Source organism: Nilaparvata lugens, chromosome 9 (genome assembly GCF_014356525.2).
Source record: "Nilaparvata lugens isolate BPH chromosome 9, ASM1435652v1, whole genome shotgun sequence".
Taxonomy (NCBI): domain Eukaryota; kingdom Metazoa; phylum Arthropoda; class Insecta; order Hemiptera; family Delphacidae; genus Nilaparvata; species Nilaparvata lugens.
Window position 1 is genome coordinate 41,519,111 of NC_052512.1, and position 242,721 is coordinate 41,761,831.

Below are 242,721 nucleotides of genomic sequence, written 5' to 3' on the forward strand. Positions count from 1 at the left end.
TTTATAAACAAATACAGAAACACATCAGTGTTCGAGCAGTTTTTTTAGGACGATGCTTACAAAATGTTTTCTGCATTTTTGTGAGTTGTATGATTATATCAGACAATAGTGTAAGGTTGGTTGCGAATCACAAGGTGGTGTTTTTGAGAGGATATAATCAAGACATTTCAGCAAGTGAGGTTAGCTCAGTAGTAGAGGCTTAGCCTACCTTTGTTGATAAGTGATACGGTGCTCAAGCTGAAGACTGCAAAGGCCCTCGCCCTCACACACAGGACACTGCTATCAGCTGATTGATAGTGCACAATTTCTTATCACTAGTTCAGGATAATCGAGATAAGACGAGGATAGAATCGCGAACAAACACGACCGACCGTAACCAACCCGCGGTGCACTGGCTTGGATCCCAAGCTGAATGTTGAACTTTTTGAAGGGGCTGTACCGCCGAATTTCAACCCCCCTATTGCAGGGCTGGCAACCCCCCAACAACCCCCTCGCTGTTTCCCTAGACTCCAGAGAATCTCCCTCCTGCCACCAAATGGCAAGGATCAGAGTCTCCCTCACTTGCTGAAATTTCCCTTTTGAAACCATCAAAGAACTTACAGTGTGGTCCACGTTGAGTGGTATAGTGTGGTACTGAGGTTGAGTGGTAGAGAGGACTTAAAAGTCCTAACTCCGCCTAATAAAGATTTTTTTCATTTCATTTCACGTTATAATAGCAGTGTTTCTTTTTTTTTGTGTAGTTGAGAAGTTGATATTGTGGTAATTATTCATATTGAATGAAAAATACTATCAGAGATTGACAATGGTGTAATAACCGAAACCGGTCTTTCTAATTATCAATAAATCTGTGGATTTTTGACAATTTCTTAGTATTTTTTCATTCAATAGCAGTGTTTCTGTTTGATCAGCAATGGTATTGCTATCCTTGTCTATCATTCAACAAAGCGGATAGCGCTATCTCTTTCACACTTTACTGTGTTGCCAGATCGTCTTTTAACAATGTAGAATTGATAATTAATTAACAAAATATCTCATCTTAATTATGAAATTATTGAAAAATATAATTTCTTGCTTAATAAAATAATATGGGGGACCGAGCTTCGCTCTGGAGTACAAAAGCATAAAAGAATTATTACAAAAGAAGAAATTAAAATAACATTCATACAGAAATGTTCCTAATGAACCTAGTATCTCCTAATATCAGGAATGCTTTGCTGACCGGCAATTAGGAGGTACTGGGTTCGATTCCCGGGCTGAAAAATAATTTTTGAATAGTAGCGCTCATCGAATTTCCATCTAGCTGTTTACCCTGTTGTCAATATTTGCAGTAGCAGAAGTCTTCGGGGTGATTTACAGCATTTAATTGGGATTTCCGTTTAGTAATTATTAATCATTAATTAGCATTTGAACAAATGAAACTTCCGAATTATTTCAATCTGTAGATATTGTATTTATTAAAGTATAAATGGAATATCGGGGACCGAGCTTCGCTCTGGAGTACAAAAGCATAAAAAATTATTACGAATGAAGAAATTATAATAACATTCATACAGAAATGTTCTATCTAATCACAGTAAATTGTGATTAATTCCCAGAAGAATGCAAAAATTTCCCTCACAAAGGCCCAGTTGCACAAAAGCCGGTTAAATTTTAATCCTGATTAACTTCACGTGAACCTAATCAGAGAAGACCATTTCAAAAAGATGGATCTACTGGAATTAATCAGGATTGAAAATAGCCCGGCTTTTTGCAACCGGAACTAAGTACCTGATTGAATGATTACAAAAGTTCAACAGCTGAGTCATAATTTTGACACAGTCCCACACACATGAACTCGCTCACTCACTTCCATCACCAACAGACGACGAAATAATTATTATCAGCTGTTTTTCCAAGGATGAATAATAATTATCCTTTTAATGTCCTTCAGCTAGTTTTCTCAGGGATGGGACCTAGTGTGCAATCGAATTTTTATATTATAAACCTACTATGTTCTGAATTTAGTGGGAATCGTTAGAGCCGTTTTCGAGATCCGGTGAAATACAAACATATAAACATCTAAACATCCAACATCTAAACAGAAATTGCTCGTTTAATAGTATAGGATAATCACAAGAAACAGTCACAGAAATACCTGTGAGTTACAATGGAATCTTTTTTGCGCGGGATCATCATCTCAATGAATTATACAGGAGACTGAGAAGACCATCTACAGATTCAGGATTCTGAGGACACTGGTCGACAAAATTATTTTAAATGATAATGAACAGTACATATTACATCAATAAACCTGTATCAGCTACCATCTTTAGTAGGCATTGACAAGACAGAGGATCGGCAACGTTGTTCTCCTATCTTTCTCCACTGCCATTAAAACGTGGACCTCACTCTAGTAGTATCTATATCAAATAAAGTAGAACTCAGAGTACAGTAGTTACTGTATCTCTTTATCACAGGCTTCCAACAGCACTCACCTCTGGTGGTTCGGAATTTACCTAAAATATTCTTTTCACTCTTCAATGTTTTTTCCATTACGAACTGCTTGTTAATACACAGATTTGTAGGTGTAATTACCCTATAATATCAGGGCACCGAGCTTCGCTCGTTATTTATTTATTGACTTTTGATAAACCGAACACAATTCTTTAAAATGATTGGGGAAGTACTAACAGGCACAGCCCAAAACTGTTTATCCTAATTTTGATTTATGCACTATAAATAGTCCAGAAAGTAGGTTATGTTCCATACACTTGGATTCAGGATCAATTTTCTGTTCAAACATTTGAAAACAAGAAATTTATAATTTTCATTATATACAAACCAAATTGAATAACAAAATAACACTCACTAATCACTTGAAATATTGTCAAATAATGATCAACTTTGGAAATTTTGATACACTCTAGTTTAGGAGGATTATCATATAATCTAAACCAGATTATGTTGATCAAATCGATTGAAAATTGTCTAGCTAGATAAAATTTCTCGCTGATTGATTATGATTACACAGCTGGAAATAATTCTGTCTCTCTCCCACACAGGCACACGCATCTTCTGTTATCGAGAGACGACGAGACTTGGAAATGTTTTCCAAGGATGAAGTATCCTTTTAATGTCGGAATGACTGAAATTTGGAACTTGAGGTCCTTACACTATAAGGATCCGACACTAACAATTTCGATCAAATGCAATTCAAGATGGCAGCTAAAATTGCAAAAATGTTGACAAAACAGGGTTTTTTCGCGATTTTCTCGAAAACGGCTCCAACGATTTTGATCAAACTCATACCTAAAATAGACATTGATAAGCTCTATCAACTGCCACAAGTCTCATATCTGTAAAAAGTTCAGGAGCTCCGCCCCATCCATGCAAAGTTTGATTTTAGATTCCCAATTATCAGGCTTCAGATATAATTTAAACAAAACATTTCGAGTGGAAAAGATTGAACATGAAAATCTCTACAATTAATGTCTTGTAACATTTTCACCTAAAATAGAAAATAAGCTAAAAATTCGAGAAAATGTGATTATCCAATTGCAAACTGTTGGCAACTGTTGATTCTATTAAATATTCACTATGAAGAGATAGCAGACCTCCTGTGTCACCAGCGTTATTGTCCTGTCACCAGCTGGCTTAGATCTTTGTTTATAAGTAGATTTGAGATGCGCGTGAACACTATAGTGATGTCCATGTTATAATGGCAGTGGATAAAGATAGAAGAATAGCGATGCCGATTCTCTGCATTAATTAATTATATTTCTACACTGTCAAAAACATAATTGGCATCGTTGTGGACCTAGAAAAGGATAGTACCACCGGCTTTGTCGAATGATAGACAAGGATAGCAAAACCAAAGTTGATCAAATACTGTCATTATAACGTGGACCTCACTATAGCGTCAGGTGATCAATTTTCATAACGGCAATGAAAGTTGTGTGAGTGCGCCACACCAGATTCTTGCATGTTTGAATCAAAGACCTTAAAGATATCTCTTTAAGGTCTTAATATCTCTTTAAGGTCTTTGGTTTGAATGAAACTGGACAACTGATAGATCAATCTCCACGTTTGATAATTTGAAAACTCACAATCGATAAACATAACTCGCATTTTTTTCAAAAATTAAAAGCTTTCACGTCCACTGATAAACTCCATTATGCGGGTCATTATTGATTAGTGAGCTTCATCATAAATCTTGGATGAAATTGTGTTCTTTGCAGAGTGGAATGTTCTTTGAATATTCAGTCAGTCTTACGGAAACAGTTAATCAACTCAACAAGCTTGTGATCATGCCTCCCACGAATCCTCTTCTATCCAGTTGTATTCTACCATCCACAGCCTCCTCAAGTTAATCTTCCATCTACCAGTTTTGTAACTAGACTGCTTCAGTGTTATTTATTTCCACTCTAATCACTCTCAATTCTAGTGTTCTAACCAATAATGTTATTCTAATGAAACATTAACTATATGTGTGAAACGAATAATACTCTATATACATCAAATCATTTTTTTTAATGCTTGATAACGGTTTTTTCTATAGTGAGGTCCACGTTATAATGACAGTATTTGATCAACTTTGGTTTTGCTATCCTTGTCTATCATATGACAAAGCCGGTAGTACTATCCATTTATAGGTTCACAACGATGCCAATTATGTTTTTGACAGTGTGGAAATATAATTAATTAATTCAGAGAATCAGCATTGCTATTTTTCTATATTTATCCACTGCCATTATAACGTGGACCTCACTATAGTATTCTATTCACAGTGTATACTTGAGTTCATACTAAAATTTTATTCAAATTCTAATAACCAAGTGATATAGCCTTATACTGGAGACTTTCAATGTGAAAAGTAAGTGGATAAAGTTTCGTTTATATTCACTGTAAATCAGTTTTGTGCCAAAGTTCTTCCTTTCATTCTATCAACTTTCTGTTCTTAGTGTGCTTTTATATTGTCTAGTTTCTTCTATAATTTGATTTGAATTCAAATGCGGCAAGTTATTTATATGAACTGTAATTTGGGAAGTAATAATAGACCATCTCAAAACTATATAGAACACTACTTACCGTACGGTATATTATTATAAATATCGGGGCACCGAGCTTTGCTTGTTATTTTTATTTATTGACAAACAGAACACAATTCTCTAAAATGATTGTGTTTATATTTCACAGCTGGCTATACGTCATCTTATGAATTTCGGGGATGCGATATTTTGATTTCTACATACTCAATTTTTTACTACCCACAGCTGTTTCAGCCAAGTATGAATTATCCTTTTAATGTGGTTCAGCGAGTTTTCCCAACGATGAGACCAAGAGCAATCCAATCTTTATATCATAAACCTACTATGTTCCAAATTTCGTGAAAATCGTTAGAGCCGTTTTCGAGATCCGTTAAACATAAAACCAGATATAGAATTAGCCAGATATGAAAATAACCAGATATTTATATAAAAATACAGAAATTGCTAGCTTAATATAATAGGATGTCATTGATTGTTTCATAACTAGAAGCTAGATTCAGTTAGATCTACTGGATTTAAAGTGTCCTGTAGAAACCGAAACTATTTCAATTCAATTTCAATTTTATTGATGTCATGCATTTTACAATAATACAATATTGACACAAGTCAAATACATAGTGACAAAGGTAAATTACATTGTAAAAAATATTAACTAAAGCCTATACCTAATTTATTATATACATGCCTAACAATATTTTATTTTCATTGTTCCATAAATGGCAGTTTACCGTAATTGATTGACCTTTGTCATTTGGCACAAATCCATAATTTTTCCAATCAAAGCACATTCAATAGTGATTGCAATAGTATGTTCTTTTTAATGAATAATTCATTATTTGTTCAAGTCATTACCATATTTCAGTTTTTTGAATTGTACGCCGTTTGGATCACAGCCTTTATAATTTACTTGCACTGCCTACTTGAAGTGTCAACGGAAACAACTGGTTGCGCAACCTAACCTAAATAATGTCTTAACGTTCAGTTCATTGTCAGGTGACATCGTAATGTTTTTTGAAATAAGTTGAAAATAAATAAGTGTTAAAACATTATCACGTGCTTTTCCTTTGAAAAATAATGTTGTTTTGTCTACTGGGTGTGGCTGAAAAAAGTTTTAATTTCTATAGATATGCGTAGAAAGTTAGCGAAAAATCAGTGAAGTGTGCTCTGTTTATCTGTTCTGTAAATTTGTTTTTGTTTACCATCATGAACTTTTAAAACTGATAACCTAGCTATCAAATTAGCTAACTTGGGTAAATTTGACATTAACAACAAAACAAAATGCCGACGAAGAAAACTAAAAAATCTGAGGTATGTTACAAAAATAAACATGAGTTTTTTAATAATTAAATATATTATAGCTTGTTGTTTTAAATATATTATATAGGCTAGCATATTTGAACTACTATTTATTTTGGTGATAATAATCAGGCATCTAGTTGTTATTAAGATAATCCCATTTAGATTAACTGTTGACCTATTAGGTAACTATCAAAATTAGGGGAAAAAGAAGTTTCAGTTTTAAGCAGTTAATTCTCTCTGAATCATTGATTTAATAATTCATTGCCTCTAAATAAATTTGATTATTTTTTTCAAATTACATATTTAACAACTCTTAAAGGGTTGCTTTTAAAAAAACAAATATCTTGAATTAAAAAAAAATCCTAGAAAATTTCATGTAAAAAGTTAGTCTGATGTCTAAAGAATATTCCCATGTAGGCTAACTTTGATTCATGTAGGCTTAATCTACTCAGCTTATAATTTGTCTAGGCTAATATAATAAATTAAAGAATAATAAAAATAAAAGAATCTATCACTAAATCCTCTCCTATAATGGTATACCGTAATTATATTGTATCAAGTATTCCGAAAATTGAACCTATTCTACTCAAGATTTAGTTTCGATGTACCTATTTTAGGCCTATAGGTTTTCGTACTTGGTATAATACTGTTCTTGAAAAACATTTTCAACTCTCAAGCTTGAGGGTGTGATCACATGGGATGCGTATACAAGGTGGGTGAAAAGTCCGAGAACGGCTTAATATCTCATACAAAAAGGAAATTTGACGGTGGGTGTGATTGAAGATCCTACTAAAATTTAAAATACTACTTTACTATGACTTCAAAAATCTGGTCCGCCATCTTGAATGCAACTTTGTTTTTTTAAATAGGAAGGTGGTCCTACTCAAATTCAAAATAATACTCTACTATGACTTTGAAAATCTGGTCCGCCATCTTGAATGCAACTTTGTTTTTTTAAATAGGAAGGTGGTCATGCGATACATAATTTCGATACGGAATTTCAAGAAAAAAATAAATGGCGAAAACCGCATATCGCTATCTCAAACCGTTCCGAAGATATTCACATTATCAATCAATAGTATTCAAAGCAGAAAGAGAAGAAAAATCCTGATTATCAGCTTATAGAGCGTTAAATTCTCTCCAATTTGATGTATAATTTCACACTTTTACAAATTTCCCTAAACCTTGGCAGTAGATTTAGTGTTAAGTGTGAAATCTCCTTGAGACTAGATAGGAGGAGAACATATCAAAAATCCCCATTCCTAACTCATGTGCTAAGGGGATGAGGGTGGTTTAAAAGTTGCATTTTTCAGCTTTTTCCTTCCACGCTCATATCTTGAGAATAATGAGTTCAATCGACATAACTAACTGTTCAAAAATAAAGCTTGATAAATTCTTCACACTTTTTGTTTTGTAGAATTTTGTGATATTCCCAACAGTTCCTGAGATATTCGCTCTTGAAGGTGTATAATTGTTAAAATAACAGGTTTCTATCCAATGTTTTGCTCTTTCAGGTCTTATAACTCTCCAACAATGCATCATAAAAACGTATGCTTATCGTAGGTTTGTAGAGCATTAAAATCTGTTTGAAATGATGTGTTATTTTACTATTCCAAGTTTTCCTTTCATTGTTATAGCAGCTTCAATGTAGTGGCTAGCCAAAGACAGAAAAAACCTGAACTCTTAACTCAGTCCTCAATAAAGGCATCAATCTAATCAATTAATCTCTCTAATAATTTATTTTTTCTTCCGAAAAAAGATTACCTATTAGCGGCTAGCCAAAGACAGAAAAAACCTGAACTCTTAACTCAGTCCTCAATAAAGACATCAATCTAATCAATTAATCTTACTTATAATTTATTTTTTCTTTCAAAATTAAATGTTTTCCATATTATTTATTTTTTCTGTCAAGTATTTTTGTGGAAATGAAAATTTGAATATTGCTACAGGAGCAGAGGCTGTTGAAAGAGAGCAACCAGCCGTTACCGGTAATAGTGGTAGTGCCAACCGAACAGTCGCAAAACTCCCCGACAGGCGCCGGGCAGGTTGGCAGCAGTGCAATGGACAAAGTGCCTCAGTTGGCGCTCAGTCGTCGCAACTCGATTTCGCTGCCCAACGTCATGATGGAGCCGCCGGAATATGAGCCACAGGTGAGTGACAATAGTAAATTATTGACAAATCCAACTAAATCCAACCTGTGAAAAAACCCCGTTTATTATTATGTTTTTCTTCAAAGAAACAACATCTTCTTATGTTATTTCGCCATAAAATATAGGTCCGGTTGCTCCAAAGCCGGCTGAATTTTAATCGTGATTGGTTCACTGGAATTAATCACGATTGAAATTCAACCCGCGCTATGGAGTTTTGATTTGAAATATATAGTTGACCGAGCGAAGTGAGGTATAAGATTCAAGTCGACGGTTTGGCATTTCTCTTAATGTTTAAATGTTTATATGTTGCGCATTTACGGCGAAAAGCGGTAATAGATTTTCATGAAATTTGACACGACTTTTGACAATTTGGCAGATCTAACTATTCACTGAAAGAAGTTCCTTTGAAGAAACCCCCGTCTATTATTATGTTTTTCTTAGAAAAAACATCATCTTCCTATATCATTTCGCAATAAAATATAGTCCCGGTTGCTCCAAAGCCGGTTAAATTTTAACCGTGATTAATTTCACGAGAAACAATCAAAGAAGAACTTTTTGATAAGATGGTTTCTCTGATTCCAAATGGAATTAAATAGAGAATGCATTTATTCAAATGGTAATAAATATATAATTATTATTTAACGAAAATCCTAAATAAATGCTGTAAATCACCCCGGAGACTTCTGCTACTGCAGACATTGACAACAGGGTTAACAGCTAGATGGAAATTCGATGAGAACTACTATCCAAAAATTAGTTGCCAGCCCGTGAATCGAACCCGGTACCTCCCAATTGCAATTGGCCAATGTCTGCAGTAGCAGAAATCTTCGGGGTGATTTACAGCATTTATTTAGTTTCTCTGATTGGTTCTCGTGGAATTAATCACGATTAAAATTTAACCGACACTACGGAGTTTTGATTTGGAATGTGTAGTATAAACTTGAAAAGGAACAGTTTTGAGCATCAGTCTGTTTTACCCTTTCCTATAAGTAATATCGGGGTACTGAGCTTCGCTTGTTATTTTTATTGACTGAGCGAAGTGAGGTCTAAGATTCAAGTCGACGGTTTGGCATTTCTCTTAATGTTTAAATGTTTATAAGTTGCGCATTTACGTCGAAAAGCGGTAATAGATTTTCATGAAAATTGACAGGTATGTTCCTTTTCAAATTGCGCATCGACGTATATACAAGGGTTTTGGAAATTTTGCATTTCAAGGATAGTATAAAAGGAAAAAGGATCCTCCTTCATACGCCGATATTAGAGCAAAAATCAGACTATAGAATTATTCATCATAAATCAGCTGACAAGTGATTACACAGATGTGTGGAGAAGCCAGTCTATTGCTGTATTTCCATAAGGTCTATAGTTTAAATCAGGTACTTGCTCTTGTTCGCGGCGCGTATATCTGTACGCACCTTTAGATTCAAGTCGACGGTTTGGCATTTCTCTTAAAATGTTTAAATGATTAAATGTTTATATGTTGCGCATTTACGGCGAAACGCGGTAATAGATTTTCATGAAATTTGACAGTTATGTTCCTTTTCAAATTGCGCATCGACGTATATACAAGGTTTTTGGAAATGTTGCATTTCAAGGATAATATAAAAGGAAAAAGGGGCATCCTTCATACGTCAATATTAGAGTAAAAATCAGACTATTAATCATAAATCAGCTGTCGAAAGATTATAAATTGCATGCCATGACGCATGCAATTCAATATCTCAATGTAACTTGGTAAAATTTAACAGCTGTGTAGACTATTAATTGCATGCCTCATTGAATGCAATTTTTATGCACTATAAATAGGATGCAAAGACTTATAACAGCTTGTCTGGGCGCCTAGATGTCTTCTGGTTTTCTCGCGCTAAATTCCGGAAAGCGTTATATGATAATTAAATCTTGTGTAAGCATGATCTGATCAAATAAGTAGTTGGTGTATCAGTGTGGAAGTGCTTATGGTTTGGAACGTCGTTATAACTGCGCGAGGTCTACTGTTCACAGAACTACTAGTATCGAGGCACCGAGCCTCGCTTGTTATTTTTATTGACCGAGCGAAGTGAGGTCTAAGATTCAAGTCGACGGTTTGGCATTTCTCTTAATGTTTAAATGTTATAAATCGTATATACAAGATTTTTGGAAATTTTGCATTTCAAGGATGATATAAAAGGAAAAAGGAGCCTCCTTCTTACGTCAATATTAGAGTGAAAATCAGACTATAGAATTATTCATCATAAATCAGCTGTCGAGTTGACTATAAATTGCATGCAATTCAATATCTCAATGTAACTTGGTAAAAAATTATCAGCTGTGTAGACTATAAATTGCATGCCTCATTGAATGCAATTTATATGCACTATTAAATAGGATGCAAAGAACTTATAACAGCTTGTCTGGGCGCCTAGATGTCTTCTGGTTTTCTCGCGCTAAATTCCGGAAAGCGTTATATGATAATTAAATCTTGTGTAAGCATGATCTGATCAAATAAATAGTTGGTGTATCAGTGTGGATGTGCTTATGGTTTGGAACGTCGTTATAACTGCGCGAGGTCTACTGTTCACAGAACTACTAGTATCGAGGCACCGAGCCTCGCTTGTTATTTTTATTGACCGAGCGAAGTGAGGTCTAAGATTCAAGTCGACGGTTTGGCATTTCTCTTAATGTTTAAATGTTTATATGTTGCGCATTTACGGCGAAACGCGGTAATAGATTTTTATGAAATTTGATAGGTATGTTCCTTTTTAAATGGTTGATAAAGAAGCCTTAAATAAAATAACTCCATACCTGGGTGAAAGAAAATTATTTTTATTCAATTAATGATTTGGTTTGATATTGATTAATGGTGTATGAATTTAAAATTCAGCTTTATGTATATCTTTAATTATTGTTATTTCCTAGAATGCAATATTGAGTTGTTTGAATGTTAATTATTGTAAGCCTATATTATAATATTTTATATATTAATATTAATGTACAAGTGAATAAGATATATTAAGACGCGTCGGCGTACAAGTTTTCTTTTGTCGACGTGTAGCACAAAGTTGTTTTCCTTTTTGTTGTATTCTGTATATATTTTTTGTGCAATAAACGATTTGATTTGATAAATTGCGCGTCGACGTATATACAAGGTTTTTGACAATTTTGCATTTTAAGGATAATATAAAAGGGAAAAGGAGCCCCCCTCATATGTCAATATTAGAGTAAAAATCAGACTATAGAATCATTCATCATAAATCAGCTGACAAGTGATTACACAGATGTGTGGAGAAGCCAGTCTATTGCTGTATTTCCATAAGGTCTATAGTTTCAATCAGGTACTCGTGGATGAGAATACTGCGTGAGGTCCACTGTTCACAGAACTACTAGTTTATACTCTATGACAATTTCCACTTAGTCTAACAAGACTCAAACAAAATAGCACTCTACATGAATGAACTTTGAGTATTAATGTAGAACTAAAATTATAATACATGAGCACAGTAAAAATTAATGAAGATTACTCCAAAAACAAGATAGATTGATTGATTTATTTATTTCATTTTCTTTGCCAAGTCTGGAGACTTATGGCAAACATCAAGTTACAGAAATACATTGCAAACTCAAATCACAGAGATAAAAAAAAACATATATAAATAAAATTAATTCTATTTTTTTTTGATAGTAGAATGATTATCTATAGAAAGATATACATAATATGTATAGAAAGATAGACATAGAAAAATAAGAAGAAAAAAGTCATGCAGTTCGTGAACCCATGCAAAAATCATTATCTACTTCATTTACTATATTTCTTCAAAAAAAAAAACATCATCTTTCTAAATGATTTCTCATAAAATTACAAGCCCGGTTGCACAAAAGCCGGTTAAATTTTAATCGTGATTAATTTCAATGATTCAATGATTTTATTTAAGCCTAAGTACATCACTACATGTAGTGTAGTGTAGCCAGGTCACATACAACAGTACAATCCATATGGTTCACGAGAACCAATCATAGAAGGCCTTTTTGATAAGATGGTTTCTCTGATTGGTTCTCGTGGAATTAATCACGATTAAAATTTAACCAACACTATGGAGTTTTGATTTGGAATATGTAGTATAAACATGAAAAGGAATAGTTTTGGACATCAGTCTGTTGTACCGTTTCCTATGATTGTACATGACTAGGTAAATAAATATATTTTAGAATGTAATAATTGGTAACATATGAATCGATGAGATTTCCAGGATATATTCTTCAAAGTATTGTCTCTCTTCTTTAGGGCTACTTTTAAATATGAATAAAATATAAACTTGACTTATAAAAATATAAATATAGACTTGAAAATGGCATTAATGTCCGAAACATGTTGTTATAAAATAATTTAAAAGGGTACTAAGATTTATATTTTATTTATTCTTCAAAGTAGTCTTTTGTTTATCATAGAAAATACTACATTCCTCAGAATAATGAATTTCAGCAGAAATGTATTCTATTTTTTAATAAAAATATCTCAAATTGAATTATTCTTTAAAAATTAAATAAATTTCTCAGAAATTGATATTTTGTCAAATGCAATAGCGTATTTTAATAAATTGATGAACAATATCTTGAAGATTGTATCTTCAAAATTTTATATTCTACTAATTATTGTGAAATGATAATATGTTATAAAACTTTCAACTTTGAACACTCATCTTCAAAAATAATTACTGTAATAAAAAATCTGTGTTATCCTCAATAATTTATTCCATTTTGATCTTGTTCAAATCGAAAACTTGTTTTCCCAAAAACCTGTCTCATTCACAACTAGGGTTGCCACCTTTTTTTAAGAAAAATAAAGTACATTGGTGATCACAGGCCTAAGAAATATAGTACATTAGATTTAAATAAAGTATTTCATGTCATGTTATTTTTACCTGTATATTATTCAAAAAGTCAGCATAGTTCTTTGTGGCATTCTTATATACTCACAAGAATACACATTAATGACATGAATATCACTGATTACTATTAGAATCCATTATAATTATTCTATCAATAATGACTAATGATAGAATAATTCGATTTATCCAAATAAGAATATGATACCTTGGAAAGTTATTGATTACATACTGGTATGACGAAAATAATCATAAATCATTAAAAAGATAAATTAATTCCATTTGTTACAAAGCACACGCTCATACAGAAGAATTTTTTAACAATGTATCATGAAGACATATAATTTATTTTATTCAATCCAAAAAGTTTCAGAGTTGGTCTTCTAAATTCAAAATGTCTTGAAAAATGCATCTAATATTGTTACACTTCAACATTATAATCAACTCAAGTGGCATGGATAGAGAGTGAATATGAAACCACTTTATACAAATTCTTGAACTCATCAGCATCACATGCACTGAAAAAATTTAGCCAATATTTAGTTTAAATCTGACAGTCTCTGCCACTCTACTAACCTAAAATATTTTGATTTCCTCATACTTCATTATATAGTACTTTATTGAGCAAAATAAAGTATTTTTGCATACTTTATCTTGCTTACAAAGTATAAATTACAAGACCTCCAAATAAAGTACAATACTTTATTATATAGTAAGGGTGGCAACCCTATTCACAACCATCACTCTACAAAATTTTCATTCCAGTTCGAATATTGTTGATGAAGGAGTACTTTGGATAACTTTTGTTGATTTTTAGGAAATTTCAAATTGAAATTACCTTTTTTGTCTACTGGTTAGGGCCATAATTTGTGATCAAAATTTCAATAATCACATTTTAATGCAAATGTACTACAAATCTTATCCACAATTAGCAATACAAAGATTATCATCCACAAAACTGAATCTTTCTACGTTGATGCAGTAATTTATCATTCAGCTCAGATTCTACCGGTGCGCATTACTTATATGAACTTCAAGTTTGATTCAAATCCGGTTTTACTACGCAATAAAAACATTGCATTTTGATCTATTTTTTTAGCTACAGTCGATCTCTCTATATCTCTTTAAATTGAGGAAAATCACATGTGCCCAACATATTTAAAAAAGATGTGCATCTTTTCAATCTGCTCTGATTAGTTTTGTCAACTGTTTGTTCAATATCCTCATCTATACTATAATAAAGGAAAGAACTGGCTTATACACGTACGGGATAGGAGAATTATGTTTGACGCATCATCACGTCTAAACTACTGGACTGAATAACTTGAAATTTTACTTTCCTTGCCCTATTACCGTAGGCAAGGAATAAGCATAAAGTGTGTCTCTTTAGTGTTTCTTTCCTCTGTGCCGTAGGTAAGGAAAGTATTGCTTTAATTCAAAATCAATCTTTGCATTGATGGGGCGGAGCTCCTGATATTTTTACAGATATGAGACTTGTGGCAGTTGATAGAGCCTATCAATGACTATTTCAGGTATAAATTTAATCGAAATCGTTGGAGCCGTTTTCGAGAAAATCGGGAAAAACCCTGTTTTTGACAACATTTTCGCCATTTTAGCCGCCATCTTGAATTGCATTTGATCGACATTGTTCGTGTCGGATCCTTATATTGTAAGGACCTTACGTTCCAAATTTCAAGTCATTCCGTTGATTGGGAGATGAGATATCGTGTTCACAGACGCACAGACGTGTGTGTGTGTGTGTGTGTGTGTGTGTGTGTGTGTGTGTGTGTGTGTGTGTGTGTCTATGAACACGATAACTCCTTTCCTAATTAACAGATTGATTTGAAATTTTAAACTTAAGGTCCTTATACCATGAGGATCCGACAATAAGATGATTATTCAATAAAATGCAATTCAAAATGGCGGATAATTGCTAAAAAACCATGTTTTTCACGGTTTTATCGAAAACGGTTCGAACGATTTTCTTCAAATTTATACCATGGATAGCTATTTATAAGCCCTATCAACTGATATGAGTCTCATTTCTGGGAAAATTGCAGGAGTTCCGTAATATTTTTGAGAAAAATTGCGGATAATTACTAAAAAACCATGTTTTTCACGGTTTTCTCGAAAACTGCTCTAACGATTTTCTTCAAATTTATACCATGGATAGCTATTCATAAGCCCTATCGACTGACATGAGTCTCATTTCTGGGAAATTTGCAGGAGCTCCGTAATATTCTTGAGAAAAATTGCGGATAATTACTAAAAAACCATGTTTTCCAAGATTTTCTCAAAAATAACTTTTCAGATTTTTTTCAAATTCATACCCTGTATAGTTATTTATCAGCTCTATTTAACTGGCATGATTCTCCTTTCTGGGAAACTAATGGGGGGTCCACCCCATCCTTGAGAAATGGACTTTGTAACCTCCTTCTCGTGCATGAGGTAGGTAGGTAGAGCAGTTCATAAAAAGAACACATAGTCGAGATATTTCATCTGTAGAACAGCTGTTTTGATGTCTTTTAAAGTATCTCATCGTATTTCACAATTTACACAAAGGAAAAATTACTCTGAAAACAATAATTATATATAAACACTAGCCGTCAGGCTCGCTTCGCTCGCCATATCCGTCTAGCCAGGGGGCTCCGCCCCCTGGACCCCCGACTGGATCGTCCAAGAATGAGATCAGCAGGCTCGATTCGCTCGCCTGCATTTTTTCATTTTTATCATATTATATTAGGACAATCCAGTCGGGGGTCCAGACTAAACGTCTGGCTAAACAGATATGGCGAGCGAAGCGAGCCTGACGGCTAGTAATATAATATTCCCAGGATTGAAGTAGCAGTGCCCAATCAATTTTTCCGCGATAAATGCATTTAAATCTTCAACTTGGTGCCAACCTAACAAAATCAACTCAACTTAATGCCAACCTGGCAAAATTATTAATTTAGTTGCCAGTTAACAACTGTTTCGAAGAGGTACTCTATCTAGATTATAGTTCTATAGTAACATATGATATGGAAATTTCAATTCTAATTAAGAGATTGGGAGAAGAAGAATATACATGCTAAAAGACGAACTTTAAACCCTTAAAAACAACCCTTAGAGTTGAAATATTGCCAAAAGATTTCTTAGTGCGCCTCTAAAGGGCCAACTGAACATACCTACCAAATAAGAACATTTTTGGTCCGGTAGATTTTTAGTTATGCGAGTGAGTGAGTGAGTGAGTGAGTGAGTGAGTGAGTGAGTGAGTGAGTGAGTGAGTGCCATTTCGCTTTTATATATATAGATAGATAGAAGATAGATATACAGAAGTCTGATCATAGTTTCAAATAATATGCTGCTGCCAATCGTCATTATGTTATTCCCCTAATTATTCTCGTTTAAGCATGAGGCTTACAGTTCAAGGAGCAAGGAAAGTTGTGTGAGTGTACCACACCAGATTTTTATTCATATTAAATGTAGCCCTAAAGAAAAAAGACAATAAAATGTTTAGATACTGTTTAGATACTGTTTAATACTGTTTGATACTTGTACCAGTTGTCTCTGGTATCAGGCTATCAGCTCACTTTGTGAACGAAAGGAGAGTTGTAGAGAATCGAGGGGCACTGATTCTATTGGATGGCGAAATTATCCAATTTAGCTCCGCTCAATCTTAATACTAAACTTATCTTCTCCAGTCGTTGATCTTTCTTCTCTCTTCCACTCTTTCTTCACTTCCGTCTTCTGTTTTTCTTCCACTACATTTATTCATATTTTACTCATTATTCTATGTATTATAGTTCTTAGTTTTAGTTGTTTTTGAGTGAAAAAGAACTGAATTTCAGAAAAGTGGAATCATAACCTCATTTCGGACTTTTAAATTATTATCTAAATTTGGGAGAGGAATAGTACAAGGAGTATCCTTAGTTTTTCTCTCCCATTCAGTGCTTCTTGTAAAAATTATAATAATAAAATGAGTAAAAAATAAAATTTTAAAACTATTCAGCGTATTGATGTGCCTGAGTTTTCGATTAATCTGTATTCCAATGCTGAAGGTATAATGGATTGATCGAAAATCACCAATAAATGAAAATTATAGTTACAATATAATACATTAGAATAGTGAATTACCTTACCAGTTTACACTATAGTGAGGTCCACTTTATAATGGTACCTAGTGGATAAAGATAGAAGAATAGCGATGCCGATTATCTTCATTAATTAATTATATTTCTACACTGTCAAAAACATAATTGTCATCGTTGTGGACCTAGAAAAGGATAGTACCACCGGCTTTGTCGAATGATAGACAAGGATAGCAAAACCGAAGTTGATCAAATACTGTCATTATAACGTGGACCTCACTATAAACTTATCTTCTCCAGTCGTTGATCTTTCTTCTCTCTTCGACTTTTTTCCTCTTCCGTCTTCTGTTTTTCTTCCTCTACATTTATTCATATTTTACTCATTATTCTATGTATTAGGCTACATCTTTTTCATCTCATTATCCACTCCTCGTTTTTATTTTTAATTGAAATTTATTGGCCAATTAATTTCACAGACATCTCTACAATTACAAAATGAATATCGGGGCACCGAGCTTCGCTCGTTATTTATCCTATTATATTAAGGCTAAAAATGAACTTTTCCTACAGTTTACGTTGAAAAGTGGCCTTTGCTGCCTGCACTGATTACAGAACGCAAAGAATCACTTTTCCGCTCTAGTGCGGGAAAAATTTTTCTGCACTCCAGATTTGCAACATGGCAACGCAAAATACTTAGTAGGTTATATGGAGCAACAGTGCAGCAAAATCAAAATGAAGTTGGTAACAGTGACTGCTGTGGCTGCTATAGTGAGCAGAGGTGCAACCAAGCACAACGCGCTAATTATTATCATTATATATTATAACCAACGACAACGAGGACTTTAGGATTTTAGGATTAAGGTTTTTATCATAATAAATTACACAGAAAAACATTTGATGCATTTCAGGCAATTTTACCCATAATTACCCACTTTTCATATTCAATGGTAACTGTAGGAAAAACTTAATGTGAAATACGTGCGCAAAGTTCCTCTGCTGCACTCAAGAAACCGTTCTTTCGGTGCAGCAAACTGTCACTTTGCGCACTAGTTGCACAAATAACTATTCTACTGGTGATATTTTTCAAAGTTTCTCGATTTGTATATCATCAAGCTATCAAAATTGAAAAGTTTTCTCAAGAAAACATTTTTTTCCGATCATACTTTTTGAGATATGTGCGCCTAAAGTTTAAATTTTTGGGACAGAAAATTTCAAATTCGGTAGGATATAAATCCATGAGATTCAGAGGCTAAATTCTTCATGATATTTTTGATGTAGTAAAATAAAAATTTTCTGAAAATATAGATTTTTGAGAAAGTTATTCAATTTACCAAAAATAACCCAACTAAAAGTTATTCTTGGTCATTTTTAGTTAATTGAATAACTTTCTCAAAAATTTATATTTTTATTCTACTAGATCAACAATACCATGGAGAATCTATCCTCTAGATCTCATGGATTTATCTCTTACCGAATTTGAAATTCTCTGTCCCAAAAATTTAAACTTTAGGCGCTCATATCTTAAAAAGTAATGACCGGAAAAAAATGTTTCCCTGAGAAAACTTTTCCATTTTGATAGCTTGATGATATACAAATCGAAAAACTTTGAAAAATATCACCAGAATAAAGTTTATTTTTAGCCTTTGCACAGCCTTAACGAGCAACTTCTGTATTTATAAAACACTTATTAAAATGGGCTGCTTTTAAATTAATAAAACAAAATAAAACTTGTAGCACCCTTTATTTAAAATAAAGGGTGCTAAAAGTTTTATTTTGTTTTATTCTGTATTTATATATCTGGTTATTTATGTTCAACGGATCTCGAAAACGGCTCTAACGATTTTCACAAAATTTGGAACATAGTAGGTTTATGATATAAAAATTCGATTGCACTAGATCTCATCATCCTTGGGAAAACTTGCTGATCTTCATCTTCTTCATCTTCTTCTTCTTCTTCTTCTTCTTCTTCTTGCATCTTCTTCTTCTTCTTCTTCTTCTTCTTCATCATCATCATCTTCTTCTTCTTCTTCTTCTTCTTCTTCGTCTCTTCTCTTCTTCTTCTTCTTCTTCTTCTTCTTCTTCTTCTTCTACTTCTTCTTCTCTTCTTCTTCTTCTTCTTCTTCTCCATCTTCTTCTTCTTCTTCTTCGTCTTCTTCTTCTTCTTCTTCTTCTTCTTCTTCTTCTTCTTCTTGCATCTTTTCTTCTTTTCTTATTTTCTTGCATCTTCTTTTCTTCTTCTTCTTCTTCTTCGTCTTCTTCTTCGTCTCTTCTTGCTCCTTCTTCTTCTCTTCTTCTTCTCTTCTTCTTTTCTTCTTCTTCTTCTTGCATCTTCTTCTTCTTCTTCTTCTTCTTCTTCTTCTTCTTCTTCTTCTTCTTCTTCTTCTTCTTCTTCTATCCAACCAACTTTGTAACCAGAAAGTTCTAGATACCAAACACTTATCAGTTCTGAGCAAGACACATGTAATTTCAAACAAAAACCGTCGATCACTGATTATGAGTCTCTCCATTAAACAAACTGTGTTGACCTTTAATCTATCAATAGAGCTTTATCATGTATTTTCATTCCATTAAAATATCATTGTCGCATTCTCAGTGTCGAGATACAATCATCACCGGGTTGCTCTAAGAATTTTGATTGCTCTTTAAATTTGAATTCTTTCAATACTTTTCTGATTTTTGTGCACCAGAATCATTTTCATCACTCCGTGTAATACGAGCTCGTAGTTAATCATGTTCATTTTTCTTATTTGTGCTTTACAATAATATTGTAGAAAATTTAATGGCGTCTTCTAATTATTCTTAAGTGAAATTGACTTCTCTCGGTTTTTAATTTCCATAGTAAGTATTAAAATAAATCAGTTATGAATATTATCATAGAGAAACAATAGCATAAGTGGATATCCCATGGTATAGGGCGTTTATGTCGCAACTTTTACTGTTATCTTAAGCCCAATTACTGTCGATTATTGTCGATTTTTACTGTTTTGACCGGGTAAGAGTGTATGAACGGCACAGTATTGATTGATTGATTGATTGATTGATTGATTGAGTACTTTATTTATGTAGATTACAATATATACTGGCTTATACACTTATATACAATAGCTTACAATACAGCAAAGTTATAGATGAATTTACATAATATAGACTAAGAAAATAACTATTGAACTGTATATGATATTGAAAAAGCAATTTGTAATATAATAACTATAGATAATAATCATATTGTTATGCATGTACATAAATTGGCGGAGCTTTGGACATATCAATGTCCATTCTTTGGGAAGAATATTAAAAATATCCTCCCCACTAACTCTCTACCAAAGTATGAGAGATTACCAAAGTATGAGTATGAGAGACTACCAGCGTCATAAAGCTTCACGGGAAAGAACTACGTGGACTATCGGCTTGAGATAACAGTAAAAGTTGTGACTTAAACGCCCTATACCATGAGATATATACTTATGCTATTGTTTCTCTATGGTATGACTGATTGAATTTATGTAATGAAGATTGTTTTGCATCTGAATAAAAATGTGAGTGATTTGGAAACCAGAAATACACCCTACCCGACGCGCCCATCAATTTCAAATATGTTTCATATAGATTTAGTAAGACTGGAAGTATGTAGACATCAGTTTTTTTTATTTTTGTAACATATTTTCTAACAAAATTCCGATATATTTCTTCAATAGTAAATTAACTAAAAATCTTCTCGAAAAAAATGGGCTAAGAAAAATATTTATTCAACACTTCCCAAATTCTAATAATTTAATGTAATAATTTATCATGTAAAGATATGGAACAATTATTCTCATAGATGTAACCTACGATACTGTTGTCAATCAGTTATGGCAGTGATAATATCACGTGGTATTGAGCAATGATTGTTTGTCAGAATATTGGCGTTTTATTGATAGTTCATTTTGTTGTTGTTTTGGTTTGTAGCCGGATGGGATACCTTATTTTTGTTTTTGCCTTTCTTGCCTTATTCATTATTTTCTACTTTTTTGAATAATGTCATTATTTACAACCAGACTAATAACATTGTTATATTGCATATTTCTCCTTACACAATGAATGAACCTGTCATTTTCCACAATAAAACTTCTGCTTTTTTATCAAAAGTTACTACCATGATTATAATATTTTTCTTTTTAAAGTATACAATATATAATTATCATTTCGGGCCCTAACCCGGGTCCCCTAGACCGGGTAATTTTATTTTTTCAGAAAACCTATATTAGCCTACATATTATACGGGCCCTAGCCCCCCCCCCCCCGGGGGGGCAGTCAAGATTGACAGTCAAGTCCTCAAGATACATAGTTTTTGAGTTTTATGCGAGAAACCAAAAAATGGTACCTTTAAACCACCCCACCCCCTTAGCACAGTGGGTAGGGGTGAGGACTTTTGATATGTTACCTCCTCACTACCCTTAACAGAACTGCGGGGTCAAAAATTGTCTTCCCAACTTTTCCCTCTATAACCTTTCCTTGACTGGACTAAATATTTCATATTTTTATTTTCTTTATACTAATCTTATTTTTTGTAGTTTTACCATTTTGCAAGAAAGTTTAAAAAATATATATATCGAAAATGAACTCACAGCTAGCGCACAAGTTCGCTTTGCTAGCTGTGCCAATTCTATTCAATCGAAATATATTATATTATTCATTTTGATGATTATGTATCTACTGAATATTTCAGCTATTATTGTATCAATGATTTGAAGTATTTCAAGTGATTTTGTATTTTGGCAAAATAAAGATTTTGATTTGATTAGATTTGACATAATTTTTGATGATTCTTTTTTTCAAATTTCAAGTTCAAAGCATCAATTCTGAAATTTTACATTCATCAATACTAGTAGTTCTGTGAACAGTGGACATCGCGCAGTTATAAACCACAGTCTCCTCTAATACTGTCCATCAGAGTAAATTCTGTCCTGTCCTGTCGTGTTGGCGAGATATCGGTGTATAAACGACTAATGGCTGTTTGGGTTGTTGTATCGACAATGCTAATAATTTGATGTAAACAGCTATATGCTACTGCCATCAAAAGCTTACCTAGTTGAAAGCAGAGAAAAGTCGGGAGAAAATACTATGCTACTTCAAGCTATCAATTGCATGCCTCACTGTGTGGACTGCAACAGCTGTGTTTTCAATAAGTTACATTGAGATATTGAATTGCATGCGTCATTGCATGCAATTTATAATCCACTCGACAGCTAATTTATGATGAATAATTCGATAGTCTGATTTTTACTCTAATATTGGCGTATGAAGGAGGTTCCTAATAATTATAAGGTTATTATATTTGACCGAGCGAAGTGAGGTCTAAGATTCAAGTCGACGGTTTGGCATTTCTCTTAATGTTTAAATGTTTATATGTTGCGCATTTATGGCGAAACGCGGTAATAGATTTTCATGAAATTTGACAGGTATGTTCCTTTTTAATCGTGCGTCGACGTATATACAAGGTTCTCAGGAAATTTTGCATTCCAAGGATAATATAAAAGGAAAAAGGAGCCTCCTCCATACGCCAATATTAGAGTAAAAATCAGACTATAGAATTATTCATCATAAATCAGCTGACAAGTGATTACACAGATGTGTGGAGAAGCCAGTCTATTGCTGTATTTCCATAAGGTCTATAGTTTCAAACAGGTACTTGTGGATGAGAATACTGCGTGAGGTCTACTGTTCACAGAACTACTAGTAGTAAAAATCAGACTATAGAGTTATTCATCATAAATCAGCTGACAAGTGATTACACAGATGTGTGGAGAAGCCAGTCTATTGCTGTATTTCCATAAGGTCTATAGTTTCAATCAGGTACTTGTGGATGAGAACACTGCGTGAGGTCTACTGCTCACAGAACTACTAGTAGTAAAAATCAGACTATAGAGCTATTCATCATAAATCAGCTGACAAGTGATTACACAGATGTGTGGAGAAGCCAGTCTATTGCTGTATTTCCATAAGGTCTATAGTTTCAAACAGGTACTTGTGGATGAGAATTCTGCGTGAGGTCTACTGTTCACAGAACTACTAGTATAAAAGGAAAAAGGAGCCTCCTTCATACGCCAATATTAGAGTAAAAATCAGACTATAGAATTATTCATCATAAATCAGCTGACAAGTGATTACACAGATGTGTGGAGAAGCCAGTCTATTGCTGTATTTCCATAAGGTCTATAGTTTCAATCAGGTTCTTGTGGATGAGAATACTGCGTGAGGTCTACTGTTCACAGAACTACTAGTACAATAAATGATTAATTTATTGTAAATGTTTGTTCCAGTTGACGCCCGAGCGGCAACGTAGCGATGTCGGCGGTGGGGGTGGCTACGACACAAGCGACACGTTCAGCGACTGTGTCGTGTCGACGACAACCGACGACGAAGAGGATGACGATGAGGAGGAGAGGGGTAGGAGGGGCCGCGGAGGAGGAGGAGGAGGATTGGCTGAGGAGGGACAGAGGAGGAGCAGTGCCGCCAAGTGAGTACCATACGTACCGTCCTCTGCACGCTATCCTCACCAGTACGCCTACAGCATCGGGCAGCTACGAAATCACCTGGTAGTCTACCCATTCAAACATATCTATAGTCCGTACAAAATTACTGTTGACTTGGGGGAATATGAGGCAAAGAGAAATGGAGGGAGATCAGCCAATTACAGTGATGAATAGAATCAATATCAAGTTTCAAGGTCCCCTGAGTCCAAAAACATGATTTTTGGGTGTTGGTCTGTGTCTGAAATTATCAAATCAAATCAAATCGTTTATTGCACAAAAATATATACAGAATACAACTGAAAGGAAATTGACAACTTTGTGCTACACGTCGGCAAAAGAAAACTTGTACGCCGACGTGGAGTCTTAATATAACTTATTCACTTATACATTAATATTAATATATAAAATGATCCTACAATATTATAATATAGGCTAACAGTAATTAACATTCAACCAACTAAATATTCCATTCTAAGAAATAACAATAAATTAAAGATATACATAAAGCTGAATTTAAGATTCATACAACATCAATCAATATTAAACCAAATCATTAATTGAATAAAAATAATTTTCTTTCACCCAGGTATGGAAATCTTTTATTTTAGGCTTCTTTAACAACCATCCTCCTGGAACTTTATTATAGAGTTTATTTCTCAAATATGTATAATAACATTCATACAGAAATGTTCTATCTAATCACAGTAAATTGAGATTGATTCCCAGAGCCAGTCAAAATTTAATCCTGCTTAACTTCATGTAAACCAAATCAGAGAGAACCATTTCAAAAAGATGGATCTACTGGAATTAAACAGGATTGAAAATAACCCAAATACATAATTTGCAACCGGCACTAAGTACCTGATTGAATGATTACGAAATTTCAACAGCTGAGTCTGAATTTTGACACAGTCCCACACACATAATCCCACCAACTCGCTCACTCACTTCCATCACCAACAGGCGACGAAATAATATTAATATCAGCTGTTTTTCCAAGGATGAATAATAATTATCCCTTTAGTGTCCTTCAGCGAGTTTTCCCAGGGATGAGACCTAGTGCAAACGAATCTTTATATTATAAACCTACTAAGTTCTGAATTTTGTGAGAATCGTTAGAGCCGTTTTCGAGATCCAGTGAAATACAAACATATAAACATCTAAACATCCAAACATATTAACAGAAGTTGCTCGTTTAAAAGTATAGGATAAGACTTTTTTACTTTCCTTGCCCTATTACCATGAGTAAGGAAAGTATTGCTTTCCAAAAAAAGGTTCTCTAATTCCATGTTTTCTATGCGTTTCAAGGTATAAGGGGACTCAGGTCCCCTGAGTCCAAAAAAATGATGTGTGTGTGTGTGTGTGTGTGTGTGTATCTGTATGTCTGTGAACACGATAACTCCATTCCTAATTAACCGATTGACTTGAAATTTTAAACTTGAGGTCCTTATACCATAAGGATCCGACAATAAAAAATTCAATAAAATTCAATTCAAGATGGCGGAAAAAATGGCGGATAATTACTGAAAAACCATGTTTTTCACGGTTTTCTCGAAAACGGCTCCAACGATTTTCTTCAAATTTATACCATGGATAGCTATTTATAAGCCATATCAACTGACATGAGTCTCATTTCTGAGAAAATTGCAGGAGCTCCGTAATATTCTTGAGAAAAATGGCGGATAATTACTAAAAAAACATGTTATTCACGGTTTTCTCGAAAACGGCTCTAACGATTTTCTTTAAATTCATACTGAGGATAGCTATTTATAATCCCTATCAACTGACATGAGTCTCATTTCTGAGAAAATTGCAGGAGCTCCGTAATATTCTTGAGAAAAATGGCGGATAATTACTAAAAAAACATGTTATTCACGGTTTTCTCGAAAACGGCTCTAACGATTTTCTTTAAATTCATACTGAGGATAGCTATTTATAAGCCCTATCAACTGACATGAGTCTCATTTCTGAGAAAATTGCAGGAGCTCCGTAATATACTTGAGAAAAATGGCGGATAATTACTAAAAAACCATGTTATTCACGGTTTTCTCGAAAACGGCTCCAACGATTTTCTTTAAATTCATACCGTGGATAGCTATTTATAAGCCCTATCAACTGACATGAGTCTCATTTCTGAGAAAATTGCAGGAGCTCCGTGATATTCTTGTGAAAAATGGCGGATAATCACTAAAAAACCATGTTTTTCACGTTTTTCTCGAAAACGGCTCTAACGATTTTCTTTAAATTCATACCATGGATAGCTATTTATAATCCCTATCAACTGACATGAGTCTCATTTCTGAGAAAATTGCAGGAGCTCCGTAATATTCTTGAGAAAAATGGCGGATAATTACTAAAAAAACATGTTATTCACGGTTTTCTCGAAAACGGCTCTAACGATTTTCTTTAAATTCATACTGAGGATAGCTATTTATAATCCCTATCAACTGACATGAGTCTCATTTCTGAGAAAATTGCAGGAGCTCCGTAATATTCTTGAGAAAAATGGCGGATAATTACTAAAAAAACATGTTATTCACGGTTTTCTCGAAAACGGCTCTAACGATTTTCTTTAAATTCATACTGAGGATAGCTATTTATAAGCCTATCAACTGACATGAGTCTCATTTCTGAGAAAATTGCAGGAGCTCCGTAATATACTTGAGAAAAATGGCGGATAATTACTAAAAAAACATGTTATTCACGGTTTTCTCGAAAACGGCTCAAACGATTTTCTTCAAATTCATACCATGGATAGCTATTTATAAGCCCTATCAACTGACATGAGTCTCATTTCTGAGAAAATTGCAGGAGCTCCGTAATATTCTTGAGAAAAATGGCGGATAATTACTGAAAAACCATGTTTTTCACGGTTTTCTCGAAAACGGCTCTAACGATTTTCTTTAAATTCATACCGTGGATAGCTATTTATAAGCCATATCAACTGACATGAGTCTCATTTCTGAGAAAATTGCAGGAGCTCCGTAATATTCTTGAGAAAAATGGCGGATAATACTAAAAAAACATGTTATTCACGGTTTTCTCGAAAACGGCTCCAACGATTTTCTTCAAATTTATACCATGGATAGCTATTTATAAGCCATATCAACTGACATGAGTCTCATTCTGAGAAAATTGCAGGAGCTCCGTAATATACTTGAGAAAAATGGCGGATAATTACTAAAAAAACATGTTATTCACGGTTTTCTCGAAAACGGCTCCAACGATTTTCTTTAAATTCATACCGTGGATAGCTATTTATAATCCCTATCAACTGACATGAGTCTCATTTCTGAGAAAATTGCAGGAGCTCCGTAATATACTTGAGAAAAATGGCGGATAATCACTAAAAAACCATGTTATTCACGGTTTTCTCGAAAACGGCTCTAACGATTTTCTTTAAATTCATACCATGGATAGCTATTTATAAGCCATATCAACTGACATGAGTCTCATTCTGAGAAAATTGCAGGAGCTCCGTGATATTCTTGTGAAAAATGGCGGATAATTACTGAAAAACCATGTTTTTCACGGTTTTCTCGAAAACGGCTCCAACGATTTTCTTCAAATTTATACCATGGATAGCTATTTATAATCCCTATCAACTGACATGAGTCTCATTTCTGAGAAAATTGCAGGAGCTCCGTGATATTCTTGTGAAAAATGGCGGATAATTACTAAAAAAACATGTTATTCACGGTTTTCTCGAAAACGGCTCCAACGATTTTCTTTAAATTCATACTGAGGATAGCTATTTATAATCCCTATCAACTGACATGAGTCTCATTTCTGAGAAAATTGCAGGAGCTCCGTAATATTCTTGAGAAAAATGGCGGATAATTACTAAAAAAACATGTTATTCACGGTTTTCTCGAAAACGGCTCTAACGATTTTCTTTAAATTCATACTGAGGATAGCTATTTATAAGCCCTATCAACTGACATGAGTCTCATTTCTGAGAAAATTGCAGGAGCTCCGTAATATACTTGAGAAAAATGGCGGATAATTACTAAAAAACCATGTTTTTCACGATTTTCTCAAAAATTACTTGACCGATTTTTTTCAAATTCATACCCTGTATAGTTATTTATCAGCTCTATCAACTGGCATGAGTCTCCTTCCTGGGAAACTAACAGGGGGTCAACCCCATTCTTGAGTAATGGACTTTGTAACCTCCTTCTCGTGCATGAGGTAGGTAGGTGGAGCAGTTCATAAAAAGAACACATAGTCGAGATATTTCACCTTTAGAACAGCTGTTTCGACGACTTTTAAAAAATATCATCGAATTTCACAATTTACACAAAGGAAAAAGTACTCTGAAAACAATTATATATACACATATACAGAAGTCTGATCGAAGTTTCAAATATGTTGCAGTCAATCGTCATTATGTTATTCCCCTAAATTATTCTCGTTTAAGAATGAGGCTTACAGTTCTATGAGCAAGGAAAGTTGTATGAGTGTATCACACCAGATTTTTTGGAAAGCTATACTTTCCTTACCTATGGTAATAGGGCAAGGAAAGTAAAGACAGGCTTATAGCCTTTGATAGTGATTTGAGCCAGCCAGGTCACACGATATTATATTATTATTATTATTATTATTATTATTATCATTATTATTATTATTATTATTATTATTATTATTATTATTATTATTATTATTATTATTATTATTATATTATTATATTATTATTATTATTATTATTATTATTATTATTATTATAGTGATTTGTGATTTCAAAATAATGTTATATTGATTTCTTTTGATTGGAGTATACCGACTTGTGTAATGAATGATTCATAGTTCTGTTCTGATTTTACTTATTTATTTATTTATTCAATCATTCAGAATTACACAACTTACAGAAAAGTACCACAGGCTAAATCGCCCAAAACGGTTCCAATTCTAATTTATACAACAGTCCAAATGTAGGTAGGTTATGTATAACTTCAAAATTCTTCAATTTACAATTCAAAACACATAATTCATCACACACAGATCATTTTTAAATTTAAAAAGTTCTAAATTGAATTAAATTAATTAAAAATAATTTGAGTTATAGTATTCATTTGTATGGTTTTCAGGGTGCCGGTCCGGAATGCGAGGAAAAAATCAGTAATGCCAATGGTGCATAGGGGGGCACAAGGCGACTCCCAGGAAACTATTGAAATACCAGACCATTCTCCCGGCAACTCAATCACCAGTATCAACTCCATATCGAGTCTACTCAAGGAGAAGCTGGTAGTGAGTATACAGAGAATGCATTCACATTACATCTCTCCATGAGTAACAGATGCTCTTTTGTACCTTCTCAAAAGCAACGTGTTGCATCCGAAAAGATACACAAGGAGCTTCAATGTATCTTTCCATAAGCAACAGATGCTCTTTTGTATCTTCTCAAAAGCAACGTGTTGCATCCGAAAAGATACACAAGGAGCTTCAATGTATCTTTCCATAAGCAACAGATGCTCTTTTGTACCTTCTCAAAAGCAAAATGTTGCATCCAAAAAGATACTCAAGGAGCTACAATGTATCTTTCCATAAGCAACAGTAGCTCTTTTGTATCTTCTCAAAAGCAACGTGTTGCATCCGAAAAGATACACAAGGAGCTTCAATGTATCTTTCCATAAGCAACAGATGCTCTTTTGTATCTTCTCAAAAGCAACGTGTTGCATCCGAAAAGATACTCAAGGAGCTATAATGTGACTTTCCATAAGCAACAGTTGCTCTTTTGTACCTTCTCAAAAGCAACGTGTTGCATCCGAAAAGATACACAAGGAGCTTCAATGTATCTTTCCATAAGCAACAGATGCTCTTTTGTATCTTCTCAAAAGCAACGTGTTGCATCTGAAAAGATACACATGGAGCTGCAAATTCAAATTCAAATTCAATTCACATTGCATTGACATTACATCTATGTGTTTTCTTGTTTGACTTAGGGCCGTTTGCACAGTGTAAGTTTAAGCTAAAGCTTAAACCAAATCTGGATTTTTTTGGTTTAAACTAAAATTCCGTTTGCGGAGCTCTAAAAAGCTCTTTTTCACTTTTTGTGTAGTTGAGACGTTGATATTGCGGTAATTATTCATATTGAATGAAACAGACTAAGAAATAGTAAACAAAAACTAAATACAAGAGCAGCAGAATTTATAGTAGCAGGTGAGTACTGCTATTCGTCAAGGGCATGAACGCCTGCCATTGGGCCAGCTAGACAGTCTCCTCCCACTCAACGGTGTCACAAAATGGCGGCTTAAGCAACAGAATCGCCATGATAACAAAATTTACTTTCAGTACAAAATAAGAACCAAGAAAACAAGTGTGAAAGATGATAAAACAAATATGCAAATGAAAAAACTATTGACTAATGTATGCTTACAATTTTATGATAAAACTAAATTCGTAGTGTTATATTGGTTGAAATGAATCTGGTCATTTGAACTATACTGGGAATTTTCTTCAATTAATCTTGTTATTTCTAAAGCCTCTAGAATATTCAAAGATCTACCTTTGTTATTAACATGCAGAAACTCAACATTCTCCTCAAATGAGAACTTGTGATTATTTGTTATCAAATGTTCTGCAAAGTTAGCTCCTTGAGTATCTTTTCGGATGAACACGTTGCTTTTGAAAAGATACAATAGAGCATAATAATATTATGTTGCTTATGGAAAGTCATATTATATCACCCTACTTTACTTTACTTTTCTTGTTCGTCACAATTACTGAACTGCATTAAGGGAGCAACGATCCCGCAGTATATGACACGTCAAAGTCATAGCCTAATTTTGCTATAGATGACAAATGTATGCTGTGAAATTAGAGCGAGTCAACATTACGGCAGACAGTAAAGATGTACTTTGTGTTAAATAGAATTATATTTTTTCAATCGATTTCAAAGTTGATATTTATTTAAAAATTTGACTGAGTCATTGTCAGTCAATATTGTAGATCCGTTCCATAATTGAATAAAAACACACATATGTTGTCAAATTCTACACAGTTTTATTTGGTACACGATAATGGTTTCACACGGTCACATTTTCAAGTCGTGTACTGAATAAAACTGTGTAGAATTTGACAACATATGTGTGTTTTTGTTCAATTATTGATATTTATTCAAATTTGTTGCAGATGTCATTTCCTCGAGTTCTCAAGAAGCGACGCAAACCGAAGGAATACAAATTACAGAGTTTTGTCGCTATGCTCTTCCTCTCAATATCATTCCTAGTGGGTTTTGCCCATGTTTTTTATCACCAACAAGTTTTGCAGGTCAGTTTTTCAAAACTTTCCAATCGGATTTGGAATTTTGAACTCCTATTATCCTATTATATTTAGAACGTGGTAGTAGATTTTCATGAAATTTGTCAGGTATGTTCCTTTTTAAATTGCGCATCGACGTATATACAAGGTTTTTGGAAATTTTGCATTTCAAGGATAATATAAAAGGAAAAAGGAGCCTCCTTCATTCGCCAATATTAGAGTAAAAATCACACTATAGAATTATTCATCATAAATCAGCTGTTTAGTTGACTATAATACTACCCGTTCAAAAACATGGAACATCTTGAAAATGTATCTTTCCATCAACGTTAGTTGTAGACAGTTGACTATAATACTACACGTTCAAAAACGTCGAACATCTTGAAAATTTATCCTTCCATCAACGTTGTAGACAGTTGCAGCCAGACCTGATAACAGCGCTCACACTCACATTCCGGGACGACACGTCACGGTACGATAGGACACAAAGCTGTATGTTTATTTAGGATTTTTTCTAGACATTTTAAATAATTGATAAATTATTTATTAATTTTTGGTCAATGTGTTTAAAAAAACCTTTTCCAGCCTATGATAACCATTGCTTGACATTGATGCAAATAAGCATAATTTTATATATTAATTACATAATTTTATTTATTTAGTGATTATAAATAAAAGCTGAAAGATGTTATTTAAAAATATGTATTTTAGAGTGCTTATAGCTACCAAATATGAGTAATGAACTTAAGCAAGTGATGACTTGAGGAAGGACTATGAGGTTTTTTAATGTATATCGACTTCTATTATTGCAGATTGTCATAAAATATGTGAAATTTAAATAAATAACCAAAGACCTTAAAGATGCATAGACTCACTTGCAGCGCTAGTGTCGTACTTGGAATTGAAATCCGCCATTGAGGGGGCAACACATAAGATTATTACATACCAATGCCACCAATGCCTTTGTGATCTATAGTATTACAAATATATATAGATATAATATTCAACCTTCAAAATTCTTAGTTTTAGTTGTTTTTAAGTGAAAAAGTACTAAATTTCAAAAAAGTGGAATTATAACCTCATTTCGGACTTTTCAATTATTATCTAAATTTGGGAGAGAAATAGTACAAGGAGTATCCTTAGTTTTTCTCTCCCATTCAGTGCTTCTTGTAAAAATTATAATAATAAAATAAATAAATAAAAAAATATCTCGTGCTAAAATATCCCATTGGCGGCCTTCAATTTCAAGTAAGAGCTATCATTGGGAAGGCATAGGTATTGTGGGTCTATATCTCTTCAAGGTCTTTATAAATAACGATCTATCAAACAGAAAAATTCATTTATAAAATTACCTTTTTAATAAAAATTTGATATGAGCTTATATAAGAGGTATTTAATAAAAAAAGGATATTTTCTTGTATTGGCTTATCAAAAAACATGCAATAGATGAAATGAATAAACATAACCATAGAGAAACAATAGCATAAGTAGATATTCCATGGTTTAGGGCGTTTATGTCGCAACTTTTACTGTTATCTCAAGCTGATAGTCCACGTAGTTCTTTCCTGTGAAGCTTTATGACGCTGGAAGTCTCTCATATTGTGCCGTTCATACACTCTCACCCCAACAAAACAGTAAACATCGACAATAATACTGTTGATTATTGTCGCTGTTTACTGTTTTGTTGGGGTGAGAGTGTATGAACGGTACAATATGAGAGACTACCAGCGTCATAAAGCTTCACGGGAAAAGAACTACGTGGACTATCGGCTTGAGATAACAGTAAAAGCTGCGACATGAACGCCCTATACCATGGGATATCTACTTATGCTATTGTTTCTCTATGACATTACATTCTAATATTTGGGGAATGGCCGCGGATCCATTCTCTGTATCCATGTATCCCTGTACCTTTTGGTAGAGAGTTAGTGGGGAGGATATTTTTAATATTGTTTCCGAAGAATGGACATTGATATGTCCAAAGCTCCGCCAATTTATGTACATGCATTACAATATAATTATCTATGGTTATTATATTACAAATTGCTTTTTCATATCATATACAGTTCAATAATTATTTTCTTAGTCTATATTATGTAAATTCATCTATAACTTTGCTGTATTGTAAGCTATTGTATATAAGTGTATAAGCCAGTATATATTGTAATCTACATAAATAAAGTACTCAATCAATCAATCAATCAATCAATCCTCTTGAGAATAATTTGAGAAGGGACAGTTTTGGGCATAAGCCTGTCGTGCCTTCTCACATGAGTCTAATAATTGTACATAACTGAATAAGTAAATAAAATGTATGTGGAATGTTTTAAAGAAATTGATTGATTGATTGAGTACTTTATTTATGTAGATTACAATATATACTGGCTTATACACTTATATACAATAGCTTACAATACAGCAAAGTTATAGATGAATTTACATAATATAGACTAAGAAAATAATTATTGAACTGTATATGATATGAAAAAGCAATTTGTAATATAATAACCATAGATAATTATATTGTAATGCATGTACATAAATTGGCGGAGCTTTGGACATATCAATGTCCATTCTTCGGAAAGAATATTAAAAATATCCTCCCCACTAACTCTCTACCAAATGAGAAATGAGAGATGAACAGAAATAAGTTGTGAATGAAAATTTTGATTTGATTTGATTTGGTGTGTGTTGCAGAGAGCCTATTTCGATAGAATCCGATTCAATAAAGAGGAAAGACTTGTGCGTGTTTTCGACTCGGAAAGCGGACAGATTGCGCTAGGCTACCTAGGCGTCCAGCTACCTGATACCGACCGTGTGTTTCATTGTCTACCCAACCAACAAAAGTAAGTTCATTCTTCCTCTTCTATTGTTTTCTCTCTTTACTTCCCCCCACTTCTAAACCAGCTCCTCTTCCTCCTGATCCTTCTCCTCCCCAACCAACAACAGTAAGTTAATTCTCCCTCTTCTATTTTTACTCTTCTCATTTTCATTTTTTCAAATTTTCTCTCTCTCTTCACTTTTCCCCACTTCTAAATCAGCTCCTCCTCCTCCACTTACTCTTCTTCCTCCTCCTCCTACTCCTCCTCCTGCTCCTCCTTCTGCTCCTCCTCCTCCTCTTCAGACGGAAAATAGGCAGTCTATTGTAATAGAATCATCGTGTTAATATAGAATCATAATAGTTATTTGTGCAACTAGTGCGCAAAGTGTCAGTTTGCTGCACCGAAAGAAACGTTTACGCCCGAGCCGTAGGCGAGGGCGGAATGGTTTGTTGAGTGCAGCAGAGGAACTTTGCGCACGTATTTCACATTAAGTTTTTCCTACAGTTACCATTGAATATGAAAAGTGGGTAATTATGGGTAAAATTGCCTGAAATGCATCAAATGTTTTTCTGTGTAATTTTATTATTGATAAAAACCTTAATCCTAAAATCCTAAAGTCCTCGTTGTCGTTGGTTATAATATATAATGAATAATAATTAGCGCGTTGTGCTTGGTTGCACCTCTGCTCACTATAGCAGCCACAGCAGTCACTGTTACCAACTTCATTTTGATTTTGCTGCACTGTTGCTCCATATAACCTACTAAGTATTTTGCGTTGCCATGTTGCAAATCTGGAGTGCAGAAAAATTTTTCCCGCACTAGAGCGGAAAAGTGATTCTTTGCGTTCTGTAATCAGTGCAGCAATGGCCACTTTTCAACGTAACTGTAGGAAAATTAAATAATGTTGTATACTATAATATGACTAGCTGGCCCGGCGAACTTCGTACCGCCAAATAGTTAAAGCATCTCACGACAAACTTTAGCTGGATGCACACCTGAGGAGGCGCGATGCGGCATTTTGCATCCAGGTGCTTCTTGCTTATTGGTTTGAATGGAACAACTCACACACACTGAATCGGACATGGCGTGGAACGGTGTGATAAGGCAATCTCCATAAGATCAATACTTTGTATTCCCAAGCCGTGCCTCCTCAGGTGTGCTTAGCCTTAGCTTAATCTGATGCACTATATTTTCATGAAAATTATCCAACAATCATTTACATTTATATCTCAATATGGACTACCTATGTGCTTAGTTAGTTGAACAGCAGTTTGTATTTTTAGATATAGTTGAATGCAGCTTGCTGAGTAATTGAATGGAATATCTTCTTGTTGCTGATTTTCCCGTGCATATTCTAAATTTACAGCATTTCGAGTTCTATGACTCAAGTTTGGACGTCGTTTGTACCGCGGCATTATTATAAAGCTGCGTACACATATACGCACATCCAACGCGCACCGAGCACGCTCCGCCTCCGTACCGCCTTCGTTCCTCCATCGTACCACAGTCGCTCCGCCCACGCACCCATCATGAACGTTACGGAAGATGTTAGATCTTCTCGCGTTCCCCGGTCGAACCACTGTTGCTCCCCGGTCGATCATCAATCGCTCTGCTCGAGTGACGTTAGGTTGCGGAGCAGATCGAAAGTCTGTACGCACCTTTAGAATTACAATTTTGTGAATCAGTAGAAAGAAAATAGAAAAACAGATCTACCGACGGCTGTTGGATGACACAATGATTATAACTGCTGATTTTCATTTCTGTGTGTGGCCAGCTCACAAATCTTCTCCCATAAGGATTACATGTAAACTTTGAAGGACCGTGGGAAAGAGTCCTGAAGTCGGATCATGAGTTTGATAGGCCATAAACCTGCTCCTGAACATATCACTGATAAATTCCTTGCAAAGCTAGTTTAACATTCGTTTTAAGTCCTCACGGGACACAACAAACGACGAGCATGTTTTCGCCTTACAGTTTTTGACTGTTTTGGCAATAGTTAGCCCCGTAGAAATATCTTTTCGCTCAGTTGGACTGGCCTTGAATAATTGGCTTGACTGGCCTAGAATCATTGGCAACCAAGTGATGACAATTGTCTCGCCAATTGGCATCGTATAAACTAGACATAAGGACGGAGAAATAAACATTTTGTTAATAACTTTGGTGTAATAGCTTTATTATACAGAGTGAGTCATATGTATGGGAACCCTTCAATAAGTTGGAGACTGCTGTAGATATAATACTGTAACTTTCAGGATAAGTTATTTGTCTAATACTCTACCTTTTGACTTACAACTGAATCTCAACCCCTCATAAGGGGGTGACTTAGGGGTTGTAACTCAGTATTTCAAATGTGAACACACATGATTTTAAAGGCCTTTTGAAAACAAGAAAGATGGCACCAATAAAACGGTTCTATGATACTTTTATCCAAAATGGCGGCTGATTGAAGTTTTAGTTTTTAAAGAAATGAGGGGTTTTAACTCAAATATTTTGAATGTAAACATCCAATGTGTGGTACATCATTTTCAAGGCCCTTCTTACAAAAAAGATACTCTATTTAAGACACAATTCTTCATTTCTTTGAAAACTATAACTTCAATCAGTTGACATTTTGGATAAAAGTATAATAGAACATTTTCATCGATGCCATCTTTCTTGTTTTCAAAAGGCTTTTAAAATTATGTACCACAAAATGGGTGTTTACATTTAAAATACTCTAGTTTCAACCCCTAAGTCACCCCCGTATTAGGTTTGAAATTCAGTTTTACGTCAAAAGGTAGAGTATTCGACCAATAACTTATCCTGAAAGCTACAGTATTATATTATCTACAACAGTGTCAAATTTATTGAAGGGTTCCCATACATATGACTCACTCTGTATAGATTATTGACCGAGCGAAATGAGGTCTAAGATTCAAGTCAACGGTTCGGCATTTCTCTCAATGTTTAAATGCTTATATGTTGCGCATTTATGGCGAAACACGGTAATAGATTTTCATGAAATTTGACAGGTATGTTCATTTTTAAATTGCGCGTCGATGTATATACAAGGTTTTTGGAAATTTTGCATTTCAAGGGTAATATAAAAGGAAAAAGGAGCCTCCTTCATACGCCAATATTAGAGTAAAAATCAGACTATGGAATTATTCATCATAAATCAGCTGTCTAGTGGACTATAATACTACCCGTTCAAAAACATCGAACATCTTGAAAATTGTATCTTTCCATCAACGTTGTAGACAGTTGCAGCCAGACCTGATAACAGCGCTCACACTCACATTCCGGGACGACACGTCACGGTACGATATAGGACAGAAAGCTCTAAGTTTATTTAGGATTTTTTCCAGACATTTTAAATTGATAAATTATCTATTAATTTTTGAGAAAACATTACAACAGGTCAATGTAACTTGCTGAGCGCGAGGTCTACTGTTCACAGAACTACTAGTTTATACGATGCCAATTGGCGAGACAATTGCCATCACGTGGTTGCCAATTCTTCTAGGCCAGTCCAGCTGAGCGAGAAGATGTTTCTACGGAGCTAACTATTGCCACGACAGTCGAAAACTGTAAGGCGAAAACATGGCCGAATGGTCGTCGTTTGTTGTGTCCCGTGAGGACTTAAAACGAATGTTGAACCAACTATGCAAGGAATTTATCAGCGAGTAATTATTATTTAACGAAAATCCTGAATAAATGCTGTAAATCACCCCAAAGACTTCTGCTACTGCAGACATTGACAACAGGGTTAACAGCTAGATGGAAATTCGATGAGAACTACTATCCAAAAATTAGTTGCCAGCCCGGGAACTAAGTACTAATATCTAAGATTATTAGTCTATGTTTAGACTAAGATATGAGAACTAAGTTCTCATCGAATTTCCATCTAGCTGTTAACCCTGTTGTCAATGACTGTAGTAGCAGAAGTCTTCGGGGTGATTTACAGCATTTATCCAGGATTCTCGTTGAATAATAATTATATATTAATTAGCATTTGAATAAATGCATTCTCTATTTAATTCCATCTGTTATCAGTGAGTCTTGCAATGTGCTGGAAGAGTGCAGTTTGCCGCGCATTCTTATCCTTATACAATTCAGTTGTACGTCAAAAGGTGGAGTATTCGACCAATAACTTATCCTGAAAGTTACAGTATTATATCTACAAGTGTCAAATTTATTGAGGGGTTCCCATACATATGACTCACTCTGAATATAAACTACTAGTAGTTCTGTGAACAGTAGACCTCACGCAGTATTCTCATCCACAAGTACCTGATTGAAACTATAGACCTTATGGAAATACAGAAATAGACACATCTGTGTAATCCACTTGTCAGCTGATTTATGATGAATAATTCTATAGTCTGCTTTTTACTCTTGTATTGGCGTATGAAGGAGGCTCCTTTTTCCTTTTATATAATCCTTGAAATGCAAAATTTTCTAAAACCTTGTATATACGTCGATGCGCAATTAAAAAACCTGTCAAATTTCATGAAAATCTACTATCGCGTTTCGCCGTAAATGCGCAACATATAAACATTAATACATTTAAACATTCACTTTTTGTGTAGTTGAGAAGTTGATATTGTGGTAATTATTCATATTGAATGAAAAAGACTAAGAAATTGTCAAAAACCACAGATTTATTGATACTTAGAAAGACCTGTTTCGGTTATTACACCATTGTCAATCTCTGATAAACTAAACCTAAATACAAGAGCAGCAGAATTTATGCTAGTAGGCGAGTAGTACTGCTATTGGTCAAGGGCATGAACGCCTGCCATTGGCCCAGCTAGACAGTCTCCTCCCACTCAACGGTGTTGAAAATGGCGGCTTAAGCAACAGAATCGCCATGATAACAAAATTCACCTTCAGTACAAAATAAGAACCAAGAAAACAAGTGTGAAAGATAATAAAACAAATATGTAAATAGAAAAACTATTGACTAATGTATGCTTACAATTTTATGATAAAACTAAATTCGTAGTGTTGTATTGGTTGAAATGAATCTGGTTATTTAAACTATACTGGGAATTTTCCTTAATTACTCTTGTTATTTCTAAAGCCTCTAGAATATTCAAAGATCTGCCTTTGTTATTAACATGCAGAAACTCAACAATCTTCTTAACTGTGAACTTGTGATTATTTGTTATCAAATGTTCTGCAAAGTTAAATTCCCCATTTTATGGAAGGCGTTCATGCCCTTGACCAATAGCAGTACTCGCCTACTAGTATAAATTCTGCTGCTCTTGTATTTAGTTTTAGTTTATCAGAGATTGACAATGGTGTAATAACCGAAACCGGTCTTTCTATTTATGAATAAATCAGTGGTGTTTGACAATTTCTTAGTCTTTTTCATTCACTACTTTGAAGATCTCTAATGAAATATTGTACATATTTTGCAAATAAAAAATTTCCTGAGGAGACTGTCTAGCTGGGCCAATGGCAGGCGTTCATGCCCTTGACCAATAGCAGTACTCGCCTACTAGTATAAATTCTGCTGCTCTTGTATTTAGTTTTAGTTTATCAGAGATTGACAATGGTGTAATAACCGAAACCGGTCTTTCTATTTATGAATAAATCAGTGGTTTTTGACAATTTCTTAGTCTTTTTCATCCAATATGAATAATTACCACAATATCAACTTCTCAACTACACAAAAAGTGAAAAAAGAGCTTTTTAGAGTTCCGCAAACGGAATTTTAGTTTAAACAAAAAAAATCCAGATTTGGTTTCAAATTGAAATTCATTTATTTGCCATAAAATAATACAGATTGATAAAATAAATATTCTAACTTACAAAATGGCACTACCGGCAAAGAAAACTTGTGCGCCGGCAGTGATAAGAGTTTATCAGAGATTGACAATTGTGTAATAACCGAAACAGGTCTTTCTAAGTATCAATAAATCAGTGGTTTTTGACAATTTCTTAGTCTTTTTCATTCAATTCAAACATTCAAACATTTAAACATTAAGAGAAATGCCAAACCGTCGACTTGAATCTTAGACCTCACTTCGCTCGGTCAATTAACTCCGGTGTAAACGCAGCTTATGTGTGTATTGATGTGCGCGACCTTTCAATCACCTGTATTTATGAACATTTTCTTGTTTCATTAGTTTGACAGGTATGTTCCTTTTTAAATTGCGCGTCGACGTATATACAAGGTTTTTGGAAATTTTGCATTTCAAGGATAATATAAAAGGAGAAAGTAGCCTCCTTCATACGCCAATATTGGAGTAAAAATCAGACTTGAATCTTAGTTTTTGTGTGTAGCTGAGAAGTTGATATTGTGGTAATTATTCATATTGAATGAAAAAGACTAAGAAATTGTCAAAAAACCACTGATTTAATCCACTGGTAAATCAGCGGTTTTTTGACAATTTTTTAGTCTTTTTCATTCAATTTGAATCTTAGACCTCACTTCGCTCGGTTAATTATGTCAATACGTGGTCTTGTGTTTGCAGAAGTGACGGATCGGTGTGTATGGAATGGCTGAACCACGCCAGGCTCTACCTGAACTACAGGGAGAGTGCCGGTCTGCGCTGTTATCACATCACATGGACGAGTCTGCAGCCAGCTGAGTTCCCCACTGACTGCTACGAGGACGGAGGCGATTACGGCCATTGGTGACTATCAATTCACTATTGTACTACTCTTAGACCAGTTATAGAATAGACACGCTGGGAAGTCTATTATTGGAAGTCTATGTCGATTATTGTCAATTTTTACTGTTTTGTTGGGGTGATAGTGTATAAACGGCACAATATGAGAGACTACCAGCGTCACACAGCTGTATAGGAAAGAACTACGTGAACTATCGGCTTGTGATAACAGTAAAAGTTGCGACATAAACGCCCTATACCATGGGATATCTACTTATGCTATTGTTTCTCTATGATGATACCTCATTCACAGAAGGCTATAAACAGTATTACTCTGAAAGTCGATGAAGCCAACATCTACTGCCAAATCCACCCATCTTGACGTCACATCCAAGCTAACAACAATGCATTGTTCAACAGCAATGTAAGTTAAACACCACAAACACTTACACAAAAACTCAAAAAAGTTTTCTATAATTTCTTTACGATGCGTGACGTCATTGCTGTGACGTCAAGATGGGCGGATTTTGCTGTAGATGTTGGCTTCATCGACTTTCAGAGTAATACTGTTTATAGCCTTCTGTGAATGAGGTATCATCATAGAGAAACAATAGCATAAGTAGATATCCCATGGTATAGGGCGTTTATGTCGCAACTTTTACTGTTATCTCAAGCCGATAGTCCACGTAGTTCTTTCCCATGCAGCTGTGTGACGCTGGTAGTCTCTCAAATTGTGCCGTTCATACACTATCACCCCAACAAAAGAGTAAAAATTGACGATAATCGACAGTAATCTGCTTGAGATAACAGTAAAAGTTGCGACATAAACGCCCTATACCATGGGATATCTACTTACGCTATTGTGTCTCTATGCTATCACTCCACTCTTGTACTACTCAAGCAAGCTATAGTCCGAGAGTTATTACTTTTTACACGGATCTTTCTCGAAGTCAGAGAGGCCCGATGCTCTTTCCACCACACCCACCACCTAACAGCATTCTCCCTACATCTGTGTCAGCATCCAATTGTGCGCAGCATGCTTAATCCTCCCCACTACTCTGTCCTTGTTACAAACTGTGGAAGGAGAAATCGGTTTCCCCTCTTCATGTTAAAAGTAATATCTCTCAGACTATAGTGAGATCCATGTTATAATGGCAGTCGAGAAAGATATATAAATAAATAGATACATTTAATTCCTCAGTAAACAAAAGTACAGACAAAAAATCTGGTGTGGCGCACTCACACAACTTTCCTTGCTCATTGAACTGTAAGCCTCATTCTTAAACGAGAATAATTTAGGGGAATAACATAATGACGATTTGAAACTACGATCAGACTACTGTATATGTGTATATATAATTGTTTTTAGAGTACTTTTTCCTTTGAGTAAATTGTGAAATTCGATGATTTTTTTAAAAGTCGTCAAGACAGCTGTTATACAGATGAAATATCTCGACTATGTGTTCTTTTTATGAACTGCTCTACCTATACCTACCTCATGCATGAGAAGGAGGTTACAAAGTCCATTTCTCTAGGATGGGGTGGACCTCCTGTTAGTTTCTCAGGGAGGAGACTCATGCTAGTTGATAGAGCTGATAAATAACTATACAGGGTATGAATTTGAGAAAAATCGGTCAAGTCATTTTTGAGAAAATTGTGAAAAACATGGTTTTTTAGTAATTATCCGCCATTTTTCTCAATAATATTACGGAACTCCTGAAATTTCCCCAGAAATGAGACTCATGTCAGCTGATAGGGCTTATAAATAGGCATGCATTCCATGGTATAAATTTGAAGAAAATCGTTAGCGCCATTTTCGAGAAAACCGTGGAAAACATTACAAGTGACTATTCTCAAATAAAATTGAAACTTTTACTGTTATCTCAAGCCGATTACTGTCGATTATTGACGATTTTTACTGTATTGACCGGGTAAGAGTGTATGAACGGCACAATATGAGAGACTACCAGCGTCATACAGCTGCATAGGAAAGAACTACGTGGACTATCAGCTTGAGATAACAGTAAAAGTTGCGACATAAACACCCTATACCATGGGATATCTACTTATGCTATTGTTTCTCTATGATAGAGGTAACTTGATTAATGTGAATGATGGTTTAGGTACGGCGGCGGACGCACACTGGGCATGGCCTGGCCGGTGGAGTTGGGCCGTGTGGAGATGTCGGCCTTTGTGACAGGCCACGTGGGCCGACACCGGTGGGGGTCAGTGCTCAAACGCTACTTCATCAACTCACGTGGGGTGGCCATTGCAGTCGACGCCAACACGCCGCTCTATGTCTCCATCAATGACGACGAGAAGACTAGGCTCTGTCTGCAGGTCAGTTCAAATATCGAGGCAACGAGCTTCACTCGTTACTTATTTATTGATAAACAGAACTCAATTCTTTAAAATGATTGGGGAAGGACTAACAGGCACAGCTAGGGTTCCCACCCGTACTATATAATAAAGTATTGTACTTTATTTGGATGTCTTGTACTTTATACTTTGTAAGCAACATAAAGTACGCAAAAATACTTTATTTTGCTCAATAAAGTACTAGGAAATCAAAACATTTTAGGTTAGTAGAGTGGCGGAGATTGTCAGATTTCAAATAAATAGACATTTTTACTTCACCAAATACGTATACGCTACCAGGGCATTTCATTATTTAACTCATTTTCTATTCAATTATATTCATGTATTGTATTTTGAATATTCATTCAAAATTACTTTATTTACATGGGCTACGTATAAAAGTTATTAAAAACATGAAACACCCATTATTTATTTTTCCAGGAGCACATTCAAGCTCTAAAAAAATACTACTCAATAATCAGCCTTGTGGAGCACTTCATAGAAGAAAATCATGAATATATTGATATGGATGCTAATATAACGATTTTAAACGTTGAAGGCAAAAGCAGTAAATCAAATGTAAAAGAAGATTTTCATATCTACACTACAGCAAAATAAAATAGAAATAAACTAATAAATATCATTCAATTCGATTTAGACAATCCTAATTTTGATAAAATTATGCAAACCAAGAAATAGAGCATAATGGAGGATAGTCATATATTTACATATATTAGTCAATACTTCTGCTATTTATTTAAATATTTCCATTTGAACTTCGAAATGGCTTAAATAAGCTGAAACCTTTATTTATTTTTATATAAATAAAGGGTGCTTTATGTTTTTATAATTTGTTTTCAATAAATCAGTCAAAATTGTATTTTGAGAAGTACACATATCTCAGGCTTTGGCCAAAGGGGTGCAATTTTTCTGCATTAATTTTCATAATCATGTGTACCTCGAGATAATTTGCAATAGCCTAGAGTTGATTAAATTGTTGAAGAGCAACATACTATGCATTTTTTCAAGGCGTATAACTTACATTTTGAATTTAGAAGACCAACTCTATAACTTTATTGGATTAAATAAAATAAATTATATTATGTTTTTTTTCTATGTTTTGTTTTTTACAATTTTACTGTAAGAGCGTGTGCTTTGTAACAAAAAATTAATTTATCTATTTAATGATTTATGATTATTTTCTTCATACCAGTATATTATAATCAATAACTTTCCAAGCTATCATGAATGTTCTAAGTTGGATAAATCGAATTATTCTATCATTGGTAATTATTAATAGGATAATTATAATGGATTTGAATAGTACCTAATCACTGATATTCAAGTCAATGATGTTTATTTTTGTGAGTACTTATATAAGAATGCCACAAAGTACTATGCTGACAGAACTTTTTGAATTTACAGGTAAAAATGACATGTAATTTATTTGAACCTAAAGTACTATATTTTTTGGCCTGTGACTACCAATGTACTTTATTTTTCATAAAAAAAGGTGGCAACCCTAGGCACAGCCCAAAAGTGTTTCTTCCCCGAATTTTGATTTATACACTGTAAATAGTCCAGAAAGTAGGTTATGTTCCATACACTTGAATTCAGGTCCAATTCAGCTCTATTACTTTTTGGAATATTTATAGTGTATAAATCAAAATTCGGGGAAGAAACAGTTTTGGACTGTGCCTGTTAGTCCTTCCCCAATCATTTTTAAGAATTTTGTTCGGTTTATCAAAAGTCACTAAATAAATAACGAGCGAAGCTCGGTGCCCCGATGTTAGTATACATTAAGCTGTAACTGACATATTTGAACGAGCGAAGTGAGGTCTAAGATTCAAGTCGACGGTTTAAAATAATGTTTATATTATGTTTGAATGTGTAAATGTCTATATGTTGCGCATTTACGGCGAAACGCGGTAATAGATTTTCATGAAATTTGACAGGTATGTTTCTTTTTAAATTGCTTTAAAAAGGAAAAAGGATACGCCAATATTAGAGTAAAAATCAGACAATAATATTATTCATCATAAATCAGCTGACAAGTGATTACACAGATGCGTGGAGAAGCCAGTCTATTGCTGTATTTCCATAAGGTCTATAGTTTCAATCAGATACTTGTGGATGAGAATACTGCGTGAGGTCTACTGTTCACAGAACTACTATTATATTTACTTATTTATCCGTTGATATAATTACAAATCATATGAATATGATAGGGATAGTACAACAGGCATAGCCCAAAACTAAATAATAGCATAGTATAATAGGATTAGGCTGGAACTGACGTATTTATCAGTGTTTAAATTATATCTCGACTATGCTAAAAAGTCCAAGTTTTTACTTTCCTTGCCCTATTACCATAGGTAAGGAAAGTATTGCTTTCCGAAAAAATTTAAGGTACCCCAATTTCTAAATTTTTATACGTTCAAGGTCCCCTGAGTTCAAAAAAGTGGTTTTTGGGTATTGGTGTGTGTGTGTGTGGTGTGTGTGTGTGTGTGTGTGTGTGTGTGTGTGTGTGTGTGTGTGTGTGTATGTATGTATGTGCGTCTGTGTACACGATATATCATCTCCCAATTAACGGAATGACTTGAAATTTGGAACTTGAGGTCCTTTCCCTATAAGGATCCGACACGAACAATTTCGATCAAATGCAATTCAATATGGCGGCTAAAATGGCAAAAATGTTGTCAAAAACAGGGGTTTTCACGATTTTCTCAAAAACGGCTCCAACGATTTTGATCAAATTTATACCAAAAATAGTCATTAATAAGTTCTATCAACTGCCACGAGTCCCATATCTGTAAAAATTTCAGGAGCTCCGCCCCATCAATGCAAAGTGTGATTTTAGATTCCCAATTATCAGGCTTCAGATACAATTTAAAAAAAAAAATCGAGTGGAAAAGATTGAGCATGAAAATCTCTACAATTGATGTTCAGTAACATTTTCACCTAAAATTGAAAATAAGCTCGAAATTCCAGAAAATGTGATTATCCAATTGCAAACTGTTGGTAACTGTTGATTCTATTGAATGATTCACTATGAAGAGATAGCAGACCTCGTATGTCTCCAGCGTTATTGCCCTGTCACCAGCTGGCTCAGATATTTGTTTATAAGTAGACTTGTGATGGGCGTGCACACTAGCGTCAGGTGATCTTCTTCTTCTTCTTCTTTTTCTTGACCCCCTCTGCCGTTACAGCGTAGGGGTACCAGCCTCGGTCCATCTCCTCCATGCAGTCCTATCCTCAGCCATTCTTCTCATATCTCTTATTGTCTTGCCTCTCTCCCTCCCCAATTCCTCCAGATAGCCTTCCCAGTTCATCCTAGGTCTACCTCTCCGTCTCTTTCCTTCCCTCCTAGCCTCCACCACTTCCTTTACTGGGCGACATTCTTGCATTCTAGTGAGGTGTCCAAACCATTTGAGTTTCCTTTCTTTTATGTCTTCCATCAGTGCTCTTCTTCCCACTTCTCCTCTCACTCTCTCATTTCGCCATCTATCATGTCTTGTCTTTCCTATTGCTCTTCTGTGGTACCTCATTTCTGCTGCAGTAACCTTACTCCAGTGTTTCTTGAGGGTTACCCAGCTTTCACTGCCATAAATGAGAGTTGGAGCAAACACACAATTAAATATTCTTTTCTTTGTCGTCATATTTAACTCTCTTTTGCCAACCACGGTGCTGTTCAGCTGGAAGGTGATCAATTTTCAAAACGGCAAGGAAAGTTGTGTGAGTGCGCCACACCAGATTTTTATTTTATGAATGTTTTTGTTTTCAATGTACATTACTATTTTTAATGATAACTTTTTTATAGCCTGTGGCAAATAATATAATGAAATAAATTGTACAGGCACGTTACGACGACTTCGCCTACATACGGCCGTCTGCAGACAGTTTGGCCGTACTCAACTATTCGGTGTGCACGTCATCCAACATGAAGCAGCTCCATTCGTCGCTGTCGGAGAAGTCGCTGTGGGACGGACTGAAACGGAGCGACGTCGAAGTAGTACACTCCCTGCTCACCGAGCCTGTCTGGCAAATAGCGCCACTGTCGCCATCTCTGCTCACTGAACAGGCGGTCATCAACTACACTGAAGCTGTAATCGGCCTTGGATTTCTCAGACAGGGTCAGTCATTATTCGCTTATTTATCAACTAGCCGTCAGGCTCGCTTCGCTCGCCATATCCGTCTAGCCAGGGGGCTCCGCCCCCTGGACCCCCGACTGGATCGTCCGAGAATGAGATCAGCAGACTCGCTTTGCTCGCCTGCATTTTTCATTTATCATATGTTAGGACGATCCAGTCGGGGGTCCAGACTAAACGTCTGGCTAAACTAAATTAGGAAATTGAAGAAGTTTTAGGCAATAGCCTGTTTTTTCTTTTCCGATTCTTGTATTTTTTGCTTACCTTAAAAATAAATAAATAAACGAATATGGCTAGTAATATTCCCAGGAATAGCTCTGATTGAAGTAGCAGTGCCGAATCAATTTTTCCGCGATAAATGCATTTTAATCTTCAACTTGGTGCCAACCTAACAAAGTCAACTCAACTTAATGCCAACCTGACAAAATTATTAATTTAGTTGCCAGTTAACAACTTTTCGAAATGGTACTCTATCCAGATTATAGTTCTATAGTAACATATGATATGGAAATTTCATATTATAATTAAGAGATTGGGAGAAGAAGAATATACATGCTAAAAGACGACCTTTAAACCTTTAAAAACAACCCTTATAGTTAAAATATTGCCAAAAGATTCCTTAGTGCGCCTCTAAAGGGCCAACTGAACATACCTACCAAATTTGAACGTTTTTGGTCCGATAGATTTTCAGTTCTGCGAGTGAGTGAGTGAGTGAGTGAGTCAGTCAGTCAGTCAGTCAGTGAGTGCCATTTCGCTTTTATATATATAGATTCATTTGAACAAAAAACAAGTGAGCTACAAAGATATACAGGATTGGGCAGGGAGGTATGGATGATTTAAAATTTAACTAGAAATTTAACAAAATTCATTCTTCTCAAGAATATTACGGAGCTCCTGCAATTTTCCAAGAAATGAGACTCATGTCAGTCGATAGGGCTTATAAATTTGGGTCGATTAGGGTGTAAATTTGAAGAAAATCGTTGGAGTGGTTTTTGAGAAAACCATGAAAAACATGGTTTTTAACCAATATCCGCCATTTTGAATTGAACCTATTGAATCTCTTATTGTCGGATCCTCATGGTATAAGGATCTTAAGTTTGAAATCTCAAGTCAATCGGTTAATTAGGAATGGAGTTATCGTGTTCAAAGATACTCACACATACACCTACACACACACATACCAACACCCAAAAATCATGTTTTTCGACTCAGGGGACCTTAAAACGTATAGAAAACCTGAAATTAGAGTACCTTAAATTTTTTTGGAGAGCAATACTTTCCTTACCTTTGGTAATAGGGCAAGGAAAGTAAAAAAGTCTTATACTATACTATTAAACGAGCAACTTCTGTTTATATGTTTAGATGTTTGTATTTCACCGGATCTCGAAAACGGCTCTAACAATTCTCACAAAATTCAGAACTTAGTAGGTTTATGATATGAAGATTCGATTGCACTAGGTCTCATCCCTGTGGAAACTCGCTGAAGGACATTAAAAGGATAATTATTATTCATCCTTGGAAAAACAGCTGATAATAATATTATTTCGTCGTCTGTTGGTGATGGAAGTGAGTGAGCGAGTTCATGTGTGTGGGACTGTGTCAAAATTAAGACTCAGCTGTTGAACTTTTGTAATCATTCAATCAGGTACTTAGTGCCGGTTGCAAAAAAGCCGGGTTATATTCAATCCTGATAAATTCCAGTAGATCCATCTTTTTGAAATGGTCCTCTCTGATTTGGTTTACGTGAAGTTAAGCAGGATTAAAATTTGACTGGCTCTGGGAATCAATCTCAATTTACTGTGATTAGATAGAAAATTTCTGTATGAATGTTATTATAATTTCTTCTTTAATAATAAATTGTTTATGCTTTTGTACTCTAGAGCGAAGCTAGGTCCCCGATATTTATAATGAAGAGAGAGAATAATTTATAATAATTATTAATAATTTATAATTATTTATAATTAGAGAGAGTCCATTTGCTTTGAGCCAGCAGGACATGGTATCAAGGTCATTTTTTATATGAACCAGTTCTTTTCTTTATTATATTATCGATTTGTGTCCTCAGGTCACGTGCTGCTGAACGAGTTCTGGCAAACGGAGGTTGGTGATTTCACAGTTGATGAGGAACGATTCCCCACCATGGAGAAAACGATAGACATCTTTCATCGGAGAGGATTCCGTATTGCACTCTCCATCCAGCCCTACATATCGACCGAATCCATCAATTTCGCCCCAGCAGTGCGCCAGGGTCTTCTGGTAAATATATACTAGTAGTTCTGTGAACAGTAGACCTCACGCAGTATTCTGATCCACTGAAACTATTGACCTTATACAAATACAGCAATAGACTGGCTTCTCCACACATCTGTGTAATCACTTGTCAACTGATTTATGATGAATAATTCTATAGTCTGATTTTGTGAGTGTGAGCGCTGTTATCAGGTCTGGCTGCAACTGTCTACAACGTTCAAGATGTTCGATGTTTTTGAACGGGTAGTATTATAGTCAACTGTCTACTAACGTTGATGGAAAGATATTACATTTTCAAGATGTTCGATGTTTTTGAACGGGTAGTATTATAGTCCACTAGACAGCTGATTTACTAGTATTGCTTTCCGAAATAAATTAAGGTACTCCAATTTCTAAATTTCTTTACGTTTCAAGGTCCCCTGAGTCCAAAAAAGTGGTTTTTGGGTATTGGTCTGTGTGTGTGTGTGTGTGTGTGTGTGTGTGTGTGTGTGTGTGTGTGTGTGTGTGTGTGTGTGTGTGTGTGTGTGTGTGTGTGTGTGTGTGTGTGTGTGTGTATGAGTGTATGTGCGTCTGTGTACACGATATCTCATCTCCCAATTAACAGAATGACTTGAAACGTTTGAAACGATTTGGAACGTAAGGTCCTTACAATATAAGGATCCGACACGAACAATTTCGATCAAATGCGATTCAAGATGGCGGCTAAAATGGCAAAAAAGTGGTCAAAAACCGGGTTTTTTGCGATTTTCTCGGAAACGGCTCCAACGATTTTGATTAAAGTTATACCTGAAATAGTCATCGATAAGCTCTATCAACTGTCACAAGTCCCATATCTGTAAAAAATTTAGGAGCTTCGCCTAGAGCTCCTAGAAAGCGAGAAATTTTAATCGACTTTATCAAAATAATCTGATTTGTTGACATGACATGATGATCATTCTAAACTAGTAGTTCTGTGAACAGTAGACCTCACGCAGTATTCCCATCCACAAGTACCTGATTGAAACTATAGACCTTATGGAAATACGGCAATAGACTGGCTTCTCCACACATCTGTGTAATCACTTGTCAGCTGATTTATGATGAATAATTCTATAGTCTGATTTTTACTCTAATGTTGGCGTATAAAGGAGGCTCCTTTTTCCTTTTATATTATCATTGAAATGCAAATTTCCAAATACCTTGTATATACATCGACGCGCAATTTAAAAAGGAACATACCTGTCAAATTTCATGAAAATCTATTACCGCGTTTCGCCGTAAATGCGCAACATATAAACATTTAAGTCCAGTGTTTACAAGTTTGTGTTTCTTGAATGGTTCCAAATTTTCGAAAATAACTCAATATTATTCGTCACAAGTGGCAATTGAGTGGAATATTTCAGATTAATTTATTAATTCAAGCCATCTCAATTCAAAATTTATAGTTTTAATGTTTATTTTGGACTAAAATTTAAAAAAAATTGTACACGTGAAATTCTAACCTCATCTTGGACTTTGTCACCTATAAATTTGGAAGAAAAATAGCACAAGGACTACCTTATTATTTCATCTTTCAATTAAACAATAAATTAGTGTCATTTGCATTGTAGATAAATAAATAAATAAATTTAAAAATTCAAACATTTAAACATTAAGAGAAATGCCAAACCGTCGATTTGAATCTTAGACACTTCAAGTATTGGTCAATCATCACTACCAGATATTTTATTGATATTGACTGTCCGAATATCTGATATTGATCAAATATTGTAGTGTTGTTGTGATTGTATTGTAGGTGACAGAACGAGGTCGTAAGCACAGGCGAGTGCCGGCGTTGACCAGCTACAAGTCGGTGGCCAGTGCGGGGATGTTGGACATCACCAACAACCAAAGCACTCCCTGGCTGCTCGACAAGCTCAACCAACTCAGGCAAAACTATCACATCGACTCCTTCTACCTCGATCTGGGTCAGTGATCTCCACCATAGAATTGTATTTCTCAAAAACAACGTGTCGCATCCGAAAAGTATTCGAAAGTATTCGCATCCGAAAGTACAAGGAGCATCAATGTATCTTTCCATAAGCAACAGATGCTCTTTTGTATCTTCTCGAAAACAATGTGTCGCATTCGAGAAGATACACAAGGTCTTCTCAGAAGCACCATAGAGTAGAGATAATTCAATTTTTTAAATTGATTTGAGGGCCAGTTTCTGAGCTTGAGATTTAGCAAAGCTCTATAGTTTTCAACTCAAGGATTCTCAATAGTAAGCTTATCTTATACTAGATGTCATCTTTCTCGATAAATAATCGTCCAAAATGGAACATTATCTTTAAATTATGGGAGGGGGTGCAACTTTCATTCAAACTTTCAACTGAATTGTTCCTGGAGATGACAGCCAAAAAGTCACGCTTCGCCCCTGGTAATTTCTATCCATAAAAATCAGATGTAGCCAACAGCAAGCCAGCAAACATGTTGGCCAACTTCAGAAAAGTACAGCTACAAGAGTTGACCATGTTCAGATTTGACCGACGGAGCTTTGATCAATCCCGAGGTTGGTGGAACAGTTGTATGTTTGAACGAGTGATCAAATTTTGACTATGGTCTAATTGACCATGGCTAGGCTATATTTGATCGAGGTTGGTGAAACCGGGCATAAAAGAAATGCCAAAACGTCTACTTGAATCTTAGACCTCACTTCGGTCGGTCAATAAACATCTAAACATATAAACAGAAGTTGTTCGTTTAATAGTATAGGGTAAAAATATAAACAGATATACAGAAATTGCTCGCTTAATATACTAGAAGTTCTGTGAACAGTAGACCTCACGCAGTATTCTCATCCACAAGTACCTGATAGAAACTTTAGACCTTATAAAAATACAGTAATAGACTGGCTTCTCCACACATCTGTGTAATCACTTGTCAGCTGATTTATGATGAATAATTCTATAGTCTGATTTTTACTTTAATATTGGTGTATGAAGGAGGCTCCTTTTTCCTTTTATATTATCCTTGAGGTGCAAAATTTCCAAAAACCTTATATATATACGTGGACGCGCAATTTAAAAAGGAACATACCTGTCGAATTTCATGAAAATCTATTACCGCGTTTCGCCGTAAACGTGCAACATATAAACATTCAAACATTTAAACATTAAGAGAAATGCCAAAACGTCGAATTAAATCTTAGACCTCACTTCGTTCGGTCAATAAACATGTAAACATCCAAACATCTAAACCTATAAACAGAAGTTGCTCGTTTTATAGTATAGGATAAAAATATAAACAGATATACAGAAATTGCTCGCTTAATTGACCGAGCGAGGTGAGGTCTAAGATTCAAGTCGACGGTTTGGCATTTCTCTTAATGTTTGAATGTTTAAATGTTTATATGTTGCGCATTTACGGCGAAACGCGGTAATAGATTTTCATGAAATTTGACAGGTATGTTCCTTTTTTAATTGCGCGTCGACGTATATACAAGGTTTTTGGAAATTTTGCATTTCAAGGATAATATAGAAGGGGAAAGGAGCCTCCTTCATACGCCAATATTAGAGTAAAAATCAGACTATAGAATTATTCATCATAAATCAGCTGACAAGTGATTACACAGATGTGTGGAGAAGCCAGTCTATTGCTGTATTTCCATAAGGTCTATAGTTTCAATCAGGTACTTGTGGATGAGAATACTGCGTGAGGTCTACTGTTCACAGAACTACTAGTATAAAAGGAAAAAGTAGCCTCCTTCATACGCCAATATCAGAGTAAAAATCAGACTATAGAATTATTCATCATAAATCAGCTGACAAGTGATTACACAGATGTGTGGAGAAGCCAGTCTATTGCTGTATTTCCATAAGGTCTATAGTTTCAATCAGGTACTTGTGGATGAGAATACTGCGTGAGGTCTACTGTTCACAGAACTACTAGTATAAAAGGAAAAAGGAGCCTCCTTCATACGCCAATATAAGAGTAAAAATCAGACTATAGAATTATTCATCATAAATCAGCTGACAAGTGATTACACAGATGTGTGGAGAAGCCAGTCTATTGCTGTATTTCCATAAGGTCTATAGTTTCAATCAGGTACTTGTGGATGAGAATACTGCGTGAGGTCTACTGTTCACAGAACTTCTAGTATAATAGGATTAATCAATTAACCAAATGTAATAAATTGGTTGGTGTGTTGGGTTGTAGGCACAGCACACGACATGCCGCAGTACTACCGGATGGAGCGCAACCTGACCAACCCTGACCACTACAAGCAGCTGTTGACGGCGGCCATCTTGAGTGGGCAACTCAGTGTGCTGGGGGTGTCGGGGGCAGTGGCTCGCCCCCCCGCACCCGTCTTTGTCAGCCTGCCCTCGTTGCCATCTACCTGGGAGTCTTTGCAGGTTAGGTTAGGATAGATTAAGTTCAGGTTAAGGTTAGGCTACGTTAAGTTAAGGTAGGAGTCTGTGAAATTTCATCCAACAAAATTTGAAAGTGATTGATTGAGTACTTTATTTATGTAGATTACAATATATAGTGGCTTATACACTTACTAGCCGTAAGGCTCGCTTCGCTCGCCTTATCCGTCTGGCAAGGGGGCTCCGCCCCCTGGACCCCCGGCTGGATAGTCCAAAAAAGAGATCAGCAGGCTCGCTTCGCTCGCCTGCATTTTTATCATATGTTAGGACAATCCAGTCGGGGGTCCAGACTAAACGGCTGGCTAAACGGATATGGCGAGCGAAGCGAGCCTGACTGCTAGTAATATAATATTCCCAGGATTGAAGTAGCAGTGCCCAATCAATTTCTCCGTGATAAATGCATTTAAATCTTCAACTTTGTGCCAACCTAACAAAGTCAACTCAAACTTAATGCGTACTTGACAAAATTATTAATTTAGTTGCCAGTTAACAACTGTTTCAAAGAGGTACTCTATCTAGATTATAGTTCTATAGTAACATATGATATGGAAATTCCAATTATAATTTAGTGATTGGGAGAAGAAGAATATACATGCTAAAAGACGAACTTTAAACCCTTAAAAACAACCCTTAGAGTTGAAATATTGCCAAAAGATTTCTTTGTGCGCCTCTGAAGGGCCAACTGAACATACCTACCAAATTTTGAACGTTTTTGGTCCGGTAGATTTTTAGTTATGCGAGTGAGTGAGTGAGTGAGTGAGTGAGTCAGTCAGTCAGTCAGTCAGTCAGTGAGTGAGTGCCATTTCGCTTTTATAAATATATAGATATACATTAGCTTACAATACAGCAAAATTATAGATGAATTTACATAATATAGACTAAGAAAATAATTATTGAACTGTATATGATATGAAAAAGCAATTTGTAATATAATAACTATAGATAATAATTATATTGTTATGCATCTACATAAATTGGCGGAGCTTTGGACATATCAATGTCCATTCTTCGGAAAGATTATTAAAAATATCCTCCCCACTAACTCTCTACCAAAAGCGAGAACTCTACAAAAAGTGAGACAGACTCGGACTCAGCCTGTAATTCTCTCACAATAATAATAATAATAATAATAGTTGCTCTGAAGTACCAAATCATCAATCAGAAGCTGCCCTACTGCTCGTACAAGCCATCCCCAGTCTTGGAGAATTTCATTTATTATTTATTTCATTTTGAAATTGAAATTGCTTTATTGTCTCTTCAAAATAGATACATAATTTACATACACTATATTATTATCGACAATAAGGTTTAATAACAACCTGCAAAGGAGATCCTGAGTGCAGGTGTGAATTTAATTGTAATTACATGATTCAAAATAAAATCACAATAGTAATAAAGAAAAGAAAGAATAGAAAACAAAAACAAAAATATTAAATCATATCCTCAACATCCTGAAATTTAGACATACACGAATGTATCTCAAACTCTTATTCATTAGATTAATTTATTTGCAATACAAATGAGACTAATGTAATAACATTGGTAGATAAAATAATAAGGTAGTCCTTGTGCTATTTGTCTTCCAAATTTGTAGGTGACACAGTCCAAGATGAGGTTAGAATTTCACGTGTACAATTTTCACAAAATTCTAGTCCAAAATAAACATGAAAACAATAAATTTTGAATTTAGATGGCTTGAATTAATAAATACTCATAAGTTATATTGGGATCGGTCGGTGCTGACAGACAGTTGCTCATAATAGGCCAGATATCATCCTCATGGATAAGGTAGCCAAGGAAACAACACTTAACCTAGCGCCGCAGTGCAGGATGGTTTCTTACAGCTTGGCATTGTTGTCATTTGAGATGGGTGTCTGGCTTGGAAGTGTTTCGGCCGCATTGCAGGATGACTGTTAACGGTTGCCGGAAGATCAACAGCTGGATTTTTTTTCGTTATTTTTCGTGATAGAGAAATTCTGATTGCAGATTCGTTCTCAGCGACCCCAAGTTTTGCCTAAAGGCTCAGAATGTCAACAATGTTTTTAAATAATTAAAAATCATCATGAAAAGTCATTAATATGGTAGTACATCACGTTTCTGGTAACATTTTACTGGTGACTGGAGTTGTTATTGACACACAAAAATCAAAATAATCGTGAGAAAGAAAACTGCTGATGAACGCGAATAACACCGCCACTCCATTGTTCTATTGTCTCGGCTGCTTGGCTGAGCCTGGCTGGAGGGATCAAATAACCGACTGGATTGATCTTTCGTCTATCCGCTAGGCGGAACTACGCCGACCATTGCTGGGTGGAAGATGTTACTGCGGCCGCTCGCATTCCCACCAACGCTGCTATTATTTGCTGTCTCAGCGCCTAGTCCGATTCAGCCAAGCAACCAGCCTGCACTGCGGAGCTAGGTTAATAGATGTTGGCATACCATGCTGCCACAACTTGGACCAGTATTATAATGAAAAGGTCTCCAAGTACCTTCCCTTGGTTGCTGAGATCAAGGATGTCTTGGATGCAAGAAAAGGTCACAATTGTTCCTGTCATTATCTCCACGGTTGGAGTTGTAACTAGAAAAGTGTCAGCAAATCTTTGTCAGATGGGAATATCGAAAAGTGCAAAATATGCCATGGAAAAAGCAGTTGTTCTCAGCACAGCATCCATTGTGAGATCGTTTTTGAACATTCCAGTTTAGTAATGCACCAAAGTCTTGCCAAAGGCCGACTTTGACTGCAATAAACACTTACTTGTCATGTGATGAATGAAATGATAATAATAATAATAATACTGAGGGTGATGCCCACATGAGGTCTTAGGCTTGTGCGTGGGTAATGAATAGAATAGAATAGCTGCCTTTTATTTATACCTAGGAGGGCGGAGTTAGGGCGCAGCCGGCCCTCTCTTACACTCAACCCTCCAATACAACACTAAATAATTAATAGATTAAACAAATCAAATTCAGAAAAAATATATACAATATTACAAACCAGGTAAATAAATATTATTAAAATACAAAAATAATAATCAATGGAGAAAAAAAATAACGAAACCTAAATTATAATTGAGATATGAATAGAAATTAAAGAATAAAAACTGAAAAATAATACAATGTAACAAAAGAAGAAGTAGAAGTAGAAAAAAAGAAGAAGGAGGAGGAGAAGAAGAAGAAGAAGAAGAAGAAGAAGAAGAAGAAGAAGAAGAGGAAGAAAGAGAAATAATAAATATCGAATTGTTTTGAGAAAAAGAAGAAAGAAAGAAAAACTGACCAATAAACCATTTGCTAGGTCCATGAGTGAGAGAGATGAGTGAATAATGAGAGAGAGAGAGTTCGCATCTATTTGATTGAGCTGTGGTCAAAAACTTTCGCCCCGGTCGAGATTCGAACTCGGGTTCTCTTGATTATTAGACCGGCGCGCTATCACTTTCTTTTTTTTTAGAATAAAGAAATCTTGAAGTATTCAAAATAAGCCTATAACCATCCTCGGTAAATCTATATAAATAGAAATCGAGCCTCAAATTTTGACATTCAATAACTTTTTTATGTGTGAACCGAATTTGATGATTTTTTTAGTTGTTTTTTATGTTCAGGAGCAGGTTTATGGCCTATCTAATTTATGATCCGACCTCAGGACTCTTTCCTACGGTCCTTCAAAGTTTACATGTAATCCTTATGGGAGAAGATTATAATATAATACCTATAAGAAGGTTAAATATAACATAATATTTAAGATATAGGACGATTGTCTCTTCAAACTATGAGAGTGTAAAACCATAGAGAAACGATAGCATAAGTAGATATCCCATGGTATAGGGCGTTTATGTCGCAAGTTTTACTGTTATCCCAAGCCGATAGTTCACATAGTTCTTTCCTATGCAGCTGTGAGACGCTGGTAGTCTCTCAAATTGTGCCGTTCATACACTATCACCTCAACAAAACAGTAAAAATTGACAATAATCTACAGTAATCGGATTGAGATAACAGTAAAAGTTGCGACATAAATTCCCTTTACCATGGGATATCCACTTACGCTATTGTTTCTCTATGATATAACATAATATTTAAGATATAGGACGATTGTCTCTTCAAACTATGAGAGTGTAAAACTGTGAGAGTATAAAACTGGAACAGTTTTCCAATGCGTTTTGAATGGAAGATTCTTTTTTTGTTAATTGCAGGTGATAATTCCGACAGTGCTGACTTATGGTATTATTGGGTATCCATTCCTGTTGCCTGGTCCTGTCGGGGGTGATTATCTCATTGAATCGCCTTTCCGAGACAGTCTAATCAAAGGTAACAAAATAAATACAAGTGATTTTCACTTAGAATAGATAAGAATTTATTGACCGAACGTAGTGAGGTGTATGTTTCAAGTCGATTTGCTTTTATCTGTCTGTATGTAACGCGATTACGGCCAAACGCGGTGATAGAATTCGATGAGATTTGGCAGGAATATTCCTTTTTCCTACAGTTACGTTGAAAAGTGGCCATTGCTGCACTGATTACAGAACGCAAAGAATCACTTTTCCGCTCTAGTGCGGGAAAAATTTTTCTGCACTCCAGATTTGCAACATGGCAACGCAAAATACTTAGTAGGTTATATGGAGCAACAGTGCAGCAAAATCAAAATGAAGTTGGTAACAGTGACTGCTGTGGCTGCTATAGTGAGCAGAGGTGCAACCAAGCACAACGCGCTAATTATTATTCATTATATATTATAACCAAGGACAACGAGGACTTTAGGATTTTAGGATTAAGGTTTTTATCAATAATAAAATTACACAGAAAAACATTTGATGGATTTCAGGCAATTTTACCCATAATTACCCACTTTTCATATTCAATGGTAACTGTAGGAAAAACTTAATGTGAAATACGTGCGCAAAGTTCCTCTGCTGCACTCAAGAAACCATTCCGCCCTCGCCTACGGCTCGGGCGTAAACATTTCTTTCGGTGCAGCAAACTGACACTTTGCGCACTAGTTGCACAAATAACTATTTCAATCGCGCGTCGATGTATACACAAGGTTTTTGCATTTTAATGATAATATGAAAAGAAAAGGAATTTCTCCATACTCTGATATCACTATAGTGAGGTCCACGTTATAATGACAGTATTTGATCAACGTTGGTTTTGCTATCCTTGTCTATCATTTGACAAAACCGGTGTTAATATCCTTTTCTAGGTCCACAACGATGCCAATTATGTTTTTGACAAGACCTTCATGAGTCACATGTTCCAGCAGTTCCGAATCTTCAATAAGATGCCCCAGAGAATTAGACAACTACCGGAACCAAGATATAAGGCAGTTATTTGCAAGTGGCTGAAAGAAAAAACATTTTATGATTTAAATGAATATATGAACTACACTGACATGCCTAGTGACAATCAATGACAGCATAGATTATATGTGTATATATTGTATTTTGTTCTTTTCCAAACTAAATGACCATGCCCATTGTACAGTGTTGTATTTAATGGCGAATTAATATTATTATTCTTATTCTTATTTGACAGTGTAGAAATATAATTAATTAATACAGAGAATCGGCAACGCTATTCTTCTATCTTTATCCACTACCATTATAACGTGGACCTCACTATATATTATATATATATATATATATATATATATATATATATATATATCATCTACTTTGAAGACAGGATCAATCAGACTATAGAATTATTCATAATTAATCAGCTGACAAGTGCATTACACAGATGTCTGGCCGTGTCTATTTCTAAGGTGCGTACATATATACGCGCAGCGAACATGAGCAGTTCACTTTTAATCAGCTGATTATATCAGTATTTTTATAGAAACGGTAAGATACGCAGATATAAAAAGCTTGGCATCAGCTGATTAAAAGTGAATTGCTCATGTTCGCGGCGCGTAAATCTCTTAGACCAGTTTTAGAATAGACACGGCCAATTGTATATTCATACTAAAATTCGATGAAGCCAACATCTACTGCCAAATCCACCCATCTTGACGTCACAACAGTGACGTCACGCATCGTGTAGACATTGTTGTTAAACATGCATTGTTGTTAAACATAGCTTGTTTTCCATTAGGAGATTATCATTTATTTATGTAATTATTATTATTTATGAAAATGGTAATCTCCTGCGTAGCATATAATTGCACTGAAATTTGTAGAAAAAAGTGGAATATTTTTTCATGCGTAAGTTGAAATTTATACACATAAAATTGTAAGTTGTAACTGTTATATTATCCTTGGTTATGATGTGAGTGAACTCATTGCAGCATGACAATAAATTATTTTTTCCTACAGTTACGTTGAAAAGTGGCCATTGCTGCACTGATTACAGAACGCAAAGAATCACTTTTCCGCTCTAGTGCGGGAAAAATTTTTCTGCACTCCAGATTTGCAACATGGCAACGCAAAATACTTAGTAGGTTATATGGAGCAACAGTGCAGCAAAATCAAAATGAAGTTGGTAACAGTGACTGCTGTGGCTGCTATAGTGAGCAGAGGTGCAACCAAGCACAACGCGCTAATTATTATTCATTATATATTATAACCAACGACAACGAGGACTTTAGGATTTTAGGATTAAGGTTTTTATCAATAATAAAATTACACAGAAAAACATTTGATGCATTTCAGGCAATTTTACCCATAATTACCCACTTTTCATATTCAATGGTAACTGTAGGAAAAACTTAATGTGAAATACGTGCGCAAAGTTCCTCTGCTGCACTCAAGAAACCATTCCGCCCTCGCCTACGGCTCGGGCGTAAACGTTTCTTTCGGTGCAGCAAACTGTCACTTTGCGCACTAGTTGCACAAATAACTATTGTAGGCTACCGTACCTTATTATTTTCAAAACACATTATAACTTTGAAGCCGATATCACATAACACATCATAAATTAACATATATCGTTTTTGCCCGTAGCTAGAAATAACCTAAAAACACCATGAATCTGAAATAGACACAATCTGAAAGTTTTCAATACGATGCGTGACGTCACTGTTGTGACGTCAAGGTGGGTGAATTTGGCAGTAGATGTTGGCTTCAGAGGCTAGACTTCCCAGCGTGTCTATTCTATAACTGGTCTAAGGTAAATCTGTACGCACCTTTATAAGGTAGGGTTTCAATCGTTTCTGATGCGTGCCCATCAGTATCAATATTCTCACATTTGTAAAACAAATTTGATAGGTGATTAAAAATAAAATAAAAAATGATTGAATCAACTGAATAATGCCAAAGAAATTATAATATTCTTGATTGAAAAAAATTAATTTTAAAATAGTTGAGAAATATTTTCTATTAGATGGAAAGATTATCACGAGACTGGATAAATCATCATATGGGATACAAATTCAAACGCGAACTGAGTTTATTAACATAATTGAGTTTCTGATCTTGGAGAAAACAAATCACATTTTAGTTCTGTGAACAGTAGACCTCACGCTAGACGGATATGGAGCCTGACGGCTATAGTAAGGTCCACGTTATAATGGCAGTGAATAAAGATAGAAGAACAGCGTTGCCGATTCTCTGCTTCAATTTATTATATTTCTACACTGTCAAAAACATAATTGGCATCATAATAAGAAAACAAAGATATTGTCAAATTTCACTAAAAATTTATTAAAAACTTTAAAACAGAACCATGGTTTCACGTAGTTAACCAACGCATCATCAGCTGTACTGAGGAAATCATTTTTGTAATCATTTCCTCAGTACAGCTGATGATGCGTTGTTAACTACGTGAAACCATGGTTATGTTTTAAAGTTTTTAATAAAATGTTTAGTGAAATTTGACAATATCTTTGTTTTCTTATTATGGAGAGATTTCACAACATCACCATCAATTCTACTAATTTTATAATTGGCATCGTTGTGGACCTAGAAAAGGATAGTACCACCGGCTTTGTCGAATGATAGATTGATTGATTGAGTACTTTATTTATGTAGATTACAATATATACTGGCTTTATACACTTATATACAATAGCTTACAATACAGCAACATTATAGATGAATTTACATAATATAGACTAAGAAAATAATTATTGAACTGTATATGATATGAAAAAGTAATTTGTAATATAATAACTACAGATAATTATATTGTTATGCATCTACATAAATTGGCGGAGCTTTGGACATATCAATGTCCATTCTTCGGAAAGAATATTCAAAATATCCTCCCCACTAACTCTCTACCAAAAATAGACAAGGATAGCAAAACCAAAGTTGATCAAATACTGTCATTATAACGTGGACCTCACTATATTTGACAATATCAACATCTTATTCTTTCAATAATAGAGAAATACCACAACATCTCATATCATACAATCAAATTATAATTGACCGAGCGAAGTGAGGTCTAAGATTCAAGTCGATGGTTTGGCATTTCTCTTAATGTTTTATATGTTGCGCATTTACGGCGAAACGCGGTAATAGATTTCCATGAAATTTGACAGGTATGTTCCTTTTTTAATTGCGCGTCGATGTATATACAAGGTTTTTGGAAATTTGCATTTCAATGATAATATAAAAGAAAAAAGGAGCCTCCTTCATACGCCAATATTAGAGTAAAAATCAGACTATAGAGTTATTCATCATAAATCAGCTGCCAAGTGATTCCACAGATGTGTGGAGAAGCCAGTCTATTGCTGTATTTCCATAAGGTCTATAGTTTCAATCAGGTACTTGTGGATGAGAATACTGCGTGAGGTCTACTGTTCACAGAACTACTAGTACTCATGATATTTTTCAAAGTTTTTCGATTTGTATATCATCAAGCCATCAAAATGAAAAAGTTTTCTCAGGTAAACATTCTTTTCCGATTATTACTTTTTGAGATATGAGCGACTGAAGTTTAAATTTTTGGGACAGAACATTTCACTAGACAGCTGATTTATGATGAATAATTCTATAGTCTGATTTTTACGGTAATATTGGCGTATGAAGGAGGCTCCTTTTTCCTTTTATATTATCCTTGAAATGCAACATTTTCAAAAACTTTGTATATACGTAGACGCGCAATTAAAAAAGGAACATACCTGTCAAATTTCATGAAAATCTATTACCGCGTTTTGCCGTAAATGCGCATCATATAAACATTTAATCATTAAGAGAAATGCTAAACCGTCGACTTGAATCTTAGACCTCACTTTGCTCGGTCAATTATTATTATTATTTATTATGAATTGTTTGTGGCAGGAAACCTGACGGCGGAGTTCAGCCAACCGGATACAAGCCGGCCGGAGCAGAGCAGCTTCCTCCCTGTGAAGGAGCTCTACATCCGCTGGCTGCAGCTGGCCACCTTCCTGCCCGTCATCCGCTACTCCCATCTGCCCTCCGACTACGTCGACAGTCCCGATGTCCTGGCACAGGCCAAACAGCTCACAGCCCTCAGGCAGAAGATTGTAACTACACTTTACAATTATTTCTAATTTTCACTTACTTTTTACTTTCCTTGCCCTACTACCATAGGTAAGGAAAGTATTGCTTTCCAAAAAAAAATTAAGGTACCCCAATTTCAAGTTTTCTATACGTTTCAAGGTCCCCTGAGTTCAAAAACATGATTTTTTGGTATTGGTCTGTGTGTGTGTATGTGTGTGTGTATGTGTGTGTGTGTGTGTGTGTGTGTGGTGTGTGTGTGGTGTGTGTGGTGTGTGGTGTGTGTGTGTGTGGTGTGTGTGTATGTGTGTATGTCTGTGAACACCATAACTCCATTCCTAATTAACCGATTGACTTGAAATTTTAAACTTAAGGTCCTTATACCATGAGGATCCGATAATAAGAAATTAAATAAAATTAAATTTAAGATGGCGGAAAAAATGGCGGATAATTACTAAAAAACCATGTTTTTCACGGTTTTTTCGAAAACGTCTCTAACGATTTTCTTCAAATTTATACCATGGATAGCTAGCTATTTATGAGCCCTATCAACTGACCTGAGTCTCATTTCTGGGAAAATTGCAGTAGCTCCGTAAAATTATTGAGAAAAATGGCGGAGAATTACTGAAAAACCATGTTTTTCACGGTTTTCTCGAAAATGGCTATAACGATTTTCTTCAAATTTATATCATGGATAGTTATTTATCAGCTCTATCAAGTGGCATAAGTCTCCTTTCTGGGAAACCAATGGGGGGTCCACCCCATCCGTGTGAAATGGACTTAGTAACCTCCTTCTCGTGCATGAGGTAGGTAGGTAGCATAAAAAGAACACATAGTCGAGATATTTCATCTGTAGAACAGCTCTTTTTACGAAAAAAATGACGACTAAAAAAAATAATCGAATTTCACAATTCACACAAAGAAAAAGTTCTCTGAAAACAATAATTATACAGTTCATAAAAAGAACACATAGTCGAGATATTTCATCTGTAGAACAGCTCTTTTTACGAAAAAAAATGACGACTAAAAAAAATAATCGAATTTCACAATTCACACAAAGAAAAAGTTCTCTGAAAACAATAATTATACATACACATATACAGAAGTCTGATCGTAGTTTCAAACATGAGCAAGGAAAGTTGTGTGAGTGTACCACACCAGATTTTATTATTATCAAACGAAAATCCAAATTGAATGCTGTAATTCACCCCGAAGACTTCTGCTACTGCAAATATTGACAACAGGGTAAACAGCTAGATGGAAATTCGATAAGCGCATCCGTTAAGGCGTCGGTCACGGCTGCCTAAAAAGCAGTCGGTAGGTCATGACAGAGGCCCTGAAATTGATCAGTTGCGACCTGAAAACTCTGACACCAGACCTGAGCCAGCCAGGTCACACGATATTATTATTATTATTATTCTCCCATATGTCTTCAACTTTATAAATACTCATCAAATCATAATTATGATCAATGTCAAAATCACTAATGTTTACGTTTTTATCCGAATTCTGATTGGATATAAGAGGAATCATGTAAGCTAACTCATAGTAATTGAACTCCGATAAAGGCGTTCAAACTGTATGGAACTGACAATGCTAAAATTAAATGGAAAATTGTACTCTTTTAATTGATCGTTTCTTTAATAAAACTCAATCATTACTGACTACACATAATAGTATGTTTCGCACCTAGGGCCGAAAATGAGACTTTTCCGGCTCGAAATCGGTTTTCAAGTCCGAGGCCGTAGGCCGAGGACTAGAAAAGATTGAGAGCTGGAAAAACATTTTTGCCCGTGGTGCGAACGCTATTTTTCGCCATACAGAAAAATAAACAATATATATGAGAATAATTGTTTATTGAGCACTTCCGAAAGCAAAAGTGGAAGGTCATAGCTCTAGCAAACCTAAGGTAATCTGAATATCAGGAAATTGTCCAAGTATTTTTATTTTTTATTCTGATTTGTTTAAATAACCTAAAAAATTATGTTCAATTATGTGGGAGGTTGAGTTTATACTTTTTTATTCTTTCAAATGACAATAAGATGATATTATTATGAATGTTTTGATTCTTGAATAATGAACTCAAAATGAAAAGTTTTTTGATCAGCTGTTTTAGCGCACTTGAAATTTGCACAATCTGGATGTCAACAATGCTTGTTATCGTCGACTGCAGAAGTTGAGGTTAGAAGTCCTATCCTACTCTGAAAATCGAATCTGTATAGTTTATAATAGGCCTATCTTATTCGTATTTCATTCATCCAAATAAAATTATAGTAACTTATTGCAGAATATTTTATTCAATTCTAGAAGCAAAAACTGATTCTGTTTCATAAACCATTTTGTAAACACGTTCACATCAAATCAGAATCAGCTGACTTCAGGGTTATTTTACAGCCCTAGGGCCGTAAAACTTTTACCGGCCTGGTCAGAAAACAATCATTTTCGGCCTCCATATGACGCACGAAAACCAGCTCATTACATCCAAGTGGGGCGAAAACAAGAAAACAAACTTTTTCTGTGAAGGGTTGCTAGGCAAGAAACGTTAATGATATGGTAACCATGTAGGGAATTCCCTTCACAAAACTAAGATGTCTCAATTTCTTCGCTAGGTCTAGCATAATAAGGATCGTGATGATGATAGTCGAAATCACAGGTAAATATTTTAAAACATTACCTATAATACTAGTGTAGGTCTACTGCGAATACATTTACAGGGTGGAAAGTGAAATATTATCCCCGAAAAATGTATGTTTCAAGTTTTTGTAGTTGAATAAATCATGAAAAGAGTGTTCGAAATGAGACGATTCTCTCGAACATCATAGTTCGGTTAATTCTAAACAATCAATCCGATATCCGAATTCGAATTCGTGGGCAGTTAGAGTGATGGTAGGTGAATCTATTAGAGCAAGTTGTAGAGATTATTTCAAAGAGTTAAAGATTCTCCCACTACCAGGTGTATATATTTTAGATGCTCTTTGTTTTATTGATAGGAATAAAGATAGGTTCAATACAGGAGAGTTGTTCCACTCATACAATACCAGATATAGACAAAACCTCAGAGACGACATTCATCGAACTGGTATGTATGAGAGGGGGGTAAAGAGTGCAGGAATTCGGCTTTATAATTCATTGCCAACACGCATAAAAGCTCTTACAGGTGAAAAGTTCAGAATTAGAGTGAGGGAGGAGTTGTTGCAGGTTTGTCCTTATTCCAGTGAGGAATTCTTTTTGCATTATAGAATGCAAAGATTGACGACTTAGATTATAATTGACAAATCCTTATACCCCTTTCATAGGTGGTCAGTGGGATGAGAAAAAAATGAAAAAAAAAGATATCTCTCACAATAACTGAATAGCAAGCGATATAAAATTTTTTCCTACAGTTACGTTGAAAAGTGGCCATTGCTGCACTGATTACAGAACGCAAAGAATCACTTTTCCGCTCTAGTGCGGGAAAAAATTTTTCTGCACTCCAGATTTGCAACATGGCAACGCAAAATAGTTAGTAGGTTATATGGAGCACCAGTGCAGCAAAATCAAAATGAAGTTGGTAACAGTGACTGCTGTGGCTGCTATAGTGAGCAGAGGTGCAACCAAGCACAACGCGCTAATTATTATTCATTATATATTATAACCAACGACAACGAGGACTTTAGGATTTTAGGATTAAGGTTTTTATCAATAATAAAATTACACAGAAAAACATTTGATGCATTTCAGGCAATTTTACCCATAATTACCCACTTTTCATATTCAATGGTAACTGTAGGAAAAACTTAATGTGAAATACGTGCGCAAAGTTCCTCTGCTGCACTCAACAAACCATTCCGCCCTCGCCTATGGCTCGGGCGTAAACGTTTCTTTCGGTGCAGCAAACTGTCACTTTGCGCACTAGTTGCACAAATAACTATTCTGTCAATAATGACGACATCTTGAATTTTTTAATGATGTCCAATATTTTCGTTGTTTCCATCATCAATATTCTTACTCGGCTTGTTGTAACAAAGAGATTGAGACCATTTGCAAATCTTCATCTTGAAGTAGTCATGAAATATTGATTTTATAGTTCTAGCTTGTTATTTCATGCATATGGAAAAACGCACCAGAAATCATGCAGGGTTTTCTTTGGAGGGCGCTGGAGAACTCATTTTTTGACCTACAGTGCATGAATATTTATCGTTCCAAAGTTGAAAAACGCTCTAAATTTCATAGATTTAAAAATTCTCTGTATCTCTTGTACAAAAAAAATTATAATGGAATGAATTTTGAAAAAAATAGAAAAAACGTTTTTTGGGGCTTTTGAAGGTTATAACTAAAAAATCTGGTGTGGCGCACTCACACAACTTTCCTTGCCGTTATGAAAATTGATCACCTGACGCTAGTGTTTCCGCGCATCTCAAGTCTACTATTCAAAGATTTGAGCCTGCTTGTGACAGGGCAATAACGCTGGAGACACACGAGGTCTGCTATCTCTTCATAGTGAATCATTTAATAGAATCAACAGTTGCCAACAGTTTGCAATTGGATAGTCACATTTTCTCGAATTTCGAGCTTATTTTTAATTTTAGGTGAAAATGTTACTGAACATTAATTGTAGAGATTCTCATGCTCAATCTATTCCATTCAAATTTTTTTGTTTAAATTGTATCTGAAGCCTGATAATTGAGAGTCTGAAAATCAAACTTTGCATAGACGGGGCGGAGCTTCTGGAATTTTTACAGATATGGGACTTGTGGCAGTTGATAGAGCTTATCGATGACTATTTCAGGTATAACTTGATAGTATCAATGACTATTTTAGTTATGAATTTGATCAAAATCGTTGGAGCCGTTTTAAGTAAATCGCGAAAAATCCTGTTTTTGACAACATTTTCGCCGCCATCTTGAATCGCATTTGATCGAAATTGTTCGTGTCGGATCCTTATATTGTAAGATCCTTACATTCCAAATTTCAAGTCATTCCGTTAATTGGGAGATGAGATATCGTGTACACAGACGCACATACACTCATATACACACACACACACACACACACACACTCACATACAGACCAATACCCAAAAACCACTTTTTGGACTCAGGGACCTTGAAACGTATAGAAATTTAGAAATTGGGGAACCTTAATTTTTTTCGGAAAGCAATACTTTCCTTACCTATGGTAATAGGGCAAGGAAAGTAAAAATATGCGTTTTAGAGGAAAATTCTATAAAACAAAAATTGTAGAGGAAGCTTTTTGAAATATTTTCGTTTAAAAAAACGGTTCAATATGTTGAACTGTATTGAAATACAAGCGATATAGCAAAACCCTGAATTTGTTGGCTACCATCTTGTTTCCGAGGTGTTTGCCTGTGATTTCGACTTATCATCATCACGATCCTTATTATGCTGAACCTAAAGAAGAAATTGAGACATCTTCCACGGCTGTTACCCAAAAATGACCACGGAATGACATTTGCGCCCGGACTAGATTGTTTGTTGTATAATTTGAGAGTATATTTGATTTTTGTGTGTTTTGAATTGTAAATTGAGTGTGTAATAGGAGAATGTTAAGTGACACATAACCTAGCTACATTTGGACTGTTGTATAAATTAGAATTGGAACCGTTTTGGGCTTATAAGCCTGTGGTACTTTCCTGTAAGTTTTGTAATTCTGAATGATTAAATAAATAAATAAATAAATATAGCAAAACCCTGAATATGTTGGCTGCCATCTTGTTTCCGAGGTGCTTGCCTGTGATTTCGACTTATCATCATCATTATCCTTATTATTCTGGACCTAAAGAAGAAATTGAGACATATGTTACCCAAAAATGACCACGGAATGACATTTGCGACCGGACTAGATTGTTTGTGGTATAATTTGAGGTTTGATGGTTGCAGATCAACCCGTTGCTGAAGAAGTACGCGGAGGAGGCGTTGGACTGGGGTGCGCCGCTGATCCGCCCGCTGTGGATGCTCGACCCGTCCGACTCGGCGTGCCACTTGGTTGTTGACGAGTTCTCCCTCGGAGACGAGCTGCTAGTAGCGCCCATTCTCAGTCCTCAGCAGCACGAGCGCGAGGTCTACCTGCCGGCCGGCGTCTGGAAGGACGGCATCGACGGGAGTCTGCGGAAAGGCTCCAGGTGGATTCACAACTACAAGGTCCCGCTCGAGAAGATTGCTCATTTCCTCAAGATGCCCGACAATACACGCTTCTAGATGTCAGGCAACACAGTACTAACCGAAAAGATACACAAGGAGCTCTAATGTATCCTTCCATAAGCAACAGATGCTCTTTTGTATCTTCTCGAAAACAATGTGTTGCATCCGAGAAGATACACAATGGGCCATATGAATAAAGTTGAGCATTTGCTTATACTTCTAAAATATGGAACATTTTCTTCATTTTCTATGAATAAACGTGAGCAAAACCTTCTGCTCATGCTCATCAAAAAAATAGTTTGAGCATTTGCTCAAAAGTAAAAGCTTTTGCTCAAAATTGTATGAATAAACTAGAGCATTTGCTCAACTTTTAAAAGGTGAGTCTAGTCTAGAGCAGCTTTATCACCTTTTGCTCATAGTAAATGGCTCAACTAATTCGTATGAGGAAGAGGAAACTATACCAGATACGATCAAAACCAATAGTTGAGAACTATAAAACTCTTTTTAGATTCAACCATGATATATATAACCATTATCCCTACAAAAGATAGCTACCTGTTATAAAGATAGCCATCACAAAATAGGAAATAGGCATTTAAGAAGATGAGAGTGTAGACGATTATAAAAAGGCTATTGATATTATAAGAATATGCTGAAGATTATTAAAGAGATGACATTTTTCACGCTATTATTTCAAAGTTCTAAACTCAACCAACCTAAAACTCTATTTATAAATATAAAACAGAACAGACGACGCAAACACTAGCGGTGCACCCTACTTGCATATTTAGCGCTTCCGTGAGCTATAAAAACAAACTAAGGCTACAAAAGCGAATCAGCTGATGAAAAATCTTTAACATACGTGAGCGTTTGCTCCAGAGCTCAGGAGCATAAGGTGAAGCTTATTCATATAAAAATGAGCAAATGCTTTTGCTTCTACCTTTTGCTCATGAGCAAAACCTTATGCTCCATGCTCTTGCTCATGAGCATTTGCTCTGGTTTTATTCATATGGGCCAAGGTCTTTTCAGAAGCAACATGTAGCATCCGAGAAGATACACAAGGTCTTCTCAGAAGCAACGTGTTGCATCCAAAAAGATACACAAGGAGCTGTAATGTATCTATCCATAAGCAACAGATGCTCTTTTCTATCTTCTCAAAAGCAACGTATGTAAGATGCGGAGTGGAGGGGAGACTGAAAGAGAAAGCCAGGAAAAAAAGGATGGAATGAAAGAGGGAAAGGGTGTGTGATATTGAAAAATAGAAAAAGAAAACACTATAGTGAGGTCCACGTTATTATGGCAGTGGATAAAGATAGAAGAATAGCTATGCCGATTCTCTGCATTAAATTATTATATTTCTACACTGTCAAAAACATAATTGGCATCGTTGTGGACCTAGAAAAGGATAGTACCACCGGCTTTGTCGAATGATAGACAAGGATAGCAAAACCAAAGTTGATCAAATACTGTCATTATAACGTGGACCTTACTATAGTATGAAGAATATAAACAAAAAAGCATGGGGAAGAAATATGGTATAGAAGGAGCAGAAGTATATAGAAGTACGTGTAGTAGAAAAAGAGAAGAGTAGATAGAAAGTATAGAGTAGAAAAAGAAGAAAGAATGAAATCATTGTTCTCCTGGTTCTAGGTAATGACGTTTAGGACCTGAAAAGATGAGAAAATATGAAAGAGACTGAAGCTGTTGTTTGAATGAATAGATTGATTGATTGATGAGTACTTTATTTATGTAGATTACAATATATACTGGCTTATACACTTATATACAATAGCTTACAATACAGCAAAATTATAGATGAATTTACATAATATAGACTAAGAAAATAATTATTGAACTGTATATGATATGAAAAAGTAATTTGTAATATAATAACTATAGATAATTATATTGTTATGCATGTACATAAATTGGCGGAGCTTTGGACATATCAATGTCCATTCTTCGGAAAGAATATTAAAAATATCCTCCCCACTAACTCTCTACCGAAGACGTGGAGAAGAAAAATTATATTCCATAACAACATCACAAATGCACGTTTTAAATAATAATGCAGTTGTCTATTTCCTAGACGGTGTTATAGCAATCGCCCTAGATTCTAGATATGTATGTCAAATGTCAATATTATATAATATATTATGTTAGTTGAGACAAATAAATATATGTATTTAAGACATTGGTTAGTTATCTCAGACGTATATAGACATTATTATAAAGTTGTGTGATTGTTTTGTTCTATATTATAAAAAACAACTGTTGTTTCCTATACTACAGAACAAAAGTCACACAAACTTATGAAAATTGTTCATCTAAGGGCCGTTTGCACAGTCAAAGCTTAAACTCGATTTAATCAGTTGATGGCTTAAACTCAAAATGAAACACATTATAACAAACTAGACTTGATACGGATTTAATCCAGTTTGAAATGAAATTCAGTTTATACTGTCACTGTGCAAACTGCCCCAAGTGTGATATAACTTACAAGTGTCTTAGGTCCTGTACACATGACGGCGTTAGACGCCGCGTTTAACGCGGGTTGGAAATTGTGATACCGTACACATTAGGGCGTTAACCGCGCGTTTTGTCGACGTTTTCATGACAGCAGGGCATCCGGCAGTTGGACCCAGGCACTCAGTGCGAACACATGTTTGAGCTTACCTGTTTGTGGATATCCCATGGTAGAGGGCGTTTATTTCGCAACTTTAACTGTTATCTCAAGCCGATTATTGTAGATATTTACTGTTTTGACCGGGTAAGAGTGTATGAACGGCACAATATGAGAGACTACCAGCGTCATAAAGCTTCACGGGAAAGAAATACGTGGACTATCGGCTTGAGATAACAGTAAAAGTTGCGACATGAACGCCCTATGCCATGGGATATCTACTCATGCTATTGTTTCTCTATGGTTTAACTTCGTCATGTGTACAGGCCCTAAACTACGGATTTAAGCATGCTCTCACGATTATAAGAGTCTGATATACTGTATAATAGTAGTGAGGCCTATTATATTCTCAGACGAGGTGGAACCTCCGTCTGGGACTCCCCACCAATAAAAGTCATACAATCTTAACTACTAAAATAAAATAAATTTTATAGCACCCTTTATTTTTAAAAAATTTAAAATAGTTGAACAACTAGTTTCGGTGATGGTGTAATATATCACCAAATATTTTTTTTTGCATGTGTTTGTACGTGTTTTGATTTTTTGACACCATCGATCCCACAATAATTGTGGGTAATGGATGAAGCTGAAAGTATTGAAGGTATTAAAGGTATTAACTATTTTAAAGTTTTTTTAAAAAATGAAGGGTGCTATAAGATTTATTTTGTTTTATTAATTTAAAAGTAGCCCATGTCAATAAGTGTTTTTTAATCTTAACTACATATAATGGTTTAGTTCCATGTGGAAAGGTTAATTCTTATAATTGAAATGCAGTTATAAAAGTAAATGTAGTAATGATACTGTACATTACTAAACAAATAGCATCTTATCTGTGTTACAAAATGTGCCTCTAATCAAATGAATGTTATATATATTATTATTAAAATATATTATTCTAATCTGTGATTGAAGATAGATACCTACTTGAAAATAAAGTAATGTTGTTAGAAATTTGTAGCCTAATTGTTGTTTTAGAATGTAGTTCACTAGTGTATAATTGTAATGGTTATAATTGTTGTTGAATATAATTTTATTGTTAACGAAATTTGGATGAAAATTTGTGAATATAGCCCAGTCTTTGTTGCTCAGTTATCATTCCATTAAAATAATTAAATGTTTAAAAAGAGAAAAATATATTTGAATAAATTGTTTTCTATAAACTATATTTAAATAAATTATTTATCTATATACCTTAGAGTCAAAAATTGCATTCACTCATTCATCTACTCACTCACTCGCATTCGAAAGAAATAGCCTACAAATTTACTGATCCTAATCTTTCAAATTTGAAAGATTATGAGAAACTATAGCCGTCAGGCTCGCTTCGCTCGCCATATCCGTCTAGCCTGGGGGCTCCGCCCCTTGTACCCCCGACTGGATCGTCCAGAAATGAGATCAGCGGGCTCGCTTTGCTCGCCTGCATTCTTCATTTGAGCATGCTTCATTCCATCAGAAAGTCAAAGTACTTCCTCGCTTGATTCAATCACCGATTAATTTCAATTATTTAGTGCAGGGTGGAAAACTTCGTTAGAATATGTTGGGAAAACGCTGATTTTGGGCGTATCTTTGATGAAATATTAAAGTCACCTCATCACAAAATTTTTAGACACTAGCTAAACCTCTGTACCAAATTTGAACATTTTCTGTCTATTTCTTGATGAAAGAACTGAGAAAACGCAAAAAAACGCTAATTTTGGGCGTATCTTTGGCATTATTGCAAATTCCTTCTAACACAACATTATTACACCCCAGCTGAACGTCTGTAGTAAATTTGAACATTTTATGTTTATTTGCTCTCGATAAATCTGAGAAAAAGCAAAAAAACAAAACGCTTATTTTGGGCGTATCTTTGGCGTTATTGCAAATTCCTTCTAACACAAAATTATTACACCCTAGCTGAGCTTTTATAGTAAATTTGAACATTTTCTGTTCATTTGTTCTCGATAAAGCTGATAAAACGCTGGAAAAGCAGATTTTGGGCGTATATCTTTGGATTTTCTCCAAATCCGTTCTTAGTGCGCCTCTAAAGGGCCAACTGAACATACCTACCAAATTTGAACGTTTTTGGTCCGGTAGATTTTTAGTTCAGCGAGTGAGTGAGTCAGTCAGTGAGTGAGTTCCATTTCGCTTTTATATTATAATATATAGATATAATATAATTATATAGAGGAGCATAGATCTCTGTGCTCTTGTGCTCACTGTTCTTCAATAAAAGGATATTGGACCATTGAACTATATGTGTTCAATGTCTTTGAGTTGATGAACAATGTCCAACCACTTGTTGGTGATAGCTGATACTACCTGCGAAGACCCATCCTCTCTTATGTCGGAATCTTTTAGTCCCAAAATGTATTGGTCCCAAAGTTCCTAGTACCTCCAAAGGCTGAGCAGCCATCACGGCTGGCTGTTGCTTCAGAAAGTCTACACTAGAGAACTTCAAATGAAGTCTCACAGACTGGACTCCAGTCACTCATTTTTTGTTGAATCGTTGCTAGAGTCAACACAGCCGAATCATTAGCTATTGATTATTATGTTAACGTCGATGACATGTACATGTGCCAGATCTCAGATGTGCAAGAATCAGCTGATCGGGAGGTTCTCATATGTGCGAATTTCATTTGTCTAGTTCCAGTGGCTGTCGTGTTTGTAAGTACCAGAGAGGATGAAATACAATTCTATAGAATGTCATAAGTATGGGATGTTACATTTTCTCTGATAAGTACAATATCTCAAAAATGCTAGTATTTCATCTTTCGGATGAGACGATAAGTGGTCGGTCCCGTCTACCTAAAAAGTAGTCATCATCATCCCTTTTACTCATTACCCACGCACAAGCCTAAGAGCTTATGTAGGCATCACCCTCAGTATTATTATCATTCTCTCCATTTGTATTCATTATCTAGAATCATCAACACATTATTAATAAATGTATTATTAAATTATAAATTATTATAAATTCGGGGCACCGAGCTTAACTCGCTATTTTTATTTCTTGATAAACAGAACATAATTTTCTAAAATGATCGTATTTATATTTCACAGATGGCTATACGTCATCTTATATGAATTTCTGGAATGTGATATTTTGATTTTTCACTCGCTCACTTACTTTTTTACTATAGTGAGGTCCACGTTATAATGACAGTTTTTGATCAACTTAGGTTTCGCTATCCTTGTCTATTATTCGCCAAAGCCGGTGTTACCATCCTTTTCTAGGTCCACAACAATGCCAATTATGTTTTTGACAGTGTAGAAATATAATTAATTAATGCAGAGAATCGGCATTGCTATTCTTCTATCTTTATCCACTGCCATTATAACGTGGACCGAACTATATCCACAGCCGACGAAAGTCTCAGCAGTTTCAGTCAAGGATGAATTATCCTTTAAATGTTTTTCAGTGAGATTTTTCAAGGATGAGACCAGGGGCAATCAAATTTCCATATCATAAACCTACTTTGTTCTAAATTTCGTAAAAATCTTAGAGCCGTTTTTAAGATCCGTTGAACATAAATAACCAGATATAAAAAATAAAGATATTGCTTGCTTAATATAATAGTATAACATTCCCAAAACCGAATTTCCCTGACCTCTCCTTCTACCTTTATAACTCAATTGAACAATAGGATACCTTTTAGGTTATGTTCGTACACTAGACAAATTGAAATAGCACAGTACTGAGACACACCTGATCCAGATCTAGATCAACTGAAATCCGAGATAAAATGAATGTCAGTATGTCACCCTTCAAAGTTGATTATGGCAACACAAGACAAGTTCTAGATCTTTCTTTTATAATTTGTAGTGTTTAAAATTGTTGTAGCATTAAAAATTTGTTGTGAAGTATTTAGTTTTTTGTTTCGCTTTCAAATATGTGAATTCAGTTCCAAATATCCGTAGCAGAAATAATAATAGTCTTATTATTATTATTATGAGTAACGGATATCATTACATGGTTTCAAAATACAATGATCAATTCAATACAGATTGGTCCTGTATTGAGATCGAGCATATTGCAAATAGAGAAAATTTATCCACACTTTATGAACGTCTCGTGAATTACAAGGTAAGTAAATAAGTTGGGTTTTGTTATGTTATAATATTGTCAAACATAACCTCCAAACCTATATTCTATTGTTTTTTTATAGAAATATTTTGATTGAATATTTGATAAGAAACTTAGTTTTTAAAAGTTTTATATTATTTTGATAGTTTTTATAAAAAAAATACTCAATAAGCCTACTGGAAGTTTTTGTTGACTGAGAACCCCCTTTAGGGCTAAAGAAACCCTTAGGGGCTAAAGTGCACGTCCAGTGCCAACATACCTGTCATCAAATTTTTGGTTGGGATCGATTTAGTATGTTATTTTGAGCACAAAATCACAAAAATTAAACGGCGCTCACTATTGTTTTTAAAATAAATTAAGTTCAAAGTAGCAGAACTTTACATGCATTTAACCTATAAGTAGCAACCATAAGTAGCTAAGGTTAGGAAAAGCTGTAGGTTAGGAAAAGCTTTATGTTAGGAAAGCTTATGTTAGGAAAAGCTTTGGGTTAGGAAAACTCAGATTAGGAATATCATAATTTGATGATTTCAATAATCAAAATGGCTGCTACTCATAGGTTAAATGCATGTAAAATTGTGCTACTTTGAACTTAGTTTATTTAAAAAACAATAGTGAGCGCCGTTTTATTTTTGTGATTTTGTGCTCAAAATAACATACTAAATCGATCCCAACCAAAAATTTGATAATAGGTATGTTGGCACTGGACGTGCACTTACACCAAAAAATACTCAATAGGCCTACTGGAAGTTTTTGCTGTTGACTGAAAACCCCCTTTAGTGCTTTAGGTTACTATATCAGCGTGTTTAGGGATTAGTTATCTCAGAGATGACAGTAAATAGGTTATAATTTACTTACTTTATGTTTATCTATCTAAGTTTATGGCAAAGGGCATTGAGTTCCCAATTATACAGGCTTCTTAATGTACAATTCCTTAAGAGGCGTTTACATTAGTCATGTTCAGCTTACTTGAATCCAAGTTTTATATAAAATGAATGTATTTTGTAATTTGTGTTTATAAGAACAGAAACTTGAATCCACCACCAAAGTAGACGCTTCTCCAAGTTTGGGTACAATACCGTATCTGGTGCATGAAGCCTGCGTATTATCGATAAGCCACGGTATTTAAATCATATTTAATATGTAGCACCATTATACAGTAATAACAGTAAATTGTATTTTTAAAAACGCCCCTTGAGCGACCACTTGAACCGCCCGTCTAGAGACGCGTGGTAAAGCTGCGTTTACACCAAAGTTATTAAAAAAATGTTAATAACTTAATCCATATAGATTCTATTAGATTCAACGGAACTTGACAAACACATATCTATGTTCATCATGTGAATGATAAGTTATGTTCAATCTAATATAATCCATAAGTATTAAGTTATGAAAATTTTGTTACTTAATAGAGCGAAGTGAAGTCTAAGATTCAAGTCGACGGTTTGGAATTTCTCTTAATGTTTAAATATGTTGCGCATTTACGGCGAAACGCGGTAATAGATTTTCATGAAATTTGACAGGTATGTTCCTTTTTAAATTGTGCGTCGACGTAGTCTATATAGGTTTTTAGAAATTTTGCATTTCAAGGATAATATAAAAGGAAAAAGGAGCCTCCTTCATACGCCAATATTAGAGTAAAATAAAAATCAGGCTATAGAATTATTCATCATAAATCAGCTGTCTAGTGGACTATAATACTACCCGTTCAAAAACATCGAACATCTTGAAAATGTATCTTTCCATCAACGTTGTAGACAGTTGCAGGCAGACCTGATAACAGCGCTCACACTCACATTCCGGGACGACACGTCACGGTATGATATAGGACAGAAAGCTCTATGTTTATTTAGGATTTTTTCGAGACATTTTAAATTGATAAATTATCTATTAATTTTTGAGAAAACAGGTCAATGTAACTTACTGAGCGCGAGGTCTACTGTTCACAGAACTACTAGAGTATTGGTGTAGGAGCCCCACCTGTGCTGACGTTACCATCAATCACCTATCTTGCACTATGGCTTTGTTTACGGAGGTAGTGACTAAACCCGGCTAAATCATCCATAGAGACTCGTTTCGCTCGCCTGTATTCTTAATTTAAAAATAATGAATGAATTCCTTCCTCCCGTCAAATAGTTGTATTCAAATTTCCAGGCCCCATTGAATCACTAGTTGACTAGTTGACTGGTCGTTTTGCTGGCTAAATTTTGAAGCTTCTTTTATAAAAAGTTTTTAGGCCCTAGCTGGGCCTGTGCAGCTAATTTGAACATTTTCAGTCGGTTAGCTCTTGAAAAAGCTGAGAAGACGCTGGAAAAGCGCAGACTTTGGGCATATCTTAGGAAGTTTCTTCAAATCTTTGCTGTTCCATTCTCTTCTTTCATACGGTGTTATATTTTGAGGCAATTCAACTCATGCAATACATATATTTAGTATTCAAAAGTATGCAGTTAGAGGTGTGGTGGGTGAATCTATTAGAGCAAGTTTTAGAGATTATTTCAAAGAGTTGAAGATTCTCCCACTACCAGGTGTATATATATTTTGGAGGCTCTTTGTTTTATCGATAAGAATAAAGATAGGTTCAATACAGGAGAGTTGTTCCACTCATACAAAACCTCAGAGACGACATTCATTGAACTAGTATGTATTAGAGGGGGGGGGGGGTAAAGATTGCAGGAATTCGGCTTTATAATTCATTGTCAACACGCGTTAAGGCTCTTACAGGTGAAAAGTTTAGAATTAAGGTGAGGGAGGAGTTGTTGCAGATTTGTCCTTTTTCCAGTGAGGAATTATTTTTGCATTATGGAATGCAAAGATTTACGAACCTTTACCCCTTTCATAGGTGGTCAGTGGGATGAAAAATGAAATGAAAAAAATGAAAATCCGTTCTTAGTGTGCCTCTAGATGGTCAACTGAACATACATGCAAAAAAAAAACAAGAACCATTCAAAATAGTGATATTTTAAACAATATTTCTGGCGTTTTTCCAATTGTTAAATTTCTTTAATTAAGATAAAATAAAATTACTAGAATTGATGGTGTTGTGAAATCTCTCCATAATAAGAAAACAAAGATATTGTCAACTTCACTATAATATTTATTAAAAATTTAAAACAGTACCATGGTTTCACGTTTACCAACGCATCATCAGCTTTACTGAATCTCCCCTTCCCTCAGCCATGCCTATCTACCTATCTTCTTCCACTTCCCTATCACACACCCTTCCCTTTCAGTTTTACCTTACCTGCCTATTACATGGGAAACCATAGTTGGCAAGGTATTTTCCCGCTCTTTCTTCCAGCACACATCATTTTAGCAATATTGCCTTTAATGTGTTAATATCATTGTTACTGCAGAGAAACATTTCTGCTGGCTTACGAGGTTTCACTTCTAAGCCATCGTGTTATTGTTTGGTTGTAACTGCTATTGTTTTGTTGTATGTTGCATTTTCTCATTGTATTTTTGTGTGTTGTGAAAAAATTGAATTGAATAAAAATTTAAAATTGAAAACGTGAAACCATGGTACTGTTTTAAAGTTTTTAATAAATATAGCGAAATTGATAATATCTTTGTTTTCTTATTATTAAGATAAAATATTTTGTTAATCAATCATATTTCAATATCTTTTCTAGGAGCTAGTGCCCTACCCGGAGCATGTGTTGCTGTTGGTGGATAGTGCAGAGGACTCGTGTTACATAGGCTGCAGCAACAGTGAGCCGGATGCAGGGCTGCATCGCTATGCAAGCAAGCAGCTGGCAGCTCAGTGGCAGTGTGCCAGGCGATGGTGCATGGCTGGGACATTTTCCACTTGCCTGCAACACCGGTTGGCAATACTGCAGCGTGTTTGGCATGCGCTACAAAACATCGCCGAAAAGGTACTATAGTGAGGTCCACGTTATAATAGCAGTGAAGAAAGATAAGAGAAAAACGTTGCCAAGTCTCTCCATTTTGCCTCTGAGTGTACACATCTGTTACTCAATTCATCCCATTAAATTTGATCTGATAATAATTATCATTTCCTAGATAAAATAATCAATTTAATGTCAAATTGATCAAGGATATAATTGAATGAAAAAGACTAAGAAATTGTCAAAAACCACAGATTTTTTGATACTTAGAAAGACTTCGGTTATTACTCCATTGTCAGAATTTATCAGAGATTGACAATGGTGTAATAACCGAAACCGGTCTTTCTAAGTATCTCTGATAAACTCTGACAATGGTGTATTATCCGAAACCGGTCTTTCTAAGTATCAATAAATCTGTGGTTTTTGACAATTTCTTAGTCTTTTTCATTCAATATGAATAATTACCACAATATCAACTTCTCAACTAAGGGGAATATGGGAAAAAAGGATACAATTTCTTTTTAATTTGATTCAAAAATCTGCTTCCATAACTGAGATCAGATTTTATTTTTATACAAACTTGAAATGGCGGCTCATTTAAAAAGTTGTGATACACCAATCTGAATTTCAACAGAAATTAAGTTATTTGGTAGGTAGGCCTATTCTTTTCCAATTTCTTTTAAAAATATTATAAAAAATAGAAATCCTGTTGAAAATAAGTAATTTCAATGGAAATAATTCTGATTATTCCTGGACCGAAAATCAAGTGACAAAGCAGTGTGTGGTTACATAACCTTAACCTTTGGACACCATTAACATTTTTTCAAAATTTTTGGAAAGAAATAGTACAGGCTCAGCCTAGTTTTTCCTCCAATGTCATAATTATATTATGATTATAGTGTTTTATACGATAAATAAATAACCTTTCAATATTATTTATACCGGGGTACGAATAGGTCTAACCTATACTTGTAAGCTAACTGAAGCATGGATGAAGTCTAGGATGGTTAGTTATCAACTTTTAATATGTCATTTCACGTATTTTGATTTGTGTTTCTCATACGTTAATGTCTAAAAATTATTTAATTGTTCCAAAAATACATTTTAAATCAATTATACGACTTGTGTAATAAAGTCTTTTGATAGAATGAAGAATATAAATGGCGGCTGAGAATTGTTCGTCTACACTGACACTGTCAAAAGTAAAAATAAAATATTCTGGCAAACGGACAACACTGCAAAGCTAGAGAGAAATAGAGCTATCTGTTTTGTTGTATGATAGAAAAGAACAGCAACAGTATTGCCAATCATAAGCTGCGTACACATATACGCGCTTCCAACCAGCACCGAGCACGCTCCGCCCTCGTACCGCCCTCGTTCCTCCATCGAACCACAGTCGCTCCGCCTACGCACCCATCATGAACGTTATGGAAGATGTTAGATCTTCTCGCGTTCCCCGGTCGAACCACTGTTGCTCGCCGGTCGATCATCAATCGCTCTGCTGGAGTGACGTTCGGTTGCGGAGCAGAGCGACAGTCTGTACGCACCTATACACTGCCATTATAACGTGGACCTCACTATACAACCATATTCATTCATTCAATATAGTGAGGTCCACGTTATAATGGCGGTGAAGAGAGATGGGTGGACAGGGTTGCCGATACCTCTATATTTGACCTTAATATACTGATGCCCCGTTTCACCAACCTTGGTCAAGGCATTTGAACATGGTTAAAGTCTATCAGCTGTCAAATCAGAAATAATTCGTTCCACCAACACCAGTTACGTTTGACTACGGTCAAACCAATGGTTAAGTTTGACTGCCGCCGAACGGGCGATCAAATTATTTGAACACGGTTAAAAGATTGGTTCGATCAATTTCCTTGCTTGTTTGTGGGTTATGTTTTTGACGCAATGAAAAATTTCAAAGTTTTTAGTGCGATTGAATTTAGTTGTAGTAAGTTATTTATTAGGTTTGTTCTCGGAATCTTTTAATTAGTAAATTATTATAGTATAGAAAATTAAGGAAGATTTTGAAAAAGATTTGCTTTACTCTTTTATTAGGTACACAGTAGGCCTATGTTATTCAATCCTTACATCATCTAGAATTGGATTCTTCTTTTGTTCATAAAAAATTGTCAAAATTGATGATGATTTGTAAATCTCTTTATACGAGAGTATTCTATTCATATTTGAAATATTATTATAAATTATTATAGATTTGTGACTATACAAAACGTCTGTACCAGGGGCGTATATGAGAAGGGGGTCTAGGGGGCCCGCCCCGAAATAATGAATATGAATAAAAATCAGTACAGTAATTACAGAAAAAATACAGTAATCTGAATTTTTGACGGTCTGAAGGTAAAGTAATAAGGGCATTCAGCGCAAATTACCCTCTGAATATGAGCAGCAAAACTGATATTAAGTATGATGGGGTGCTACCATATTTACCACTAGCCGTCAGGCTCGCTTCGCTCGCCATATCCGTCTAGCCAGGGGGCTCCGCCCCCTGGACCCCCGACTGGATCGTCCAAGAATGAAATCAGCAGGCTCGCTTCGCTTGCCTGCATTCTTCATTTGAGCATTTTTATCATATGTTAGGACAATCCAGCCGGGGGTCCAGACTAAACGTCTGGCTAAACGGATATGGCGAGCGAAGCGAGCCTGACGGCTAGTAATATAATATTCCCAGAATTGAAGTAGTAGTGCCCAATCAATTTTACCGCGATAAATGCATTCAAATCTTCAACTTGGTGCCAACCTAACAAAGTCAACTCAACTTAATGCCAACCTGACAAAATTATTAATTTAGTTGCCAGTTAACAACTGTTTCGAAGAGGTACTCTCTCTACATTATAGTTCTATAGTAACATATGATATGGAAATTTCAATTATAATTAAGAGATTGGGAGAAGAAGAATATACATGCTAAAAGACGAACTTTAAACCTTTAAAAACAACCCTCAGAGTTAAAATATTGCCAAAAGATTTCTCAGTGCGCCTCTAAAGGGCCAACTGAACATACCTACCAAGTTTGAACGTTTTTGGTCCGGTAGATTTTTAGTTATGCGAGTGAGTGAGTGAGTCAGTCAGTCAGTCAGTGAGTGAGTGCCATTTCGCTTTTATATATATATAGATATTACAGCATTTATTCAGATATTCCTGATTGAGTTGTTTTCTGTTTCTAGCCCAAGCTGCAGACAAGCGGGGCTGAAAAGGAGCCTGTCCCAGCGCAAACGGAGGCGTCACGTGACCCGGTTGTGACGTCATGCGAGCCTCAGCGCACCTGTAACCAGGCTCTGCTCGAGATCGCTGTCAAATCTGGCATCTCGCTTCTTTTCGCTCTGCTCAGACAGAGCTCTGCCTATAGCACCATTACTGGTAGATACATGAGTTTTGTATCAAATTATGGTTTTGAGTATCAAGATGAGATGATACTGTATCATGTTATGTTGATACTGTATCATGTGGGGTAATACTGCATCATATTTTGTATGTACAGTCCGGGTCCTGCCTATCGGCGGAGGGACACCAGACTACAATACTTCCCGTTCAAAAACATACAACATTATAAAAAGGAACCTTCATGAGCAACAGATGCTTCTTTTGTATCATCTCAGAAGCAACGTGTTGCATCCGAAAAGATACACAAGGATCTGCAATGTATCTTTCCATGAGCAACAGATGCTCTTTTGTATCTTCTCAAAAGCAACGTGTTGCATCCGATAACATACACAAGGAGCTGCAATGTTTCTTTCCATGAGCAACAGATGCTCTTTTGTATCATCTCAAAAGCAACGTGTTGCATCCGATAACATACACAAGGAGCTCCAATGTATCTTTCCATGAGCAACAGATGCTCTTTTGTATCTTCTTAGAAGCAACGTGTTGCATCCGATAACATACACAAGGAGCTGCAATGTTTCTTTCCATGAGCAACAGATGCTCTTTTGTATCTCCTTAGAAGCAACGTGTTGCATCCGAAAAGATACACAATGAGCTTTTTGGAGTGACGTTGTTTTAGCACAACACAGCCTATCAGCTGACCTTCGTTCAACATGTTCTCTCCATTGTTGGTGATACGTTGCAACTCTCTCATTCATAAGGAATTGAATCGAATCGCTGCCTTTATTTAAAACCTGTGTGTTGTCTGGAATCTCTGTGTGTTGGGAGCTCCCTCTAGGGTCTCTGAATCCTGATGTTTTTGCAAAGCCTTGAATATTACCATAGAGAAACGATAGCATAAGTAGATATGCCATGGTGTAGGGCTTTTATGTCGCAACTTTTACTGTTATCCCAAGCCGATAGTTCACGTAGTTCTCTCCTATGCAGCTGTGTGACGCTGGTAGTCTCTCAAATTGTGCCGTTCATACACTCTCACCCCAACAAAACAGAAAAAATTGACAATAATCAACAATAATCGGCTTGAGATTACAGGAAACGTTGCGACATAAACGCCCTATACCATGGGATATCTACTTATAGTAAGTAAGTAAGTAAGTTTTATTCAAGTAAGTTACAATACATTCTGGTTCATACAGGAATCTACAATAAATTACAGTACAACAGCCAATTATGCAACAAATTTCACATATTATGAAAACTTATTAATTACAATGAAGATTGAATGCAACATTAGAATATTGATAATATAGTATTGTAATGCAACTACATAAATCAGCGGTGTTTCAACAATGAATAAATGATAATTTCAATGAATAAATATACACCCCACTATATATTATATGTGTTGGGGTATAAGTAATTAGTTGCTTATTGCGTGTAATAATTACTATTTACAAACTTCATTCACTGATATGGGATTAAAGTTTTTTATAATAAAATTAGTAAAAATGTATAATACAAACAAACAAAGTTATGGAATTAGTAAATAAATATTAATGTTCTATTATAAGGATAATAATAAGAAAGGTTATTTTTAGAAAAATGAAAAACAGTGAAGAGTGGAATGAAGAATAAATAGTTTCAATATTTACAGTCTAACTACATTTTCACAATTTTCCACTCCAATATCAATCACTTATGCTATAATTGTTTCTCTATGATATCACCCAGCGATCCTATATGCCGTCTGAAAGTCACCGAGGCAAAGTTACGGGACGCGTACTGTAATCATCTATAATTTATTCTTCCATAGTGAGGTCCACGTTATTGTGGCAGTAGTTTTTTACTGGCATGCCGTCACATATTCATATATAGTGGGGACCACATTTTCTTAGATCAGCAAATAATCAACCAATTGTATATTAATACTTTGTAAATAATTGTAGCTTATACAGGTTCTGTATAATAGGTAACCGGACTGACCTCAGGAAATTGAAAATGTTTGAAAATGTAGTTCAAAAATTTTACACCAGATTTCAGCACTGATTAGACTTACATTATTATACCTCTTGTATACTAGATATTTACCACTTTCAGCTATCGATTACTGTAGCTAACTCAAAAGAAATGAAAAATGGCACTTGGCCCCTTGTATTCTGACCCCTCGTATTCTAACAGTATTTGAGAACTGACGTTGTTAAGACATTATTATGTTTTTGACAATAAATGATTTTTATTTATTTAACATTGGTGTTGCTATCCTGTAATAATAATAATTGATGATTATTTTTTGTGTTTGTTCATGATTGTTGTCAATGGTTGCTATTGTTTCACCTATGACATGCAATAATAAAATAAATCGAATTTGAAAATGTTGCAGGCCAACCCAATCTGTGCATAGAGGTGTTGAGCACAGCAGTCGAAGTGGTGAGAGGTCTCCCCCCGCTCTCACTGGCCAATGACAGTCAGATGTCTGCGATGGGCGCACAAAGTCTTGCTGAAGTCAGCTGTTTCCTCAAGCAAATCGCCAAACCGGACTCCTGCGTTGATTCTCAAGGTTACAGTTTTATTCATTTATTGCCATACATGGAATTTCTCCATCACTTACTGTCTAAAGTACTTACTTCACACCCTGCAACATAATTCATTAGTAGATTGAGTATTTCTAGCCTTCGGGACTGAGAATGGCTGGTGGAATAATATATCATTTCAAAAAGAATTCAATGCTCTACAAACCTACGATAAGCATACGTTTCTACTATGCATTGTTGAAGAGTTATAAGCCCTGAAAGAGCAAAAATTTGGATAAAAACCTATTTTTTCAACAATTACACATCTTCAAGAGCGAATATCTCGGGAACAGTTGGGAATATCTCAAAATTCCACTGGACAAAAAGTGTAGAGAATTCATTAAGCTCCATTTTTAAATTATTAGTTATGTCGATTGAACGCATTGTTATCAAGATATGAGCGTCGAAGCAATACGCTGAAAAATGCAACTTTTAAACCACCCTCAACCCCTTAGCACATGAGTTAGGAATGGGGACTTTCGATATGTTCTCCTCCCAACTAGTCTCAACAAAGCTGCAAAGTCAAAAATTTTGTTTAAAACATTCCCTCCAAATTCCTTTGTCAATTGGTCTATTGTTGCAAAAATGGAGATTTCACACTCAACACTAAAGCTGCTGCATAAGGTGTCAATGAATTCAATGCTCTATAAGCTCATAATCAGCATGGATTTTTTCTGTCGATTTTTAAAAAGTTATAAGAGCAAAAATAGATAAAAATTGGTGGCAAATGTGTTTATTTCAAAAATGTCACACCTTCAAGAGCGGATATCTAGAAAACTATAGGAGATATGAAAAAAGTTGTAGAATGAATATTGTAGGAAATTATGTAAGCTTCAATTTGTTATATGACAGTGAAGTCCTTAGAATACATAGTTTTTGAGTTTTATGCGAGAAACCAAGAAATGGTACCTTTAAACCACCCCCACCCCCTTAGCACAGTGGGTAGGGGTAAGGACTTTTGATATGTTTACCTCCTTACTACCCTTAACAGAACTGCGGGGTCAAAAATTGTCTTCCCAACTTATCCCTCTATAACCTTTCCTTGACTGGACTAAATAATATATTAAAAATATAATTCCCAAATTTACTGAGAAAGACACTTCCGAGAAATTTCTATGTGTGAGATGCCATCAAAGAGTATTATCTTCAATTATTTTCGTTTTAATCAAAATATTGAATGAAAAACACTAAGAAATTGTCAAAAAACCACTGATTTATTGATAATTAGAAAGACCGGTTTCGGTTATTACACCATTGTCAATCTCTCGTTGACAAACATTTCGTTTTAGTTTATCAGAGATTGACAATGGTGTAATAACCGAAACCGGTCTTTCTAATTATCAATAAATCAGTGGTTTTTCGACAATTTCTTAGTCTTTTTCATTCAATTTGAAAAATTACCACAATATCAACTTCTCAACTACACAAAAAGTTAATCAAAATAAATATGATGAGTAAAATGAAGACTATGCTAGCAACAAAACTTGGGGTAGGGTTGAAATTAATTAAAAAGAGCAACAAATGTCTAAAATTGAATTTGAAATTGAATGCAAAAGTTCAAGAAAAATAAGTTATAATATACTCTGGAAATGAAATTATAGTAAGAAGAAATGCAATATGATGGAAGTACTTAATGATATGTTTAATGAGACCTACTGACATGCTGCAAGTCATTTGAGCACTGCTCACAATTTGTGGCTTCACGCAACAAGTAATTTGAATCAATTCAAATTCTTCATTCTGCCTGACATCCTATACTATTAAAAGAGCAATTTCTGTTCATATGTTTGGATGTTTAGATGTTTGTATTTCACCGGATCACGAAACGGCTCTAACGATTCTCACGAAATTCAGAACATAGTAGGTTTATAATATAAAGATTCGATTGCACTAGGTCTCATCTATTAGAACACACTGTCAGGATTCAGGAATATTAACAACGAATATGCACTTGATATTATTATTTATTATTACTAAAACACACAACACAACGCATCAACGCAACGCAATAATTAGGCTACGAATCATCATCAACTCACATAATCTCAATAACAAGATTCCCACACTTTTGCCAATAGCCAAGGCCTACTAGATCGCATATATCTAACACATCCATGGGAAAACTCCTTAAAGGACATTAAAAGGATAATTATTATTCATCCTAGGAAAAACAGCTGATAATAGTTATTTCGTCGTATGTTGGTGATGGAAGTGAGTGAGCGAGTTCATGTGTGTGGGACTGTGTCAAAATTATGACTCAGCCGTTGAACTTTTGTAATCATTCAATCAGGTACTTAGAGCCGGCTGCAAAAAAGCTGGGTTATTTTCAATCCTGATTAATTCCAGTAGATCCATGTTTTTGAAACGGTCTTCTCTGATTTGGTTCAGGTGAAGTTAAGCAGGATTAAAATTTAACCGGCTTTTGTGCAACTGGGTCGTTGTGAGGGAAATTTTTGCATTCCTGTGGGAATTAATCTCAATTTACTGTTATTAAATGGAATATTTTTGTATGAATGTTATTATAATTTCTTCTTTCTTGATAAATATTTTATGCTTTTGTACTCAAGAGCGAAGCTCGGTCCCCCGATATTCTGTATAGTGCATGCAATGAATTGTCAGCTGATTGATTATGAATAATTCTATAGTCTGATTGATCCTATCTTCAAATGAGATGATCTATATATATAAAAGCGAAATGGCACTCACTAACTGACTGACTGACTGACTCACTCACTCACTCACTCACTCACTCACTCACTCAATCGCAGAACTAAAAATCTACCGGTCCAAAAACGTTCAAATTTGGTAGGTATGTTCAGTTGGCCCTTTAGAGGCGCACTAAGAAATCTTTTGGCAATATTTTAACTCTAAGGGTGGTTTTTAAGGGTTTAAAGTTCGTCTTTTAGCATGTATATTCTTCTCATTCTCTTAATTATAATTGAAAAATGTCCATACCATATGTTAATATCTTTAATCTAGAGAGAGTACCTTTTCGAAACAGTTGTTAACTGGTAACTAAATTAATAATTCTGTCATGTTGGCCCAATTAAGTTGAGTTGACTTTGTTAGGTTGGCACCAAGTTGAAGATTGAAATGCATTTATTGCGGAAAAATTGATTGGGCACTGCTACTTCAATCAGAGCTATTCCTGGGAATATTAAATTATTAGCCGTCAGGCTCGCTTCGCTCGCCATATCCGTTTAGCCAGACGTTTAGTCTGGATCTCCGACTGGATCGTCCTTACAATCATATGATAAAAATGCTCAAATGAAAAATGCATTTCTCATTGCTGATCTCATTCATGGACGATCCAGTCGGGGGTCCAGGGGGCGGAGCCCCCTTGCTAGACGGATATGGCGAGCGAAGCGAGCATGACGGCTAGTATATAAATATAGTGATATCAGAGTATGGAAGAATTCCTTTTCTAGGGCGTTTGGTCGGTCCGTTACATACAGACAGACAAAAGCAAATCCAGTTGAAACATAGACCTCACTACGTTCGGTCAATAATAAAGTTATTTTATTGTTAGGACAAAGGTGCGCCCTAGAACTGCTGTTGGGTCTAGCGGTGCAGCGAGGCATCACTCACTACGTTCGGTCAATAATAAAGTTATTTTATTGTTAGGACAAAGGTGCGCCCTAGAACTGCTGTTGGGTCTAGCGGTGCAGCGTGGCACGCTGAGGCACCTGCTGGAGTGGGTGGAGTTGGCAGTGGGGTGCAGTGGAGGCCACATTGGAGGGGTTGCTCTGGGTCACTGCCGGACGCAGATGCGAGCTGTCACGGCGGGCGACTCGGTGGCCGCTGCTGGCGACTTGAGTAGCCCTGTGTCGCTGCACTCGGCCGCACTGCTCATCATGCAAGAGGTTGGTCACTACCCAAGTAACAAATCTTCAAAGTCTTGTTGGAAATTTCTTCTTCTTCTTTCCAACCATATCCTTATAATTGGGAGTGTCTCGATTATAGTCCCATTCTACAATGAAGCTCCAAAACCTGGTACAAGATTCAAGATTTCTTTATTGCAGAAAACATTTATACAAATGCATAGCATCGTCATAGATTAAACATGGTAAATAATAGTTATTTGTGCAACTAGTGCGCAAAGTGACAGTTTGCTGCACCGAAAGAAACGTTTACGCCCGAGCCGTAGGCGAGGGCGGAATGGTTTCTTGAGTGCAGCAGAGGAACTTTGCGCACGTATTTCACATTAAGTTTTTCCTACAGTTACCATTGAATATGAGAAGTGGGTAATTATGGGTAAAATTGCCTGAAATGCATCAAATGTTTTTCTGTGTAATTTTATTATTGATAAAAATCTTAATTTATTGTCAAATTGAAAAAAAATGTTGTCCTTGGTTATAATATCTGATACTAATAATTAGCGCGTTGTGCTTGGTTGCACCTCTGCTCACTATAGCAGCCACAGCAGTCACTGTTACCAACTTCATTTTGATTTTGCTGCACTGTTGCTCCATATAACCTACTAAGTATTTTGCGTTGCCATGTTGCAAATCTGGAGTGCAGAAAAATTTTTCCCGCACTAGAGCGGAAAAGTGATTCTTTGCGTTCTGTAATCAGTGCAGCAATGGCCACTTTTCAACGTAACTGTAGGAAAAAGTATTTAGGCTACATTCAAAGAAATAAAAATACAAACACAAGCATACAAACATCAAACAAAATACCCTCAAATTAGAAACTCCTCTTTTCTATATGGACATATTTCTATTAAATTAGAAACTCCTCTTTTCTATATGGAAATATTTCTATTAAATTAGAAACTCCTCTTTTCTATATGGACATATTTCTATTAACATCTTTTTATGGCTCTTTTAAAATTACCAACTTCTAGCTCTTTTAAATGTGCAGGAAGCTTATTATAAGCTCTTATACCGAACTCCTTAAAACAGTTCAATTTATTTGTATAATTGCACTGGTTCACTCTAAGCGATTCAGAATTTCTAGTGTAATGGTTGTGAACGTTGCTATTTACAGAAATACTTGCTAAATTAATTTTTACTTACATAAGACATTCAAGAATGTAAATAGCTGGTACTGTCAAAATCTTTAATTTTTTTAATAAATCTACACAGTGAAAACGACTATTCACATTAGCAATGACCCTTACTGCTCGTTTCTGTAACACAAATAGTTTATTTACATTCGTATCATTACCCCAGGCAACAACACCATAATACAAATGGGAATGAAGATAAGCAAAATACACTGAAATTAAAACACTCTTATCAACAATGAACTTTAATCTCTTTAACATAAAAACTCCCTTCGACAGTTTGCCACATAATATTTTGATGTGTAAGCCTCATTTTTGTCCTTATTAAGACACAATGAACTAGGAGCTGTCCAATCTTCAATTATTTCATTAACCGTATGTAAGCTTCCAGAAAGACTATTATTTTTTATTTGAACAGCTAAATCATCAGCAAACATAAATGGTCTTACATTTTTACAACTGATTGCTGCAGGAAGATCATTAACATATATAATGAAGAGGATAGGATCTAGTGTGGAACCCTGTGGAACACCTGATAACACTTTTAAATAATTAGAAAAACAGCCATCATAAAAAACAGTTTGGAATCTATCACTCAAGTAAGAGGCAATTGAATTGGTTGACATGTCATCAAAACCATAGAATTTGAGATTTTGTAATAAGATGGGATGAGATATTGTATCAAAAGCTCGGCTCATGTCATAGAAGCTGCCTAGTAGATTACACTTCTCATCAATAGAATAGATACAGTTTTCCATGAATTCAGATATAGCTGTATTTGTGCTTCTATTAGGTCTGAACCCAAATTGACTATCGGAGAACAGTGAGTCCTATTCTACAATGAAGCTCCAAAACCTGGTATAATCGAACTACTGGGCTAACCGAAGCATTCCGTCTCGATTAGCCCAGTAATCGAGATTACTGGGACCCCTGGTTTAGACGACCTGGTATAATCGAACTACTGGGGTAATCGAAGCATTCCGTCTCGATTAGCCCAGTAATCGAGACGGAATGCTTCGATTAGCCCAGTAGTTCGATTATACCAGGTCGTCTAAACCAGGGGTCCCCAACCTTTTTTATCCAATGGCCGCATTGTTAATTCCTGGGAGGCTTAGAGGGCCAATAACAAGGATGTACGTGGAATTTGACTTGTGGGGACACACACGATGGGGGATTTGTGGGGTGTAAAATGATTATATTTCCATTTAAATAATATGAGGAGTTTTAAGTAGGTTTAATTAAGACACAGGAAGAAACAAACCAATTAATTTCATTTCAATACAAAGTCCAATTTATTGAGGGTAAAACTTTCCTACCCTAAAAATAAAATAGTATATTTCGCACCTAGAGCAGAAAATGAGATATTTCCGGCTCGAAATCGGTTTTCAAGTCTGAGGCCGTAGGCCAAGGACTAGAAAAGATTGAGAGCCGGAAAACATTTTTGCCCGTGGTGCGAATGATATTTTTCGCCACACTACAGGTATTGCTGACAAAATAAATAAAGAATACTCGTTATCGTACCTATCTCTTCATTTTAGTGGTGGAGTGATCCGTGGTCTAGTGGATAGAGTGCTTGCGTAGCAGCATAGAGATCCCGGGTTCGAACCCCTCTCATTACCAAAAGTTTTTTAACCAGATCACTCCCGTGTTATCGGATGGGCACGTTAAACTGTCGGTCCCGGCTGAAGTATGACAGTCGTAAGGCCCATTGACGGCTTAAATTATATATTCAGGCGGTGGAACATTCCCGGAAGGGAACTCCCCACCAACAAAAGCCATACGAACTTATTTTTATTTTTTAGTGGTAGAAGATTTGCAGTCAGGATTTCAGATTCTTTTAAAATTTCACTTGGAATATCACAGGCGTCGTCATCTTCAAGCATTTTTGAAAATTCGGAATGTGTTAATCAACAATAAATAATTGAATAAAAATGGTTGCAAAGCGAATGCTGAATTATTTTGATACGAAATTCGAACTGAAATAATGGCGACTTCAGATGAAGAAAGTTAACACTCGCCTGATCTAGTGGATGACTTATTAACTACGGACTTCCATGTTAGCAGGCTGGAAAGAGTACTCTTTCCGGCCTAGGCCGGAAAGAAACCTGTTTCTTACGTCAGACGAGAGTCGTCTGCAAACAAGGTCTTTCAGATCTACTTAGGGACTGGAAAACAGCTGCTTTCAGTGCAGTGTGGCGAAAACATTTTTACATTGTTGGGTCCTGCTAAACCCGTTGGTTTTTCAGCAGGTGCCAGATCAAAGCAAGATTATTCACAACGTTGAATTAAAATTAAGTATAAATAAAATAGCTTATTTGTAGTGAATCAAGAGTAATATACAAGAAATGAAATAAAAGAATTACAATCATAATGAGAAATTATGATAAACTTAATAATTAGAATAAAAAGAAATAAGGAGTTAATTAAACACACACACAGCGTTATTATACTGTCACCAGCTGGCTCAGATCTTTGAATAGTAGACTTGAGATAAACTTAAACTATATTAGACTTAGTAAAGTAAAGTAGATCAGCGTGAACACTATAGTGAGGTCCACGTTATAATGGCAGTGGATAAAGATAGAAGAATAGCGATGCCGATTCTCTGCATTAATTAATTATATTTCTACACTGTCAAAAACATAATTGGCATCGTTGTGGACCTAGAAAAGGATATTAACACCGGCTTTGTCGAATGATAGACAAGGATAGGAAAACCAAAGTTGATCAAATACTGTCATTATAACGTGGACCTCACTATAGCCTCAGGTGATCAATTTTCATAACAGCAAGGAAAGTTGTGTGAGTGCACCAGATTTTTATTTCATGTTTTGATGTGAGGAATCACGCCCTGACTTATGAGCACCTTTTTCAGAACAGAGTTTTTTTTTTTTTTAAGATTACGTCCTAAAGACTCCAGTCATGGAGTATAAGACAAGTCACGTTATTACATAATAATTCTAACACTAAGTAGTTCAACCTAGTTTAGGTTTGAAAGGAATTCCTGTACACTATAAAAAGCTTTATCAACTAAATATTTTTTCATTTGTTTTTTGAAAATCTTCAAATCATCATTACTTTTCAAGATTTGAGGTAGCTTGTTATAAAATTTCCTACCAATATAATCTGGTTTTTGTTCAAATAACCTACTATTGTGACCCATTATATGATAATCTGCTCTGTTTCGCGTATTATACTCATGAACATCTGAATTCTGGATCACACCACTCGTTTTCACATGCATTACAACTTCATATACATACAAAGATGGCACAGTTAATAGACCAAGCTTTTTAAATAAAGGCCTACAAGAGTCTAACCTATTCACTTTCTCTATACATCTGAGTGCCTTCTTTTGAATCTTAAACACTCTGTCCATATTTTGTTGAGATGAATTACCCCATACTAAAATAGCATACCTAATATGAGATAGTATAAGTCCATGGTAAGCAGTTAACAGTAGTTTTTTATCATTCAGCCTAGCAAGCTGCCGCAGGACAAATACCCCAGATGATATCTTATTACATATCCTCTCAATGTAAGGATGCCATGTTAATTTCCTGTCCAATAAAATTCCCAAGAATGCTACTTTCTCTTCTTGGTCTAATTCATTTTCCTCTACAAACACATTTATTTCTCTATCCTCTACTGAATTATATTTACTTTTGAATTGTAGGAATTGACATTTCTTACTATTTATTGTTAATTGCCTTTGCTTCAAGAATTGGACAATTGACTGTACTCCAGTAAAAGCATTTATTTCAAGACTATCTAATAAATAATTTAGTATAGTGGATTTCAGTATAGTAATATTTGTATTTGTTTTCAGTTGGTGCAGTTGGCTTGTGAGGGTGCAGGGGGGTTGGAAAGCGGGGCAGGAGGGGGAAAGTCGGAGGTGTATGTATGGGGGAGCAATTCGTCTCAACAGCTGGCAGAGGGCACACATGACAAAATACTCTTTCCAAAACTAGCACCGCTTTTCACCAACGTGCAACAGGTAAGGGTGGTTTTCACCATATTCTCGTGAACGTAACTTCGTTCAGTAATCTCATAGAGTAACAATAGCCTAAGTAGATATCCCATGGTATAGGGCGTTTATGTCGCAACTTTCACTGTTATCCCAAGCCGATAGTTCACATAGTTCTTTCCTATGCAGCTGTGTGACGCTGGTAATCTCTCAAATTGTGCCGTTCATACACTCTCACCCCAACAAAACAGTAAAAATTGACAATAATCGACAGTAATCGGCTTGAGATAACAGTAAAAGTTGCGACATAAACGCCCTATACCATGGAATATCTACTTACGCTATTGTTTCTCTATGGTAATCTCCAGTTAACACTAACTGATGATTTTAACGAAAGATTAAGAAATTTGATTTTACTAGAGAGATAATGTCAAGACTAACGCCGCGTTACTAAACAAGAGGTTAGAGTTGATCAAAGAGACAGTGAGCTGATGATTGTAATGAAAGATTAAGGAATTTGTTTTTACTAAAGAAATAATTTCAAAACTAATCAAGAGATTAGAGTTGATCAAAGAGATTGATTGATTGATTGCAGTGGCGGCTCGTCCTATGTGTTCAATGGTTCATTGAACCCCCAGAATTGAATCAACTTCCTATACAATGATGAATTTGCAACTCAAATAATTATATATTTTTATTTTATTCTCATTAAATTACATCACAACATTTTTCATCTACGTAAACTTAACGTTGATGTTTTGCTGCCGGTGCCTGAGATCCCGGAGTGGCTTGCTTGCTTGAAACAGCACCGAATGCGATGACGAGACGGGTGGAGGTGGAAAACAGTGTTCATTCCCTGATGTGAACCCAAAAACAGGGCTGGGTGTGGTAGTGGAACGGAGGAGGGGAATCGGTTTGCTAGCACGGATTTGGTTCACAATCCTGTCTGAACCAATTTTGCACGAGTTCATCCGAGAGTAGCCGAACCTAGCCGAGGCAAGTGAAGCATTCGGTAAACCTCGGAATGAATCGTGAGTATTCGTGATACGGATACAGTGCCATCTTCAACTTGCTTATAACCAATAAATTTAAATTTGGAGGCAGTAAACAGTAAAAAAGCGGTAAACAAGAAGTAGCCTAAGCGTGACAGTTTTGAGGTTATACGGTATGGTTTCGGGTATACACTGTTTACAGTTGTGATAGATCTCACTGCATTTCTCGTTATATAAATTTGTTTCGCATGTAGAAGAATATAGTAATTTCTAGTGTGTTTCGTGTATTCGTGAGTATTTCTAGTGTGTCCATTTTCTTTTAGTGAGAGTGAGAATATAATTTATTGTGTTACCGTAACAGCATTTTGATAAAGAAATATGAATAAGGTTCAGTATTTGTTAAATACAAACAATATTGATATTCAGGGTAGGTGTAAAATAAAACATAATGGTGACCAATTCCCGAAGTAAAAATCAAACAAGAAAAATATGAACAGGACAAAAAATTTATATTTGTAGAAAATATGCTCAATCTTTGGGGTGTTATTCCTTAAAATTATTATTGATCACCTTTACACTTGATTATGCTCAATACTCTATATCCTCTTGACCTTTCTCTCCAATAGATCATGAGGTTGAACCCCCAAGCTAGAAGATCACGAGCCGCTACTGATTGATTGATTGAGTACTTTATTTATGTAGATTACAATATATACTGGCTTATACACTTATATACAATAGCTTACAATACAGCAACATTATAGATGAATTTACATAATATAGACTAATAAAATAATTATTGAACTGTATATGATATGAAAAAGCAATTTGTAATATAATAACTATAGATAATAATCATATTGTTATGCACAACAATGTGCGAATAAAGGATTGATTTGATTTATAACTAGCAGGTAACCCGTGCTTCGCAAGGGACTATTTTAAAACTTGACAAACTGAAAACTTGACGTAATCCAATCTTTAAGAATTTAAAATAGGTCTTTATCCATCCTCGGTTAAGCAAGAATCTATATGCAAAATTTCAAGTTAATCAGTCCAGTAGTGCATACGTGATGATGCGTTAAACATAATTTTCCTATACTTTACACCTCTATACGTGTATAATCCAGTTCTTTAATTTATTATAGTATAGAAGATGATAGATGGATGGATGATTAATGTTATTTTACTAAAAGAATAAGATAAAGATAAAGAATAAGCTGAGTAGTTTCCCTTTAATCGGGAGTTTTGACAACCCACAAAACTAATTTTTCATTTGAAGATATAACGAAAAGGTGCATAAGACCTTATTTTTTGCTCAGCTTGCTAAAATACCCCTCATTCGATATTAAAATTTTCGACTGACTGTACAGTGAGTCAGTCATTCTATCAGGGGTCGAATAATTTTGGAATTTTAATTAAATAAAAATGGAAGATAATAATTTCTTTATGTAAATATCAACACTTTGAATGAAAAAGACTAAGAAATTGTCAAAAAACAACTGATCTATTGATAATTAGAAAGACCGGCTTCGGTTATTACACCATTGTCAATCTCTGTTAAACTAAAACTAAATACAAGAGCAGCAGAATTTATACTAGTAGGCGAGTACTGCTATTGGTCGAGGGCATGAACGCCTGCCATTGGCCTAGCTAGACAGTCTCCTCCCACTTAACGGTGTGACAAAATGGCGGCTTAAGCAACAGAATCGCCATGATAATAAAATTTACTTTCAGTACAAAATAAGTTTTACTTTCAGTAAAAAAAAAATATCAACACCTTTATTCAAAAACATGTTAACTGCATGCGTTTTCATATTGCCGATACAGCATTGGTGAAACTGTAGACGTTTATTTAGCACTTTGTCTCAAAAAACTGTTCTAGCTAAAAAATTAATAATCCATGCCACGTGTAACCCTAAACATTGCATCAGGAAAACGAAGTTTCAAAACTATGTTTTTTCTAAACAGATGTTCTTGAGATAATTTCTTTGATCCAGTTGTTTCACATTCACCATAATAATTATTATTATACAGAGTTTGTGAAAATATTCATCAATAATATTATCCAAAGACCTTAAAGAGATATAGACCCACAATGCCTATGCCTTCCCAATGATAGCTCTTACTTGAAATTGAAGGCCGCCATTGGGGTATTTTAGCACGAGATATTATATACTATATATTTGTAATAATATAGATCACAAAGGCATTGGTATGTAATAATCTTATGGGTTGCCCCCTCAATGGCGGACTTGAAATTGAAGGCCGCCATTGGGGTATTTTAGCACGAGATATTATATACTATATATTTGTAATAATATAGATCACAAAGGCATTGGTATGTAATAATCTTATGGGTTGCCCCCTCAATGGCGGATTTCAATTCCAAGTACGACACTAGCGCTGTATCTTTAAGGTCTTTGATATTATCAAAACAATATTATTGAGGTTAAGTGGTATCAGGTAGAAAGCAATAATAGAAACAGATGTCCCTTTCTCAATTTCGACCATATGATTTTAATAGAAACAAGAATTGTCAAAATTTGTGACTTCTTTATGTGTAAAGGATGATTTTGTGACGATATTATTCTTTTTGTAATTTGACACTGTTCAGATGTATTTTGTGCATTTTGATGAATAAAGAAATTTTCAATTCAATTTGGTGATTTTTTATGAGATCGTATGGACCATTAATGAAATTTGAAAATTAAGGCCCGGTTGCACAAAAGCCGGTTAAATTTTAACCATGATTAATTTCATGAGAACCAATCAGAGAAGGCCTTTTTGATAAAACGGCGTCTCTGATTGGTTCTCGTGGAATTAATCACGGTTAAAATTTAACCAGCATTTGTGCAACCGGCGCTTATTCTGAAAAATCTAGAAGGAAAATTGAAATTTGGGCTTCCAGGTGCACGAGATTGATATTTTTAGAATCTAGGTGCAAAATTTGGAGATCTAAATCATTCCTGTTTTGCCGGTATGCAATCCACAAGTTGACATGTTTTGATACGAGCACACGAACAAACACAACCCTACTCTCTCTTAATATATAGAAGAAATAAAAGATAATAGATTGTTTTGAATAGTTGATTGTGTGTAGTTATGTAGTTAATAGTTAGTAGTTAGTAGTTAATAGTTATTAGTTAATAGTTGATATGTGTTGATAGTGCCTGTGTGTACAATATTTGCGATTGTATATGTATTGACATTGCCTGTGTGTACAATATTTGCCTGTGCAATAAATTAAATTTGATTTTGAATTTAGGTGGAAGCCGGGCAGCACTGCACATTCCTGATAGACACGACGGGAGGAGTTTTGGCCTGCGGCAAGAACAGCTACGGCCGCCTGGGTCTGGGAGACAGCAGTCATCAGCCGACGCCCAAGCGGCTGCCACTCGACGCCCACATCACCAAGGTGTCCTCGTCCAAGGGAAGTGACGGACATACACTGGCGCTCAGCGACAAAGGCCATGTCTACAGCTGGGGCGACGGTCAGTCTCTCATCACATTTGCAACAGATGCTCTTCTGTATCTTCTCAAAAGCAACGCGTTGCATCCGAAAAGATACACAAGAAGCATTAATATACATACACAAGAAGCTTTAATATACACAAGAAGCTTTAATGTATCTTTCCTTAAGCAACAGATGTTCGTTGTATCTTCTCAAAAGCAACGTTTTGCATCAGAATTGATACACAAGGAGCTTCAATGTAACTTTCCTTAAGCAACAGGTGCTCGTTATATCTTATCAAAAGCACAGTGTTTCGCATCATAGAATATACACAAAGAGCTTTAATGTATCAATTTATAAACAACAGATGCTCTTCCCCATCTTCTCTAAAGCAACGTGTTGCATCCGAAAGGATACACAAGGAGCATAAATGTATCTTTCCTTAAGCAACAAATGCTCTCCTCCATCTTCTCTAAAGCAACGTGTTGCATCCGAAAAGATACACAAGGAGCATAAATGTATCTTTCCTTAAGCAACAAATGCTCTCCTCCATCTTCTCTAAAGCAACGTGTTGCATCCGAAAAGATACACAAGGAGCATAAATGTATCTTTCCTTAAGCAACAAATGCTCTTCTCCATCTTCTCTAAAGCAACGTGTTGCATCCGAAAGGATACACAAGGAACTTTAACGTATCGTCACATAAGCAACAGATGCTCTTTTGTATCTTCTCAAAAGCAACGTGTTGCATCAGAATTGATACACAAGGAGCTTCAATGTAACTTTTCTTAAGCACAGGTGCTCGTTGTATCTTCTCCAAAGCAACGTTTTGCATCAGAACTGATACACAAGGTGCTTCAATGTAACTTTCCTTAAGCAACAGGTGCTCATTGTATCTTCTCAAAAGCACAGTGTTTCGCATCATAGAATATATACAAAGAGCTTTAATGTATCAGTCCTTGAGCAACAGATGTGCTTTAATGTATCAATTTATAAACAACAGATGCTCTTTTGTATCTTCTCAAAAGCAACGTTTTGCATACGAAAAGATACACAAGGAGCTTTAATGTATCAGTCCTTAAGCAACAGATGCTCTTTATCATCTCTTAAGCAACGTTTTGCATCCGAATAGATACACAATGAGCTTTAATGTATGTTTCAGATGCTCTTTTGTATCTTCTCTGAAGCAACGTGTTGCATCCGAAAAGATACACAAAGAGCTTTAATGTATCAGGCCTTGAGCAACAGATGCTTGTTGTATCTTCTCTAAAGCAACTTGTTGCATCCGAATAGATACACAATGAGCTTTAATGTATGTTTTAGATGCTCTTTTGTTTCTTCTCTGAAGCAACGCATTGCATCCGAAAAGATACACAAGAAGCTTTAATGTATCTTTCCTTAAGCAACAGATGCTCGTTGTATATTCTCAAAAGCATCGTGTTGCATCCGAAAAGATACACAAGGAGCTCTAATGTATTTTTCCTTAAGCAACAGTGATTGTTTTTTGTATTTTCTCAAAACCAACGTGTTACATCCGAAAAAATACACAAGGAGCTTTAACGTATCGTTCCATAAGCATCAGATGCTCTCTTGCACCTTCTCAAAAGCAATTTGTTTCATCCAAAAGATACACAAGGAGCGTTTATGTATTTTCTTAAGCAACAGTGATGGTTTTTGTATCTTCTCAGAAGCACCGTTTTGCATCCGAATAGATACACAAGTAGCTTTGATGTATCTTTTCTTAAGCAACAGATGCTCTTTTGTATCTTCTCAAAAGCAACGTGTTGCATCCGAAAAGATACAGAAGGAGCTTTTTGGAGTTACGTCTTTTTAGCACAACACAGCCTATAGTCCAGTCAATATAGACATACGAAAGGGGGTGTGCTTGCAATTTATATTGTAGCCTAGTTCTGATTTTCTAATATATTATTTGGGTACATAAGAGAAGTCCAGAATCAATTTCTTCATGCAAAATTTCCTTGTGCTAAATACAGAGTGGCCCTAAGACCTCGTATTTTCGGCTCATTTTCCAGTTTTCAGTTTGTTATTTCTGCCAAATCTCGTAATCGGACAGAAAAATTTGCTCTCGCCTTTTTTATATTATAAAACTCTGAATAAAATGAGATCTTCCGGAACTCTCTATCTCCAATGAGTACTGAGTTATAATTTTTCAAAAATGAGTGAAATTTGAAGAAAAAAAAACAATTTTGATGAATTTTAGTTTTTGATCAACAATATCTTGTTACCATTTAGATGTATAATTCAAAATCCCTCTGGGCGTATTTTTGTGCTCTACAATCCGAGATCAGGTAGAGTGCTCTATCTCATATGGATTTCCAGGTACACCTGACATCAATGTTCCTTGTATTGTGAAAAACACCTAATTTTCAGCTTCAACCATCATCACCAACTACATTGTCCTCACATTGATATTTCGCACAATGACATAAGTTCATGAGATTATGTTCTATGAGAATCACCCGTTAGATGCACTTCATTTCATTATTTCCTAGTGGAGAGGCGCGCTTAAGGACACCTCAAGGATCAAAATTTCAAACACTTATAACTTTTGACACAATGCTCAGATTTCATCGTACTACACTTCATTCTTCTTGGCTTGTCAAGGCGGTCCAAAATCATGCATCATAAGTCAAATTTAGTCGAAAAATTGAAATTTTATTGTTGAGTGTACTTGAGCCCGTATTCCAATACACAAAAAATGGCCAATTCCTATATTCCAAGTAGCTACGTCCTTTTAGCTCAACACAGTCTGGCATTCGTTCAAGGTCTTCTTAAAAGCAACGTTTTGCATCAGAATTGATACACAAGGAGCTTTAATGTATCTTTCCATAAGCAACAGATGCTCTCTTGTATCTTCTCAAAAGCAATTATTGGTTTTATCCGAAAAGATACACAAGGAGCTTTAATGTATCTTTCAGATGCTCTTTTGTATCTTCTCAAAGAGACATTGTGATCTTTACAGTCCAGGTGCTGTAAATTTGCCTATCAGAAAAGGGCCACTAGACTACAATACTACCCGTTCAAAAACATTGAAAATTTTTGAAAATGTGTCTTTCCATAAGCAAAAGATACTCTTTTGTATCTTTTCAAAAGCAACTTGTTGCATCTGATGAGATACAAGTTCCGTCAAGGAAAAACGTTTCCAATTATAGAAATGAGAAAATAAAAACTGCGACTACTGTTATAAAAACTACGACTACACTCTGTTTTGGGAACGCGTTCCCCGGTCGAACCACTGTTGCTCCCCGGTCGATCATCAATCGCTCTGCTGGAGTGACGTTCGGTTGCGGAGCAGAGCGAAAGTCTGTACGCACCTTTAGACCTCACTTCGCACGGTCAATAAATTTCGAATTTCGATGGCTTGAATTAATAAATTGGTTATTGATGATTATTATTGCAGGTGACTACGGCAAGCTGGGCCATGGCAGTACGAGCGTACAGAAGACGCCGAAGGTGATAGCGGGGCCTCTACTGGGCAAGCGAGTGGTGTGCATTAGTGCCGGCAACCGCCACAGCGCTGCAGTCACAGACGATGGCCAACTCTACACATGGGGCGAGGGAGAGTATGGGCGCCTGGGTGAGTACAATGCAAACACTACAATAGCATAAATGGATATCCCATGGTATAGGGCCTTTATGTCGCAACTTTTACTGTTATCTCAAGCTGATAGTCCACGTAGTTCTTTCTACTTTGATAGTCCACGTAGAAGGAGAAGGACAAAGAGAAGGAGAAGGATGAGGAGAAGAAGGAGGAGGAGAAGGAGAAGAAGAAGAAGAAGAAGAGGAGGAGGAGAGAGAAAACTGTCAAACTGTCAAGTGTCGCAAACATGCCAGTCGGGAACCAACAGGGAACCGTTCTTGGCCGTTGTCCAATTAGTCATAAATTGGTTATATCGGTTGTATTAATTGTAATATATTGGTTGTTGGGGGCCTATAGTGAGGTCCACGTTATAATGACAGTATTTGATCAACTTTGGTTTTGCTATCCTTGTCTATCATTCGACAAAGCCGGTACTATCCTTTTCTAGGTCCACAACGATGCCAAGTATGTTTTTGACAGTGTAGAAATATAATTAATTAATGCAGAGAATCGGCATCGCTATTCTCCTATCTTTATCCACTGTCATTATAACGTGGACCTCACTATGGTCAAAAATATGGCCGCCTGGGTGAGTACAATGCAAACTGTCAAGTGTCGCAAACATGCAAGCCCTCGAACAGGGTACCGTTCTTGGCCGGTATCCAATTAGTCAATAATGTTGGGGGCCTAGTCAAAAATATGGGGCCTATAGTGAGGTCCACGTTATAATGGCAGTGAAGAAAGATAGGAGAAAAACGTTGCCAAGTCTCTCCATTTTGCCACTGACTGTACACAGCTATTACTCAATTCATCCCATCAAATTTAATCTAATAATAATTATCATGTCCTTAATAAAATAATCAATTTAATGTAAAATTAATCAAGGAAATATATTTTTTCATAATCTGATTCGAAAATTTGCTTTCATAACTGAGATCAGACTTTTATTCTTATACAAACCTGAAATGGCGGCTAATTTAAAAAGCTGTGATACACCAATCTGAATCTCAAAACAACAGAAATTAAGTTATCTGGTAGATATTCTACTCCAATTTCTTTTGAAAATAATAGAAATCCTATTCAAAAATAAGTCATTTTTAATAGATTAATTCTTAAATAAATTTTCAATATTATTTATACCGGTACGAGTAGGTCTAACCTATACGGGTAGGCTAACTGAAGCATGGATGAAGTCTAGGATGGTTAGTTATCAACTTTTAAAATGTCATTTCAGGTGTTTTAATTTGTGTTTCTCATACGGTAATGTTTAAAAATTATTTCATTGTTTCAAAAATACATTTTAAATCAATTATTCGACTTGTGTACTCAAGTATTTTGATAGAATGAAGAAAGAAAATGACGGCTGAGAATATGTTTTGTTCAGTTTTGTACAGTCACTGTCAAAAGTGAATATAAAATATTCTGGTTAATAGACAACATTGCAAAGCGAGAGAGAGATAGTGCTATCTGTTTTGTTGTATGATAGAAAAGGACAGCAATAGTATTGTCAATTGTACACTGCCATTATAACGTGGACCTCACTATAGGAGCACCAATTGCTTGATCATGAAAATATATTTGTTTCAATAATGATATTATCATTATTAATAGAACATTTCGGAAAACCGAGCTTTGCTCTGGAGTGTAAAAGCATAGAAAATTTGTAACGAAAAATTGAATTTATAGTTTATATTTATCTATTCATTTTCTCAGTCGTACAATTATTTTCACAGTTATATGAAGAGGCACAACAGGCTTATGCCCAAAACTGTCCCTTTTCAAATTTATACTACAGTCCAAATCAAAATCTAGGTTGAGCTACTATCACTCATCAAAATAACAATTTATTCACACTTCAAAAACAAACACATCATCAATTACAAATAGAATATCAGGGACTGAGCTCCGGTCTGGAGTACAAAAGCATAGAAAATTTATTACGAAAGAAGAAATTATAATAACATTCATAGTTCATACAGAAATGTTCTATCTAATCACATTAAATTGAAATTAATTCCCAGAGGAATGCAAAAATTTCCCTCACAAAGGCCCGGTTGTACAAAAACCCGGTTAAATTTCAATCCTGATTAACTTCACGTGAACCAAATCAGAGAAGACCATTTCAAAGATAGATCTACTGGAATGAATCAGGATTGAAAATAACCCGGCTTTATTGAACCGGCACTAAAGTACCTGATTGAATGATTACAAAAGTTCAACAGCTGAGTCTTAATTTTGACACAGTCCCACACACATGAACTCGCTCACTCACTTTCCATCATCAACAGACGACGAAATAATTATTATCAGCTGTTTTCCAAGGATGAATAATAATTATCCTTTTTATGTCCTTCAGCGAGTTTTCCCAGTGATGAGACCTAGTGCAATCAAATTTTCATATTATAAACCGACTATGTTCTGAATTTCGTGAGAATCGTTAGAGCCGTTTTCGAGATCCGGTCACATACAGATATACATCTACATCTAACATCTAAATACCTAAACATATAAACAGAAATTGCTCGTTTAATAGTATAGGATACAGGGTGGCACAGAATAACGGGAACTTTTAAAAACACCATAAAACATTAGTGGGAAGGGGCAAAAATGATTTTATTTAAACTAATTTAAAGTTCAAGACTTGCCATTTGAGAATCATCAATAACATCTATCACTTTTTGACGATTACTTCTTCAAGATGGCTTCCTCCTGCACGAATACACTCTTGAAATCTGTGTTGACGATTCCTCATTGATCACTGCAACGTCTGCGTTTCCTGGTCCCATGATCTGTCCACCTGAGATATTCTGTTTGTGGAGCTATCTCAAATCACACGTTTTCAAAATTGACCAATAACTGTGGTTGAATCATAACAGACAATTCAAAATGAAATTGACAATATCCCAGCTGAAATGTTGCAGCAATCGCACAGATCTGTCCCAATACAGCTTGTGGCCTCTGTTTTCTACGATTGAAGTTTGAGCATATTGATAGTAAGGGACTTTCTCAACAATCAACTTATGCCTTAATGCCAGGTCCTGGTGCAGTATGCCAGCAACATCATTATGCCTCTTGAGGCATTCAGTGCCTACCATTGACTGGCAGGAAGAAACAATATAATTTTTTTTTGAAAAATTGATATTTCAAAAAAAATGTTTTATTGAATCAGCAATACCATGAAGAATTATCCTCTATGAATCTATCTCTTACCGAATTTGAAATCTTCTGTCCCAAAAATTTGAACTTTAGGCACTTATCATATCTCAAAAAGTAATGATCGGAAAAAAATGTTTTCCTGAGAAAACATTTTCATTTTGGTAGCTTGATGATATACAAATCGAAAAACTATGAAAAATATCACCAGTAGAAAGTTTATTTTTAGCCTTTGCACAGCCTTAATGATCTAAGGAACAAAATTCAATTGTTACAGATGATATTTATTTTTATCATATGATTTCAATTCATTAGTTACCAGAACGTTAATAACAGTTTAGTCTTGAATGTATTTAAAATAAAGATGATTGTTTGATATGAAGAGTATTATTTATTCAATATCTAACATCAATAAATGGGTTTTTGTATTGAAAATAATTCAGCAATATCTAAGATAATAAACCAACCTAACCTAACTGAATGTTGTTTGCGGTTGCAGGACACGGCGACAGTCTGGGCCGCCAGGTGCCGACACTGGTGGAGGGGTTGGCGGGCGCGCTTGTGGGTGCAGTTGCGTGCGGCAGCGTGCACACAGTAGCCGTGGCACAGGACGGCCGCACAGTCTGGTCGTTTGGTTCGGGTGACTGCGGCAAGTTGGGTCACGGCGACACGGCCCTTGTGTCACGGCCCAAGGCTATTGCCGCCCTACAGGTGGGTCACATAATCTATCAAATCAAACTCATTTCCTCATCATCTATCTATATACTAATAAGAGAGAGTAGGGTTGTGTTTGTTCGCATCAAAACATGTCAACTTGTGGATTGCATACCGGGATAACGGGAATGATTTAGATCTCCAAATTTTGCACATAGATTCTAAAAATATCAATCTCGTGCACCTCGAAGCCCGAATTTCAATTTTGTTTCTAGATTTCTCAGAATTAATGTGGAATAGTTATTTGTGCAACTAGTGAGCAAAGTGACAGTTTGCTGCACCGAAAGAAACGTTTACGCCCGAGCCGTAGGCGAGGGCGGAATGGTTTCTTGAGTGCAGCAGAGGAACTTTGCGCACGTATTTCACATTAAGTTTTTCCTACAGTTACCATTGAATATAAAAAGTGGGTAATTATGGGTAAAATTGCCTGAAATGCATCAAATGTTTTTCTGTGTAATTTTATTATTGATAAAAACCTTAATCCTAAAATCCTAAAGTCCTCGTTGTCCTTGGTTATAATATATAATGAATAATAATTAGCGCGTTGTGCTTGGTTGCACCTCTGCTCACTATAGCAGCCACAGCAGTCACTGTTACCAACTTCATTTTGATTTTGCTGCACTGTTGCTCCATATAACCTACTAAGTATTTTGCGTTGCCATGTTGCAAATCTGGAGTGCAGAAAAATTTTTCCCGCACTAGAGCGGAAAAGTGATTCTTTGCGTTCTGTAATCAGTGCAGCAATGGCCACTTTTCAACGTAACTGTAGGAAAATTTAATTCATGGCACATGAATTCATAACTATGTTAATATAGAACTATAATCTAGAGCAAGGTACCTAGAATACGTATTCTAGGTACATTGATCTAGAGAGACTACCTCTTCGAAACAGATTGGTAACTAAATTAATAGCCAGTCGAATTTTGTCAGGTTTACATCAAGTTCAGGAAGGTTTCTGAACAAGATTTGAGTTATATCACTTTATTATGTTGGTATCAAGAATTTATCTATACTATAATAAAGGAAAGAACTGGCTTATACACGTACGGGATATGAAAATTATGTTTGACGCATCATCACGTCTAAACTACTGGACTGAATTCAACTTTAAATTTTGCATACAGTTTCTTAATTAACTCAGGATGGTTCTATGCCAACTTCAAACTCTACAATATTCCACTCAGTCAAGTTTTCAGTTTGTCAAGTTTCAAAATGGACCCTTGCGGGGCACGGGTTACCTGCTAGTACTATAATAAAGGGAAAAACTGACTTATACACGTACGGGATAGGAAATTTATGTTTTACGCATCATCTACTTTTACAGGGTCTGTATAATAAGTAACCGGACTGACCTCAGGAAATTTTTTATGGGCAAAATATTTTATTTATTTACAATGTAAATGACACTAATGTAATAACATTGAATATATAAAATAATAAGGTAGTCCTTGTGCTATTTTTCTTCCAAATTTATAAGTGACAAAGTCCAAGATAAGGTTAGAATTCCACGTGAACAATTTTTATGAAATTTTAGTCCAAAATAAACATTAAAACTATAAATTTTGAATTTAGATGGCTTGAATTAATAAATTAATCAGAAATATTCCACTAAAAAAAATATATACACTTTATCATTAGATATCTTCAAAGTCCCTATTGGAGTCTATAAACGCTGATACCGGATTTTCAAATCCCTGAACGCTCCCTGGAAGTCGGCAACCTTTATGCTGTCTAGAGCCCTCGTCGTAGCACGTTGAACGTTTTCCAGAGTCCCGAACCGCGTCCCCTTAAGTTGTCTCTTGATCTTGGGGAACAAAACGAAGTCCGGTGGTGCCATATCCGGGCTGTAAGGAGGATGTGGCAACGTTACCCTCGACTGTTTGGCCAACTGCTCGGTGACGAGTAGGCAGGTTTGCGACGGAGCATTGTCGTGATGAAGGATTCACGAATCGGCAATCCCCGGACAGACTCGATGAACCCGGGCGGTTAGTCGACGGAGCACCTCTCTGTAGTACTGGTCGTTTACAGTTTGGCCGGGTGGCACAAACTCTTTGTGAAGAGAGTTCACCGTCGACTAACCGCCCGGGCTCATCGAGTCCGTCCGGGGATTGCCGATTCGTGGATCCTCCATCACGACAATGCTCCGTCGCACACGTGCCTGCTCGTCACCGAGCAGTTGGCCAAACAGTCGAGGGTAACGTTGCCACATCCTCCTTACAGCCCGGATATGGCACCACCGGACTTCGTTTTGTTCCCCAAGATCAAGAGACAACTTAAGGGGACGCGGTTCGGGACTCTGGAAAACGTTCAACGTGCTACGACGAGGGCTCTAGACAGCATAGAGGTTGCCGACTTCCCAGGGAGCGTTCAGGGATTGGAAAATCCGGTATCAGCGTTTTATCGACTCCAATAGGGACTACTTTGAAGTTATCTAATGATAAATTGTACATATTTTGCCAATCAAAAATTTCCTGAGGTCAGTCCGGTTACTTATTATACAGACCCTGTATATCTATATTATAGTAAATAACTGGTTTATACTCGTATGGGATAAGAAATTCATGAATGACGCATCATAATTATATACTATAACTAGCCGTCAAGCTCGCTTCGCTCGCCATATCCGTCTAGCCAGGGGGCTCCGCCCCCTGGCCCCCGACTGGATCGTCCAAAAATGAGATCAGCGGGCTCGCTTCGCTCGCCTTCATGTAGACCTCAGCGGAACCTCTGTACCAAATTTGAACGTTTTTGGACTGGTAGATTTTTAGTTCTGTGAGTGAGTGAGTGCCATTTCGCTTTTATATATATAGATGAAGGAAAGAACTGGCTTATACACGTTTCTACTTGAAAGAATTAGTAGCAAATAAATGTTGAGGATTATTATATTGTTCTTGTCATGAAATATTTGATTTTTCAGGATATCGATGTAGAAAAATCTATTCCATTTTGAAATGCTAACCCAATAATATAGGTAATTAATATTTGTGATGCACTTTGTCTATTGATTAGTTATTGATGCATTTATTTATTCATTCACAGGGTGTTCCTATAAGGAAGGTGGCTGCTGGAATACAATTTTCGTTGGCTTTGACTCCTAGTGGTCAGGTAATGTCTCAATTCAATAGACTCGCATACTATTACTATTGTAACGATCATAGCAATGATATGATTGTATCCTATAATATTAAACGAGCAACTTCTGTTTATATGCTTAGGTGTTTAGATGTTTGTATTTCACCGGATCTCGAAAACGGCTCTAACGATTCTCACGAAATTCAGAACATAGTAGGTTTATAATATAAAGATTCGATTGCACTACTTGGACTGTAGGCTTGAGATAACAGTAAAAGTTGCGACATAAACGCCCCATACCATGGGATATCTACTTATGCTATTGTTTCTCTATGGTTACACTATCAGTACCCTATGATAAAATGTCACCTGATTTTCAACTTATAACCCAATATTCCTAGCTACTGTATAAAAATCTTCAGTTGTACCATCTCACACTAAAGCGACTCAGGTCGAGAAGAGACTCGACTCCAGTCGAGAGCATTTGTTTTGAATTGGTGACAGTCGCGGAGACTAGAATCGACTGGTCTGAGTGTAATCATTTGGAAACACATGCTATCGAGTTATCCTTTCATTGCCTTCAAGATGTTTAATAAGTTGCCAGAGTGGGTCAATGATAGTGGAAGTGATAGACAGTTCCGAGCAGTTTTGAAATCACTCTTGGTGGAGCATCCATTCTATAACCTGAGTGAATTTCTTGATAGTGAGATGACATTTTGAAATTTTTTTGTGACATGTTTTTTAAACCCTGACACAGTCTATCCAACAGTGCTGGTCAATGACCTAGAATAAAACTAAAACTAAAACATTCACTTTCAATCAGCTGATTATATCTGTATTTTTACAGAAACAGTAAGATACAGATATAAAAAGCTTGGCATCAACCGATTAAAAGTAAATTGCTCATGTTCGCGGCGCGTATATCTGTACGCACCTTTAGAGGTTTACACCAAATCTGTTGGCTTCTTATCAATTTAAGACACTGAATTTTGAATGAAAAAGACTGAGAAGTTGTCAAAAACCACTGATTTATTGATAATTAGAAAGACCGGTTTATCAGAGATCGACAATGGTGTAATAACCGAAACCGGTCTTTCCAATTATCAATAAATCAGTGGTTTTTGACAACTTCTCAATCTTTTTCATTCAATATGAATAATTACCACAATATCAACTTCTCAACTACACAAAAAAACACTGAATTTTGTTTTAAATTAGCTCATTCATAATCACTGCACTATTAATTTTTTTCTATTTCACTTTTTGTGTAGTTGAGAAGTTGATATTGTGGTAATTATTCATATTGAATGAAAAAGACTAAGAAATTGTCAAAAAACCACTGATTTATTGATAATTAGAAAGACCGGTTTCGGTTATTACACCATTGTCAATCTCTAATAAACTAAAACTAAATACAAGAGCAGCAGAATTCATACTAGTAGGCGAGTACTGCTATTGGTCGAGGGCATGAACGCCTGCCATTGGCCTAGCTAGACAGTCTCCTCCCACTCAACGGTGTGACAAAATGGCGGCTTAAGCAACAGAATCGCCATGATGATAAAATTTACTTTTAGTACAAAATAAGAACCAAGAAAAGTTTTTTCTACTTCCACTAAGCACTCTTTTCACTAAGCACAAGATCTGTTGGGTTCTTCTCAATATTTGAAACTGAATTTTGTTTTTCGCGTTTGTAATGTTGTTTGCTTGTAACCAGGTTCTAGCATGGGGCAACGGGCCGTGTATCGGGTCGGGCAGTGCTGACTCGACGCAGCTGACGCCGCAGCCGATCGACGAGTTGGCCGGCGTCAGAGTGGTTGACATCGCGGCGTCAGACCTGCACTGCTTGGCGCTGAGTGGTGACTGCGATGTGTTCGCCTGGGGCAACAACAGCGTCGGTCAGTGCGGCCAGGGTCACTCCAGCTCGCCGCTCGCCCGGCCGCGCAAGGTGCTCGGTCTCAGCGGTGTCCGGGTGCTGCAGGTGTCGGCCGGCACATCGCACAGTCTCGTCTGCACCTCGGTGCCCACTGATCGGTCAGTAAACTATTGCAAGGACCTTACTCTTCTGGTGTATCTTTTCGGATGCAACGCGTTGCTTTTGAGAAGATACAGAAGAGCATCTGTTGCTTATGGAAAGATGCATTTAAGCTCAGTCTCGTCTGCACCTCGGTGCCCACTGATCGGTCAGTATATAGACAACACAAACTATTGCAAGGATGCTCTTCTGGTGTATCATTTCGGATGCAACGCGTTGCTTTTGAGAAGATACAGAAGAGCATCTGTTGCTTATGGAAAGATACATTTAAGCTCAGTCTCGTCTGCACCTTGGTGCCCACTGATCGGTCAGTAAGGCTAGGCACACACCAGTTAGTCAAGACAAGACAAGACAAGACATGATCAGACACGTTTAGTCACAATACTTCACATAATTGCTTAATATCGGGGACCGAGCTTCGCTCTGGAGTGCAAAAGCATAAAAATCTTTTACAAAAGAAGAAATTATAATAACATTTATACAGAAATTTTCTATCTAATCACAGTAAATTGAGATTAATTCCCAAAGGGAAGGCAAATATTTCCCTCACAAAGGCCCAGTTGCACAAAAGCCGGTTAAATTTTAATCCTGATTAACTTCATGTGAACCAAATCAGAGAAGACCATTTCAAAAATATGGATCATTTAAAAAATGTATTACGAAAGGAGAAATTATAATAACATTCATACAGAAATTTTCCATCTAATCACAGTAAATTTAATGTGATGTGGAAAGCGAAAAGGGACCAGATGTCGAAAGAGTAAAATGTTCAGGGCAGACAATAATAGAGATTAGGTTCAAAAATATCGATTTCAAGTTTTCAATCGATTATCATGCAGTTACATTTCCTTTGTTGGTCAGAATCGATTGAAAAGTCGACTTTTTCGTCGATTATATGAACCCCTGTAATGTTGTAGAAAAGGGAACAGTTGTGGTTGTGGAGTTATAACATTGCCCTGTTTTTATGTTTGAATAGGCATCACTCAATCATTTTTACGTCGACGTAATATACAAGGTTTTTGGAAATTTTGCATCTCAAGGATAATATAAAAGGAAAAAGGACCTCCTTCATAGGTCAATATTAGAGTGAAAATCAGACTATAGAATTATTCATCATAAATCAGCTGACAAGTGATTACACAGATGTGTGGAGAAGCCAGTCTATTACTGTATTTCCATAAGGTCTATAGTTTCAATCAGGTACTTGTGGATGAGAATACTGCGTGAGGTCTACTGTTCACAGAACTACTAGTAAATTCAAACCTGGTCCTGAACATAACAAACACAACTAAAAAAATCATCAAATTCGGTGAACACATAAAAAAGTTATTGAATGTCAAAATTTGAGGCTCGATTTTTTTATATAGATCATTCATATACTAGTAGTTCTGTGAACAGTAGACCTCACGCAGTATTCTCATCCACAAGTTCCGGATTGAAACTATAGACCTTATGGAAATACAGTAATAGACTGGCTTCTCCACACATCTGTGTAATCACTTGTCAGCTGATTTATGATGAATAATTCTATAGTCTGATTTTTACTTTCCTTGCCCTATTACCATAGGTAATGAAAGTATTGCTTTCCGAAAAAAATTAAGGTACCCCAATTTCTAAATTTCCATACGTTTCAAGGTCCCTGATTCCAAAAAACTGGTTTTTGGGTATTGGTCTGTATGTGTGTGTGTGTGTGTGTGTGTGTGTGTGTGTGTGTGTGTGTGTGTGTGTGTGTGTGTGTGTGTGTGTGTGTGTGTGTGTGTGTGTGTGTGTGTCTGTATGAGTGTATGTGCGTCTGTGTACACGATATCTCATCTCCCAATTAACGGAATGACTTGAAATTTGGAACTTAAGGTCCTTTCACTATAAGGATCCGACACGAACAATTTCGATCAAATGCAATTCAAGATGGCGGCTAAAATGGCGGAAATGTTGTCAAAAACAGGGTTTTTCGAGATTTTCTCGAAAACGGCTCCAACGATTTTGATCAAATTTATACCTGAAATAGTCATTGATAAGCTCTATCAACTGCCACAAGTCTCATATCTGTAAAAATTCCAGGAGCTCCGCCCCATCTATGCAAAGTTCGATTTTCGACTCCCAATTATTAGGCTTCAGATAGAATTTAAACAAAAAATTTTGAGTGGAAAAGATTAAGCATAAAAATCTCTACAATTAATGTTCAGTAACATTTTCATCTAAAATTGAAAATAAGCTTGAAATTTGAGAAAATGTTATTATTTCATTTGCAAACTGTTGATTCTATTAAATCATTCACTATGAAGAGATAGCAGACTTCGTGTGTCTGCAGCGCTATTGTCCTGTCACCAGCTGTCTCAGATCTTAGAATAGTAGATTTGATATGTGCGGGAACACTAGCGTCAGGTGATCAATTTTCATAACGGCAAGGAAAGTTGTGTGAGTGCGCCACACCGGATTTTTCATTTTTGTTTGTTATATTTTCTATAATAAACTCCCTTCTTCTGGGGGTACCAGGACGTAGCAAAAAAGAAAAAAAATATCATTATTATTATAGTATTTTATTCGCATTACTTCAGTTCATCTCATTTGTGTATGCTAAATGAAATCCTGATTTAATTCACTCACCCTGTATATATTCATTAATTGACTGATTTTGTTGGTTTCACAGGCCCGTAATAACATGGCATCGACCATTTTGTGTGGATATGAGCCAGGAGTCGTTTGCACTGATTGCCGCCTTCATTCGACGACACTGCGATGGCTTCATGGCGGCCGAGGAGAAGGTGGTGGGAGGGGTGAAGGATGAGAAGAAAGAAGAGGAGAAGAAAGAAGAGAAGAAAGAGGAGGCATCTCCTCCTCTCAGCAACAGCGAACAAAGAGAGCAGTTTGTGCTGCTCTGCTTGAGACTGTTGTCGGCCCATCTCTCATTGGCGCTCTCTAGCGGAAATCATCAGAAGATACTTGGCGACCAGGCGACAGCGTTGCGCTATCTCTTGTTCAGGTAGATAGATAGATAGATAGATACATATATATTACGTCTGGTTGGCCTCAATGGCGTCAGACAAGTCAAAGTGCTAGCAAAAAGCGAGACACCATTAATTTTTCATGAAATTTATATCTAGTATATGATTACCATTCGTCTTTGACTCTATTACAGTAGTCAAAATAGTCCTTCAGACTATAAAAGCACTCCTCCTTTAGAAATAATTTCAACTTCGTTTAATAGTATATTTCGCACCTAGAGCAGAAAATGAGATTTTTCCGGCTGAAATCGGTTTTCAAGTCCAAGGACTAGAAAAGATTGAGAGGCGGAAAAACAACTAGTGTTTTGATTAGTGTAGGAGCCCTACCTGTGCTGACGTAACACGAATGCATTACGGCTTTGTTTACGGAGGTAGTGGTTCATGTGTGTGGGACTGTGTCAAAATTATGACTCAGCTGTTGAACTTTTGTAATCTCAGGTACTATTAGTGCCGGTTGCGAAAAAGCCAGGTTATTTTCAATATTTTCAATCCTGATTAATTCCAGTAGATCCATCTCTTTGAAATGGTCTTCTCTGATTTGGTTCACGTGAAATTAATCAGGATTAAAATTTAACCTGCTTTTGTGCAACCGGGTCTTTGTGAGGAAAATTATTGTATTCCTCTGGTAATTAATCTCAATTTACTGTGATTAGATAGAATATTTCTGTATGAACTATGAATGTTATTATAATTTCTTCTTTCTTAATAATTTTTGTATGCTTTTGTACTCCAGAGCGAAGCTCGGTCCCCGGATATTATATTTATAGTTGATACAGGAAAGTACTATAACAGAGAAACAACAGCGTAAAACAAACTTACGCTATTGTTTCTCTATGGTACTATCTAAACACAGTGGATTGAAATTAATTCCGAGTGGAATGCAAAAATCTCTCACAAAGGCCCGGTTTCACTGAAGCCAATTAAATTTTAAGCTTTTCAGCTTGAAAGTTAATTCAAAGTTCAGATTTTTTGGGATGAGTTTCGTTTTTGTCCTGTTCATTTTAGATTAATAATACTCAAATTCTAAACTGTTAGTTTTCCTTCGTCTTGGAATGCAAATAGATTTGATATAAAACTTTTTGTGTAGGCTTGTTGAGAAACTTTTTTCATTTAATAAATGTGAAAGATTCAAAACATCAACTTTTTTAGCAGAAAATAAGAATGTAAAAGATTCATAACATAACTCTTTTTGGGTCTGCAGTATCCTATTATATTAAGCGAACAGTATCTGTATTTTTATATCTGGTTATTTATGTTCAACGGATCTCGAAAACGGCTCTAACGATTTCCACGAAATTTGGAAGAAAGTAGGTTTATGATATTAAAATTCGATCGCACTAGGTCTCATCCTTGGGAAAACTCGCTGAACGACATTAAAAGGATTATTCATCCTTGGCTGAAACAGCTGTGACTCTCGTCGTCTGTGGATAGTAAAAAGTAAGCGAGTGATTCTGTGAAAAATCAAAAAATCGCATCCCCGAAATTCATAAGATGACGTATAGCCAGCTGTGAAATATAAACACGATCATTTTAGAGAATTGTGTTCTGTTTATCGATAGTAATATCGGTGCTGTAAACCGGGCACCGTACGAATTAAAACCTGACATGTAGGCTATGAAAGCCTCATTCGTTTTCGGTAACGAACCGAACCGAACCGAATGAAACCGAATGCGTGTGAAGCTAGCCTAATACTACCCGTTCAAAAACATCGAACATCTTGAAAATAATTGTATCTTTCCATCAACGTTGTAGACAGTTGCAGCCAGACCTGATAACAGCGCTCACACTCACATTCCGGGACAACACGTCACGGTACGATAGGACTATGTTTATTTAGGATTTTTTCCAGACTTTTGAAATTGATTAATTATTTATTAACTTTTGAGAAACCTTGCAAAAGGTCAATGTAACTTACTGAGCGCGAGGTCTACTGTTCACAGAACTACTAATATAATATAATTAATAACGGGGCACCGAGCTTCGCTCGTTATTTATTTATTGACTTTTGATAAACCGAACACAATTCTTTAAAATGATTGGGGAAGTACTAACAGGCACAGCCCAAAACTGTTTCTTTCCCGAATTTTGATTTATACACTATAAATAGTCCAGAAAGTAGGTTATGTTCCATACACTTGAATTCAGGTTCAATTTTCTGTTCAAACATTTGAAAACAAAAAATTATAATTTAGATTATATACAAACCAAATTGAATAACAAAATAACACTCACTAATCACTTGGAATTGTCAAATAATGATCAACTTCGAAAATTATGATATACTCTAGTTTAGGAGGATTATCATGTCATGTCAACAAATCAGATTATGTTGATCAAATCGATTAAATTGTCTAGCTACATAAAATCTCTCGCTGATTGATTATGATTACACAGCTGGAAATAATTCTGTATCTCTCCCACACAGGCACACGCATCTTCTGTTATCGAGAGACGACTAAATTATCATCTGTTTTCCAAGGATGAATTATCCTTTTAATGTCGTTCAGCGAGTTCTCCAAAGAATGAGACCTAGTGCAATCGAATCTTTATATCATAAATCTACTATGTTCCAAATTTCGTGAAAATCGTTAGAGCCGTTTTCGAGATCCGTAAAACATAAATAACCAGATATAAAAATAGCCAGATATAAAATAACCAGATATATACAGAAATTGCTCGCTCAATATAATAGGATATAAATAAATCGGTGCCCCGATATTTTGTTTTTGAAAGAGGAACAGTTTTTGGCAAAAGTTCATTGTCTTTCCTTAGTCTACACCTTTTCCAATTTTATTTGAGAAAGTATCAATTGTATTTGAGAATAGTCACTTGTAATTGAGAGAATGTCAGATGTAAATGAGAATAGTCAATTTTATTTGGGAAGTCATCACACTTAATGAGAATAGTGAATTGTATTTGAGAAATCGTCAAATGTAAATGAGAAGATATCAATTGAAAATGAGAAAATTTTCCAATTGACATGCCGTGACTCTTCTGTAGCCTATATTACAGGTTTTATTTGAGCAGGAAGGATACTGTACTACGTACACAGTATTCCAATTACTACCATAGGCTTTGCATGTGTGAAAATTATTATTTTTCAATGGTGAAAGTATTTCCCCTGTACTGTTTACGAATAATTAATTGATAAGTATTATTTCTATGTATGTATTGGCAAAGCGGCTTTTGTCTCCAAACAATTTGTGAAACATTGCACTTGATGAAGATCAAATTCTCTGTTTACGGCGCAATTGAACTTCATCATCAATCAATTGAATCTCTTGATCAAACAATTCGGCAGCTCTTCGATGGATTTTGGGGCTTAAAAATAATGTTTCATTAAAAAAATTTAACGTTTTATTGGAATATTAAATATATTATCATATCATTTTGTATGAGTGCAGTTATGAAAAAATATATGTACTGGAAGTACTGTTTTTTTCAAATCATTTCCCAATTACAACTGACAACTTCTAGATTTCAAATCGTATGTTCTCAAATTGAATTGATACTTTCTCAAATAAAATTCACTATTCTCAATTACAAGTGATGACTTCTCAAATCCAATTGACTATTCTCATTTACATCTGACGTATACTCAAATACAAATGACTATTCTCAATTACAATTGATACTTTCTCGAATACAGTTGGAAAAGGTGTCGCTTAATATAATAGGATATAAATAAATCGGTGACCCGATATTTCGTTTTTGAAAGAGGAACAGTTTTCGGCAAAAATTCATTGTCTTTCCTTAGTCTAGTGATCTTTCCTCAGTCAAAAATCTAGTGCCTTTCCTCAAGTTTATTATAAAATTAGAGAAATAACCATATTTTGACAAGTTTTCTCGTTGATTTGTTGGCAGACTTGTGGACATAGTTCTACCACCCAGCATTGAAGTGGCGGTCACGGAGTGTTTGGCTATAGGAGCTCCAATGCTTCTGCCTTCAATCAAGGAACGGCTAGCCCTATTGGACTCTCTTCTATCCCAGGAGAATTCTCTGACAAAAGGCCAGGTAAGATATTTGGCTTTCCATTAGTACCAGATCCTTCAAAGCATTTTAAAAGCATAGTCTGGGTCCTGTAGCTTTGCCTATCGGCGGAGGGCCACTATAGTGCAGTCCACGTTATAATGACAGTATTTGATCAAATTTGGTTTTGCTATTCCTTTCTATCATTCGACAAAGCCAGTGGTACTATCCTTTTCTAGGTCCACAACGGTGCCAATTATGTTTTTGACAGTGGAGAAATATAATTAATTAATGCAGTGAATCGGCATCGCTATTCTTCTATCTTTATCCACTGTCATTATAACGTGGACCTCACTATAGACTACAATACTATCCGTTCAAAAACATCAAACATTTTTGAAAATGTATCTTTCAATAAGCAACAGATGGTCTTTTGTATCTTCTCAAAAGCAACGTGTTGCATCCGACAAGATACAACTCTTGGAGTTACGTTCTTTTAACACAACACAGTTTACAGTTCGGTTGGCTAAAAATAAACTTTTTACTGGTGATATGTTTTAAAGTTTTTCGATTTGTATACTATCAAGCTATCAAATTGAAAAAGTTTTCTCAGGAAAATATTTTTTTCCGATCATTACCTTTTGAGATATGAGCGCCTAAAATTTAAATTTTTTGGACAACATTTCTAATTCGGTATGAGATAAATCCATGAGATTTAGAGGATGGATTCTTCATAGTATTGTTGATCTAGTGAAGCAAAGATTTTCTCAAAATATCAATTTTTGAGAAAGCTATACAATTTACCAAAAATAACTTTTAGTTGAGTAATTTTTGGTAATTTGAATAACTTTCTAAAAAATTGATATTTTCAGAAAATTTTTGTTTTACTAGATCAACAATACCATGGAGAATCTATCCTTCAAATCTCATGGATTTATCTCTTACCGAATTGAAATGTTCTGTCCCAAAAATTTAAACTTCAGGCGCTCATATCTCAAAAAGTAATGATCGGGAAAACATGTTTTCCTGAGAAAACCTTTTCATTTTGATAGCTTGATGATATACAAATCGAAAAACTTTGAAAAATATCACCAGTAGAAAGATTATTTTTAGCCTTTGCACAGCCTTAATGGACTTGGTCTGCTTTCTCTCCACAGAGATATTCCAGTAAGTGATGATGAAGTTATAAATGCGTTTGCAAGTATGGCGAAACGCTTGGATTGAATGAAAAAGACTAAGAAATTGTCAAAAAACCACTGATTTATTGATAATTAGAAAGACCGGTTTCGGTTATTACACCATTGTCAATTTCTGATTTGACAATTTCTTAGTCTTTTTCATTCAATATGAATAATTACCACAATATCAACTTGTCAACTACACAAAAAAAAAACTTGGACTTTAAATGTATTTTTAAATAGGCTAGGTTAGTTTTATTTAAGACTTTCTTTTCAAGCATTAAGACAAAATTTGTTTATTCAACATATATGCTATTCACTTGCATTCAGAATATTGCAATTTTAACAAAAAATGTTAATAAAAAGGAAACTTTGTACCAATCATGTATTTTATCATACCTTTCTAAGTTATTAACAGAATATTATTTAGACCTAGAATATTCTTTCCCTTGGGAAATGAGCCACTTTCCTATCCAGTTATTTTAGTGCTAGAATAGTTGAAAATGTGATTTTAGACACCTGATTTGGAAACAAATTTCCGGGGGAGAGCCCCCGGACCCCCCGGTTCCTGGGGGGTATTCCATACCCACCCCTTACCCCCGGGTATCATCGGCCCACTGTAAGGAGCTTTAATTTTAAACCGAACCTTAGAGGCTGCTTGACAAGGTATCATACACAAAAACAGTTTCTGTATAAAACATAATGGCCCATATGAATAAAACCAGAGCAAATGCTCATGAGCAAGAGCATGGAGCATAAGGTTTTGCTCATGAGCAAAATGTAGAAGCGAAAGCATTTGCTCATTTTTATATGAATAAGCTTTACCTTATACTCTTACCTTATGCTCTTGAACTCTGGAGCAAATGCTCACGTATTTTAAAGATTTTTCATCAGCTGATTCGCTTTTGTAGCCTTACGTTGGTTTTATAGCTCACGGAAGCGCTAAATATGCAAGTAGGGGGCACCGCTTGTGTTTGCGTCGTCTGCTCTGTTTTCTATTTATGAATAGTTTTAGGTTAGTTGAGTTTAGAATTTTGAAATAATAGCGTCTCTATAATAATCTTCAGCATAATCTTATAATATTAATAGCCTTCTTATAATCGTCTACACTCTCATCTTCTTAAATGCCTATCTCCTATTTTGTGATGGCTATCTATAAATCAGGCTATCTTTAGTATTTATTCTTTTGTAGGAATAATGGTGATATATATCATGGTTGAATCTAAAAAGAGTTTTATAGTTCTCAACTATTGGTTGTGATCGTATCTGGTATAGTTTCCTCTTCCTCATACAAATTAGTTGAGCCATTTCACTATGAGCAAAAGATGATAAGCTGCTCTAGACTAGACTCATCTTTTTTGAAGCATTTGCTTCAAAAGTTGAGCAAATGCTCTATAGTGAGGCCCACTTTATAATGTCAGTATTTGATCAACTTTGGTTTTGCTATCCTTGTCTATCATTCGACAAAGCTGGTGATACTATCCTTTTCTAGGTCCACAACGGTGCCAATTATGTTTTTGACAGTGTAGAAATATAATTAATTAATGCAGAGAATCGGCAACGCTATTGTTCTATTTTTATCCACTGTCATTATAACGTGGACCTCACTATAGTTTATTCATACAATTTTGAGTATAAGCTTTTACTTTTGAGCAAATGCTCAAACTATTTTTTTTATGAGCATGAGCAAAAGGTTTTGCTCACGTTTATTCATAGAAAATGAAACAAATGCTCCATATTTTAGAAGTATAAGCAAATGCTCAGCTTTATTCATATGGCCCATTAAAACCGTTTGAAAAACATAACAGTTTATAAAACAGTTTAATGAAACAGTTTCTGTAGTTCCATAATTTCTCATTGATTTGTTGTCTGTCAATTTCTAGAAAATGCTTTTAAGCGTGATTGTGAAAAGTCTAGAGGACCACCAGACTCTGGCTTCATTGTGGGGCGACGAGGCTCATAGCTGCGGTGAGGCGTTGGAGGCATTAATGATCGAATCCCTCATGGATACATTGCTGGCCAACAGGACAAAGCACACGGTGAGCTGACCTTTATCAAATCAATCTATATAAATAAAAATCGAGCCTCAAATTTTGACAGATGTCAAAATTTGGCAAGTCTTTCTTTTTGCGGATGATACCAAAAGGATTGTGACTGGAACATGGGAAGAAGCTGTCCAGAGGACTGAAGAGACTATTAATCAAATGAACATCTGGTTTCAAGCTAACGGTCTTTGTTTGAATATAAACAAATAGTTATTTGTATATCTAGAGTGAAAAGTAAGACTTTTTCTCCCTGTGGGAAAAAGTTTGAAGCCCGAGGTGAAGCCGAATGCAAAAATTTTCCTGAGGAAGAAAAAGTATTTTTCCTACAGATACCTTGAAAAGCGACCATTTGTGCACTGATTGCAGGCCGCAAAGAATCACTTTTCCGCACTAGTGCGCAAAGTGAGTACTATGCATACTCCAGATTTGTAGCATGACAACGCAAAATAGTTAGTAGGTTATATGGAGCACCAGTGCAGCAAAATCAAAATTAAGTTGGTAACTGCACTCATAGTGAGGCCCACGTTATAATGGCAGTGGAGAACAGCGTTGCCTTGCCATTATGTGCCTTCATTATAGTCATTTCAATGCTTACATAAGATAAACCCCCTTCAAGCAGTCAGATAAATTTTCAATTGAATTACTAATCATTATAATTCAATTATTATTATTCAATTTTAAATAAATTAAGGCTCTTATTAATAATAAAATTACACAGAAAACATTTGATAGATTTCAGGGAATTTCACCCATAATTACCCACTTTTCATATTCAATGGTAACTGTAGGAAAAATTTAATGTGAAATACGTGCGCAAAGTTCGTTTGCTGCACTCAAGAAACCATTCCGCCCTCGCCTTCGGCTCGGGCGTAAACGTTTCTTTTGGTGCAGCAAACTGTCACTTTGCGCTCTAGTTGCACAAATAACTATTTCGCTCGTGATGTACACAACATTTTTCCTCCATCTACATTTTGTTTATAAAAACTGCAAATAAAATCATTTTAATAACTTACGTATTGGTGACAATGTTTCCTAACAACATAATCTAAAATCTAAAACCTAAAAACCGGTCGGCTGATTGGCACTGCCGATTGCACTATCTATCGGCAAAAGTTGTAAAAATTATATCAGCTGAGCGGCTACCAAAAATGGCTGACTCCAGATCATGCGTTTCCGATTTGAATTGCAGATCAAAAATATTTGTTGGCTGGTATTTTGAATAGAATAAGATATTTTTAAAATTGTATAATTTTTTATCGTCTACTAATATTAAGAATATAATATCATACAAACATATATTTCATGAGTTGATCAAATTTCTTGTTGTGTTATTGAATTCAGTTGACTCAAAGACAGACACCTCTATTACGCTTTCTCATCTGAGCTCAGACCTTCTAACCTATTACAATGTGAGTTTTTGAAATAGAGATGCTTCCCATGTTATTTAAATGGAGTCACTTTTCCTCCCTAGGGAGTTTTTCTGTTTTTTACTACCGAGAGCGAAAAAGTGTCACTTCACTTTTCCTCCCTAGGGAGTTTTTCTGTTTTTTACTACCGAGAGCGAAAAAGTGACACTTTAGTATTATGTATCAGGGAGTAAAGTAAGTACTTTAGACAGTAATTGGAGGAAAACTAAATTATTGGATTTCAAGTTGACTGAGACCAGTAAGTTAAGTGGCACAATCAGCCAAAAGATGGATGAGATTGTTCAGGATGAAGTCTGCTTTTTGGGAGTCAGAATCAGAAACTGTCTCAAGTGGATCACATTCTGAACAAACTCTCAAGTGTCTGCTTCTCGTTGAAAGTGCTGAAGAATGTAGTTGGAACAAAAGCACTATTGAATGTCTTCCATGGCTATTTAATGTCGATAATTCAATATAGCATAATGTTCTGGGGTAGTGAAAAAAATAATCTCAATTCTGTCTTCAAAAAGCAAAAAAAAAGCCCTCAGAATTGTCGACAACTTGAAGCCTTATGAATCTTGTAATAGTATATTTCGCACCTAGGGCCGAAAATGAGACTTTTCCGGCTCGAAATCGGTTTTCAAGTCCGAGGCCTAAGGCCGAGGACTAGAAAAGATTGAGAGCCGGAAAAACATATCTGCCCATGGTGAGAACGTTATTTTTCGCCACACAGAAAAATGAACAATATAAATATGAGAATAATTGTTTATTAGGCACTTACGAAAGCAAAACAGGAAGGTCATTGCTCTAGCAAATCTGAGGTAATCTGAATATCAGGAAATTGTCCAAGTAGTTTTATTTTTTATTCTGATTTGTCGAAATAACCTAAAAGATTATGTTCAATTATGTAAGAGGTTTAGTTTATACTTTTTACTCTTCCAAATGACAATAAGATGATATTATAAATGTTTTGATTCTTGAATAATAAACACAAATAATGAAAAGTTTTTTGATCTGCTGAAATTTCACACTTGAAATTTGGCCAATCTGAATGTCAACGTCAACAATGCTTGTTGTCGTTGACTTCGGAAGTTTAGGTTAGAAGTTCTATCCTACTCTGAAAATCGAATTTGAATAGTTTATAATATTTATATCTTATCTGTATTTTATTCGTCCAAATAAAATGATAGTATCTTATTGCAGAATGCTTATTCAATTCTATAAGCATAAACTGATTCCGTTTCATAAACCATTTGTAAACACGTTCACATCAAATCAGAATCAGCTGACTTCAAGGATATTTTACAGCCCTAGGGCCGTAAAACTTTTACCGGCCTGGTCAGAAAACAATCATTTTCGGCCTCCATATGACGCACGAAAACCAGCTCATTACATCCAAGTGGGGCGAAAAAACTCTTTCAGAAGACTTAGAATTTTAACAGTTCCTGCACTCTACTTCCTTGAAATTGCAACTATGATGAAGAGAAACGAGAAGATATTAAGAGAGTGTCATATCCATCATAGTTACAATACTAGAAACCAGATAGTTCATCTTCAGCACCCGCAACACAGAACCGCAAGCTTAGAGAAAGGGCCACATTATAGCGGATTGATTGATTGAGTACTTTATTTATGTAGATTACAATATATACTGGCTTATACACTTATATACAATTGCTCACAATACAGCAAAATTATAGATGAATTTACATAATATAGACTAAGAAAATAATTATTGAACTGTATATGATATGAAAAAGCAATTTGTAATATAATAACTATAGATAATAATCATATTGTTATGCATCTACATAAATTGGCGGAGCTTTGGACATATCAATGTCCATTCTTCGGAAAGAATATTAAAAATATCCTCCCCACTAACTCTCTACCAAAACGTTAATTTAATTTATTAAACTAAGGATTTATTTATTAATGGAAATTTTGTAAAAGTTTTAAAGATTAAGAGCTTATAACTCTCTTCCTATTGAAATAAAATGTATTGAGTGCCCAAAAAGGTTTAAGAATGCACTGAAAGCTAAATTGATCGATGCATCTCCGTACAGTGTAGAGGAAAGCTTCAACTGTTGGCGCGTGTAGGTATTTTTGCTAGCATATATTTTCAACTACTTTGTATGTTCTGATTTTCTTCTTTTTTTCTCTATTTTATGACTACTTTTTTTGAGTATTGTACTCAATACTTTTTGAGGTGTCATGTACTATCAAGCTTTGCTTGATTATGTAGTGTTACATGACGAAAATTAAACTAAACTAAACATAACTTTTTTATGTTTGAACCGAATTTGATGATTTTTTTAGTTGTGTTCGTTATGTTCATGACAAGGTTTATGGAAATTTATAATCCGACTTCAGGACTCTTTCCTACAGTCCTTCAAAGTTTACAGATAATCCTTATGTGAGATTTTGTGAGCTGGCCACACACAGAAACTAGTAGTTCTGTGAACAGTAGACCTCACGCAGTATTCACATCCACAAGTACCTGATTGAAACTCTAGACCTTATGGAAATACAGCAATAGACTGGCTTCTCCACACATCTGTGTAATCACTTGTCAGCTGATTTATGATGAATAATTCTATAGTCTGATTTTTACTTTCCTTGCCCTATTACCATAGGTAAGGGAATTATTGCTTTCCGAAAAAAATGAAGGTACCCCAATTTCTAAATTTCTATACGTTTTAAGGTACCCTGAGTCCAAAAATGTGGTTTTTGGGTATTGGTCTGTATGTGTGTGTGTGTGTGTGTGTGTGTGTGTGTGTGTGTGTGTGTATCTGTAAACACGATAACTCCATTCCCAATTAACCGATTGACTTGAAATTTTAAACTTAAGGTCCTTATACCATGAGGATCCGACAATAAGAAATTAAAAATTAAAAATTCAATTCAAAATGGCGGATGATGGCTAAAAAACCATGTTATTCACGGTTTTCTCGAAAACGGCTCTAACGATTTTCTTCAAATTTATACCAATTTATACCATGGATAGCTATTTATAAACCCTATCGAATGACATGAGTCTCAACTCTGGGAAAATTGCAGGAGCTCCGTAATATTCCTGAGAAGAATGAATTTTGTTAAATTTCTATCACGATTTTCTCAAAAATAACTTGACCGATTTTTTTCAAATTCATACTCTGTATAGTTATTTATCAACTAGCATGAGTCTCCTTTCTGGGAAACTAATGGGTGGTCCACCCCATCCTTGAGAAATGGACTTTGTAACCTCCTTCTCGTGCGTGAGGTAGGAAGGTAGAGCAGTTTATTCAAAAGAACACATGTCGATATTTTATTTGTAGAACAGCTGTTTTGACAACTTTTAAAAAATCCTCAAATTTCATAATTCAAACAAAGGAAAAAGTACTCTGAAAACAATTATATATACACACTAGCCGTCAGGCTCGCTTCGCTCGCCATATCCGTCTAGCCAGGGGGCTCCGCCCCCTGGACCCCCGACTGGATCGTCCAAGAATGAGATCAGCAGGCTCGCTTCGCTCGCCTGCATTTTTTCATTTTTATCATATTATAATAGGACAATCCAGTTGGGGGTCCAGACTAAACGTCTGGCTAAACAGTTATGGCGAGCGAAGCGAGCCTGACGGCTAGTAATATAATATTCCTAGGATTGAAGTAGCAGTGCCCAATCAATTTTTCCGCGATAAATTCATTTAAATCTTCAACTTGGTGCCAACCTAACAAAATCAACTCAACTTAATGCCAACCTGACAAAATTATTGATTTAGTTGCCAGTTAACAACTGTTTCGAAGAGGTACTCTATCTAGATTATAGTTCTATAGTAACATATGATATGGAAATTTCAATTCTAATTAAGAGATTGGGAGAAGAAGAATATACATGCTAAAAGACGAACTTTAAACCCTTAAAAACAACCCTTATAGTTAAAATATTCCAAAAGATTTCTTAGTGCGCCTCTAGAGGGCCAACTGAACATACCTACCAAATTTGAACGTTTTTGGTCCGGTAGATTTTTAGTTATGCGAGTGAGTGAGTGAGTGAGTGAGTGAGTCAGTCAGTCAGTCAGTCAGTCAGTCAGTGAGTGAGTGCCATTTCGCTTTTATATATATAGATATACAGAAGTCTGATAGTAGCTTGAAATATGTTGCCGCCAATCGTCATTATGTTATTCCCCTGAATGATTCTCTTTTAAGAATGGGGCTACAGTTCAATGAGCAAGGGAAGTTCTGTGAGTGTACCACACCAAATTTTTATGTTTGAACCGAATTTGATGATTTTTTTAGTTGTGTTCGTTATGTTCAGGACAAGGTTTATGGTTGTATTTATAATCTGACTTCAGGACTCTTTCCTCCAGTCATTCAAAGTTTACAGGTAATCCTTATGGGAGATTTTGTGAGCTGGCCACACACAGAAACTAGTTGACCGAGCGAAGTGAGGTCTAAGATTCAAGTCGACGGTTTGGCATTTCTCTTAATGTTTAAATGTTTGAATGTTTAAATGTTGCGCATTTACGGCGAAACGCGGCAATAGATTTTCATGAAATTTGACAGGTATGTTCCTTTTTTAATTGCGCGTCGACCTATTTACAAGGTTTTTGGAAATTTTGCATTTGAAGGATAATATAAAAGGAAAAAGTAGCCTCCTTCATACGTCAGTAAGAATCAGACTATAGAACTATTCATCATAAATCAGCTGGCAAGTGATAACACAGATGTGTGGAGAAGCCAGTCTATTGCTGTATTTCCATGAGGTCTATAGTTTCAATCCGGTACTTGTGGATGAGAATACTGCGTGAGGTCTACTGTTCACAGAACTACTAGTATAAAAGGAAAAAGGAGCCCCCTCATACGCCAATATTAGAGTAAAAGTCAGACTATAATTTTATTCATCATAAATCAGCTGGCAAGTGATAACACAGATGTGTGGAGAAGCCAGTCTATTGCTGTATTTCCATGAGGTCTATAGTTTCAATCCGGTACTTGTGGATGAGAATACTGCGTGAGGTCTACTGTTCACAGAACTACTAGTATAAAAGGAAAAAGGAGCCCCCTCATACGCCAATATTAGAGTAAAAGTCAGACTATAATTTTATTCATCATAAATCAGCTGACAAGTGATTAAATAGATGTGTGGAGAAGCCAGTCTATTGCTGTATTTCCATAAGGTCCAAAGACCTTAAAGATGCATAGACTCACATGCAGCGCTAGTGTCGTACTTGGAATTGAAATCCGCCATTGAGGGGGGCAACCCATAAGATTATTACATACCAATGCCACCAATGCCTTTGTGATCTATAGTATTACAAATATATAGTATATAAGATCTCGTGCTAAAATAAGGCCCCAATGGCGGCCTTCAATTTCAAGTAAGAGCTATCATTGGGAAGGCATAGGCATTGTGGGTCTATATCTATTTAAGGTCTTTGATAAGGTCTATAGTTTCAATCAGGTACTTGTGGATGAGAATACTGCGTGAGGTCTACTGTTCACAGAACCACTACGAATTTAGATTTAGTAATATTGACATGTCACCAGTCATATGAGTGAAACTCAAAAACTTGATGTAATGTGACAATGAATAATTAAAAAATAAATATTTGAAATGTTGGCAGATGTTGGAACTGAACGAGCTACTGCTACCGTCTCAACCGGAGGATGCAGCCAGCAGTTTACAAGGCACTTGTCAGGGCAGTCTGTTGCGACTGCTGCACTCGTTGCACAGCCATATGCTGGCGCATTGTGTGAGGTGCATCGAGCAAGAGAGAGAGGATGAGAGAGTAGGTGCTCTTCCCCCCTGTGCCCTCCTGCTCCGACGTCATGTGGCACTCTTGTTCTCTCACTGCGAGACACTACTGGCATCCGCCAACCACGTCGCTGCAACCAATCATTCGCACTGTCTGCATGGTACGTTTCAAAAATTAATAAATCCTAGAACAAATTGAAAACAAGTACTATATATATATAAAAGCGAAATGGCACTCACTCACTGACTGACTGACTGACTGACTCACTCACTCACTCACTCACTCGCATAACTAAAAATCTACCGGACCAAAAACGTTCAAATTTGGTAGGTATGTTCAGTTGGCCCTTTAGAGGCGCACTAAGAAATCTTTTGGCAATATTTTAACTCTAAGGGTTGTTTTTAAGGGTTTAAAGTTCGTCTTTTAGCATGTATATTCTTCTTCTCCCAATCTCTTAATTATAATTGAAATTTCCATATCATATGTTACTATAGAACTATAATCTAGATAGAGTACCTCTTCGAAACAGTTGTTAACTGGCAACTAAATTAATAATTTTGTCAGGTTGGCATTAAGTTGAGTTGACTTTGTTAGGTTGGCACCAAGTTGAAGATTTAAATGCATTTATCGCGGAAAAATTGATTGGGCACTGCTACTTCAATCCTGGGAATATTATATTACTAGCCGTCAGGCTCGCTTCGCTCGCCATATCCGTTTAGCCAGACGTTTAGTCTGGACCCCGACTGGATTGTCCTAACATATGATAGAAATGCTCAAATGAAAAATGCAGGCGAGCGAAGCGAGCCTGCTGATCTCATTCTTGGACGATCCAGTCGGGGGTCCAGGGGGCGGAGCCACCTGGCTAGACAGATATGGCGAGCGAAGCGAGCCTGACGGCTAGTACTATATATGAATGGTTAATAGAGCTGGAACAAAACAATCACAAATTGAATTAGATGTAGTGGTAATAGTGGACACCAATTTATTAACTTTATTATCTTACTAGCCGTCAGGCTCGCTTCGCTCGCCATATCCGTCTAGCCAGGGGGCTCCGCCCCCTGGACCCCCGTAAAAATCAGATCAGTGGGCTCGCTTCGCTCGCCATATCAGGCGATATAATATTCCCAGGAATAGCTCTGATTGGAGTAGCAGTGCCCAATCAATTTTTCCGCGATAAATGCATTTCAATCTTCAACTTGGTGCCAACCCAATAATAAAGTCAACTCAACTTAATGCCAACCTGACAAAATTATTATTAATTTAGTTACCAGTTAACAACTGTTTCGAAGAGGTACTCTCTCTAGATTATAGTTCTATATTAACATATGGTATGGACATTTTCCAATTATAATTAAGAGATTGGAATAAGAAGAATATACATGCTAAAAGACGAACTTTAAACCCTTAAAAACCATCCTTAGAGTTTAAATATTGCCAAAAGATTCCTTAGTGCGCCTCTAAAGGGCCAACTGAGAACATACCTACCAAATTTGAACGTTTTTGGTCCGGTAGATTTTTAGTTCTGCGAGTGAGTGAGTGAGTTAGTCAGTCAGTCAGTCAGTCAGTGAGTGCCATTTCGCTTTTATATATTATCTTATTGATCGAGCGAAGTGAGGTCTAAGATTCAAGTCGACGGTTTGGCATTTCTCTCAATGTTTAAATGTTTATATGTTGCGCATTTACGGCGAAACGCGGTAATAGATTTTCATGAAAATTAACAGTTATTTTCCTTTTTTAATTGCGCGTCGACGTATATACAAGTTTTTTTGGAAATTTTTCATTTCAAGGATGATATAAAAGGGAAAAGGAGCCTCCTTCATACGCCAATATTACAGTAAAAATCAGACTATAGAATTATTCCTCATAAATCAGCTGACAAGTGATTACACAGATGTGTGGAGAAGCCAGCCTATTGCTGTATTTCCATAAGGTCCATAGTTTCAATCAGGTACTTGTGGATGAGAAAACTACGTGAGGTCTACTGTTCACAGAACTACTAGTACTAGACCTCGCGCTCAGTAAGTTACATTGACCTGTTGTTATGTTCTGTTGTTATGTTTTCTCAAAAATTAATAAATAATATATGCATTTAAAATGTCTACAAATCCTACATGAATATAGAGCTTTTTGTCCTATCGTACCGTGACGTGTCGTCCCGGAATATGAGTGTGAGCACTGTTATCAGGTCTGGCTGCAACTGTCTACAACGTTGATGGAAAGATACACTTTTCAAGATGTTCGATGTTTTTGAACGGGTAGTATTAAAGTCCACTAGACAGCTGATTTATGATGAATAATTCTATAGTCTGATTTTTACCGTAATATTGGCGTATGAAGGAGGCTCCTTTTTCCTTTTATATTATCCTTGAAATGCAAAATTTCCAAAAACCTTGTATATACGTCGACGCGCAATTTTTAAAAGGAACATACTTGTCAAATTTCATGAAAATCTATTACCGCGTTTCGCCGTAAATGCGAAACATAAAAACATATAAACATTCAAACATTAAGAGAAATGCCAAACCGTCGACTTGAATCTTAGTCCTCACTTCGCTCGGTCAATTATATCACATAGAAGATAAATATCACAGATTGAATTACATATCACATATCATTTCTCTTATCTCTAAAGACTTCACAATGTAAAGAAAATTCTTCTGACAGAAAATCTTCTCTTCTATGTGATATAATATAAGATAGGTTAATCATTGGTGTCCACTAATATAATAATATATAATATATATAATATATATATAATCAAGGTTAATCATTGGTGTCCACTATTACCACTACTTCTAATTCAATTTGTGATTGTTTATTTCCAGCTCTATTAACCATTCATATATAGTACTTGTTTTCAATTTGTTTCCTTATCTATTCTATAAGTATATTAAAAAATGTAGTTCTTGTAAGATGTTGTGACATTTTAACATGCACAAGAGAATATCTCATAAAATAAGCTTAACTCTATTCGTATGTTTTTCATGAACAAATAAAGTCTTTCTAATTATCAATAAATCAGTGGTTTTTTGACAATTTCTTAGTCTTTTTCATTCAATATGAATAATTACCACAATATCAACTTCTCAACTACACAAAAAGTGAAACTAGCAAGTCAAGCTGAACAAGTGAAGTTATATTTTAAATTGAAACTCAAGTATGGAGTAGCAGAAAGGAACATTTTCTTCAATAGACAATGCTTGAAAATTAAAGTTATACCAAAGTATGTGGCAATAGCAACCAACAACACTTCTACTATTGCACAGAAGAGCTTAAAAACCGCCCAGAAATTCACTTTCTGTGTAGTTGAGAAGTTGATATTGTGCTAATTATTCATATTGAATGAAAAAGACTATGAAATTGTCAAAAACCACACATTTATTGATACTTAGAAAGACCGGCTTTGGTTATTACACTATTGTTAATCTCTGATAAACTAAAACTAAATACAAGAGCAGCAGAATTTATACTAGTAGGCGAGTACTGCTATTGGTCGAGGGCATGAAAGCCTGCCATAAAATCGGGAATCGAACTTTGCAGAACATTTGATAACAAATAATCACAAGTTCACAATTAAGGAGAATGTTGAGTTTCTGCATGTTAATAACAAAGGCAGATCTTTGAATATTCTAGAGGCTTTAGAAATAACAAGAGTAATTAAGGAAAATTCCCAGTATAGTTTGAATGACCAGATTCATTTCAACCAATACAACACTACGAATTTAGTTTTATCATAAAATTGTAAGCATACATTAGTCAATAGTTTTTCCATTTACATATTTGTTTTATTATCTTTCACACTTGTTTTCTTGGCTCTTATTTTGTACTGGAAGTAATTTTATTATGGCAATTCTGTTGCTTAAGCCGCCATTTTGTCACACCGTTGAGTGGGAGGAGACTGTCTAGCTGGACCAATGGCAGGCGTTCATGCCCTCGATTAATAGCAGTACTCGCCTACTAGTATAAATTCTGCTGCTCTTGTTTTTAGTTTTAGTTTATCAGAGATTGACAATGGTGTAATAACCGAAACCGGTCTTTTTAAGTATCAATAAATCTGTGGTTTTTGACAATTTCTTAGTCTTTTTCATTCAATCTGAAAAGCTTTTTTTGACAATTTCTTAGTCTTTTTCATTCAAAACAAATAAAGTAATTGCAATGACTTTCAGATATCCTGTACAACTCGGTGGCTGGTGCTCTATTGTCCAACATGGCGCATTCTCTGCTCCTGTTGCCAAGTGGCATTGTGCAGCCGAATGTGGCAGCCATGCTCTCCCTGCTTCGACTCCTCCAGCAGCTCACAAAGGCACCACACATCGACAGTCGACTATCTTCACGTAAATAATTATGTTTATTTATTTATTCACATTCGTCACATGGTACATCAAATTCTGAGTATCATTCAAATGACTGGTGACATGTCAAAACAATTCCTATAATCAGTTGTATACTTAAGCCGTTCTCCTGGTGACAAATGATTTTGTCGGAGAAGGCTTAGTTGTTGAAATTGTTTATCTGATCAATAATGTGATCCTAATTCTAGTGGTTTGAGGGTCTTGGAATTGAAAACATAGATATGCGGTTGACTGACTGCTCTTATAATAATGAGAATAATATAGAGAATATTACAAAATACATCTTTACATGGATAATCTAATAACCAATCTGTCTTTAAGAGACCAACATAACATGTCTTTAAGAGATAAAATACTCATGTCTTTAAGAGACCAAATACTCATGTCTATAAGAGACCAAATACAATGTCTTTAAGAGACCAGATACTCCTGTCTTTAAGAGACCGGATACACATGTCTTTAAGAGACCAAATACAATACGTCTTTAAGAGACCATATATACGGGGGCACATCTGATATTGTAGTGGGGGTATCAAGTACTTATCTAAGATCTGTCGTCCTCGAGTCCGGTGTCCAAAGGGTGATGGATGAGGATGAAGGGTGATGGCCTCCAGGCATCGGGCTAGTGGCGTCAGATCGAAGATCGTCTTTCAGCCCCGCACGGCAAGGTCAGATGTCCGATATCACCGGCCATCTCGGTCGGCGAATTCGTAAGCCCTCGTTTGACAGCAATGCATATTTACAACACGATCCTCGAATGAGTATTCAAGAATACACACACACACACACACACACACAAAAAAAATAACCCTTAAATGGGTTTTCGACTGTCACTAATCCATAGCCTACAATAATAATAAAGTGCAGCAGTCAACCGCTTTGAATTAAATAAAATACTTCATAGATAAGTTATTGAAGAAAAGATAAGCGATTAAAAACTGATGGAATACATGATTCCCGATTATATAATTTTAGTTTCCAGGAGAGAACAAAAAACAAGACGAATATGTCATGATTAAATCAGCTCAGAAAATAATGTCTGTACTCTACATAATCTAAAATCGGTCTCTCGTCCAGGTCTCCAACTCGACCGAATCAGGCTCAAAAATAGGTATCAGGGCTGGCAATGTAGCCAATAGAAAATTACCAATTTCAAAGGACGTGGTGGGGACAATAATAAATTTCCCTCAATAGAACGAGAAAGGAATACAACTAACAAAGACAGAATACAGGAAAATTCCCTCAGTCAAAGTAGAAGACTCAGCAATAGAATGGACGTTCAACTGATTTTTTATGATGATTTTGCGTCTACAACAATTCTAAGTACTCTAGGAAAACGTTGGAAAACAATAGAGGAAATATTAGAATTTAATTACATAATGCGCGGAATGACATCATGAACTACTCTGATACCATGAGAAAATCACAACGTTAATCCAGCACTCTAATAAAATTTTATCTTGGAAAAGTTATAATCTCAAAAAAAATAAATTTCGGCACATACTAAAACATTGAAGATCAGACACATAAGCCATGAAGTCACAAGACCCTACTTATCGCTATAATAACTCGTTAATAGTTATTTGTGCAACTAGTGCGCAAAGTGACAGTTTGCTGCACCGAAAGAAACGTTTTCGCATGAGCCGTAGGCGAGGGCGGAATGGCTTCTTGAGTGCAGCAGAGGAACTTTGCGCACGTATTTCACATTAAATTTTTCCTACAGTTACCATTGAATATGAAAAGTGGTTGATTATGGGTAAAATGGTGGCTGAAATCCATCAAATGTTTGTCTGTATAATTTTGTTATTAATAACAACTTTAATTTATTTCAAACTTGATAATCCAATTGAAAATTAATAATCGATAATTTATTCAAATTAAAAATTAAATTAATCTAATTAATTTGAAAATTTGAATAATTTTGAGTAAATTTTAATTTCTAAATAATTTTTCAACCATTCAATTTATGAATGAAAAAAATATTATTTGAAATAATGAATAATTAATAATATTCAAAATGTATAATTTAATGAGTTCTCATTTTTATTTATTTGAAAATCAGAAAAAATATAGATAGAACAAATTCGCATTCATAATACACGCCAACAATGTCAACAGCTGATTGGGATGGCTGCAAGATAATACGCAAGTATTAAGAGTACGCAAAGTAATACTTTGCGCACTAGAGCGGAAAAGTGATTCTTTGCGGCCTGCAATCAGTGCAGAAATGGTCACTTTCCAAGGTACCCGTAGAAAAAAATAATTTTTTAGGGAATTTTGCTACATCACTTGACATATCATCACCAGACATACAAGAACATCACCAGAATACAAGGGGTCCAAGTGACATTTTTCATTATTTTTTTTTTTTTTGAGTTAGCTACAGTAATCGATAGCTGAAAGTGGTAAAAATTTAGTTGACCGAGCAAAGTGAGGTCTAAGATTCAAGTCAACGGTTTGGCATTTCTCTTAATGTTTAAATGTTTGTATGTTTAAATGTTTATATGTTTTTATGTTGCGCATTTTACGGCGAAACGCGGTAATAGATTTTCATGAAATTTGACAGGTATGTTCCTTTTTTAATTGCACGTCGACATATATACAAGGTTTTTGGAAATTTTGCATTTCAAGGACAATATAAAAGGGAAAAAAGCCTCTTTCATACGCCAATATTAGAGTAAAAATTAGACTATAGAATTATTCATCATAAATCAGCTGACAAGTGATTACACAGATGTGTGGAGAAGCCAGTCTATTGCTGTATTTCCATAAGGTCTATAGTTTCAATCAGGTACTTGTGAATGAGAATACTGCGTGAGGTCTACTGTTCACAGAACTACTAGTATCGGGGCACTGATAACATAACAACAGGTCAATGTAATTCACTGATCGCGAGGTCTACTGTTCACAGAACTACTAGTATACAAGAGGTATATGCGTAAGCTTATAAGGTCTATAAAATACAGGTCATGACACAGTCCCGTGATGCATTGCAAAATCGCCATTATGTGGGGCTTTTATGGCGGTACATTTGAAATATTCCAATCTGCTCACCAATTTTCAAATTTATCAGCTGTTATCGTTATAGATTGAACAACATGTGTTATTTTTTTATATTGTTCAATGATTATTGCTTGGCTTTGAATATTGTAGAATAAATTCTCCCCACATAATAAACTAATATTTAGATTCCAACTAGGAACTGAATTGTTGATATTTAGATTGGGAACTTCAAACTCTTTTTGAGGTTTGCCTTTTGTCCCAATGCCTTATGAATCATTACAAGTTACAAGAATAAGAACGATTTTTAATAATAAAAAATGAATTATTGAACCATTTATTATTGAAATTCCATTATTAAAAAATCGAAAACCTGAATTTACATATTATCTGAACCAGAATATTGTTTTTAAAAAGCATAATGCATGATTTTGTTATGAGCAAATTGGAATATTTCAAATGTACCGCCATAAGACCCCACATAATGGCCGCTCCATAAGGAACACGATTGTCATAACCTGTATTTATAGACCTTGAGCGTAAGTCTAATCATTGCTGGCATCTGGTGTAAAAATTTTAAACTACATTTTCAAACAGCTGTTTATTTGATTAGGACAACGGTTGCTCGTATCCATCAAATTAAATTTAACCTTGATTAAGCCATGTCACCAAGCAAAAGATACCTCAAGAACCAATTAGCGAATCAGATAATATTGCAATGAGGTCATTAATCATTGTTCAATTGCTGATAAATTTGATATATTCATGTGTAGCTAGACAATAGAGTTTTACAATAGAGTTACAAGAACGTAGACATTTAAAGTTATGGTGTTTATATGTTTGTACAGAGGCGAACACACCAACAGCCATGTCTCAGCATTGGTGGGCGTGGCTTGTTGACATGGAGCGCGCCATTGGTGTGCTGGTGGGCAAGTGTCTGCGAGCACCAATCACCAGTCAGCAACTGCCGTCGCCGGCCAATCACAATCAAGCAATGCTCTGGCTCGAGAGCCCTCTTTTCGCCTTCGGACATGACTGCACCGACCAGACTATGCCAGGTCAGTCTATCATTCCATGCTATTTAGCAGTCTGATTGCCGGTTGCACAACAGCCGGTTAAATTTTAACCGTGATTAATTCCGCGAGAACCAATCAGAGAAGCCGTTTTATCAAAAACTCATTCTCTGATTGGTTCTCGTGAAGTTAATCACGGTTAAAATTTAACCGGATTTTGTGCAACCGAGCCTGAGTGTCTTATTACACGTTTACAGATGATATTTTGAGAACTCAAATATTTAGTCAAATATGGATTAGTATTTTGGGGTGCTTCATCTCAATCAGACAAATATGAATTTTTAAATGTTTATCTGTTGCGCATTTACAGCGAAACGCGGTAATATATTTTCATGAAATTAATTTACCCATTAAATCCCATTAATGCAAGGTTCTTAATTCAATGTTAGTTGGATTCAACAAGTAGCCCTATCTAAGTTGTTAATTAACTTATTCAAAGCCTCCAGTGTGTGTTTTAGTTCTAGTTCTAGAATTTTTCTTTTATTTGTGATTAATTTATTGACTGTAATTGATTATGTTGATTCTAATATGTATATTGACAAAGCAGAAATTCTCTACATACTGTAATGTGATGTAAAGAATGTAATTGCTAATAAATAATTTGAATTTGAATATTTGAACGAGCGTTAGCGAGTTCCTACGTTTGACCATAGAGAAACAATAGCGTAAGTAGATATGCCTTGGTATAGGGCGTTTATTTCAGAAACTTCTACTGTTATCCCAAGCCGATAGTTCACTTAGTTTTTTCCTATGCAGCAGTGTGACGCTGGCAGTCTCTCAAATTGTGCCGTTCATACACTCTCACCCGACCAAAACAGTAAAAATTGACAATAATCGACAGTAATCGGCTTGAGATAACAGAAAAGTTGCGACATAAATTTCCTATACCATGGGATATCTACTTACGCTATTGTTTCTCTATGGTTTGACTTACTGAAGACCAAAGTCGTTGTCCGTCTGTTTGTATGAGTTCTACAATAACTTGAGAAAGTATTGATCAATAAGCTGAACATTTTGAACTAGTATTCTTCGAAGATTCATCTAGAAAGTATTCTTCGAACCTTTTTACGTTTGTCAAGTTTGTTGGACAACAATATTGGGCCATATGAATAAAGTTGAGCATTTGCTTATACTTCTAAAATATTGAGCATACGCTTCATTTTATATTAACTAGTAGTTCTGTGAACAGTAGACCACGCAGTATTCTCATCCACAAGTACCTGATTGGAACTATGGACCTTGTGGAAATACAGCAATAGACTGGCTTCTCCACACATCATCTGTGCAATCACTTGTCTGCTGATTTATGATGAATAATTCTATAGTCTGATTTTTACGGTAATATTGGCGTATGAAGGAGGCTCCTTTTTCCTTTTATATTATCCTTGAAATGCAAAATTTCCAAAAACCTTGTATATACGTCGACGCGCAATTAAAAAAGGAACATACCTGTCAAATTTCATGAAAATCTATTACCGCGTTTCGCCGTAAATGCGCAACATATAAACATTTAAACATTAAGAGAAATGCCAAAACGTCGACTTGAATCATAGACATCACTTCGCTCGGTCAATAAACGTGAGCAAAACGTTTTGCTCATGCTCATCAAGAAACTAGTTTGAGCATTTGCTCAAAAGTGAAGCTTATGCTCAAAATTGTATGAATAAACTAGAGCATTTGCTCAAATTTTGAAGCGAATGCTTTAAAGAAGGTGAGTCCAATCTAGTCTAGTGCAGCTTTTCACTTTTTTCTGATAGGAGAATGGCTCAACTAATTCGTGTGAGGAAGAGGAAACTATACCAGATACGATCACAACCAATAGTTGAGAACTATAAAGCTCTTTTTAGATTCAACCATGATATATATCACCATTATTTCTACAAAAGGATAAATACAAAAGATAGCTACACTGATATAAAGATAGCCATCACAAAATAGGAAATAGGCATTTAAGAAGATGAGAGTGTAGACGATTATAAGAAACTATTGATATTATAAGAATATGCTGAAGATTATTATTGTTTCTATTGTTTTATGAGCTGTTATGTTTTTCAAACGGTTTTAATGGGCCATATGAATAAAGTTGAGCATTTGCTTATACTTCTAAAATATGGAGCATTTGTTTCATTTTCTATGAATAAACGTGAGCAAAACCTTTTGCTCATGCTCATCAAAAAAATAGTTTGAGTATTTGCTCAAAAGTAAAAGCTTATACTCAAAATTGTATGAATAAACTAGAGCATTTGCTCAACTTTTGAAACAAATGCTTCAAAAAAGGTGAGTCTAGTCTAGAGCAGCGCATCACCTTTTGCTCATAGTAAAATGGCTCAACTAATTCGTATGAGGAAGAGGAAACTATACCAGACACGATAACAACCAATAGTTGAGAACTATGAAACACTTTTTAAATTCAACCATGATATATATCACCATTATTCCTACAAAAGATACCTATCAGATGGAGTTCCAATGGGGCAGAGCCCTTGTTGTAATGTTACTTCTATCTCCTGCCATCACAGAATAAGAAATAGGCATTCAAGATGATTGATTGATTGATTGATTGATTGAGTACTTTATTTATGTAGATTACAATATATACTGGCTTATACACTTGTATACAATAGCTTACAATACAGCAAAGTTATAGATGAATTTACATAATATAGACTAAGAAAATAACTATTGAACTGTATATGATATGAAAAAGCAATTTGTGATATAATAACTATAGATAATAATTATATTGTTATGCATCTACATAAATTGGCGGAGCTTTGGACATATCAATGTCCTTTCTTTGGGAAGAATATTAAAAATATCCTCCCCACTAACTCTCTACCAAAACGTTAATTTCGTTATTTAAACTGAGGATTTATTTATTAATGGAAATATTGTAAAAGTTTTAATCAATATGAATATTGAAGAGAAAAAAAACAGAAAATTGATAAAGTTAAATAATTTTATAGGTAGATAAGATCAAATAATTGATTAATAAAATGAAGTAGGCTGAAAGTAGATCAGGGTTATCAAATTTCAGTAATATACAGCAGTATGCAGTGGATAATTGAAATAAAATGAGTTTATATAATATATATATATATATATATATATATATATATATATATATATATATATATATATACAATTCGTTCTATAACATGGTTTAAAGGTTTATATAACCTTTAAAGGATGATGAGAGTGTAGACGATTATAAAAAGGCTTTTAAGATCATAAGATTATGCTGAAGATTATTATGACATTTTTTTATGCTATTATTTCAAAATTCAGAACTCAAGGTACTCTACTAACATAAAACTCAATTCATAGATAGAGAACAGAGCAGACGACCAAACACAAGCGGTTGTTTAAACTTGCATATTCAGCGCTTACGTGAGTAGCACATTCTAACCTTTCACTATAAAAACAAAGTAAGACTTTTTCCTACAGTTACGTTGAAAAGTGGCCATTGCTGCACTGATTACAGAACGCAAAGAATCACTTTTCCGCTCTAGTGCGGGAAAAATTTTTCTGCACTCCAGATTTGCAACATGGCAACGCAAAATACTTAGTAGGTTATATGGAGCAACAGTGCAGCAAAATCAAAATGAAGTTGGTAACAGTGACTGCTGTGGCTGCTATAGTGAGCAGAGGTGCAACCAAGCACAACGCGCTAATTATTATTCATTATATATTATAACCAAGGACAACGAGGACTTTAGGATTTTAGGATTAAGGTTTTTATCAATAATAAAATTACACAGAAAAACATTTGATGGATTTCAGGCAATTTTACCCATAATTACCCACTTTTCATATTCAATGGTAACTGTAGGAAAAACTTAATGTGAAATACGTGCGCAAAGCTCCTCTGCTGCACTCAAGAAACCATTCCGCCCTCGTCTACGGCTCGGGCGTAAACGTTTCTTTCGGTGCAGCAAACTGTCACTTTGCGCACTAGTTGCACAAATAACTATTTCTCTCCCTAGTTTTTTTTAAGTTGTTTATAACCTCCAAATCGCTAAATATGTTGAGAAATCTCGCCAAAAGCCAAGAGTCGCCATATGGTTTATCAATTTTATGTGAGGTCTTCCAGGTCTGTTCACAGTGATGTCGATTGCAACTTTGCCCGATGCCAATACATTGGTTGGATAGAAGCATGTACGGAAAAAAGTGAATAGAGCTGCAGTGTGACTTATGTGTGATGCTAATTCGAGATATAGCTAAATGGGCTTCGGCAAACGACTGTGCAACGACCAACCATTTATGTCAGTGATTTTAAACTATGTCTCACATAGCTATGTTTGATTTTATGTAACGACTCTGCAACCGGGCATTAATTTCAGTATTGTGTTTCAGATGTTTTGTTTAAAGTGATAACGTACATTGAAACGATCACCAGAAACGTGGACCAGGATTGGATAACGAAGAATGAAGTAAAAGACTTTGATAATTCTTCGCTTTTCTATGAATTGGACCATCTGAAACATTATAATGAAGTGATCGGCGCTGTATTCGGTGGTAAGTTTTTTTTTCCTACAGTTACGTTGAAAAGTGGCCATTGCTGCACTGATTACAGAACGCAAAGAATCACTTTTCCGCTCTAGTGCGGGAAAAATTTTTCTGCACTCCAGATTTGCAACATGGCATCGCAAAATACTTAGTAGGTTATATGGAGCAACAGTGCAGCAAAATCAAAATGAAGTTGGTAACAGTGACTGCTGTGGCTGCTATAGTGAGCAGAGGTGCAACCAAGCACAACGCGCTAATTATTATTCATTATATATTATAACCAAGGACAACGAGGACTTTAGGATTTTAGGATTAAGGTTTTTATCAATAATAAAATTACACAGAAAAACATTTGATGCATTTCAGGCAATTTTACCCATAATTACCCACTTTTCATATTCAATGGTAACTGTAGGAAAAACTTAATGTGAAATACGTGCGCAAAGTTGCTCTGCTGCACTCAAGAAACCATAGTAAAAACTCAGAACTCAGTAAACGTTTCTTTCGGTGCAGCAAAGTGTCACTTTGCGCACTAGTTGCACAAATAACTATTTTCAGATTCTTCTTCTACTTGATTACTGTAGTTCTGAAAATGAGCCATGGACAAATATTTTATTAGAATTCCTTCGACTAAAGTGAGGTCCACGTTACTATGGCAGTGGAAAAAGATACGAGAACAACGTTGCCGATCCTTTGTATTGGCAATGCCTTCTATAGACGGTAGCTGATACAGGTTTATTAATGTAATATTAAGGGCCGATTGCACAGTCAAAGCTTAAACTGAATTCAATCAGCTGGTAGCTTAAACAAAAAATGAACCACATCATAACAAACGAGACTTGATATGGATTTAATCCAGTTTAAAATTAAATTTAGTTTAAACTTTTACTGTGCAAACGGCCCGAACTGTTCATTCTCTTTTAAAATAATCATTTATATTTTATTAAGCAAGAATTTATATTATTTTTTAAAGATTTCATAATGAATTTTCATAATTAGGATGAACTATTTGGTTAATTGATTACTAATTCTACATTGTTAAAAGATGATCTGGCAACAGAGCAAAGCGAGAAAGAGATAGCGCTATCCGCTTTGTTAAATGATAGACAGGGATAGCAATACCATTGCTTATCAAACACTTCCATTATAGCGTGGACCCCACTACAGATATATTGTTAAAGCAAATTCAATTTATTTATTTATTATTCGTTGAATTATGTTGAATATTTATTCGTTGGTATAATTACAAATCATATGAATATGATCGGGATAGAACAACAGGCATTGCCCAAAACTATTCTGTTCCCAAATTTTGATAAATAATGAAATGTCCGAAAAAAAAGGTTATGTTCTTACTGAGGAAATTTAAAGTTCAAAGTTCTGGCCAAGAATATATATTAACTGGAAATTTTGAATTTAGAATGATTAAAATACCAAATTATAGTCAAATTTTGCACTTAATATCACCGCACTTTGAATAAATAATTAAGTTATTTCAGAAAATTTTGAAGCCAAAAATATACACACAACTTTCAATAGGCACAGCTGTTACATCATAATTTGGCAGTATTTGTTCTTAGAACCGTTAAGAAATTGCTGGATACAGTAACGCTTAGAAGTGTTTATTTTGCTGTGTTCCATTCTCTTCTTTCATACGGTGTTATATTTTGGGGCAATTCAACTCATGCAATACATATATTTAGGATTCAAAAGTGGGCAGTTAGAGTGATGGTGGGTGAATCTATTAGAGCAAGTTGTAGAGATTATTTCAAAGAGTTAAAAATTTTCCCACCACCAGGTGTATATATTTTAGAGGCTCCTTGTTTTATTGATAAGAATAAAGATAGGTTCAATACAGGAGAGTTGTTCCACTTATACAATAACAGATATAGACATGACATTCATCGAACTGGTATGTATGAGAGGGGGGTAAAGAGTGCAGGAATTCGGCTTTATAATTCATTGCCAACACGCATAAAAGCTCTTACAGGTGAAAAGTTCCGAATTAAGATGAGGGAGAAGTTGTTGCAGGTATGTCCTTATTCCAATGAGGAATTCTTTTTGCATTATGGAATGCATAGATTGACGACTTAGATTATAATTGACAAATCCTTATACCCCTTTCATAGGTGGTCAGTGGGATGAAAAATGGAAATGGAAATGAAAAAAAGAAATATTATGTACGATCAACTATCTAGGATCAACTAAATTCAGAATCTTTTATCATTATTTTGGGGTCTAAAATATCTGTGTTTGAAATTAATTGCTATTCAAAATTCTAGAATGTAATAATAATAATAATAATAATAATAATACCTTTATTTGTACAAATATACAAGTTAGAACACATCTAAATACACAGAATAATAGTAGGTTTTTAACGCGCAGAATAACAGCTCAAGACCTTTGTGAGTTGCACAAGTCGAAAATAGTAAGGACTAAGCCTTTTTCTCATTCTCAATCTATCATTATGCGTTTATGTCATTAATGAATAAATTATAGTTCATAATTTATGAATTAATATGGTTCATTATCAGATTCTATCCATTGGTTTTTGTGGCATTGCTAGTATTAAATGACATCCTTATCAACTATCAACGATCAACTATCTAGGATCAACTAAATTCAAAATCTTTTATCATTATTTTGGGGTCAAAAATATCTGTGTTTGAAATTAATTGCTATTCAAAATTCTAGAATGAAATAATAATAATAATAATAATAATACCTTTATTTGTACAAATAGACAAGTTAGAACACATCTAAACACATCTAAATCCCCCCCCCCCCCACACACAGATGGATAGTCTAGTAGGGAATTCCAAAATATGTTGTATATTGCATCTCATATTCGTGAATATTGGGAGAAGAATTTCAATTGAAATATTGGATCTTACGGAAGTTGAATTTTTATGCTGAGAGTGATGCCCACATGTGCTCCAGGCTTGTGCGTGGTTAATGAGGCGGATGATAAGGAGAGATGAATGGACATACAGTTTTAGGTGGGCTCCGAACCACTGGGAAGCGATTTTACAACTCATGAATCATATTCAGAGACCAGAGGAGTTGGCTCAAGTAGACACCCTTCTCGATCACACGAGCAGTCGCGTGTTGTAATTTTTACAACATCCAATTTTCCAAGTGTTATGTACTCTTTTTACTGTCAAAACATATCAATTAATTGTATAATTACTATTCCTATCTTATTGGATTATTTTACGCCTATAAACATTTGAATGAATACCATTTTGTAGCCCAATAAGAAGGTACATCAAGCAAAGCCATCAATTCTGTGTTATTGGTTCGTTTACAGTCCCCGTATACAGTCTTTCCCTATCTTATGCACTGTCGCGAATAAATGGCACCTAAAGACTGAGCCATTGCTAGGTTGATACTGCAACTCAGTGGAGTGATGGTGGGAAAGTTTTGGAATGCATAGGTGACTCATTCACTGACACCACCCCATTCAATAGTTTTGTGCAGCAAAAATACTGACACTGTTGTACTTTTTACAACAGCGCGACTGCCGGATGGTTAATAAAACGCTCCATAAGGCTTGGCCCTAATATTATCACTACATTGGTAAATACTACCGTTGCTCTGCAATTTCCTACTTTTTACTATTCTTGCCCTATTACCATAGGTAAGGAAAGTATTGCTTTCCAAAAAAAATTAAGGTACCCCAATTTCAAGTTTTCTATACGTTTCAAGGTCCCCTGAGCCCAAAAACATGATTTTTGGGTATTGGTCTGTGTGTGTGTGTGTGTGTGTGTGTGTGTGTGTGTGTGTGTGTGTGTGTGTGTGTGTGTGTGTGTGTGTGTATGTCTGTGAACACGATAACTCCATTCCTAATCAACCGATTGACTTGAAATTTTAAACTGAAGGTCCTTATACCATGGGGACCCGACAATAAGAAATTCAATAAAATTCAATTCAAGATGGCGGAAAAAATGGCGGATAATTACTAAAAATCCATGTTTTTCACGTTTTTCTCGAAAATGGCTCTAACGATTTTCTTCAAATTTATACCATGTATAGCTATTTATAAGCCCTATCAACTGACATGAGTCTCATTTCTGGGAAAATTTCAGGAGCTCCGTAATATTATTGAGAAAAATGACGGATAATCACTAAAAAACCATGTTTTTCACGATTTTCTCAAAAATAACTTGACCGATTTTTTTCAAATTCATACTCTGTATAGTTATTTATCAGCTCTATCAACTGGCATGAGTCTCCTTACTGGGAAACTAATGGGGGGTCCACCCCATCCTTGAGAAATGGACTTAGTAACCTCCTTCTCGTGCATGAGGTAGGTAGGTAGCGCAGTTCATAAAAAGAACACATAGTCGAGATATTTCATTTGTAGGACAGCTCTTTTGACGACTTTAAAAAAATGACGACTAAAAAAATCATCGAATTTCACAATTATTCCCACAAAGAAAAAGTACTTTGAAAACAATTTTATATACACATATACAGAAGTCTGATCGCAGTTTCAAATATGAGCAAGGAAAGTTGTGTGATGTACCACACCAGATTTTATGTTCAGATGTTCAGATGTTTGGATGTTTATATGTTTGTATTTCACCGGATCTCGAAAACGGCTCTAACGATTCTCACTAAATTCAGAACATAGTAGGTTTATAATATAAAGATTCGATAGCACTAGGTGCCACAACAGATGTTTTCGACATGGTTTCTAAGATAAAAATATATAGTTACATTTCGAAAACTAAGAAAATTTTACAAACCATTTGCATTGTAATTCAAACTTCATGAAGTGTATGATCTTCGGTCAACTTATCTAAGCGATAGCTTCTATGATTATGCGTTTATGCCATTTATGAATAAATAAATAGTTCTTAAAATGTATGAATCCAGGGCTACTTTCTTCCAATTATAAAATAGAATTATGGTGCCCTTTGAAATAAATAAAATAATAGATTCAGAATTCAAATTATAAGCACTGATGTTTCATGACGATGGTGTGGACACTGAATTATAATTTATATTCTTAATATTATATTTTATAATTTTATAATTTTATTTATTTATTTATTTATTCCTTGAAAAAGCATTACAATAATTCACAATTTAGAAATATAACAACAAAATGAATCAATAGGAAATACAAATAAACATAAGGAACTACTTCCCCAAAAGAGCAAGCTCGAGCTTGGGGAAGGAGCAGCCGTACTTTGACTACTTACTTATTATTAATTAACATTACAGTATATACATTAACAACTAAAATCAAATCCTTTCAATAAACAAGATAAATCAGTGATGCTATAATAGATCAATAGATCAATAAGGGTACTATAATTCCATTTCATAAATAAATAGTTGTAATAACAGTATTTCTTTGAACTTATTTTTTATTCTTTTCATAATTTTGATACGAACAACATTAAAAAATATTCTCAAAAGTTGCATTTCACTTGTTATCAATTTGTTGCATTTTCAGTTAAAAATTCGTAAAATTCTAATTGTTTGCAGACGGCAGAAAAGTGTTGGATGAAGAAAACGCAAAGCCATTCGGCATCGATTCTAGTCAAGTGCCTGATTTGGTCCAGAAACGACAGTTGATGCCACTGCAATTAACTGTGATGAATAAATTTATTTGTCTCGCCATTTTGAAAGTCTCGAGCCTAGCATTAGATGAAATGTAAGTAGCATTTATCTATATATTATTGACCGAGCGAAGTGAGGTCTAAGATTCAAGTCGACGGTTTCGCATTTCTCTTAATGTTTAAATGTTTATATGTTGCGCATTTACGGCGAAACGCGGTAATAGATTTTCATGAAATTTGACAGGTATGTTTCTTTTTTAATTGCACGTCGACGTATATACAAGGTTTTTGGAAATTTTGCATTTCAAGGATAATATAAAAGGGAAAAGGAGCCTCCTTCATACGCCAATATTAGAGTAAAAATCAGACTAAAGAATTATTATTCATCATAAATCAGCTGACAAGTGATTACACAGATGTGTGGAGAAGCTAGTCTATTGCTGTATTTCCATAAGGTCTATAGTTTCAATCAGGTACTTGTGGATGAGAATACTGCGTGAGATCTACTGTTCACAGAACTACTAGTATATAAAAGCGAAATGGCACTCACTCACTGACTGGCAGAATATTTAAGACATATTACATAAGTAAACATAATTACTCATACATATACTTAAATAGAATTTATATGATAATATTAATATATATAAAAGCGAAATGGTACTCACTCACTCACTCACTCACTCACTCACTCGCAGAACTAAAAATCTACCGGACCAAAAACGTTCAAATTTGGTAGGTATGTTCAGTTGGCTCTTTAGAGGCGCACTAAGAACGGATGTTTGGAAAAATTTCCAAAGATACGCCCAAAATCTGCGTTTTCCAGCGTTTTCTCAGCTTTATCGAGAACAAATGAACAGAAAATTTTCAAATTTAGTACAGAAGCTCAGCTGGGGTGTAATATAATGTTGTGTTAGAAGGAATTTGAAATAACGCCAAAGATACGCCCAAAATTAGCGGCTTTTTGCGTTTTCTCAGTTCTTTCATCAAGTAATAGACAGAAAATGTTCAAATTTTGTACAGAGGTTTAGCTAGGGTCTAAAAATTTTGTGATGAGGTGACTTTGACATTTCATCAAAGATACGCCCAAAATTAGCGTTTTTCCAACGCTTTTCTGCGTTTTCTCAGTACTTTGACTTTCTGATGGAATGAAGCATGCTCAAATAAAAAAATGCAGGCGAGCGAAGCGAGCCTGCTGATCTCATTTTTGGATCTCATCTTGATTATTTTAAAAAATCAATAAGCTTTGAAATTTATAAAGGCAGGTAGTTGTAAAACAGTTATAGTTATAAAACCAACATTCGAATAGTTCAAGTTAGGATAAGAACATTAATAGAAGACTGATGGAAATAAATTAGAAAATGCATTTGTTTATATTCTAATTAATAAATAATTATTATTAAACAAAAATCCCAATTAAATGTTGTTAATCACCCCGAAGACTTCTGCTACTGCAAATATTGACAACAGGGTTAACAGCTAGATGGAAATTCGATGAGGACTACTATTCAAAAATTATTTGTCAACCCGGGAATCGAACCCGGTACCTCCTAATTGCTAGTCAGGAGTGTTTACATCGAGCTAGATGGAAATTCGATGAGGACTACTATTCAAAAATTATTTGTCAACCCGGGAATCGAACCCGGTACCTCCTAATTGCTAGTCAGGAGTGTTTACATCGAATCGAGTGTTTACATCGAGCTAGATGGAAATTCGATGAGGACTACTATTCAAAAATTATTTGTCAACCCGGGAATCGAACCCGGTACCTCCTAATTGCTAGTCAGGAGTGTTTACATCGAATCGAGTGTTTACATCGAGCTAGATGGAAATTCGATGTAAACACTCCTGACTAGCAATTAGGAGGTACCGGGTTCGATTCCCGGGTTGAGAAATAATTTTTGAATAGTAGTGCTCATCGAATTTCCATCTAGCTGTTAACTCTGATGTCAATATTTGCAGTAGCAGAAGTCTCCGGGGTGGTTTACAACATTTAATTGGGATTTTCGTTTAATGATAATTATACCTTAGTAGAAATTATTCTTCATCGAATTTCCATCTAGCTGTTTACCCTGATGTCAATATTTGCAGTAGCAGAAATCTTCGAGGTGATTTACAACATTTAATTGGGATTTTCGTTTAATGATAATTATAACTTAGTAGAAATTAATGTTTTTATGTCTACCATTGAAAATGATTTGTTTCTCAATCCTTTAAAATTTTATCGCAATGAATCCTATTTTAATCAATGAAGAATTGAATAAAAAATATTTTTTCGGAAAATGTTGTTATTTTTTTCCTAATTTGTTGAATAATATACGATTTTTTTGCAGAGACGAGACTGTGCTTTTAGAATTGTGGGAAAACTTGTGGAGAATAGAAAAGCGACTTCTGGCTTATGAAGAGATGGAGAATAGGAACCGCGATGAAAGTGACAGAGATACCGTGAGGAGAGAGAGTTATGAAAACGTTCCGAAGCATGATGTTTGGCTAAGAGATGGTGAGATAACAATTTGTCGATCTGGATGTATGTGTGCATATTGATTAAAATAATGATAATTAAACTAATTGATATTAAATCATGATTCACTCAATGATATCATTAGCTATTTGAAAAAGTGTTTCCCTTTTCTATCATTTTGGTTGAAATTATTTTGTTTGTTTATTTTCAAATTTAGAAAATATCAAATTTAGAGCTGAAAATGTTTCATAAAAATCAATCAATCATATTTCTTCATGTTAAACTATGAAAATACAGCTAAAAATTGATGTGTTCTATTTGGAAATTATGGATTTAAATTCAATGATAAAATTGGACATGACTATCTCTAAGTAATCGATATTATTTCAGTCACTGAATCCAATATTAAATTATATTCAATTATCTATATGGAGGAAACTCTGTATTTACTTGAATTTCAGATGAAACAATATGAATTTTTACAACCACTTTTTATAAAAAAAAAATACTTTTCAGGTTTAATCCTATATGGATATTTACCATATCACCTTCACTACATCACAAAATGTGTAAAATATTCCTGTGATGTACAGTAAGGCTAGTTTCACACTCATTCGGTTCGTTTCGTTTTCGATTCGTTTTCGGCAAATTCCGATAAGTGTGAAACGGTAATTCGGTTTGAATTCGGTACCGAATAGAAACCGCATAGAACCGAACGCCCACTTGACTCTAATAAATTCCATCAGGTTTCAATTCGTTGCTAGCGAGAGGCTACTTTCACACACTTTCGGTTCGGTTCGGTTCGGTTCGTTTCGTTTTCGGCAAATTCCGATAAGTGTGAAACGATGATTCGGTTTGAATTCGGTACCGAATAGCTACCGCATAGCACCGAACGCCCCCTCGACACGAATAGGTTTCATTATATTCGAATTCGTTGCTAGGGAAACAGGAAAAAACAGAGTCTTTTACACACGCTTGCCTTTTTTGTTTTTATTTTAACCTGCGGCCTTTTTCATAAAAGTTACAAGTTCTGTAATACAGGAGAATCACCATTCCAATTACATGCTCAATATAGCTGATAAAATCAGCTGTTCCTGTATTACAGGACTTCTATGTCTTTATGAAACAGGGGCCAGATATCGTGATTATCTGTTTCAAAATTTTCCAACTCAAAATCATATATGGTCAATTCATTTCTGTTAATTCACAGAAACATTTTTCTCAATGAATAGTTTGCTAAAGAAATATGAAAGATATAAATAAAACTCAGGGAGAATTTTTAATTTTCCACGAATATTACATGGTTTCATCAATGGAGAGAAGAGATGAAGTTTTTTATACCATGTGTCAAAACAAGGAACACATTTTCAATTGAAAAAAATAATATCTCAGAACTTCCAAAATTAACATAATCAAAGAGAAACTATTCAAATAATTCACAATTTTTAATTAACTTTAAAATTTTGTTGTTCAAGAAATAACATCTTACAATTTAACACTAACTGTTATATTTAGATATACCAGCATGAACTGTGAAAATCCAAACACAGCTGTGTTTGAGAAGAAAATACCTAATTAGAACCGTACGAATTAAAACCTGACATGTATGAAAGCCTCATTCGTTTTCGGTAACGAGCCGAACCGAACCGAAAACGTACCGAACCGAATAAAACCGAAAGCGTGTGAAGCTAGCCTAACTATACTACCCAAATAGTAATACAGTAATATAGCAATAAGGATAATATAGTTACTGTACTCTGATGTAATGTGATATTTTGAGACCATTGATTTTTCTTTCCAAAAATTTTGAGACCATTGATTTTTGTTTAATGTGTTCATGTGTGTGAAGATTCTAAACTCTTATGATCAATTCTCTATAATATTCTATTTATTCCATACTGTGTTTCAGATATGTTTCTCATCTTTGTGGTACGTCGTTTTATTATTGTATTTTGGTGAAAGAAACTGAAATTCTATTGAATTCAACGATGATCAAATGACGTCATCCAACACAACAAAAATCAGCCCCTAATCTTTTTTTTCTCATCTTTGTGATACGTCGTTTTATCATTGTATTTTGGTGAATGAAACTGAAATTCTATTGAATTCAACAATGATGAAATGACGTCATCCAACACAACAAAAATCAGCCCCTAATCTTTTTGTTTTTTTTCGATTTGCAGACACAAGAATGTCCGATGGAGACAGGCGACACCATGAGCTGACAATTACAATGATAAAAACAGCATTTATTATATTATATGTTAAAAATGCACCGGACTCAGCTACTGCAATCAAGATATGGTCTGAGTAAGTGTATTCATTCATTCCGTTCTCAATCTAGTACAATTCAATCTTATTGTTTACATTGCTTGTTATTACAGAACATCTATTATACTACACTATAGTTCTTTCCACTTGTGTTTTCGGAAACATTTAAAAGGTTAACCTTCACTATGGAAAAGCACTAGGTCACTTTTGTTGCGTTCAGACGGGATAAGAAATTTTCAAGGAGGTTCTTGTTGTATCCTGTCTGAACGCGACAGGATAAACGTGAACAGTGAACAGAGAAGTGAACTAAAGTGCGAGATAAATTACTTTTAACACGGCTCTTTCTCGAAGACGGAGAGGTCCGATGCTCTATCCTCCACTAATCACTCCCACTACCTAGCAGCATTCTCCTTCTTTTGTGTCTGAGTGAGAGAGTTTTGTAACGCGACGCGGCAACACTCCCCTCCACTGGCAATGTTCCAAGTAGTGTACTGGTCAGCAGGTATATTGGTTTGTGTATGTTACAGAGATGTTTTCATCACAAGAACATGAAGCAAAATGACACGGCGCATCCAATTGTGCGCAGGATGTCCGTCTGTGTCTACGCTACAAACTGTGGAGGGAGAAACGGGTTTCTCCTCTTCATGTTAAAAGTAATTTATCTCGTACTTCAAGCACTTCCAAAAGCAGAAGTGGAAGGTCATAGCTCTAGCAAATCTGAGGTAATATCAGGAAATTGACCAAGTATTTTTATTTTTTATTCTGATTTGTCTAAATAACCTAAAAGATTATGTTCAATTATGTGAGAGGTTGAGTTTATACTTTTTTATTCTTTCAAATGACAATAAGATGATATTATTATAAATGTTTTAATTATTGAATAATAAACACAAATAATGAAAAGTTTTTGATCAGCTGTTTTAGCACACTTGAAATTTGGCCAATCCGAATGTTCAAGTTCAAGTTCATTTATTGACACACTTTACAATTTACAATAATAAATAATACACAAAACATTACAAAACAATAATATAAAGTGGTTAGGTAACCTCATTTGAAAAAACGTGTTGAGGCACCATCACACTGAAAATAAAGAAATAGTAGCTTAGAGCCTAGCTAAAATTATATAAAAACTTGATAAATGTTTATAATAAAGAGAAAAAAAATATGTTGAAGAGTTAAACTGTCCCTTCATAAATGTATCATTCACTGCAATATGATAATATCAAAAATACAATATAAAAGTAACTATACTATCTAAAAAGAAACTCAACATCTTCTAGTGAAAACAACCAAGATTTCAATTCCTTGAGAAAAATTCTTAAACTTAAACTAGAGGACACATGGAAAGGTAGATAATTATAAAACTTTAAAGCACAAAAAGTAAAAAACCTACGAAAAGCTTCAACTTTAGCCTTCAACAGAATGACCTTATTTTGAAATCTCAAACGACTAGAGTAAACTCTAGCATTACTTTGAACATTTCCTCCTCTAATGAAAAATATTCTTAAAACTCTAAAGACATATAAATATCTTAATGGCAAAATATGAAATTGTTTAAAAAAAACCATTGCATGTTCCGTTCTAGGTACACGCGCCATTATTCTGATAATTTTCTTTTGTGCAACTAAAAGTGTATTGATATTTGTGAAATAAATGTCAACGGAAGTTTAGGTTAGAAGTTCTATCCTACTCTGAGAATCGAATTTGAATAGTTTATAATATATATCTCATCTGTATACCATTCATCCAAATAAAATGATAGTATATCATTGCAGAATACTTCATTAAATTCATAGTGGAAGTTAACATTTTGAATGTTTCTTATACATCTAAACAGAGTGGGTGAAAAGTCCGAGAACGGTTTAATATCTCATACACAAAGGTAATTTTGTGATTGGGGATCCTCTCGAATTGAAAATACTACTTTACTATGACTTCAAAAATCTGGTCCGCCATCTTGGATCCGCTATATTGAATGCAACTTTATTTTTTTAAATGGGAAAGTTGTCATGCGATACATGATTTCGATACGAAATTTCAAGAAAAAATGGATGATGAAAACCGCACATCGATATCTCAAACAGTTCAGAATATATTCACATTATTAATCAGTACCACTTATGTATTTCATTTCTGATATGCATGATATTGATTAATAATGTGAATATCTTCTAAACTGTTTGAGATATCGATGTGCGGTTTCCGCCATCCTTTTTTTTCTTGAAATTTCGTATCGAAATCATGTATCGCATGACCACCCTTCTATTTAAAAGAATAAAGTTGCATTCAATATGGCGGACCAGATTTTTGAAGTCATAGTAAAGTAGTATTTTCAATTTGAGTGGGATCCCCAATCACACCCACAGTCAAATTACCTTTGTGTATGAGATATTAAGCCGTTCTCGGACTTTCCACAAACTCTGTATATACAATCATCAGTAAATGAATTTTCCAGAGTAGTAAAATTTGACAAAAATACAGATGACTTCCGCCACGAAAAATAAGTTTATAAGTTATCTATAATATAGTTTCATTGAAAATGCTGATGATGAAAACAAAAATCTCTGATGACAATATTTTTCCATCCAATAAGGGCTATCATAAAAGAATGGTGCGGTTTCGAACACGGTTTAGAGAAAAACCAAATTACTTACAGTCAATCCTATTATATTAAGCAAGCAATTTCTGTATTTTCATATATTTAGGTTAGGTTAGGTTAGGCTAGGCTAGGTTAGGCTAGGTTATTTATGTTCATATGTTCAGATATGTTATATCTGGTTATTTATGTTCAACGGATCTCGAAAACGGCTCTAACGATTTTCACGAAATTTGGAACATAGTAGGTTTATGATATAAAAATTCGATTGCACTAGGTCTCATCCTTGACAAAACTCGCTGAACGACATTAAAAGGATAATTCATCCTTGGCTGAAACAGCTGTGGATAGTAAAAAAGTGTGAGTATGTGAAAAATCAAAATATCGCATCCCCGAAATTCATAAGATGACGTATAGCCAGCTGTGAAATATGAACACGATCATTTTAGAGAATTGTGTTCTGTTTATCAATAAATAAAAATAACGAGCGAAGCTCGGTGCCCCGATATTATTATTCTAAATCGAATTCATAGTATATCTATTTGTAAATTGATGATGTGTTTGTTTTTTTTTTAAGTGTGAATAAATTGTTATTTTGATGAGTGATAGTAGCTTAACCTACATTTTGACTTGGACTGTTGTAAAAATTTGAAAAGGGACAGTTTTGGGCATAAGCCTGTTGTGCCTCCTCATATAACTGTAATAGTTATTTGTGCAACTAGTGCGCAAAGTGACAGTTTGCTGCATCGAAAGAAACGTTTACGCCCGAGCCGTAGGCGAGGGCGGAATGATTTCTTGAGTGCAGCAAACGAACTTTGCGCACGTATTTCACATTAAATTTTTCCTACAGTTACCATTGAATATGAAAAGTGGGTAATTATGGGTAAAATTGCCTGAATAATGTAGTAGTGTTTGAATGGCGGGGGGCAGCTGTGTGGTGTGTGCTGTGGTGGCACTGTGCTGTCGTTGTCCTTGGTTATAATATATAATGAATAATAATTAGCGCGTTGTGCTTGGTTGCACCTCTGCTCACTATAGCAGCCACAGCAGTCACTGTTACCAACTTCATTTTGATTTTGCTGCACTGGTGCTCCATATAACCTACTAACTATTTTGCGTTGTCATGCTGCAAATCTGGAGTACGCAAAGTACTCACTTTGCGCACTAGTGCGGAAAAGTGATTCTTTGCAGCCTGCAATCAGTGCACAAATGGTCACTTTTCAGGGTATCTGTAGGAAAAAATAATTGTACGACTGAGAAAATGAATAAATAAATATAAACTATAAATTCTATCTTTTGTTACAAATTTTCTATGCTTTTACACTCCAGAGCGAAGCTCGGCCCCCCGATATTAGTATAGATTAAGATAAAAAAATCTGGTGTGGCGCACTCACACAACTTTCCTTGCCGTTATGAAAATTTATCACGTGACTCTAGTGTACACGCGCATCTCAAGTCTATTATTCAAAGATTAGAGCCAGCTGGTGACAGGACAATAACGCTGTAGACACACGAGGTCTGCTATCTCTTCATAGTGAATGAGTTAATAGAAACAGTTGCCAACAGTTTGCAATTGAAATAATAACATTTTCTCAAATTCCGAGCTTATTTCAAATTTTAGGTGAAAATGTTACTGAACATTAATTGTAGAGATTTTTATGCTCAATCTTTTCCACTCGAAATTTTTTGTTTAAATTGTATCTGAAGCCTGATAATTGGGTCTGCTATCTCTTCATAGTGAATCATTTAATAGAATCAACAGTTGCCAACATTTTGAAATTGAATAATCACATTTTCTCGAATTTTGAACTTATTTTCAATTTTAGGTGAAAATGTTATTGAACATTATTGTAGAGATTTTCATGCTCAATCTTTTCTGTTTAAATTGTATCTGAAGCCTGATAATTGGGAATCTAAAATCAAACTTTGCATTGATGAGGCGAAGCTCCTGAAATTTTTACAGATATGAGACTTATGGCAGTTGATAGAGCTTATCAATGACTATTTTAGGTATGAATTCGATCAAAATCGTTGGAGCCGTTTTACACACACACACACACACCACACACACACACACACACACACACACACACACACACCACACACACACACACACACACACACCACACACACACACACATATATATATATATATATATATATATATATATACATATATATATATATATATATATATATATATATATATATATATATATATATATATACAGACCAATACCCAAAAACCACTTTTTTGGACTCAGGGGACCTTGAAACGTATAGAAATTTAGAAATTGGGGTACCTTAATTTTTGATTTTCGGTCCAGGAATAATTATTTGAAAATTTTGAAGGTTGATGTTATCATAGAGAAACAATAGCATAAGTAGATATCCCATGGTATAGGGCGTTTATGTCGCAACTTTTACTGTTATCTCAAGCCGATAGTTCATTTAATTCTTTCCCGTGAAGCTGTGTGACACTGGTAGTCTCTCATATTGTGTCGTTCATACACTCTTACCCGGTCAAAACAGTAGAAATTCGACAATAATTGACAGTAATCGGCTTGAGATAACAGTAAAAGTTGCGACATAAACGCCCTATACCATGGGATATCTACTTACGCTATTGTTTCTCTATTGCAATACTTTCCTTACCTATGGTAATAGGGCAAGGAAAGTGAAAAATCAGTTGTTTCAGATGTATGAAATTTTAATTGGTTGTATTTTGACGTTGTCTGTGTTCAATTAATTTGATGGTAATAAAATTATAAAGGCGAAAGATTTATTCGACTTTGAAGTGGAACCAGAGCCTACAAAAAATCAGACCCTACCCATCCATAAAGACCTTAAAAATATGCCAAGACAGCGGCTTAAATCCAGGAATGCTCCATGCAATTCCGTGGACTCCAACTTTGACTTATCCAATGCCTGGAGAGAACATTGGCATAATTTTGCTGAGAATGGCAGTGCCTGGAATTTGGATCCAACCATAAGACCAGCAGGATTTGAATTGCCACGAAGAACATGGACTCGGTTGAACCGAATGCGCACTGGCCATGGAAGATGTGGAGGTCTGATGTATAAATGGGGCTTTGCTGACACTGCTGTATGTGAATGTGGCGCTGAGACACAGACAATGAATCATTTAATGTTAGAATGTCCAATTTTCAAATTTAATGGAAACATTGACGAGGTGCATCAAGCAACACCAAATTTCATCCAATGGCTTGACGCAATGATTTTAAATGTGTGACTTTTACTTGGTAAATAAAATGATGTGATGTACTCGATCTCATACGATATATATATAATAAAATTATATTTATTTATTTGCAGGTCATCTGGAAAACTGTCTCTGAACGAATACCTTGGCAAAATCAGCACAGGAGTAATGTATTTCATAATGGGATTGTCAAGTGATGGTAGTGACGTGGGCTTGGCCATGGATTTGCAGTTGCTCTTGAATAACATGCAACAGGTCCAGGAAAGCGCCCAGGTCAGCAAAATCACTCTAAACATTTCATTTCTCATTCTCAATTCACATCCAGATTTCAGTAATAATTGACCGAGCGAAGTGAGGTCTAATATTCAAGTCGACAGTTTGGCATTTCTCTTAATGTTTAAATGTTTAAATGCAGATGCAGTTGTCCAAAAAATGTTCCTATATCGATTTTTCATGAATTTCATACTTGAAAAAGATGATTCACACAAGTAAGTAGAGCTGAGCATAGCTTTCAACCTCAATGCAACTTGAATAATAATTGGATATTTTTCTTTGGGGAAATGAGGCCAAAATAATATTTCCAGTTGTAGAAAGTGATCTGAGAGACAAGATCATTTTAAAAATCCACAAATTCCATTTCAACTGAAGCCTGATCTCCACCAAAATGTTTTACAACACAAGCTGCAAATTCTTCTGCATCGATCTCTACAAAAAGAGAGTTGACGAATTGTACCATATTCGATATGCTTTTAAAATCTTGAAATCGTTGATCAAACTGTTGTCTCAAGTCTGAATTGTAACGTATTCTTGGTTATTGCTGAGGTGCTGTGTTATGTTAACATTTTAACATTCAAACATTTAAACATTAAGAGAAATGCCAAACCGTCGACTTGAATCTTAGACCTCACTTCGCTCGGTCAATAATTGGAAACGTTTTTCCTTGACGAAATGAAACATTCCTAAATAATTCAAAATATTTCAAACTGTACATTATTTTGTCTTTATTTTATTTTGTGTTCAATTTTCTAGTTTTTTGAAATTCAATTTAAATGTCGACTGCGACTACGCCCCGTTTCGGAAACCCAATTTTCCGACTCCAGCTGTTTAAAGTCTAGAACTTAGCTAAATCCCGAACTCGGAAACCGTCCCGTTTCAAAAAATATGAAACCACCAATAATATACCATGTTTTATTGAGATAAGATTTTTGTTGCATTCTATTCAGAACTTTTATTTGAGCATTTCCCATTGTTATTTTCTCCATTACTTCATTTCTCCATTGAGAGGAGAGAGTGTGTGTGAGAGAGAGAGAGTGGGAGAGAGAGAGAGAGAGAAAATGCGACATATGAGAGAACATAGAACGACCAAAAATGTAATTAATTTGTGACAATACCCGGTGGTGAATTATTGTCATTATTAGATGGACTATTTACTTGCTCTGTCTTTCTCTCTCTTTCTCTCTCTTTCTCTCACTCCCTCTCTCTCTACCCGGTCGTGTGTTGATGGGGAAGGAGATTATTTTATATCCTTTCCAGAGAATCTACAATAATTTGTTGAAACACCGCCGATTTATGAAGTAACATCACAGTATCATATTATCGTTATTCTAATTGCATTCGATCTCTATTCTCATTGATTAATTTTCTATACTTTGTGAAATTCGTTGAATAATTAGCATTGCCATCATTTAATGTAAATTATTGTATAAGCCAGTAAATGATTGGCTCAATCATTGATAGTGTAAAGGTGCGTACAGATATACGCGCCGCGAACATGAGCAATTCACTTTTAATCAGCTGATGCCAAGCTTTTTATATCTGTATCTTACCGTTTCTGTAAAAATACAGATATAGTCAGCTGATTAAAAGTGAATTGCTCATGTTCGCGGCGCGTATATCTGTACGCACCTTAGAAGATTGGCTCAATCCTCGGTTACCCGGCACATAGACTAACCCTTCTGGAGAAAATCCCACACTATTGCGCAATAAAAATTATAGATAGACTCCCCCATAATTTTAAAGATTTTTCCAACTTTTCAAAGATGACCGGAAGGATAAGGGAAGTTCTGTTGAAAAGAGCGCCATACATCGTGGATGAAAGTGTGGATGTCTTGAGGGAAGAAAATTACATATAGAATTATTACACAATAAAAATGTCCTTTAAATCAGCTGAAATTAATCGATTGCTTCCAGGGGGTTCTCCTGAAATCTGTGTTTTTCTTTGACGTCTCCTCCTTGCATTAGTGTACTGCCTGTGTTTATTATTGATGTAACGATTCAATGTTGTAAAGCTTGTCTTTCATATGCAACTACTTGAATGAATGAAATTTGATTTGATTTGATGAAGAACTTTAATCTAATCTGTCATCCTCGATTTCTTTTCTCAGATAAGTTAAAATGAAATGTGTACATTCTTAAAATTGAAAATATTTTGCAGATGTGTCAATCAGCTATGAACATTCTACTGGGACTCATGCAAAATACGGACAAAAAAGACGATTCTGTTGAAACCAAAGAAGAAGGGGATGACTGCACTGTATTGAAATTTGTAAGTTTGAACCCAGCCCAAAGTGAGGTCCTAGTTTTAATAGCAGTATTTGACATAATTGTCAAATTTGTCACAATTATTGACGTGTTCTTGGGCACGTTAAAGCTGTGCAAAGGCTAAAAATAAACTTTCTACTCGTGATATTTTTCAATTTGTTTTTAGATTTGTATATCATCAAGCTATCAAAATGAAAAAGTTTTCTCCGGAAAATTTTTTTCTGATCATTACTTTCCCGCAATTCTCTGCTCTTGCCGGTTACTGGCGTCGGCTGCTCCAACAGTTCACAATTTCTGTGACTGACTTGTAGAAATTCGCAAGTGTAGATGCGAGAATTTGCGCTGCTACAACTTAAAGCTATAAATTTGAGACTCTTCTGGTCGTATATAATGATACTGGATAATTTATATAAATCTCTGGAACGTACTATTTCCAAAGATTTAGCTATCAATGCTGTATATCGCCGTCTTAACCAACTTATTCGGTGAAGAATAAAGTCGGATGGTAAACTTATTAATATTTCAATACTGGTAACTAGATAAATAAAAATGAGATTGGTCATGCATGGAAGTAGGGAAACAAATAAAGGATACACCATAAAAATTTACGTATATTATACAAAAAATCAACAAATAAATAAATATAGAAATGTATAGAGCAACAAGCAAAAATAGTAAAAATAAGAACAAAATATATATATCAAAAAAGAAAGTATCACAGATTAGCTCACTAGTTTTTTAGCACGAAACGTTACTATGTGCTTTTAGAATCATTAATCATATACATTTATTTGATGCAGCTCAGATATCGACTTGCTGCTGCTTGTCGATTAAAAATCTCAATATATATCTTCTTTCCAAAATAATAAAAATAATCAATTGATAAATTATAAGTCTCAAATATAATAATCTGTATATATCTCAGGGCTTAAGTTTCGGCCTCTGGTGGAATTAGATAAATCAACATGAGCTACATTTATATCTTTATAATTATAAAGATAATTTTAAACTATTGTCGAAGCAATAGTTTGAAGTCACAAAATAGAATTACAGCAAGTAGAATCGAAAAACTCCGTCAAACCATAGAAAGGTCCCAAAACCAGCCACTCAAAAAGTATTTTTATTAAATAACTATATTTTCACAACATTTGATATCCAATGGCAACTTATTGTACATTCTCAAGCCGATGCTGTCATAGTGTTCCATGCTTATGACAAGACATTGATATGGAATATCAACGTGGTCTTTTTTCCTAGTGTAATAAGCATGAATATTGGATATTTTATTCAAGTTATGGAGATTCTTTCTAGGGTGCATAATAATGACTTGAAATATAGCGAAATTTATGAAAGTCTATATTTTTGTATCTCAGCCTCATAGGAGGAAATTATTTGAGAGGAAGCCTAGCTATGCAGGGTGCAAATTTTTATAATAGACTTCCAAGCTTTTTGAAACACTATTATCAACCAACTGAGAAAATTCAAACTAACCTTCATAAATTCTTAATAGAAAAAGCCTATTACTCGGTGGATGAGTTTCTGGAAAACCATCCTTGAAGACTATTAGATAAGTAGGTATTGTAAATGTTTATGTATTTGCTATGACTGACATGCCCTATTTTCAAGAAAATATTTTTTCCAATTGACGCATTCTTGTACATTTTTATGTATATTTGAATAAAGATGATTGATTTGTTTTTTTGAAAAGAGGTCGACAGTGATCTAGATATCCTGCACCTGTCAATATATATTTTGTTAGCCTTTTTCTGCAAAAGACCTTATTGATGTGGCAGCTGTTTCCATTTACTAAAATTCCGTATGCAATTATGCTTTGGAAAAAATCAGAATATGAGTTCCTCAGGTATTTTTCCGGTACAAGATTCTTCAACTGCCCCAACAAAAAGATAACACTAGATAACCTAGCAGAAACGAAATTTATGTGGGGTTCCCAGGTCAGCCTGTGATCAATAAGAATAAGAATAAGAATAAGAATTTTATTTGCCATTAAACATATAAACATCAATGCAATAGGCTTCGTCAAAATATAAATTTGAAATACATATTACAATATAATATATAACATGAAAACTAATTATAGCTCACAGTCTAGCAATACTACTAATATCACAGTCTAGAAATTCTCTTAAGTTATAAAATGGATTCTTTTTCAGCCAATTCTTTACCACTAATTTAAAGCTTTTTTCTTGCAAATTTCTTATTGCTATGGGGATTTTATTAAACATTACATGCCTCTGATACATATGACTCCTATGAGTTCTAGACAATCTTACATAGGGTGTGAGAAGGTCACCGTTTTGTCTGGTATTGTAATTATGGTTATCACTATTTTGAAGATAATTTCCCAAATTGTTTCTCACCTGGATTAGATTGTAGTAAATATACAATGAAGTCACAGTCATTATACCGAATTTAATAAAACTCTCTCTACAGGAATCTCTTTGCTGCAGGTTAGCAATAATTCTGATGACTTTTTTCTGTAGTATTAACACCCTTCCTGCATTGCTGCTGTTCCCCCACAGCATAACTCCATAACTGATGAGTGAGTGGAACAGGCCAAAATAGGTCATCAGTAGTGTTTGAGTACCTACGCAATATTTTAACTTCCTTATAAGATAGACTACTCTTGAAATTTTCCTGCATACAAACTCCACTTGCTCTTTCCATGTTAACTTATTATCTAAATATAAACCTAACAATTTGACTGATCTATTCTCACAAACATTGTTCGCCAATGAAAAATATATATTCTCAGTCTTATCATTATTAATTGCTAATCTATTAGATTCAAACCAGGCCGTAGACAATTGGATACTCTCTATCAACCTTGCTGTAACGTCTTCCTGTCTTTTTTGAGAGCACATCAATGATGTGTCGTCTACATACAGTATTGGTAGACAATTATTAGATGATACACTACAATGAAAGTCATTCATGAATATTAGAAATAGGAATGGGCCCAATATCGACCCTTGAGGTACTCCTGCTATCACCTTTACAACTTCTGACTTCTTACTGTTTATAATTACAACTTGTCTCCTATTCTGCAGATAAGACATGATTACATTTAGCTCACTGCCCAAGATACCATAGTGGCGTAATTTATTCTCCAGAATAGTGTGTGATATGCAGTCGAATGCTTTTTGTAAATCTATTAGACACACACCTGCAATTAACTTATTCTCAAATGCTTCTAATATCCTATTAACAACAGTCTCAACGGCTGTTATGGTAGAATGTTTCGGTCGGTAACCATATTGATGTTCATAGAGTAAGTCATTGGAATTAAAATAGTCGTACAATTGAACAAACATACAGGCTTCAATAATCTTACCTATTATAGGAACTAAAGCTATTGGTCTGTAACTATTAGGCTGCGTTTTATCACCTTTCTTGTAAACCGGAGTTACCTTACTGAGCTTTAAGCAATCTGGAAATTTTCCACCCATAAGAACTGAATTAATCAGAAATGGATGGTTGACACTGGGTCGTCAAAGAACTATGTGAACCCCTCTATCATACCACCCAATGTGACCAGATATAAAGAAAAGTTCGTAGTAAAAACACCAGCCGGTGAAAGTGGTGGAAATGAATACATCTATATGAACTGATCAAACATTAAGCCCAAAAACTTTGATCTATTGTTATTGTTGTGTGTGTAATCCCTGAGACTCTTGTAAGAGGAATAAATTGTGATTTGATCTCACTGTATTTTCTCTGTCAACAGGTACACGAGCAACTAGTGTCATCCATGATAGGACTGTATGATTTTCCAGCCAAACCTGAACCAGTGCATTATCTGCATCCTTTCAAATGCGCGCCCATTCAATTGAAACGCCACATATCCGATTCTGTTCAAGAACTTCACAAAATTATGATTGAATCTCTGAAGATCAATTCCAAACAGATTCATCAATGTGAGTATATCTATTTAATCAAAACATAATAAAGATGATAAAGTACACTTTTATTTATAGCAACTAAAATTGAAAAAAATAATATTGAATTGAACAATTATAAGATTGATATATCAATTATTTTTCAATTAAACAACATTGTTCATATGATAATCGTCTTTATTGACCGAGCGAAGTGAGGTCCAAGATTCAAGTCGATGGTTTGGCATTTCTCTTAATGTTTAAATGTTTATATGTTGCGCATTTACGGCGAAACGCGGTAATAGATTTTCATGAAATTTGACAGGTATGTTCCTTTTTTGATTGCGCGTCGACGTATATACAAGGTTTTTGGAAATTTTGTATTTCAAGGATAATATAAAAGAAAGAAGAAGCCTCCTTCATACGCCAATATTACCGTAAAAATCAGACTTTAGAACTATTCATCATAAATCAGCTGACAAGTGATTACACAGATGTGTGGAGAAGCCAGTCTTCATCCACAAGTACCTGATTGAAACTATAGACCTTATGGAAATACAGCAATAGACTGGCTTCTCCACACATCTGTGTAATCACTTGTCAGCTGATTTATGATGAATAATTCTATAGTCTGATTTCTACTCTAATATTGGCGTATGAAGGAGGCTCCTTTTTCCATTTATACTAGTAGTTCTGTGAACAGTAGACCTCACGCAGTATTCTCATCCACAAGTACCTGATTGAAACTATAGACCTTATGGAAATACAGCAATAGACTGGCTTTACCATAAAAATCAGACTAAAAAATTATTCATAATTAATCAGCTGTTTAGTGGACTATAATACAAGCTCACTATAGCTGTTGACCCTGTTGTCAATATTTGTAGTAGCAGAAGTCTTCAGGGTGATTTACAGAATTTAATTGGGATTTTCGTTTAATAATAATTACTAGTTGATTGATTCAAATACTTTCATGTTAATGTGTAGTACAACTGTGCCGATACTTGCTCTATAAATGTGGCTGCTCAAGGTGAGTAGTTCTATTAATTCTTAAATATTCAACTCTAATTGCTTTTAAAATGTAATTATTATTAAACGAAAATCCCAATTAAATGCTGCAAATCACCCCGAAGACTTCTGCTACTGCAGACATTGACAACAGGGTTAACAGCTAGATGGAAATTCGATGAGAACTACTATCCAAAAATTAGTTGCCAGCCCGGGAATCGAACCCGGTACCTCCCAATTGCTATCCTGAGCGTTGGTACTGAGCGCTGCTATCCAGAGATCGTCAGTTTAGTGTAAGGGTAAGCATTCCTGACTAGCAATTGGGAGGTACCGGGTTCGATTCCCGGGCTGGCAACTAATTTTTGGATAGTAGTTCTCATCGAATTTCCATCCAGCTGTTAACCCTGTTGTCAATGTCTGTAGTAGCAGAGGTGTTTGGGGTGATTTGCAGCATTTATTTGGGATTTTCGTTTAATAATAATTATGTTCTATTAATTCTTATAAATATTCAACTCTAATTGCTTTTAAAATGTTTTATTTTCAGCCAAGCAACAACTCATACTGAACATTTTCGTGCTGAGTAAGCATTATTCGGCCAGTGATTTCAGTCACGCTGTCTCACTCGGCCTTCTGCCCATCCTGGTTGAGATTGCCTGCTCGCAAATATTTGAACGACAGTCGACTCTCTCCCAAGCCAGTATTCAACTGCTACTGATTTTGTCAACATTTTGTGGGTGAGTTTGGTCAACAGTTTGGTCAACAACATTACTCATTCTTAAACAACCATTATGATGTCATAATATAGTATAACCATAGAGAAACAATAGCGTAAGTAGATATCCCATGGTATAGGGCGTTTATGTCGCAACTTTTACTGTTATCTCAAGCCGATTACTGTTGATTATTGTCAATTTTTACTGTTTTGTTGGGGTGAGAGTGTATGAAAGGCACAATATGAGAGACTACCAGCGTCATAAAGTTTCACGGGAAAGAACTACGTGGACTGTAGGCTTGAGATAACAGTAAGAGTTGCAACATAAACGCCCTATACCATGGGATATCTACTCGAGCTATTGTTTCTCTATGATATAATAGAGTGGAAAAATGTTCATTGAACCAAATAAGCTACCTTGAGCAAACTAAAAAAGAGATCCCAGTAAAAGTTGTGACATAAACGCCCCATACCATGGGATATCTAGGATGGGAACCTGGTTGAGATTGCCTGCTCTCAAATATTTGAACGACAATCGACTCTCTCCCAAGCCAGTATTCAACTGCTACTGATTTTGTCAACATTTTGTGGGTGAGTTTGGTCAACATTTAACAACATTACTCATTCTTAAACAACCATTATGATGCCATAGTATGATATAACTATTTGAATGAAAACGACTAAGAAATTGTCAAAAAACCACTGATTTATTGATAATTAGAAAGACCGGTTTCGGTTATGACACCATTGTCAATCTCTGATAAACTAAAACTAAATAAAAGAGCAGCAGAATTTATACTAGTAGGCGAGTACTGCTATTGGTCGAGGGCATGAACGCCTGCCATTGGCCCAGCTAGACAGTCTCCTCCCACTTAACGGTGTGACAGAATGGCGGCTTAAGCAAGAGAATCGCCATAATAAAATTACTTTTAGTACAAAATAAGAACCAAGAAAACAAGTGTGAAAGATAATAAAACAAATATGTAAATGGAAAACTATTGACTAATGTATGCTTACAATTTTATGATAAAACTAAATTCGTACTGTTGTATTGGTTGAAATGAATCTTGTCATTTAAACTATACTGGGAATTTTCCTTAATTACTCTTGTTACTTCTAAAGCCTCTAGAATATTCAAAGATCTGCCTTTGTTATTAACATCATAGAGAAACAATAGCATAAGTAGATATCCCATGGTATAGGGCGTTTATGTCGCAACTTTTACTGTTATCTCAAGCCGATTACTGTCGATTATTGTAGATTTTTACTGTTTTGACCGGGTAAGAGTGTATGAACAGCACAATGTGAGAGACTACCAGCGTCATAAAGCTTCACAGGAAAGAACTAAGTGGACTATCAGCTTGAGATAACAGTAAAAGTTGCGACATAAACGCCCTATACCATGGGATGATATCTACTCAAGCTATTGTTTCTCTATGTTAACATGCAGAAACACAACATTCTCCTCAACTGTGAACTTGTGATTATTTGTTATCAAATGTTCTGCAAAGTTAGATTCCCCATTTTGTTTATTCCAATCTCTGATGTGTTCTTTAATTCTACTTGTGAAACTTCTACCAGTCTGACCCACATAACAAGCATTACAATCATCACATTTAAGTTTGTACACCCCGCTTTTATCCCAAATATCAATTTTGTCTTTACTCCAGCTAAATAGACTATTTAAAATCGGTTTGGTCTTGAAAGCAACATGAAATCCATTCCTCTTCAATTCCCTACCTATCTTATCAGATACAATGCCTAAATATGGGATTATCCAAGTCTTCTCCTCACAGTTTGAGCCTACAAAGCTAGAATTGATTGAAATTTGTCTATTAATTTTACTCAATATCTGTCCACCATACTTTCTTTGTACCCATTTGTGACAGCTATCTGTTTAATTTTAGTTAACTCAATATCAGAGCGTTCATGCGTTCAGGCGTTCATGCCCTCGACCAATAGCGGTACTCGCCTACTAGTATAAATTCTGCTGCTATTGTATTTAGTTTTAGTTTTTCAGAGATTGACAATGGTGTAATAACCGAAGCCGGTCTTTCTAATTATCAATAAATCTGTGGTTTTTTGACAATTTCTTAGTCTTTTTCATTCAATATGAATAATTACCACAATATCAACTTCTCAACTACACAAAAAGTATAACTATTTCTAGTAGTTATTACTATTTTTAAGTATAACTATAACCATGTGTGTCTCTCATTGTTTCACTTTTATAATACTAACTAGCCGTCAGGCTCACTTCGCTCGCCATATCCGTCTAGCCAGGACCCCCGACTGGATTGTCCAAAAATGAGATCAGCGGGCTCGTTTCGCTCGCCTGCATGTAGACCTCAGCAGAACCTCTGTACCGAATTGGAACGTATTATGTCAATTTGATCTCGAAAAACACCTGTTACTATATCGGCGTATCTTTGACGAACAAAATTCTTCCACCTCAGCTAAACCTGTGTACTGAATTTTTTATTTTGGCTAATTGGATAAATTGGTATCTAGGAGGTCCTGGATAAATGCATTTCAATCTTCAACTTGGTGCCAACCTAACAAAGTCAACTCAACTTAATGCCAACGTGACAAAATTTTTAATTTAGTTACTAGAACAACTGTTCCGAAGAGGTACTCTCTCTAGATTATAGTTCTATATTAACATATGGTATGGACATTTCAATTATAATTTTAAGATATTGGAATGAGAAGAATATACATGCTAAAAGACGAACTTTAAACCCTTAAAAACGACCCGTAGAGTTAAAATATCGCCAAAAGGTTTCTTAGTGCGCCTCTAAAGGGCCAACTGAACATGCCTACCAAATTTGAACGTTTTTGGTCCGGTAGATTTTTAGCTCTGCGAGTGAATGAGTCAGTCAGTGAGTGAGTACCATTTCGCTTTTATATATATAGATTCCTATTGAGCGAGCAATTTATATATATATATATATATATAGTTATCTGGTTATATGGGTATATATATATTATATTTATGTTCAACGGATCTCGTAAACAGCTCTAATGATTTTCACGAAATTTGAAACAAAGTAGGTTTATGATATGAAGATTCGATTGCAATAGGTCTCAACCCTTGGATAACTAGCTGAAGGACATCAAAAGGATAAATACGTCCTTGGAAAAACAGCTGGAAATTTTGTCGTCTGTTGATACCGTAATGGAAGAGAGTGAACGAGTGCATGTGTGTGGGATCATCCAGCTGATCTCACGAGAAGAAAAATTCAGCAAGAGAAACTTATTTTCGTTTATTTCTCTTTTTTTAGAAAACATGTTTACTTCAGAAAGTCAACAATAGTAACTAGATGCTGTTAGTGTAGAATAGTACATAGTATATTAACAAATATTGTAGCAAACATAGTATATCATTCCAAATCGAATTCATAGTACCGTATATCTTTTTGTAATTGATGATGTGTTAATAAATTGTTATTTTGATGAGTGATAGTAGCTTAACCTATATTTTGATTTGGACTGTAGTATAAATTTGAAAAGGGACAGTTTTGGGCATACGCCTGTTGTGCCTCCTCATATAACTGTAGAAATAATTGTACGACTGTGAAAAAGAATAAATAAATATAAACTATTAATTCAATCTTTCGTTACAAATTTTCTATGCTTTTACGCTCGGTCCCCCGATATTAGAAATCAAACGCAGTTTTGTCTCATCTACTGTTCAGAAACATAGAGATACATAGTATATTAACAAATTTCGGGGATGCGATATTTTTATTTTCCATAGAATCTCTCGCTCACTTTTTACTATCCACAGACGACGAAAGTCTCAGCTGTTTCAGTCAAGGATGAATTATCCTTTTAATGTCGTTCAACGAGTTTTCTCAGGGATGAGACCCAGTGCAATCGAATCTTTATATCATAAACCTTCAATGTTCCAAATTTCGTGAAAATCGTTAGAGCCGTTTTCGAGATCCCTTGAACATAAATATAATACTCATATAACCAGATAACCACATAATCATATAAATATATACAGGGTGCCCCGCAAACAAAAGGTGTAACAGCCGAAGACCATGGATTCTACATTGAATTTGCAACAAAAAATGTCCAGTAAAATTTTCTTATATCGACCTTAGTTTTCAAGATATAGATAACCACATAGTTTACATGAGTTTGTGGATTTAAGTGAAAATTTCAATATTTTTTGCAATTATGAAGGAAGAGTTTTGTTTAGATTTGTATTTGGAAATTGATCAATCTGATAAATTCAAAATTGTAGTAGATAAATTTTTTGGACTCAAAATTGTGTACGAATAATATTATTATTTAAGTTACGTAAGTAGCATAACCTTTAGACTGTGTATTCCAAATTAAGGTTTGAAACAGTTTTGGGCAAATGCCTGTTGTTTTTACCTGAATTGTATTTGCATATGAATAAATAAATAAATAAACACATAACCATATAAATATATATATACAGAAATTGCTCGCTTAATATATAATATGATACGCTTTCTTCAGTGATGCTATTAGCTGAATAGTTTCTTGATATATGATATATTTGGAGACTGATATAGAAACCGTGTATCAATATTCTCACTAGATTATTAAATACGGAGTGGCCGTGCTGGCTTCATGATTCAGAGGCCCGGGTTCAAAAAGCAGTCGTTAGGTCATGTCAGAGGCCCTGAAATTGATCAGTTGCGACCTGAAAACTCTGACACCAGACCTCAGCCAGCCAGGTCACTCGATTTTATTATTATTTTTATTATTATTATTATTATTAAATACAAGATCTGATTCAAGAATGATTACCTTTGAATAGTTTGTCAAATTTAATCAGTTAGAACTATTTTTATTGCAGAATCTATGCGGAAGAACTTGATGAGGGAGTAGTGCAGTCAATGAGCATTCAATAATGATTACCTTTGAATAATTGGTAAAATTTCATCAGTTAGAACTATTTTTATTGCAGAATCTATGCGGAAGAACTTGATGAGGGAGTAGTGCAGTCAATGAGCATTCAATAATGATTACCTTTGAATAGTTTGTCAAATTTCATCAGTTAGAACTATTTTTATTGCAGAATCTATGCGGAAGAACTTGATGAGGGAGTAGTGCAGTCAATGAGCGACGCTCTTTACTCTTTCCTCTCTTTCCTTCTCACGTCCCTCACAACAAAACAGATTCAAAGCGACCTGGAAGCATCTTCGCTGGAATGCGCTGTGGAGCCTATGTAAGCGTTTATTTGAAGTTTTACATAATTGTAAATATCGTACAATAAAATTAAAATGGAAGTACTAGTTGTGAAGTATCCAGTTTTTAATATTTATTGGAACAAACTTAATGCATATGCATTCATAGTCCAAGGCTAAAAAATAATTTTAAACTTGATTGACCGAGCGAAGTGAGGCCTAAGATTCAAGTCTATGGTTTGGCATTTCTCTTGATGTTTAAATGTTGATATGTTTTTATAATGCGCATTTACGGCAAAACGCGGTAATAGATTTTCATGAAATTTGACAGGTATGTTCCTTTTTAAATTGCGCGTCGACGTGTATACAAGGTTTTTGGAAATTTTGCATTTCAAGGATAATATAAAAGGAAGAAGGAGCCTCCTTCGTATTAGATTAAAAATCAGACTATAGAATAATTATTCATCATAAATCAGCTGAATCTTGGACCTCACTTCGCTCGGTCAATTAAAATCTGGATACTTCACAACTATTACTTCCATCTTGATATTTTATGAGATCAAAATTACTATTCATTATTGTCAGGATTAATTCACAAGTGATAGCATTCATGTTAAATGTACTTCCTATTGTTTACAAAAAAAAACTTTTGCTTGAACCAAACGATGGTAAACTTGAGCGTCTAGACCCGGCTTTAAACTCTACACTTAATTATTATTATCTAAGGGCCACTGCTAAGAAATATGTAACCTAAAACACTAATATTGAATGTATAAGGAGGCAGTTAATTTACATAGGTACTAAAATAATAAACCTCATTCCAAATCACTTTCTCATGGACAATAAGATCAGCGGAAAAATTAAACTGGATGTAAAAAACTGGACATACAGTAATTTCTTCTTCCATTTAGTTATATGACTCGAGATTTCTGCTCCAACATTGTTTTTCATTTTTCAGTGTACTGTACTTATCTTTATTTTGCGTACCTATTCCTCTGTTTTTCTTCCTTCCCACCATTTCTCCCTTCCCCTTTTCCCTCATCATTTCTCTCTTCTCTTCTTTGCCTGCCTATTACATGGGAAACCATAGTTGGCTAGGTATCTTCCTCTCTTTTTTTTCTCTTCTCCAACACACCCAACCACAAAGCCCATGGTTTTTTATATTTGTAACATTTTTGTTTTGTAATTCTTTGTAATTTTGAATTGTCTTGTTTTGTGTGTTTTAATAAATTTGAATTGAATTGAAAGATAATAGTTATTTGTGCAACTAGTGCGCAAAGTGACAGTTTGCTGCACCGAAAAAACGTTTACGCACGAGCCGTAGGCGAGGTTGGTTTCTTGAGTGCAGCAAATGAACTTTGCGCGCGTATTTCACATTAAATTTTTCCTACAGTTACCATTGAATATGAAAAGTGGGTAATTATGGGTAAAATTCCCTGAAATCCATCGAATGTTTTTCTGTGTAATTTTATTATTAATAAAAACCTTAATTTATTTAAAATTGAATAATAATAATTGAATTATAATGATTAGTAATTCAATTGAAAATTTATGTGACTGCTTAAAGGGGGTTTATCTTATGTAAGCATTGAAATGACTATAATCAAGGCATATAATGCCAAGACTACGCTGTTCTCCACTGCCATTATAACGTGGGCCTCACTATGAGTATTACCAACTTAATTTTGATTCTGCTGCACTGGTGCTCCATATAACCTACTAACAATTTTGCGTTGTCATGCTGCAAATCTGGAGTACGCAAAGTACTCACTTTGTGCGGAAAAGTGATTCTTTGCGGCCTGCAATCAGTGCAGAAATGGTCACTTTTCAAGGTATCTGTAGGAAATAGTTATTTGTATATCTAGAGTGAAAAGTACGACTTTTTCTCCCTGTGGGAAAAGGTTTGAAGCCCGAGGCGAAGCCGAGGGCAGCAATTTTCCTGAGGGAGAAAAAGTATTTTTCGCTCGTGATGTACACAACATTTTTCTTCCATCTACATTTTTTTATAGAAACTGCAAATAAAATCATTCTAATAACTCACGTATTGGTGACAATGATTCCTAACAACATAACCTAAATCTAAAACCTAAAAACCGGTCGTCTGATTGGCACTGCCGATTGCGCAATCTATCGGCAAAAGTTGTAACAATTATATCAGCTGAGCAGCTACCAAAAATGGCTGACTCCAGATCACACGGTTCAGATTTGAATTGCAGATCAAAAATATTTGTTGGCTGGTATTTTGAATAGAATAAAATATTTTTAAAATTGTATAAATTTTTATCGTCTACTAATATTAAGAATATAATAATTATCATACAAACATATATTTCATGAGTTGATCAAATTTCTGATTGTGGTATTGAATTCAGTTGACTCAATGACAGACACCTCTATTATGCTTTCTCATCTGAGCTTAGACCTTCTAACCTATTACAATGTAAGTTTCAAAATAGAGATGCTCCCCATGTTATTTAAATGGAGTCACTTTTACTCCCTAGGGAGTTTTTCTGTTTTTTACTACCGAGAGCGAAAAAGTGACACTTTAGTATTAGGTTTCAGGGAGTAAAGTAAGTACTTTAGACAGTAGGTGGAGGAAAATTAAATTTTAACTCAATAAATTTTCAGACCTCTATCACCATCAGAAGTGAAAGTGTTGGAGCGTAATGTGGGCGACCTGCTGGCCTTCATCCGTCGATTAACGTCCAACCCAGTGATGCTCGGCCAACTGGCCCAGGAGCGATGGATCCAACTGCTATTGACTCTGGTCGGAGTCGGCTCCGACTCGCTGCCTCGACTCGAGTCACTCCGCTCGCAGCTGCTGGCGATCGACTCGCTGACTCGAGTCCTGCCCCACACGCTGCTCGAGTCAGACTCGGCTGAGAAGGTGGCCGGCACCCTGATGCAGTTGCTGGCTGCCAACATGTGGCAGATTCCCCACGCGCTCGCCGAGCGAAACGCGCTGCAGCGCGAGGCTGAGCTCGACTCGCAAATGGAACGCTTGACTGGAACAGGTAAACCTAAGCATATATAGTGAGGTCCACGTTATAATGACAGTATTTATCAACTTGAATTTAACAGTATTTATCAACAGTATTTAATTAAACAGTAATTTCAACAGTATTTATCAATAGTAATTTGATCAACTTTGGTTTTGCTATCCTTGTCTATCATTCGACAAAGCCGGTGGTACTATCCTTTTATAGGTCCACAATGATGCCAATTATGTTTTTTACAGTGTAGAAATATAATTAATCAATGCAGAGAATCGGCATCGCTATTCTTCTATCTTTATCCACTGCCATTATAACGTGGACCTCACTATAGATTGGTGTGTATCATTAGTTTGTTTCGCTCTGGAGTACAAAAGTATTACAAATATATTAGGTAAAAGGAAATTATAATGACATTCATACAGAAATGTTCTATCATAGAGAAACAATAGCATAAATAGATATCCCATGGTATAGGGCGTTTATGTCGCAACTTTTACTGTTATCTCAAGCCGATAGTCCACATAGTTCTTTCCCGTGAAGCTTTATGACGCTGGTAGTTTCTCATGTTGTGCCGTTCATACACTCTTACCACAACAAAACACTAAAAATCGGCAATAATTGACAGTAATCGGCTTGAGATAACAGTAAAAGTTGCGACATAAACGTCCTATACCATGGGATATCTACTTACGCTATTGTTTCTCCATGGTTCTATCTAATCACAGTAAATTGAGGTTAATTCCCAGAGGAATGCAAAAATTTCCCTCAGTTGCACAAAAGCCGGTTTAATTTTAATCTTGATCAACTACACGTGAACCAAATCAGAGAAGACCATTCAAAAAATATGGATCATTTAAAAAATTTATTATGAAAAAAGAAATTATAATAACATTCATACAGAAATTTTCCATCTAATCACAGTAAATTTAATGTGATGTGGAAAGCGAAAAGGGACCAGATGTCGAAAGAGTAAAATGTTCATGGCAGACAATAATAGAGATTAGGGTCAAAAATATCGATTTCAAGAAGTTTTCAATCGATTATAATGCAGTAACATTTCCTTTGTTGGTCAGAATCGATTGAAAAGTCGACTTTTTCGTCGATTATATGAGCACATGTAATGTTGCAGAAAAGGGACCAGTTTTCGTTATGGAGTTATAACATTGCCCTGTTTTTATGTTTGAATAGGCATAACCATAGAGAAACAATAGCGTAAGTAGATATCCCATGGTATAGGGCGTTTATGTCGCAACTTTTACTGTTATCTCAAGCCGATTACTATCGATTATTGTCGAATTTTACTGTTTTGTTGGGGTGAGAGTGTATGAACGGTACAATATGAGAGACTACCAGTGTCATAAAGCTTCACAGGAAAGAACTACGTGGACTGTAGGCTTGAGATAACAGTAAAAGTTGCGACATAAACGCCCTATACCATGGGATATCTACTTACGCTATTGTTTCTCTATGGCATAACTCAATCATTTTTCAAGATATCAATCTGAATTTATTCTCTAAATTGTCCTTTATAGTCTCCTTTATTGAGGAAAAATGATATCTCAAATTTGATTTTTTGAGACAACGGGTCCCTATTAGCTTTCCACATCATAAATTGTGATTAATTGCCAGAGGAATGCAAAAATGTCCTTCACAAATACCCCGTTGCAAAAAAGCCGGTTAAATTTTAATCTTGATCAACTTCATGTGAACCAAATCAGAGAAGACCATTTCAAAAAGTTGGAGCTACTGGAATTAATCAGGATTGAAAATAACCCGGTTTTTTGCAACCGGCACTAAGTACCTGATTGAATGATTACAAAAGTTCAACAGCTGAGTCATAATTTTGACACAGTCCCACACACATGAACTCGCTCACTCACTTCCATCACCAACAGACGACGAAATAATTATTATCAGCTGCTTTTCCAAGGATGAATAATAATTATCCTTTTAATGTCATTCAGCTAGTTTTCCCAGGGATGAGATCTAGTGCAATAGAATTTTTATATTATAAACCTACTATGTTCTGAATCTCGTGAGAATCGTTAGAGCCGTTTTCGAGATCCAGTGAAATACAAACATATTAACATCTAAACAGAAGTTGCTCGTTTAATAGTATAGGATATGAAACGTTTCTAAAGGTGCGTACAGACTTTGGCTCTGCTCCGCAACCGAACGTCACTCCAGCAGAGCGATTGATGATCGACCGGGGAGCAAGAGTGGTTCGACCGGGGAACGCGAGAAGATCTAACATCTTCCGTAACGTTCATGATGGGTGCGACTGTAGAGCGGGGGCGGAGCGACTGCGGTTCGATGGAGGAACGAGGGCGGTACGAGGGCGGAGCGTGCTCGGTGTGTACGCAGCTTTAGCAGCTAACCCTTTAAACAAGACTGAAGATTTTTATACATTAGCTAGGAATATTGGGTTATAAGTTGAAAATCAGGTGACATATTATCATAGGGTACTGATAGTGTAACTTACTGATGTAATATATTTGTATTTTGTATCATGTACTATGTTGTATATATTTGACTCTTGTATTGTATCTGAAGACCTCAGATGTGACTGCAATAAAATTTCTATTATATTCTATTCTATTCCAATTGAGAGAGTTGCAACGTATCACCAACATTGGAAAGAACATGTTGAACGAATGTCAGCTGATAGGCTTCCTCTAAATCTTTGAATTCCTCTGAATAATGAACACAAATAATGCAAAGTTTTTTGATCAGCTGTTTTTTGATCACCTTTCTTAGTTCCATGTTAGCGGCTGGAAAGGGTACTGTTCTGACGTCAGACGAGAGTCGTCTGCAAACAATGTCTTTCAGATCTACGTAGGTACAGGAAAACAGCTGCTTTCTGTGCAGTGTGGCGAAAACACCTTTTTTCCACCAAATGCCAATCCCAACAATTAGAAAACCGTGTAACTCATGACTCCTTGAAGGTACAGACTTGGGAATGGTATCAATCTCTTTATAATGATTTGTAAAAAGTGATTATCCATTGAATGTAATAAATAACATAAATGTTGTTGGTTTGCAGGAATGAGTGCTCATGATTTGATACTGAAAGACTTTCAGACCATAAATGATGTGTAGAAAGTGATTATCCACTGAATGTAATAACTTTTCATATGTTGTTGGTTTGCAGGAATGAGTGCTCATGATTTGATACTGAAAGACGATAATGTGCCAATTTATGACACAAGTTTCGACGTGAACAAGTGCCTGTGTTGCACTGTCGAGAATGAACACACCCTTGTGCATGGCAATGGCGGCAGAGGATTTGGCCTCGGAAGTACTCCTTTTACTAGCGGTGAGCCCTACTTTCAAAGTACCACTACTAGTGATTAATACTATTTAACCTTCCGGCAGTCGCGCTGTTGTAAAAAGTACAACAGTGCCAGTTTTTTTGCTGCACAAAACTAATGAATGGGGTGGTGTCAGTGAATGAGTCACCTATGCATTCCAAAACTTTCCCCCCCCCCATCACTCCACTGAGTTGCAGCATAGAGAAACAATAGCGTAAGTAGATATCCCATGGTATAGGGAATTTATGTCGCAACTTTTGCTGTTATCTCAAGCCGATTACTGTCGATTATTGTCAGTTTTTACTGTTTTGATGGGGTGAGAGTGTATGAACGGCACAATTTGAGAGACTACCAGCCTCACACAGCTAGATGGGAAAAAACTACGTGAACTATCGGCTTGGGATAACAGTAAAAGTTGCAACATAAACGCCCTATACCATGGGATATCTACTTACGCTATCGTTTCTCTATGGTTGCAGTATCAACCGAGTTATGGTTCAGTCTTTAGGTGCCATTTAGTCGCACTGTGCATAAGATAGAGAAAGACTGTATACGGGGACTGTAAACGAACCAATAACACAGAATTGATGGCTTTGCTTAATGTACCTTATTGGGCTATGAAATGGTAATCATCCAAATGTTCATAGGCATAAAATAATCCAAGAAGATGGAAATAGTTATTTTCCTACAGTTACCTTATAAAGTGGAGTCGTTATTTAAGGCTGTGCAAAGGCTAGAAATAGACTTTCTACTGATGACATATTTCAAAGTTTTTCGATTTGTATATCATCATCAAGCTATCAAAATGAAAAAGTTTTCTCAGGAAATAGTTATTTGTGCAACTAGTGCGCAAATTGACAGTTTGCTGCACCGAAAGAAACGTTTACGCACGAGCCGTAGGCGAGGGCGGAATGGTTTCTTGAGTGCAGCAGAGGAGCTTTGCTCACGTACTTCACATTAAATTTTTCCTACAGTTACCATTGAATATGAGAAGTGGTTGATTATGGGTAAAATGATGGCTGAAATCCATCAAATGTTTGTCTGTATAATTTTGTTATTAATATCAACTTTAATTTATTTTAAACTTTATAATCCAATTGAAAATTGATACTCGATCATTTATTCAAATTAGAAATTAAATTAATCCAATTAATTTGAAAATTTGAATAAATCTTAATTTCTAAATAATTTTTCAACCAATCAATTTATGAATGAAAAAATATTATTTGAAATAATTAATAATAGGTATTCAAAATGTATAATTTAATGAGTTCTCATTTTCATTTATTTGAAAATCAGAAAAAATCGTATGGGAATAATATCATAGAGAAACAATAGCATATTAAGTAGAAATCCCATCGTATAGGGCGTTTATGTCGCAACTTTTACTGTTATCCCAAGCCGACAGTTCACGTAGTTATTTCCTATGCAGCTGTGTGACGCTGGTAGTCTCTCAAATTGTGTCGTTCATACACTATTACTCCAACAAAACAGTAATAATTGACAATAATCGACAATAATAGGCTTGAGATAACAGTAAAAGTTGCGACATTAATTCCCTATACCATGGGATATCTACTTACGCTATTGTTTCTCTATAATAATACGCAAAGTATTAAGAGTACGCAAAGTAATGCTTTGCGCACAAGAGCGGAAAAGTGATTCTTTGCGTTCTGTAATCAGTGCAGGAATGGTCACTTTTCAAGGTAACTGTAGGAAAAAGTAATTATACAATTAATTAATATGTTTTGACAGTAAACAGAGTACATAACACTTGGAAAATTGGATGTTGTACAAAATACAACACGCGACTGCTTGTGTGATTGAGTAGGGCGCGACTACCGGAAGGTTAAAAAAATACAGACAAGATACAGTGCATAAGATGGGAAAAGACTGTATACGGGGACTGTAAACGAACCAATAACACAGAATTGATGGCTTTGCTTGATGTACCCTATTGGGCTATGAAATGGTTATCATCCAAATTTTCATAGGCGTAACATAATCCAAGAAGATGGAGAAAGTAATTATACAAATGATTAATATGTTTTGGCAATAGACAGAGTACATAACAGTTGAAAAATTGGATGTTGTACAAAATACAACACGCGACTGCTCGTGTGATTGAGTAGGGCGCGACTACCAGAAGGTTAATATTATAATAATAATAATAACTTTCATTCACTTCATTGTACAATTTTACAAAGCATAAAACATAAAAAATATCAAGTTAATAATTCTACATTATAAGTTATAAGTTATTAATTCTACATTGTTAATAGACGATCTGGCAAAAGAGCAGAGCGAGAAAGAGATAGCGCTATCTGCTTTGTTGAATGATAGACAAGGGTAGCAATGTTTGTTGGGGAGGAAGCTATGACCAGTGCGTTTTGTGTTTAGGATGCTACCAGTGGACATTTCAAATAGCGAAAGAGCAGCAGGGTAACGAAGGCACATGTGTCGGCATATCAGTCTGGCCGGTAAAGGACTACTGTCATCGGACCACTGAGGTATTTACCATATCAATTTGTAAAATTAAAATCCAAATTCCACTAATTCTATTATGTTCTCGACTTATTTGAGTCCATGACTTTAAAGCAGTAAACATGAGGGAAATTCACTATATTTTGCTGTTATTGACCAAGCGAAGTGAGGTCTAAGATTCAAGTCGACGGTTTGGCATTTCTCTTAATGTTTGAATGTTTAAATTGTTTCTTCAAAATTCATTTCATCATTATAAATCTTTATTCATGATAACTGTAAGCTTCTTCTTGATGGATACGAATGGGATTCAATTTGCCAAAATTGATGTTCATGCGTTCAAACCTGCCGTAATATGTAGATGTAACACAATGTAATATAATCAAAATTCAATTGAATGTTCATTATCCTCATATAATTCTATAAAATGCTTCAGATCATAGCTTTATGAAACTCATTGAGTAGTTAGCTATATTGATAATTATTATACGCTAGAATCTCAGTCTGCATATAATGCGATCTACATAATTTAAGAAATCTTATATGGTCTGAATTTCTATAATAAGAAAGAATGAAACTTATTCAATTGAAATCAATGAACTGGTTTTACATTTATAATCAGGGATGGATTTCCCTAATGTATTCTATTCTATTCTAAATGTTTTTATGTTGCGCATTTACGGCGAAACGCGGTTATAGATTTTCATGAAATTAGACAGGTGTGTTCCTTTTTTAATTGCGCGTCGACGTATTTACAAGGTTTTTGGAAATTTTGCATTTCAAGGATAATATAAAAGGAGAAAGGAGCCTCCTTCATGCGCCAATATTAGAGTAAAAACCAGGCTATAGAATTATCATAAATCAGCTGTCGAGTTGACTATAAATTGCATGCCATGACACATGCAATTCAATATCTCAATGTAACTTGGTAGAAAATTAGCAGCTGTGTAGACTATAAATTGCATGTCTCATTGAATTATTCATCATAAATCAGCTGACAAGTGATTACACAGATGTGTGGAGAAGCCAGTCCATTGCTGTATTTACATAAGGTCTATAGTTTCAATCAGGTACTTGTGGATGAGAATACTGCGTGAGGTCTACTGTTCACAGAACTACTAGTAAAAAAGGAAAAAGGAGCCTCCTTCATACGCTAATATTAGAGTAAAAATCAGACTAAAGAATTATTCATCATAAATCAGCTGACAATTGATTACACAGATGTGTGGAGAAGCCAGTCCATTGCTGTATTTACATAAGGTCTATAGTTTCAATCAGGTACTTGTGGATGAGATTACTGCGTGAGGTCTACTGTTCACAGAACTACTAGTATCTTGGGACCAAGCTTCGTTCTGATACAAAAACCTAGAAAATTAATAACGAAAGAGGACGCCAATATAAGAGTACTAGTAGTTCTGTGAACAGTAGACCTCACGCAGTATTCTCATCCACAAGTACCTGATTGACTAGTACTCTAATATTGGCGTATGAAGGAGGCTCCTTTTTCCTTTTATATTATCCTTGAATAGCAAAATTTCCAAAAACCTTGTATATACGTCGACGCGCAATTCAAAAAGGAACATACCTGTCATATTTCATGAAAATCTATTACCACGTTTCGCCGTAAATGCGCAACATATAAACATTTAGGGCCGGTTTCCGAGCTCGGAATCTTTAAGTTCTGGACTTACAGAGTTCAGGACTGAAATAAGCTCTCGGGTGTAAATCCACTTTCTGAGTGAGGGTTTTATCTTCTAAACACCGGGGTCTATTGAATTCTCGACTTATTTGAGTCCAGGACTTTAAAGCAGTAAACATGAGGGAAATTCACAATATTTTGCCAACAATACATGGCATTATAGCAAAACGGAAACTGTTGATTGCAGCGGGATAGTTCAAATGAGCAAGCTCTCCAAACTATTTTGTAAAAATACGTTTCGATTTCATTGTAGGCCTATTCAAAGCGAAACATTTGAAAGGTGAAGAATAAACATTTCATTTTACGTTATGCTATTATTGATCATTGATCCCAACCAGTGATTTTGGAATAAACATTTCATTAGGCTATTGAGTTTGAAAACGTATTTGTTTTGAAAAAAAAACCTGGAATAATAATTTATTATTGTTACAATATCAATATGTTGAATATGACATTGACTATTTTCATATTGGAATATTAATTCCAAGGCAATGCGTGTATTATTTTTCTTAAACATTTTAGGTTATGTCACATTCGTAAAATAAGGTTAGTTTTTTACGCATAATATTCTGATACAATTTTATTGCAAAATAAACTTGCAAACTATAAATTATGAATTTAGATGAACTAATCTGAGTGTTAATCTTTGGTGAAAACAGAAATTTCAAACTTAACCTCACTTTGGACTATTTATGTGCCAAAATCAAGGAATTGAAGAAGTTTTGGGTAATTGCCTGTTTCTCTTTCCAAATATCGTGTTTGTGACTGTTCTAATAAATAAATAAATAATCTAAATAATTTACCTATTCCATGACATCTATTTTGCTTTTTTATCTACTTCAAAACAATAACAGAATTGTTTTTTTCTCAGTTAAGTCTAGAACTTGAATTTAAACCCTACCCAGGGTTAAAATTACGCTGTTTTAAGTTCTGGACTTAACGATTTTTCATAAATCCTCGACTCGGAAAGAGCCAGAATCTAATTCAAGTCCTGGACTTATAAGTATTTCACTCAGAAAGCGAAATTATAAACTCCAGGGTCTAACATGATCTCTAAACTCCAGAGTCTATTCAAGTCCTCAACTACGTTAACGCCCGGGTTCGGAAAGTCAATTTCCTGTCTCCAGAGTTTAAAACCAGTTAAAGTCTAGAACTTGGCTAAATCCCGAGCTCGGAAACCGGCCCTTAAACATTTAAACATTAAGAGAAATTCCAAACCGTCGACTTGAATGTTAGACCTCAATTTGCTCGGTCAATTATACATTAAATTTTCCTGTGATTTGTCTTGATTTTTCTGAGTATTCCATAATGATGATGTGATTTATCTTATTCATTTATTTTTATCTATTCATTTATCTGATAAAGTGATGATTCTGTGATTTATCTGATCATTTCGTGATTACATTAAACTTTGGTTTTGATATCCTTGTCTATTTTTGGTAGAGAGTTAGTGGGGAGGATATTTTTAATATTCCTCCCAAAGAATGGACATTGATATGTCCAAAGCTCCGCCAATTTATGTACATGCATAACAATATGATTATTATCTATAGTTATTATATTACAAATTGCTTTTTCATATCATATACAGTTCAATAATTATTTTCTTAGTCTATATTATGTAAATTCATCTATAATTTTGCTGTATTGTAAGCTATTGTATAAAAGTGTATAAGCCAGTATATATTGTAATCTACATAAATAAAGTACTCAATCAATCAATCATCATTTTGTGATAATGTTGCTGTGATTTGTGTTGAATAGTGTGTGATGTGTGGTAGGACATGTGGTTGTACCGCGCCTACAGTGGCAACCTGTACCACGGCGGGGAGTTGGCGACCAGTCTGCCCAGCTACACGGTGGGCGACAGTGTCACCGCCCTGCTCGACATGGACTCGCGTACGCTCAGCCTCGCCAAAAACCACGACGAGCCATTGCTCGCATTCACCGACATAGACACCTCTTTGCCGCTCTACCCGTGTGTCCTGTTCTACAGCACAAATCCCGGCGAAAAGGTAAATAATAATAATAATAATAATAATAATAATATATTTATTTCCACAAGAAAAGAACAAAATAAACAAACAACTTGTGCAAGTGTAAGAAAATAACCAACTACTTATCTATATATATATATAAAAGCGAAAAGTGGCACTCACTGACTGACTGACTGACTGACTCACTCACTCACTCACTCACTCACTCGCATAACTAAAGACCTACCGGACCAATAACGTTCAAATTTGGTAGGTATGTTCAGTTGGCCCTTTAGAGGCGCACTAAGAAATATTTTGGCAATATTTTAACTCTAAGGGTTGTTTTTAAGGGTTTAAAGTTCGCCTTTAGCATGTGTATTCTTCTCCCAATCTCTTAATTATAATTGAAATTTCCATATCATATGTTACTATAGAGCTATAATCTAGAGAGAGTACCTCTTCGAAACAGTTGTTAACTGGCAACTAAATTAATAATTTTGTCAGGTTGGCATTAAGTTGAGTTGACTTTGTTAGGTTGGCACCAAGTTGAAGATTTAAATGCATTTATCGCGGAGAAATTGATTAGGCACTGCTACATTAATCCTGGGAATATTATATTACTAGCCGTCAGGCTCGCTTCGCTCGCCATATCCGTTTAGCCAGACGTTTAGTCTGGACCCCCGACTGGATTGTCCTAACATATGATAAAAACGCTCAAATGAAAAATGCAGGCGAGCGAAGCGAGCCTGCTGATCTCATTCTTGGACGATGCAGTCGGGGGTCCAGGGGGCGGAGCCCCCTGGCCAGACGGATATGGCGAGCGAAGCGAGCCTGACGGCTAGTAATAATAATATATTTATTTCCACAAGAAAAGAACAAAATAAACAAACAACTTGTGCAAGTGTAAGAAAATAACCAACTACTTATTAATACTAAAATAGTGATAATGACACATAATAATGGAGTATAATACATAAAGGAAATTCATCACTCAAATATTAAAAAAATAAATAATAATACTGATAAATCTTCATTCTTGCTTACACTATACAGCTATAAATGAAAAATATGTGGAAATAGTCAACCATGCAAGTGATAAAATCACGTCAGCATGATGCAGTACAGTTGAGAGCAATGCAGTTAGACAAGGTACTAAACAGAGACAGAGAAAGCTGGCAGATACAAATTCAACAAGGAAAATATATTATTTATTAGAACAGAACAGTCACAAACACGATATTTGGAAAGAGAAACAGGCAATTGCCCAAAACTTCTTCAATTCCTTGATTTGGCAAGGAAAAATTAATCCAATATTGATAATTATAATAATCTATTATTCATCACGCAGGACGAAAGAAAAACAAAAAAATATATATATATATATTTCAAAAATGATATGGAATGAAAAAAATGAATAGGAAAAAAAACTAAAGAATACATTACCAGAGTTTAGGAATATAACGGAGAAGAATAATGAGCCAGTCAATAGGAAACAATGAATTCAACTCAAACACTTTTTTACTTGAATAGCAACCTTGTGAAACAACCTTCTCCCTCAATCCAATAATTCTATTCAATTCAACACAAGATTCACAAAAGAAATCGAAATACAAAAAATCTGGTGTGGCGCACTCACACAACTTTCCTTGCTCATTGAACTGTAAGCCCCATTCTTAAAGGAGAATAATTTAGGGGAATGACATAATGACGATAGGCAGCTACATATTATTGAAACTACGATCAGACTACTGTATATCGAAATCCAAAAAAATCTGGTGTGGCGCACTCACACAACTTTCCTTGCTCATTGAACTGTAAGCCCCATTCTCAAAGGAGAATAATTTAGGGGAATAACATAACGATAGGCAGCAACATATTATTGAAACTACGATCAGACTACTGTATATCGAAATCAAAAAAAATCTGGTGTGGCGCACTCACACAACTTTCCTTGCTCATTGAACTGTAAGCCCCATTCTTAAAGGAGAATAATTTAGGGGAATGACATAATGACGATAGGCAGCTACATATTATTGAAACTACGATCAGACTACTGTATATCGAAATCCAAAAAAATCTGGTGTGGCGCACTCACACAACTTTCCTTGCTCATTGAACTGTAAGCCCCATTCTTAAAGGAGAATAATTTAGGGGTATAACATAATGATGATAGGCAGCAACATATTATTGAAACTACGATCAGACTACTGTATATGTGTATATATAATATTGTTTTCAAAGTAATTTTTCCTTTGTGTAAATTGTGAAATTCAATGATATTTTTTAAAAGTCGTCGAAACATCTGTTTTACAGATGAAATATCTGTAGAATGTGTTCTTTTTATGAACTGCTCTACCCACCTACCTCATGCACGAGAACGAGGTTACAAAGTCCATTTCTCAAGGATGGGGTGGACCCCCCATTAGTTTCCCAGAAACGAGACTCATGCCAGTTGATAGAGCTGATGAATAACTATACAGGGTATGAATTTGAAAAAAATTGGTCAGATCATTTTTGAGAAAATCGTGAAAACATGTTTTTTTAACTAATAAAAACATAAGTATTTTTCATATATAATATTTACTTTAAGATAAGTAATTATCCGCCATTTTTCTCAAGAATATTACGGAGCTCCTGCAATTTTCCCAGAAATGAGACTCATGTCAGTCAATAGGGCTTATAAATAGCTATCCATGGTATAAATTTGAAGAAAATCGTTAGAGCTTATCGTTAATCGTTATTTTTTCTTAAAATTTCGTATCGAAATCATGTATCGCATGACCACCTTCCTATTTAAAAAAAATAAAGTTGCATTCAATATGGCGGATCCAAGATGGCGGACCAGATTTTTGAAGTCATAGTAAAGTAGTATTTTCAATTTGAGTAGGATCCCCAATCAAACCCACCGGCAAATTACCTTTGTGTATGAGATATTAAGCCGTTCTCGGACTTTTCACCCACTCTGTATATCACAGGAACTGTAAATTTTCAATTTTTTTTTCAATTTCAATTTATTAAAAACACACAAAAAACAAGACAAAACAAAATTACAAAGATTTACGAAACAAATAAAACACGATAAAATGTTACAAATATAAAAAAACCATGGGCTTAATGTTTGGGTGTGTTGGAGAAGAGAAAAAAAAAAAAAAGAGAGGAAGATACCTAGCCAACTATGGTTTCCCATGTAATAGGCAGGCAAAGAAGAGAAGAGAAGTAATGAGGATACATTTCAAAAGTCCTGTAATACAGGCAGGCTCTGTATTTTATGAAATAGTCTCCTGAACATCAATTACTGGGTGATATTAAGCTTATATTTTTCTATTGTAACTACAGTCGAACCTCTGTATAACGAAGTCGATTATCCCGAGAAAAAATCGTTGTAGAGAGGTATTCGTTATTGAGAGATTGTTCTGTCAAGAAAACTGCCACGATCCTATGGATCTTATAATATCGTATCACGGCGGTAAATAAATGAATATGGTACATAAAACATATCATAGCGAACGTAGGTAGGGTACCTATTAGGCCAATATTAATATAAAAAATTAAAAATTTATGCTGTTGAAAAAACATGTTTTTTTGAATATTTATAGAATGTAATGAGTAAGTAAACTCACCAATTTATTTCCAAAAAGCTTGATTTTGTACTATTAGTAAAGTTTAATCAAAGTACATACTCTGTAGCAATATTTTTCAACTTTTTACAGTGCTATTAGATGGAACGCAAAATACGGTTATTTTGTCAATAACGTCACTATAAATACTATAATAACTCAATTTTCCTATTTTTTATGTTTTCTATTTGAAAAAGTGAGTAATTTTCGGTTGAACTTCTTGTTCTGACGGATTCTTCTTCTCATCATCATCATAGTCAGTTCAAAGAATTGAAATGTGTGACAAAAGCAAGAATGGAAAAGTCCAGTCGTTCACCTGCCTGGTCTACAATAATTACAAGTTCTTGGAATTCAATTTCCAGTTACTTGCATTCAATTTCCGACATGTGTTTCACCCTCTATTGACTGTCTATCACCCTATCTTCTTCCTGAATTGTCATTATTATTAGTCTATTGACCTTTCTGCTGAAACAAAACAATTCCTTTAAAATGGCCGTCTGCTTCCTATACATACTGCACTTCATATGTTGAAGTCAAGAGAAAACTTTGTTGTTGAGAGGTCCGAAATTCGTTGAATAGAGGTAAATAAGCAGCCAAAACTGAAAAATGTCGTGGGACCAGGTAAAAATTCGTTGTGTAGAGGATTTTGTTAAGTGGAGGTTCGTTATAGAGAGGTTTGACTGTATTTGAGCTCCAAAGTACATAGGAATCGAAATTGAAGAGACATTAATTCAATTTTTTTAATGACAAGAGTGTTGTATTCATTCATGAATTACCAGTATATGGGAAAAGCATCAAGCTGGTCATAGACGAGCGATTCAATTTTGGGCACGTGGAATTGATTCAACGACAAATAGTTAAATAGAGGTAAATAAGCAGCCAAAACTGTTAAATGTCTTGGGACAAGGTAAAAATTCGTTGTGTAGAGGATTTCGTTAAGTGGAGGTTCGTTATAGAGAGGTTCGACTGTATTTTATTTCGTAAAATGCCTTCTGTTGTCTATGGAACTCACCTCTTGACGATGAGCCTTTGTGGAGGAATTCCGTAATATTGAGTTTCTTGTATCACTGTTAAAGAATTGATAAAATATTTGAATATCTGATGGGTTAAATACTTGAAGATATAATAAAATATCTTATGATTTCAGGTGCGCATGTGCAACATGCAGGTTCGCTGTTCGCCGCGCGAACTGTTGGCGGGCGAACCGGACTGTGCGCCGGCGTGTGTTGTGCTCGCCGAGTCGTTCGTCGCACTCATTCGCCGTCTGCACTCGTCGGCCGGCGACAGATGGACGGCTGCTGTCAACAAGTGTCTGCTCCAGGGTCTGGCCTCCACCTCACAGCTGCTTCCACAACAAAATGTCAGTCATATCATATAATATCTAGAGAGAGATAGCGCTATCTGCTTTGTTGTATGATAGAAAAGGACAGCAACAGTATTGTCAATTGTACACTGCCATTATAACGTGGAACTCACTATAGTTACGTTATATCATAGAGAAACGATAGCATAAGTAGATATCCCATGGTATAGGGCGTTTATGTCGCAACTTTTACTGTTATCCCAAGCCGATAGTTCACGTAGTTCTTTCCTGTGAAGCTTTATGACGCTGGTAGTCTCTCATATTGTGCCGTTCATACACTCTCACCCCAACAAAACAGTAAAAATCGACAGTAATCGGCTTGAGATAACAGTGAAAGTTGCAACATAAATTCCCTATACCATGGGATATCTACTTACGCTATTATTTCTCTATGGTTATATTCTAGACCTAGAGTCACTGAGAGGTTAAGTCGCCTCTCACGATTCATACTAAATACCGGGGACCGAGCTTTGCTCTAGGGTACAAAAGCATGAAAAATGTATTACGAAAGAATAAATTATAATAACATTCATACAGAAATGTGCTATCTAATCACAGTAAATTGAGATTAATACCCAGAAGAATGTAGAAGAAAGGAAGGCCCAGTTGCAGAAAAGCTGGTTAAATTTTAATCCTGATTATATAATCCTTTATTATATAATATAGATTATATAGATCATATAATTATTGATTATTTTTCAACTCACATTCAAAAGAACGAAGATCAACACAAGAATCACGGAGCTCTTCATTTTTCAACTGGAAAAAAATAATCAACAATAAATAATCAAAATAAACATATTTAGAATTTTGTCAATGCATTACAAGCTGCATTTAGACCAAAGTTATCAACAAAATGTTTATTTTTTCTTCGTCCTCATAGATTCTAATAGATTGAACATGACTTATCAAACACATGATGAACATATGTGTTTGTCAAGTTCCGTTCAATCTTATAGATTCTATAAGGACGAAGAAATTTTTGTTAACAGCTTTGGTGTAAATGAAGCTTAAATATCGGGGACCGAGCTTCGCTCTGGAGTACGAAAGCATGAAAAATTCATCACGAAATAAGTAATTATAATAAAATTCATACAGAAATGTGCTATCTAATCACAGTAAATCGAGATTAATCCCCAGAGGAAAGCAAAAATTTCCCTCACAAAGGCCCGGTTGCACAGAAGCCGGTTAAATTTTAATCCTGATTAACTTCACGTGAACCAAATCAGAGAAGACCATTTGAAAAAAAAGGATTTACTGGAATTAATCAGGATTGAAAATAACCCGGTTGTTTTGCAACCGGCACTAAGTACCTGATTGAATGATTACAAAAGTTCAACAGCTGAGTCATAATTTTGACACAGTCCCACACACATGAACTCGCTCACTCACTTTCATCATCAACTCCCTTCCTACATTTTTCCATTCAAATTCAATTATTCAACCACAATATCCATAAATTACAACAGAATAGAATAGAATATTTTATTAATACAAAATAAATTAGACAAATCCTATACTATTAAACGAGCAATTTCTGTTTATATGTTTAGATATCTAATATCGGGGACCGAGCTTCGCTCTGGAGTACAAAAGCATAAACAAATGTATTACGAAAGAAGAAATTATAATAACATTTATACAGAAATGTTCTATCTAACCACATTAAATTGAGATTAATTCCCAGAGGAATGAAAAAATTTCCCTCACAAAAGCCGGTTAATTTTTAATCCTGATTAACTTCACGTGAACCAAATCAGAGAAGAACATTTCAAAAAGATAGTTCTACTGGAATTATTCAGGATTGAAAATAACCCGGCTTTTTTGCAACCGGCACTAAGTACCTAATTGAATGATTAAAAAGTTCAACAGCTGAGTCATAATTTTGACAAGGTCCCACACACATGAACTCGCTCACTCACTTCCATCACCAACAGACGACGAAATAATTATTATTAGATGTTTTTCATTAAAAATATGGATCTACTGGAATAATTCAGGATTGAAAATGATTACAAAAGTTCAACAGCTGAGTCATAATTTTGACACAGTCCCACACACATGAACTCGCTCACTCACTTCCATCACCATCAGACGACGAAATAATTATTATTATCAGCTGTTTTTCCAAGGATGAATAATAATTATCCATTTAATGACAGCTAGTTTTGCCAGGGATGAGACTTAGTGCAAACGAATCGTTATATTATAAACCTACTATGTTCTGAATTTCGTGAGAATCGTTAGAGCCGTTTTCGAGATCAGGTGAAATACAAATAATAATAATCAGTTTATTTCCATATCAAGCAAGATTACAAGATTGAAACCGTCAGTTTTCCTAATCTCTAACATTTTTTCAAACATCTAAACATCCAAACATATAAACAGAAATTGCTTGTTTAATAGCATAGGATAGGATTGAAAAAAATTAAAACAATAAATAATCTTATTCAATCCAACACAAAATACATAAAAGAAATCAAAATACAAAAAATCACAATCAAAAATAAATTTCTAATAAAATAGAAAAACGGGTTTCACAGTGGGGTGTGCTGAAAAGAAAGAAAGGAGGAAGAATACCTAGCCAACTATGGTTTCCCATGTAATAGGCAGGTAGTGGGTATACAAGTAAGGAGTGAAGGGTGAAGAGGAAAAGAAAAGGGAAGTATTGGAGAAGGAAGCAGGAAAAAAGGGCGAAAAAAATATGAGCAAAAATTGTAAGCGAGTCCACATTCAACAAATTTATCTAAAAGAAATGGCCTTGCAAACAGTAGTTAAGGCAGTGCAAAGGCTAAAAATAAACTTTCTACTGGTGATATTTTTCAAAGTTTTTCGATTTGTATATCATCAAGCTATCAAAATGAAAGAGTTTTCTTAGGAAAACATTTTTTCCGATCATTACTTTTTGAGATATGAGCGGCTAAAGTTTACATTTTTGGGACAGATCATTTCAAATTCGGTAAGAGATAGAGCCATGTGATTTGGGGGATAAATTTCTTCATAATATTGTTCATTGATTAAATCAAAAATTTTCTGAAAATACCAATTTTTGAGAAAGTTATTCAATTTACCAAAAATAACTCAACAATATTTTTGGTCATTTTTAGTTAATTGAATAGAACTTTCTCAAAAATTGATATTTTCAGAAAATGTTTGTTTTAATCAATCAACAATACTATGAAGAATTTATCCTCTAAATCTCATGGATTTATCTCTTACCGAATTTGAAATGCTCTGTCCCAAAAATTTAAACTTTAGGCGCTCATAACTCAAAAATTAATGATTGGAAAAAAATGTTTCCCTGAGAAAACTTTTCCATCTTGATAGCTTGATGATGCACAAATCGAAAAACTTCAAAAATATCACCAGTAGAAAGTTTATTTTTAGCCTTTGCACAGCCTTAAAGCTCCTTGTCTTATCTTTTCGGATGCAACAGGTTGCTTTTGAAAAAAAATACAAAAGAGCATATGTTGCTTATGGAAAGATACATTCAAGCTTCTTGTGTATCTTTCCGGATGCAACACGTTGCTTTTGAGAAGATACAAAAGAGCATCTGTTGCTTATGGAAAGATACATTCAAGCTTCTTGTGTATCTTTCCGGATGCAACACGTTGCTTTTGAGAAGATACAAAAGAGCATCTGTTGCTTATGGAAAGATACATTCAAGCTTCTTGTGTATCTTTTCGGATGCAACACGTTTCTTTTGAGAAGATACAAAAGATAATCTGTTGCTTATGGAAAGATACATTTTCATAGATGTTGGATGTTTTTGTTTGGGTAGTATTGTACTCTAGTGGCCCTCCGCCGATAGGCAAAGCTACAGGACCTGGACTGTAACTTTTTAATAAACTCGTGATATATTTAGGGAATGCTGTACGAAAATAATAATTAATTTATCTGTTATTCTCTGACCATTTTTGGTAGAGAGTTAGTGGGGAGGATATTTTTAATATTCTTTCCGAAGAATGGACATTGATATGTCCAAAGCTCCGCCAATTTATGTAGATGCATAACAATATAATTATTATCTATAGTTATTATATTACAAATTGCTTTTTCATATCATATACAGTTCAATAATTATTTTCTTAGTCTATATCATGTAAATTCATCTATAATTTTGCTGTATTGTAAGCTATTGTATATAAGTGTATTAGACAGTATATATTGTAATCTACATAAATAAAGTACTCAATCAATCAATCAATTAATCAATCAACCATTCTCAATAAATGAGGTATCCTTGAATTTATGATGGAATTTGCTAACGTTTTTGTAATTTTTCTGTAAAGTTAACGGTTTTCGTGAAATTTACAATCCAAAATTTAAAATGGCCGCCATTTTGAATATGTACATAGAAAATTTTATATTTTATTTTTTAAAGTTGAGTCTTTATAGCATAAATATTCATGCCTAATTTCAGATCAATACATTATTTCGTTCTTGAAATAAAAATTCTCAAGTGAAAAAACAAAATGGCAGCTATAAGGATAACCGCTGAGTTTCGGACACTTCATTTGTAGACTCCTATCATAGAGAAACGATAGCATAAGTAGATATCCCATGGTATAGGGCGTTTATGTCACAACTTTTACTGTTATCTCAAGCCGATAGCTCACGTAGTTCTTTCCCATGCAGCTGTGTGACGCTGGTAGTCTCTCAAAATTGTGCCGTTCATACACTCTTACCCCAACAAAACAGTAAAATATGACAATAATTGACGGTAATCGGCTTGAGATAACAGTAAAAGTTGCGACATAAACGCCCTATACCATGGGATATCTACTTACGCTATTTTTTCTCTATGCTCCTATCATCCAGGAACATTACCCTAAAATGTTTGACACTACTTCTGAAACATTCTGTACGTTTCAGGTAGCAGGAGTGGAGATGGAGACGACTAGCGATCAGCTGGCGTTGGAGGAGCTGTGCCAGGGGGGAGGTTGGGCCGCGCTAGCAGTGGTGGGGGTGTGGACAGGGGTCTGCGGGTAGGAGGGGTTGCCCTGGACAAGGTCACCGGTCGTCAGGTCACCGTGCTCGGCTCATCCCCCACCAGGCACCCCTCCAGGCAGGCCAACGCACACATCAAGGTCTACTGGGAAGACGCCGGCGAGGGACCTGCTATCAGGTATAGTCAAAATTACTCTTTCAACCTTGTCTTTACAAATGCTTTGTTAAATCATGTGTATTGTGATTGCCCTTGTATTGAAAAGGTCACATCCTTTAAATATCTGGGTATAATGATGGATGATCATATAAAATGGGATACTCATATGCACAGATGGCTTAAATATATAATTTATAAGTTTTATAAACTAAATCAAATCTATATATATAAAAGCGAAATGGCTCTCACTCACTGACTGACTGACTGACTGACTGACTGACTCACTCACTCACTCACTCACTCACTCGCATAACTAAAAATCTACCGGACCAAAAACGTTCAAATTTGGTGGGTATGTTCAGTTGGCCCTTTAGAGGCGCACTAAGAAATATTTTAACTCTAAGGGTTGTTTTTAAGGGTTTAAAGTTCGCCTTTTAACATGTATTCTTCTTCTCCCAATCTCTTAATTATAATTGAAATTTCCATATCATATGTTACTATAGAACTATAATCTAGAGAGAGTACCTCTTCGAAACAGTTGTTAACTGGCAACTAAATTAATAATTTTGTCAGGTTGGCATTAAGTTGAGTTGACTTTGTTAGGTTGGCACCAAGTTGAAGATTTAAATGCATTTATCGCGGAAAAATTGATTGGGCACTGCTACTTCAATCCTGGGAATATTATATTACTAGCCGTCAGGCTCGCTTCGCTCGCCATATCCGTTTAGCCAGACGTTTAGTCTGAAACCCCTGACTGGATTGCCCTAACATGACAAAAATGCAGGCGAGCGAAGCGAGCCTGCTAATCTCATTCTTGGACGATCCAGTCGGGCGTCCAGGGGGCGGAGCCCCCTGGCTAGGCGGATATGGCGAGCGAAGCGAGCCTGACGGCTAGTAGCTGATATAGTAATAATGAAAAAGATTTATTATGCTTATGCGCAATCACTTTACCAATATGGAATTGAGATATGGGGGACTGCTTATGATATCCATATGAACAAATTATTCACATTGCAGAAACACCTTATCAGAGCTGCATTATGCAGGCCAAGATTGTACCTTAGTAGATTTCTTTTTCTAGAATTCCAGGTGCTCACAGTGAGGCAAACATGTGTTAAAAGAATCATATTATTCATTAATAAGAATAGTGATACATTCAACTTAAGGAATAATCCATATAATTTGCGTCCCTCCAATCCATTACAATTTGATATTAACTTTACTAGCTCAAGTGTATGTAGACGTCAGTTTGAATATCAGTGTTACTTGTTTATAAATAATCATTATTAATAGAATTACAAAATTCATAATGAATCTCATACTGGATTGGATTAGGATGAATGTTTATTTTAAATTATCTATATCCATTATGTAGTGTTTCATTCTTATGTTATAAATTTTAAATATATTATTGTCATGGCTTCCTTGAATTGGTCTTTTTGAGTTTGTCACTTGCTTGTGATTTTGTTACTTTGTCTTATCGTTTGTAAGTATTGAGATGTGACCTGGGGTCCATAATTTTATTTATTCTAGTGGTTTGAATAAGCTCTTTTTCTTTCTATTGTCATGTTTGCTGTACCTAGTTGTTCGAACTCACTGCCGGCGTACAAGTTTTCTTTGCCGGTAGTGCCATTTTGTAAGTTAGAATATTTATTTTATCAATCTGTATCATTTTATGGCAAATAAATGAATTTGAATTTGAACATTTATCGATAGCTGTGCTGAGCCCTGGGCCCTGGCTGCCTGTGCTGGGCAATGTCCTACAACCAGACCTCCACCGATTGAGTAAGACTAGTAGTTCTGTGAACAGTAGACCTCACGCAGTATTCTCATCCACAAGTACCAGATGTCAACTGTTTTAAATGTTAACAAACTCAGTTCATGTTTGAATTTGTATTCCATATGATATAATTCATCCAGTTCCGTGATGATCTTTCTATCTGATGAAAATTAATTTTTTAGAATCAAAAATATTATAATTTCTCCAGCATTATTTAGTTCATTTGTTTCAGAGCATCTGTTGCTTATGGAAAGATACATTTAAACTTCTTGTGTATTTTTTCGGATGCTACACGTTGCTTTTGAGAAGATACGAAAGAGCATCTGTTGCTTATGGAAGATACATTTAAACTTCTTGTGTATTTTTTCGGATGCTACACGTTGCTTTTGAGAAGATACAAAAGAGCATCTGTTGCTTATGGGAAGATACATTTAAGCTCCTTGTGTATCTCTTCCTATGCAACACGTTGCTTTTAAGAAGATACAACAGAGCATCTGTTGCTTATGGAAAGATACATTGAAGCTTCTTGTGTATTTTTTCGGATGCTACACATTGCTTTTGAGAAGATAAAAAATAGCATCGGTTGATTACATAAAATAGAAAGATTTATAAAGCCTATTGTGTATCTTTTCGGATGCTACACGTTGCTTTTGAGAAGATACAAAAGAGAATCTTTCGATCATAGAAAGATACATTTAAGCTCCTTTTATATATTTTCGAATGCAACACGTTCTTTTCGAGAAGATACAAAAGAGCATCTGAAATTACATTAAAGCTCCTTGTGTAGCTTTTGGAAAGCAACACGTTGCTTCTGAGGAGATGCAAAAGAGCATCTGAAAGATACATTAAAGCTCCTTGTGTATCTTTTCGAATGCAACACGTTGCTTTTGAGAAGATACAACAGAGCATCTGTTGCTTATGGAAAGATACATTTTTAAATTTGTTGAATGTTTTTGTTTGGGTAGTATTGTAGCCTAGTGGCCCTACGCCGAGAGGCAAATCAACAGCACCTGGACTGTATAAGCCATTTCTTTTCTTTATAATATTAATCAAGGATTAATTAGATATTAATTAAGATTAATTTGTAATTGATGTAGCGACCGAGCCGGCTGCCTGCTGGAGCCATGCGAGCCCACGCCCTTCAACATCAACAAACTGAGTCGCGTCCCCCCCACCACTTGGCGCAGTTTGGCGTGCATTTCAAATTTGGCGCGCGAACTCGCATTTCCCGCCTGTCAGCTGAGCGACGACGAAGCGGCCGCCATCAAGAAGGCACAGGATATGACGTCATCAGCAGCAGCCAATCAGCAGCCGGCTCCGCCTAACCCCCCGCCCACCGCCACTCCCACCGTCACCAGTGTCGAGTCACTCACCAATCAGATTATTGTGAATATTTTCGGCGAGGTAATTCTAATTCATTAAAAATCAATTAAATCAATTGGAGATTTATCAGTATTATTATTTATTTTTTAATATTTAAGTGATGAATTTCCTTTATGTATCATACTCCATTATTATGTGTCATTATCATTATTTTAGTATCAATAAGTAGTTGGTTATTTTCTTACACTTGCACAAGTCGTTTGTTTATTTTGTTCTTTTCTTGTGGAAATAAATATATTATTATTATAATCTATCTCAAGGGTGGGCTTACCAAGTTCAGTAACATAAACGCTTCATTTAGTAATCTCCAGTTAACACTAACTGATGATTTTAACGAATCATTTATTAACATTTATTTATTTATTTTTACATACAATTGAGATATTTAATTTCACCAGCAAAAACATGTTTAAACTAACGCCTCGTTACGAAACGAGAGATTAGAGTAGATCAAGGTGGCAGTAAGCTGCCATAACAATGGGCCCGTTCTGTGTACTTGGAATGTCCAATATTCACAATTTACCAGGTAAAAAGTTCCGCATCACATGGGAAGAATTTTGACAGATTCTGTACCAGAAACCAGTTCCAGTTACAAGTTCCTGCACCACAGTCGAAGCTTGGTAAATTGTCACAGTTCCAACTACCCGAGCTATAGTAAGGTCCACGTTATAATGACAGTATTTGATCAACTTTGGTTTTGTTATCCTTGTCTATCATTCAACAAAGCCGGTGGTACTATCCTTTTCCAGGTCCACAACGATGCCAAGTATGTTTTTGACAGTGTAGAAATATAATTAATTAATGCAGAGAATCGGCATCGCTATTCTTCTATCTTTATCCACTGCCATTATAACGTGGACCGCACTATATCATTGGTCGATTGAATCGTAGTCTGCTTGCTCCTCTACGCATGCGCTGATAGTTTGTAAGTTTACCATAGCATAGTCATAGAATACATAATCAACAAAATTATGTTTGATAACCATTAGTTGAATGAATTTTTCTCTATAGAAAATTTGATATTAATAAACGGCTCGGGACTTAGCTTAACTTAACAAGGCAAAGGTACTTGGAGTAGTGCTGGACTCAGAACTCTCCTGGCGACCTCATCTAGACCAACTAAAAAGCAAACTAAACTCGGCAGTATTTGTTCTTAGAACCGTGAAGAAATTGCTGGATGCAGGAACGCTTAGAAGTGTTCATTTTGCTGTGTTCCATTCTCTTCTTTCATACGTTGTTATATTTTGGGGCAATTCAACTCATGCAATACATATATTTAGGATTCAAAAGTGGGCAGTTAGAGTGATGGTGGGTGAATCTATTAGAGCAAGTTGTAAAGATTATTTCAAAAAGTTAAAGATTCTCCCACTACCAGGTGTATATATTTTGGAGGCTCTTTGTTTTATTGATAAGAATAAAGATAGGTTCAATACAGGAGAGTTGTTTCACTCTTACAATACCAGATATAGACAAAACCTCAGAGATGACATTCATCGAACTGGTATGTATGAGAGGGGGATAAAGAGTGCAGGAATTCGGCTTTATAATTGATTGCCAACACGCGTAAAGGCTCTTACAGGTGAAAAGTTCAGAATTAAGGTGAGGGAGGAGTTGTTGCAGGTTTGTCCTTATTCCAGTGAGGAATTCTTTTTGCATTATGGAATGCAAAGATTGACGACTTAGATTATAATTGACAAATCCTTATACCCCTTTCATAGGTGGTCAGTGGGATGAAAAAAAATGAAATGAAAATGAAATGGAATGAAAGAAATTAACACTTCTCGGTAAGTTTGTAAAACAGCCTTTCTTCATTCATGCAGCTAGTGAACGACACATTTTGGTGTAAATCAACTGTTTGGACGTAATATTCAATGTTCCTCTTTGTTGTCTGGCGTTGTGTGATGGAGGGGGCAATTGAAGGATGATGCGCATAGCATAATTGCGCCAGTTGCCGACTGCCAGCCAATCGAACAGCTCACTTCTCGTAATGTCGATTTTTGCAAAGTGATTTATTCCAAGTGTCGTCTCGTCTCGTATCGTGATCTGGACCCGGGATCCTGGAAGCAAGGAGGATTTGAAATGAAATGAAATAATTCTTTATTAGGCGGAGTTAGGACTTTTAAGTCCTCTCTACCACTCAACCTCGATTGGACATGAAGGTAGGCCTATGTTATTGTGCACTTTGCCATTTAAATTGTTTAACTTGCTACCCGACGCCAGACAACCCCAAAATGTTCTCGTTGTAATTGATACAGTCCACAAACCAGAGTGCTGTTTGAGCCAGCCTCTGTCAAATAAACATCAAACTTATAAGTGCGCGCCAAAAGCTTGAACCAACGATTTTGAAATGACATTCCATGGGAACATTTTGCACTAGTCACGTGATGGAACAATTTACGATTAGAACTGGAACAATATACTGTACACAGAACATACACAATTAGTGTGTAAACAAGAAAACATAACCTAGAAAATCATAAATTTTTGGGAAGACAGAGAAATCGTCAGATAAGGATACAGATATAGCAATATAGTACAGTATAGCTTTTTTAAATATATTAATACAAAATATTGAAGGAGTGGATTCGTGCTATGTCAAATAAATTGTAACTCAACTTCACTTATAATTTGAATATAAATACTGTACGTTTAATTATCTATAGTGAGGTCCACGTTTTAATGACAGTGGATAAAGATAGGAGAATAGCGATGCCGATTCTCTGCATTAATTAATTATATTTCTACACTGTCAAAAACATAATTGGCTTCGGTGTGGACCTAGAAAAGGATAGTACCACCGGCGTTGTCGAATGATAGACAAGGATAGCAATTCCAAAGTTGAGCAAATACTGTCATTATAACGTGGACCTCACTATAGGTAAGTTATAGGTTATTGATATATGTTTTTGTATTATTAGGCTAATAGTATAAGAATGGATAACAAATTTGTTCCTAAGTGGCATAATTAATGATATAATGAGCCCTATGACCTTAGATTCCTAGATGGAGGAAGCTCCCTACACACAGAGATTCTTCATGAATGAGAGAGTTGCAACGTATCACCAACAATGGAGAGAGCATAGTGAACGAATGTCAGCTGATAGGCTGTGTTGTGCTAGAAGGATGTAGCTCCAAAAAAAATCTTTTATAGTGAGGTCCACGTTATAATGGCAGTGGATAAAGATAGAAGAACAGCTTTGCCTGTTTTCTGCCTTAATTGATTATATTTCTACATTGTCAAAAACAGAATTGGCATCTTTGCGGAGCTAGAAAAGGATAGTACTACCGGCTTTGTCAAATGATAGACAAGGATAGCAACATCAAAGTTAATCAAATACTGTCATTATAACGTGGACCTCACTATAGAATTCAAGACTTTCCTTTTGAGAAGATACAAAAGAGCATCTGTTGCTTATGGAATAGTATATTTCGCACCTAGGGCCGAAAATGAGACTTTTCCGGCTCGAAATAGGTTTTCAAGTCCGAGGCCGTAGGCCGAGGACTAGAAAAGATTGAGAGCCGGAAAAACATTTTTGCCCATGGTGAGAACGTTATTTTTCGCCACACACAAAAATAAACAATATGAATATGAGAATAATTGTTTATTAGGCACTTCCGAAAGCAAAACAGGAAGGTCATAGCTCTAGCAAATCTGAGGTAATCTGAATATCAGGAAATTGTCAAAGTATTTTTATTTTTTATTCTGATTTGTCTAAATAACCTAAAAGATTATGTTCAATTATGTGGGAGGTTGAGTTTATATTTTTTATTCTTCCAAATGACAATAAGATGATATTATTATAAATGTTTTGATTCTTGAATAATGAAAAGTTTTTTGATCAGCTGTTTTAGCACACTTGAAATTTGGCCAATCTGAATGTCAACGTCAACAATGCTTGTTGTCGATGACTTCGGAAATTTAGGTTAGAAGTTCTATCCTACTCTGAAAATCGATTTTGAATAGTTTATAATATATATCTTATCTGTATTTTATTCATCCAGATAAAATGATAGTATCTTATTGCAGAATACTTATTCAATTCTAGAAGCATAAACTGATTCAGTTTCATTAACTATTTTGTAAACCCGTTAACATCAAATCAGAATCAGCTGACTTCAAGGTTATTTTACAGCCCTAGGGCCGTAAAACTTTTACCGGCCTGGTCAGAAAACAATCATTTTCGGCCTCCATATGACGCACGAAAACCAGCTCATTACATCCAAGTGGGGCGAAAAGATATATTCAAGCTCCTTGTGTATCTTTTCGGATGCAACACGTTGCTTTTGAGAAGATACAAAAGAGCATCTGTTGCTTATGGAAAGATACATTCAAGCTCCTTGTGTATCTTTTCGGATGCAACACGTTGCTTTTGAGAAGATACAAATGAGCATCTGTTGCTTATAGAACTTTACATTGTGTATCTTCTCGGATGCAACACGTTGCTTTTGAGAAGATACAAATGAGCATCTGTTGCTTATAGAACTTTACATTGAAGATCATTGTGTAACTTCTCGGATGCACTACGTTGCTTTTGAGAAGATACAAATGAGCATCTATTGCTTATAGAACTTTACATTGAAGATCATTGTGTATATTCTCGGATGCAACTCGTTGCTTTTGAGAAGATACAAATGAGCATCTGTGCTTATGGGAAGATACATTAAAGCTCCTTGTGTATTTGTTCGGATGCAACACGTTGCTTTTGAGAAGATACAAAAGAGCATCTGTTACTTATTGATATACAGGGTCTGTATAATAAGTAACCGGACTGACCTCAGGAAATTTTTTATTGGCAAAATATGTACAATTTTTCTTCAGGAATCTTCAAAGTAGTCCCCATTGGAGTCGATAACACGCTGATACCGGATTTTCCAATCCCTGAACGCTCCCTGGAAGTCGGCAACCTCTATGCTGTCTAGAGCCCTCGTCGTAGCACGTTGAACGTTTTCCAGAGTCCCGAACCGCGTCCCCTTGAGTCGTCTCTTGATCTTGGGGAACAAAAAGAAGTCCGGTGGTGCCATATCCATAAGGAGGATGTGGCAACGTTACCCTCGACTGTTTGGCCAACTGCTCGGTGACGAGCAGGCAGGTGTGCGACGGAGCATTGTCGTGATGGAGGATCCACAAATCGGCAATCCCCGGGCGGTTAGTCGACGGAGCACCTCTCTGTAGTAGTAGACAGTATAGTGAGGTCCACGTTATAATGGCAGTGGATAAAGATAGAAGAATAGCGATGCCGATTCTCTGCATTAATTTCTACACTGTAAAAACATAATTGGCATCGTTGTGAACCTAGAAAAGGATAGTACCACCGGCTTTGTCGAATAATAGACAAGGATAGCAAAACCAAAGTTGATCAAATACTGTCATTATAACGTGGACCTCACTATAGTAAACTGTACTCGATTACAGTGTGGCCGGGTGGCACAAACTCTTTGTGAACGGCCAGTACTACAGAGAGGTGCTCCATCGACTAACCGTCCGGGGATTGCTGATTCGTGGAACCTCCATCACGACAATGCTTCGTCGCACACCTGCCTGCTCGTCACCGAGCAGTTGGCCAAACAGTCGAGGGTAACGTTGCCACATCCTCCTTATGGATATGGCACCACCGGACTTCTTTTTGTTCCCCAAGATCAAGAGACAACTTAAGGGAAGACGCGGTTCGGGACTCTGGAAAACGTTCAACGTGCTACGATGAGGGCTCTAAAGTGAGGTCCTCGTTATAATGGCAGTGGATAAAGATAGAAGAATAGCGATGCCGATTCTCTGTATTAATTAATTATATTTCTACACTGTCAAAAACATAATTGGCATCGTTGTGGACCTAGGAAAGGATAGTAACACAGGCTTTGTCGAATAATAGACAAGGATAGCGTAACCTAAGTTGATCAAATACTGTCATTATAACGTGGACCTCACTATAGACAGCATAGAGGTTGTCGACTTCCAGGGAGCGTTCAGGAATTTGAAAATCCGGTATCAGCATGTTATCGACTCCAATGGGGACTACTTTGTAGATTTCTAAAGAAAAATTGTACATATTCGTAAAAATAAAATTAAAATTGTAATATTGTTTGTGACTGTTCTAATAAATAAATAAATAAATATTTTGCCATTAAAAAATTTTCTGAGTTCAGTCCGGTTACTTATTATACAGACCCTGTATATCCATAAGTAACAGATGCTCTTTTGTATCTTCTCCAAAGCAACGTGTTGCATCCGAGAAGATACACAATGATCTTCAATGTAAAGTTCTATAAGCAACAGATGCTCATTTGTATCTTCTCCAAAGCAACGTGTTGCATCCGAGAAGATACACAATGATCTTCAATGTAAAGTTCTATAAGCAACAGATGCTCGTTTGTATCTTCTCAAAAGCAACGTGTTGCATCTGAAAAGATACACAAGGAGCTTCAATGTATCTTTCCATGAGCAACAGATGCTCCTTTGTATCTTCTCAAAAGCAACGTGTTGCATCTGAAAAGATACACAAGGAGCTTCAATGTATCTTTCCATGAGCAAAAGATGCTCTTTTGTATCTTCTCAAAAGCAACGTGTTGCATCCGAAAATATACACAAGGAACTTGAATGTATCTTTCCATAAGCAACAGATGCTCTTTTGTATCTTCTCAAAAGCAACGTGTTGCATCCGAAAAGATACACAAGGAGCTTGAATATATCTTTCCATAAGCAACAGATGCTCTTTTGTATCTTCTCAAAAGCAACGTGTTGCATTTGAAAAGATACACAAGGAACTTGAATGTATCTTTCCATAAGCAACAGATGCTCCTTTGTATCTTCTCAAAAGCAACGTGTTGCATCCGAAAAGATACACAAGGAGCTTCAATGTATCTTTCCATGAGCAACAGATGCTCTTTTGCATTTTCTCAAAAGCAACGTGTTGCATCCGAAAAGATACACAAGGAGCTTGAATCTATCTTTCCATAAGCAACAGATGTTCTTTTGTATCTTCTCAAAAGGAAAGTGTTGCATTCTAAATGATTTTTTGGAGCTACATCCTTTTAGCACAACACAGCCTATCAGCTGACATTCGTTCAACATGCTCTTTCCATTGTTGGTGATACGTTGCAACTCTCTCATTCATGAAGATTCTCTGTGTGTAGGGAGCTTCCTCCATCTAGGAATCTAGGGTCATAGGGCTCATTATATCATTAATTATGGCACTTAAGAACAAATTTGTTATCCATTTTTATACTATTAGTCTAATGATACAAAAACATATATCAATAACCTATAACTAACCTAGATAATTAAACGTACAGTATTTATAAAAAAAATTGTACATATTTTGCCAATTTCCTGAGATCAGTCCAGTTACTTATTATACAGGTATACATTAAAGCTCCTTGAGTATCTTCTCGGATGCAACACGTTGCTTTTGAGAAGATACAAATGAGCATCTGTTGCTTATAGTACTTTATATTGAAAATCATTGAGTATCTTCTCGGATGCAACACGTAGCTTTTGAGAAGATACAAAAGAGCATCTGTTGCTTATGGAAAGATACATTCAAGCTCCTTGTGTATCTTTTCGGATGCAACACGTTGCTTTTGAGAAGATACAAATGAGCATCTGTTGCTTATGGAAATATACATTCAAGCTCCTTGTGTATCTTTTCGGATGCAACACGTTGCTTTTGAGAAGATACAAAAGAGCATCTGTTGCTTATGGAAGGATACACTTAAGCTCCTTGTGTATCTTTCCGGATGCAACACGTTGCTTTTGAGAAGATACAAATGAGCATCTGTTGCTTATAGAACTTTATATTGAAAATCATTGTGTATCTTCTCGGATGCAACACGTAGCTTTTGAGAAGATACAGAACAACATCTGTTGCTTAGGGAATGATACATTTTCAAAAATGTTGCTAACTGTTGTTTGAATTCTGTTAGGTGACTCGTCGTGCCAGCATCGATACCTTGTTGGATAATATGATAACACAAGAAGCTAGCACTCAGCAACAGTCAGCCGGCCTGGGTGTCAGCAGTACATCACACAGCAATCAGACAGATGGCAGGGACTCTGTCACATTGAGGTACAGTCACAACCACGCCAAATTGACAGCTTTGCCCATGAAGAAGTAGTTCTGTGAACAGTAGCCCTCACGCAGTTATAAACCGTCGTCTGCTCTGTTTTCTATTTATGAATAGAGTTTTAGGTTAGTTGAGTTTAGAATTTTGAAATAATAGCGTGAAAAAATGTCATCTCTATAATAATCTTCAGCATATTCTTATAATATCAATAGCCTTCTTATAATCGTCTACACTCTCATCTTCTTAAATGCCTATTTCCTATTTTGTGATGGCTATCTTTATAACAGGTATCTTTTTATTTATTCTTTTTTAGGGATAATGGTGATATATATCATGGTTGAATCTAAAAAGAGTTTTCTAGTTCTTAACTATTGGTTGTGATCGTATCTGGTATAGTTTCCTCTTCCTCATACGAATTAATTGAGCAAAAGGTGATGAGCTGCTCTAGACTAGACTCACCTTTTTTGAAGCATTTGTTTCAAAAGTTGTTGAGCAAATGCTCTAGTTTATTGATACAATTTTGAGCAAAAGCTTCTACTTTTGAGCAAATGCTCAAACTATTTTTTTTGATGAGCATGAGCATGTTTTGCTCATGTTTATTCATAGAGCTGTGAATAACAAATAGTGAGTAGGTTTTTGATTTTGTATTCAAATTTTTAAAATAAGTGCAATATTTCTAAAGTTTTTAATTTATTGTGATTCATTTAGAGTAAAAATCAATCTTCAAAATTCAAAATCATAATTTCTGGACCGAAAATCAAGTGACGAAGCAATGTGTGACTATATAACCTTATCTTTTGGACAACATTAACATTTTATCAAAATTTTGAGAGAAATAGTACAGGCTTAGCCTAGTTTTTTCTCCAATGTCATAATTGTATTATGATTATAGTATTTTATACAATAAATAAATAAAATAATAAATAAATAGAAAATGAAGTAAATGCTCCATATTTTAGAAGTATAAGCAAATGCTCAACTTTATTCATATGGCCCATTATTTTAGCGTTGACCATATTGTTAATTTGATTATTATATCAAACAGTACAATACTGTATGACAGTAAGAATGATTATTGATTGAATAGTTAGCAGTGTATGATATTTTGTTTTCTGTTTGGACAGAATGGCCCTAGATAAACTGACCAAGTGTGAGGCTCAAGCGCTAAGGTTGGTATTCCTGCAGTTTGGGGCCCTGAAAACACTGTCAGCTTTACTCAGCTGTGGCCAATATGCTGAACTACTGTTGGTGCCTTGTGAGAGACCACCAGATGACAAAGAGGAAAAGGTAAGTCGTACAATATAATAAAGCATTTTCGTCTATATAATGTAACTAGCCGTCAGGCTCGCTTCGCTCGCCATATCCGTCTAGCCAGGGGGCACCGCCCCCTGGACCCCCGACTGGATCGTCCAGGAATGGAATCATCTCGCTTCGCTCGCCTGCATTTTTATTTGAGCATTTTTATCATATGTTAGGACAATCCAGTCGGGGGCCAGACTAAACGTCTGGCTAAACGGATATGGCGAGCGAAGCGAGCCTGACGGCTAGTAATATAATATTCCCAGGATTGAAGTAGCAGTGCCCAATCAATTTTTCCGCGATAAATGCATTTCAATCTTCAACTTGGTGCCAACCTAACAAAGTCAACTCAACTTAATGCCAACCTGACAAAATTATTAATTTAGTTGCCAGTTAACAACTGTTTCGAAGAGGTACTCTATCTAGATTATAGTTCTATAGTAACATATGATATGGAAATTTCAATTATAATTAAGAGATTGGGAGAAGAAGAATATACATGCTATAAGACAAACTTTAAACCCTTAAAAACAACCCTCAGATTTGAAATATTGCCAAAAGATTTCTTAGTGCGCCTCTAAAGGGCCAACTGAACGTATCTACCAAATTTGAACGTTTTTGGTCCGGTAGATTTTTAGTACTGCGAGTGAGTGAGTGAGTGAGTCAGTCAGTCAGTCAGTCAGTCAGTGAGTGAGTGCCATTTCGCTTTTATATATATAGATATTACATTTTTCTCGATTAAAATCGAATCTTCAATTTGATTTTCAAAATATTAATAAAACTTGATAGCAAATATCGGTGTAATCGATATGTGGACTTGACTTTTTACCGGGAATTTATCAGATACACTAGTGTTGAACATCCTAGTATAACAAAGTTCTATTTCTGAATTAACAGATAATTCTAAACAACATAAAGGCTAAATAAATTCAAAACACTTTAAAAATAAAGTTTTATTGAGAATAATAAATGAAATTTGTAAAGTTGTATTCTTTATCAGTGAGGTTGGCAAATTGATGACTTGTCTATGCATCACCCGAAACCTTAAGTCGAGCTCTCATGAAGAGATGGCTGCTGGCTATAGTTGAATCATTTTAGTCCTGTTGAAAATTTTTTGTTAATTGAAATTTAAAATGTTTTAATTGAGATCTGAGTAATTTTGTTGTGTTCTAATTTTGTGTTGAATGTTTTGTGTAATTTTGAAGTCTGTAGCCAAACAAATGAGTTCAATTTTTTTTTTTATTATTTCATCCACTGACCACCTGTAAAAGGGGTGTAAGAATATGTCAATTTGTCATTAATCAAACAGTAACATGTTTTCTATCTTCTCAAACCTCCATCTTGAGGTTTGTAAAAATCTTTGTATTCCTCCACAGAGTAGGCACATATGGATAGCAGCTCTTTTTTCAATAAAAATCTGAAAGCTTCACCTGACTTTTCTTTTCTGTGAGATGGCAATAAGTTGTATATGAAGAGATAAGTATTTAAGCTTGTAAGATTTTCTATTTAAGTATCAAATGGTTTTGTTCAGTAAATTTTCGTTGTAAATTGCCCAAAGTTTTATGAAAATTATAATTTGATTTGCTCTGAACTGGACTTATTATTCATAGGCATTAAATCCGTTCATGATTTATCAAGATTCTAGCATATATTGGAACCGATGACTTTCCTTAGATGATAGGTGAAAGCTATCAAACCTATTTGGATAAATTTGGTAGCACGGCAATAATAAGAGAGAGTAGGGTTGTGTTTGTTCGCATCAAAACATGTCAACTTGTAGATTGCATACCGGAAAAACGGCAATGATTCACATCTCTAAATTTTGCAATGGTGTTCAGTCTTTGGTGCCATTTAGTCGCGACAGTGCATAAGATAGGGAAAGACTATATATACGGTGACTGTAAACGAACCAATAACACAGAATTGATGGCTTTGCTTGATGTACCTTATTGGGCTATGAAATGGTAATCATCCAAATGTTTATAGGCGTAAAATAATCCCAAAAGATGGAAAAAGTAATTATAAAATTAATTGATATGTTTTGACAGTAAACAGAGTACATAACACTTGGAAAATTGGATGTTGTAAAAAGTACAACAACAAAAGTTCCAAGACTACCGGAAGGTTAATAACAAGGAATTTTCTATTAAAAACACGAGTTAACTTAACATATTTGTTAATTTTTTGTCGATTCAGTCAAGTTAATAACTTTTGTTAATGATTGAAGTTTAACAGGCTATTGTGCAACCGGGCTTTAATGAATGAATGATATTTATGATGAATTTTGAGGCGAGCTGTTCGGAATTAATTATGATTGAAGTCTAACAGGCTTTTGTGCAACCGGGCTGTAATGAATGAATGATATTTATGATGCATTTTCAGGCGAGCTGTTCGGAATTAATTATGATTGAAGTTTAACAGGCTTTTGTGCAACCGGGCTGTAATGAATGAATGATATTTATGATGCATTTTCAGGCGAGCTGTTCGGAATTAATTATGATTGAAGTTTAACAGGATTTTGTGCAACCGGGCCTCAATGAATGAATGATAGTTTTGATAAATTTTCAGGCGAGCTGTTCGGAATTAATTATGATTGAAGTTTAACAGGCTTTTGTGCAACCGGGCCTCAATGAATGAATGATAGTTTTGATTAATTTTCAGGCGAGCTGTTGGAATTAATTATGATTGAAGTTTAACAGGATTTTGTGCAACCGGGCCTCAATGAATGAATGATAGTTTTGATAATTTTCAGGCGAGCTGTTCGGAATTAATTATGATTGAAGTTTAACAGGCTTTTGTGCAACCGGGCCTCAATGAATGAATGATAGTTTTGATTAATTTTCAGGCGAGCTGTTGGAATTAATTATGATTGAAGTTTAACAGGTTTTTGTGCAACCGGGCCTCAATGAATGAATGATAGTTTTGATTAATTTTCAGGCGAGCTGTTGGAATTAATTATGATTGAAGTTTAACAGGCTATTGTGCAACCGGGCCTTAATGAATGAATGATAGTTTTGATTAATTTTCAGGTGAGCTGTTCGGATTCTATGAAGTCGGACACAGAAGCCATAGATGAGAGCGAACTAAGAGAGGCCATTCGCTACACGCTCAAGTGTTTTGTGGACAAGAGCATAGAGTCTTGTCAGATGCCTTGGATCACCTCTTTGGCTGATCTCGAACGGGGCTTCAGCCTTCTGCAATCCACTCACGTTGCACGAGCTTTGGAGCACAGGTCACTACACAAAATTCAAAACAATTTTTTTTCAATATTATTATTATTATTATTATATTATTATCATTATTATTATTATTATTATTATTATTATTATTATTATATTATTATTATTATTATTATTATATTATTATTATGTCCCTCTATGCTGTCTAGAGCCCACGTCGTAGCACGTTCAACGATTTCCAGAGTCCCGAACCGTGTCCCCTTAAGTTGTCTCTTGATCTTGGGGAACAAAAAGAAGTGCGGTGGTGTCATATCCGGGCTGTAAGGAGGATGTGGCAACGTTACCCTGACTGTTTGGCCAACTGCTCGGTGACGAGCAGGCAGGTGTGCGACGGAGCATTTTCGTGATGGAGGATCCACTAATCGGCAATCCCCGGACAGACTCGATGAACCCGATTCGTGGATCCTCCATCACGACAATGCTCCGTCGCAAACCTGCCTGCTCGTCACCGAGCAGTTCGCCAAACAGTCGAGAGTAACGTTGCCACATCCTCCTATGGCACCACCGGACTTCTTTTTGTTCCCCAAGATCAAGAGACAACTTAAGGGGACGCGGTTCGGGACTCTGGAAAACGTTCAACGTGCTACGACGAGGGCTCTAGACAGCATAGAGGTTTGCCGACTTCCAGGGAGCGTTCAGGGATTGGAGAATCCGGTATCAGCGTGTTATCGACTCCAATGGGGAATACTTTGAAGATTTCTAAAAAAAATTGTTCATATTTTGCCAATAAATAATTTTCTGAGGTCAGTCCGGTTACTTATTATACAGACCCTGTACATTGATAAGCTAGTAGAAACTACTATAATTCTAGGAAGAATCAATCTACATGTTATGACGTCATTAATTAGTTGTGGGGCCTGAAGTAATAGTAGGTATTGGTACGCGCCCCGTAGTTTTGCCTCCGTGACTTTGAAACGGCATATAGGCAAGGTTTGGTTCGCGGGGCTTTGCAAAAACATCAGGCTTCAGAGACCCTAGATCCCTAGATGGAGGAAGCTCCCTACACACAGAGATTCTTCATGAATGAGAGAGTTGCAACGTATCACCGACAATGGAAAGAGCATGTTGAACGAATGTCAGCTGATAGTCTGTGTTGTGCTAAAGGTACGTAACTCCATAAACCTCCTTGTGTATCTTTTCGGATGCAACACGTTGCTTTTAAGAAGATATAAGAGAGCATCTGTTGCTTTTGGAAAGATACATTGAAGCTCCTTGTCTATCTTTTCGGATGCAACAGGCTGCTTTTGAAAAAAATACAAAAGAGCATCTGTTGCTTATGGAAAGATACATTAAAGCTCCTTGTGTATCTTTTCGGATTCGACAAGTTGCTTTTGAGAAGATCCAAAAGATCATCTGTTACTTATGGAAAGATACATTAAAGCTCCTTGTGTATCTTTTTGGATGCAACACGTTGCTTTTGATAAGATACAAAAGAGCATCTGTTGCTTATGGAAATATTTTCATAATGTTGGATGTTTTGTTTGGGTAGTATTGTAGTCTAGTGGCCCTACGCCGATAGGCAAAACTACGGGACCCGGACTATAGATAAGAAAAGTAAATTTGCTCTAAAAAATATAATTAATCAGTTCAGTATTCAAAAATAGACCTGGAATTGTCAAATAATTGATAGAATCTCAATGTCTCGTCATGCAACTCCTGGTCAGGGTCAGGGACGAGTTGTATCGAGTTGGATGTTCTTGAATGTAGGTCTGAGATTCACAGGCATTCACCAGACAAGCATGTCATCTGAATGTTCCTTTGTCAGGCTAAAAAACTTCAAGGCCATTATAGAATATTATCAATCAAGGCATTCAATAAGCTGCCTGTTAGTGTGAGAAATATGAATCAAGCCCGTTTTATAACACAAGTTAAAAAGCTGCTAACAGAGAACCCATTATATAATGTACTAGCCGCCAGGCTCGCTTCGCTCGCCATATCCGTCTAGCTAGGGGGCTCCGCCCCCTGGACCCCCGACTGGATCGTCCAAGAATGATATTAGCAGGCTCGCTTCGCTCGCCTGCATTTTTATCATGTTAGGACAGTCCAGTCGGGGGTCCAGACTAAACGTCTGGCTAAACGGATATGGCGAGTGAAGCGAGCCTGACGGCTAGTAATATAATATTCCAGGATTAAAGTAGCAGTGCCCAATCAATTTTTCCGCGATAAATGCTTTAATCTTCAACTTGGTGCCAACCTAACAAAGTCAACTCAACTTAATGCCAACCTGACAAAATTATTAAGTTAGTTGCCAGTTAACAACTGTTTCGAAGAGGTACTCTATCTAGATTATAGTTCTATAGTAACATATGATATGGAAATTTCAATTAAAATTAAGAGATTGCGGGAGAAGAAGAATATACATGCTAAAAGACGAACTTTAAACCCTTAAAAAGAACCCTTAGGGTTAAAATATTGCCAAAAGATTTCTTAGTGCGCCTCTAAAGGGCCAACTGAACATACCTACCAAATTTGAACGTTTTTGGTCCGGTAGATTTTTAGTTATGCGAGTGAGTGAGTGAGTCAGTCAGTCAGTGAGTGAGTGCCATTCGCTTTTTATATATATATATATATAGATATATATATATATATATATATATATTATATATATAGATAGATAGATAGATAGATTCATAAATTCATACATACATTACAAATTATATTACATATTTTTAATATAACAATATTCAGGGTTTAGAAAATGATACCTCACTATATAATATATGTGTCGAGGTTATCATCAAATTAATACTAATTTATGCTACAACAGATAATACAAAAATTCCAAAAAATCTAAAACTATAAGCTATTACCCTAAGCATCACCTAGTACAAAGATACTAAACCGAGGTACTATTTTCTACCTATAAATTACCTTATTTAAAAAGAATACTACTTAAATCTAAATCCTACTTACTAATAGTTCCTCACTACTTTGTATCCCAATACTGAATAACCAATGTCTAATTTTTCTTTTGAAGCTATTGAAATTTTCCTCTCGTTTGATTTCTAATGGTATTCTATTAGATATTGTAGGCCCTAAATATCCTAGTGATCTTTGCCCAAATGCTGTATTCATCCTTGGTACTTGTTGGTTGTAACGTTCTCTTATTCTAGTATTATGGCTATGATTTATGATATGGTTCCTATTTTGATGTTTTTTCATATACCCTAATAACAACAATATATACAATTGCCTAACGCTGAGTACTCTATTTTCTATAAATAATTCTACAGTTGGAAACCGGATTTCCCTGTTTCCCATTATTTTCAAAATGCGTTTTTGAGTTTTAAATAATGGATCTATAAAACTGAAGTTAGCTGCACCCCAAACTAACAGACCGTACCTTAAAAGAGATTCAACTAATGTTAAGTATACAGTTTTTCATATTTCTTTGTCTATGATACGCCTTAAAGATCTGGGGCCCATTTCACAAAGGTACAAGTAGGTTACAAGTCTTGTTGCCAACCATGGTTTTGGAGAACAGCTGATTACTAGCGTTTCACAAAAGCAGAATTGTAAACTTGTAGTTACAATGAATTTCTACAAGTTTACAAGTGATTTGCTTGTTACGAACAAGTGTTTCATAAAGATTTTCATTAAAATGATTTTAAATATTCAATAAATATTTCTAATAATCAAAAATGCCCTATATACCTCTAAAATTCATTATTTTGGAAATATATGCATCAGGAAATTGAATTTAATAAATTTCCAAAATAGTTATTAATGTGTTACCTCATAGGTTATGTGTACTATAGTATATATATATATATATTATATATATAGATAGATAGATAGATTCATAATTCATAATACATTACATTATATTACATATTTTTAATATAACAATATTCAGGGATTAGAAAATGATACCTCACTATATAATATATGTGTCGAGGTTATCATCAAATTAATACTAATTTATGCTACAACAGATAATACAAAAATTCCAAAAAATCTAAAACTATAAGCTATTACCCTAAGCATACCTAGTACAAAGATACTAAACCGATGTACTATTTTCTACCTATAAATTACCTATTAAAAAGAATACTACTTAAATCTAAATCCTACTTACTAATAGTTCCTCACTACTTTGTATCCCAATACTGAATAACCAATGTCTAATTTTTCTTTTGAAGCTATTGAAATTTTCCTCTCGTTTGATTTCTAATGGTATTCTATTAGATATTGTAGGCCCTAAATATCCTAGTGATCTTTGCCCAAAAGCTGTATTCATCCTTGGTACTTCTTGGTTGTAACGTTCTCTTATTCTAGTATTATGGCTATGATTTATGATCTGGTTCCCATTTTGATGTTTTTTCATATACCCTAATAACAACAATATATACAATTGCCTAACGCTGAGTACTCTATTTTCTATAAATAATTCTACAGTTGGAAACCGGATTCCCTGTTTCCCATTATTTTCAAAATGCGTTTTTGAGTTTTAAATAATGGATCTATAAAACTGAAGTTAGCTGCACCCCAAACTAACAGACCGTACCTTAAAAGAGATTCAACTAATGTTAAGTATACAGTTTTTCATATTCTTTGTCTATGATACGCCTTAAAGATCTGGGGCCCATTCACAAAGGTACAAGTAGGTTACAAGTCTTGTTGCCAACCATGGTTTTGGAGAACAGCTGATTACTAGCGTTTCACAAAAGCAGAATTGTAAACTTGTAGTTACAATGAATTTCTACAAGTTTACAAGTGATTTGCTTGTTACGAACAAGTGTTTCATAAAGATTTTCATTGTAGCCAACAATTTTTGTCGAAATTACTTGTTCGTAACTATGAAATTTCTACCGAAGTGGAAAGCTATGTAAAGGATTTACAAGTGATCATTAAAATGATTTTAAATATTCAATAAATATTTCTAATAATCAAAATGCCCTATATACCTCTAAAATTCATTATTTTGGAAATATATGCATCAGGAAATTGAATTTAATAAATTTCCAAAATAGTTATTAATGTGTTACCTCATAGGTTATGTGTACTATAGTGTATATATATATATATATATATTATATATATATATATATATATTATACACAGTATATATAGTATACATTATATATAGTACATCTATTATATATATATATACAGAGTACATATACTGTGTAGGTTACAAATTCAGCAATAAATGAAGTAGACTGTACAAAAAACATTATATTGCTTTCAAATATTTTCAAAGTAATTATTGAAAAGTACAAGTAACCTTTATAAAGGATGAAAAAAAGAAAGCATCATGGAAATAGGTTATGTTTACTATTGAAGTACTTGTAGACTTGTAAAATTGTAAACTTGTAAACTTGTAGATCATAAATATTTGTGAAACGTGAGTACTTGAATACTTGTAACTACAAGTACTTGTTCGTAACCATGGTTGGTAACAATACTTGTACCTTTGTAAAATAGGCCCCAGATAATGTAGAGGAATTTTTCAATTTGCCCGTCGTCGATGTAGTAAATACTTATTTTGTGTGATGATATTATATGTGTATGAATTGGCTCAGTAGTTTTATAGGATTTTATTCTTGACGACACCTAATGTACATTAAATTGTATTTATTGGTAGATTAATATATTCTATTCTATTCATATTCTATTCTATTCGTATTCTATTCTATTCTATTCATATTCTATTCTATTCATATTCTATTCTATTCATATTCTATTCATATTCTATTCATATTCTATTCATATTCTATTCATATTCTATTCATATTCTATTCATATTCTATTCATATTCTATTCATATTCTATTCATATTCTATTCTATTCATATTCTATTCTATTCTATTCTATTATATTCATATTCTATTCTATTCATATTCTGTTCTATTCTATTCTATTCATATTCTATTCTATTCTATCTATTCTATCTATTGATTCTCAGATACCGGCTCGGTCAAATGGAAGAACTCGTTCGCTCGCTCGCTTCCAACGTTTCCTCCACACTAAACTCATCCGACCAGACGTCGTGTGAGTTGAGCAGATATTTCTCACTGAGCAGATCCGACGCGGCCGGAGCTCCGTTCGCAACCAACAACCGTCAGCAACTGAGTGGCGGCGCATGCGCGAATGCATCGGCGCAAAACACTAGTGCGCAGCTAATCGGGTCTAGGAGAGGGGGAAGGTCGCCTTCGCCTCCGCCGCCTCTCCATCTGGCCGCGCCACTCCTGGAAATGGGCTTCACGCTGAAGCATGTCCAAAAGGCTTTGCGGGCTACTGGTAAGTGTAGTGGAAACGAAACTGTAGTCTCAATATTTATTGAACGGGCGTTAGCGAGTTCTTACTTTTGACTTACTGAAGGTCAGAACCTACTGTTCTACAATAACTTCAATTCAATTTATAATTGCATCCAAACATCCGAATAAACAGACTGAGGATAAGTCAAAAAAGAGCAACCTAGGGAAGGTTCTCAACACATATCATTATCACATTGATAAAATACTGTAATTTATTATACAATAGTCACATGAAATATATTAATCTCTATAATTATACAAAAATGAATGTCTGTTTGTGTGTTTGTTTCCTATAGACTCGAAAACTACTTGACAGAACGGCATGAAACTTTGCGAATATGTTGTGTGAATATTGGTGATGGTTCCGACCGTAAATTTTAATAGGGGGGCTAATAATAATCATATATTAATCCATTTTACAGACATATGTTTTCGATATTGTCGGCCGAGCGGCTAACTTAGAACGGGAAGATCATCATGATTCAAGATCATGTTGTGATAATATGATTTAGCATCTGAACTTACCAGCTGTAATAAACACGTCACTCTGTGATAAAATTGTTTACTGGTATTAGAACGGTAGTTTTAGCACATTATGAAGTCCGTATTGAGATGTAAATAAAAATATTGATTGCCAGATAAATTTCATGATTCACCAAATAAAGTCAAGTGTGGCATGAGATACATTGACTTTTTGGCGGTACGAAGTTCGCTGGGTAAGCTAGTATATATATATATATATATATAAACGCAGTTAGTCAAGAGTACCTATGTACAAGGGCCTGGGAAGAATCAAAGACAAGGAACAATAATATCACTCCTGCAGAAACTCATCTACAGAATATGGCCTTTCAAGCTTTCAACAGCCTCTTTAACACTCCTCTGAATCTTCGTAAGTCCGCCATGTCTCTAATATCCTGAGGTAATCTATTATATATTTTTGGGCCCATATATTGTGGAGATGGCTCTATGAGCAGCCACTGATATCCGGTGAAATACAAACATATAAACATCCAAAATCTAAAGATATAAACAGAAGTTGCTAGTTTAATAGTATAGGATTTATTTATCATCTGCTTTTTCAAGTTAAATTAGAACAGTTGAGATAGAAAATACATAGTCAATCTTAATTTTGTAAATTAGTCCAGCTTATTTTTTCATATGAATAATAGTGTTTCATCTTTGTGAAATCCTAATTTTCAATATGCGCTTACCGGTATCCTATTATATTAAGCGAGCAATTTCTGTTTATCTGTTTATATTTTCATATCTGGTTATATGGTTATTTATGTTTAACGGATTTCGAAAACGGCTCCAACGATTATCACGAAATTCAGAACATAGTAGTTTTATAACATAAAGATTCGATTGCTCTAGGTCTCATCCCTGGGAAAACTCGCTGAAGGACATGAAAAGGATAATTCATCCTTGGAGAAACAGATGATGATTTCGTCGTCTGTCGATAACAGAAGATGCGTGTGCCTGTGTGGGAGGGAGACAGAATTATTACCAGCTGTCTAATCATAATCAATCAGCTAGAAAAAAAAGTAAATTCGTATGGCTTTTGTTGGTGGGGAGTCCCTTGCGGGAAGGTCCCACCGCCTGAATATATAATTTAAGCCGTCAATGGGCCTTACGACTGTCATACTTCAGCCGGGACCGACAGTTTAACGTGCCCATCCGATAACACGGGAAATCAGCTAGAAATTTTATCGAACTAGACAATTTAATCGACTTGATCAACATAATCTGATTTGTTGACATGACATGATAATCCTCCTGAACTAGAGTATAATTATCATAATTTTCAAAGTTGATCATTATTTGACAATTTTAAGAGATTATTGAGTGTTATTTTGTTATTCAATTTGGTTTGTAAATAATCTAAATAAAAACTTTTTGTTTTCAAATGTTTGAACAGAAAATTGAACCTGAATTCAAGTGTATAGAACATAACCTACTTTCTGGACTATTTATAGTGTATAAATCAAAATTCGGGGAAGAAACAGTTTGGGCTGTGCCTGTTTGTACTTCCCCAATCATTTCAAAGAATTGTGTTCGATTTATCAAAAGTCAATAAATAAATAACGAGGGAAGCTCGGTGCCCATGTATTATTTGTAATATTGCAATCTTCAATTTTGTGATTCTGCAGGCAGCCACGCTACAGTTTCAGCCAGCACCATTAACAAGTTGGCAACGTGGATGATCGAGCACCCGTGCATTCTGGATGTGGCCTGCACCTCTGCCCCCTCTCACTCGACACCCGACCAGAAGGGCGCAGGGGTGGGGGGATTCGAAACGGTGACGTCATCAGAGGTGCCAAGGAGGGGCAGAGGGGAGACATCCTCCCGTCGAAGAGTCTCATCCGATATCAGGACTACTTGATGGAGAAATGCCGTAAGCTAATCATCGTTCATTCATTCATTAATTTATTTAGTCATTCATTCATTAATTCATTCAGTCGTCCTCAACCAGTCATTTATACAAGTGAGAATAAGAATGTTCTATTCCTGCAAGTCAGTTACACACACATACAAAACAAAATCTAGAGAATAATTAATACTGAAGAACACACTCACCAATTTCTTTCAGTTGCCAGTATAGTATATTACGCTACAAGCATAGAAAGTTAGTGTTTACGGTATGATTTTTAATTCAAAAGAGACAATAAATAGATGCATTGCATCAGCTGTGAGTAGGTTACACCATGTGACCCATGAAGCCGCCTAACTTTTCGGCATCCGCTATATAAAGAATAATAATTGAATAAGAATGTTTCATGAGGGGGGGAAACTTTGATGTCTCAAATCTCAGAACCCAGACGTTCGTAGGGTACTCAAAGTGGGGGGGAATTTCCGATCTCACCCTCCTGAACACAATGCACCATATAGCACAGTTGTCCAAACACATTTTCAAAAAAGTTAGAAAGTCTCACCTTTCTTAGTTCCATGTTAGCGGCCAGAAAGGGTACTCTTTCCGGCCTTAGCCGGAAAGAAACCTGTTCTGACGTCAGACGAGAGTCGTCTGCAAACAATGTCTTTCAGATATACGTAGGGACTGGTGCCATAACCTATTACAATAGTGCTAATGAGCTTTAAATTCCACTCAAGTACTGTTCTATTTCGACTGCTTTATGTATTCCTATTTAAATTGTACTGTAATACTACTAAGTGGTTCATGCCCGGTTTCCAGTTGTTCCATAAACTGGTTATCCATTCAATAATTTAAAATCGTTAAACATGAGAAATGCGTTGTAGAACGCTCCATAAACTTATTGAATTCATAAATCTCTCGATAAACTATAGTTGCAAAAATCCAGCTTATAAAATATTTATGAAATGGATAAATGTGTCAAATTTCGGTTGCAATCGAAAAATTAAGTGGAGGTCACCAGTATTTTAAAAAATAAAACATATCAAAGTTTCACTATATGAGCATTGCTGTAGTGTGGTCCAGTTATAATGGCAGTGGCTGAAGATAGAAGAATAGCGATGCCGATTCTCTGATTAATTAATTAATTTTCTACACTATCAAAAAACATAATTGTCATCGTTGTGGACCTAGAAAAGGATAGTACCACGGCTTTGTCGAATGATAGACAAGGATAGCAAAACCAAAGTTGATCAGATACTGTCATTATAACGTGCACCTCACTATAGCCATTTTCAATTCTTTCAATCAATTCATTTTTTCCTCAAAAACATACATCAATAAAACATTTACATCTCAATTCAATAACAAATATTTTCAGGAAATAAAATTTCCCCCACATAGACTATTGGCCGTGTATGGGGTGACATTATCGGTGTCAGCCATCTTGGTTTGAGACATCAGCCAAAAGATGTTAGTACCGTAGGAAATAACCTTACAATCGATACCATTACCACCTTACCAAGATTTGGTTGGTACCATGGTTACCATAACATCAAGGCCTGGTTCCACAAAATCCGGTTAAATTTTAACCGTGATTAATTTCACGTGAACCAATCAGAGAAGGCTTGATTTGATTTTTGAATAGTAGTGCTCATCGAATTCCCATCTAGCTGTTCACCCTGTTGTCAATATTTGCCAGTAGCAGAAGTTCTTCGGGGTGATTTACAGCATTTCAATTGTATTTCGTAATAATAATAATTATTTTTTTCTCACACTGGCGCACAAGGAATCTTCCTTTTGCCGGTGTTTTTTCCTCACCTACTGTACTTAGGCATGTGATCATAATTGAATCTTCATTTTAAAACTTTATTTATCATATAAAGGATATCATTTCGTTATTTTCATTATATTCTAATTAAAATAAATGTTGTATCTTGGTTTAAGTGCAGTAGCATATACTTATATTTATTTTTGTAAAGCTTTTTTGTATTTTGTTTTTGGCAAATAAAATTCATTCATTCGACAACTGCGCGTAAAAAAATAATTACATACTCAATTCTCCTCGTTAAACAGCTTATTTCTGAGGAGAATACTTTTTCGCTCGCTAAAAATCGCACATCCGCGCATGTGCAGTAGAGTTCTTTACGCTCGCTAATCAGCTGATGGTAAGCAGCTCTCAAAAGGTCAGATCTTAACCTAAAAGTCGGTAATTGTAACTCCGCCGATATAAGTAATTTAACAGGTTTGGGCAGTTGTAGAAAAATTTTTGTATGGAATTCGCGCGTAATGCTTCTTTATCGCTATTGCAAAATTATTATTAATATTGTTATTTCCTCGTATAAAACCGCATATGAGAGCACAGCTGAACGGTGTACGACATGTCAAATATATCAAGTATATGGTTCCCTCCATCGAGGGAAAGTTTTTCATTTTACAAAATCGTCTGGATAACTTCTGATCTCTAGGATTCAATGAGAAGATCTCATAACATTCTCTGAATGAATACGGGCAGCATTCAGTCAGGTATCTTTGAGAGCTGTATTAAAATTTACCAAGACAGTCAACACTCTTAGTTCGTCCGTCAAACAGTGAAAATTCTGAGCCCGCATAATGTGGTCCCCCTCCAAGAGCGAACGGTTAGGAGCATCCGCTTCGCGTCGCGTTGATGCTGTTTTTGCGCGAGCGATAAAGTCGCGCATTACGCTCTTAATGACTAAATAGTTATTGTGCAACTAGTGCGCAAAGTGCAGTTTGCTGCACCGAAAGAAACGTTTACGCCGAGCCGTAGCGAGGGCGGAATGGTTTCTTGAGTGCAGCAGAGGAACTTTGCGCACGTATTTCACATTAAGTTTTTTCCTACAGTTACCATTCAAATTCAAATATTCAATTCAATTCAATTTATTGATTCTCAAAAAAAATACACACTTTCAAGACAAAAAATATATATATATATAAGAATCTACACCTGCAAGGAAACCCTGTGCGCAGGTGTGAGTTGCAATATAAATGTTTTTCAAAAATATTAACAAAAATGATCCAAAACAAATTCTGAAAAAAATACAGAATTAAAACTAGTACTTAATAATAAAGAGGGTACTAAAAATAAAGGAACGGAAGGAGAAAAGACGGAAAAGGCCAAGAGAAAGAAGAATAACCAAGAAGAAAGAAGAACCATTGAATATGAAAAAGGGTAATTAGGGGGTAAAATTGCTGAAATGCATCAAATGTTTTTCTGTGTAATTTATTATTGATAAAAACCTTAAACCTAAAATCCAAAGTCCTCGTTGTCCTTGGTTATAATATATAATGAATAATATTAGCGCGTTGTGCTTGGTTGCACCTCTGCTCACTATAGCAGCCACAGCAGTCACTGTTACCAACTTCATTTTGATTTTGCTGCACTGTTGCCCATATAAACTACTAAGTATTTTGCGTTGCCATGTTGCAAATCTGGAGTGCAGAAAAATTTTCCCCGCACTAGAGCGGAAAAAGTGATTCTTTGCGTTCTGTAATCAGTGCAGCAATGGCCACTTTTCAACGTAACTGTAGGAAATAGCTATTTTAGTTTTCAATTGGCATTTGTCTGTTCAGGTTTAGCCGAGCGTGAGCGAGAACGAGAACGTGAGCGCGAGAGAGAGAGCGTGCGAGGAGAGGCGAGACCCTTGGTGAGGTCCTCATCCTCCTCTTCGCCGTCGCCCTCAGCGCGGGAGAGAGAGAGAGAGCGCGGGAGGGGTGCGGCCGAGGGTGCGAGAGAGAGAGAGTGGTGGCTGTCTGCTGAATGTGATTATGGGGGGTGCGCTCTACTGCAAACTTGTGCGGCGAGTATGTGGACTCCATGCAGCACTTCGAGCGCTGCATAAGGATGTGGAGCCCCCTACACGCCTAGAACAGGTTCGTTTCAATCTCTTAAAAGAAAACATGGGCTATAGTGAGGTCCACGTTATAATGACAGTATTTGATCAACTTTGGTTTTGCTATCCTTGTCTATCATTCGACAAAGCGGTGGTACTATCCTTTTCTAGGTCCACAACGATGCCAATTATGTTTTCGACAGTGTACAAATTTATTAATAATATAATTAATGCAGAGAAGTGGCATCGCTATTCTCCATCTTCATCCACTGCCATTATAACGTGTACCTTACTATAACAGCTGTGTTTGTAACAGCTGTGCCTAGTTGAAAGTTGTGTGTATATTTTTGGCTTCAAAATTTTCTGAAATAACTTAATTTATTCAAAGTGCGGTGATATAAGTGCAAAATTTGACTTTAAATTGGTATTTTAATCATTCTTAATTCAAAATTATTAGAGAATTAGAAATTATTTCTAGCTAAATATTCTTGGACAGAACTTTGAACTTTAAATTTCTCAGTAAGAACATGACTATTTTTTTGGACATTTCATTATTTATCAAAATTTGGGAAAAGAATAGTTTTGGGATATGCCTGTTGTTCTATCCGATCATATCATAGATTTGTAATTATATCAACAAATAAATATAGTAAATAATACATCTCAGAGAATTTAATACTCTACAAACCTACAATGAGCATTCATTTCTACAATGCTCATTGATGGAGAGTTATCAAACAAACAGTTCAAAATCAAATTTATCGACAAATTCATATAAATAATTCACAAATACATGGAAAACAAAATCCAGTTTCATACATTAGAAATTTACTAACAAAATTACAAAGGCTTTCATTGAAACTAAATAATAATCCAATATGCTGACGTTGCAAGCAAAACAAAGTTTGTGCACTATAGTGTGGTCCACGTTATAATGACAGTGTATGAAAATAGAAGAATAAGAATGTCGATTCTCTGCATTGATTAATCATATTTCTACACTGTCAAAAACATAATTGGCATCGTTCTGAACCTGGAAAAGGATAGTAACAACGGCTTTGTCGAATGATAGACAAGGATAGCAGAACCAAAGTTGATCAAATACTGTTCATTATAACGTGGGACCTCACTATAGCAACAAGCATTCAGTGAGCACTCCAATTACAGAAATATTAAAACAAGTATAGTGAGGTCCCTTTATAATGGCAGTGGATAAAGATAGAACAACAGCGTGGCCTGTTCTCTGCCTTAATTAATTCATGTCTACAGTGTAAAAACAGATTTGGCATCGTTGCGAAGCTAGAAAACGATAACACTATCTGCTTTGTGGAATGATAGACAAGGACAGCAACATCAAAGTTAATCAAATACTGTCATTAAACGTGGACTCACTATAGCTGTGTCATACAAAATATTACTTCACAAGGAATTAGCATACACTTTCAAAAAGAAAAAACACGATAGTGGAGTAGTTCATAGCATAAACATAAATGTAACAAAAATATAATTCGTTAAACAAATATTCATTTTGATATATCCATAATTTGATACAGTACAGGATAACATTATATAAATTGAATTCAGTCTGAGAGACAGACCTCAAATAGTTCTGAAAGAGCAATTTTGGATAAAACCTGTTATTATAACAGTTTCACACTTCAGAAGCGAATATCTCGAAGTTGTTGAAAATATCACAATCCCCACTGTAGAAATGTAGATATTTTTCAAGCTTTTCGAATAGTTAGTTATATCAAAGAGATTTGATACTTTTACTGTTTTACTGTTTACTGTTATCCCAAGCCGATAGTTCACGTAGTTCTTTCCTATGCAGCTGTGTGATGCTGTTAGTCTCTCAAATGGTGCCGTTCATACACTATCACCCCAACAAAACAGTAAAAATGGACAATAATCGACAGTAATTGACTTGAGTAACAGTAAAAGTTGCGACATAAATTCCCTATACCATGGGATATCTACTTACGCTATTGTTTCTCTATGGTTGTCGATTTATGCTTATTACCCAGATTTAAGCGTGAAAGTAAAAAGCTAAAAAATCCCTTTCGCACAAGGGGTAGGGATGAGGACTCTCAATATATCTCCTCCTAACTAGTCCCAACAAAGCTGCAAAGTCTAAAGGTGCGTACAGATATACGCGCGCGAACATGAGCAAATCACTTTAATCAGCTGATTATATCTGTATTTTAAAGAAACTGTAAGATACAGATATAAAAAGCTTGGCATCAGCTGATTAAAAGTGATTTGCTCATGTTCGCGGCGCGTAATCTGTACGCACCTCTAGATTGTGTCCAAACTCCTTTGTCAATTGGTTATTGTTGCAAAACTGGAGATTCACACTCAACACTAAGCTGCTGCAACAGTCGTAGGGAAATTTGTAAACTTGTGAAAATTATACATCAAATGAAGAGAATTCAATGCTCTATAAGCTCATAATCTGCGTTGATCTTTTCCATCCATTTTAAAAAGTTATACGACCAAAATACCAAAAAATGAGAGGAAAACGTGTTTTATCAAAAATGTCATACCTTCATGAGCCGATATCTCTTCAATTCAATTCAATTTATTTATTCCCAATTTCTCTAGAAACTATTCTAGAGAAAATATCTCTGAACTATAAAATACTAGCTGTCAGGCTCGCCTCGCTCGCCATATTGGCCAGGGGGCTCCGCCCCTGGACCCCCGACTGGTTCGTCCAAGAATGAGATCAGCAGGTTCGCTTCGCTCGCCTGCATTTTTCATTTGAGCATTTTTATCATATGTTAGGACAAATCCAGTCAGGGTCCAGACTAAACGTATGGCTAAACGGATATGGCGAACGAAGCGAGCCTGACTGCTAGTAATATATATTCCAGGATTGAAGTAGCAGTGCCCAATCAATTTTCCGCGATAATGCATTTCTATCTTCAACTTGGTGCCAACCTAACAAAGTCAACTTAACTTAATGCCAACCTGACAAAATTATTAATTTTAGTTGCCAGTTAAAACTGTTTCGAAGAGGTACTCTATCTAGATTATAGTTCTATAGTAATATGATATGGAAATTCAATTATAATATTATTAAGAGATTGGGGAAGAAGAATATACATGCTAAAAGACGAACTTCAAACCCTTAAAAACGAACTCAACCCTTAGAGTGAAATATGCCAAAGATTTCTTAGTGCGCCTCTAAAGGGCTAACTGAACATACATACCAAATTTGAACGTTTTGGTCCGGTAGATTTTTAGTTCTGCGAGTGAGTGAGTGAGTGAGTCAGTCAGTCAGTCAGTCAGTGAGTGAGTGAGTGCCATTTCGCTTTTTATATATATAGATATAGAAAAAATTGTAAGGCGAATATTGTAGGAATTGTGTATGCCTCATTTCTGTATAGACCACATGTCCAAAAGACATAGTTTTCGAGTTTTATGCGATAAACCCAAAAAGGTACCTTTGAATCACCCCCACCCCCTTAGCACAGGGGTTGGGGTGGACTTTTGATATGTTACTTCCTTACTACCCTAAACAGAATTGCGGGGTCAAAAATTGTCCTCCAAACTTTTACCTCTACACCTTTTTTTGAGAATTTGAGTCTGGTATATTTAGTGTCGAGTAACTGGCATACAAACTCTAGCGAGCTAACTCTACTCTACTAACTTGGTCGAGTAACTGGCATACTAACTCTACTCTACTAACTTGGTCGAGTAACTGTTTTACTACATTGAGAATAGTAGGTAAAGTGTGTTGTCTAGTGAACAGAACTACCTTAAACTGTCAGTACGGAACATTCATTACTTACTTATTACTTACTTACTAGATTTAGGGCCGACTGCGCCCTAACTTCGCCCTCCCAGGTATTAAATAAAGGCAGTCATTCTATTCTATTCTATTATCGCCGGTTAGCCACAAGAGTTTTGCAAAAAGCATTGATATATGCGGCTGATCTTTTGCTAGCAGAGATAAATACGACTGATGTTTTATTTATTTGTTTTTCTTCACATTTTCTTTTAATTTGATCCCCATTATCGAATTGACACAAATTGAGAATAATTGACCGAGCGAAGTGAGGTCTAAGATTCAAGTCGACGGTTTGGCATTTCTCTTAATGTTTAAATGTTTATATGTTTTTATGTTGCGCATTTACGGCGAAACGCGGTAATAGATTTTCATGAAATTTAACAGGTATATTCCTTTTTTAATTGCGCGTCGATGTATATACAAGGTTTTTGGAAATTTTGCATCTCAAGGATAATAAAGGAAAAAAGAGCCTCCTTATACGCCAATATTGGAGTAAAAATCAGACTATAGAATTATCCATCATGATCAGCTGACAAGTGATACACAGATGTGTGGAGAAGCCAGTCTATTGCTGTATTTCCATAAGGTCTATAATTTCAATCAGGTACTTGTGGATGAGAATACTGCGTCAGTCCACTGTTCACAGAACTACTAGTATATTATTATGATACAGTGATCGAAAAGTCCGCGCACATCAAGGACCTCCTTCATACGCCAATATTACCGTAAAAATCAGACTATAGAATTATTCATCATCAATCAGCTGTCTAGTGGACTATAATACTACCCGTTCAAAAACATCGAACATCTTGAAAATGTATCTTTCCATTAACGTTAGTAGACATTTGACTATATACTACTCGTTCAAAAACATCGAACATCTTGAAAATTTCATCTTTCCATCAACGTTGTAGACAGTTGCAGCCAGACCTGATAACAGCTCTCACACTCACATTCCGGGACGACACGTCACGGTACGATAGGACAGAAAGCTCTATATTTATTTAGGATTTTTTCTAGACATTTTAAATAATTGATAAATTATTTATTAATCTTTGAGAAAACATAACAACAGGTCAATTTACTTACTGAGTGCGAGGTCTACTGTTCACAGAACTACTAGTTAGAAAAAATTGAGTAATTTCTACGGAATTTGGAATTTATTGAATGATTTTATACTTCTTTATATCTATTGTAACATGTATTAATTTTGGCATAAAATTATTATTAAGATAAAATGAAATCAGTCTCCACTCTACTGGCTCGAGACTGTTTTCATTAGCATAGTAGTGGTAGAGTAGAGTGAGAAGCGGTGGTGGGGAAGGCAAGTGAAGAATACTATCCCACGGTGCTATACCACTCTACTCTAGTAAAAACTATAGTGAGGTCCACGTTATAATGGCAGTGTAGGAAGATAGGAGAAAAGGGTTGCCATCTCAGCCTTGCCACCCAAACAGCTGATACTGGTATATCTGATGATTTAACTGTTCATTATTGCTTAAAATAGTTAATCATATTTCATTTGTCAAAAATATTTTTTAAATATGTAATAATAAATTTTCATGATTGAGATTAAATATTTTGTCAATCATTGAATTTCTAAGCTAAAATAAGTGAATTAGTTAATAAATTTATGTGGCAACATCGCAAAGCGTGAAAGAGATAGCGCCATCTGCTTTGTTGAATGATAGACAAGGATAGCAACACCATTGCAAATCACGCACTGCCATTATAACGTGGACCTCACTATAGTACGTTTTCATTGGGAGAGTTCACAAGATAGTTATTACTTGCCCAGGGAGCTCTACCCTAAGACTCAACTCACACTTACGCGACTCAGGTCGAGAAGAGACTCGACTCTAGTCGAGAGCATGGCCCATATGAATAAAACCAGAGCAAATGCTCATGAGCAAGAGCATGGAGCATAAGGTTTTGCTCATGAGCAAAAGGTAGAAGCAAAAGCACTTGCTCATTTTTATATGAATAAGCCTTACCTTATGCTCCTGAACTCTGGAGCAAATGCTCATGTATTTTAAAGATTTTTCATCAGCTGATTCACTTTTGTAGCCTTAGTTTGTTTTTATAGCTCACGGGAGCGCTAAATATGCAAGTAGGGTGCACCGCTTGTGTTTGCGTCGTCTGTTCTGTTTTCTATTTATGAATAGAGTTTTTGATTAGATGAGTTTAGAATTTTGAAATAATAGCGTGAAAAAATGTCATCTCTATAATAATCTTCAGCATATTCTTATAATATCAATAGCCTTCTTATAGTCGTCCACACTCTCATCTTCTTAAATGCCTATCTCCTATTTCGGATGACTATCTTTTGTATTTATTCTTTTGTAGGGATAATGGTTATATATATCTAATAAGAGTTTTATAGTTCTCAACTATTGGTTGTGATCGTATCTGGTATAGTTTCCTCCTCCTCAAACGGATTAGTTGAACCATTTTACTATGAGCAAAAGGTGATAAGCTGCTCTAGACTAGACTCACCTTTTTTGAAGCATTTGCTTCAAACGTTGAGCAAATGCTCTAGTTTATTCATACAATTTTGAGCAAAAGCTTTTACTTTTGAGCAAATGCTCAAACTATTTTTTTGATGAGCATGAGCAAAAGGTTTTGCTCACGTTTATTCATAGAAAATGAAGCAAATGCTCCATATTTTAGAATATAAGCAAATGCTCAACTTTATCATATGGTCCAGTGTCTCTACACTTCAATGGAGAAAATATAGATGACAATCATGGCTAAATCTTCACAATATACTGTACTGGCCCTTCTCATTAGTTTTGAAGTTGTATTCATGAGCGAGGTCTACTGTTCGCAGAACTACTAGTTATTAAGCAAAAAATAAATGTTGAAAACTTATAACTTACTAAATGCTTAGAGAAACAATAGCATAAGTAAATATCTTATGGTATAGGGCGTTTATGACGTAACTTCTACTGTTATCTCAAGCCGATAGTCTATGTAGTTCTTTCCCATAAGGTGGGCCGTCCACTAAAGTCTGAGATATATTACTTTTAACATGAAGAGGAGAAACTCATTTCTACCTCCACAGTTTGTAGCGTAGACACAGACAGACATCTGAGACTAGAGTCGACCGGTCTGAGTGTCACCATTTGGAAACACATGCTCTCCACTAGAGTCGAGTCTCTTCTCCACCTGAGTCACGTAAGTGTCAGTTGAACCTAGAAGATACACAAAGAGCTTCAATGTATCTCTCCATAAGCAACAGATGCTCTACTGTATCTTCTCAAAAGCAACGTGTTGCATCCGAAAAGATACACTCGAGCTTCAATGTATCTCTCCATAAGCAACAGATACTCTTTTGTATCTTCTCAAAAGCAACGTGTTCATTCGAAGGCTCAACTCACACTTATGCGTTTATTCATAGAAAATGAAGCAAATGCTCCATATTTTAGAAGTATAAGCAAATGCTCATCTTTATTCATATGGCCCCATGTATAAGAGAAGAGACTGGGCTCTAGTGGAGAGCATGTGTTTTCAAATGGTGACACTCAGACCAGTCGATTCTAGTCTCCGCGACGTCACCATTTGGAACACATGCTCTCCACTAGAGTCCAGTCTCTTCTCCACCTGAGTCGCATAAGTGTGAGTTGAGCCTTAGAATGCAACACGTTGCTTCTGAGAAGATACAAAAGAGCTGAGTCGTGAGTTGAGTCTAACACTACTATTGAAAATCAGGCTATAAAGAAGTCATTCTATACTATTCATATTGTCGTGATACAGTATCATATTGTGTTGATACACTTGTGCAGATGTTGCAGTGAGCCTGGCTTGTGGTCGAGCCATGGTGGTGAGTGCAGCCGTCACCCTCCTACGCTCTTTGTCACAAGTGTCTAGAGCACAAGTCCGATGGAAGTGACGTCGAGCCTGACAGTGAGATGTCCGATCGAGACCGACCAGGTAAGCCCGCCCGTCCTTCATCATTCATTTATCACTTTCCTTGCCCTATTACCATAGGTAAGAAAGTATTGCTTTCCAAAAAAATTAAGGTACCCCATTTGTAAATTTCTATACGTTGCAAGGTCCCCTGAGTGCAAAAAGTGGTTTTTGGAATTGGTCTGTATGTGTGTGTGTGTGTGTGTGTGTGTGTGTGTGTGGTGTGTGTGTGTGTGTGTGTGTGTGTGTGTCTGTGTCTGTGTACACGATATCTCATCTCCCAATTAACGGAATGACTTGAAATTTGGAACTTAAGGTCCTTACACTATAAGGATCCGACACGTACATTTTCGATCAAATGCAATTCAAGATGACGGCTAGAATGGCGAAAATGTTGTCAAAACAGGGGTTTTCGCAATTTTCTTGAAAACGGCTCCAACGATTTTGATGAAATTCATACCTAGAAAAGTCATTGATAAGCTCTATCACTGCCACAAGTCTCATATCTGTAAAAATTTCAGGAGCACTACACCATCTATGCAAAGTTGATTCTAGATTCCCAATTATCAGGCTTCAAATACATTTTAAAAAAATTTTCAAGTAGAAAAGATTGAGCGTAAAAATCTCTTATTAATGTTTAGTATCATTTTCACCTAAAATTGAAAATAAGCTCGAAATTCGAGAAAATAAGATTATTCCATTGCAAACTGTTGGCAACTGTTGATTCTATTAAATCATCACCATGAAGAGATAGCAGACTTCGTGTGTCTGCAGCACTATTGTCCTGTCACCAGCTGGCTTAGATCTTAGAAAAGTAGACTTGCGATGCGCGGGAACACTAGCGTCAGTTGATCAGTTTCATAACGGCAAGGAAAGTTGTGAGTGCACCACACCAGAGTTTTTTCAACGAGAATAAACAATTGATATTACATCAATAAACCTTAAATATTACCACCAATAAATCATTTTTAAATGATTTCCCAATGAATTTTATAATTAAGATGGGATATTAGTTAATTAATTATCATTATGCATTGTTAAAAGACGATCTGGCAACAGAGCTCAGCGAGAAAGAGCTAGCGCTATCCGCTGATAGACAAGGACAAGCCAATTGCTAATCCACACTGCCATTATAATGTGGACCTTAGTACAGTGTTAATCTAAAACTGTCACTTAATAGGAAAGGTGCAGCCTTTCAGAGTTTGACTCGGTCTGTTCATACATTGTTAATTAAATTACTGCGACCCTTTCTTGGCCACCCATCCACTCGCAGGTCCACACACACCGTGGCTGAGCCAACCGATCATTCCCCATGAGTAAACAGCCACGTAGGCGGGAACCCCTTTCTAAACATGTTGATCAACGTTATTGTTTAATTAAGTAAATAGACAATTTGAATATTTGCAGATCCACTATCAGTGTGGCTGGACGCCCAACTTGCAGTAACGTGACAGACCAAATGGAGGCGTTGGACAATTATTACAAATCTACTCTCGATGCGTCACCGCTGCCCGACCCAATTGCTTCGCCGAGCCCGATCCACTCGGAGCTGGCAGTGTGCCGCAAGTACCCACTGACAATCACCCCAACGGTATGTGCTGCCAATACCCAATCACTCTTCGCAAAATCTCGCAGAATGAGTTATTTATCAATTTATAAATTTCAAATTCACGATACATTTATTTCCTTGACGATAATAATCGACCGAGCGAAGTGAGGTCTAGATTCTAGATAAAGCTATCACTTGTGAATTAATCCTGACAATATGCATAGAAATTTTGATCTCATGGAATATTAAGATGGAAGTAATAGTTGTGAAGTATCCATTTTTAATTGACCGAGCGAATTGAAGCCCAAGATTCAAGTCGCGCGGTTTGGCATTTCTCTTAATGTTTAAATGTTGCGCATTTACGACGAAACGCGTCGATTATAATAGATTTTCATGAAATTGACAGGGATATTCCTTCTTAAATTGTGCGTCGACGTATATCAAGTTTTTGGAATTTTTTCATTTCAGGATAATATAAAGGAAAAAGGAGCCTCCTTCATGCGCTAATATTAGAGTAAAATCAGACTATGAAGGCTTCATCATAATCAGCTGTCTAGTGGACTATAATACTACCCGTTCAAAAACATTGAACATCTTGAAATATCTTTCCATCAACGTTCGTAGACAGTTGATATAATACTACCGTGTTCAAAACATCGAACATCTGAAAATGTATCTTTCCATCAACGTTGTCGACAGTTGCACCAGACCTGATAACAGCGCTCACACTCACATTCCGGGACGACACTTCACGGTACGATAGGACAGAAAGCTCTGATGTTCATTGAATTTTTCTAGACATTTTAATTTTGATGAATATTTATTAATTTTTGAGAAAACAAAGCAACAGGTTAATGTTGCTAGACTTTTAAACCGTCTGTTGCTGAAGTTTCTGGAGCATCCAATGTATACCAATTTTTTATTATTCTTTCACTTTCAAAACTTTTAGACAGTATCTTCGACACTACTTATTAGGGAGACAAAATGAAGACTATTTTGATTTATTTCTCAAATCTGTTGTAATCTCAATTCTATCTTAAATACTATCTTACTTAGTATAACAGAGCAGAGAGAATTTGTTGTTTATTTTTAAATATTGGTGATCTTTATCTTTGATGTAGAACACATAGTTGAATCTCATTAGGCCTATACCGATACAAGAGCACCTTTTATGAAAATAGCATACGAGAATGGAATTTCTTTTTCTTTTTTTCTTGATATTGTAATGTAAAAATCTAATTATGTTATTAAATAACGATGTATATTAGTATCTTATGCTATCCAACATTCTAGAGATACACCATCCCTCATCACAAGCTTTGCTTAAGAGTGATGCAACAATATTATTTAGAATATGAATTTTATGTAAACTTCATTATTTTATAAAGAATTTGTATTTATGTTGTGTAATTAGGATTGTATATTAATTTTTTTTGACATTAATAAATTGAATTGAATTGAAATGTAACTTACTGAGCGCGAGGTCCACTGTTCACAGAACTACTAGTAATTATAGTTATATTCGATCACACGATGTATGCTCTACAAGAAATAATAATTACATATTTCAGCTCAAAAGTACTAGTAGTTCTGTGTACAGTAAACATCCACACAGTTTTCTCATCCACAAGTATCTGATGTCATCTATTCTAGTTGATTTAGGTGAATCACATTCATAGTTGAATCATAATTTACTCTTGAAAACTGTTTTTTGTTTTCTCCAAGATCAAAAACCACAATGTTAATAAACTCAGTCACGTTTGAATTTGTATCCCATAAGATAATATTTATTATCCAGTCCGTGGATAAAAATATTTCTCAATTATCCTAATTTAAAAATAATTTTTACAATCAGAATTATATTTCTTCAGCGTTATCTAGTTCATTCAATCTTTTCCATTTTATTTTCAATCACCTATTAAATTATTTTTTTTAAATGTGAAAATATTGATACTGATGGGCAACGCTCTTAATAGTTATTTGTGCATCTAGGGACTAAAGTGCAACTTTTCTCCCTGAGGGAAACTGTGAAATTTCCTGAGGGAGAATAAGTACTTTAGTCCCGTGATGCACACAACATTTTCCTCCACCTACACCATACTATAACAATGAATAATTTTACTACATCTTCAGACAATATGCGAGACAATATGGTAACTGACTGGCTGCATAGTGAGCAGAGGTGCAACGAAGCACAACGCGCTATTATTATTCATTGTATGGGCACTTATTCATTCTTCAATCGCGGCGTTGTCGGACTTCTTCCCATGTTAATCTTAGGGTTTATTTTTTACTCCCTTGGGAGTAAAAGTGATCACTTTCCCGCTGGGAATTATTTTTAGTCCCATGGGAGGAAAAGTAGTACTTTAGTATTCGATTCCAGGGTGTAAATGAGACTTTGAATAGTAGGTGGAGGAAAATAATATTGACCCTACCTTATAGAAATAGACGCGCCAACATCAATGTAAAGCATGCAATGAATAAACCACTTGTCAGCTGATTGATTATGAATAATTCTATAGTCTGATTATCCTATCTTCAGTAGATGATATATAGTGATTCATAGTATGGAGGAATTCCTTTTCTTTTCATATTATCCTTAGAATGCAAAATTTTTAAAAAACCTTGTGTTACATCGACGCCTCATTTAAAAGGAATATCCTACCTACCATAATCTCATCGAATTCTATCAACGCGTTTGGCCGTAATCGCGTTACCTACAGACAGACTAAAGCAATCGGAGTTATACATAGATAATTATTATTTAACGAAAATCCTAAATAAATGCTGCAATCACCCCGAAGACTTCTGCATCTGTAGACATTGACAACGACTAGATGGAAATTCGATGAGAACTACTATCTAAAAATTAGTTGCCAGCCCGGGAATCGAACCCGGTACCTCCCAATGCTATACATAGACCTCACTACGTTCGGTCAACAAAGGAAACTTAATCAAGAAGACTTTGAATTTTTTAATGATAAGTGTATATTCATTCAAGAATACATGCAATGACTTGAATGGCATTCTACAGTACGCGTCCCATAGCGTTTGCCTCCGTGACTCTGAAACGTCATATAGACAAGGTATGGTTCGCGGGGTAATAGTCACGGCTTTGCAAAAACATCATGCTTCAGAGGCCCTAGATCCCTAGATGTAGGAAGCTCCCTACACACAGAGATTCTTCGTGAATGAGAGAGTTGCAACGTATCACCAACAATCGAAAGAGCATGTGACGAATATCAGCTGATGGCTGTGTTGTGCATAAAAGACGTAACTCCGAAACGCTCCTTGTGTATCTTTCGGATGCAACACGTTGCTTTTGAGAAGATACAAAAGAGACAGACACAAAAGATACAAAAGCTTCTGAAATCTCATAAGCACCTTGTGTTCTTTTCGGATGCAACGCGTTGCTTGAGAAGATACAAAAGAGCATCTGAAAGATCATTGAGCTCCCTGTGTATCTTTCCGGATCAACACGTTGCCGTTCTGAATTAGTTTGTAACTCAGTATGTATTGGAGGGTTGGTTAATGTAAGAGAGGGCCGGCTGCACCCCAACTTCGCCTCGTAGGATATAAATGAAGGCAACAATTGATGATATGATGTACTAGCCGTCAGGCTCGCTTGGCTTGCCATATCCGTCTAGCAAGGGGGCTCCGCCCCCTGGACCCCGACTGGGTCGTCCAAAAATTAGATCAGACCAAAAATTAGAATCGTACGACTCCAGTCGAGGATACACCAGTCTCTCTACCTTACGAATTCCTTACTCATTGTCACAACTTCAGTTTCATGCTACTCCATTTTCTAACCTTACTTAATTAGTAATATAAGATTAAATTTGTCACTACTTAGCATGTAACAAATTTATAAGAATTATTATGAATATATTGTCTCATCTAATTCTTATTACTGTCTTATCTGAAATGATAAAGCATCACTTTCATAAAACATAACTTTCATTGAAAATGCACAGTACTACGCAACTCAAGTCGAGGCTCGACCAACATGTCGAGTCGACGCTTGACTCAGTCTTACAGTTGTGAGGTCGCGGCATAGCCACCTCTAATACAAGGCCCCGGCCTACGATATTGCAACGTCGCAGCGTAGGCCTAGAATCGAATACATGATTGGTGAAAAGATCAGCTGGTATTTTTAAAAATCTTTTTCACCAATCATGTATTCGATTCTAGGCCTACGCTGCGACGTTGCAATATCGTAGGCGGGGGGCTTGTATTAGAGGTGGCTATGTCGCGGAGACTATAGTGCGGTCCACGTTATAATGTGTAGTGCAGTGTAGGAATAGGAGGAAAAGGGTTGCCATATCTCAGCCTTGCCACCCAAACAGTGATACTGATATAGCTGATGAAATTAACTGTTCATTATTGTTGAATCATATTTTATTTGTCAAGAAAATTTATTTTTCAAAGATCTAACTAGTGTTCTGTGAACAGTAGACTCCGCGCTCAGTAAGTTACATTGACATGTTGTTATGTTTTCTCAAAAATTAATAAATAGTTTATCAATTTAAAATGTCTAGAAAAAATCCTAAATGATATAGAGCTTTCTGTCCTATCGTACCGTGACGTGTCGTCCCGGAATGTGAGTGTGAGAGCTGTTATCAGGTCTGGCTGCAACTGTCTACAACGTTGATGAAAAGATGAAATTTTCAAGATGTTCGATGTTTTTGAACGGGTAGTATTATAGTCAACTGTCTACTAACGTTAATGGAAAGATACATTTTCAAGATGTTAGATGTTTTGAACGGGTAGTATTATAGTCCACTAGAAAGCTGATTTATGATGAATAATTCTATAGTCTGATTTTACTCTAATATTGGCGTATGAAGGATGCTCCTTTTTCCTTTATATCATCCTTGAAATGCAAAATTTCTAAAAACCTTGTATTTACGTCGACGCGCAATTAAAAAGGAACATACCTGTCAAATTTCATGAAAATCTATTACCGCGTTTCGCCGCAAATGCGCAAATAAAAAAATATAAACATTTAAATATTAAGAGAAATTTTAAACTGTCGACTTGAATCTTAGACCTCACTTTGCTCGGTCAATAATAGATTTTCATGATTGAGATAAATATTCTATCAGTTAGTGAATTTCTACTTGTGATAAACGATGAGACAACATCGCAACGCGTGAAAGAGATAGCACCATCTGCTTTGTTGAATGATAGACAAGGATAGTAACACCATTGCAAATCAAACTCTGCCATTATAACGTGGACCTCACTATAGTAGAGTCGACTGGTCTGAGTGTCACCATTTGACACATGCTGCGTCAAGAAAAGACTAGAGTTAATAACACTTTATTAATTCAAGTCATCTAAATTCAAAATTTATAGTTTTCATGCTTATTTTGGACTAAAATTCTATAAAAATTGTACACATTCTAACCTTATCTTGGACTTTTCATCTATAAATTTGGAAGAAAAATAGCACAAGGACTACCTTATTATTTTATCTTCTATAATGTATTGCATTAGTGTCATTTGCATTGTAAATGAATAAATAAAAATGAATAAATATATATTTGCAGTCTCTTCTCGACTTGAGTCGTGTGAGTTGAGCCATAGCCCTTAATATTGCATTTCCAATCATTTATGATTATTGTTTTGAATAAATAAATACATATTTGTTACAGGTGCTTCAATGAGTTTCAGACAACTGAATGCAAATCCCCTGATTCAGTTGATCAAGATGGAAACCCGTATACAGGAACGAATAGCCTGCTACAGCGTATCTCCCACAAGGTACAAGTGACTGTCGCCCGATCTGCTGTCATGAATGTTGTTTCACTGCTTTCCTTCAGGTTTGTCAAGTTTCATGAATTTAAATTTAAATTTATTTGCAAAAGAAACTTAGTTCAAAATAAGTTGAGACTTGAGGAGAATATCCATGTTGCCAAATTGTGCGAATTTTAATCTTCTCATGCAAGCTTATTAACTAGAGTGAGGTCCACGTTATAATGGCAAGCAGTACAAAAAGAATTAATTTCTCTGTTATTCTTTGACCTACTTTAACACGCGAGTAGTTGCGCGCGCAGCAAATTGCCGCACAATATTGACTTTTGTATGTAGCTTTGGGAATTTTTGTTTTCCAAGTTTGGCAGCTCATGTAATCCTCCCTGTGACTGTCCTCTAGACAATCTTGAACAGTTTGAGGATGACAGAATGAACGTGACTAATCTCAATAAATAGGTACTATCTTCCTATTTTATATTCCATCTTCTGATTTAAACTTATTGTATCTAGATGTCGAAAATTAGTGAATAAAGAAGGTATATTCATTCCATTCATGAGTAGATATTTATCCCATAAAAATGATAAATTCTAACAATAAATTTGCAGTATGTATTTTGGAATCTCCTCCATGTATAATGTTATTATATACTATTAAATAGTATATAAATAAATAAATGTTTATTTCCAAAAAAAAACTAAAACTACAACATCAATTACACAAAATATTAGATAAATTACAATATTACATACAATAGTTAGTTACGAAAAATTCTTTTAATGTGTCCTCTACTTGTTTAGTTTTTTCTGTGTGGAAATTGACCTACTCCACTTTGGCGTACCATGTTCTAGAGTAGGTTTTGTAGTTTTTTTTGTGTATTATTAATTAGTTAGTGTTAGTAAGTCATGAGTTGGTTAGTTGTTATTTGAAATAATGTTTTCTATGTTCTGTCTTCCTTTGCTCATCAACCAATTGTGTACTATTGTTTTGAACTTTCTAGGATGATTAATCTGTTTAAAGTTTGCAGGAAGTAGATCATATAATTAACACTCGCGTGTTAATAAATAAGGTAACCTTGAAATCTTGATAAGATTTGCTAAGTTTTCTGTCTCTTGTAAAGTTTTATTAAGTGAACGGTTTTCGTGAAATTTGCATCAAAAATTTAAAATGGCAAACATTTTGAAAATGTTTTATTCTATTTTTTAAAGTTGAGTCTTTTTAGAATAAATATTCATGTAAAATCTCGGATCAATACAACATTTCGTTCTTGAGATAGAAATTCCTAAGTGAAAAAACAAAATGGCAGCTATAAGGATAACCGCTGAGTTTTGGACACTTCAAATACGACATTGTAGTCTCCTATCATCCAGGAACAATACCCTAAAAGGTCGACACTACTTTTGAAACACTCTGTATAATAAATATATAAAATGAAATATGAACCTCTATCACCTAGAAAATGTTCAACAATTTAGTCAAGAACATTTATTAGTATAACTAAAAATAATATTAGAAAATACAATATTCGGGTTCGATCAGTAGTTAATGAAGGGGTATAATATGAAAAAATCTGGTGTGGTACACTCACACAACTTCCTTGCTCATTGATCTATAAGCCTCATTAACAAGGATAATTTAGGGAATAACATTATGCCAATTGGCGGCTAAATATTAAAACTATGATTATACTATTGTGATTGTGTTCAGAGTACATTTTCCTTTGTTTGAATTATGAAAATTGATGATTTTTTAAAGTTGTCAAAACAGCTGTTCTACAAATAAAATATCGACATGTGTTCTTTTGAATAAACTGCTCTACCTACCTACCTCACGCACGAGAAGGAGGTTACAAAGTAAATTTCTCAAGGATGGGTGGACCCCCTGTTAATTTCTCAGGGAGGAGACTCATGCCAGTTAATAGAGCTGATATTACTATAAGGGTATGAATTTGAAAAAATCGGTCAAGTCATTTTTGAGAAAATCGTGATAGAAATTTAACAAAATCATTCTTCTCAGGAATATTACGGAGCTCCTGCAATTTTCCCAGAAATGAGGCTCATGTCAGTTGATAGGGCTTATAAATAGCTATCTAGGGTATAAATTTGAAGAAAATCGTTAGAGCCGTTTTCGAGAAAACCGTGAAAAACATGTTTTTTTAGCCATTATCTGCCATTTTGAATTGAATTTTATGAATTACTTATTGTCGGATCCTCATGGTATAAGGACCTTAAGTTTAAAATTTCAAGTCAATCCGTTAATTAGGAATGGAGTTATCGTGTTCAAAGACACACACACAACACACACACACACACACACACCACACCCAAAAATCATGTTTCTGGACTCAGGGGACCTTGATACGTATAGAAAACATGAAATTAGGGTACCTTAAATTTTTTGGAAAGCAATACTTTCCTTACCTATGGTAATAGGGCAAGGGAAGTAATGAAACGTATAGAAAACGTATAATGCCAGTATTGATCAACTTTGGTTTTGTATCCTTGTCAATCATTCGACGAAGCCGGTGGTACTATCCTTTACTAGATCCACAACGATGCCAATTATGTTTTGACAATGTAGAAATATAATTAATCAATGCAAAGAATCGGCATCGCTTTTCTTCTATCTTTCTTCACTGCCATTATAACGTGGACCTCACTATAGTGTTTCTTTGTTATTAATATTTTGGCATGTATTGTGTTATAGTGGGTCAATGTGCAGTATATCAAGCGCGCTGGCAGGGGTGGGGCTGAGTGATGCGCAGAAGCTGGTGCGCCTCATGTGTCTAATGGCCAATGGCCACACCGTCATGACGTCATCGCCTCCTCCATGATGACGTCATCACTGGACCCGCTCTCCAGCTGCCTTTCTCCCTCCACCACCAACAGCCTCAGCTGTTTGGCCAGCTGTTTGACAGCTGTCGCCAGCTGTGATGACAACGCCTCTCAGCTGGTCGTACTCATGTGTCAATGTAAGTAGGCTACAATTGAAATAATTGATTATTTTCTTATTCTTTTACAAAAGTTTACATAGTTTACAACATAGGCCGGTTACAGAGCTCGACCGACGACCGACAGTGCGAACGTCAGTCGCGCTTGTCTTTTCCATAGATATTCCATTATCTGTTCAGAGCAGGACTGACAGCACGCATGCGCACGGTCAGGTCCATGCGTTTTACCACTGCGTACGAAAACCATCGGTCGAGCTCGTGCGCATCCGTTCCATCGGTCGACTGACGCGCTATTGAAACAAATAGAAGCTTTCAGAGCTGTACTGATCAATAGTCCGATCGCAACATAACCAATGTGCTGACACCTCTGCCCGACAATCAGCTGATATTGAATTGAATAGCATAATGAGTGAATTCAATTAATAGTGTCATATTTGAATTCAGAGTTTTTCTATACATTCTTCATTATCTCTACATTTCTTATTGGAAAAATCGTATATTATTAATATTATCTACATTATTTATTTGATCGGTAGCTTAAAGCGACTGCAAGTATTCCAATGGTGATATAAGCTCGAAATAACTCATCAAAATTTCTGATGGACATTCTGAGGTGGTTAAAAATGTATCTTCATCCCTAAGCAATGATGTATAATGGTACTAAATTCCCTTTGAAATGCTCTTTTGGCGACCATCGGGTGAACTTGATATTTTCCTTTAATCTTTCGTTTACGAAGATAATAAGTTGCATTAAATAATCTGTAAAGGTGTTCATTTTGTGAGTCAGAAAAACTGGTGTATGAATGCGTATGGTCAGGATGGTGCATACGTACTGACGGTCGGTCGAGCTCTGTAACCGGCCGAACGGCCGGTTTCCGAGCTCGGGACTTTACTAAGTTCTAGACTTTAAACAGCTGGAGTCAGAAAATTGCTTTCCGAAACGGGGCGTAGTCGTAGTCATTGTCACAGTCACGTTTGTATTAAATTTCAAAAAAACTAGAAAATTAAACACGAAATAAAATAAAGAGAGAATAGTGTAAAGTTTCAGCTTTTTGAATTATTTAGAAATGTTTAATTTCGTCAAGGAAAAACGTTTCAAATTATAGAAATGAGAAAATAAAAACTGCGACTACTGTTATAAAAGCTGCGATTACGCCCCGTTTCAGAAAGCTAATTTTCTGACTCCAGCTGTTTAAAGTCTAGAACTTAGTCAAATCCCGAGCTCGGAATCCGGCCCTAAGGGTCATTTGCACAGTGACAGTTGAACTAAATTCATTTTTAAACTGGTAAATCTGTATCAAGTCTATTTTGTTATGATTTGTTTCATTTTGAGTTTAAATCCACCAGCTGATTAAATGCAGTTTAAGCTTTGACTGTGCAAACGGCCCTAAAATATTGGTAGGAAAAAGGAGGGACCGAGCAAAGTGAGGTCTACTATTTAAGTTGACGGTTTTGCATTTCTATTTATGTATTTATGTTTATTATTTATGTTGCGCATTTACAGCGAAATATGGCAGTAGATTTTCATGATACTTGACAGGTACGTTCCTTTTTGAATCTCGCGTCGGCGTATATACAGAATGATTCTTATTATAGTAAAATAATTTAATACGTGATAGTAGAGGTAAAAATAAGAAAACAGTTCTTATAAACATATATTCATAATCTCCATTAGCGAGCTATAGAGGGTGAAAGATTTCACTCAGAAGTCAGTTCCGACAATCGATGAGAAGACGTCTGAACATATGCATTAAGAACAACGGAGGTCACTTTGACATCATCTTTAGTCTTTTGGTATAAGTTTAATATCATTAGATATGTTACTTCATATAAAAATAAAACTTTCCATAAAAAGCGAATATTTCATTTGCAATCAGCTACAATCTATGAGTTATTAGTTCTCTCCTCCATAAAACAGCAAATTTTGTGGTGTAATGTACTACATAAGAATACATTTTATTCAACTTTTATTTAAATTCAGTTTACACAGCTTACATATTCTTTTCAGAATTAAATTCTCTACAATTTTTATTGCGAGAAAATATTGTTACTGGTCATTAAAGAAAGTTATTGGGCATCAAACGTAGAAGTCTGTGTTTTTCTACTTAGATTTTTTAGAGCCGTCTGTTGGTGATGTGGTGATGGAAATGAGTGAGTGAGTTCATGTGTGTGGGAATGTGTCAAAATTATGACTCAGCTGTTGAACTTTTGTAATCATTCAATCAGGTACTAGTGCCGGTTGCAAAAAAGCCGGGTTATTTTCAATCCTGATTAATTTCAATAGATCCATCTTTTGAAATAGTATTCTCGGATTTGGTTCACGTGAAGTTAATCAGGATTAAAATTAACCGGCTTTTGTGCAACTGGGCCTTTGTGAGTGAAATTTTACATTCCTCTGGAAATCAATCTTAATTCACTGTGATTAGATAGAACATGTGCGCTGGGGTTAAAGCCAGTGGTTCA

The 242,721-nt window shown here is 35.4% G+C and overlaps 2 protein-coding genes across 5 annotated transcripts; both read left to right on the forward strand.

Moving 5' to 3' along the window:
• The first annotated feature begins 4,024 nt into the window (after positions 1-4,024).
• LOC111057936 (myogenesis-regulating glycosidase-like) lies at positions 4,025-69,480 on the forward strand. 4 transcript variants are annotated; one of them, XM_039435887.1, is made up of 16 exons: positions 4,025-4,368; positions 4,767-4,852; positions 8,276-8,476; positions 23,708-23,904; positions 29,008-29,167; positions 31,052-31,189; positions 33,878-34,026; positions 40,467-40,628; positions 42,728-42,944; positions 46,819-47,095; positions 49,176-49,366; positions 51,135-51,306; positions 53,537-53,733; positions 57,933-58,047; positions 62,964-63,169; positions 69,023-69,480. In XM_039435887.1, exons 3-16 carry the CDS (start codon positions 8,387-8,389, stop codon positions 69,338-69,340), a joined length of 2,589 nt encoding a protein of 862 aa, XP_039291821.1. In that variant the 5' UTR covers positions 4,025-4,368; positions 4,767-4,852; positions 8,276-8,386; the 3' UTR covers positions 69,341-69,480. The 4 variants fall into 4 exon arrangements, with proteins under 4 accessions (XP_039291821.1, XP_039291820.1, XP_039291822.1 ...); XM_039435886.1 differs by lacking the exons at positions 4,025-4,368; positions 4,767-4,852 and adding an exon at positions 5,832-6,335; XM_039435888.1 differs by lacking the exons at positions 4,025-4,368; positions 4,767-4,852 and having other exon boundaries at positions 8,343-8,476; positions 23,708-23,983.
• A 6,415-nt stretch (positions 69,481-75,895) lies between these two features.
• Positions 75,896-197,240, forward strand: LOC111062848 (probable E3 ubiquitin-protein ligase HERC1). Its single transcript, XM_039435890.1, has 33 exons — positions 75,896-76,032; positions 79,659-79,901; positions 83,066-83,258; positions 85,603-85,779; positions 89,417-89,655; positions 94,630-94,797; positions 99,028-99,253; positions 102,633-102,809; positions 106,465-106,676; positions 109,719-109,784; positions 111,466-111,782; positions 114,431-114,763; positions 118,650-118,800; positions 121,817-121,972; positions 128,988-129,279; positions 133,286-133,453; positions 137,320-137,529; positions 141,901-142,062; positions 147,556-147,724; positions 149,963-150,129; positions 152,274-152,400; positions 158,297-158,456; positions 160,618-160,728; positions 164,470-164,659; positions 166,173-166,362; positions 171,403-171,552; positions 174,140-174,525; positions 177,659-177,823; positions 180,219-180,328; positions 183,780-184,013; positions 188,739-188,951; positions 193,830-194,082; positions 196,939-197,240. The coding sequence occupies exons 1-32, from the start codon at positions 75,898-75,900 to the stop codon at positions 193,944-193,946; spliced, it is 6,114 nt and encodes a 2,037-aa protein (XP_039291824.1). The 5' UTR covers positions 75,896-75,897; the 3' UTR covers positions 193,947-194,082; positions 196,939-197,240.
• Positions 197,241-242,721: the final 45,481 nt, after the last annotated feature.

Coding starts and splice junctions, on each gene's coding strand:
- LOC111057936 (XM_039435886.1), top strand. CDS start 6,306: ATGCCGACGAAGAAAACTAAAAAATCTGAG. Junction 23,905..29,007: donor AGGAGGAGCAGTGCCGCCAA/GTGAGTACCATA, acceptor TATGGTTTTCAG/GGTGCCGGTCCGGAATGCGA. Junction 34,027..40,466: donor TGTCTACCCAACCAACAAAA/GTAAGTTCATTC, acceptor TTGTGTTTGCAG/AAGTGACGGATCGGTGTGTA.
- LOC111062848 (XM_039435890.1), top strand. CDS start 75,898: ATGAGTAACGGATATCATTACATGGTTTCAAAATACAATGATCAATTC. Junction 79,902..83,065: donor TACAAAACATCGCCGAAAAG/GTACTATAGTGA, acceptor TTCTGTTTCTAG/CCCAAGCTGCAGACAAGCGG. Junction 99,254..102,632: donor TGTCTACAGCTGGGGCGACG/GTCAGTCTCTCA, acceptor TTATTATTGCAG/GTGACTACGGCAAGCTGGGC.